The sequence below is a fragment of the Chelmon rostratus genome, chromosome 8, assembly GCF_017976325.1.
Source record: "Chelmon rostratus isolate fCheRos1 chromosome 8, fCheRos1.pri, whole genome shotgun sequence".
Classification (NCBI taxonomy): domain Eukaryota; kingdom Metazoa; phylum Chordata; class Actinopteri; order Chaetodontiformes; family Chaetodontidae; genus Chelmon; species Chelmon rostratus.
The window spans coordinates 17613147-17901504 of NC_055665.1; the positions used below are offsets into that span (position 1 = coordinate 17613147).

Consider the following 288358-nt stretch of genomic DNA (forward strand, 5'->3'; position numbering starts at 1 on the left):
ATGTATTCGCAATCATACGTTCTCTCGTGTCAGTGTGTCTGTTTGTGCGTGCGTCCTCCTGTTGCAGCAGTCTGGGCTCCAGTGCCGCCTGCAGCATTTCCTGTACTGCGTTATGGCCTTCTGGCAAACATGCAAGGAGATAAAAGAGGATCATAGCAGAAAGCAGATTCATTCATTCATTCATAATGTCCATTCTCACCTTTGACCCGGTAGCTGGTGTAAAGTACTTTTTTCACCATACTTGCAAACCGTAGAGCAGATTCACAATCTCTAATCGTCACCATGATCATAATAACAAAACTTAAATACTTAAAATGCTGTTTTAAGGCAGGTCACTTTATAGCTCTCTTGTACAGCACGTACTGAACTTTGATCTCCATTCATAAATGTACTTGAGTCATTTATTTTGTATTCTTGTTTTTTTTGTTTTTTTCTGTTAGCAGCTACAGCCAAATTTGGCTATATCCGGCGGCAGTCATTGATTAGCATATGGAAAGAAGATCATGTTGGTAACTGGCAGCTTTGTAAAACTAGAATGCCACAAAAACACTCTGCAGGCTAGTTTTAATAAGCAAGAACTGGAAGGAAAAACAAAAGTCAAGTCATGTAATACCTCACTGATCCCTGTAGGAACACTGTGTGTTCTTCTGGCTTCACAGAGGTCAGAGGTCAGGGTCAGCAGCAGAACAGCTTGTAGGGACTCAGTGTGTTGATCAAAGACCCCTCTGCAGGCAGGACGCTTGCTGACACAGCTGCTTAGATCCAGTCTGAAGGACATTCTCTGTAAACACGCGGAAAGAAGAAAAACACGACTCACTCACTGACTCTAATATTTCGCCGTTTGTTCTTGTTCGGCCTGACCTTTATCATAGAAAAAAATATGCGTTGCTATAATGTTTGTTTGCTTCAACATCTGATAACAGATTGGATGTGTCATTCTATTATTTAAAAAGCAAGATGGAGGAAAGGATACGCACCATACCATGGAGCTCTTCTCCAAGTCCAGGATCATGTAAACTTTTGAAATGTGTTTTACTGGATGTGATCACAGGGTATATCTCCTCCAACAACAGCCATGTGGCTAAAGGCTTAATCTCTTGGTAGGCCTTGTTATTTTCTCTCAGCCCCCCCCCCCCCATATCTCTACTAAAGTGGCTCAGCTCTTAAATCAAAATAGAAGGAGGAGGAGGAGCAGGAGGAGGAGTGGGGGCAACAGGAAACGCAGCTCTCATCTCTTACACTCTGTCCCTGTTTGGAGGGCTGGGATGTGACATATTTTGTTTTTTGTTTTTTTTTTCCCTCTCATTGTCCTTCTGCCTGTGCTGGGATGTGGGAGGCGGATCAGATATCACTGCCTTGGGTGTTCGCCAGTGCCGCTCGTTCATCACGCTGCCCGCCCTCCCTCCCCGCCCCCCCCTTCCCTCTGGGGCTTCTGGGAAACAGTGGACGGAGGGATGTACGGCCAGGGACGACAGGTGTTCATCTTCCAAAAAACACACCAATCAGGTGCTCACATCTCCAGCCCTGTCACGATCTGGCCTTCTGTGATTCGACGCAGGTTCCTGCGACTCATTAGTAAATCTGGATCAGAATTCTCTGCTCTCTCCGTTATTTCACCGTGAAAGCGTGTTCTGGCATTCGCTGACTGTTTATTTTCATCGTACTGCGCAGTGCTTCTGGTCTGGAAGTCCAGCATATTTGTCAGTACCCAACTCTGTCTGCTGTTGTAATGAGGCGGTTTCAGGACTAAACTTTGAGGGACTCTGCGGGGACTCTGGCAAAGTCTGTACATCTGATATCATTTGCAGCTGAAACTTTTTGACCTCCTCGTGTCAGTAACATTTCTGCTCTGGTCAGTACGATGAAGTCATGTCACAGCATTATGAATTCAAAGGGAAGGCTGCTCCTAAGTGATGCCTGATCCTCACCTACACGTTTACTGCAGCTAGTTTTTCACTCGCTGTTAGTACAAGACGAAAAATCAACTTAATTACTTCATATCAAGACATCAAGGCAGCTGTCTTTGACTCTAACAAGAGCAGCAAATGATAAAAGAGATAGAAGCACGCCATGATAAATCAGCCTGTTGCTTGTGACAGCTGTGACTGACAGAGCTCTTCCCACACGTGAGGAAAATCGCAGTCGATGAGGTAACGTGCTGAAACGTCTGCAGACTTCCTCAGAACGTCTTTGAGAAACATGATGGAATATGACAAACTCATCTCATGTTTGACGTGAGGTCAAGCCGTGTTAAACACGCAGTGGTGGTTTATTTCTAAACTGACATACTGGATGAAGAGCCCGTATGAGTGCGGGACGCACTGACAGTGAGTGACACTCGTTCCGTAGCCTTCGACCACGGGGTTTTAGTGAAAGAGCGCGCGCGGGCCCGAGCGTGCTGAAATCTCGACATCACAGGGCAGCACAGCTCTCCTGGCACGTCAGCGTCACTCATTTGTGCGGCTTATTTTTAAACACAGAGGTGACATCAGTGAAGCACCAGGTAATCGCACTGTAATTAATTCGTAGTCCGAGTGGTTCCTTAAAAAGTGTGTTGTGAAAAGTACAATGTGAAGTGTTGTGATGGCTGTCACCGTGCGGCGGCTCAAAGCGACGTGAACGCCGAGCAGCTGCTGGGAAGGCGAGTAAAAAGTGGAACAGAGCTGTGCGTGTCACGGCTTGACGGATCTTTCAGGTATTCGTTTCTCGACTAACTTGGACTTTCTCGGGTCTTTTTTGGAAAACACAATCATTTAGACTACCTTAAAAACAACATAGGTGTCAAGCTGGACTTTTAAGGACAAATAGCTGCATTTACTGTATGCCCTTCCCCCAAACACACACACACACACACACACACACAGTTTTATTTGAGCTAATTTAATTTCTTTCTCAAGGGTGGGAAAACTAGCTGCCTCTTCAAACTTTCAGAGTATGTAATTTGGTGTAAAACAGTAGCACTTTAGGCGTTCTCCACCAGTGAAATTAAATGGGACCCTGCGGGGTTGTGTTGTAGGGTATTAAGTAATGTTTATTGATGTTTATTCTCCGAGGGAGCTGCGTGGAAAAAAAAAATCACTCTTCAGCTTTGATTAATTTCCCCCCTTGCTCCACGTAAACGATGAAGCTGAAGCAAAATCGCTCTTTAGCCATGACTAAGAGAGACTACAAGTGGAGCATCTCTCTTTAAAAACCCCTCATGCTGTTTTATGTAAAAAATGGACTGTGACCGTGAGGCCTTTTTTGAAAAATGATGGCTGGAAGCCTGCAGCGCGATTCATCACCTATGAATTTGAGCAGCTGGTATGTCTTCTTTTTTGCTCCTCGTGGATGGAGATCACAATTTAACATGGCCGTGGCTTCAGTCAGAGCAAATTCAATCTTGTGTTTGTCATTAGAACGGAGGGCGGAGATTAAACAAACAGAAAAGTTTGGATCAAAGCATAGTAATTAAAACTTGTGTTACCATTTCCTGATTTTGTAACTTGTGGTAGCACATTATACCACCTTCAGGAACTATTAAGTATCTAGTTAATTAGATGACGAAAGTGCGAGCAAACGCGTATAATTTCATAGTTTTACAGAAAAAGATAACCGCCTTTATTCAGTTCCGTCAAGTCTCAGGAATATCTGCAGTGGAGCTTCTGTTTGTTTCTTCTTTGAATCACCTTTTCCTAAGTGTTCCTGTGTGTTTCTGCTTGGCTGGCTGCAGGACTGACACCTCTCCCCAGATCCGAGCATGTTCAGTCGCCGTCCTGCTTGCCCCCTGTGCCAGCCTGTCATCTTGCCTAACCCATCACTCTCTCACAGCACAACAAGTCCCCACCTGTCACACACACAAACATGCACAAGCATACGCACACACACACACACTCACACACACAGACACAGAAAGTAACTTCTCCCCTTCACTCAATGATAAAATAAAATGAAAGGCATAAAGAAAACAATGACAGCGTTGCTATGACAACCACAGGCTGAAACCGCACACTTTCCTCCTTTTTCCAGCTCTTTAACACAAATGTGTGTTCGGGTAAACCTTTGAACTTGTTCAGAACGTAAAGGGAATGCACACACAAATTGAGGGCCACTTGTGAGACGAATATACTGTAACCTTGCTGCGGAAATATGCCCTCTATACTGCTGCTTGTTTGCTATTTGTGCTAAAAGGTCCTATTTGATGTAAGCTATAGGCGATGAGAGGCAGTGCTTTACAGTGAATTTAGAGCATCAAAGAGGCACTGTTAGGCATGATGCAAAGCACAGTTAAAGCCTCTGAGCCATTCTAAAATCACTGTGAAGCACTGCATTGAGTGGCTTATTGCTTTTATAAAATGACATTATTCTAATGTTATTCTTCACTTGAATAGTCCAGGACAGGGTTAGCCTGATTTATTAGTATGACTTTATTGGACCTCTTATTAAAAATCAGATCTGTACCTCTTCAGTGGTTTGCATGTCCATTAAGACTGATGTAATGCAGATTGATCAGAAGCTGCAGGAAAAGGATGCATTCAGGAGAGAAAGGGGTGACACACACCACCGAAGAACATCACTGAGCCGTGTGTCAAACAGAACACCCTACAGGACATCCATTTAATTGACTTTCGGAAAGCCTTTGACAGCCTGACACCCTATGGAAGATCGTGAGAGCATAATGGAATCATTCCAAAAATGGTCACGCTGATGGTTTTGTCCAACCGCCACTTTGAACGCAGCATCACTGATAATGGAAAACCATTTGAATGGTTCGTTTTGGAGTTCGGTGTGCAGCAGGGGCGCACCATGTCTTCCTGATTGTCGACAGATCTGGGGGGGGCTTCCACTGTTTTCCCATCTTCAAGATCTAGACTTTGCTGATGACCTTGCTGTTCTCTCCTCACAGCACCATGCATCCACCTGCAGGAGAAAACTGACGGACTGAACAAGTTCACAACAGACGGGCTTTGACATCAGTGACTCCAATGTGCATTAATGCTGCTCCAGACGCTCCAGTCACAGTGGATGGGGATCCTCCCGACCAAATGGAGGACTTTCCTGGCCTTGAAGTGTTGTCAGCAAAGACAATACAGCACAAGAAGACATCAGAGCAAGGATTGGGGAGGCTCATGGTGCTTTTGCCAGGCTGGAAGTCAAAGCAACAAAGGCCTGACTATACAACAGCAAAGTTAAACCGTTGCGGTTGTATGGCTGGAAATGCTGACGAGTGGCGACGCTTGACATGAAACACCTTCCACAATGGATCGACTGGCCTGAGATCTTAAATGAGGTATACAAGATGACAAAAGTGTGGGACTGGAGATCAAACGGCGTCATATTTGACAGAGGGCATGTCTCCAGGACGGCCTGTAACAATGCCTAAATAATGGGGTTGCTGGGTAAAGCTGAATGTTTTCACAATCAGAACGGTGGACTGTCATGTCAAACCAAACAACAACCAATTCTGAAATGATTTCTATTCTCTTCTATTAATATTATTGGCTGTTAGCATTGTTCTTTTTATGTCTCATTGCTCAATGTTACTCTGCATGACTAATGCGAGCAAAATCTGGTTTTATAATGGTACTGGTCCTCTGTAATCTGCTGCTTTATAATGCTCTGTTCAGTTTCATGTGCTGAATTGTGGATGTTTTGCTGCTTACTGCTGCTCTGCATGATTTGTGCAACGTCTCGAGCATGCACATTTTATTGTTATTTCGGTGTCTTGTTGTTCTGTGTCTGTATTTCTTCACCTGTCACTTCACTGGTTTCAGAACGTCCTTGCCTAAAGACTACCATGCAGTTGAAAAACACTGGCACAGGTAAATGTAAGGCTGACTGATGCTGATTAATGTGCGAAAATGAAGGAAATAAAGAAAATGAAACCTCCATTACTTGTAACTAAATCTCTTTAGTCTCAAACAGCCACCCACCCACCCACACACACACACACACACACACACACACACAGTTGTTGTGATTTCATAACTTTTGGAGACATTACATAGACTTACATTCGTTTGGAGACTTCCCCCAACCATTAGCATAACCACTACTTGCTTAACCCTAAACCTCACCCTGACCTCCCACCTAAAATTTAACGATTTACATTATAGAGAGTTGCGTTTTGTGCCCATAAGGAAGGCGTGCCCCAACAATATGACTGTAAACAGATTTATGTCCCCACAATGTATGTAATATATGTCCACACACACGCACGTACACACACACACACACACACACCGGAAGGCCTTACAATAAGTGACAGCTGTAGTTGTGAGAGGCTAAATCTGCTAATGACCCCCTGTCATATTCATTAGGGAGCCTCATCAGTGTCTGCGTGGCTGCTGTGATTGCCAGGCAGTTTACCGCCTGTCGCTAACACCTGAAAGCCACTTACACCTGTGCTGGTGGCTACAGGTGTTTAACTGCTGGGGTGTGTTATTTTCCCACAACCTGTCTTACCTTCAAAAATCAAGACAGGATCATTTTTCCTCTCTCCCGTGTCTTGTATTTCAACATGCAACAGTGGAGTTGGTGCTAGAGCACAGCTAAAATGCAGTGCAAACAAAGAGTGTTGGTAAATAAACTCTGTCCTCTAAAGGACTCTGTCCTTCCATAACCAACGTCGGCTTGGTAAGTGACCTGTGCTACATCACACTGAAGCAAACAACGAAAACAATAGCTGAGCAACTACAGTACCATTCAGACACCAAACAAACACAACACCCGCAGCAAGTCAAACTGCACCACTTCACACTAAAAGAGACTTTCAGTTCCAAACTTTATTCATTTTGTACAGGAAGAGAGAGTTGATGCATTATTTCTAGCAGGAGAGAGTTGCATCAGTCCTCTCCGTTCTGACTGAAGTCAATAAGCTCCATGTTGCCTCATACTGTCCCTTCCCCCTTCCCCTCAGCACACTGCATTGTGGGACATCCTGTTGGTTTATCTTGCTCTGCTGCTTGTCTGGTGGCTGTCTGAGTCTTGTCCATGTTATGTTCTGCTCTTTCTCTCTCTGCCCTAAAAGAATGACGGGGCTTTGAAAGGCCTGGCTGTCACGATCCTTCAATAGCAGCCGGCTAATTGCTGACCCTAACAGGCCCAATTAGCACTTACAAGCTTGGCGCAGGGGCCCATGGGAGCCGTCTGCGCAGACATGGGGATGAGACGTGGCCACCGCTACAGCGTCTTAAGCACAAAGAGCGGCCACGCGGCCGCTGCTCTTTCTATCTGCTTCTCTTGGCTTTATTACCCCTGCTGCCTCTCTCTCCATCTTTCTCCATCTCGTTCCATCTTTCACCCATCCTTTAGTCTCTGTCTGCCCAGCCGGGCTCTTTGCTTAGGCCCTCAGAGCCCTCCTCAGAGAGATCTCTTGAAGTGCAGGGAATCAGAGGCAGAGGAGCGCTCTGGGAAAGCTGGCTGAGCGAGAAAAAGGGGCTCCAATGCTGAAGCTGGTATCACGACAGCAACAAGCGTGTAATCAGCCCTCTTTTAAAGTGGCTTTTCAAAGAGGATGAGGGCTAATGTGCGCAACTTAGACTGATATTTTCGATAAAGCCCCGCATTTAGTAACTGGCAAATATATCAGGCTGGCTGTTCCCCTTTGAGTGTGAAATGTGATAAAGACATACATCTTCCCACTGATAAGGAAAATGCGGGGAGGAGCTAGAGTGGTTGGCACACAAAAGAGGTCTGTCAAGACATTGGGAGTTTGGTGATTTTACAAGCCATAATTCTCCTGCTGAGGAAGAAAAAAAAACTGCAGAGAGGAAGATGATTAACGTGGGCCGGACTGCTCGTCCCTCATCTATTCTGTTATCTTCATTATTTGGAAGGCATTAAAAGAGGCCAGGGATGGCAGCTCGGGGAGAGGGGCTCAGGAGGTGGGGGAAGTTCTATGTGCTGGGATACTAATTACAGTGTCCACTAATAGCGCCTCAAGTAAACCAGGCCAATGCATCTTGCTTGATGAGAACATGCATCAACCAGCTTAATTGAGAGTAAAATGAGGCAGGCGTGCCACAGGACCTATTAATCAACATTGATGAATGAAAGTGTAATTAGATGTGGAAATACAAAAAAAAGGGGAAAGGAAAAGCAATCGGTTAACTTAAAGTTAAGGCTACAGTTGTTCACTAACACGGTGCAATATTGTGCACATTAGGCTTTATCTCTCAGACGCCTCTCCCTGCCCAACTTTTTTTCTTTTTTTTTTACGTCGTGGAAAAATGTATAGGTGAGACTGTGTTTGCTGAGGCATCATTTTGATTATGTAGATATTGTACTTCCCGCGCATTAATAGTGAGTATTGCTGCACCTGCAATACAGACTGCACCTGCTGCAGAATACACACTCCAGCCTAATTAGTTTAGTCAAAGCACCTCCATCAACTACAGCACTTGATGCATCCGTCCCTGCTCTCCTCCAGGCCACGGTGATCATTGCTAATATGGTCCACTCACTGTTACACCACCACTGCTACTTCCAGGACTGGATTAAGCAGGTGTGACACCAGGCTTTGCCGAACCATCCATATAAATAACGCTCGTCTGTGGCAGCGCACTCGAGGCTAACAACCATCATCGTTTTTAACATGATCATGTCAACACTTTCAAGGGTTACTTAATGTCATGAGACTTGGGATCTGCGTATGATGTAGCGTGACATATTCAGCCTTAATCTGTGCTTATTGTTCATCATATTTATCTTGTGTTGCAGCATTTTCGCTCCTTGACATTGACATTCATTGCCGGTCCTGTGCAGCCCCATGAGCTATGTGAATAAACACAGCAAACACAACACCCTTGAAACGCCATAATCCCTTTTGTTTTGGTGGAGGCTCTTTTCGCTGTGTATGCAAGTGGGAAAGCCTCTCTGTCTTCACACACACACACACACACACACATGCGTGCATACACATGGAGACATACAAACAAAATTGCAGACACAAATGTGCGCACACACACACACACACACTCCTCTCTCTGCTCACTTTCCCTTTCAAAAGCTCTTATCTATTTATAGACTTTGATATGTAAACCTATGAAATCTTACCTCAGGCGAGACAATCAGGCCTGTTCTTCTTCAATCCGCTGGAATCAAAAGACAGAAAGGGGAACAAAAAAACAGATGAGAAAAGCGAAACACAAAAGAGACACAATGTAAGAAGAGCGAGGCAGAGGCCTGCTTATACTATAGGGTTGATAATTACAGCCAAAGACAAGGCAGATTAGGACGACGTTTTCACCAAATGCTTCCTGAAGAGGAGACTGACAGAGGAAGCGATGAGTTTTATTTTTGAACCAAACGCTCACATTGCCTCCCATCGCTTTGCATTAAAAGAGCAGGACGCCGTTGCTCCACTGGTGGAGGAGGAAAGGAGGCCGGCGATCTGTCATGGGACGGTGCTCCCGATATCTGAGACGCGCCATAATGAAGTGGACACTGGGGGAAATAAGCGCAGCAGATTTACCAAATTCGGTGAGCGGCAAGTCTAACGCGGCATAGCAGCACGGGGCATGAGAGGTCAGCTCCATTTTCTCCTGCGCCCACTGACATCATCTAAAATGGCCTGGCTGAAATTAGCCTAACCCCCGGAATGACATATCTCTCCGCATAAGCCATGTGGACGCGACGAGCGGCTGAACGTGAAATCCAAATCAACACATTGTTTTTGCAGTGTCAGAAGCAGCCAGGGAATGACCATCACTCTCTGGCTCGGGGATATTTGTTGTCAAAACGGTAGCTCGGCAAACTGTTTGAAATAATCTAATCCAGCGAATCTTGACTCGTTAGGGTCATTATGCAGGCTTGACCTCGTTCTGTAGGGATGGATCTCAGCGCAGTGAAGGGGTAGCGCGGGCGGACAGGGGCTGTCTGCAGAAACACGTGGAACTTCCTCCGTCAATAAGTGTGACGCATGTTGGCTTCAGAGACGGGTGGTTGCCTGGTGGAAGAAGCACGACACCCGTTGACTTTAGAGCCCTTTGCGCCCCCGGCGCCAAACAAGACAACACAAATACAGTCAATTTAAGCAGGGGAAAAACACACATTGTAGGGCTTAAGAGCACTGAACTATTGTTCTGTGGAAAGAGGGACCCTGCCTCCACAGAAAATGTCTTCTTGACCAATTATAGATTACACAAGACATTAACGTATGGATACCTAATGAAGCTCTCTGTATTTATTGATCTGAACCTGCGTTGCATGAAACTGGAATTGCATTAATTCATTTTGCACTGCTGCCCAGCATGCATATTTACAAGGCCTTCAAACAAAAAGTATTTAGTGTTATAGTTTGTTTGTTTTTTTCATACAAAACATGTCATCAGTGTATACCTACTGTAAAAAAGCAGTGAATATTAGATCCACTGACCAGCTGCAACTGCCTACATGTTAATGCAGAAAACTGAAAATTTGTAGGTTTATTTTTCATGCACAAACTAAATTATTATTGCTGATACTTTCATTTAGTCAAACTTTAAATGCAGGGATGCAACTTTAATATTTTCGTAATATGTTATTGCTATTATTATTTTAGCAAATTATTTGAATACCTTACTACATTTGAACTGCATTTAAAGTATTACTTGCATCATAAACTCTTCTGGAATATAGTACCAAGGTATTGATTTTGTCATAAAATGATCCTAGAATTATATTCAGATCGTAATATGTCACTCCTCTGACACCTCATGACACCTGCACAAATTCAGGGATACCTTAGCATTCACTCTTATTTCCATTAACTTCATACCTCAATTGTAACAGAAATTATTCATGACGTACAGCATAACGTTCACCATGTTGGATACCAGCCTGACCAAACGTGAACTTTAATCCTCAAATATAGACCTGAATAAACTCCGGTTTAGGCAGGTCTCCCTCCGCGCCCCCGGTGATAAACTGTTGATTTCACCGTCATCGCCATCACTGTACCCTTATGTGGCCATCGGAAGAAGCAATCCTCTTTGCTGTCTCCTTGTGTCTCAGAAATAATAAATACACTTTTTTTAATGGCTGACTTTATGTTGCTTTTGCAGCAGAGCTGTCGCTTGGGTAGTAACACTAAAGATGCAATCACGGCAGTCGGCGGGTGGAAGATGGACGAGTGAGCGGGACAGGTGGACAGGTGAGATAAGGAGGTTTTGTGAGAGGCAGTCAGGCCTGGATTTGTGTGGCTGTCCGCTGCCGGACGCTTAATAGCTGATGGCAAGCTGTGATTGTGATGAACATTTTAAATCTCTGGTCCTGTTTACCTTGACCTTTTTCCTTCTTCTCTTCTGTTGTATCGCATTGCTGGCACCTCATCCGCTGTGGAATATTAGAGTCTGTGTTTCACTGTGCGCGTCACTTGGATCTTAACGGTGAGATTTATGTAATAGTCGGGCTGTTTTTACAGAAATAAACGTATGGTTTGTTTTACTGTCTGGCCCGTTCAATGCTGTAGAGTCTTAGCTGCAGGTTCTGTCCATCAAAATTACAGAAGAAACACATTTTTCCAATTACCACTACAGGTTTGCAGAAACCTTTGGTTTGATTAGTCCAGGGTTTGAGATATCCGTCTCTTAAAAAGTGTCTTAAAAGTGTAAAAAGGAGTTAGTTTGTGCAGGAGGAATGTCATTTTCTGCTTTCCTAACCTGCTAATTATTGACCACTCAGATTTCTCTTGCGACCTGTTGAGCGGCCCCGACCCCCAGGGTGGGAACCACTGATCTGGCTAATCCACAGAGCATGGTTTCAACTGTTTGCATAAGGACTATTTCTTTAAAAGAAGCCAGTGCCAGTGAGTCAGCTATAATGTGTAAACAGCAGTAAAATAAGCCAGCTTTACCACTGTCAATCAATGAATTAATCAATTCACATCCATTACATGAAAGCTTTCACATTTCCCATGATAAATGCCTGCTGTCACTTTCCTTGGAAAAATGTTCTTGTGCATGGAGGGGGGTCGCCTGTTGTACATTTATGGAAGTATCAACTGTGGTTTGTAATAGAGGAAGATAGAGCAGGAACAGAAGAGGGTGGAAAGCAGCTGCGGCTCATCAGATAATGGAAAGAACTCCACCTACGAAAACACAAACTTCATCCACAGAAAATCCCAGAAAGAAGACATCACAGCGCTGGACGCGGGCCACGCTGTTTGACTGAAGCGATCGCTTTGAAGTGCAGCGTGATATATCTTAGAAATGATGATGGAGACAAACAAGCAAAAACAACACAAATCTTACACAATGGTAACATGTTTGGCCTAATGTAAAACAACTGCTGCAAGCGGTGCAAATAAGTGGTTTAAAGCCAATCTAAAATGCATAACAGCTCTGTACATTTCCACTCCATACCACTCAGTCTCTCGCTGTTTAGCCTCTCCGAGAGTGATCGATGCTCTCTGGCCCACTCTGTGATGAAAGAGTCATCCTTTTGTTTTCTATTGCTGGCGGATTTGAGCGAAGTTTGATGGATGTGGGTGGACTTGTCACACGTGGGTGTTATCTCTTTGTTGTGTGAAATGGAGACAAAAGAAGAGGAGTGGATGAGAAGACTGTGATTTTTATCTCTGAAGTGCAAAAATGTTTCTCGGCGCAACACGGGAGGGAGTGGGAGAGAGATTAGAGCCGTTGAGGAACAAAAATAGATTGATCAGATAGCACGATAAGAATAACGGATGGCTTTGTTTGTTAATTCTCATTGTTTTGTTTTTTGTCGATGTTGTGTTTAACATTTCCCTGATCCTCCCCCTTTTGTTTTACCTTACATCCTGCTATTTCATGAGAAATGAAATATGAGTAAATATGGAAACTTCTGTATTTACACCTTGTAGTAATTAGGCTCCTTGCCTCCATAGATTAAAAAGTAACCTAATTAGGAATATTATTGTTTTGCTTGGCTCCACACCTGTGCTGCATTCTGCGTGTGCGTCTGAGCGGCTAGTGTGTGTGCTCTGGCCTCCAGGGTGGCGGTCCGCCTGCCTGGTGTGTGCTCCCTTCTCCAGGGTCTCCGTGAGTCACGAAGGGGAGTCAGACGTGGCCTCCCAGGCTGTCGGGACCAGGCGAGGAACACGCCCCGGATTTACCTGCACTTAATCCCCATAGAGAGGTCAGGTCCCAGTTCCTGCGAAAACTCCTCCCTCGTGTGGACGAAAACACCTGCGATCCATTTACTTCTGAGAAGCAATGTTCTTAAAGAGGCCCCGCGGGAGCCCAAAAACATGTGTGTCGGGGGGACTGTTTGTTTGTGTTTGCGTATATTTATAATAAAAAGGCTGAGCCATATGTGCGTGCACATGCATACTGTGCGAAGACATGACTACATTTCAGCGGGAAAGAAAGGAAGATTTGACGAATCGCAGCAGACAGTTCAAATTACTTTCATGACTTTACTCTATCATCCTGAATTTGCCAACGCGAGTCTTCTTTTTGCCTCTAACCATGTAACCTTTTACTCAAATCTGACAGATGTGCAAGTAATGATGCCTCCTGCAAGCGAGGCCTCGTAGTCTACAGGCCCGCGTCTCCAAAGGCGCCAACACTACCTGAGGGCTCTGATAGAGATGATTTCAATTCTTCTCAGCCGTTTAATGATGGATGAACCTGCAGCTGCAGGAACATTTGACAAGGCGCTGTCAGCTGTGACAACCGGGACTGAGTGAATGAAGGAAGGGAGGCAGGAAGGAGCAGACACACACATGGCGATGCGCAGACAGACCACAGATGATGGCAGATGGAGTGAAGGGGGGATTGTAAAAAAGATCGCCGTTCAATCAGCGGCATTGACAATATGGTGTCAGCCCCTCGCTGGGGAGACGTGACAGGCTGGCAGGTGGGCTGCTGCTGTCTGTGTCACTGACTGGGAGATCAGGGCCGACATGCAGAGATTCCCACAACCCAGACTCCAGCTTCTGAAGCTTATGATTGCGGCAGGGGCCGCGGTGACACATGAACTCGCTGTGGCACACACGAGCATGCGCGCACGCTCGCGCACATACACACTCGGCGGGTGTAAAGTTACATCGCCTATCGCTAATTACCGCCACAGAGCCAGCATTCGGAGCTGGGGCTCCAAATTACACGGCTCAACCACAACAAGGGCGATGTGCCCAGGAGTCATTTGTCAGACTAATTATTTGTCTTGGGCTTGTAATTGCAGTGAGAACAGGTACTCAGGTAATTGTGTGGTAAGCTGCAATGTTAAGTGATGCTTTCCCTCCATTTTCAGGCGAGATGAAAGGAGTAACTGCAGTGCTGAAATACGTTGTTCAATCCGGCCTCCCAGTCAGACGTTGAGTCTAAAAATATATGGCACAGATGAGTAGAAGAGCACCTTGATGTTAGGATCATCAGCATGGGTAATGGCTCTTTCCATTAGACTGGCTACTTCTTGACTATATGTAAATAATCAAGTCCCTAGTGTACGCTGCATAATAAGTTCATTAATCACAATCCGTACTCAATGAGGGTAGGATACTATGGATGCACAAAGCAGAGGAGTTAAAATCAGCTGATGTCTCGTATCTGTTGAACAATAGCTGCGGCGACTCAAAGGAGCACGCTTCCACTTTGCAGCATTATGCAGCTGCATACAAATATAAACACACAGGCCACTGTCATTTGCAATGATGTTTGGCTCACTACCACTGTCACCTATCATCATAATTATGACTGCGCTCTCTGTTATTCTTATTTTTAAATGTGTATCCCATGATTCCTCACAGGGGTTGCACAGGGACGACTGGACATGATGTCAGGTTGAATATTATAATGAGCAAAAAATAAATAACTCATCGAGAAGTATAAACAGGGGAATTTTTGTATTTGCCCTGAATCCAATAGCGGCCCTCCCGCTGTCTGTGAGACTTGTCTGATCTGGACAATGGTCACCGGAGTCCTCCGTGTCTCCTCGTGACGAGCAAATCAGTCTCACCACGCGATCGTCTCCGGACATCTTGCAATGCCGCTCCTGTGCACAACATCGCCCAGGGGCCTCCTCGTTCTTTTGTGTCAGGGAACACGCAAGCTCCTGAAAAGGATCCATAACTATCAGCGACAGCCGGGGCCGAGCGTGGCCGGCCTCATGCCGGAAAGGCCACTTCTACATGAAAAGGTAGAGACGTAACAGAGGCCTCTACCTTCCCTTACCTTGCTTTAATGCGGTGCATGGCCTGGTCATGTCTTTTTCATGTGCGCCGGGGCAAGAAATGCCGGCTCTGTCATTAATATCAACAGGCACGCCGACAGTCCCTTCCGATAAACAAAATGTTCCCTCTCATGAACAGAATGTGTTTGGGTGTCCGTCAGTATTCAGACGCCACCTTTAGCTTCCACTCCAGGATTAAGTGTTTTGCAGCTCAACACAGTCACCGTCTGTGTAATGTGCATGATCAGTGTGTCTGTGGAGGATGAGAATAAGGAGTAGGCGTGTGTTTTTTCTCTTTCTTTCTCCTTTTCTCTCTCTCCCTCTCTCTTTCTTTCTCTCCACACGGAGGAGACACCACGGTGCCATCTGCTTTGCATTTGTTTAACAAAGATTTATTGTGCAGCAAGACACTAATCCAAAACACACACACACACACACACACACACACACACACACACACACACTCACACACACACACACGCACACACACATCTCGCCTTCTTCTCGTCACAGGCCGCGAAAGAAAAAAAAAGTGAGGGATGTGGGATTGGAAACGCTTGGCGCTCTCTTTGTCAACTCTCACTCTGACGAGAGGAGAGAGAGCCGGCTGGCACACAGAGGTAGGAATGCCAATTATGGCCTCCTCTGCCTCCATGTGGCACACACCAACACGCCGATTTGGAGCTACAATTATAAACTTGTCATACACGTGTTTATGGTGAGGTGGAAGCATAAAAGTGCATGACTTTGAGCAAAAAAAAAAAAATATAAAAGATGCAATCAAAGCAGGGAGAAATTGCTCATCTGTAGCTCTGCGCTGACAGGATTCGTTTGTAATGTGGCGCAGAAGGTGTTACACACTTCAGCATCAAACGTGTTTCAGTAGGCAAGGATTAGCTTCTTCTCACAAAGGGAAAACAGGTCAAAGTGGCTCTCAGGAACAGCTCTTATCATGTCAGCTTGGGAGGCAGGGCGATGTAGCTTGGCGTGTTACTCCTCTCTGTCCTGTCCAGGTGAACCATCGTATCCGCTGACTCCTCCTGCCCTCTTTGTCACCCGCATGCCAGGCAGAGAAGCGGGGTCCCGGGGGCAGGGGCTGTACGCCCCTTCGACTGGAAAAGGCCACCACTGAGGGTTGGTAGGGCCCCTCAGAGACGACAGAGAGGTTAGAGGGCCCCAAGGATGAGGCGGTGTAGAGTCTGTCGAGCCTCCTCTGAAACACTCGTCGGCATGTTACCCCACTCCAAGAAAGGGCCGGGGGTCCCCATCTGCCAACTGGTACTACCAGGGTGTTCATCATTTAGGGGCTAAACACCAAGAGGCACAACCATACACACAACTGAGGCACATATGAGCATGTGTTCTTATGTATATGCACTTGTACAACCAAACAACACACACCCACTTGCAAAAAGCACACACACACGCCCAGTCAGGATGTAACCCAGAACCTCCTATCCAGTGCCAGTGTTCAGTGCTGAGCCCTCCAACCTCGGGGTGAAGCCCCTGCCAGTTCACCTGCCAGGGCTGGACAAGCAGAGCACTTAGCGCCCCAGAAAGGCCACCCTCTCCCCCACCCATCCACACCCACCGTGTTACTGAGGGTCAAGGAGGCTTCGCCCACGCTCCCGTTCCCTCTCTGCATCAGCATCGGCAGCAGCGTCACCCTTGCGCACGGCTCGACAGCCCACGTTCTTTAAGCCGCTCGCGCCGTAACCGCTACACTTGTGAAAGATCGCTTCCTGCAGCTTCTCATCTCATCTAGAGTGGCATGTTACTTATTCCACAGAGGATTTTTATATTATACATCTGCACAACAGATCCATTAACACAGACATACATGAAAAATCCTGTCACTTATTTTTAGCACAGATTTTCACTTCCTAAAAGTTTTAGAGGATCGAGACTCAACAAGCTCAGCATGTTTTGGCTACTATGTGTGTGATTTAATGTTTAAAAAAAAAAAAAATAGGAATACAGTAATCGAATGATTCCATTTGTGTGGTATTCCAAGGCAGAATTTATTTCTTCAACGGCGGTATTTATTGCCCTGGGAAAGAATGCCTCCACTTCTCCCTCTGCGCTAAATTAGCCTGTTGTTGCTGTGCGCCGCATGCTGTGCAGCATTGCATTGCCGAGAAGAAGGCCTGCTACTGAAAAGAAGAGACATGAATGAGGAAGAGGACACAGATGAAAAGAAAGATATCCACCCTGGGAATGCAAGCAAACAAGAGGATGTGGCCAGTTTTTTCTCATGACCCCTTTATTTAAAAAAAAAAAAAAAAAGTAAAGAAACACTCTTTTTTTCTAGGCTCTGTAATAGGCAGAGCTTTGTACATTTCATCCCCCATCAAAATGGCAATCAATCACTTCGAGCAAGCAGGATGGTTCCATATGGAAGTTGACCTGGTTAACTGGGGCTGTGTCTTACAAGACGGTTACGCGAAACTGAGACTGACAAGTGTTGTTGCAAGGCACCTCGCAAATCGTGCAAATGCGGCGGTGTGTGTGCTGTGCAAAATAATGAGCAGTAAGTGGTAAATTCCTATTAGTACACACGCTTTGTAGGAGAATGTTATGAGTTTTGACAGGCAGTTCAGCATTTACTTTATTTTGCAAATAAACTGTGTGTGCTGTGTTCTCTCTTTTTCAGAGGAAGGTACTCAATTTCTTCTCTCTGTTTACTTTCAGTGCTTTTGCAGTGTGATGTTAATTAATCAAGCGTAAAGTGAATGTATTGATATTTTTACATTTTGGAGCTCTATTTATACATGACTTTTTTTTTGTCTTGTTTTTTTTTTCTTTTAGTTTTAAGTTTCAATCGCTCAGTTTTGAGAGTTAGATGAGAAGATTAATGCCACTACGTCTGAGTAGTAAATATGAAGCTACAGCTAGCAGCTGGTTAGCTTACCTCAGTGCAAACACTGGAAACAATGGGAGTCTTGTCGTGGCGGCGAGGTTGCCAGGCAACCAGAAGAGACACTAGGAAGTTTCTGTCCCAAGAAATAGCCTGATACATAAGCTCCCCCGTAAGACCGAAACATGTTTGCTTTGGTTTTTGAACAAATTACTGACTGTAAATGAGACATACTTTGTTAATTAGTGAGCTTTAGATGTGTTGGTAGGTGGATTTCGTTACTTCAGCCAAGAGCCAGACTGCTTCCCACAGTTTCCAGTCTTTATGCTAAAATAAGATGACCTGCTGCTGAATGTATCTTCATATTTATTGCATGAAATTGGCATCGATTATCTCCTGTAACTCTTGGCTTTGTATCTTGCAATGCCTGAATGCACTGTTGTGACAGTGTTGGGTTTTTGTGAGACTTTGGTGACACGGTGTGCCACACAATTGCCCCGTGAGAGCTTCTTTTCGGACCACAACAGGAGAGTTTGCTGGTGCCTTGCAGTAAACCGCAGGAAGAAGAGCCTCGGGAAATGTCCTTGTCCACTCCACAAAACAACCCAGACTTAGATCCATGACTGAAACAGAATATCATTAACATCCAAAACCCAAAAAGACAAGTTTGGTCACAGCCTTGGCGTAGTATCAGATATGCAAAGCAGAACTGTGGTGACAAATAGCAAGTCAATGTAAATGAGTAAATGCACGAAATCTCGCTCAATTGTGAGAAAAAATGTGAACCTGTCATCTTTTCCTCGTGCAAGTCAGCTGAGTGTGTGTACTTGTAGGCTTTGGTGTGGGATGTTAGGGGATCTGCAGAGTGAGAAGGGCAGACTGAGGATGGTGATTGCCGTTGGGAAGAAACTGTTGTTGTGGCAGGTGGTGCTGCACTGATGCACCAGAACTGTCTTCCGGAGGATAAGATGTCAAATAGGCGCTTGTCTGGCTAGGAAGGGCCAGCAGCCATCTTTTCTTTGCCGTTTTCTCTGCTCTGCCATCCAACAGGTCTTTGATGGAGGGCGAGCGGCAGCACACTAACCTCTCAACTCCTCAAATGACATCCTGCAGTGTTGAGAAGAGGCAGAGGCATTATAGTTGATGTAGTTAGACCACGCTCAGCAGTGACATGTTGACATGTGAGCCCAAGTAGACGTAGGAAGAACATCCTGTGTTGGGCCTTGTTAATTACATTGGAGATGTTTGCATCCTTTTTAATGGCGTTGCAGACGGTGGTCCCCGGGGAACTTGAACCACTCCATTTGGGCCTGTGGGTTCTTGTGGATGTCAGTCCTCACCTCCACCGTCTGCCCCCCTCCATGTATGTTTAGGCCGACTAATGCAGAATGTCTTTGTTCAAATTAAAGATAAAAATGTGAAGTCCCGCCAACTGGCACTTTCATCTTTTCCACGCTCTGAAACCCATGTAGCAGCATCTCTGTCGCTGTCCAACACTGTTGCAACAACACGCTCCTGCAGATTCATGCTCCACAACATCAGGAGGGTACGTTTGTTCCTCATCTGGAAGGCTGCAGCCCAGCTGGACTTCAACTTACCCAAGTTATCGCCCACGACAACACAGCTACTCTGCACCCTGTGCTGGCTTTCGGTGGCTGCTCATTCCAGCTGAAGACCTAGCCTGTTGTCTGGTGAATGGCTTCGGCTCATCCTACATCCTGGACATCGTAGAAACAAACAACCCAGTCCATCCACAATGCTCTGCTAATGCCAAACTGTTTGCCAACGAGGAAGTGCCAAAAACTGCAGTACCCACTTGAGGCTGCTTTCAAAAGCGAGTCAACATTAACATTTAAACTTTAAAGCAGAAGTAAATGTGTTTACAGTTTAGTGTAAAAGCGGTTGTGAACCCTATTGTTATTTTGTTCATGACAGCTATGGGGCTGATTTTTTTATATAACTCACTGGTTTGAATTACATGGAGGCTTAAAGTTATGTATAATTGTGAGCATGGGCGCTTTGAGTGGCAGCTAGCTGCTAGGTTTCAGCAACCAAGCTTCATTTGACCGACGTCAGCTCCACCTTTTTGCGCACCGTCACTGAGCTTCACAGCGACTCTTCAGAAACCAGCGAGTGACGACGTTTTATACAGTCTACGGCTGCAGCTGAACAAAATTGAGATTGTTTGGTGTGCCTGCTCCGCAATGGTGCAGCAAACTCCCCATTTACACCAAGAGAGCACAAACTGTCCACATCTTCCATCGTAGACTGAAAACCCATCTGTTCAGGATGCACCTTGGCCAATGAAAGCTGAAAAAAAGTCATGTGCATGATGAATATAAACTATAGAGGTAACAGAAACATGAGACCACTAACTAATATTGAAGTAGTCCCTGGTGACAGGTGAAAGGTGAAAGGTCAGCCCCTTTTCTTACAAAATGTGAACAGGCTGCATTTGGCACCACTGTGAAATCATTCAGTCTGTGTTGTATAATGTTAAAATGAAGGTTGAATGAATGAATCAGGTTGCATTTGAAAAGTTTTATTCTGTCTAACTAAATGAAAAAACAATTAAAAAGCAGTTCACACCGAACAACCAGTGGCATAGAGTAAAAGATGTGAAAACAAATGCAGATAGAAAGTGCTATTTTCTTTGGTCCACTGTCACAATAGACTCGCTACTAAACTGCTTTGAATTTGCCTGCAAAAACATTATCCCTCTGTCTTTCTCTTACATGCAGGGTTTCTAACACAATCCAGGCCCCAGGGACAACTGAAATTGCACCAACCTCATTTACATGACATGTATTGGTAAATCCTGAACAAAAACAGAAAAAAAAAACCTGCCTGTTTTATTCTTCCAGAAAGTAAGGCCCCTCCCGTCTGTGCGGTAACTCTGTTTTTAACACTTAGAGGACACGCTGCTTTTTGGGGGTGAATAAAAATAGTGTTAAGTCTCCTTTTTTTTTTTTTTAACCACATCAGGATATCTGGAAACTGCACGCTAGCGTTAGCTGGGTGGTGGAGACACACAGGGGAACTCTCATTACATCTCTGTCCTCATCCATCTCACCTGAAACAATCTCTCATAAACACACACACGTGGTCGAATACAGTACATGCACACACAGACACTCCTCGCACATCTAATTAAAACAACAGCAATATGGTACAGGGGAGAGAACGGGTCCAAAGGGAGGCGGCCTGCAAAACATGCACTTTCATCCACGTTGCTGTTTATCATATTCACATCCATTGTTCCCCCAATGCTCCTTCCTCTTGTCTTCTGTAACCACCAGTTCTCCATCTTCTGTTCGAGATTAACTTTCCAGTCCTTTCTGTCTCTCCCTTTGGCCCTCCCCTCCTCTAATTTACCCTCCAACCCGCTGCTTTTGCCATGTACAATTACAAAGGGGAGTGCTAGTTAATGCGCACTAATAATGTTCAAGCTGAGAAGGTTTGTCAGTAATAATTACTTCCTGCAGAATGAGTTATAGTAGTCACAAGATTTGGATAAATACCTACCGTTGCTCTGCCTAATTTTCAATTTCCAATGCAATTTGATTGTCTCCTGGTGCTTTGTAAATCACTTTGTTTTGTGCGTGAAATTTGCCACAGGTGACAATGAGCGAGAGAGGAAAAACAAAAACCTCAACGCAGAGATGCGTCGTCTTAGATTTACGCTAGAATGAAAAGAGTCACAGAATTTTACATTTGTAATGATTTTCATTTCATTATGATTTTTGGAGTTTCACAACAATTACTGAATCGCTGCGTCTCATCACAGGTACACAAGAAAAAATACCCTTAAAAAGCAGGGAAGGGAGGGGTCGGTGACGGCGCGTCCCTTCAAAGTGGATCAAATTCCAATCTTAGATTGCCTCCTTGGATAATGTGGAAATATTAGAGAAGCCTTGATCTAAAATGGAGCATGGAAATGAAGTGGCAGAGGGAGCCCTGAGGACAGGCAGCAGACACAGTGCTGGGCCAGCCATACATACCTCTGGGAGGCTGCGAGCACAGCCTGCCTCTCCTATGTAAATGTCCCATTCCACACATTAGTCATACTGCCTTCACCGTGCACTAAAGTGCGCCTCGCCCATCAAACCCTGCCTGCCTCCATGAAGATCCCTCGAATGTTCCACAGATAAACCCCAGAGGCCCTTCCTACCCCGCTACCACCCCCACCTTCAGGACCACAGAGCGGCTGATTGGTTAGATACCCCAGGTAAATGGTGAAAACTCTAATGGGACACTTGAATGCTGATGTCAGGAATTTTCTGATATGGGCAAATTGATAATGTCTGTGAACAAAATACCTCCAGATAAAGGCCCTTGTCTTTTGGCTTTCATCTGAATTTACTTAAATTGTTTTTCATTAGAAATTTCATCATAAAAAAAACTGTATGAACCGGTGTCATAAAAGGTGACAAATATACGATAGAAGGGCAGATTGGAAAATCAGGAATCAACATTTACCCTTGAGTCACTGGCGATCGATCACCATAACTATTGACTTTCTCGTGTGTGTTGATTTGTTTCTGGTTGTAATGCGCTGTCAGTCACGGCACCCTAAATTACAAGTTATGAACCAACTGAGGCAGAAGCAGCCCACCAGTCCCATTACCCTCCTGAAGCCTTATGAGCTCCACCTTATGGCTCTCAGCCCTGCCCTATCCCACACCATCAGTCCCCTCTACTCCCTGCTCTCTTTCTATTGTTGAGTGGCGAGGATTGGGCCAAGCTGGCTAATTTATTCCACAATTAATTGGTCTCGGGCTGTATGGCTGATTAAAACCTGTAATCGGTTGGAGGGGGAAAGAAGGGGATGGGGGCTGGGGTGCAGATTCTAACCAAATGACTGTATTAAGCATCTCGCTGTCCGGCCAGATTTATAATCTCTGAGACGACGCTTTCGATCTTTATTGTTTCATCAGATGATAAACTGTGAATGCTGCTGGCTGTTCAGTATTTACACAGTTTAACCAACAGCGCCACTGGATATTATTTTTGTAGTTTCTTGTATGAGAGATTTTTGTGGGCTTTGTTGCTTTGCCTGGGAAACAGTTATTATTCAACACAAGTTCCTCTAAAAATACAATACAAACATATAAACAGTGTTTTTTAAAGCTGCACTCAGCAATGTGATTTGAGACAGGTCACAGAAAATGACTGCCCGACTGCACCACGGAGCGCTTTCGCATCTTTTTTAGCAGCTTTTCTTTTTGGTCCAGTCTCTGTTCGGAGTTGCAGCAGGCATCCGCCTCTTGCAGCTTTAAACCCACTGCGTGCCGACAGACTGTTAGCACCTAGCTGGCGAACGTAGCTCAGAATTTATCAGCTAGACAATTCACTCAGGATTTGGTGGACAGCAAAACTAAAAAGAGAGTCAAGGTTGAACTTATATTCAGCAGATGGACAGAACAACTCCAAATGAATGCTAATGTCACTCGATGTGTGCTGGATGTGTAAATAGGCAATTGTTTGCTAATATGCTCACCTTAACTCCGACGCTGCCCCCAAGTGGCCAAAAAGCTGTTAATGCAGCTTTAAGTTTATGTATCTCTGTGTCTGTTTTTTTTAAATGTCTATGTGGGCTGCAACGAAAAGTGATCCAATAATGACTTATGATAATACAATTAATAATTTGGATGAGATAAGCAACTGAGCCTGGGTTGTCTTTCCCATTTCTGAGCCAGTTCATCCTCTGACCGCAGCTTGATTTGTGTCTTTCTGTGCAGGCGGAAAAAAGAAAAGTCGTGAGTCAGACTTCACAGAGATTAATATGTTAGAAGCATGACAGAGGTCTTTTTTTAATCATTATTAACACGCCCACTTTAATCACGCTTTGCTGATAAATACAGCAGGTATTCAAACTTCAAACTCCTAAACCGGATGTGATTGGTCCGTCTCCTCCAGGGTCGCTGGCAGCAGTTTGCCTTTCCCGCGATCTTAAAGCATCTCCTTGATGGCCAGGATGCTCGTTGTGTTGGGCAGGCAGACGTAAGGTGATTCAGCCTGATTGCTATTCTAATCAGGCTCTATATATGCTGGACTCTTGGCTCCAAACCCGACCAAGTTAATGTCATTAAATAAATAATGAAAGATATGTATTATCTATCACTCCATCCAACATGGGATCATCTATGTATTATGCATTACCTTCTCTAATTTATTCATTAAGACAAAACGAAAGTCTTGTTAGCCTCATTTCTAAGACATGAGCCCAAGCCATGCTGCACTCCTCACTCATATACCACTATTTATACACAGCCACACAGGACTACAAGGCTGTTTGCCGCCGGAGCCACAAGTCCATCAGTGATTAATTGAAATATATGACTTTAAAAAAAAAGCAATAATTCATTTTCTTTTCATTTAAAGCGTGGTTGTATTTTTTGCCATCAAACAGACAAGAACAAGGAACAAGCATTTGAATTTGACTGCAAAAGTGATTCTCTTTCTATTATTCCATTTAACTTTGCACATTTACAATCTTGATTATTTTCCCCTTCCTTTTTAAAAATGTAGCTAATTAGTGAGTTATCTATTTACTCTTTGTTTTCTGAATGCCCAGAGCAAACCTATAATGTCATTCACACATGCATATTATTATTATTGGTCTCAAATTGTGTTTTTTTAAACAATATGCTAGATGCTGTGCAGTTAATAGGTAGAGTACAAACGTCTGGTTTGCAGTGGTGGAAAGTGACTCGACAAATTTATGTAATCACTGTACAAAAGTATAATTTTGAGGTAGTTGGGTAAAGTAAACTTTTATTACAGGACTTTTGCTTGTAACGTAGTCAGCATTGCAGAATTACTGCTTTCACTTTGGTAAAAGATGTGAGTTCCTCTTCCGCCACTGTCACATTGTTGATGAGGGTACTGCAGGAAGAGCGGGGTGCCGGTGATAATGAATGAGTGTGTAGATAGTTCTCCATATTTTAAGTGTGAGGCAACGTTTCTTTTCCTTTTTTTCCCCCCCATCTGCTGTGTTTGTGTGATAGCCTCTGTACCCCACACAGCTCCACGTACCCGCCCGCACTCCTGTTCCCACACTACTGCTCCACAGTGTGCAAGTGTCAATAAAATCCATAGCAGGTTAATCTCCCACCAATGGGAACATGAACACTTTATCCAAAGCCGCATATGTTTCACACCCGGGGTCGATTTACTGTATGTCAGGGGCGATATTAGCATTCATATTAGCCGCTCTGCCCATGTATGATATTCGTCATTGCCATCCCTTTAGCACACCAACACAGTTCAGGGATGCTTATCTCATGAGCCATAAATTAGGGGATGAATTCCCTCCGAAACATCGAAGGCGAAGGATGGAGGATGGAGTCATTGTGCCTGTGTGGTGTTTTGACACCGTAATGACACATGTTTTACAATCACCCCCTTCCCCTTTTCATTCGGAGGAGTGGACCTGTCCACTCCTGCTGGAGAGAAATGGGCCTCTCGGACATTACCACCTCCTCTCAGGGGACACATAAATGAGCGAGTGGCAATATGGGGAGACTATAGGAAGAAGAAGAAGAAGAAGGTAGAACTGGAGTGTGTCCAAACAGTGGTGGAGGGAGGGAGATATGTGTGTGTGTGTATGTGTGTGTTTGGGCGAGTTGATGGGGTGATGCAGAAAGGGAAAAGAGAGAAAGAGAAAGAGTTTGTTTTTAATTGCAGCCGGGGCTGCTGCACAAGCACAAAGGTGCATCATTACTTACCTGACAGAGCGCCACAATCACAGGCCCTCCCTAATAAATACTCGTTACTAAAAACTAGAATATAAATAAAGTGAAGGTCACATCTGAGGGAGGCGTGATCTAGTCCAGAGGTGTCTTGCCCATCAACCCAACCTCCCTTTCTCTCCCTCCCTCTCCCCCCCTCTCTCTCTCTCTCGTACTCTGTCTCTCTCTTTCTTGCTCTTTCTCTCTCGCGCTCATTACAGGAGAAGCCATGCAGTGCTGGTTAGGAGAACGTGTGATGAGCCTTGGGAGATATATCCACTGGGAGGGAGAGAGGTAGAGAGAGACTGAAGGGGAAGGGGAATAGATAAAAAAATGCTGACTTGTCTTCAAAGGAGGCAAAAATAATTGAAATGGGGTGTGTGTGTGTGTGTGTGTGTGTGCGCGGGAGGGGTGGGGTGGGGTAAGGTGGCGGGGGTAGATTGAGTGGCTCCATGTTCGAGTTGGTCATTAATTGAGGAGGAATGTGAAACACTGTGTGGTCCTCCGCCGACACTCTCGCTGACACACAAGGGGAGATTGATAGAGGAAACGGTGTGATAAAGATATGAAAGGGGGAAAGAGAGAGGGAGCGGGAGAGGAAGTGAGCGGCGAAAACATAATAAAGTGGAGGGAACATTGTTGGGCCGGGCTGAAACACGGAGGAGGGAGAAAGAGAGGGAGTTCAAAGTGTGCCTAGACTGAGTCCTGTCCTCGCCGTGTCCTTCCTCGAGCCCCGAGTCACGCATCGCTCATCTTGTCACATTGAACTCCAGATGCTCCTACCCCGGAGAACGCTCCGGCCGTGGCCATTTTTCTTCATTCTCGCTAACAATTTGGTAATGAAATATTGATTTTTAGTTAGATTCATATTGATGCCATTAGCTTTGCATTGATAAATCACGTTTGGCTGCTTGTCTAGCGTGGCAGAGCAGGAGCCAGGGCAGAGAGATTACAATCAAAGCCACTGATGTGTTAATTTGATGGATATTTCCCCTCCACCAACCCCACACACACCCCTCCTTCTTCCTTTATGTTTCACTGCGTTTCATAACATTGTGTTTTTTTTATTTTATTTTTTTATTACAAAGCACCCCGTGAGGATATTTATGTCCATGTCCATTTCTCCTGAAATAGCCTTTCAGCCGGACTGCCTGTGGCAACACTGCACAGTCTTCCAGTCATTTCATCTCTTATAGACAAGACAAGGATATGAGGGACTGTTTCACACCCGTTGAGCCAAATGAGGGAAAACAGGAGAGGGCGCGACTGTTTCCACGCCTTGACACCGACAAAAAAAGCAGCAATAGAGATTCGCAATTTACGAGGGGCCTTTTTGCATGTGATAACCGCAATCTAGGAGGGGGAAGAGATATGGATTTTATTCAGTTTTTCAATATTTATTGTCAAAAATATTGGCAATATATGTGAAAGCAGGGAAAGCAGCTCTCAGGGTGCATTTTTTAAGCAGAGACTCGTTTAAATGTCTCAAAATGTTAGAGCTCTCTTAAGCGTTTCACATGCTAGGTTGGGAGGATATAACATTTGAGAAACATTAGAATCATTTTCCAGATTAGGGCGGTTTTTAAATGAGTCTCCTGCCGCAGCTTCGCCTTCCAACTGCAATATGTGTCTGCACACAGTCATCTTAATGAAAGGAAATGATGGCATTCACTTTAATGACGTGGAGTTCAAGGACTGCTTATTGTTCCAGAGAAAAGCCATCTTTTTTCACGGTAATATGAGTCTTTCTTTTGCTTTTTTCTTCTTTTTTTCTTTTTTCACGGTGCAATTTCATTTTGAGAAACAGACACCGAAGGTTAAACGTGCTATATAAGTTGTCAAAATATGAGAGAGGATTCAGGATGTGAAACAGATATATTGATAACATCCCCTCGTGCAGTTATCATTGTTTTGATAATGCTTCATCTCAGCTTTTTTTTTTTTTTTTAATCTTTCTGGCGATTATGCAAAACAGAATATAGTCCTAATTATCACAGACACATGAGCCACTCTGTTTTATTCTAGTTATGGAGCAATCTTACCGCAGATGATCAACAAAACTTCTCCCTCCAACATCCAGCGCACATTTTTCTGCCGCTTTTTAAAGAAATGCACCAATGACAGTCCAATTTACGGCATGTTTACTGTGTGTGTCATAAAACAGCCCGCCGTTTACATTTGTTCTCTAATTTACTGCTCTGCGTGGAGTGAATCTCCCACATGCTACTTCTCCAAATATTTTGGTCCAAATGTGATTTTGTTTGATAGAATGACAATAACTGGTATTAAAGGGAGGCAGATGATTCCCAGACGTCTGGGGTGCTCTGACATTTACTCGAAACACAATTAAACCCCAGAGTTATGGCTTCTTTAGGGTTCCACGCTTTCCCTTTGATCCCATACTGCTCCCGTCTCCTGTCATGGATTATATGGCCAAACGGGCTATTTGGGGAAAGGCCAGTCAGGTCCAAATGGGGCTGGTGGAGGAACACAGGCTCCACTGGCCGCGGGGAGAGCTTCGATATGACTGCAACAAATCTAACAGTCCAACTGGCCGCCCTCCAGTTTGGCTCCAACCTGGTTGATACTCAGTGCCATTCTTTGAAATAATGTTGAAAATAACACAATAAACTAGCCGCAATGGATCTAATGATTACCGAGGAGGAGACGTTTCTGTTTTGGAACTCCACCTAACGTCGGAGCTCTGTTTTGGCTTCGGACAAGTGTCGCCCTGTCCATTACGACACTATAGTTGCTAGAATTTGGCCCCGGTCTGATTCCCATCACTCCGAACTTCCGTCAAGTCCAAGATGCTGCTCCTCATTGATTTGGCTTAGAGTCCCCACCTCTCTGGAGAAATTCCCCCCCGCTCAGGAGGATTTACTATTGATCCCCGTTTCCTGCGGGGTGATATACCTTCACCCGCACACACATTTAGTCTCGAGCTCACCGACAAGGTGTGCGGTGCAGATATACAGGGAATATTATGACAGAGCAGATAGGCTGCAAGAGAAAAGTTTTTCCCTGAGAGGCTACTTGAAGAGAGCTGACCCCTCATTCAACTAAGAGTGAAACACCTCAATTTAGATTCTGCATGCGCTGATCGATGAGTCTTTATGTTGCACTGCCCTTTACAGTAGTGTACGAGCAAGCTCTTTATTACTTTAATGCCTTTCCAGTGATGTCATCCTGAGGTCATGCTTAGACACAGGGGCTGTCAGTGGCATTTTGATTGGCAGAGGCTCAGCCAATGGCGGCCCGGGGTGGCAGCTGGTTGTCATGAGAATGGGTAGGAGGGGCTTCGTTAGCGCCTCAGCCATGCAACGGAATCGATATCTACCCCCCGAGGCATCGCTGCGTTCCCTCGGCCAGCCGGCAGAGAGGGGAAGACAGCAATGCTCACACTCACTCCACAGCTCCAATACTACAGCTCACAGCCGCTAAATGAGTGGGAGAGAGAGAGGGGGAGAGGAGGGAAGGGGGCCGTGGTGGAGGGGGTCTGAGGAGAGAAGACAGAGCAGTCAAACATTTCAGGGCCCGCCATTCCAGAGTAATGAAGCATAGCAAGAGAATATACCTCTGCAACATTTGATAAAGATGGGCTGACACACCAGTCCAAATAGGTTCCTCTGTACGCCGGCACATGTCTATCCATCACCGCTCCGCATTACAGACAGGAAGAAAGGGAAGGAAGGGGGAGGCCAGGAACGGGGAGGGGTGCAAATAGACGGCAAAAAGAGAGTAAAAATTGACTGACAGTGAGAGAACAGGTGGGGAGGCAAGGGTGGATAGAGAGAGGTGTGGGTGAAAGGGAAGGGAGAGAGAGGGAGTCGGTGCATCCTTGGCAGCTGGTGGATCCTATCAAGGCCGATTGGTTGGTGAATGAGGCTCGGGAGGCCCGTGTCCTTGTACCCACCGGTTTGTTTTCCGCTCACTCCCTCACTCCGCTCCTGCAGCGAAAGACAATAAAGAAGCAAATGAGTAAACGTTGCACATTTTACGTCCTCATCATCCCTGCACTCTGTCTCTCCATCTGTTACTCCCGCACCAGCGCCGTAAAAAACAAGAGGAGAAAAAAGAGGGAGAACGACAGCGGTTGTGTTGTGTGCCTGCAGTCGAGCTGGTGAAAGTTTTAGCCGGGTTAACCTTTGAACCTCTTAATCCCGGCTATTAGGTTTGACTGCCGAGAGGGTGAAAATCTCCTGTTTGATCTCTACCTGATTTTCTAATACAGAGGGATGAAATGACACGTCAGAAAGAAAACCAAGCACTGTTTGTAAAAATGGTTCTGATGATATGATACATCAACAAGTACCGGTACAATATGAAATGTCTTTAATTTGGATGAGGCAGGGATTGAAAAATTCACCCACAGTTTAATCTTAAATCTTATTCTTAGCCTGTCTGCATTGAAAAATCATTATGTTAATCTGATTCAATCTCAGTACTCACAGCTGCAGATTCGTACTCCTCATCTGTCGTCACTGGATGTGCTTCTTCTGGTTTTATAAGGATGTCTTGTGTGCTCAGATATAACATCATGCTCACCATCTTAGTTTAGTGTGTTAACTTTCGCTTATAAGCAATAAACACAAAGCAGCCTACAGCTGAAGCTGATGGTCTTTAGTTTTGCAGGTATTTGGTTCTGAACTTAACTATTGGACAAATTCAAATTGGCCTGATGCTGGCATTTGATGAAAAGTCAGTGGCTCACCAGAATTATTAGAATTCATCCTCAGGTTGTGAGACAGTGTCTGAACCAAATTTAAGGCAATCAGTTGTTTCACTGACAATCACAAAAGGAAACTTTACGGTGGCACGAGAGGAAAAGTCAGAGGATCACTGAAACCTGAAGTGTGCATCCTCTGGGGAACATAAGAACTCGTTTTCATGGCGATCAATCCATTACTCGTTCAGTCTGGACCGAAGTGGGGGCCCAACCAACTGACTGAAACTGGCATCCCCACAGCCACACTACAAAAAAAGGTAGAGGAAAAATGGCCCCAGCATGCTTGCATGTGGACAGCAAAAGGAAGGAAATGCTGAGGAGGTTAATGCCTACTTCACTTGAAAGGCAGCGACCTTTGACCTTTGGCAACCAGAAAGACTTCAAACATTTGTAAAACCCCTCATGAATAAAAACCCCATGTTCTCACAGTGCAGACCTTCAAGTTGCGAAATGCTGAAGTAATATTACTGCCCTGTAATTCTGAGCCTCAGAAGGAGCCTGCGTATAAACGCGCTGCAGCGCCAGTCGCCTACTTGTAGCGCCGTCTTCCATCATTGCACAGTTGTAAAAATGATGAGTTTTGAGAAGCAGAAATCTTAACACCTGGCCCAATAACTGTTGACTCAGTTGATATTGATCAACAGCCATAACAAGCCCCTGCTGACATATCACGGTTACTTTGTGCTACTGGACAGTAAAAACTTTTCTTTTTGCTCCTTTCAGCGAATTCCTTTTGGAGAGACTGTGTTACTCGGGCCCATGAGCAGTAAGACAGAAAGAGAGAAGAGAGACAAACACAACAAATAAGCCTTGCCATAACATAACGGAACATGGCTGCGCGTCGTCCCCAGGAGGTTGTATACGGAGGCCCGCTGCCTGCTGGCCAGCAAGGTACGCTGCTTTGCTCTCAAGTCTTGCGGTGATTAATGAAATCTTAACGGCAGGCCAGACACAAATATTCATCACCTGGCTGCCCCTATTGTAATGCATGTGGAGAAGCCGGAGCGTGACAGAGGAGAGGGGAGACGAGAGCCGGCCCAGAGACAAAACACAACATGGGGCACGGGGATTATTACCAGGCCCACGGAAACAACGCTTTTTGTTCTCCTCAACAAAATGGAGGCATGTGATTTATGGACAGCCAGCATCTGTTTGGAGCAAGGGGAGACACAGATTCATGTCTGCTATTATGGGCTGTCCATGTTACCGGGGTGAGAATTTGAAAGGAGGGGGGGTGTTGTTGGTTGGGTTGGTAGGGGGTGGTTGCAAGACCTTCTGGGAAAGTACACTGTGTCAATTCCTTGTCGTACCGTGAATCTGTGACATTGTGGCGTGTGGGTGAGGTGTTATATTACATTGTATATCACAAACAGATGTAGGCCTACGAGCCACCCGGGGGTGGTTTTTGGAAAGAGTCAAGTGTTCGGTGGGTGGGACTGAGAGCTAGACACACACACACACACACAAAAAAAGTTTGATACACCAACTGATAATGTGTTACCACACAGAGCATGAGGGAGGATGAAATCTATTGTATCATCATTCCTCGCAATAAATACGGCTTCGTGCGCAAGACTGATATGATCATTTTGATTTATGACATGCATGCAAGACTTCCAGGAATCCCTGAGACTGTGTGTACACGGGATTTCGTGTGTGCGTCTATTTTAGTGTCTTTGAGAGGAGCAGAGGCAGAGGGACAAAGAGACATACATAAATACAGAGAGGGGGAATGAAACGGCCGAGCAGCGGAAGTGAGACAGAGTGCAGTCGACAGTGAGGGAGATTGTGTGTCGGTGTGTGCAGTGTAGCATTGACTCCTGCATGCTCCCCGTGATAGATAGTGTCAGGTTAGGCTGCTCTGTGGCAGGTCTCACACTGTCAATGCTGTGGCTGCGGGGAGAGCAGGGGCCCGAAATGTTTTAACACCCATCGCTGATCCCTGTCAACACACACGCTAACGCACACGGCATCGGGCGGCGCCGGCTCGTACGCGACGCAGGCGTACGAGGTCGCCTGCGTGTAACGGTGCGCACCCCGCGTTCTTTTGTGCATAGCATCATCTTGTGTCATTGCTGAAAAAATACTTAACATCTCAGAATCACAGCCTTAGAAAACAATTATACCAGCCCAGTTTTTTTTGTTTTGTTTTGTAAGGATCTTTTTTTTTTTTCCTCCAGGCAGCAACAGAGAGAGAAAAAAAGGCCCTCATTGTTCCATTGTTCACATTGTGTCATTCTTTGCCTTGGAACAGCGATTGTTTGCTGCACAGTTAGGAACACAATGGTGTTCACATAAAAATGAGCCACTTAGCTCTCACACTAAATTGCAAATTGCATAGCACTGCAGAGGAGAGTCAGGCTTTCCAAATTCGCTTATTCACATTTTCCGCTCCTTACCAGCCCTATAAAACCAGCCGCTTCTGCTGAGGTGGACAGAAACGGTGACAGCCGTAGCATACACTCTATCTGTATCCTGTGTTTTGATAGAGTAAGAAAAGAGATATTCAATTATATAGGGAGAATTGTATTACCATTAGCCGTAATCGTTAGTAATCAAAATCAACAGCCTGTTGCAAATAATATCTAACAACAAAATATAGGGATTAACCATGAATGCAAATGTGCAGCGCAGCTCATGAGGTGTTAGGGGCAAGTGTGATAAGTTTGACACATATGCCTCCAGCGGGAAATCCTTTCTGTTTCCGGGAGAGTCGTGTGCTCACTTTTGCTGTAAATCTAACACAGCACACGGATGTTTCCCCCTGCTTGCATAGCAAGAGGAGGCATGTTGCACCGCTGCAGCTTTAAATCTGAAAAGTGGCCATGAGGTGCTCCTGGTGACGAGTGACTGGAAAGTATTGTGTCATCTGTAAAGAAGAAAAAAATGGTGCACACGAGTGGGTGATTTTTCCAGGCGCTGTTAAAAAATAGTTTTGCATGGGTGCCTTTGCTCTCCTGTTAGTAAAACACGTCTCGGAGCCCTCCTGCTGCCGTGACCAGGAATGAAGTACTCTCTTGGGCCAGACAAAATCAATTCCTCACTCGGGCAAATTTCCTCCTTCCCTGCTTTTTTTTTTCAGTCCAGCTATTTGTTTTTAATGCTGGCATAGACTTATGGCTCGGGGAAGGCAGTTATGCCAAACAGTATAAACTATATCTCCTGACAAACATTCAGAACGCCATTGAACTTTCATTCATTTCTGGTGGTGTCAGCCTCAACTTTGCAAGGCTTTGTTATGAAGAAGTAGTGTTGTGAATTCCGCAGTTCCTCAAATGCGGCACACCTTTTTTTTTTAAGAACGCGCATCTGTCTATGTCTTTCCAAAGCCTGCATTTATCACTGAGATCAGTTTATTTGAGTGATCCCCTGGATGAATTACCTAAGCCAGTACATGCACAGCATTTACAAGAGACAGAGGTTTTTTCCTGTGGGAAATCAGAGTCACTGACTCAGTGCCCAACATCCCCATTAAATCAAGTATAATCCTACATTTACTGCCTCACACTTATCCATAAGTGCAACACTTGTGTCATTAATTGATGTTGCTCACTCAATCACAGTGTACATGATGTAGAACAGGGTTTCTTTTTCTTGGCAAGAACTCATGCGTACAAGTGACTTTTAAACCAAAGAAAAATCCCTGTACTTGTGCCTTTCTCATTCGTCTCTGTACTTCTATAGATTGATTCAATGACTGGCACATCATCAGGAAATGATTTACATGTCTTTTCATCAAGATGTATGCAAGACATTCCAATTCTGAACGATCTCAAATGCCAATTTCTAAGCTATAGATTTGAAATAGGGACTAACACGTTGGCACAAGAGGAAGGCCATTGTACTAAGCACAATCCCCTTTTTGATAACGTAAAAATCCCCTTGTGAGCCATCATCTTTGTGTATTTGGCGAGAGTGGGTTTCACACGGTTTGCAGCTCCTCCTCCTCTCTTTCTGCGTCGACCCGGGGTGATTTCCATGAGAATCAACGTGGCGATTAATCACAGTGTTCCTCCACTCCCAGATGTCATTCAGGGCCTTTTAAAGACATCAGCGCTCTGTGATGTTTATGGGAGGAGAGAGATATGAGCTTGGCAGCCCAGCCCAGAGACCCTTGTGTAATCTCCCTCTGGGACACTCATACAGTCAGTCAGTTACTACTGTCCTGGATCGTCCCAAACACAGTCAAACTCCCGCCTCCGGAGACAGAAGCAATCAAAGCCAGACCTGACCGACAGCTGTACCCAATTTCTGATTGATCCTGGTTATAAAAGTGTTCAAGACAGTCCCACACACATGCTGTCTGTTGTGTATTTTTAGCTTTTTTCTTTTTTGCACCAAAGTGGGAAAGAAAACACTTTTTCCCCTGAATATAAGCCTGATTTACTGGTGTGATTATGATGGCTTGAGAAGAACAAATTTACTAATTACACTAGAGAATCGTATGTACTGTATTATAGCCATTTCCAAAAACGTTTTACACACGGCAGTTCACACACTCATCAATGCCCTCTATCATAGCTAGTCCTCATAAGTTGTTTTAAAAATTTCGACTGACAAACCCTCTAATGCATAGCCCTGAGCCAACAGAGGGTGTTTTGGCTCTCACAACCTTCCATTTATACTCCATATATTGAATTTGTTTTTGCATGTTGTAAGAACTGATGGTGTGTTTGTAATGAATCAAATGATGAGCAGAGGACAAAAGCTCCAGCTCATCATTTGATTCATCAGAAACAAAATGCGGGATTTTCAGGTGGGAACAACATGTGGCACAGAATCTGACTACAGCCCCGATAGAGACGCTGTCTAAATGTAAATAAAGAATGCAGACAAACTGTGTTTACTGTCATTACTTTTACAAAGGGTTCCTGAGCTCATGTAGTAACATACAATCATACAATCATGTGTTCACAAAGTGGCGAACCTCGCTCCATCCTCGCTTGTGAACGACTGAGCATTTCCAGGATGCTCCTTTCATACCCAACCATGATACTATCACCTGATACCAATCAACCTGTTTACCTGTGGAATGATCCAAACAGGTGTTTTTGGAGCGTTCCACAACTTTCCCAGTCTTTTGTTGCTCCTGTCCCAACTTGTTTGCTGACATCAAATTCAGAATAAGCAGATTTTTACAAAAAATCAATGAAGCTGATGAGTTCAGATATTAAATATCGTCTTTGGGCTGTTTTTAACTGGAGTTTATGTCAGAAAGGATGAGCAAATCATCAATTTCTGTTCTACTTGTTTATGTTTATGTGTCCGAACTTTTTTTTTGGAATCAGGGGACGTAATTATCTTGTTTAAATCATGATAACTTTTTAGGAAAAAACATGCATTTTATATTTACCCATATAGCACATTGTTTCCTTGCATGAAGCAAAATAAAAAATAATAAGGATATATACGTTTTTGATTGATACGTTCTCAGGAGACCCCAATCCTCCATTAGGTGGGGTCACTCAAACCCTTATCTTACTAACAGTAATTAGAAAATGGTAACATAATTATGCTAAAATGTTGTGTCCGTGTAGTTAATCATATATGAATGTAACTGATGGTGCTTATGGCATAGGAAAAGTTTCTCTCTGCGTTATAACCTGCTGCTGGTCCTGCTGTTTTCTCTTTATTTAATGAAGGAAAACATGGCTGTCTCCACAGGGAGTAGAGGCAGAAATAAAGACAACAAAAGCAGGCGAAGGGAAATTCCCTTACATGAACTGAGCTAAAAGGTTAAGCTCTAACAGGTCCCTGATAATGAAAGGGAAAGCGCAGGCTTCAAGTGACGTCTGAGTGAAGGTGGTGGGTGGAGGGGTGAGCTCAGTTTAAAGAGTCTAGTGGAGTCAAAGACGTGTTAATAAACAGTTATGGAGAGCCCCGGGGGTGGGGGTGCTTGGGGGTCGTGAGGATGGAAGGAAGCAAGAAGGGTGAAGGGGCTGGGGCGGGCAGAAGGGGGGGGCACTGGTTGGGGTGGGGGGTCAGGATCATGGTAGTCAAACCGCTGTTTCCTCCTGGGGAGAAGAAAGGAGTTAATGACACCCTAGAGCTTCCCACCCCCACCCGCCGCTCCTCCCTCTCCTTTATGGAGGGTGAGCGACACACACAGCCCTTTCGGAGGTGAGGAGGCCAGGGCGACAGCCATGCCGTCCCACCGCCCCGCTAGCGGGAGGCTCTAACAAAAAGGAAGGAGGAGGAGGAGGCGCGATAACTGTGATTATTATTACTAAATATAATATAAAACAGTCAGTGCGGGGGTAGGGGGAAGAGATCCACCCATCCGCCCACATGCTTACTATTGAAAACTGTTGAAGATGTGGGGACAGGTTTAAAGACAGCGCCTTTTCAATGCCAGGGGGAGAGGGAGGGGTTAATGAGGGGCTTGGTGAAGGAGCTTATGGCAGGGTGAGGGGTGAGGGAGGGGGGAGAGGAGCGAGGGGTAGCGGGGAGGGATGCCTGGCTGCCACGGTGTCAGCAGAGGAGACGGCAGACGCAGACCTGGAGACAAAGCTGAGACATGGCGACGGTGAGCGTCTTCTCCCCAACAAATGAGGGACAATCAGTAACAAACATGTCACTGTGTTTTGAGCAATAATTGCGGCTTCCTCTTTGGGCCAGGAAGTCATTTTTGAGAAGGTGAGATACTTTGCTTCTGCAGGTTTTTGTCAAAATGGGACGCAGGAGTGTCTGGGGAATCCAGCGTGATGGAGAGAGTAGCTTCGCCTGCTGTGCCATCTTGAAAACACCAGAATGTATCCGATGTAGGATGATGTTTTTACCGTTATCTTGTCTGTGATTTATCATTTCCCCTAGTTTCATGGAAAGTGGAACAGTGGTGACAAACCAGTGAACAAACAAACAAACTGACACAAAGCCTCCTTTTGATTCGTGGATAAAAGAAGGAGTTAACCTGATTCTCCAGTCTCTCCGTGATGAGATGACAGTCGCAGCAGCGTCCCGACGGCTGCAGGAGAGACTGTTGACCAGCGGAAAGTCAAGTTGAGACAACACCGGTGCAAGTGAAGGTCACAGGAAATCAGGGGAAAGACAGCAGTTAAGTGCTGATGTGCTGTGGCAGCAGCCCTGAGCAAAGGGGCACTAAGTACGGGACGGTCCAGGCTGGAGTCCCAGGGCTATAAATCCCTCCTCTCCCTGTCCAAAATTCATTAATGGCCACACAAAGTGGCCAGTGAAACCAGATGGAGGGAGAAATGAGAGGGGAATAGGTGGTGCTGGGTGGGTGGGGGTTAGCGTCTATTCTTGGGGCACAGTGGGTCCTGGGATAGGGGATAACTGGTTCCACTCCAGTGTAGTGTGAAATTATAAAGCGTTACCTGCTTTAATTTTCCAAATACAAATTAAATCCTCAGTAAGCTGACTTTAAATCAATAGTTTCATTTAAGAGGCCGCGTGATTTAACAAAAATGAAAACTAGCTGGTCTGGTCAATGGAGCCGGGTCATAAATCACAGGGCTTTGGGAGGCAAAAAGCCGATTTGACTTGTATATGGAGCGGTCGGTGGCCAGGGGGGAGTGCAGCGGGGAAATGAACTCACGCTTTATTAGGACTCATATTGACCTGCCTCTCTTCTACCAGCACCACCTTCACCCTCACAGCGTCATGCTGTATACACCCCCTATTGAAAACCAAGAGGTGTTCGACTGGAAAACATTTATTCCTCAAGTCACACGTGAACCTGAGTGAATTTTCAGCTTTTCGCTCCTCAATTCTGGCGACTTTCTGGTTCAAGAGGGAAAAAAAAGAGATAAAACAATCCAAACTTTTAAAAAGGGGGAAAAGGTAAACTTGAATCGAATCTGGAAACAACAGAAAACAACAAATGTATTGTCAAAATGCAAGAAGAAGAAGAAGAAGGGAAAAAAAAAACATCCCTCACCGGTGAGGTTTTTATTTGTACATCAGTCGTGCATGCCAACATCAAACATTTAATGTCAGCATTCTTCAGAGACACAGACGAAAGGAAGAGAGATGCAAGGCTCACATTGTCATCACACAATCAAACAGTCATCCGCCTCTCCAAACAGCTTGCAGCTCAGCTCAGCTGGCACCAGACACTCACATTACAATAAACATTCTCTCCTAATGTTGTGCTTACACCACGCCATGCTTACACAGACACAATGCACACAGACATAAAAAAAATAATACTCTGTTTAATAGGTCGGCCTGACAGCTGGAAAATGAAAGTCAGAACAAGCCGCGCACAAAACAGCACGCGCGCCGACATGCAAAGATCAGCACTGGTTGAAGTTGCTCTCGCTATCAGTGCTTTGCCAGGGGATTATGGGGGAAGGCCACGAACATTATGCTTGATTGTGAATGAATGGTTCAGAGCGCCACAATAAATCCATTATCAAGTTGTTATGTCATACTTAAATTCTCCCCCAAAGTGTTCCCATATATCTTGTTAGTGGTTCATTAGCCATTTGGACAGGTAAAGCTTTCTGAGTTCGGCCCACAGCTGACCCCACATTCTGCCTCTGTGTTCCACTTAAAAATAATGGACATCCCCTGTCCCGCATCCATCAATCACGCGGCGAGAATCCCCGGAAAAATAGTTTGGAGGGTTCGGAATTACAGTTACAGCGGCTTTCTGACTGGGGATAGATTAGCCAGGCATTAGCAGTGTTTCATTAACCTTGCGTTAAGTGACATCCTCACATGATTAATGGACATTATTAACAAAAGGGAGATTGTATTTCCGAAAATGAACCTTTTGTGAAATATCTGCTGCATTGTTAATAGGTTTGTTTATTAATCATTCATAGAAGAGGGCCTTCATTTCTGAGGTAGTGATACATAGAATGGCTGTGAGGGAGACTGACAGCAGCACTGAGTGGGGTCTGTGCAGAATGCAAGCATTTGTCTGCCAGTGCACGCTGTTTGCATTTAAGTATTCAATGGCTGCATGCAGGTCTGTGCAGTGCTAGAAAGTAACTAAGTACATTTACTTACAGGACCAGTGTGTGGGGTTAAGAACCGTGTAGTGGTGAGGTTCCAGATTGTGTGTAGGAGACGATACAGTGGGAAAAATGCAAAAGAGGGCCCTCTCCAGAGCCAGTGTTTGGTTTGTCCATTCTGTGCTACTGTAATAACATGACAGTGCAACATGGCGGACTCCACGGAAGCGGGCTTGAAATGCATTCTGACTTAACGAAAACACAACAATTCTTATTTTCAGGTAATCAATCACTGATGAAAACATAATTATGAACATTATACTCTATTTCTGCCAGTAGAAATATATCTTACACACTGGTCCTTTAAGTACTGTACTTAGCTACAATTTTGAGGTACTTGTACATTATTTGAGTACAAGTCCATTTCATGCTACTCCACATTTCAGAGGAAGATATTGTATTTTTTATACTGCATTTATTTGTCAGCTGGAGTCAGTTTTCTACATAAAGCACACGATAAACATGTAAAATACAATGCATTATAGTAAATTAATTCATTTGTTTTCAACTTGTTTGACCCCTTACTCAAGAGACAGCGTGCAGCTGGAGCCCCTTTACATTTCAGATGTCTATGAATTGCTTGCACTTTCATTTCTGGTGTAATGTAAAAACAAACATAAAAAGTAAAAAATACTATAAATACACGATTAGAGAACCAACCAAAAATGTAATACAGATTTGTTAAGGATTTTTGTCTTATCTCACTACCTCATTAATCATCTCATGACCCCTCAGATTTGTCCAGTGACTCTTTGTGCCAAGCTGACCAAACTACATGTAAAGTAAAAATAGCTGCAGCTCAGCTGGCTCCAATAGCAAAATGGGCTTTGAATGATCAGTTACAATCTCACAGCATCACACATCATAAAACCATATCACTCACATGAGTCTTTTTTACTTGAACTTTACTATAAATACTTTTATGTTTGATACTTTAAGCACATTTGCACAAGTGGGATCTTGAATGAACTGCTATTACATGTAATGAAGGACCCAAACATTGTTGTATTGTCACTGAAGTAAAGGGTGTCAGTACTTTTTCCACCACTGAACATATGTTTATTTTTTAACTATCAGTCATTGTATAACACAGTAGTGAATCAAATTCAAGCTATTATGAAGGCTTTGACATTTGCTGGTCTCAAACCAAGCGTGTGGCACACAGGAGGTGATGCATTCGACATTTCAGATTAAATAAATAAGAGAAAACAGGTGAATATGAGCACTGATAGCCACTGCTGCTAAGCAGACAAACAAAAGAGCACCACCTATAGAAACTTTGACTCCGTCAAAAGGAGAAAAAGACCCCACAGACACTCCTTGACCGACACGTGAAACCACAAAGCAAAGACATCACAGCGATGTGCAGAGGCAAGACCCCTCCAGAACACAAGCATTTTGAGGATTACCACTTTAACTCTATTGCCTTCTCTGTTGCTTTATGTCACAGCGAGCTGTCTGTCCGTGACGTCGGCCAGAGAGGGCGAGAGTTCACACCAGAGACGGCCTGTCCATCACCTCTCAGCCTGCCGGGCTCTTCTGAGGGTTGCTGTCCTGCACGGTGAGAGGCAGTGGGTGAGGCTGGAGGTGAGGCCGGGGAGGGGGTGAGGAGGGGCGAGCGAGACGAGACGAGGGCATGAGGTGCTGCTGTCCGGGCCTCCTGTCCTGCTGTCTGGAAACTCTCCAGGCCACATGGGAGCTCACGGCGCTGTCTGCGCTGTCGGATGACCTGACAAACCGGGCTGCCGTCACATCTTCTGTGTGTATACGTGAAGTATTGTTTGAGTGTACACCTGTGTTTGTGTGTCCTTGACTGTCACGAGTGTTTGTAGCGGGCTGTTATCTGCGCTGCTTCTGGGGTGACATATTGCACCCTCCTGCAGCTTAGCCTAAAAAATATATAAAGCAGCATAAAATGAAATAAAAATGCAAGTCTGGCCGTCAGGTCTGACAGGATAAGCAGCTCAATCACCAACTTGCCAGCTGTCAAATCCCCAAGCCAGACACAAACACACTCTCGCTCTCACTCTCTCTCACACACACACACACACACACACACACACACACACACACACACACACACACACACACACACACACACACACACACAGTGCCACTAGAGGGTCTTTGGACCAGATGAAAAAATAGGTATCACCCTCCCTTTCTGCATGAATGTGAAACATGGTGCTGCTCAAAAGAAGCTCTATCCTCCTCTTCTACATCGAAATGTTCGAAATTTTTGCACATTTTCCTGTAAGCACAGGACTTCCTCACCACCTCGTAGTCAGCCTGTGGCGGAGGTCTTGCCCCCACCTCCCCCCTCCTCCTCCTCCTCCTCCTCTTCCTCCTCTCTGTCCCACAGCCTGCTGCTGGGCTGGAGGATGACTGACGCTGTCAAAACGTCTGGCAGTCATACAGACCCGCTCCTGACGGGTGGCGGCAAACGCAATGTGACACAGCCAGCAGTATCTAGTTTCTCCTGCACCGACTACATTTCATATGGCTCAGAGGGGCTTAGAGCGGCCACGGGGAGGGCGTCTTTCTGTGTGTGTGTGTGTGTGTGTGTGTGTGTGTGTGTGTGTGTGGCTGTAGGAGGTAATCGAGCAGATGTCAGGAGAGAGTCTGAGAGGGGATGTGTACACTGAGGGACGACTGAAACCTGTCACATTGATTTTCAGTGGTCTTGTAGCATGGGCGTGTGTGTGTGTGTGTGTGTGTGTGTGTGTGTGCGCAGTGTGTAGAGTATAGGAGCATGTCCACGCTCAAAGCGGGGATGTTAAGTGTTTGTGTGGTAACAGAGCAAATGTAATCACACTGTAGGAACACTGCTCCGTTCACTTACAGTGTTAATACCAGACTGCACGCAGAAGTAAGAGAGAAGTGTTAGTATATAACCAGAACGAATAAATACATGTATTTGATATTTGATACTCATAACATGCGTGAGTTTTAATTGTGATATAAGCAGGTCATGAATCATAATCCATTCTGAGAGGGCAAATTTCCACATGTTGTATTTTTGCGATAATGATTACATGATGACGATTCCCAATTAACCCACCAAGAAAGGGACATTCCAATCATTCACGTCTGGCAACAAGAAATAGTTTCAAAACTGCCTCTGCAAGCACCGGCGTGAAGAAAGAATGATTAAAAGAAATCAGCAACACCCATAAAAAGACAATTTTGCTGGGATTAATGAGCATGCTTCATGACAAATTTGATGTATGAACGGATCTTTTTCATTCCCCTCTCATTTGTTTTAAGAAGCACAAATATTAACCTGCACAATACGTCCTACCTGCTTAGTTAGCGCATTTATTTTCTGCGTGAGACGTTTAAAAAGCACAAATCATCCGCATGGCCATTATTTTCAGCCGCATTCTCAGACGGCACTGTAACTCCACATGTTGTGCAGACAAAATGAACCAGGGGGGCCTCTCAGATGAAATGTCACACACATGTATCCTCAGGCTCATTTTAGTGCAAAAAGAAGCCGCAGTAGGGCTTGTTGAGCAACATGAGCAGAAGCATGACATCCGTTCACCTACCTAGCTCCTTCTTCTCCCTCCTCCTCCTCCTCCTCCTCCTCCTCCTCCTGCGCGAATCCTAGAAGCAGAAGATTCCCAGCAGAGGAAACACAGGCGCTCTCCAGGTTCTGGGTTAAATACAGACGCCACAGCCGCCACAACGCTCATCACCACCTTCCTCCCGCCATACATAGTGTGCCATCTTTTGGCCGCTCGCTGAACTGCTTCCCCTGCCTCTTTTCCTTTTTTTCTGTGCGGGAAAAAGATCATAAAATCAGTGAAATAAAGTGAAATGGTTGTCTGGGGATGGATATGTCCCTTGCAACGTGAAGTGGAACTTGAGGAAATCGACGGATCTCCTGCAGCTTTGCGGAGGACTATTGCTGCAGGGCCCTTTTTTCAAACCCTTACAATTTATGCAAGCTCTCCAGCCGTAAAAACACACATTTCTGCCTTCTGATGTCTCACACGCTCGCTCCTGATGAGAGGATTGGATGAATGAACGAGCCGAGAGCTGAAAGTAATTATGGTGGTTAAAAACAATTAGACGTAAATATTACAACTTGGTATGAAATCACGAGGACTCGTGTGCGCACACGTGTGAATGTGTGTGTGTGTGTGTGTGTGTGTGCGGATTGGCTTGCATGCATACACACAGCAAAATACAGAGAGAGAGATAGAGATATTCACCTTCGAAGGGTCACTCTCCTCTTCCTGGCTCATTAAAAACAGCCCCATTAGCAGTGTTCCTTCAGAGCTTGACTGCCGACAGATATGTGAGTGTGTGTGTGTGTGTGTGTGTGTGTGTACACTGGATGGTAAAGACATGCAGCGTTTTGGAGGCCTCTGGGCTGCTGAAGAATACATTAAACAGCAAAGAGCCCCTCTCCTCTTCCTGACTGACTCCTGCTGGGACTACTTAGCATTTCTGGGGTGAAAACTTCTCCAGCAAGGTTGTCAAACACTATATACAAATTACAGCGCAGCTAAATTGCTCCTGTATATAGTTATTTAACTTTTGTGGTGGCTCATGTGTGTTTTTGAGCGTGTGTTTGTCTTGGCCCGATGAAGGCTGTATTCCCTCGGCACACTACGGGCAATGTCGCTGGGAGGGAGAGAGCAGATTTGTAAAATTGCAAAAGAGACGTTCAAAGCTGCAAATCCCCCAAGAGTCCAAAACAACTTCACAATCGTTTGCTCATGAAAATTCGAGCAGTGTTAATGTGTTTTTGGGTCACAGATGGTAAGAGACAGTAAAAGTATCTAATTTCTCTGCACTCATTGTACGGTGATCCAGTGAGAATTAAGATGAAATTTTTTAAATTTAATGAAATGCTAATCACAAGCAGTCCACATGCAAGTTTGTCCTTGTTGACCCATAAAGTTAATGGCTGAGGTTTCATTGGCAAAGGGCCGATCTCAGATCAGCGCTGCAGGTCCGAAAATGTCTCCAAACTGTTCTTGGTTTGATCTGTGTTGGTGGCGCAATGAGAGGCGTTCAGGTGTCTGTACTGTAGCCTCCTCTGAACTTTTTCGCTTCGTTTGTGAGAATTCAAAATTAAGCATTCAAAATTAAGACACTAAAAAGTATCATCAGCAACACTTAAAGTATCACAAATAAAATGAGTCATTATGCAGGAACAGCCCTCTGTGAGTGACATTAATACTGATGCATTAGTGTGTAAGACTCATTTTACAGTTGAAGCTTTAGTGGTTTAGTCCACTATGGGTCGGACCACCTCCACGGGGTGGAACAGGTAGGAGAGAAGAAAATACAAAGCCTTGTATTCATTTTTGGGCTTTATTTTAATCTTCTACACACTTTTTATGTGAAATTGTGGCTTCTTTTCCCTGTTTGAGCACGCAAACTTATTTAAATAATGAGAGAAATCTTGTTTTTGGTGGAACTGCTGAAACTTTTTTAAAAGGTGTCACAGATCTTTAACAATGTGTTTCCACCACAGGGACTTTTCGATCTGCTGTTTACTTTTTACCTACATGTTAATTTTGGTTGAGAATGAAATGGCCCCTTTTGTAGGAATTTTAAAATGTCTTCTATCTTTTATTTTGTTCAATTTTTGTGTGTAAAGGACAATTATTATCCTGATGATAAATATAAACTGTATATATACAGTGCATGCATATATTATTGGAATTTTAATTGATTTCAACATTGAAACCTTGGTTTAAGCTATAGGATGAGCTTGGGGTAAACCAAACTGTACAGCAGTGAAGGTGAGGCAATAGAGAATGAACTGTGGCTCGCAAAATGTGGGTGTGTGTGTGTGTGTGTGTGTGTGTGTGTGTGTGTGTGTGTGTGTGTGTGTGTGCGTGTGGACGTGTCTTGTAAGAGTGATAACAAATCACCTTGCCGCTCACCACCACTCATCCATTAAAGCTGAACCAGGATTCAAATACTCAACCCATCAGAGGTGCCAATAACGAGCAGCGCCATAGAAAATTACAGGGGAATTTAAGTATGCTGCCTAATGGCATTGGCACCGACACTTTGCCAATACACATTTAGCGGTGTGGTGGTGCGGCTGGCCCGGGGTGCCGGTGCAGACTGACACATCTCTCTTGAGTCTGTCCAGGCGGGAGATTGGCCCGTCTGTCAGCGGCCAGGTCTCTGCCATTACCCATGATCACCCCCAGCTCTTCTTACCCTTTTAACCCCCCACCGCTGCACTAAAATGCCCTCTCTTCTCTCTTTGTCCACAACATTCCTCCGTGTTTTCCTCTTTTGTCCTGCCACCTCTGTCCTCCATTCTTGTATTACAACGGTGCTGCAGTGGTAAACAAAAAAGGTGTTTAAACTTTGCCCTCCAGTCGATGATCTTAATGAGGCAAAACAACTTAATAAAAAAATCGGATAAACCTGCAGAAAAGAATTAATTAATGGGCTTTTTGTCCCTTTGAAGATTCTTCTGTATGAGACTTAAATTGCTCCATCACCATTTAACACTGTTTATTTTGGTTAACACGCAACATTTAACTTACTCTGGACTATTACAATACTGCCAGCAGTGTAACAATATCGGTAAGAAATGATAAGGCTAATATGGTTAACTGAAAAATATGTTATGCGCCCTTGCTATTATTAATTATATTAACTGGATTAGAAAAAAATGAATATATGTTCAACTCAAATTCTTAATTTTTTCTTTAAATTTTATTCATTTTCATGAAGTCTGATGTGGTTCATATGCAACCTTTTCTATGCTGGTTAAACTCAATTTCTTGTCTATTTCTCATTCTCAATATCTTAGCATAGGGTCAAATATGTACAACCCAAATTCCAAAAAAGTCAGTACACTGTGTAAAGCATACGACTGAATGTGACATCTTGCTCATCCTTTTTGACATAAACTCCAACTGAAAACAGCCCAAAGACAATATATCTAATGTTTGACTCATCAACTTCATGACTTTTGTAAATATCTGCTCATTCTGAATTTGATGCAGCAACACGTTTCAAACAAGTTGGGACAGCAGCAACAAAAAGACTGGGAAAGCTGTGGAACGCTCCAAAAACACCTGTTTGGATCATTCCACAGGTAAACGGGTTGATTGGTAGGATGGAGCGAGGTTCACCACTGTGTGAACACATGATTGAATAAAGAATGTTACTACATGGACTCAGGTACACGTCAAAAAACTGCTGTCAGTAACCACATTTCATTTGATAAGGATTGCGTTATGTTTTTATTTACTCAGAGTGGTATTGAGTTTTCCTGCTGTTGCATAAAAGTTTTATCAAATTAGCAGTTTTCACACTGTATATATTATGAATTCACAAATTAACTCAAAATAGTCAGTTTAGGGGATGTTACATGTGTTTATGATAGTTTACACACATTACATCAGTGCATCCCTCCCTTCGTTCCATTTCACCCTCAAATTGACCATCTTGTTATAGAAATTTGTAGCTGGAGAAGCTGATGTTGAACCACCCCCGTCACACGTTTGCTCTAGGATCAAGTGACCTCCCTATAGAAACACATGGGACAGGCTCACTGCCCTTGAACAAGGTTGGAGACCGTCACTAATTACCAGAGAGGGGGCGGAGGGCTGGTGGAGACGGTTGTTTGATAGGAACACTATGTTCATTTTTCAGCGAATAATTTCCTCCGTGTACAGATCTAAGCAAAGAAATGACAATAAAATGCCAGCGTTTCCTCGGGCCCCGTTATCCTCTGTGATTTGGCTTTGCTGGAGGAAAACTATAGCGGGCTGAGATTCGAGCCGCTGGAGGAGAAGAAGAGATGAAGGGTATCGGACAGCATTTGTTTCAACAAGAAGGGCTGAGGGTGATAGAGCAGGCGTTGAGCCAGAAAAGAGATGACCCCCACCCTTTTTTCTTAATCTGCCGCGATGCTCGTGTCAATTGGTAAAGAGGGTGTGACCGATAGAATAGATTCCCAACTTCAAGGCTTTATTCCACCCCCTCGCTCGCCCTCTTTAATTCTCCTTCCTTGTTGTCTTCTTGCAAAGGAGCAGAAAAAAGTAAAGTGTAAAAAAAAAAGGGCGACTGAAAGATTTCTGCCAAAAGTGTAACGTGAAATTTAAGCTGAAAGAAGCAGCCACCAGCATTAGCTGGTTTAGTATCAGCAGCAGAGAAGAGGTAATGAATGTAGAAGGGGAGACATATGAAATGTCATTAATGTTAATTCTAATCACTTTTTGGCTATTAAGCACAAATTAGTGAAGGCGATGTTAAATGTCATGGTCTGTCCTGGGATTCGTATAAGAGAGGGTGGGGGGCACCGAATAGGTTCTCATTTACATACTTAAGATCCAACTTAATTCTCACAAGGGGTGATGGAAAATGAAGCCGAGCCGTAAACCAATGACGATGACACGCAGGCTCAGGAAAAACACAAACGTTTTCTGGCGGCTGATTCTTCATTGTTCGCGCTCAAGGTTATTTTCTTGAGCTTGTCGTCGAACGTCATTCCCTTGAATAATTCCGCTCAGGCTTTTCCTGCCTCTGGCTTTAAGGTTTGCGCTATTTAAGACCAATCATGTCAATGTGGAAAAGAATTAATCCTGCTTAAAAATATATTACATGACTAGAATGTATGTTAACATCCCCCTGATTCTGTCGCTGGATATAGACTTTGGTTTGGTGGAGCAGGAGATAGTTGAAGCAAATAATCATGCGGGCTAGATATCAAGAGGAGTTCATTGTCAAGTTCGCTTAAATACTCACTGGGGCTTGTTTTCATGTAGGTACTCTGTATCTGTCAAGCGCTCCAATCCTGGAAAAAAAAAAATCAAGGCAGTGAACAATGCAGCATTTTAAAAGCAAGTCGAGCCAAATCCCCACAAAAACCATGTCATGTAATTCGTTGCGATAGATAGATTAACCTCAGTGCACCGCAGAGGCCTCTGCATTCTTGTCCACATTGTTCTAATGGCAGCCCACGGTCTTTGGGAATATCCTGTTTTTTTTTTTTTGCTGCTCTCTCTTTCTTTCCTCTGTGGCTACAGTTGACTGTGGGAGAGTAAATAACATTTGATATGCATAAACAGCCCCTTCCTATTCATTACTGTCAGAGCGTTGGAGTGCAGGAGGCGGAGGTCAGCATGTGAAGGTCCTCCTCAGGCAGGAGAAACGCCTGTGGTAGCTGTCACTCCTCTACTACCCCCACCACCACCACCACCACCACAACTCAACCCCCAGCCCTCCCTCCATCACCTCCTCTTCCTCCCCCTCCCTCACTCCCCTATTAGCACAGGCTCCGGGTCATAACCTTTCCGTGGCATTTTGCGATTCCACAACCCTTTGATTAGTGCAATATTTACATATTTCACAGTGGAGAGGGCGTTCTTGTGTCGCAGACACTTGAAGTGTTGTAAATGCGTTTGGCCTTTTGCCTGGGAAATGCGGAGGAGTCGGACTCTCTGGTGGTAACTGTAGTCAAGGGTGCCGCGCTGATATACGCCGTAGTGCGTTTTAAGTATATTTACCCCCGCCACCCTGCCCACGCTGCTGCAGCCATTGTACTTCTGCAAGTGCCGTTTGGTCAGTGATGTGGCCCTTGTCCTCCTGAGGAAGGCCGTTTAGCAGCCATTAGAGAGGGATAGTGCTCCCTGGTGGCAGATATAGATCATGCCCTCTGACTTGGACGGTGCACAGCAGAGCTACAGTTACGTGCAAAGAAGAACAGAGGAAGCCACTCTGGGGGAGTTCATTCGTACATGCAGGAACAGCACGAGAGATCCCAGAGAAACATGAATGAAACGCAAGGTTCAGAGACACAGCATGCTCAGGGTGAGCCACTCAGGCTTGTTAATCGTTGTTAATCCCTTCACTTTCTATCTAATGCCATCATCAGGTTTACATTTTTAAACTGTAGAGCTGTGGAGCAGAGTAAAGCTTTAATGTCCCTGAGGAACAATTTGGCTTGCAGACAGCAGTCAATACCAAATACAACAATGAATAAAAAATGGGAATCCATACAATATAGACATACCTACAGATATAAGTACAAGTACACAGGTTCTGGGGCCAAATACCTGCAAAACTAATGGAATTCCGGTCAGCTTCAATAGTACTTGGTGTTTAGTGCTAAACAAGCTACACTCAGATGGTGAACATACCTGCTAAACATCGGCATGTTCGCTTCTTAGCATGCTGATGTTAGCATTTAGCTTAAAAGCACTGCTGTGCCTAAGTGCAACCTCACAGAAGCACAAGTGTGGACTGTGGCTCTTAGTCTAGTCTCATCCTGTCTTCAACTGCTGACCCACTTGGAGAGTTCGTATTAAATGTAGTCCGACCACATCTGAAGGGAGGAGGCATATCACTGTTGCAAATGGCCACATTCAAAGGCAGAGCGAAAAGCCATCAGAGAAAGCTGGATGAGACCCAATGATCGCTCAGATGGGGATAGCGCTGCACGTTTCTGTACTCCTGTATCTCCTTGAGTTATTCTTGTGTGTTGCACTCATTTGCACAACATGAAAAGTGATGAAGGTGTTTGTGGAAAGAATGAAAGGAGAGAGCCAGAGAATTTAAATCCTGTCTACTTTCTTACCTCAGTGCTGCGTGAAGCGGGCTTGCTTGTCAGATTTGGTTTCGTAAAGTTCCAAGAATTGTTAGACACAGCCCCCTCAGTTCCAACATCAAAAGCTGCTCGACAGTCCAAGCAGCATTTCTTTTGAAGCACACTGATGCCTTTATTGTTCTGTGGAAGTCTAAATGTTGTTTTAGGCGTTCTCACCTTGTTCAGAATATGATTCTGCGTGAAACGCCTTATCAGGATCGTTACACTGGTCACAGAATATCCGTCACAATGAGTGTCAGTCCAAAAGTCCTGTCTCAAAGACCTGCATCGGCTGAACTCAAGGTGCAACCACACATAGATAAGCTATGAATATGCAGGTAAAAAGGTAAAACCTTGTAAATCTTACGCACATTGGGAAAAAAGTAATACCCCTGTGGTCACACCTCTGTCAAAGAAAAGACTTCCAAAGAGAACAACAAGTGACATAAAGATGCGAAATAAAAAAAGCACATTATACTGTGTTCTGCAGCACACCTATCCATCAAATCTGAGTCAGCCCGACATCCGGCGTATTTTCCACCTCAGTCATTCATTCAGTCAGTCAGTCAGCTTCCCTCTGCTGTGTGACAGAAAGAAGAGATGTCAGCGAACAGGTTTTTCAGGGAGCTCAGGGCCGTCACGTCTGCCTTCGCAGTGACTGATGAGGTTGGGAAGAGTGACGGGCAGCTGCAGTCTTTTCTCAGCCCGCGGGCCTGCCTGGCATTAACGTTATGTGCCATGTTCTCAGAGGGAACCTGTCATTCAGCCGTCGCTCAAACCGACAGACAGATGGTGCGCATAGACACCGAACATGAAAGAGACTGGCAAAGTAGCAACGAATCCCTAGGTGGTCCCTCGTAGTTGAAGGGTGAGGGTTTCTCATCACCGTTGCTTGGCAGCTCGACTTCAACCGCGCGGCCACACGTGGACATCAAGGTGCCAACGGGCCCGGACGAACATCAAAGTCGCTATCCATCAAACATGTCACATGCTATGAAAGAGAACAGCTTGCGGTATGGCTTGGGTCTGATTTGTTTTCACCTCGTCCTCATGAATCACGACCACTTTCACTTTCTCCTGCGGGTGATGGAGATTGTGTGTGGAGCCAAATCAGAGGCGCCATTAGGAGCAGCAGACTGCGTCCAAGAAGCAGGTTAGCAGGCCTATCAGAGAGTTTTGTGTGCAAGTCAGATAATTTGCTGTAAATCTGACTGGGCTAGACAATACATAAATCAGTAACGTTCAACTACTTGTTCTTTGGAGTGAAGTTGCAGTCCTGAAAACATTTGTAGTATAAAATGGCAACAGAAATGCATTTCCACGGTAATATATGATATGATGTATATTGTGAGGTGGAAACACATCCAAAGGAGCACCATACACCATAATGAGACACTAAGACGCCAGATAAGGGAGATATGTTAGAGTAAGCGTCACCGTAAGACAGAGTGGTGAGACCCACCGTTACATTCAGCCGGCTAGGTTGACACCTATCCAAGCATTATTCTAAAGGCGACGAAAATATCCTGGACACTGGATGTGTCACAGCAGTTGGGCTATTATGCATGTGACTGATATGCTACACCAAACTATAATGTGAAAACAATGCCACAGTGTGAAAGGGGCGGTTCTTAGTGATGGACCTACAGAGAATAGTAACCTAATCAGCATCTCCCCTCAGCTTTACGGAGCTTTATAGCGAATTTCAGTTGCCGGGCCCACAACTACACTGTTGTTGTTCTCGCTCACCGCCGTCATTGTGTTGTTTGCGGCTACAGCAGGCAGCTGTTTAAAAACTACTGCACACTCCCTGTCCACCACCGGACAGCAGACAGACACGGTTAGCGAGTAGCTGGTGAACACGGTGGAGCATTTAGCAGCTAAAGAGCCAGATATTTCTCTAAGGAGTTGGTGGAGAACAAAAACAGAGCTAAAAGAGAGCGAATATTGGACTGGGTGGCCAGAAACGTGACTTTTTTCTGGAGCCGCTGGAGATGTTTGTTAACAAGTTCACCATATCAGCTTAAAAAGGCTTATATGACAATGTTGAGTCACAACTTGTTTCCACTGCTGCCAGGTGCCCAAAACGTGCCATTATTGAGGGTTTAAGTGCACCCTAAATGTTAAAATCCCCCTGTAATGATCCATGGGGAGAGTGGAAGATACCAACTATGTGTCGCAGTTAAAAAGAGAATTATTGGCTTTTAGGGGAGGTGGTTAGAGACTAAACAAGCTAAACTCCTCTAACTCTGGCGTATGTGTCACCATGGAGGTTGGGCAGATACTACTGAAGGTGGGTGGAAAGATCAGTTCACGCAAGGGTGGCAACGCAAGCTCAAAAGCATGTCCACATATGATCTTTATTTTGAATTTAAATAGGAAAAGTACATATTGTGCGAAAACCAAAAACGCAGACAGGCTATTCGTAACTTCAGGGTGCGCAACACCAGCCCACTGGAACATATAAAAGCCTGGATAGGAATCAAAGGGTTTGCAACCATTTCACGCTCTTTGATTATACAGTATACGTATGTAAATTAGGTAGTTCATTGAAGAATGTTCAAGCTTTGTGCTCCATCCCTGCCAGGTGCTCTTGTTTTGTCATGGCTGTATTCTAGATTTTGTTTGTTCTCTGTGCTAAGCAACAATGCTAACCACATAGCAACATGGTAAAAGACAGCTTTAATGTTGAATTTGAGACCCTAATTGTCACAAAATAAAATTGGGTTTTTGTGTACAGTAGCTGTGGTCAGGGAGACAGTGTGGACTGAGTGGCCCTATTCATTACTTCAGAGCGATATACCAGTACAGCTTGCGTGCACATTGCTGACAGTAACATCTGATGACTGACCATGGCAAGAATAAGTTGTGTGAACGACACAAAAGAATATAAAATATGCTCAGTTTTTAATACTGTCAATATTCAGAGACACCGCACTGCATGGGTCTTTGTAAATTTCACGCCGACAGTGTGAGCAAAAGGGGGAAAGAAAATTTGCAGACTGTGAATCCGCGAAGTTTTTTCATCTAAACTTGGACACGTTCAGTCACAGTGGCTGAGGTAAATTTAAAACAAACAAGCAAAACCAGATGAAACGGCGCCAACAGGTGCCATTTTGTGTGTCTTTATTGTGGACATGACATTACATCTTTTTGAAATGATGTACAAAAGTGTAACAGAACTGAGAATGGCTCAGACGAGGTAGAGCTTTCACATCGGCTTGCTGGCATGAAAACTACACAGTATAAAAACAAAAACAACCCAGAAAAATCTAATTCAACAAACGCTCCTGTCTGCCTCTGTCCTCTTATCCTTTTTGAAGTGATAATAAATACAGATATCAACCAAATACATTTGGAATAATAATGTCTTCTAAGGTAAATTAATCATGAAGTTCATAACAAATAAAAAAAAAAAAAACACAAACAATACAACTTAAGAGGCATGATAAAAACCCAAGCGAAGAGAAAAGAACAACACCTGCCAGCCCCTCTGGGAGGGCAGCCACGACTAGCTACTGAACAAATCCTACAGTTTAGCAAAGAGAAAGACTAAAAACACACTCTTACATCTTTATGGAAAAAACAAGCACTGCTGCACCTAGCATTATCAAACCCTCCGTGAGGAAACGTGGCTAAAAAGCTGTGCCGCGCAGCCGTCTGTCGTTTAAACCTATGGCATTACCCTAACGAAAAGCCTATAAACGAGACGTGACATCGAAGTGTGTTAGCCGGCACCATTAAAAAGACATTCTCAAAGAAACCTTAGCTAGAATTGGACAAAATGAGAACGGTTAAAGCAGTAACCTAGTCTAAGTGCACTAGTAATGGCATTTGGTTTCTACCGCTGTATATAAGGGTTTGGTAAGAGTGGATTACAGATATACACTTTATATTACATACACTCACTCCTGCTTCATAGTTTTTCTAAGTCACACTTCGGAGTACAAATTCATAACTGAGGAGTTAATCTTAAAGGGAATTCTGTACAACATTGGTATTAGTTCTACACTACCTCGAAGGCTAGAGTATCCGTTTCAAGTATTTTCACTACCCACACCTTCAATATACACGTTTGTGTATTTTTAGGCATATTCAAGCACACATTATTGTATGCATAACTCACCAACCCGCTGGTATAGCAAGCATTTCATCATCATGTAAAAACTACTGAGGTCTCAAAATAGATGGGATGTACAGTACTCTACGCTCCGTAATCTTTGACTGGTTTGAATTTTGATTTTATGCGTACAAAAGTGCAAATCCGCACTTCTGCTTTTGCTCTGTAAGTCAGAGCTGCTTTGAACTACCTTGCTTTGCTTCATCCTCTCTCCAACGTGGCTTTTTTTCAGGCACAGGGGAGAGAAAACCCAGCCCAGGACACAAAGGGAACATCTCCTCCCAGCAAAGAACAGGCCCTGCTTCATACCAGCCAATGAGCTTCAAACAGGCTTTCATTGCAAAGGAGGTAGGCCAGTATACAAAGCATGTAGAGGGAGGCTGGAGTACGCAGACGTTCGTCAGCCTCTTCTACAGTATGGAGTGGTCTGAAACGAATGCACACACACACACAGAAATGCACACTCTCACACGCACACCTGTGTTAAGGCTGTGACGGCTCTACAGTTCAAGACGCTTCAAAACGTCTCCTCCTGGCGTATTCAGAGCTGGACTCTCCGAAAGCCTGACCTCATGACCTCTGGCTGCTCTCTCTCTCTATCTTTCTCTGACCTCCTCACTCTTTTCCTCCCAGAATGCAAATCTTCAAGAAGTTAGACTGGCGGCACAGGAGTTTGGCTCAGTCTGCTTAAATGTTTCGGTAACAAAACCAGCCCTACATCTCCGGCTGTTCTGTCGGATGTGCATGCTAATATACAGTGGCCCATTCAAAATAAGAAGACCAGCTATCAGCCAGTTAGCTTAGCTTAGCACGATGACTGGAAACAGGGGGAACCCTCAGGTTGCATTGGTTTGGAAGCGGTGTGATAAAGCATTATGTGTTGAGGGCAGGCTGATTTTGGTACCAAATCTTTCATCACATGTTGGGTTAAGGTGACCAACAGGCCCAAAAGTCAGCGTTGCCCTTGAGCAACATGAAATTAAGATGCCACTTTGCCAGTTGACACTAGCGGTACCATATTTTCTTTTGCGAGTGCACAAGTTGGAGCTTCATCTGTGCAATCCACAGCCGAGCTCGCGTCTTTCTGTCGTTCCCACTGTTTTTGAGTTGGCCTAATTCAAAGTCAGAAGTGTCGGAAACACTCCCTAATATGAAGGAGTTATGGAGGAAAACTGCCTCCACTCAGCCCCTTCCTCTTAAATGGACAATAATTGAATGGCCATAAAAATGGTACACTCGTTTATATTGGCTATTAAAAACGTGCACTCTTTTTAATGAGCACTAAAGCAGACACCCCATTAGCGTTTCCTCTTTCTCTCTCTCTCTCCTTCTAATCATCAGCTTCACAGCCTCAGAGTGGTCACTACACTCCTAACATTACACTCTGGAGTGGAGGGAAGTGAGTTTAACACACTTGGGCACGCGCACACACACACACGCACAGACGGATGAAAGTCGTCATCATCGCGCCTTATAACCCAGAGGAAACAAACTTGTAATGTGTCAGTTGGCTGTTGATGAATTAGGTCAGAGCATCTTCTCTCTCATCTCATCTCTGATGATTGGTGTCCTGAGGAATGCACAAAGTCTTACACAATAAAGCTAAAACAAAAAAAAAAACAAAAAACAAAGAGGGGGCAACTACAGCAGCCATGCAAAGCCACAGTCCTTGATTAAAAAAACGGCAGCAGTTGCATTCAAGTTCAGTTTATCCGCTTCTTTTCATAAAAATTTGCTTTTCTTGTCAAGCCGCGCGAGGCAACTTCACATGTTGGTACCTCCAAAATGGCAGCAAGAGGTAACTTTTGAATTTCGAGGGCTTCTGGATTCAGAAATCCTTTAAGGTGATGTAAACTACACCCGATCTGCTCATGCTCTGCCGACCTTCATGCTAAAGAAGAGAAGCGAAAGATCGATCGTCGGTCCGGCTTCCCTGCTGAGGAGACGCTTTGCATTTCACTCCTCATTTCTTCTGTGTGGAGAAAATGTCCCACCTGTGTGCACACCTGAATCTCAAACTGCAGAATTTCCCCAGACACTCTCTCTAGTAGTACATAAGACACTCTTCTCTGCTGCAGACCCCACATTGTGATTTTAAAACGTCCTAGCACAGCTTTAACTAGCTTCTTATATATATATATATATATATATATAAAAAAAAAAAAACGTTCAAAAACTACGAGAGCCTTCATTGTAGAGAATTCTTCTAGGGTCATCAAGGGCTGATGGATGGAGGCTCAAAAAGTCAGGTGTGAGTCCAACTTCCAGTCCTCTGGTTTTTAGGATTGGTGATGGTGTTTTTGGGGTTGTGTGATTCCTTGACTTATCTGGTCCAGATCTGGGTCTATCAGATGATCTATTGTTGTTGTGGCATTGGTGGGTGTTTGGCAGCCAGCACTCCTGGCTCCTCCTGGCTCAGCAACAAACTCCTTGTGTCGGGGTACTGGCTGTTGTCAAAAGGCATATGGTGGACACTCTGGACGTGCGTCTTTAGGTTCCCTTTCTGAGAGGCTCGGTATGGGCAGAGCTGGCAGCAGAATGGCCTCTCCCCTGAGGAACACACACACACACATAATACACAGAATTAAGTTGAATGGTCAGGTGAAGGCCAGAGAGGACGTCATGCAGAGGATTTGGAAAGGACGGGACGCTTTAGAGATGTTTGAATGTACGAGGGATTTCACAAGCACAGCGATGTGGACCAGGGACGAGACTCGCTGCGGCGGAAACAGAAAAGGGAAACAAGCAAACACACAGACGAACATAAACCAAGAGACATGATGGCATTCAGCTAGAAACAGGGAAACATTACAAGTGTCAAGAGCAGCATTCGCATTTCTTTTTTTTCATCTAATTTCACTTTAGCGGTTAACTTTGCTTCTCCATCCTGACCCAGATGGACTAACTCTTCTCTTTCCTGCCATCTGGAGAAAAGTGCCACACATCCACAGTCTGAACAGTCCTACTTTTGTCTCCATGTGTTTCTCTCAATCACTCGGGCCACCCCGTGCCCCGACACACACTCAAACACACTCCACACACACCCTATACGCTCTCTTCTAATTAGACTGACCTACAATGGCACAGGCGCCTCGGCAAAATTCTAAAAAAATAATAAAAGAATAAGCAACACACACCTGAACAAAACAAATGAGATTGCCATTTAATTGCACCTAATTATCATTTTGATAAATGGAAGAGTATCAAAGCGGGAAAACAAATGACTCCCCGTGCCCCTCCCGCACCCTTCTCCCTAAAGAAGAAACAAGGAAATATAGCAGTTATCATACATCATCACAAACACAACGGAGAGAAAAGAAAGGGGGGTGAGGAAGGGAGAGAGAGAGAGAGATAAAAACAAAAAAAGGTATAATTAATCACACAAAAAAGAAAAAAGAAAAAAAAAACAGCTGGAGAGACGGCGAGGTTGAGACGTGAGAGGAAAGCGAGAACCTCCACGACATCGTCCTGCGAGGAAACATCGCTGACGGAACCGGTGCACTACATTATACCAAAGGTTATCGTCACCGTAAAGCAGCGTCAACACTACATCTAATTGGACCCCTCTGCCGTGCCTGCTCCCATCATTCATAGTGGGCGGTAAATCTGAGTCCATGTGGGTGTGTGAGTGTGTGATTAATTAAGATGGAGGCGCAGCGCGTAGAACGCAGCTCTCTCCGAATGTCAGAGCAGGAGAGATTTACTCCTCTGTTCCCTCCGCCTCAACACTTGTCTCTATGACTAACTTAGAAAACTCTGAAGACATTTCGCAAACTACATGGGAGCGTATTTCTTTCTTTTTTTCAGTTTGTCACATGTTTGCACGAGGGCCCGTTTACACTTGCCATTTTTTTTTCTTTTTTCATTAGTTTACTGATAGGTCTATAAAATGTCACAATTGGTCATTCCTGTTTCCTAAACCTTATTAAATCTGACCAACAGTCCAAAACCCAAAGATATTCAATTTACTATCAAATAAGACAAAGAAAAGCAGCAAATTCTCAGTTGAGAATCGCTTTTTTTTTTATTCTAAGCACTCAGTGCTATGATCTTTTCGCGCTGCAACGGGCAATTTATTGGTTGATGACGTTTTGAGTTCTTCTAGTTGGAGTTCTTCCGTATGTATGCAAGCAGCTTCACCCTACATCGATTATTTTCAGCTGAAACACACCGCAGACTGCATGTCAAAGTGTCATTAGATATTTAAAAATCACACGCGGTTAGCTCGAGCTAAGTTGCTGCTCGCGGCTAAAATGCAGAAACAGTTTCCTCAGTGTTGCACCGAACAGCAAATGTTGAAACACATTGAATTGTTATTTACTGACAGTCGAATACTCAGACTGCAGTTTGAACGTCTGCATGCAGAATCTGTCTGTATTTGGGCTATTTGTTAAAAATCAGAAAGAAGCAGTATAATGCAAATTAAATTAAAATGTGCCGTAAAGCCAGTCAGCCTAAATTACCTTTGGACCAGATTTGGTTTTATATATTTAAAGTGTAAATTCAGTGCAAGCAAAGTTATACCCACACATATCATGTGCAGCGATGTGCTGTAACAATCTGCAGTTTGGCGAGACAAGAGGAAACTTCCCTGAAGAAGCACAAAAAAACTACAGCATGTGCTTCCAATTTCATCCAATAAGGTGTTGAGGGAAATTTACAAGCGTCAGGTTGCTTTTTCTCAATGAAAGAACCACTAATCCTTGAAGTTTAATTAAAACATGAAAGTCACCAAAATTTAAGTTGCCGAAGCAAAACTGCAGCTTTTCAATGAGACGCCGGTGATGTGTGTAAGCTGATGTCAGGCGTGATCCAGCGGCACGTGAGCGTGCCAGGTGTTAGCGCCAGGTGCAGAGGGTGCCACGTGTGTGACTGTTACACATGAAAACACTCACAGGAGCGCGGGAGTACGGGATCGACACAGACACACACGCATGCAGAGGTGAGACGACAAGAAGAAACAACATGCAGAAGCGATGAGGAAGCCCAGTGGTTAGCCATCGTGCCACATACTTGTTTGGGAGCTTCAGAAGTGGTGGTGTGAGCGTCAGTACCTCTGTGGAGTCCGTTAAAATCAAACCCAACTGTGGGGGGAGAAGGAGGATGGGGGGGAGGAAAAGGAGGAGGAGGAGGAGGAGGAAGGGGAGGAGGGCATTCGGTTAAAAGCTCTACCAGATCAAAAAAAAAAAAAAAAAAGAAAGAAAAACTCTCCACCACCGGCACACAGTTGCGTTTGCCACCAGCGCCCTTTCTAATAGAGGGGAGCTGGCACTGATGATGGTGATGATGGTGGTGATGATGGCGATGGAACCTGGTGGAGGCAAGTCAGTGATTTAATATGACGCATGTTAATAGAGGCCTCGGGGTGGCTGGCCTTTTCTGCGTGTGCACGTCCATGCTGAAGACATCCGTCGGTGACAACATTAATTACAGCCTCTGCAAGTGTTTACAGACCCTATGCATGGGTGTCCGTGTGTGTGTGTGTGTCTGTGTGTGTGTGTGTTTACGATACGGCTTTGGGGGAAGCTGAGCGCTGCATCACTTACCATTTGGCCTCTGTCACTTAGAATCACTGGCTGTGCCACATATCATTCACACTCTCTATAAAGAAGCTACTTATCTCACTGTCTGCTGTGATCACTGCCAGCCTGGTTGATGGACATGACAGGACAGGAGAGGGGAGAGGAGGAGAAGGCGGAGGAAGGGAGAAACGAGGAGGGAGGAAGGCAGACAAGCAGGAGAGAACAGAGGACACAGGGAAGAAGGAAAGGAAAGGAGTAGGGGACAAGGGAAAGGTGAGGTGAGAGGAAACAAGAGAGGAAAGAGAAAGAGGAACAGGAGAGAAGAAAAAGTAAGATGAGAGGAAAAAAAACATGAAATGAAAAGGATGAGGAGATGAAAAGGGGTGAGATATAGAGGAAACAAGAGAGGAAAGGAAAAGGAAAGGAAAGAGCACTAAGGGAAATCAGAGGGGGAGAGGAGAAAGTAGAGGAAAAGGCAGTATGTCTAAATCAAGCTGTTTAGTGAATGGCATCAGGACGCATGCAAATGGATTCATCGGGCTGGCGTGGACAAATGCTGATCTGCCTCATTAGAATGCGCAATTCCATCTCTCTAATTGACATGTGATTAATAATGTATACAATTTGTCACAGGTCAGTATCCGGAGCAAATCATGTTTCAGTTTAAAAAATAGAGACAGCTGCCCAGCCCAGGGCGGGGAAGGACTCACAGACTGGCTGTCACACTCAACTGAACAAAAAGATCAGTTTTGATTTATCTCGGAGACCGCGGGAACGCGGCAGACGTATGGAGAGTCAGACGATGAAATATTGTTGAGAATGTGAATCCCCATGCATATATTCTCTATATCTCATGTGAGTGTTTCTAGGTGAACAAATAGCTGCGAGGGTGATGATGTGTGTGCACAGGTGGCATGGGAGTGAGTGACGGTTGAAGGAGCGGCCAAAAAAACTGGGAACATCTTGTAACGCATGAATAACGAGCAGCTAATAAGGTTGTTCTGCAGGTTAAAGCAGGATGCTGCACTTTGCTTATATACACTACATTAAATTGACTGCTCTGTCTATGTCTGTCAAACTTTGCTTTTTACAACCCTGATTCCAAAAAAGTTAGGACTCTACAAAAAATATAATTAAAAACAGAATGCAAACAAACTTTGTTTACCAAGAACAGTTTCACTGAGCTCATGTAGTGACATCCTTTATGCAATCATGTGTTCACAAAGTGGTGTACCTCGCTCCATCCTCGCTTGTGAACGACTGAGCCTTTCCAGGATGCCCCTTTCATACCCAATCATAACACTATCACCTGTTCCCAATCAACCTGTTTACCTGTGGAATGCTCCAAACAGGTGTTTTTGGAGGATTTCACAACTTTCCCAGTCTTTAGTTGTTCCTGTCCCAACGTGTTTGAAACATGTTGCTGCAGCACATTTATAATAAGCAGCTATTTACAATAATCAATTAAGCTGATGAGGTAAAACATTAAATATATTGTCTTTGTGCTACTTTCAATCGAGTATATGTCAAAATAATGTGTTTTATTTATGTTTCACACAGCGTCCCAACTTTTTTGGAATCAGGGTTGCACATACTCGTACAGCTTTCATGTCTGATGCTTTTGCAACCTGATTACCTTTTTCAGTTACTGCCGTTTGGGGTCCAAACAAACAAAAGTGGTGTCAGTGTGCAGGATAACACACTGCACATTTCTTTGTCTGTGGGTAACGTTTTAGCAAACAGGAGGGACATATGATATTGTAAGAATATATCATGCATAGTCTATATCATACATAAAACATTAAATATTTCCTTGTTTGGTGTAACACAAAAGCGTCATGTTCATTTTTGTAAGCACAGTTTGTGGTAATTGGAAGGGTCACCACCTAAATTAGTTTCTACATTTTGTGTTTCAATAAGGTCAGAAGAAAAGAAGATTATTAATTAAGTTAATTTTGCAGTTATCGTTATCATTGTTACACATACAGCAGTGGACAGCCTGACAGTAAAGCCAATTTCAACAAAACACAAAGATTAGAAGGTGACACATACAGACGGTACTCAAGTTTATAACTGAGTTGATTTAAAAATGCTTTTTCATGAGGTTTCCATTATTTTGTTGAGCCAATGGAAGCACATGTACATGTATGCAATCCGTGTTCCTCTGAGGTTGTGTGTTATTTACCTGTATGGGATCTCATGTGAGTGCGCAGGTGGCTGGGCTGACTGAAACTCTTCCCGCACTCATGACAGAAATACTGTCCCTGCCGCATGAGAGACCTCAGCATCCCTGATCACACACGGGAAAGAGAAACACACGGTTAAACAGAGCGCCGAAGAGCAGATCTGCAAAACATCACAGGCTCAGCTGAGCTTCTCCATGTTCCTGTGGTCAGAACAGGAGCAGTGTACCACACTAATGGGATGTAATGTTGCCACTTATAAAATGGTGCTACAAGTTGTTCATAAAGGAGTCCATGTCCATATTGTAAAAAATTCAAAGGACTTTCTTGTTTGTCTATGTTTTGTGCAATTTGATCTTGATCAGGTGTGTTGCACTGTTAGCAGCTTTGATCTTTGAACAACGCCACTCTCTTGAAGAAAGGTGAATTCAAAACATAAGCACTTTTTGGCATTTCATATATCATGTAAAGGCCAATGTGTCCTAAAATCACATATGCTTTGAATCCCCATGTGAGAGTTCACATGTGACTTTTTTCTGAGAAGAGCGGCGGAAAGGGTGCACATCAGCCTCAGTTTATTCCTGGGCAGAAGACATTTTCACGTGGGAGTGTTTGCGGAGATTGAATGGAGACATAAAGGTCAGTAATGGGCAGAAAGTGAGTGGGAGTACATGAGCACGGATCCTGGCTGGAGCGGTGGAGGTAGGCAGCGTCGGTAGTGGACTCGCGCAGGAATCATTAGTATGTCTAATGTGTCATTATGAGCGGCTAGCTCCAGGGGCTGGACTGCAGCTGTCACACAGCATCATCTCAGAGGCTGACAGCCAGACACACGCAGCACACACACACACCGCATAAATTACAGGCAATTAAAACGCCCCGGCTGTGATGTGCCCGCTCTGCTGCCTGTGTGTCACATGTCAGGTGTGTGTGCGTGCGCGTGTGTGTCTGCATGTGTATGTGTTTCAGGAGTTGGTCCAATGGAGGAAAGTGAGGCAGAGGCTGTGGCGCACACTGGCCACGTTTACACACACACACAATGACACAACAATACTCCCATTACAGCTTTACATGCTAATAGCCAACTTGTTGACTTGATGATTTTGAAAACTCATAAATCATGTCACGTGAAGTTAACTTTATCGGCCTGTCAGCATGTACAAAAAGCTTGATTTCCTGTGTTCATATCTGATACAACAACTGGCTGAATTTATTGCACAGTGTATTTGAAGCATTTCACTAACGTGCCTGAGAAGAACTGACAGAACTTTACATAAAAATCACAGCGCTCATGATTTTATCAGATTCTTTCCAAATATGGATATCAGTCCCCGCCTCTAAAGTCCACTTTCAGTTGGGCTGTAGTTTTTAATGCTACATGGATTTTACTCTAAGACCAATTTAAAAACAAAAAGAAACCCACACAGCTAACGAGAGTTCTGAAACTATAATGAGGCAGTATAAGAAAAATGCCAGCAGGAAATTAATTGTTAAGGGACATGAAGTCCAGCTGTGTTTGGCAAAGCAGACGGAATGCATACTGAGTGGCTCAAAGAGCGGCCATTCAGCATATAGAAACCTGTTGTTGCGCGATGACTGCCTTTAAGACGTTGCATTTTTATCATTTGGATAACGTTTTAATGAGGACAGCCATGTTCTTATCATGCTTTTGGGAGTTTTTTTAATGTCCTGGTGTGCATGTAAATGTGGTCAGAGCAGCTGGAGCCACAGGGACAGCAGCAAGAGGTAAAATCATTTAAAGAAGGCTGGATCCATTTGACGACACTGTGACCACCACACACACACACACACACACGCACTGATACACATATACTCCTGTGACCTCTCCTGCTGACAGATAACAGGCCTGGGGGTTTGGGGGTACTTTCGGTGAGGGGGACGTTTGCTGCACAAAGCACCAGTAGACACATCGACCCCCTGAGCACAGAGGCTGGTACATACCTGGGCAGTGCCCAGTAGTCGTGTGCATGTGCGTGTGGCAAACCATGGGGGGTGTCGGAGGGACGAGGCAGGACAAGGAGGAAGGGGAGGCGGAGGAGGTGACAGAGAGTGTCTCTGGCAGCCCGACTGCTGGCCTCTGGATACTCTACTTCTACTCTGGGCCGCCAGCCCTTCTCACTGATGCACTAATGAAAGACAAGACAGAGCTGGACGGAAAACACAAGCAGACACACGCGCTCGTACACACATTACAGAGAGAAACGGGAGAAAGACTCAGTTGCTCAAAAAAGGTCACTTTATAGCATGTGACTCAAAGGGCTAAGGCAGATCGTGACGATATGCGCCTGGACGGGTGACAGCGATGTCATGCGTCTGCTCTGGGGCTGTTGTCTTTGACCCCTGGCTCCATACAGCCCCACTTGACCTCAGAGACACAACTGAAAATGGGCAAATAATGCGGATGTTCGGTAATGACCATTTCCAAAGCAGCTGGTGGGGTAATTATTCTGTCTCATCTCTCTCTCTGCCTCTTATGTTCCCTCTCTCTCTGTTTTGCCTCCCTCCATTCGCATCTGTGCGAGTCTCTCGTCAGGCAGAGCCGTGACCTAAACAGTTTGTGACAGCTTTCTGGGAGAGTGGAGCCGGAGACTAGGCATGCCTCGCAGACCTGAGAGTAGCAAAGGTTCTCTCACGTCTTTCACAGTAAAGTACACACACACACACACACACACACTCCTCTTGCATCTAAAAACCAAAGCACATATGGACACACATGCACAGGCACACACGCTGCCCCAGATACAGCCTTTTATCATATCTCACAAACATGTGAGCATGCGTGTCTGTGCCCATTTAATGGCGCTCCTCTTCATTATTCAAAACCTTGTCAGAATTGTGCAGTATCTGTGTCTGTCAATCACCTTCTGCTGGATGGCGGGTTAGTGTGACAGACAGTCATAAATATGTATACCTGACTGAGTACGGTGCATACGTTAACGGCGGATGTATGTGGCTGCGGGTGTCTTTTCCTGGTTTAGCCTGTCAAATTTAGCCAGTTCTACTCAGCTCTTCTAACAGCTCCAAACACAATGCTCAGTCACTGGGAAACATTTCTATTCAACTCCTGACATTTGGCATTTCCTCCAAAGCAAATACCCTCTGGGCATTTTGTATGTGAGCTGATGAGAGATTTGACTCGCTTTCTCTAAGACAGCCTCTTCTGAACTACCATATAACAAAGATTTAACTAACAAAATACAAGAACATATGTCAATCAGTCAAAAAAAAAAGGGTCAGGAAGTGCTCCCTACCAGTGGGATCCAGCAGTGCATTGGCCGCACCCCAGCGGGGGTAGAGGGCAGCCAGTTCATGGGGGCTGTAGTTTTTCAGGAAGCTGAGGATGTCGGTTGGCATCTCCGGTGTCTCTGCGATCGACTCCTGCTTCACATCACCACGAGCCTCTGAAGGCAAAGAAGAAGAGGAGGAGGAATTCAGCAGAGCGCCTGCATGCGCCTGGGAGGCTCCGTAGCCGTGTCCTGCTGTGGAGCTGTGGGTGATGGTGCTGGGCCTCGCGGCGTTGGCCCGGCTCTGGCTGTGGGAGTTGGGAAGCGGCTGATGTAGGGAACCCCTGGCTCGGCTGTACTCTGCCAGGCCGTGCTTGCTGGAAAGCATGAAGCCCAGACCCTCCTGAGGCATCAAGTAACGGTCAGCGATCCGGGACACCGTAGCAGAGCTGGGGCTTGGGGCTGAGGAACGTGAGGTGCCAGTGCTCTTCTCCAAGGAGCTGGAGGAAGACAATGAGGCTACCCGAGGGTAGATATCCACTTTAGGTCTGAATCGAGACTGATGGCTCTGGTCCTCCATGTGTCTGACGCTGCTGCTGCTGGTGCTGCTGCTCGGCCGGACGGGGGCTCTCCCAGCTTGGGTGCCTGAGGTGGATGAGGAGCCTCTGGAGGATGAGGAGGAGGGAGTAGAGGATGATGGTGATGGCATGGCTGCATGGCTGGCTGGCTTGCTCTTCTTTGGAGCCTCGCTGGAGTAAGTTGGGGGCCGGGTGCGTTGAGCACGCATCACTGGAGGCAGCGGTGGACATTCCTTTCCCTCCAGGACAGGTGGAGGACCAGTCCGTCTCCTGGAAGATAAGAAGTTGTCCCTGGAGACCTTGGTGCTGTTTTTAAGGGCCCATTTAGGAGCAAGATTGGAGCTGCTGCTGTTGATGCGGTGAGCCACAGTCTGGTGCATCCAGAGCACCTCGGGGTAGCGGGTGGAGTGAGAACAGAAGGAGCACTTGTGGCTAGGGAGGCTCTTCCTGTCCAGGGTTAGGGAGGCTATGCCCCTGCAGCCCTCAGCCCTCACACATAGATCCACAGGGGTCATGCTGGGATCGAGTGGGGAGGATCGAGCTGAAAGGTAAGTAGGAGGGGATGCAGAGTTGTTCAACCCCTGAAGAAGAGCTTTCTTCAGCTTGGAATAACCACTGGGGGTGCCTCTGTCCGAGCTGGAGCTGGGGCTAGGAATGGGGCTGGGTCTATCCTCGGGAGCAGCCGCGTGTTGGACACGAACGTGAGTCGAATAGGTCTTGAACTCTGCGGTGGCGAAGTCACAAAGGCTGCAGATGTAGGGTTTTTCATCTGTAGGGAAAAGAAATGACAACATAAAGGTTAATGACTGCAAATAATTCATCTAGATTACACACTTTTCCAAGTCAGAGCTCATTCCAGCTGTGCCACATTGATACTGTTCCATCTGGATGTAGTTTTAGTAAACAGCCACCAGGCTGCAGTATTGCAATAACTCCCCTTTTCACCTTACATGCGAACATACCCTGACATAAAACTATTGCTTCTACTATTGCAATGATAGTAATCACATGAAAATAAAAATAAACAAGCAATAATTATATCATATCAGCATCAGATATTGTTTCCAAGATTTGATATTTAGTTGAGAATATGCAGCGACCCTGTTATAAACCCTGTAATAAATAGTACTTCTGTGAAGGTTATGATATTCAGATGTTAAAATTGGGTGAAGGTGTTGATTCATCTGTATTATAATTGTTGGGTGTATTATTATGTTCCATATGGTGTGAATCAATTACACCATAATATTACAAGTTACCATAGAGTTGAATAAACCCTGTTTTGGCACACTGACAAATGGGATTTTAACAGAAAGATGGTTTATTTATTGTAAGGCTGTACTACTGTGATTGCACTGGATTGCACATGTGTTTCCTGTACTGAGCCGATATTGCTGATTCCTGAAATGCAGCTCTATGAAAGTCCCACAAGGTGGCGCTTGTGACCTGTCTTCTGAAGTGAATTTGACTTTTGCTGGAAAAGTTTATTTCTCCCAGATTGTTCAGGAATTAAGAGAATAAGAATAGACACAACAATAAGAACTATGGCAGTCGTAGAAGTTGTATTCACAGTGGATGTTAACGGTTATTAAATGTAAATTCATCTCAAATCCTGAAAATCCTCAAGTTGGAATTCAGAGGTTTTAAACATTAAAGCATAAAATTAGCATTACATCTTGCACTCACATATATACACACAAACACACTAAATTATCCAACATATCAGATTCTGCCAGTAGCACATTATGGTACTCTCCACCACCCCTTCTATTTCTCACAATAACACCAGTAACCTGTCATCTGTTTTTCATTTGGCTTCCTGTTGGCAACACACACAGTTCAGACTCTGCCAATGTGAAGCCCTGAGGTGGCCAGTTTAGTAGGGAAGGTGGTGCGGCTGATGTGTGCTGTTTATTGGTCCTTTATTGATTAATTATTGACCAGCTGGAGTCATAGAAGAAAGATGAAAGTAACTTAATATCATGATTGTCAAGAGCTTTCTGTGCAAAAAAAAATTCTCACTGCCCTTCCAAATCCAATTCCAATCCTCCAATTGCACTTGTCAGTCTTGCATATTCACACAAACATAAAAACACACACTAACACAAACGCAGACCAGCAGGACTGAAAGAGCGAGGCAATTAAGACAAAGTACGCCATAGTGCTGACGGTCTGACACCGCAGTAATGTCTGTCTTGTAAAGGATGAAACGACGTGCAGTATCTATCCAGGGTATAAACACAACAACAAGCTAAACTATCCATGAAGCCATGTCACTGAAACCTACAAGAGCAACCCCAATTTCACACTAGCATAGAGCCGTGCAAACGAACACGCAGATGTCAGCTCTCACCAGGAGTGTAACTGAACTGAAAAACGCACACAGTCGTAGATGTGCATAATGCAAAGCTCCAGCAGCCACAGCTGTGTCAATGTTTTTATTTGTTACTGTGCTTGCACAACGATTGCCACCAAGGAAAATCAATCTAAATCTATATATATATATGTACTATGCTATATATATTAAAGCCTATCTTGTTAGTATGGGCATGTACACTGTCACCTCTAATTTGCATTCACAAAAAGTAGCTAAATAGCTGTAAGGGACATCAGAGTGTTTGCAAATGGAGTGTCCTCTGAGTGTCTCTTTCCCCATTGCCTGCATCCCTCTCCATCGGGAGGTGACTCTATAAATAACCAATCCCTCAGACATCAGGCAGCCTGGCTGGCTCAATGGTAAGAAGAGTGGATGAGAGACAGTGGAAGTGTCACAGGAGGTAAGATCAGAGATTAGGACAGAGCCAGAGGGGACAGCGAGGAAAGGTATAGAGAGGAAGGATGAAAGGATGGACCAGGACCGGGTTGAAAAGAATATTCCATCAAAAATCAGCAAAAAACTCATTAACAGATGCTGTCACATTTATCATGTCTCTTGATGTTAGAGGCTTAGCATCTAATATATCATATAAAAATTTGCATACAGTGTATACAGTATATTGAGCTAAAAAAAATCTTGTATCCCAAATGCCATTCCTGAGAGGAGACACGATGCAAATGGTTTGGGAGAGAGTGAAGACTGTACAGTACATTTATTACTACAAGTTACCATGCCTTTAACTGCCAGAGTACAGGGCTGTTATGATGTTTCATATCGAATAATTGGCTGTTATGCAACAAACAACATCAGCGAGAAGCAAAAGGAAACACGCAGACAGATTTTCATTGCAAAGAAGTAAAAAGGAGAGCAAAACACATATTCACACACAGATAAGGCGGGTGAGGGGAGTTTCCTGAGACAGGAAGACCTGAAATAGCGCACAGCTCGATCAGGCCTGAAGAAATGTTGCTGCTATTTTTGAATGTCTGTGCTAACAGGGAGGAATGGAAGCAATCACTACACTTCTTAGCTCTCCGCTATCCTAACCTGTACAAACAGTGTTTTCAGAGAGTTTAAATGTTAAAAGACAAAGGCCAGAGAGCTCTGAGGCGCAGCATACACAGGAATCCTTTAGCATATTTCGGCCATGATTATGGGTGTTTCGCCCTTGCTTGGGTAGGTTTTCTTTTTTTGTTCTGCCGTGTTTATTGGTTGTGGAGGTGAAAATATGATAGGCATCCCAAAAATGCCATCTCCTCCACTGACATGCCTACTACGACTGACAAACTTTCACTTAACAGTTAGTTTTATTGCTCTGCCATACAAAAAAAAAAATTGCAGTGTTGTAAACAGAATTTTCAATGCCAGTTAAAGTTTATTGACCATAGTTGACAGTATTTTTGTGCAACACTATAAAAGAGTCGGATGTAATTTTGACATTTGGCCACACGGTGGCTCCAGCCCCCGCTCCATAGAGCCCGATGAGCTGAGGAGCTGCACCTACACAAAGCACATTTCATCAACAGATGTTTACTACAGAGTGACAGAGTCAGAGGCCTCGAGTGGGAGGCTTGAAAAGGGCTACAGTCATTTCTGCCACTAAAAACCCTTCTGACATTTTTCTATTGGTGAATTTATGTGTGTACCATACCTTTACTTGCATAACGGTTTCATTCTCCTATTGTTTTATACTAGGAAGTTGAGTCAGTTTGTTAAAAAGACAGACTGCTGACTTGGTAATGGTGGTCATAGGCAATGACCAAAACTGTTTTTGTTGTTTAATTGTTAAAGATAAAAAACTCCAAAGTCTGGGTCCCAAGATCACATGATACTATAATCACACATTAACACAATTAATTTATGCTGAATATGTGAACAAATGATTGTAACAATAAGCTACATTTTCCAAATTACTAATAAATTACCACCAATCAGTTTTAGGGTAAGTTTCCTCACATTGTTCCTTTGATTGTAGGTGATCATTTCAAATCAAAGTACATGGAAACAAACAGGATAATGCCTATAGAAAAACTAACCTGCTATGTCTCCAGAGTTTGCAGTACCCATCTCTGAGGCCTGATCTCCAAGGGTGGAGGCTGGTGGAGAGTCTCCATACCCTGGGGTGCTGGGCCGGCTAGGGGAGCCTGACTCTGGATCACTGGTGGAGCCCCATCTGTCGTCTCTTGCAGTTCTTTCCTTGTCTCCCACAGATGCCCTTCCTCCATCCTTTCTGTGGACACGCTGGTGGACGATCATCTGGTGACGACTGCGGAACACCTTCCCGCACTCGAAGCACTCGTTGGACTTGGCGGAGGCTTGTGACTGCGATGATCGCCGTCGTTCCTGGCGGGCCAAAGGCCGGTACTCGGAGTCACTGAGGCTCTCTGGTGTCCGGTCACCTGAGGAAGCATGGCTTCCCAAACCAGAGCTGCTGCGTCGCCCCGAGCTGCGTTTCTCTTGGCCTTGCAGGACATAACGGCTGCTCTCCTTCTCAAAAACCACGGCAGCTCCGGCGAGGGACTCCTCCCCCATACTTCCTCCCCCAAAGGAGGCCTTGTAATTCGGCTCAACTGGCTCCACAACCCTTCCTTTAGTAGCTAGTTGCCAGGCCTGGTAGCTGCAAACTGGATCTAGCTCTGGGATTCTTTGACCTAGCATCTTCTTTTCACTCTCCTCTTTTTCGTCCAGGTTCTTTTCGTCAACAGGCTGGAGGTTTAAGAAGTCAAGGTAACGTCTCTTAGCAGCTGGTGAGTCCTCATCATCACTGAGTCTGTACTCACTCTGGGATTTCCTGCCATAGCTGAGACTGTGGACTTTTTCATGGGCCCTCAGGCTCTCTCTGCTGTGGAACAGGTTCCCACATTTGGAACACATTTGATAGATGGATGCAACAGAGCCAGTGACAAGATCAGGATCCTGGGCTACGTCGTTGATGGTGGCTGGATGCTCAGCTGAATCTGCTTTTGACCTTGACCTGGATTTGGTGTTGTGTGTTTTCATGTGCGATTTGAGAAACCAAGCCTCGCGGAACCGTCGTCCACAAATACGACAGCAGTGGTCCAGGATCCCTGCATGTTTCTTCATGTGTGACTTCAGAAACCAGGCCTGGGTAAAGACCTGGCCACAGGTCTCACAGGGGAAGGTCCCATCACTCTGGGGTTGGGGAGCATCAGGTTCGACCACCGCCTCTTCTTTAACAGTGGTCTCCTCTGTGTCTGCTGTTATGTGGACCTTTTCAATATGGCTGAGGAGCTGGTCTTCTCGCAGGGCCTCGTAGCCACACAGACGGCAACAGTAAGGCCTCTGGTCAGTAACAGACTTCTCTCTTTTCATGCTCCTCCCAGGCAATTTCCTCCTACTCTCCTCACCACTATCCCCACTGATCACCCGGTTACAGGCTGAGCTGCTCTTAGTTGGACTTGTACCTCCGTCGAGACCCTCTGAAACACTCATCTCCTCCTCCTCGGCCCCACCCTCTTCATCCTCATTGGTATGGTGGCTCGAGAGCGTTCCCAGCTTATGACTGCGAATGTGAACTTTGAGGTTGCCTTTCTGAGACGCCCTGTGGTCGCAGTAGGGGCATTTGTATGGCCGTGCACCTGTGTGGCGTCTCATGTGCTGCGACAAAGAGCTGAGGAAGGGGAAGCTGCGTCCACAGATGTTGCAGTCGTAGGCCCCGGGGATTTTGTCATCTTCGCCGTCAACATCGTTTCCAGGGCTGACCTTGACTCCAACCAGCTTTTCCTTCTGACCCCCCGCCTCGGTCTCCATCATCTCCACGCTGTCTCTAGGATTCATTGCACGAACTAAACTACAGTGTCTATCTGGCCTTTCACAAGCTCAATGAAACTTGAAACTACTGCTATCTGCAGCTGCACATCTAGGGATGTCTAGTGTGCCTTTGTTGGTCAGTTAAAATGCTATCTGTCTTCAATCATCCAGAGATCAAGCTGCTTACACAGCAGCTCAGTTAGCACTCTGCAGCTACTGGATTCAGCACCATCTATCCATCTTCATCTAGCACTGCCAATGAATCAGTGACTCAAACTATCTGCCTGCCACTGGCACCATAGAAAGCAATGTATGTAGCTTTATCATTTATTTAGACACATTTCGTAAAATGTAAACTCTAAATGCGTCCCAACACATAAATCAGAGCTGAGATTTAATAGTTTCTTGTCAAAATAAGGTGAAGGTTTTCACTGAATTCCAGGTCATCACTGTGTCAGAGGGCAGATGTTTCGAGAGATCTTTTCATCAGCGTAGCTAATCCATCACGCTTCTCTTCTTCATTTTACTGGCTTCTCTTCATTCTCTTCACTTTTTAAGCACGCTAGCAGCGCTTACGGTCATATAACACTGAGCTCCCCATAGCACGGCCTGCCCGAACTGTGCATCGTTCACCTGAGAATGAAAGAGAGAGTGTGAGGGAGATGAAGAGGGGAGGAGGGTGAGAGAAGAGACAAAGAACATGTAAGTTAAGTATTTCAAAGGCACTTGCAGTTACCATTTGCATACACAGCTAAGCTAGCTGCAGTATGTAGGTGGACAGTATGTGTCATAAGGTGGAACCACACAATGTTTGCGCAGCATTGTAGCTATGAATCAAAAAGCAGGTAAACTAAGACCTCCAGTTGCTGATCGTTTAAGTCACACCAACAGTAGAAATAAAACAAAATCGATCTTTAGAAACGTGCATTTGTGTTTTTTGGGTAAGGCTGCAAACAGTAACACACAAGAAGCTATAATTACACAATTGTAACATTATTGACTTACTGTTTATGCTTTTTAAACCCCTAAATAAAGTGTAGGTGGGTCATTGTCATGCACAATATATAGTCTGTTATGTATATGTGGCACCACTATGCACGTGCATGTATGTGTGTGTTATGCTTGTGGATGAGCTGTGCAGGGCTCGGGGGCTCTGACGCCACACTGGCTGAGTCGACACTTTACACAATCAGGGTGGGGGGTGTGGGGTGGGGGCTGTGTTCACATCAGCAAGATCAGCAGTGCCACCATATTCCCTCCCCATACTGGCCTCACGCACCCGCCTCAACTGACACGATCACATGACAGGGATCTTAAGTACACAACAGGAAGTGGCTCTTCAGACAGTTTGCTTTGCTCTATTTCTCAAACTGGAGTTGAATGGGGTCAGGGAGAGAGTCAAACAGAAAGAGAAAGAGATGGGGTGATAAGAGGAGAAACACAGATATCATACTTTATATATTTCCTTCAATGGGTGGAATGTTTCCATCAATTGCATGTCTAACCGTTTTCAGGTTAGTTTGTGCTACTACTGTTGATATGAAAGCTTAAAATCCTTTTTTATATATGCTTACATTATATTGTGTTTTGTTCTACAAATGTCAAACTTGTATTCAACACATTCCTTTTTAAAAGACTCTTATTATTCCTTCCTGCAAATCTTCTCACAAGAATGAAAGAAGGTTCATCACATCGTCATTTTGTTCCCCCCGTGAGGTCACTGATGGCATCATTTAATGACACCGCGCTCTGTTGGAACTTTTTGGATCAAACTGACACACATTTTACTGGAGTATTAATTTCAGCAGATGCTTGAGCCTGAAAGTGTGGACTATATGAAAAAGTGACTGACAGCATTATTACAGGCTATTATATAAAGTGCCAGAGCCCATAAGCTGAGTTACTGCCAGGCTCTAATTATAAGTGGATAATTGATCATAATCATAAGAGGATAAGGTGGTGGAGGAGGGAAGTTAGCACAAGAACAATCATATGTCTTAAACTCTCATACTGAAAATGACTACCCTGCGCCAGAGCCACCTATCTATCTAGAATGATTTATGCTATTGAAATCAGCGCGGCCTCAATGGTTCACCATGCTTCCTCCTGGAGTGCTTAGTAAGCTAAGGCTTCCAGCTAACAAGAGCAGTACGGTTCCAGCCAGAAGTGCAGCTGTGGCTGACATTATTTTGAAACAAAATGTATTTTCGGATCCAGACTTTCCACAGTCTATAATACACAAGGCTTTATCAATGTCAATCTAAAAAAGGACAGAGGCTCTGTATTTCTGTTTGCATTGGAAGGTCTTGTCCTTTTACATTTTAAGCCATGCTGGTGGCGTGGCTCTGTGGATGGCACTGACTTTCTGTTGGCCAGAATGAAATATATCTACAACTACTTGATGGTTTGCAAAAAGATTTTCTACAAACAGATGGTGTTGATGGTAATAAACCAGCAAAAAAAGAAAGGTCTGCAAGGTCATTGAACCTCACCTATCCATCCACGTTAGTTTTTCCTCCATTTGTCCCATCTGCTCTTTGTCTCCACCTCCTAATGTCACTCATTAATACTTAGTAGTTTCTTCCAGTTCTGGCGCTAAAAACAGAAGATAATAATCTTATTTCCTATTAAATGACCTAACTGATTGGGGGTCAGGAGGGCTGGAGGGGGCTGAGACTATTCAACAGTAAGCCTGTCATCCACCAGACAGTCGCATGTGCAAATTGAAGTGTAATGAGATTAGCCCCCAGAGGGGAAACAATACAGGCTCCTCGCCATACGGGCAAAGGGGGAAAAAAATTACAAATTGGCTTAAGGAGAGAGAAACTGATGGCTACCGATCATCGAAGTCATCAAAAATGAGAAGAGGCAACAGAGCTCTGTTAAACGCCAGTATGGTTATGGTTAGGTTTCTCTCTCTCTCTCTCTCTCTCTCTCTCTCTCTCACACACACACACACACATGCAAGGATTAGTAAGACTGGTGAGTAGCTAGAATTGAATTAAATTATCTTTTCTGATGTTTTTAAAATGGCCACCTTTCAACACTTATAACCAATCCTGTCAAGGAGTCCAACCCTAGCTGGGAACGCCACTGGCCTGATATTTAACATGCCATTAATGGACACTTGAGCTTCCCTACCATGAGTCACTGGGAGTGAGAGGAGGCCTACACTCAGCTGATAATGACTGCTGTGTCAAACAAAAACAAACTGTTCTTTTTCTCCTCCCTCCTTGCATGCTCAACCTCTGCTGTTCTGCTCTCCCAACGCTGAACTGTAGCAGCTGAGGTCCAGCAAGAGGAGGAAATCCACTCTTATTTTCCCATCCATTCGCAACCTTTCCATGGCAGCCCCGGCTATTTCTGTTCCCGAGACTCCTGAGGTTCACATCTGGAGAGAATCTCCAGACAAACAGTGTCAAACTGTGCACACAGGCCAGCAGAGAACCAGCTTACAGCTGCAAGGGTTTCTGTTTTGTATTTGTTTTCACACATTAGTGCTGTCACACACCCAGAGGTTGAACTCAAAAAATGAGTTGGATATCAGAACATGAAAAAAATGATCAAACAGTACAATAACTAGGCTGTAGGAACTTTGGACGATTATTAGAGGTTTTCTGCTAACTCTCTTAGTGAAACAGCTCAATATCTGTCAAAAAAATTAAGAGGAGAAAAACAAGCCCTAACTTTTCGTGTGCTGCTCAGTTGCTCCCTCTAGAGGCCACAAATTTAGCTTTCACAGTACATTTGGCGCAATAATACGCAGAAAAGTATTCAAATTTGGTTACAGAATAGAGCTACTGCTATTAAAAAGAGCATTGCTTTTTAACAGCGAGCTACAGTAGCCTCACTGCTTTGTTCCTCTGTGATAGAAAACACTGTCATCCAGCCAGGAAGCACCTCCATCATAGCAATCATCTCAGAGGCAGCCATGACACAAATCTCCTGCACCCAAGGGTGCGGAGATTGGCTTTCATAACACACTGACTCACTCACGCTGTCACCTTATCACTGATAATGACTGCAGGTCGTTCTCGTGTGGGACATCCTTCAGCCGTGATGGGATCCGCGTCCCTCCCACACAGCAGCACAGAGATGAGCATTTGGGGTTGAGCAGAAATACACGGCGGGGGGAAAAATAAAGAGTGGACCTCTTGTTTAAAGCGCACACACTCACGCATACATGCGGGGGGAACTGAGGAATTAAGAAGCAAAACAGAGGGGGCTTTTAATGTTGTCCACACACACATCTTTTCAAAGTCTATATGTGCACAGTGTGGGCTTTTAACACTGTTTCATACAGGCAGCATTGAGAGCTTAATGACCCATACAGAGAGCTGCTCACACACACACACACACACACACACACACACACACACTAACACATACACTGCTTCACGGAGCATAACATACAGAGAGCACTTTACAAAAAACCTTGCTATCCTCTGTACAGTTGCTCATAAAGTGGAGACATTCAGTGCTCAGAGTGGGACAGCAGGGATGGTATGGAGTCTGTAACACACATACACACACACACACACACACAGTGCAGAGCCAGTGTATTCTCAGACCAATCAATAATCCATTATGAACAAACTGCTCTTCACCTCACACCCTGCTCTAAACCAGCAGACAAAGAGAGGTCTGCTGCAAGCTCCATGATGAACAGAGAGAGAGGGGGGAGGGGGTAAAGCACAGCTGGATGCACACCCACACACACCTACAGGCTGTTTGCAAAACACACTCGCTGGAGTAAGAGGACTTTTTTTAGGGTGACAAACATGTTGTCAGCTGTGGAACAAAAAAAAAAAAAAAAAACTTTTTGTGAACTTTGTGGTTGACAGACAAGGTTCTGCTTAACTGCTGTTCAGTACTGGAGTTACCTCCCGTACATCATACATACAAACTCTGAAAGGGGAAAACATATATTAAAGCACTTCTCTTCTTCTTTTCACTACGTAGGTGTATGAAAACTATAAACAACACTTTCGAAACACTACAACACTCACTGAGCATGTGTTTATGTAAATGAAATACCGTCACATATTCGGACCTGTATGTACCATGTATTTAAAACAAATGTTGCTGTGTACATTATTCCTGCATTCTTGTTACTATATTGTTCAAACGTATGCGCTCATTCAAGCATGTACTTACATAACCACATCTGGCCATGTGTGTGTGTGTGTGTGCATGCAAGCTAGATGGGACAATCCTTTAGAGAGTAAATGCAGATGGATGTAGTGCAGCTGAGTGTTTGAGGCAGTTTTGGTCCAGTTTTGTACTGGATGCTCCCTGATTTAGGTCTGACTCTAGATTGTGTCCAAAAGTGACTTCAGTTTGACGAGAATGGCAGCTCGTTAATTTTGACTCAAATTTAGCTCCTTTTTTTTCCACTCTATTTTAACTCGGCTTAGGAAACTGTGTGACTGATTTGGGTCTAGTTTGGCTCATTGGTGCTCATTTGAGTCATTTTTGTTTGACACTTTGGGTAGGGAAAAAAAACATGTACACACATCACTGGATGTAATCATGTTTGTTTTCCAGCACCATGCAGGTATTCCAACTGTGAGAAAATATGGTTTAGTTTGACTGAGGTTTGGTAGTTTGATTCTAATTTAGGTCTAATCTTGGACAAGTTTAGGTTCTGCCTACAACCAGTTTGGATGCAGCTTGGGAGTAGTTGTGTTATAGTTTCGGTCTAGTTTCCCTCTAGTTGGGGTCTGTCTCTGCTCTGTCAGAGCAGGTCATGCTCATAAGCAGGAAGAGCAGTGGGGGGCTTTGTGGCATTGTTGGGGTCTCCAATTCCCATCCTATCCCTAGTTCCATCCCTACCCCCCCATCTCTTAAACCCAGCCAGAACAATAGAGGGGGTCCACGCTGTCTGTCCCTTCTCAACTCCCCCCCCCCCTTCTGATAAATAGGCTGAGAGGGGATCCTGCCTGCCTACTCTATTTGCGTGAGAAGGGCTTTTGGATAGAAAAGAGTCCACAGGGTCCGCGCATGTGTGTGTGTGAGTGTGTGTGTGTGTGAGGAAGTGGCAGGTGTTTGGGTCAATACTGTCATGTCACATTTTGGTGACCGGCCCATGCTAGTGGGATTACTGGACGGGTCAGGAGGAGAAGGGGACTGTTCTCAGCCCTGTGGAGTACACTACAGAGTAAACATTTTATAGTGAATGATGGAAACAGCTTCCTGTTTCCACTGACCACGGTGCACCTGTATGTTGCTCTTTGACTGTTGCACTTCATGCTGTTGTGTATTTTCTTGGCATCTTTTTCTGGATTTTTGACCTGTGAGCGTAAATGAGTTAAAAACCACAATCTGTCACCACTCCCAGAACTAAACTGGACATTTGTCTGTTGGTAACAAACAAAGATTTTAGAAAACTGAATGCATTTTCCTTTTTACGTCTTTTACTGAAGCGATTAACATGGAGTGATACCTGCTGCTATAATCTAGCTCAACAAGAACAAGAGCTGCCTGCTCTCTTGGGCCCAACCATCTTCTCCACTTCCTATGGGACTCAGTGTGCGTGCGTGCGTGTGTGTGTGTGTGTGTGTGTGTGTGTGTGTGTGAGTGCATGTATGTGTCCCCTCCCCCCTCCCTCTCAAACTCTGACTGTTTTTCTCACACCGCTCGTTAACCCCTGGGTGCTCCTGCCCATAGAACCCCCCCTGCACCACAGCAGCATTCCTCACACACACAGACACACACAAACACACACTGAGATCTAGTATTAGTGTGCAATGCAGACTGAACTATCATTACATGATCTTAACTCCCTTACAGTTCACCAACAATAGACCTGCCTACTGCATAAAGTCTTCTTGAGCAGGTTTGCTGGTTTTAATCATTCATCCCCTAAACCCAACTTTTACCCTGACCTAGACCTTAATCTAACGATAAACCTAAATCCAAATCTTAATCCTGGACTACTAGAGTAGATGTAAGGATGATCAAAATGTGCTTATGTAACAGGTTCTTGCTCATTTTCCTTAGAAGGATAGACATTTAAGAGCACTCAAACATTCGTGAACAAGCTACAAACCGTGCTCAATCAAAGATGTATCATCATTTTTTGTTCAGATCCATTCAAATGGCTGTTCCCTTCCACCCACTACATTAAAGGCATGGAGAGGCAGTATGTGAATGTGATGGAGCAGAAACAGACCAGGAGCGGAGGTAAAACGAGTGCCACTGCGACCTGTTGGTGTAATAGCGGTGGAGGCAGAAGAGGCACTCGTGGTAATAGTGTTCGATTTAAATCTAAATTGAAACTCCTCCATCCCTTTTCACTCCATGGCCAGTTGTCCGCTCCTCTCAGAACTCAACCGGCCTCCTCCCTCCTCCCCTCTGCGCTCCTCCATCCGTCTGCAGCCCTGAACAACCTCTGAAACTGAACTGAAATCAGTCTCTCTGAAGTGTAATTAGACCACTGACCTCAAAGCTGGCAACCAGTCTTTCACACTGTCACACTTTCTGATATAACCATTTTATTTTGTCGCTGAAGACGGCCCAGCGGTTAGTGGCTTTACACACACACACACACACATCACTGGCGCGCGCAAATAGCATGATGGACTGGATCCAGTGTTGCAGGATTACCTGCCAAAGTGTCCTTTAGCAAGACAGAGCACATATTCCAAACTTATCATGCTGTTTTGTATAAATGGGCATCTGCGGTCTGGCATAAATGGTCAGCACGGCAGCATGAAGAGAGCGCATTAATAAAACAACAGCCAAGAGTTTCAGTTTGTAATTTGGCTGACTCACAGAATGAACATTAATAAGCGAGAGCTGATAAAATCTACCGCAGACAGTTGTCATTTCACACAGCAAGACTGATCTGAGAAGCCTGCCTCCTGTACTCGCTGCACCAGCTGTCTACCAGATGGACAAACAGAGGATTTCAACCTTTGTGGCTTATTAAAGAACATCAGTTTACAGAAAAGTCATGTGTCAGTCACCCCAAGAGCACTGATAGAAAAATCACCTCCACCACATTTTAATATCTGAAATTCAGCCTCAGATGTTCCTTTGTAGCTAAACTGGCCGTCAGTACATTCTTTTGGTGACAAAAGTCACTGCATTGGCACTGTGCTAGCTTTGTTCTGCGCAGGAACACATACAGCATGTCCGATGTCTGAATTTTCTTTGACTCCACGTTTACTTGGCTACTTGTTTTTGTTGCTTGCTGTGTGCCTTGTTTTCAAGCCTGTCTTTACCTTGAGGCACAATCTGAAGAAAACATCCTGTAAGAGTTGTCAAAAGGAGATATGAGAATGTAACAGGGCAAAAGATCTGATTTTGACTCTTCCTTGCACGCACATGCACACACACACACACGCACACACACACACACACACACACACACACACACACTCACACTGGCAGGCAGGATGGGAGGGTTTCCACAGAAATCTCCTGATGGCTCCACTACAGAGGGAATGTGTGGGCTCCAACAGGCAGTTGTTGTTGTTGTGAGGTGGTTCACACACTGCTCTAAAGTACAAACACACACAGCAACATAAAAAAAGGGGAAAAAACACACACACACATTACGAAGAAGCACAACTCCAAACAAAGTAACCTGTGGGTAAAATCAAATTCCATCCCCTGGAAAAAGCATTATTGTGCACAGCCCACTGCATTGAGTATTGAACCGTCTCTGTGTGTGCATGTGTGAACGGAGCAGTGCCACTATAGAGTCACTGTAAATCCCCCTATCATTATCAGGCACCATTTTTTCCCTAAATTGATATACTGTATATCCTGTTATGGTAGCTATAACTATACATTTCATGAGACAAAACTCTATACAAATGTAAAACAAGTTCATCTTCAATTACAAGTCTATTTCTGTTAGTTTTTCATTATAATCTACTTTGAACATTTCAATCTATAGACAGCCTAACCTCACCACTAAGCTCCAGAGAGACGATACAAGTCTAACGGTGTGTTCAGAAAGAAAAGTTAAAGTTTATAGGCAGTGCAGCTGCGTACAAAGTCCAGACAAAGACGCAGTTTTGACATGAATTCATCCAGGGTGACGCAAATTGAAAGTATTTCAACGTGAGCACTATCAACGTACAGAGACGAGAGGAAAAAGGAGAGACATTTGGGGGAAATGCTCGAAAGAAGTCGAGTTTCTGGGGAGTTTTTACACTTTACGTGTCTTTGTATGGGAAACAAGTGAAACATGATGCGCTAACTAGTGAGTAATAGAGGATTTGGTGGGTGGATTTTGCTACCTTTGGACAGAACCACGCGAGCTGTTTCTCCCTGATTTCAGCTTTGATGCTAAGCTAAGCTAACCGGCTGCTCGTGATAGCTTCATATTTTCCACACGTGATATGAGCGTGGTATTGCTCTTTTTATCTAACTCTCAGCAGGAAAGCTCGGTATATTTCCCAAGATGTCAAACTATTCCGTTAAAAAGCACACAATGAAAACGTTTTTACCATCCGCTGTAATAAGGCGCCTTTAAATTCACTATTATGTCCTGCAAACATACTTTGAGTCCCTGTGGGATCATTACAGGAATATGAAAGCGATACAACTGGAAATAAAAAATACCACAAAGTTCAGCAAGGTCACCTTAACATCATTATTGTCCATCATAAGTCCCTAAAGGAAAAGGAGTGTATGTGTGTGTGTGTGTGCTGAAGCCAGATAGATTTCATAGCCAAAAATAATAAAAAAAAAACGAAGCACCACACAGGAACCGGGGCTGCTAGATGAGAATAACAAACATTGTTAGACTTCTATACAGGACACAGAGTTTTTATAGAGAGCGCACTGAAGCTACGTGACACATTTCTTTCATACACAGGCTGACAGGCATTACCGGGAGTGAGAGCTCATGTGGCTACGCGGTCGTGATGGATGGCCGTACGAAAAGAGCCGGAGATCCCATCTGGGTCACGTCTTATCGGGCTGACTGATTCCCATTGATGAAATCATGTCGGCTTGTTAACCCACCCGGCGGAAAAACTCTAAACTAATGCCGAGGAAAAACAGGGCGGCATCTGAAGAGAGAGATGCATGTCAAGGAGAGTAGAAAAGGCAGAGCAAATAATGAGAGGGAGGGCAGCAGAGGGAAGATAAGTGGTAAATAGTGATGTAAAGTCACGGCAGGAGATAGATTGGGATAATAAGAGCTGACTGATAGGGTGACAGGGAGATCGAGGCAGGCAGGGAGCAAGGAGAGAGAGAAATGCAAGCCATGGGCTGCACACTGCAGAAAATGTCCCTCATACAGGAGTACTTCTTAGAAATTTAGACTATTGATCACCACTGTCTGATGAGAGGATGAGTAGAAAAACACATGCGTCTTTCTGGTTATTAACTGTGTCTGATGTTTTCTCAGTCTAGCTTTCTTTAAGGAGGAATGACTGAAACTCTCAATACCAGACTGCACGGCTTGTTTTGACAGATATTCTTTGCAGTGTAGCCACAGCACAGGAAATTGGCCAGAATCCACTCTCTCAACATTCATCCAATAGTCCTAAAGAGACAATCTGCTAGTACAGTTACAGTCTAACCCCCTCACCCCCCAATCAACCGACGCTGTCCAGTGCAAGTGTAGGTGGGTGTGCAACAGTGTGCGCAGCATGCTGTGCGGCTGTGTGTGGGAAACGGTGAGTTCTCGAGAAAATTTGAGTTGCTTTTTCCCCTGTTATGACAGATGTTTCAGTTTAAAGACATTAAAAGTCAAAAGATATCTCCTGCGAAGGAGCTGGCCGTTCCGGTCTCTCAAGTGCCAGCAAACCAAAATCACCGAATTCTCCCGCAATCTAGATGAGTGAAAACAACTGTCTCCAGAGGTTTGACGGGAAAAGCCAAAGCAGCTCGCTCTACTAGAAACGACATCAGTTGCGATGTGAAATGTTTCGTTGCAAAAATATGACAAAGACTGAACACGCCTACGTAGATGAAATGCATAAAGTTCAAAATAGGAAACTATTGGTTGACAGAGTGACTGAATTACATCCAGGACACATGATTAAGAATCATGTGCTGAAGGATTTTAAATTCAGTAAAATACTGTAAGGGGAAATAACTATGCAGCTGAATCAGCAATTCCTCTGGTTCATATTGCCTTCTGGTGCAGGTGGGCTGAAGAAAACCAGATCGCAGCAAAGGAAACTGTCCTCCATATCGGACACAGGGTATGGTCAGTGCTTGTAATACATGTACATGTATAGCAAACTACTTTTTTGGTTCTACTTACTGGAAACACTACAGTAGAATTCAGCTGCAGAGTAAGAAATTACATTGTGTTTTAGTTTTGGTATAATATAATCAATGGATTTGTTTTTAATTCGTGCTCAGGCTTTACTTGTCCATTTTGTCATATTACAAAGGTCGGCGCTCTTATTTTGTAGGCGATATGCCAGATGGAGGCGTAAAAGTCATGTGAGTCACACTGAAATATCTTAACTGACATCTTTTTTTTTTTTTTTTTACAGACATTCATGGTCTCACAACGTTGGTGATCTCCAGACTTTTCCTATGTGTCACTGTAAGGTAGACATTTGTAGTTTTGAGTAAAACTATAACTACTGAACAAACTGCCAGGAGATTTGTTACAGACATTGATGTGCCCCAAGGATGAATTGTAATAATTCTGACGATCCCTACACTTTTCATTTAGCTCCATTACTGAGGCAAAACTTCAATTTGATCAAAACTTTGGTGATAATTAGCCAATATTAGCATGTTAACACACTGAACCAATATGTCAAACACAGTAAAGATGCCTGCTAAACATCAGCGTGTTACATTTGTCATTGTGAGCGAGCATGCTAGCATGCTTACATTAGCATTTAGCTCAAAGCAATGTACCTAACTGCAGCCTCACAGAGCATGAGCATGTAGCTCTTACAGTGTGTTTATGGAGCAACAGTGAAGCGTATTTTCTTAATCAATAAAGCTTGTGTGAACCTCAAGAGTTAGACCATCATTTAGCCGGGGATGCTATGGGCAGTATGGTCCTTATTACGGTGTACAATATAGTATCAAGCCTCTGTGGTTGCTCTGTTAGTTGCTATTAGACACCGATAATCAATTGCTAATGCTCATTCTGGGACTGACCCTGATATTAAGGACAAACTGTAGTGTAAAATGTTGGCTGGCAGCTGAGAGCCCTGCCTCACTGTTAAGAGACAAGAACTGGCAAGAGATATGTGCCTGAATTTAAATGCAGTTTGTTGTATATATGACACTATGACGTCTATACTCTTTGAAAAATACACTGTTTAAACACATGTTGTGTGACATGTTTTTTTTACTAATAAATCAGGCCAACATAGGAAATGTGAGATTTCATTCACAGTGTCAGAAGCAGCTGTCATAGTATTAGTGCTTCCATTTATGAGAGGCTCTTACATTTTGACAAGCATGAGGAAGTGTGAGGAAAAGTCTAATTAGTTGTAAATTTTAGATATTTGTGGTAAGAGTGTCGTTCATTTTCAAATTTCTCCAAAACATCCTGGAATATCAGCTCCACTCTATGAATTCAGAGGAGCAGCTGAGGCTAATACAGGAGAAAGCAAATGCAGACATGTTTGCGCAGCTCTCCCAGGAGAGATCAGACGCCTCCGACGGGAGTTACCTGCACCACCAGGCAGCAAAACAGCCATTAAGCCAGCCAAGCAGCCAATCGGTCACCACTAAAAACCAACCGGCCTGTTACACAAGAAATAAGCGACAGAGGATTACACACACTGTCATTCTCTCCACATCGCACCAGTGGACAGCTTTACACAACACACCGTGCCAAGCCCAGACTCGACGAGTTACTAAAAATGGAGACAACTCACTCCTAGAGACGCACGCACAAAGGGGGAGAGTCTCCTGGTTCACTCGCATGCATTTGTATGAATCTGCGATCAGCGAATCAAATGGTGCCGTGGGGATGAACTGAGGGAAAGCTTCCACATCTTACAAAGACAGAACAGAGAGATGGTAACTGTAATCAATACTGCGCAAAAACGGGTCGAGATGCACAGACAATATTATGAAAGGATCTGGAGGAGAATACAGTGTAAACGATCAATGGCAGAAATTATGAGCTGAACTCGTGTCATACAGTACACACAAGAGATTGATTGTTACAAAAGATAATAATGGCCCTTTATTGCAAATCAGACAGGGCCCACTCACTGTTCAGTGTCTGATAATGCTGATATCATGCAGCTTAATTGAATATCTATTTGTTGTAGAATTAATTAAAACCACACTTGTTGAACTGATCCTACTGAGGTATTTTGAACTGGTCCCACACTCTTGGTAGAAGGACTTGTTATATAGTAGCATTGTTTTAAATGCTGTTTTTTGGGGGCTTTTTCACACTAACTGTTTGGAATTCCACAAAAGGTTTTAAGATGAAAAACGGAAGTTTTAAAAATACTGGAATTTGGCTCTGCTGCTTCAATTAAAGAGTTGGCAGCACGGTCTTCAAAAATCCTAATACATACAAGTATGTATCAGATCTATCTGGGACAATGATGCCTGTGGAGCCAGCTGTCCATGTATTTAAACCTCAGCACACCAACTGCTTGTGGGACTCCTGGCTCAAGCCTAATTGTGAAAATCAATATGCATTTACAAAGAGTCATATCAGAATGTGGACAGCAGCCAACTACAACCTTAAATAGTCACATTAGAGGATGGTGCACCCATAGCATCGCCAGTTTGGGTGTGCTTCTCAGATTAAGATGGTCTCACTGTGGTTGAGTGCAAACATGTTTCCTGACATAAAAATGCAGATATGTTGTTTCTTGAAGTTCCCGTTGTCCCTGTTGGGGCTGCACCCCACCTGCCTACCTCTCTGTAAGTATTAGATTATGACTCCATAAATGGCCTCGATTCTTCTATGTGTTTTATTGGGATTTGTTTTTTTAGGGAAGACAGGCTTTTGGGGCCATTCTTAAGACTATTAATTGGGTGATTTTGAGGAGTCGGTGAGGTATAATCTGATTGGATTAGCGGCTGTGCTCTTTAAATAGAGTTCTACGGCCAGGGATTAGATGATCACAGTCAGTCGGCCTCAAGAGCAACAGATTTCATCTCTATGGTTTTAGTTTAAGGAAAAACACATAGAAGCAGTCTCTAGGGTGATGCAGCAGGTTATGATGCTGTATGTGGATGTTTGTGCCCAAATGCAACTGAAAACCTCATGGAATCTTGAAATGAAAGTCTGAAGAGTGCGAATAAGATTGAAGTGGGATATGTGCTGTGCAGGTCTCATTTGTTTCTAGTTCAGAGCTGATAATACTGGAAAACCTCCAGTCTTGGGACCTGTTAAGATGGGATGGTGCGTTTGAGGCTGAGGGTGGAGGAGGGCACAACCAGGGGCCCCTACCTTCCTTCCCTCAACTATCCTCCTCACATCTGGATACAATGTGGGAACAGGGCACTGGGGCCAGGGGGATAGCTGAAGGGAGGGTGTGAGTGTGCTGGGGGATTCTTTACAGAACATCAAGAGCCAATGGAAAAAGGTGGTGGTGGTGCTGCTGCTGGTGGTGGTAGATACGGGGCGGGGGGTTGTGTGTGTTGTGGTGGTGTGATGGGGGGAATGGGGGGGGTACTAAAAAGCTCCCTGTCTTTGGTCTCTTCTTCCCTGTGTAGTTGACTGTAAGGCCCCCGAGCAATAGACAGCCAGAGAGGCAGCTGGGAACTGAGGTAGCAAACAGCAGCCCAGGAAACACAATGTGAGAGCTCAAACCCAGACAAGGTTAAAAAAAAGCTGGTGTTTCTGCTCGGAACAGGGCAGATACGCTGCATATAATAAGTCATCAGTCCAGGTTTAGACAGCCATATAACATTTTAACACAGTTACTGAGTTCCACTTATGGTGCGAACACAGGAGAGAAGGAAGGTGAACGTATACAGCCACTGTTCACAAAAAGAGGCAAAAGGGAACATTGTGAATTCAGCTTTAGTTTTAAAAAATCAATGCAGCAGAACCAGAGATATCATCTCTTTTATTCCACATATTCTTCTTCCTTTCAAACCCTGGCGACATTAGCCACATACGTAATTATACGTAATAATTCCTAGCTATAAAATGAATTAAATGAATGCTCTCTGCCGGTTAAGCAGCATAAAATGAATGGATGGATTAAAAAATTACTAATTAATTTCATTCAGACAGTGCAACGTGACTGTCGACAGTTCAGTCCGAGGTTCTGGTGTGTTAAGATAGAGATAGAGTCGAATGCAGCTTCAAGTCGCTCACTTCTTTCTAACTTTCTCACTCCACACTACCTGATTTTCAAACTCTCCTGCCCAAACCGACGTCGTTACATCACTTGAAGCGATTTACCGGCCCTTGCGCACCTCTTTCTGGGGCCACAAAAGGCTTCCTACGCATACAGGGAAGCACTCCTCAAGTCCTGTAAATAGACTTTGATGTGCAGAATCAGCGCGGCTTCCATTAATGTTATGTAATGCATCCATCTCGTAAAACGGAAAGCCACTTGGGTGAAAAGCGAAAATAATCTCCGCAATCTGACTTTCCAACATGAACAAAGCACGGGCTGCAACAAGGGTCTCGCTTTCGAGAGCCTGATGTCACGTCTCACAGCCATAACAACACTTGAGTGATTGAGAGAGGAGTATCTGCACTATTTCTGTCTGAAACAGGCTTTCTTTGCCATTTGTTTTGCATACATATGAGCTAGAATGACAGAGGAATGAAAAATGAAGAAGAGTAGGCTGTTGCTTATTTTTTTCTTCTTAGCTGAATAGAAACCCTCAGCGTAGACGATGCCTGCAACTTGCGCTCGCATCCAGTTTACAGTCGTCTTGCACGCATGCTTGGAGTTAAACTGTACCTCTGATCCACATGTGGATTTGGGGGTGAGCTCATTAGCCCCTGGGCTACCCTCCTCCCCCTCACCTCTGTCCCCAGTGACCCTACAGCATGCTTGACCCTGCCAGAGCTCCCGTGCTACTCCCTGGTCCCTGTTTCCTAACGCCCGTTCAACGCCTTCACTACAAAGTCGTACACTAAGTATAAAAACTGAGGCAGTAAGACTGTCATAGTATCACTATCACAAGCACTGCCCATATTTGGATGTCTAGCTCTTCCATTTGACTGATAATAAAGCCATTACATTGCACAAATATGGCCACTTGTTAGTATCATTCATTCTTTGACTCTTTTTGAGGGGGCCAGCAGTTTCTGGCAGCAAAGGAGAAGCCCTCCATATCTCCATATGAGTGGGACTGACCAACCAGAGCAGGGTTTCTTTTCTTTTCCCACAGCGAGAGGACAAACAATGGTGATGTGCAGGCACGTCAACGGCCGAGTTAGCCTCGCTCATTTAAAAAGCAATGCAATCACTCTCCCCTCTGTTGTTCTTTGGGAGCATGCATATGTTAGAATAATTGTTGCATTTGTAAATTGTAATCCCACAAATGAGATGCCGTCGTCCTGTATAATGATCAGAAAAGCAAACATTGACAAGATGAAGTCCAAACTTCCGTCCGCCTGTGCCTCCCTCTCCCATACACACACACACACTCACTAAAAGGCATCGCGGCAAGGTTAGGCTGACATCAGCGGCTAACGATCAGTTCCTCTGTGGGCTGAATGATTAGCTGCAGTAGCCTGGAGACATTTCCAGCTTGTTTCCCTGAGTTGGTCAGACATGCAACATCACTGGCCTTCAATCTGCACTAACTACATCCACTCTCTTCCGTTCTCTGGACACACACACACAAAAAAAAAGAGTAAAGACTTTTCCAGACTGAGATGATGAGAGATGATGCTAGTGAATGCGGGGCAGCTGAGATGAATGCATTCTTGTGTGAGAACAGAGAACAGGCTTGTTGTTGTATTTAAAGTTGTTTTCATACTCAAATGGAGTAACAACGGTGGTTCCCTGAGGGAGACAAGTGAGTGTGTGTGTGTGTGCGTGTGTGTGTGTGAAGAGGTGGTATAAGTAGCAGTTACATATTTGCATCAAAGTGAAACCAAAGTGAGAATGAAAGGCTGCTAGTATTTACATATAGATTTAAAGCAGTATCCCACGACTACCCGTTTTCTCTTTATTTAGTTTCCGACTGAACTTCTTATTCAAAGAAATTACTCAGATAACAAATCTTGGATTATTCTGTGAAGTTTAAGCTCCTATCTTCTCTGTTCTCATTGGTCTAAAACAGCTGGAAACAAAGCATGACTTCCTGTGCATCGGAGGAGTTTTTCTCAGGAGGGAACCATAGAATCTGACTTTTCGTTCCCATTTGGACAACATTTATTAACTGCAACAGAACGGTGAATGCTAAAAAGGAGCCTCTCTGCTTAGGGAGCAGTTTCGCCCAACCCCCACCCACCCTTAATGCCCTCTGGGCTGCTGTGAGTTTGGATTAAGTTTGGGTGCCATGTCCCCTCCCTGCTGAGGGGACACACACACACACACACAGAGTTTGTGTGGCCCATCAAATATGAAGAAGAGGCTACTGCCTTGTAGAGAGATGAACAGACAAGGTAGAAAGAAGGTAAGAAAAGCTGCTTTTAACAAATAGTTAGTGATGTGATGCATTGCTAATTAAATCTATATTACATGTCTAAGATTCACTGCTTTATTAGGCACAGTACAGTGTAGCATGAGTGCTTTGCATGATCTTGGTTAAAGGAATTATGTTGAAGCATCCCTTGTCTCCAAGTAAAAGATAAATCAATGCAAAAAGGTGTTTACATAACAGAACTGATAGCATCCTTTTTAAAGTCACATTTCAATGCTATCTAATTGAGGTATTGTGTGTGAGTGTGTGTGTGCAGGATGTGTTTGTGTAAGGCAGTGGATCAATAATGGTAGTCAAAAGTGACATCTGGGCTGGACAAAGAGTGCCGTTCCTTCCCCCGGCAGCTCTCCCTTCTCCCTCTCTCTCAATCCCTGATCACAGCCACGTGGTTCTCTGGGCTGTTTCTCCCAGCTAAGCTTATTTCTCTTCTTTAATCCCGCGGCAATCACGGCAACAATGCCAAGCGTCGGTCCACGGACACGGGCAGAAATCTATTAACTATGATCACTATGTCCGCCCAACATGATAAGCAGCGCTAATGAATCCAGCACATTCGGCACGGCGCTCGTGAGCGCCACTTCATCGGATCATCGATAATGTGTAAGACGGGAAATCAACATGAGCGACGGCGATGGATAACGCAGGTTGTAATGTAGTGTAACGGTCTTCCACTTGAGCTGAAGCGAGAGGATGTTAACCCCCCCCCCACCAAAAAAAAGATCCAATTCAATTCAACAGTTGAAGAGTATGCAGTGACAGGGAGGCCTGAAGCTGCTTGCAGCACTGCAGGCCCGGGCTGCTGCGAGCGTCCTCGGTTAATACAAACAGAGCTGCACTGATAAATCGGGTCGATACCCAACCCTGATTATCAGATTACCAGGCACTCAGTGTGGTGCACCTCTGATTTAAGTGAGGGTTGCAGCCTTTGCACAGCTGATGAAATGATTATTTATTAGTAGAGCGTCTAGCAGTCGTAGTTCCACCAGGAGTCAGCGGAGGAAAAGCGATCAAACAGCGAATATTGCAGACACGCGTCTAACTGTGTGAGATGAAGACGACCGAGGAAAACTTTGTTACACGATAGCTTCACACCAACATTTCAGTATCGGTTACAAATATAACCTTCTATCAATTCTAACTTCTGAATTATTTTCATGACAGTTAAGACATTTTATATTAAACTACTGCCACTAACTACCACTTCGGCATGCTGGATCAAAACGGCTCGTCCCAACTTGAGCTCTCTAATAGCTGCACATTTCAGCAGCTGCAATCATCTTCTCTCGTCACTCAGGTATTCAGAAGCCGTGCTCATCCCTGGGAGTGATCCCAACACTGAAAGACTTCCCATAAACACTGTCATGTCAGTTATGGTCATTGAAGACAAAGTGCCCCCTTCACTTTAACTTCAGCGTGCAGTGTGGCTTTGGTTCTATTTACATTGATTTCAATAATGCAGATTATATTTATTTACATTCTTATTCATACTTGACTGCTTTATGCTGTCAGTGTTAAACGATTGTGGTCATGATACTTAAACTGTAGCCTTTTGTAATATATAATGAAAGGAAAAAAAAACTTGGACTATAGTTCCAACTAATTAGTGTGGGTTGTTCCCACACCCACATTCAGCTGTTGTTGCTTTGGGTAATGACAGGACCTGTGTAAATAAGGCTGTTGTCTTTTTATTAGTGAGCCTGATAAAAGCAGAGCGCACTGAAACATCAGTATAAATCTATGTTCAATAATTACTGTCAACAAAATGCGCATTTTCTTTTCTTTTCCACTTCATTAACTTGATTCTATTTCTGAATATCTGTTTATTTCCGCTTAAAAATGAACAGTTTCTGAGTTTGTCTTTGAGAAAATTTCTCAATAAAAGCATTGCGTACTTTCAGAACAGCTGATGCGAAAAATATCCACGTCATTTTGCTTTTACTGGGAAGTGCTGGAGTCCCATTAAGATGTGCTGTCTCAGAGGGGTTTTCCACCACAGCAACAAAGAACTTCTCATTAAAAAAAAAAACGAATCTCTGTCACGGTGGTAAAGTTTGATGATGACATTCTCATCGCGAGATGTCAAGTATCGGCACCTTTAATGAAAAGTATCAGTATGTGCAACAGTTGGGCCCTGCGCAACTCCGCTGACATGTTCCTCCCCCGCTTCCCACCACCACGGATAAGGCTAAAATGGCCCTGTGCCTAAATCCCCCCTGCCAGCACCTCCCCTACCCCCCACCAACTCTAACCCCGCTCCTATCTTAATCCTCTGATTACTACATCATTTTCTACAGGTCTAATTTAAACAGCTATCAGGCTTCACACTTCACTACCTGGTCAGTGCTGCTTGTTTTGGCAGAGACTCTGTTGATCCATATGGGTGGGGAGAATACAGGTGTGACCCAATTAAAGGGATCAACTACCCACCTGTTGGTAAAGTTTCACGAACACGAGTAACAGGGAATGTTTTGGGACACATCTATTTACTGGAAATGTGTAGTATGACAGTTGCAGGAAATGTAAATTCCTCCTGAGTAAGCGGTACGTTTCCCATGGAGGGCTCATTTATAATTTAATCCAGGATCTTGGTGTTTCTAGGCTAACACAGAGAGACTGCCCTTTCAGAGTGGAAACCCCCACCATGCAGCAGGGAATCAATGCCACCACCGCAGAACAGACACTAGATCTCGTATTAAAATTATGTGTCTGGACCACCAGCAAAGAGAGGAGCACTTCTTCCTTTTTTCCCCCCTCGTTTTCATTTTTTGTTTCACCCCCCCTTTAATCCAAAAAAAAAAAAAAGGAGGAGCTGAGAGGATGCATGAGACTTCAACCTCACTGACTCGGGGGGAAAACATGTCTGCCTTTACTTTTGTTTTAGATATTGATTCAAGTTCAAAGCCATGCAACATTAATACGAGCAGCGTGGACAGAGATGAAGAGGAGGGGGCGAAGCAGGGAAGCAATTAGACTCTGAAAAGGACCGAATGGATTCAATCCATGACATAAGTATGTAGAACGCAACTGGAGCTCTTCCAGACGTGAATTCCATAAGGTGCTGGAAACCACCCACAGAGACCCTGGTCCAGCACTACTTTAAAAAACAGCTTTTCATCGCTCCAAAGGTCTCTACGGGAGGTCTGAGCCGCTGCCATTTTCCAGGACCGTCCTAGCAGGGATATACACCTGATAACAAGAGTCAACCTGCTCAGAAAAACGTCTCGCCTTGAGGCAAGCAGAAAGATCTTTTTTCCAGCTGAGAGAATAATCCTTCATTATTCTTAAACCTGCGTTCTTTTTGGTCCATGGAAACAATCTGCAGGCTAAACACTGCACTGATCACTCATCCTCGCAGCTATATGGAGCAACATTAGCTTTCATTTGGGGTCGTTTCTCGCCACCTGACGAATATGAGGCCAATATTTACTCTCCTTTTAGCTCAGGTGAGGTCTGCACCACCTCCTGAGGGAAAAGTCTGTTCCTCAGCTGATGATGATCCACTATATGTTAGCTAGCTGCTAATTTCATCTTTCTGGTGTTGAGGCAGGTGAATTTTTGGAGCTCTTTGCCGGAAAACAGCTTGAGCGCCGAGAGTGAATCATGACAGCCGAGTTGCGTGCCAGAAAACCAAAACAATGAGCTAAGAGTTGCTAGAAATTTCTACGTTTGGTGATAATTCACTGTGGGTTCATCACTTCGGGCAACACCTTTCACATAGCCATTTGGTCCGTTGTTAAAAATACATCCTTTAATCATAGTAGCTTTAATATAAGTTATTAATATGACAGAATTCAACAGAATCAGTAACTTTAATCAGTAATAAAAGAAATCTGCCCCATATTCAGCTCAGTGATATTTCCTTCAAAACTCTCCGAGTCTGTATGGTGGTGAACCCCCTCTCAGCTGGTGAAGGTAAATGACTATGTCCATAGTGAAAAGGCACAAGGCAGTAATGAGTAATGAAAACAGCCGAGTTAGTGCTGCCATTCAGCAAAGGGCCTGCTGCTGTGGAATGTGAGGCTCCATTCATTCACATGGGTTAAAAATGCATTTCTGCCACCACAAAGCCGTGCCTTGTGCTCATTGTTTCTCACCACACCAATAAAACACTTCCACATTCTGAGGGGAGAAGACAAAAAAAATGAAATTGCTAATTTTACTCCCACAGATACAGGGAGAAAAATGGGATGGCAGGCGGCGTGGGGGGGGGGGTTAACCTCGCAAAACAACCAAGAGATAAAGAGTCGTGGTAGAGTTGAAAGTTTGATCGCGATAAGCAGGGGGTGGAAAAGTAAGCACACAGGCCGCTTACAAAAGACAAACAGTCCTATTGACAAAAGCTGAATGTATGAAGCATTTATTCAGTGCATGAAAAGAGGCACAATGGTGGAAGGCAATCAAATGCAAAAAGCCTCACTCGAGTCATGTGCGAGCTCTCAGAGGATCAGTTTGTGAATATGAGGCACCTGTGACAGGCTCTGCAAAAATAATAATAATAATAAAACAATCTAATTTTCCTGCACAGGCTTGATTCAACACGAATCACATTTGTCATAGTCGAGTGACAGCCACAACATGTCACATTAAAACACAGCTCACGCTCCTCTTTCGCCTCTTTCAACAACGCTCAACAAGTGATCTCAGACGTGAAGGCGTTCAGACACACGTGTGACATAACCGTCGAGGAAAGACACCCCCACGCCGAAATCTCCAAGCACCTCTTAGCCCTCGGGTTTCCCTTGAGCAGACCAAAAAGTCCGCCTGTGCTGTCGTTACACAGAACTGGATCAAATGCCCAGAAAAGCGGGTCTTTACGTTTTCCCCAAAGCTCCGCTGAATAAATGTTTCCCTTTAAATCTATTCCTGGCACTGTTCAGGGGTTGGAGAACAGGTGGTGCTCTTAAGGACTATTTGTATCTAACAGTCAGTGTTGTGGAGTTAGATCATTAATTGTTGTTGTTGTTGGTATCACCACCAAACATTTAACATAATGTCTGAAATCTGACATGGGGGAGACAATGTAATCCTGTCTGCAAAACAACACTGTCTCCCTCCCTCCCTCCCTCGCTTTCTGTGTGTGTGTGACCTGACACAGGGGGGAAATACTGCATCTTTAAACCACCAGAGAGAAAAAGCAATACACCGCAGAAAGTCAATATCAAAGGAGAGGGGAGGAACGGCGTCAAGTACAGAAAAGTCCTAGCTGATGATCCCGTGCAGGCTGCAAGTTTGTAGCAGCTGAGAGGAAAACCGTGCAGGATACAACAAATACACACATTCACATAGGCTGACAAAAACACCCTCCACTAAAGTACAGCACACAGATGACAACAGGGGTTTTACAGTGTGTGTGTGTGTGTGTATATGCGTGTGTGTGTGCACATGCAGCTATTCAAAGTCAAAAATTCCAACAACACCACAAACCATAACCCGTAAGTTCTTCTTCTTCTTTTTTTTCCTTTATCATCTATAAACTACAAACAACATGGAAGCCTGTTTGGTCCCGCGTGCGCGCGCGTGCACGCGGACACTGTATTCTTTCTCTCTCTCTCTACAGCAAACTATGTGCTTTTACATAACTATCTCCTCTGATAAGTACTCCAGCCTGCCCCCGAGGGAGGACCACTATGACAGTCACATCACATTCCTAGAATACAGCTATAATGAGCGTCTTTAAGGTTTCATAGCTTTTATTGTGACCTTATCTTTACCTTTATGGATTTTTCCCCCCTCTCGTTATCACCTATGGTGTAGCTGTAATTTTCACTTCACTCCTGCTGCTGGTTAGTTGAAGTTTACAGCTCTCTCGTGCTACTTTGCAACGCTGTCACACTGCCTGTAAAATCACCGGAGATGCATTTGAGAACTTCACGTTGCCCGTTATTTGCATTTCCACATGTATCACGGGAACACTGTGGCTCTGTCTCGCAAGGTCCCCAGCTCTCCTATCAGTCAAGCGTTCCTCAAAATGAGCCTCATCTCCGCTGTTCCTTCATCAGCCCCCCCCGCACTCTAAAAGGAAATGACCAGGTTAAAACCAAAGAGTCTGCAACAGCCAAAGACTGCGTTACATGCGACGGCGGCAGCCCGACGAACGCACCCTCCACATAACAAACAATAACACTGATACACAGTCACTTCCTTACCAGTTAAAACAGCGCTCGGCTCAAAGCGCTCACACGCACACACACACAAAAAAAAGATGAGATGAGAAGACCGGTGCAGCGCTCCACAAGCAAAATGTAAAGAGTCCAGATCCAGCTGAGATAAGAGGGGACGCGCTGTATCTTCCAGGGCAGCGACTGACAACCGCGACCCGAGCTCCAACTCTGCAAAAACCGTCAAGATTTATTATTCTGTGTGGCGGATTCCTGTCTTCTCCCTGTGTTGAGAACAGTACAGGTTCCTCTCTCTCTCTCTCTCTCTCTCTCTCTCTCTCTCTCTCTCTCTCGCTCTCTCTCTCTCTTGTCGTTTCACTGGTGCTGCCTTCACGTGTTGTCAGAAATGTCGTGAGTAAAAGCGATACCAATTGGCAAACGTAGAAATCCTGTGTAGTGTGTACCAGTTCCAGTTTCCATTGAAAAAGGGGAGTTTTTTATTATTATTAATAGTGCATCTGTGCTCGCACATGCAGAATAATCCAGATCAGGCTATATGTCTTGAATTAAATGTCCAAGATTCAGGCATTAATTAGGTGTGTTAATTAAGATGTAATAAGGAACTGTTATTTCATATAGGGGTACACGATGTTGATAGTTTTGCAACAATTAGGCAATTGATTTGAAAGAAATCAGTATGTTTTTTTGGTTTTGGACAAAACAAGACACCTGAGCTAGTGTTCTATATTTTCTGACAATTTGGAGACTGAGTGATAAAACGGAATTGTCAGCTACCGCCCTTATATGGTTTATTCGTTTGAATAATAAAGTTTACAGGTAAACCAGTGTGCTGCATGTATACTATACAGCACACTGCATGTTTTGTTGGGGAAGTCTGACTTTTTCCATGATGACACTGATTGGGACAAATGTCCACTTGATTTCGCATAATTCACTGCACAGGGAGGTGCACCGGGTAAGCTCACACAGATGTTATTGTGATGAAACACATGTGACCAGTCAACATGCTGGTCAACATGCCTACAGAAGAGAGTGCAGCTGCATTTTCCCCTCTTAAAACAATACAGGTATTTCTGATCTAACTCGTGCGATTGCAAAGGGGAAATGGCGGAGCCTTTGGGAGCACCTGAACGCACCGTGAATGGAAAGAAGCCCTGTGCATGAAACACCGAGGACAAGATCGAGGGCGAAAAAGGAGAAGCTGAAAAGTTTGTCCCCACGACGGAATCCCTGTCTCTAAACCTCAACACACACACACACACACGCAACTGTGTCTTTGTTTCACGTATGTCTCCATCGCTTCCTATCAGCTGGATCAGCTGGTGTGTTCGCGTGTTTGTGTTTAGTCTAAAGTGTGTAGAGAAGAGAAGAGGCGACACTAAACTATTGTCCCCAGCTCACCACAACGTGCGCCACCATATACGCGCAATCGGCTTCGTGCGTAAAAGACACGGCGGTGCCACAGGCAGCTCGCGCTATCTGTGATCGGCCTGCGTGCTTACTTCTTGCCCACATACCCGCACTTTGGTCTCGATCACCTGTACGTACACGTCAAGAGAGAGACCAGAAAGCGTCATTGATTGGAATTGCTCCCATGAGCCACATCTTCTATCTCATTGTGTCCCTTTATCATAACAGCAGGCTCACATCCTGTAGGTGCATCATCATTTGAGGGGGAAAAAAGTTACATGCACAGACCCCATCACACACACACACACATGAAACACCCGACCCCTCCTCTCTCGCCACGTTTCCGCCCCCCCAACACGCACACGCACACACACAAACACACACACAGACACACACACACACGCACGCACACACCGCATGCAGATGAATTGTGAGAGCTTGATTCGGCGCAGAGATTGAAAGAAGAAACACACCAGAGATCTTCCAGCGGTTTCAGATCCTCATCTAAATGAAGAATAGAACTGTTCCGGGTGCTGGCACCTGTGCCTTGCTCAGTGGCTGCTGTGCCATGTCTATTATGTAGGACACGACTTCCTAATATGGATGTGCCCCCTTCACCCCTCCCTAACGTCCACCTCCACCCTGTGTGTCTGACTCCGTGTGAATAAAACAATCTTTCCAAAAACAAATAAATAAATTAAAGTGTTCTTCATCTCCTGGATGGTTTCTGCTCCGATCCCCCTGTCTCTTTTATTCTACTTGTGTTGTTGCCACAAATCTGTGTGTTTGATGCTGCGGTGATAGAGTAAAAAAAAAAACTACTCAAGGAAGAGATGAGTGTGTTTGGAGAGCTGGTGGAAAGTTTGCTTCACCTCAGGGATGTTGGTGGAGGATATGAGTCCGGCCATGCTCAGTTTATTCCTGTTTGTTTTCATTAGAGTGACTGACTTTGGACAGCTTTATAAACCCTGACATTAAGTATGATGACTCGCGCAGATCACGCTCATCAGAAATACTGCTGTAAGTAAATGTGTGTCTACGAAAAGTGGATGCTGTAATTTGTCGTTCACACACTTCTGGCTCTGTTGCCTTGAGATGATGACCGACAGGCTTTTTTTTTTTAACTCAACCACTACACCCTTGCCTGTAACCTATTTATAAAGATCAAACAATCGCCTTCCACCTACAGCCCGTTCAAAGCGCGTGAGGTGCTCCAGTACACTGTGTGTGTAAGAGAGAGAAAATCAGAAATCTGCGTACCTGCTTTGTCCAAAAGAATAATCCAGGGTGACTTCAAGAAGCATAGACAATCCTAAAGGTGAAAACATGCTCTTTGCAGTGTATGCTGAAGTGCATGAATGAGTAGTTCGAGTTCATCCTGTCCTGCGGGGGTGGACGGGGGCTTCCTCTCCGAGATTATTTGAATGTCGCCGATACGTTTGATTTTGGAACTAAACATTTAAAGTCATATATTGTTTTTTGGCCACAGCAACACCCACCAAAACATATTTTACCATTGGTGCCTCAGCGCGTGTTTTGGTAATTTTCTGACACCCCTACCCCGAGACCGAATGGTTCCTCCCGCATTAAATGGAACTATCTGCTATTGTCTCATCAGCGAAAAGTTGCTGCCACCGCTAAGGACACGCAAAAAGTGCGCAAAGAGTGTGAGAATGTCAGTCTCACCGGTTTATTCAGACCGGTGTGAAGCTATGAAATGATGTCCCGGCAAAGCAAAGGGACACAGTGATGTCATTTAACTCTTTGCCAATCGAGTGTCATTATGTGAGATGGCCAGAGAGTCATCCTGCTTGATCCACCCTGCTGCAACCCCCGGACAGCTGTGAGGAAGCCAAAAAAAATATGAGGCTACACGCGAGAGTGCTGTGAAACCTTGTCTGATTGTGAAGAGACGAATACTAAGAAAAAATATGATTCAATGAAAGTCTGAATAACTTGATTCACGAGTTAAGACGTGGAAAACCCACTTCTTGTGTCATAGAGAAAATCCCTGAAAGAAAGAAATGAAACAGCGTTCAAAGACAGTACATTTGTCGTGTCTTTACTGGCAGATTTTAAACAATATCAAAATAGATATGTCTTCCAAAATATTCTTTTTTTTCTACATTTAGTTTCTTTCTTTGATGCTCTTCCAACACAAAAGCAAAGCCTAATTAGTTGTTTTCAGTCAAGCAGGTTTTCAATCCTGTTCCACACACTCTTGACAATGGCAAACAAAAGAACACAGCAACAGTTTAAGGTCACACTTAATAACCTAAACTAAGACGCGGGTACAATGTGCATTGCTGCCACTTGCGGCTCTGCTTCACTTTTGAAAAATAAGCCCAGAAATGCTGAAATTAGTAGATTCACTGGACTGTTTTACACAAGGTAAGTAAATGCCAGACAAACAGGGCTCTCATTCAATCCCTCGCAGAACTGGAAAATCTAGAAAAGCATGGAAAATAAATGTGACAACTCAGTGGTGTAGAAATTTTAGGATGTGTGCTGTTATTCCCTCCCAATAAATCAGATTACACATTAAGTACATGTAAGTATTGTGACTATCAGCACGGATCGCCTCCTTACTCTATCTCTGCCCAGGCCTATAGATCACAAGACTAAACAGACTGCTGTTCTTATGTACTCCAGCTCATTGTAGGCTAAAGTCGTGTGTAACAACTGTCACTCCATAGTGTTGTTGTGGGTGTTGTGCAGAGGTCAGGCTTGTTTGCTCAGCATGTGTGCAGTGAGAGGGAGCCACGTTGCTGACTGCTGATGCACCAGCGAGTTAAGACGCACAGACATCTTATCAGCGACGAGCCCTTGAATTGTAACGGCAGGCACGCCGCTTTATATCTGCAGCCCCCAGAGCTGCACGGGTGCTCCCTGAGCATCTGGACACTAACACTGAACTGAACGCTCACATAGACATTGACAGATGAGTATTGTAAGATGCACGGCTGCCTCCTCAAGTATAAGGTGTGCTAATATCCAAACACCTACTGTGTGTGTGAGCACATGCACATGTAGATGATCACCCAAGGCTGCCAAGTAAGTCATTATGTGCTTCTTCTGAGTGGATCATACCACTCAGAAGAAGAAACAAATGCATGAACACACAATGATAACCCCCTCCAGCGCACGCACACACACACACACACACACACACACACACACACACACACACACACACAGTATGTTTAACATGGAACATGGCTGCTAAAAGACATCATTCCATGCTTCTAAAAATGTGACACTCCCACGCGAACACACACATCGTCACTACTGACGTTCATTATTACAAGCATGGAAAAAAAATCCTCTCACACCCATGAATGTAATGACAAGCACACATGCATATTGGTGATACATCGTTATAACGCCATGAACAGAGCCTCCCTGCTCTCTCTCTCTCTATCCCTGTAGTGTGTGAGTCACTGTTCAGATACTTCCTGTTATAAGAGAGCAGTCTTTAAAACAGCCTCCCTCTCTCTCCATTCCTGCTTTCCAAGTCAGAGGGAATGTCAGACCAAACACACACCAAGGTGTCCTCTCCCCCTCTCTCTCCTCTCTCTCTCTGTTCTCTCTGAAGCAGTCGGCAGAGAAGCTTCCCCGTCGAACGCCCTTCAGTCTGCAGGTCACCCACTCAGCATTCTAAAACGTGCCTCGGTGAACCTTCACCTTTAAAAATTCCGGTTTGAAAATCTCCTGCACCCCACTGTACCAGCGGTGCATGCAGACAACAATGCAAGCGTGCATTTGCACACCAGTGCATGCATATCTGCTTGTGCATGCGCGGCAGATGCAGGCGCACACCTCGGGGCAGCTCTTATAATAGCTGCACGTGATATCCAAGATAATGATGTGCAACATTGTTTTACCTTACAGTAGATGGTGTCTGCGTGTGTCCGTTACCTGACTACAGGTTGAACTGCACTTAATAAATGAAGAAAATTGAAGAAAATTGAAAACTGAAGTTATATATGAAGATTTGTTCTGAGCATCAGTGCTGTAAGTAGCAAATGTGATTCATGACAATAAGGCAGCTTATTATCCATGTTTATTCCTCGTACTGTCGACTTAACATTTGAGAAACATTTCTTTTTGTGCACTGACTTTACTTGTGCTCATGCAGCGACCCACTTCTCTCACTTGGTTCAATAAAGTTTATCCTCTCTTGTCTTAAAATGGCACTAGTGTTTGCTACTAGGATACGCATATACCACAAGCCGTCTCCAGTGACTGACACCTTCAGCCCCCTTGTGCTCAATTAGCTCGTAGTGCATTAGCGACCGCATGCTAATTGTCAGCTGGCAAAGGAGTGCAAGAAGAGCCCTCAAAGAGATACCTCAGGGAGTGTCGGAGTGGCGGTGGTGGTGGTGTGCTTTGTTGCCTAACCAGCCCATGAGCAAATATCTCCGAGCAGCAGGAGGAAGCCCATGTCTTGCCATGCGATGTGAAATATTTATGGCGTATCACATTACCTCTTTTGAATAAGGCAAATAAGGTCCTTTTAGGACTCTGGTGCCACACCTCTCTCAATTCAGGCAAACAGAAAAGAATGCAGCTCAAGTCAAATGTGCTTTGCAGGCGTGAGATAAATAAATCTCACTGATACAGAGCCCACTGTCTCTTCCTCTCCACTGTTCATTGTGTGACATGGTGGCAGCTTTGCGCACACATGTTCAATTTATCTTTCTTTCTCTCCAGATGACGTTTGAACGGAGACAAAAGGAGGATTCCAGAACGAGTGTGTATGGTTTTGAACTTAGAATCAGCGGGCTCTGTTTCTTCTTCATCGTTACAGGAAGAGTGCTGCTCCCTCACTCTCACTCTCTCTCTCTTTCTCTATCTTGTTGACTCAATCTGAAACAGCTTTTGGATCTCATCTATTTCCTGGTTGCACTCCTCCCCTCCCTCTCCTGTTTAAAAATTTCACCCCCCCACCACCACACGCCCCCAACCCCTCTCTCTACTCCTCTTCTTCTCCTTTGACCACCTTTCCTTTCCATCTTATCAAATTCCATAGGGTGGGGAGGGGAAGTGAGGGTGGATCCACCCACATGAGTAATCGTTCATGCTATTTTAGCGACGTTGCTCTCAGCTGGCCTGCAAGACATCCACCTGCAAAAAGCTCCCAATACAATACAAATCTTGTTGCGTCACTGGATCAGCATAGAGTTAGAGACATAAAAAAAGGCAATACATCACAGCACAAACATCGTTAAATCATGCTTATAATCACTAATTCACCGGCAGGCGGGAGGATAAAGATTAAGGTAAATGGCTGGCTCCTGCTGTTGTTAGTCATGGGTGTGTACAGTGTGTATGTGTGTGTGAGGCAGGGAGGGGTTGTTGGGTTGTTGAAAAGTCCTCTCAGTATAAAGGGAAGGTGACTGATTGAGAAGTCCCAGGTTGTGTTCTGTTGCTAATATAGTTATGTGGTGTAATCGTGCAGTAATAACATCATAATCCCATCTGGAATGAGAAACTGTGGACTGTGTGCTACAGTGATTGAGGCCATTTCCTGTGTGTGTATGTGAGAGAGGGGGAGTGTGTGTGTGTGTGTCTGTGGCAGTGCATTTTAAGCAGCGGTGACTGCAGGAGGCAGCCTGATGGATACAGGATCATACTGCAGCGCTTACATTGTCTTCAGTCCTCCTCCTCTTCCTCCTCCTCCTCCTCCTCCTTCACCCTCCCCTACTGTCTGCCTGCCTCTCAGCAGAATTATCACTCTAAAAACACACACACACACACACACACGCTAGCCCTCAACACGCATGGATGCAGGAGCAAGTGCAGAAACATGCACGTGCACACTCTCTGCATGAAAAAACACGACACAAACTGAAAAAGTGCAGAAGGTGAAGTGCATACATGCAAACACACACTCAAAAGGTAGCTACATATTCCCCACAGCATAACTACTGTCCCCCCTTCGCTTGCGTACAGTACACACATACTCCCCAGCTCATTCAAAGGCAGCCATGCATGTTCACAGACAAGGTGCAGCGAGAGCAAACAATAAGACAAAAACCGCCACCAGGGACACGCTGAAAATATCACAGCACGGGATTTCATCATTTAATCTTATGTCATTCGGCGAGCATGTTGCAGAGCTCACACAAGGATCCCATGTTCTGACTTACACACAAGGTAAACAGGAAGCCAGGCAGGGAGCTGTTGTGCCGTGCCACGTGCGCACGCATGGTTTATTTTACCGGTGACAGCAACCCTGTTACATGCAGCTTGTCACAGAGGGAAGGGAAGTATCCGCTCCTGTCGTAGCCCTTTAATTCAAACACAGAGCCTCCTCTGTCTGTCCTCAGGTTCAAAAGAGATAGAGGGGAGGGAGCGGGTGTTGGCCGTGTGTGTGTCTGTGTGTGTGCGTGTGTGTGTGTGTGTGTGTGTGTGTGTGTGTGCAGGAAAAGGTGGCTAAAAATTGTATATGTTGTATACGTATATGCTGGTGTACATGCCTGCCTGTGTATCAGCCTTGTTCTATACATTGGCACACACTGCAATTTGATGCCGCCACTATTGTGCTTTACATTGTGTCATTGTGGCTGCATGCATATACGGTGTCTACTGCCTCTATTAAAAGACAATCATATAATATCCTTTTTACTGACATCTCCCAGTATCACTTCCACTTTTCTCATCAGGTAAAACAAGCCAGCCAGCATTTTTGTTTATTTACAAAGGATGCATACGCTGTTATTGGCCTGTATGTATGGTGTGTGTTGGGATTTAGTAACACAAGTAATGAATGCTCCCCAAAATTCCTATATTTTTTAAGTCAGTAAATGTTGTGCATGGAGGCATTTAACTGCAGCCAAGTATTTATTTAAACTCTTCTTTTGCTGTTTTAGCATCACTGTCATACTGTTTGTGAACCATAATAACACCTTGTGTTGAAAGCTGTCATATTAGTGCAGTCTTTATTTGTGTGATGATGCTGTAATTAACACGTTGCCCTGGATGTGTTGCCTGTTTGACATTGTGTCTGACATTGAATCTGGCGGTAGACAACCGCTCAGAGGCATGTGATGAGTATGCCGGCGAGAGGCTGGTCTAGACTCCAGGCGACACACCATATGATATTGATTATCTTTTGTTTGGCTATCTCTGCAGCTCCTTGCCCTAAAGGATTTAACTCACATTATTGTCTGGCATGAGGCTCTATTACTCCAATTTGGCGAGCTCTCCAACCAGCGGCAAATGCGCCGCTGTTGAAATGTGTCCGTGAGATCCTATAACAAGGCAGCTAAGCATTTCACTAACAGGTCTGAGTGGCCCAAACTTTTTAGGAGAAACAATTTTAATTGGTTGAGTTGAATTAAATGTGCCAGCACACTTCTTGGTATCATAAAAAACAAAAGGAAATTTGAGCAAGAGATCTAATATTATAAAAGACAATTTTATATTATAAATACAGTAAAAATGGAACTTACTTCATACTAACATTAACCATACATTAACTAGGCTTTAAAGAGCAGTGTATTTTCTTGCTCCTCTGCTTCTTTTCTGGCTCTGCTTCAGTAAAAACTCACTTAATTCAAAATCTTTCAGGTTATTCGCTGTTTGATTCTCTGCTTTAAAGAGTAATACTTAAAAAGATGTCAGGGCAGTGCATGAAAAAGGTAATTTTTATGTAAAGTGCAAAGAAAAGCTGTATCTGCAACTTGTTGCCTTGCTAGATTTTGTCTCTCATCTTGGGATTTCCTCACTTCACGCAGTGCAGAAGTTCAGCTATGCATAAAACAACCCCATAAATGAGCGATAAATGTGTGAGCACATGTTTTTGTATGACGAGAGTGAGACGGAAGTGTCACTTGGACCAGTGGTTTTCAAGTTTGGTTGGTTGCTTTTTTTTTTTCAGATGACCTATTTTCTGTGAAATTCTCATTTCAATTTGACTGTCATGTGCATACGCAGGGTTTCCAACATTTATTTCAAAGCTCCTGTCAAGAAATTTTCCATAACTTGGAGCCGTAACTTGGAGTCAACAACTTGATATGAAATGAAAACAATGACTTCATTTTGGGATGTCAACGAGCTATTTAAGCAGCTACAGTTACAGTAAGGCTACAGCTGTAACAGTGAGCTTGTAGTCAATGGGTTCCACTAAATGAGAAAACAGGATCTATATTCTATGCTAACAACGTAATGGAATGTACTTTACATATTGCATATTAATATCTCTTTCTGTTCCCAGCTGGGTTTCAGTATTTAAGCTGTGAAACAATGCTTTGTTCACAACGTGTCTGAACCCCAAGACACAAAAGTCAAAATCACTTGACTCTTCCGATCTGTATCTCCCTCTGCCGCAACAAATTTGATCGTACATTTGAAAAGAATTTTTGTTTTTAAAATGCAATCAAGGCTCCCTGACAATCATGAGCCTGCAAATAATCTGCCAATAAATCAGGCTTTAAATATGCTAACTGCTGCAGCATTAGCATCTTGGCTCATCATGCCGTAGCGCACACTGGTGTGTTTTAAATAAAGACATGCCAGATTATGGGCAGTGTAGCTTTTGTTGACATTTCAAAAGCAACCCGGGAGAAATCTTTTAGCAAACACACTGACTTCAGTACGTTTAGGTGAGTCCCGGTGTCGCTATTTTCCAGTTTAGCACGCAGGACTATTGACAATCCATGAAACATGATTTGAGTCGGAGCGGCTATAGAGTTCAGGCCCTATATTACCTGCTTTGCAGACACTTACAAAAACTGAAATAGTACTATATCTAAAACCTGCTTACACACCCACTCGCCTAACCCTCGTCTCAAACACTCACACTTGCTCACCATCATGCCCACCCCCACACTCACTCCCTCCCGTCGCTGCTGGATAGTTGAAACTGATATTGCCACTGCAACTTGAAGTACAACCACTGTTACTGCTGTTCCTGCTGTTGAAACTGACAGCAGTCACACTGTCTGGACCAGCATCATTTAAGATGTAATCAGAGGAGCAGAGGAGTAAACACCCGTATCTTTGCATCGCCACACCCGCTTTGGAACACAGCCTTCCTGTTCGAAAAGTCTGATGTCTGAGCCCAAACTCAGGTAGCCCTGATTACATCACTGCGGCATCGTCATTTCCTCGGGCTCGGCAAAGATGCTGAAACAAAAGACCTTATACCAGTGTTTTCATATAGGCACACGAGTGCTAGTAAAGTAACTATTACTGGTAAACTGTTTTCAAACATGTGAAATGTTCCCGTTTGTGTCGCTTAAGTTTGCACTCAGAACCAGAGATTTCCAGTCTGAAGATCTGAGGTAAAAACCATCTTCCAGTAGCATCCTCCTGAGTCGTAGTGAGTGAACTGAATTAAAGAGAGAGAGAGAGACAAAGTGTTCTTCAAACGATCATCTGCTATCAAACTGAACTAAAATTCCTGATCGCTAGTTATTCACACCCTTATGGCTAAGTGAAAAAGTCAGCATGTTTCTCAGACTGAAGATTGGTCGATAGCGTTCATTGAAACACAAAAAAGGATTCCGGTCCAACAAGCGTGCCGCGCCAGTGATCAGCGATGCGTCAAATTCTAGAGAAAAACATTCTGAGCATGCGTAACTTAAAAACACAAACAATAGTAGATAATCATTGATTTAAAGATATTTAGCACCTTTCTGGCACATGGCCTGGCAGTGCGAACCAAATGTAAACTAACCAGTGGTCTGCCATTGTTGTTGTTGTTTCAGATGCGTGCTCTTAGCAGCGAGAGGCACGGACACACGGATCCAGATAAACCCAGGCCCAGACGCAGAGGCAAATGTTTGTTTTGCTAAATATCCGTTTACATGTGGTCAAGGCCTAAATCACCTGCCGTACACTAGCTGGTTAGAAACCTGCATACAAACATGGCTGGGCCGCCTCGGTTTTTCCACACTCTGCTGTACTTCTATCATCCTCAGGTGTGATGAGCAGGACAGTGTGAGCTAACACACAAACAAATACGCGGTCAGAAGGGACATTTTCCCAGCAAGGTTCGCCTCAAAGTGGGCGCACAGTTATCCGCACCTGAGAAACGAATCAAATCGTTGCTTTGCACAAAACACACACAGACTTCATGAGCTGCCCTCCACTTATCTTGATCTTACTAATTATATCCAAGGCGTGTGTGTGTGTCGCTGTGTGCCTGTGTGTGTTGACTGTGCTACTTACGCCACAGACAGCTGTTGTTTGCATTGCCTCAAGTGCTCAAACTCACTTTGTAATTTGCCCTATCTATGTTTTACTTCTGTGACTAGTGCATGTGAGTGTGTGCTCACACACCCGACCCAACCCCGATCCCTTCAGCAAAGTAGAGACAGAATCGTCTGCGCGCGCACACACACACTCACACACACACGGCTCAAGCCAATAACAATAGCCCCAACACAGAAGCCATGTTCAAAACAGCTGACATTGAAAAGTGTTAGTTTATGACCTCATTGCAAAAGAATTGAGGGCATATGGAGCGCATGTTTGCATGGGATCACGCCGAAGCGATATTTATCAAAGTCTCCCAGCAAATCAAAGCTGCTTACACACACAGAAACCTGTTGAGTCGAGCAGCAAACTCACCAACACATTTTCTTAAATCAACGCCAGAATCAATAGAGGCGCACGAGTGTTTTGTCATTATTCTGAAGACCTGAAGAGAAAAGTTTCAGCTGAAAAACACAGGCCTTGTATGAGGAAGGTGAGGGAGGAAATCATGGCAAGGCAGGCATTTTTTTTTTTTTTTTTTAGCAAGAGGGGGATGGGTGGCTTTTTTAGATTGTCCCTCCTCCCTCTTCCTCTGTCTTTTTTTCTCTTCCCTCTCATCTTTGTTCAAGGGCTGCCTGGCTAAAACAAGCCGCCCCTGTGTACTGAATGAAAGTCATAATAAATGAGTCAAAAGTGGTCAGGGGGAGAAAAGTCAGCAAGACATTGTCACTAACTGGGAGTTGGTGTGTTTACTTGAGATAGTGTACTATTACTGCGCGCGCGTGTGTGTGTGTGTGTGTGTGTGTGTGTGTGTGTGTGTGTGTGTGTAAGAGAGAGAGAGAAAGAGTATGTGTGTGTGTACGCATAGGAATGAGTGGGTGTGGTGTCAAAGATGTTGCAGTAAAGTGAACATAAATAAATGAATAAACATTCTTATTTCACTTTTTATTTCGCCTAAACTGAATATTCATACCATTAAATAAATAAATATCCAAAGCAAAACTTTTATTGCTTTATTACAAAACTTCAGCACTCTCACAGTTTTTATTCCTTTCTGCCATGAATAATAAATAAAAGAGACTCCGGAAGGCATTTATCATCACCATCATCTCCCCTCTCTCCTTCCCCCCTTCCATCACCATACTACAAGTGGCTCTGGTGTATCTCCTGGTCTAATGACCGCTGATGACGCACAAGCACAATTTCCAGCTCCATCTATATGCCGCGGGTAGGCAGGGACACACAAAGCTGCCTTACTGAAAACTCCTCTCGCTCTCCATCTCCCTCACAAAGCCTGCGTGCCTCTCATTTGTAAATCACTTAAAAGCATGACAAATGTGCATTGGAAGTTTCAGAGCGTCCCCCCCCCCCCCTCCCTTGAAAGCGTTTGCAAGTCTCTCATTCACACATCTTCTCCAAAACGCAGCCATATTGTACTAACTAGGCGTGCGGCTTGGCGTTGGACGCATGCTTGTTGCCATCAGCTTGAACAGGAATTTTGAGTTTGATGAAAAGTGTACATTAGTGTTGCCTCTGTTTTCTTGTTTGAGAATAGTGAGAGGTGTTTAAGGGGACGGCGGCAGGCCAACGTGACGTGGCTGACTGCATCCAGCGTGTTTCCAGCGGCCGAGCAGAACGCAGTTTTTCAGTTGTGAAGTGATCTGAGAGCAGAATGCTAGACTAGAAACCCAAAACAAAGGAGTCTTGTCTACAACGATAATCTCTCCGGAACATTTCTGCCATAGACTGGGAATTACTGTGTATTTCGATCATGTGATGGGCCATCAAGCAGGGGGTTACAGCATTTTCTTGTGTGTTTGGGTCTAAGCTGGTGGGCAATGGCGAGGAATTCGTGTGGCCATGACAGCACTGTACAGCAGGTTCTGGATGAAACATCCTGCATTTCAATGCGTAACAGATCATCTCATTTATACCAAATATGGAGGATAAGGAAAGGGAGGAGCAGTGTATTTATAACACAGTTTTAAAAAAATAAACATGGGCCACAAAGGGGTCTCTAATAAGAGAAGAATGTAATCAACATTAAGTAGATTATCTGCTAGTGCAGTCTCTCCTGAGGCAAACAAACATAAGTGCTGCTTTTTAATAAAAGATATTAAATTTCCAAGTGTACAGTGAATAAAGAAATCGCCTGTAAAGGTTTTTCACAGCTGCACCGCAACAGCACAACGATCCGAGATCGAGTGGTGTGAATGTTCTGGATGCATTTCATTATTTTTGGTGCACCGCTGATTCAAGGGATGCTTTAATCGTAACGTCAGAATAACCACAATTACCTCGCTGCACCACTCAGTCAGTTCTCTCTTGCCGGTGTTCATGTTAATATTTTATCATGTGCATTTAACAGTTAGCAACAACTCTGGCAGCGATGAATTCATTTGTGTTTATTGTGATTGAAAGTTGGGACTTTCTGACTCTCTGGTCTGTAGATTCAAGTGTTTCCCTGGAAGAGGACATTAAATATCAACAATGCTTTCAGGTTATTTTTTTTTTTACTTCCTAACCCAGCAGTGGAAAGTTGCTAAGTGCTGTACTGACAGTCCAATGTTTAGGTAATTGTCCTTTACTTAAAGTTTTTCTATCTTATGATTCAAGGGTCTTTTTAGGCTTCAGATGTTTGTGAGTTGTTCCACCAAAGAGAGATTTCCCCTCTGAACTTCTCAGACAATTTCTTTGAAATAATTGTTTGGGAAAATTATCTAAAAGTATTGAATATTATAGCCCAAAAAAAAAAAAGCAGAAGAAGTCTTTTTTTTTTTCTTCCTCACTTCCACATTCATCATCTCACAGCCCCTTACATTTACATTGTGAGCCTTTGGAGGGGAAGCACGGGACTAAACCACCTGACTGTGTATAAAGTAAATAAAAGTAGAACTTTTACATGAAGATCTTGCTATACTCTCACTTGAGTTAAGAGTCTTGAGTGCTTCTCCCACCACTGTCCTAACGACAGATGCTTACTTGTGCCTTGTAGGAAGACAGATCATGCATTCACTGTGGTTTTGTCAACATTTTCAGCTGTTTTGCCACTGGCTGGCAGACGAGCCTCACAAATTTAATTATATGATTAAAAATACATAACCAGCCACTTTCAGAACAATGCCAGCTGTCAACAACGACTGGATGTATGACTGTCTGCCTACAGACCAGACAGTTATTACAGACACAGGATGGGATTTTGGTGCCAGTCCCCTGCATCACAGACAGAGTGCTGAGAGACTCGACCAGTGGCACTAGCTCCTAAAAAACTGGATTTACCCTTTAAGGTTTTAGTCATAGGTGGTCCTTCATCTCTGCTATGTGCGACAGAACTCATTATTCAAGCCTTCAATGTCTGCCTACAGTTTATTGGTATTGTCAGGTCTTTAAAGTTACTCCTCTCACAGGAAGTTATGGTTTACCTGCTGTTGTAAATACTTGACATACTCAGGGGCATCGGAATGGGGGAAAGAGGGAGCTAGCCATACACAAAGATACTGGAAGGACTATCCATGGATGTGGGGAGGGGCCTGTAGAGAAAGCCTGCGTGCAGGGTCCAGAAGTTTTTGCTACACCCCTGAACATAATTGCCATGGCCGCCATCACTGCAGGTTTGCTAACACATTTAAATATTTCATTGCTGGCACTGCGAATTACACCTCTTGAAGATTATTTCACATTAAAGGATTGACAACCATGTGAAATAATAACCAAAAAACGGTTATCTAACAAAACCAGCTGCCAGGCAATTGTTGCCATCCCAACATAGAAACCCTGACAAAAGTGTAACATGTTGCCCGTAGAGGAATCATGTTGCACAGCCGTTTGATACCGCACGGCGCTCCCCAAGCACATGAGGTGTGCTTGTTATTCACAGGAGCCATAAAATACAGGAGGGAAGTCCGTGCTGTTGTTTTCACTTCACCTTTCCAGCGTTATCTCGGCCTTAATGAGGAATTCAAACACCCAACCTTAATGGTTTGTGTTTAAAAGGAGTCACATTCTCCTTGATATCAGCTCGCAGACTGACAGGGAAATAAGAGGCAGAGATAATTTGGTCAGGAGCGGCACGCCTTACTCTATACACCTGACAATTTAAACGGACGCAGCTATCAGATCTTCATGATTCACCCATAAATATGCAGCAATGAAAAATTAATGAGGTATACTTTGTCAAAGGATCAATTATTTATCTCCGCACAAGATTTCAACACCTCCATTAAGCGTCTGGTCACTCCCTGCAGGACCGTTCTGCTGTTCTGCTTCAGTGCAGCTCACACAGCGAAAAGGATTTCACTTCACATCAAAGTTTCCAGCTCTTGTCCTCAGCTCCCTTTATTTCTGCACTTTGGTGTCTTTGTCCCCCCAATGCACATACGTGATACACATATGCACTCTGCTCCCACACCCGCACCACCACCACCCTTCTTGTCTTTGTATGAGACCCCTGCCTCGGCCCCATTGTCATGTTAATTACCTGTTTGCTCTGTTTTGCAGGAGCTCACCATCCATCAAAGCGTCTCCCGGCTTTTCATCTCGCACAGTGCATCTCCACCTGTAATTAGGTTTGGGGTGAGGGAGAAGATGGATTTTGTTAGCACCCTGCAGAGGGAAAAGAAGACATTAGGAAGTCTCCATGGCTGTTCTGGGACCAGCCTTTAATGGTGTCTAATTGATCTGAGCTGTCATGGGGCCATGGCTTCATGTGGTAGGAAGCTGATTATCCTTGTGTGTCATCCTCAGTGCACAAGCATTAGCTCAACGCTCTGGCTTTTTACAGTCCGATAAGGTGGGCGCATGCATGTGTGTGTGCATACAGGTGTGCATGTGTGTGTGTGTGTGTGTGTGTGTAGGAAAACGGAACTACAATTTTTATGTGCTCTGCATCTGTGTGACTAAAAGTAGGGGGATGGGAGCCAGTTTGTGCTTATGTCTATATGTGCACTCAGGCGGTCACAGATTATGCATTGTATTATTGTGTGTACAAAAGGTGACTATGCATTTGTGTTTGTGTGTGTGTGTGTGTGTTGGAGGGGGGGTATTTTTATGAGTGTGTATGCATATCTGTATTTATAGCGGCTGAGGAGAGGCTGCGGTCAGAATAATTTAACATCCAGATGTGCGGACGCTTCAGGGAAATCGATACGGACGATGGCTCCCGTGCAGGTGATGAGCGTACTGTCATAATGCAGCAAGGATGGAGAGGGATTAATATTTAACAGTAATCTGGACCGAGCAGATGGCCGTTGATAAAAACGTTGTGGGGTGTGAGGATGAACTTACATCAGGGCCAAGCAATCACAATAAACGGTAACAAAATAAGTTGAGGTAATAATCAGGAGGAGATGATAATAATGTCTTTTGGTAGCACTTAAAGGAAGTGAGGAAGATGAAATGTGAGGGAATATTTAAGAGGAAATAAATAAATAAACTACGCTTTAAGCACTGTTTTAGATGACTGAGTGCCTATTTAAAAATTACAATTAATATTTGTGCCGCATGCAGTTTGGCTCCTTTTCATGCCATAAATGTTGTGAAAGGACAAATAAGCTATAAGTCTGCTGGCACCCTGCTGTGGCTTGTAATTATGCAATATGTGCTGGGTAATTTAACAAAATTGCTTAGAGTATAATTTAGTTTGAAATCCCGCCTAAACACACGTGTCAGTTGCTGTACTTCGCTTGGATCTATAGGCGTCCGGTGAGTATTTCCATTCTCCCCCCACAGTACGCTGCTACTTGCAGGCTCTGATCGAAAGCTTGTTATAGAAAAGACTCGATTACATTAGCGGGTTAATCAGAACGCTCTCATCTATTAAGAGCGTCCCTTCATATTAATCACTTGTATGGAAGGAGCTGGTGTAATAGCGACTGCCTGTCTGTGTTTCCTTCCTCGTGCTATGTGCTGTAGGGACGTCCATGCTGCTCTGCTGACCTTCAGCATGAAATGAAAAGTGTCTGATGCCTCTGGTGTGTTTGGAGGGGCTTTTCCGAAGATGGACAGCCATGCATTATTGATTACAAAACACTCCTGCAATGCTATTTCATCTTTCAAGCACAGCTGGCCGTGAATTGGGGCTTTATTGTTTTTATATTTAGTTTTGTATTAATGTGTGCGCCTTGTTTACCGGCCTTTTGTGTGTGTGTGATGCTTTCTCCCACTTTGTGCCCCCTCTCTCCCACTCTGTCGCCTATAACACCCAGTGGGAGGCTAAACGGTAGATATGCAGAAAACAACTCCCTTATCTCCACATCCCTCTGCACATGCAGCACGCTGACAAAGAACTGTACAAGACAAAAGACAAAGGTAGGCAGAGACGCAGCAACGTGGAACAACGGGAGGGTGAAATACAGTCTAATGGTTACAACACCAACTCTGACACAGTATTTCTGACTTTATTTTGAACTTTGTGGCTATTACACACACATCTGTGGATATGTTGGTGGTTCACACCTCACTGCCTGCATTTTATGAGCTTGTATATCCTAATGCCATTACTGTCGCCTGATTTCTCTGTCTCACTATGCTCTACTTGTGTTATTTTGCACAACCTGCATGCTGTTAACAGCATCTCATTGTAATTCTTATTAATTCTAGTGTTGTATTCTAGTGTGTCAATTACTGACTGTGAGATGTTAAATATTCATTTGCTCACGTCTTATTTATATTGTAATTTTTTTTCCCCTCTCTCCTCTTTTGTAGCTGCGGCATTTCATATTCAACACATTATAGGCTCATTGTGTTTTATGTGTGTTATGGTTTGAGTTTTCACAGTAAGACATGCAAATCCCTTACATGGTCAAAAGCCTCTTTACTAAAACAGAGACCCAGCAGACCAGAGAGTGTTGCTGAGTGTACCTTCCCGGTCCCCCCCAGCCCCGTTGAGGATGGTCACAGGGGAGGACGCCCGTGGTGACCACGGCTGTCAGAAGCTGTTTCCATGATGCCAAAGAATGATTGGTTTCATGGATCCGGACGGTGCTCTCTGACAGCGCAGGGGGAGACTCTGCCACACCTGGGAGAAGAAACGCTGGCAGGATGTGAAATGTTACTGAACAAGGTCATTCCAAGGGTCACTGTGAGACCCATCACCCCCCCTCCACACCCAGTCATTGAGGAATTTACAGCCCGGCCTCGTGCTGCATATGGAGGATATCATGTCTGAATTTATCCTTTGTTTGGAGTCTGACTCGGGCTTTGTCTGCCTCTGCGTGAAGCAGTGGTGAATCTGCAGACAACAATGTCCTGGTCTGAAAAGGGAAAACGTGCAAGCCAAAACAGCAAGGACACCTTTCAGTCAGTGGATGCTTCTGTTACTGTCTTGTCCCTGTGAATAGTCGGGAGGCTTTAAATTGCAACTGAAGCTTCTGATTGCTAAGAAATCAAGGAATTAATCTTTAATTGCACAGGAGTTTTTCACAGGGTACCTCATCTGCAAAGTGCTGCAAACAAGCACCACATTTTCAAGTCTGACTCATGTCTAGCCTGCTCTGTGGAAAGCCAGTATCATTGATGTCAGTGTCGTTGGTGAGGCTTGTTAGCATGAATGACAAGGCTGGGGATGTGACTCAACAACAGCAGCTCCCCCGCACTCTCAGCACGTTTTTCACAACGCGAGCTTAGCGTGCCTCCTTCAGAGGTGGGCTTCCTGACAATCCCACTCCCAGAGCCCATGACAATTTTAATGATCGATCGCTTTCCTCTTGACTGCGGCGAGAGGGAAGAGAGCAGACCACAGAGACAAAAAAAAAAGGAGAGGGAAGAAAGAGGGGCGTGGACGATCCCACAAGGTCAGAGTGATGTCCAGTCTTTTGTTTTCAGTGGTGAGATCAGTGGCCTGTGCAGCCGCGAGGGGACAGGCAGAGTAACTGGCGGCCTGGCGGGAACAGATGTTCTTACACAATGAACAGGCACTTGGTTGGTGGCTTGTTCACTAAAAGTCAAGGGGCTGACTTCCCCAAAGAGTCACGGCTTTCCACCTGTGGGCCTGTATCAGGGAAAAATGTTGCTGAGGCAATCAGGCTCAGATACAGTGTGATTTACGTCCTGCTAAAGATACGTGCATACAACAGATGGGCATCTATTTATGGGCGTGATAATATGTTAAAGTTGCACATAATCCTGCCGTGTGTTTATGTGTACGGGGGGGATTTTTCCTTGATATTTCTCCCCATTTTAAGCATTACACTACAGCACAGACAGTACACGCAAGTACGATATACGGCCCATGTGTCATGTCCACGAGTGTCATGACCAGATGGAATGTGCAGGATTTATTTATATTTGGTCACAGAGATAATAGAATCAATTAACCTACCCTAACATCCATTCTCTGTCGTTCTTCCTTTATGTTAACACACAGCTGTGCTCCCCAGTGGCCTGTACTCCATATATAGAGCGTCTATTTGTGTCAAGTGAAAACACAAATTCCCTCGACTTCCTGCCATTGTGCATGTATGAAAGAGATGTTATCAATACCAGCACCAGATTATAAACGTGAACAAACATTTAAATTGAGACATGGATGGCATCTTTAGCATTAGTTAAGTCGTCCTGTGTGCATTTGTGTGTGTGGCTGCGAGCTGAACGTGTGTATTTGAATGTAAGGTCAGTTTCAAGAGTTCAGTCGTGATCACGTTCAGATCCAGAGGCGATCTGACTGAAACTCGCAGTGTTTCAGGCTGTTGAGTACAGCAGCACAGTCGGTTTGCTGGCATCTGCAGGATTACTGGCCCATAAATGACCAGAGCCATTCATAACTCATTGCCTCCCTCTGCTGGTGTTAATGGACAATAAAGTCAGTTTACAACTTGCCTCATACCCTCTTGAAAAATCAATATGATATTGTGTATGGCACTCAGCTTAGAGTGCAAAACTAACTCATAACACTTTATGAGATTTTTATGTCTGATACTGCTGAAAGTGAGTTTATAGTCACCTTATCGTACAGTATTTTTTGGTATTTTACTTCCTATTGGTGTCAATAATAATCCAGTAATATCTCTGCATGTACCTCATGCGTCACTAGCAATCAATACTGTGTTTCATATACTTTGTGGTGTTTTCTCTCCTATTGTACCATCCCAATTGCCCAATAATGTTCCTCCTCCTGTTGAATTACAGCATAGTGTGTTTATTATACTCAGGGTGAGTTAATTAAAGCAATAGAGTGAATAGATTTCATGTAACTATTTTATTATCCTCATACATCCTGCTGGAAAATCTATAGTTTTGTTGTGACATTTGTAATATCCCTCTATTGTTTTTTTTCACCAGGGTTATCAGTGACAGTCACTCTTTAATCTGGTTTATATAACTGAGGTTACTGGCTATATCTAAACTTAATCATTCATCGTGTTTGTATAGGTTTAGATAGGGGCATGTAAACACAACAGCTCTATTCTATTTTATTACAGTACTACGACTTACAGCACTTCTATATTCTTTTTCTATATATTTCTATATCTATTAATACCTTATTTTTATCTAACTTTATTTTTTACTCTTTATGTTGTAGCACTGTAGGGCCATGGAGAACGACATTAATGAACAACTTACTTTTTTTTCTTTTTTTTTAAATGTTTATATAACATTTAAACATTATTTAACCCTGACATCTTATTTAGCCTGCTGCTGTAAAGGCTACTGTTGATTAACCAGAAATGAGCTATGGACCCCTAATTAATTCCTGGTTGAACAGAAATGTATTTAGGAATATGCACAGTGTATATCTGGACATATGAGAAGGTAATAATGCAGTACCTCTTATTGTTTCGTTTATTAATGTGCTTTTGTTGTGCAAATAATACAATTTGCCATAAGTTATATTACTACAATCAGGAAAATAAACCATGGGGCCTACAGGTCCCCCTACAGTACAGTTATCTACTGCTACAGGTGCCAGCTAAATTATTACTTGTCAAATAATTTTGAAAATATATATTTATACGTATTTTTTTTATCCGTAAGAAAAAAGTACAAAACATTACATAAATATACTATAACTACTAATATTTAATTGATTATATACTGGCCTAATTATAGTAATAATAATGATAGTAGCTCACTCACTTATCAGCTAAACAAAGTTGTTGTTGTGCGCGCCTGAAGGTGCACGCACAATGAAGCAGACGGTAGATGTCTCCCTACTCCGCGCAGCTGTGTGTCTTCATGGGTACGATGCTGTGTACAGATGACCGAGTCGCCATTTTGAAAAGCAAATCGTTCACAGCACACCCACCCCGAGTACTGGAACTATGCCGCGGGGCCGGCCTCGCAAACTGAGAGTTAAAAGCAGCGACGAAACAGGTAATAAGTACCAAAATGCAACGAATAAAAAATACAGATTGTGGGCTATCCAAATAACCTGGTATTATTTGGACAAACATCTCTGTATCTTTTATAATAACACTTCAATGTAGTGTATATAGTCCCCGGATATAGTATTGCGGGTGGGCTTTGCTTTGTGCGGCGAAGGAGTGATTGAGGCGGAATGATATTAATAACATCTCGGTGCCTCTTCTTATTGGCTTTCAGTCTAAATTGGTGTCCGTGAGGGGAAGAGCGGCGGTTTTCTGCTGTGTTAGTCAAAGTACGCTTTTTACACTTAATCTTTGTTTATTAGCAATTCGTCATTAGCTTGATGTTGCTAACTAGCGCGCTTCGCTATCGTTAGCTTCGATGCTAACACGCCAAAATGTTGGTCGTCGTTATTTTTATCTTGGGAGGCACCGTAGCGAGGCTGTCCACTTGCTGATGGATCAGCTCTGTGTGCTGTGAACAAGTAGTCACATTTGACGGATTGACAGGACCTAAAGAAGTGTTCAAACGAGTCGTCTGAATGCATTCAGTTTGCTAACGTTTCCTTGTCACCATCGGATGACAATATTCAGCTCAATTTAGCTATGATGGCACGTTAGTTGGAGAACCTAAATGACACGTTAACAAATGATTCCGCTGCTGAGTGCAAACTCGTTGACAACGAAAACAAAACGGACACACACGTTAGCGTTGCATTGAAATGTTTACACTGGTTCATCGCATGTGAATCAGCTAAGAGCTACGAACTGTCCTTGCAATGTCCGTGACTGACAGCCAAGATGGGCGTGTGGACCCTAACTGTTGAATATCGGGGTCAGAAGTTATAAGAAAATCACCCAAACAGGTTCCCAGAGCAACACGATGCGACAGAATCTCTCTGCTTAAGATGCAAAAGTGTTTGCAAATACGGTGAATTAAAATGTGTACTTGCTAACCTTCATTATGCACACAGACCTCACGGTTGGAGGTGTGTGTGTGTGTGTGTGCTCTGAACAGCTTTTTTAGTGGGTATTGTAGCCTCAAGTTTCCATCCTGACAGGAAAATCTATATTTTTACTTTAAAAAAAATACTGAATATAGGAAAAATACCAACAGGCTGAATTCAGAACCATTACTGTCATTGTTAGCTTTCAATAACTGGCCATGTCCTTCTGTTCACTATGGTACTGTATAATTACTGGTATGTTATACAGACCGCAGGAAGAGTAGTTGTTGCCAAGACAGAAAACTAATGGGGATCCCAGAAAACAACTAAAAATGTTTGCACTATAGCGTTTTTATGTTTTAATGTTTTGCTAATATCCACTACATTCATGCAAATATCCTGTGCTATATTTAATTTTTTCACTGTGCTTACGTAGTATTTCTACTGTTATATATTTTCTACTGTGCATTAATACAAAACCCTGTATTCCGTTATCCATATCCTGCCATGTGCAATTCCAAATATTGAGACACAAGTCAAAGTGATGGAAATAGACTAGAAATGCATCAGGACAGACATTCTCATGCAACCTTTGGGATTATTTATTGTAATTTCTAGTGAAACTAACCAATCCCACTTTAATCTGAAGCTCCCTTAAATGCCTGTACCCCACTCTGAGAAACACTGAATTCGTATGTGTGCCAAGTCAGAGTGTGTGTGTCTGAAGTATGTGACCAGATCAACGTCTACCACTGCTTTGACATTTTGAAGCGAGGGCAGTCATGATGGGACGTATTTAAAAACACTGCTTGAATGCAAACCTTTTTCGGCACTTTCTTTTTAAACATAAAGCCGCTGAACACAGCACCAGTTGAAGGGGCTGGTAGAACATTTTATCTACTTCAGCTATTCTTGTGCGGAGCAAGCCTCTTGAACCGAATTAAGATATTCAAGTTTTCTCTCTCGCCCTCGATCAGATGCGGATCCCAGCGACGCTAAGGCGGAAGCTTTCATTGATGGAGAGCTCAAGGACAAGAAGTGCACAATATGCTCCCAGATCTTTACCACTGAGAGCCAGCTGCAGAAGCATCTCCGTGAACATGAGATCAACGATAAGGTGAGTACAGCACGTGAGTGTAGGCAGTCATAGCTGTTATAGTGAACACAGAGATGTTTTTAGCCACTATTTGTCCAGAAGAGTGTGCTTGCTCTATCATCATCACATGAGTTTATATTCTTCTCATGGTTCCACACATTCAGATCTTGAATCTAACCAATATCATTGCATCCAGCTCTTACTGGTCACTGGTAGCTGGCCAGTTGAATCACACTATTATTACTGGCATCTGAACAGCTCCACTGGAGCAGCTGAGATTTAAGTGCAATGTTGAAGTCCATCTCGAGGGTAATTCTCATCATGCACTGACTTAGAAGTTGTATTTCAGACGTGATCTGTCAAACAAAATATGTATTGACTGGCATTAAGTTACAAATTATCACCAGTGAGGGAGATTGTCAGGATTTCAGCTTTTTCACATTCAGTTTGGTTGAAAAGGCTCATTTTTGATGCATCCAGAAAGTTCAGGGAGATACTGCCATACAATGAATGCCAGGCCAGCCACCGCAGCATATACCAGAGCAGAGAGATCAAGATGAAGATTGCCTTTATGGTCATTGAGCGTGTCAACGAAATTTGCATTGCAGCCCCCATGTAGATAATAAGAAAGATAATAAAATAAAATAAAGATAAGCGAATAAAATAAACTAACATGCACTAAAAAATACATAAATGCAATTAAAAAAAAAACAGAAATAAAAATATACTAAGACAGTACAAATATACTAAAACATTAAATATACCAACAACAGCTGAATATATACTAAAATGTATATACTGAGATGTAGCTGACAATTAGGTAAGCATGTGTGTACTAAAATGTTAAGTACACAGAAGGTGAAGGTGGAGGTGAAGGTGTAAAAGTGCAGTGTGCAGTGGCTCAATTGCATCCTCGTGTCCCTCACTTGCGTGGTTTCCTTGCGTCTTAGTCCCTCCCACCGGGGATGCATGAGAGGACGCAAGGAAACCACGCAAGGAGAGAAGAAACGAGGAAATATGTTTTAGGAGAATTGAGACGTCCTTTCCTCTGAAGCGATGTCTGTTTCTGATGACGCGACACAGCTGGATCTGCTGCATTTATCGTTATATTCACACCCCCACCACCCCCGCCCTCGATATATTTATATTTTATACTTATATTTACATTATTAAAAAAAGTCTCCAGCACTAGAAAATAAATATGACACACTAGAAATTAATTAATTTAATGAGAATTAATTAGTTCATTCTTGGCTGGATGCCTCTTCCAGGTGAACAGGTGGTCACTTTCTGACCTGAACTTTATCAGCCTTGCTGTGTCTTCTGTCCCGTTCAATGAGACACATTTCAGATCTGTCAGTGAAGAGAAACCTGCAAGCCATGAAACACATTATTTCACTCAGATAACACGCAGAACAAGTGACGAGAGGCCGATGTGTTAGTGTTAGAACAGGTTGTAGATAAAAGACTGCTGAGTGGAGACAAAACTGGAGACAGATGTTTTAATGTCTGACGCTGAGCGCAGAAATCAGCTGCTGCGGGACTTTTATCCATCAGTAGAAATAACAGCGGTAAACCAAACTCTGTCTCCAGCTACGTCTCTCTCAGGTCTGGGATATCCCGTAACTTCTCCACCTTTGACATGATTTCTCTGATTATCTGTAAAGAAATAAGTTTTCCTGCCTGCCGGCCCACGCACAGTGAGAGGCGGTTTCTAGGCAACGTTCGTGTTTACTTTCAGAGCCGCTGCGCAGTGAGAGCGGTGACAGACGAGAGTAGGCTCATTTTAAATCAATAAAATATGTTTTGATCAATATTTTGTGTCACTTTATATTGAATGCTTTAGTAGTGGGCAGGTTCCTATCGTCCCTGCTCATTATACATCATCTCTTACATGACTGAAACATGACGGATCCTCATGTTCTTGTATTATCGCTCTTTGGAGAACGTCACGTCAAGTTAGGCTCATCTGAATTACAGCCATTCATTGCAGGATATTTAGACTAGCGCACTTTCTCCTCCACCTCGTTCAAACGTGACAGCTGTGGGGGCGGAGTCTTCATACCGTTCAGTTGACAGACTTCCGGGTGGATGCACTCATGTATCCTCACTCATGGCTCCTCCGAGAGCCCCCCTTGCTCCTCGCTCCTCAGAGCCGCAATTTGCGATTTGGGACGACCGGCAAGATGGCGGACCAGTTCGATCGAGGAGCGAGGAAACGACAATTTTGAGAAATGAGATGCACCCATAGTCCTCACAGTCTCTCACTCCAGTGAGGTGCTGCTGGGGGTGATAGTTCTGACAGCTCTGAGGAAGAAGCTGTCCCTCAGTCTGTTGGTGGTGGTGCGGATGTTCCTGTACGGCTTTCCTGATGGAAGCGGTACAGGTAACGAGCATGTACTGGAGCAGCCTTATATGTGAGGTTGTTGATCTCACACACACAAAAAAAAGTGTTGAGTAACGCTTTGTGGGAATAGAGGAGTCTCTCCACCTGACATCTTGGCCTGAGTTTTGCGCAGGTGAAGAGAATAACTCACCTGCTGTAGTGGGTGATGGTGTCCCAGCGACAGGTCGGATTGGGCCAACCTAGTGACTTACCCTCAAAGCTGGAGGTGTCCTGAATTTTTCAGCTCCGATGATTTTTAACAATGTGGAATTTTAAAGCTGCCGTAGATGCCCTTGTTTATTTGTCAGACTCAGCACAGGTCTTTGTTTAGTCTGCCATCAATCACTATATTTGGTGCCAGCTGCCTCCAAAGCTTGTTGGATTTTCGTCATGCAAAACACATCTGAGGTTGTTCACTTATTCTTATGTAAAATTACATTAGAGGCAGAATTCTGCGTCACTACACATTAGTTTTTGATCAGTATCCTTTTGGAAATTCTGCTTGTGTTTGTGCCAACTGTCAGACAAATGCAACCACAACTGACAGACATTCCAATTATGAACAGACATTTAAAAGCAAAGTGCTCCACAATAACATCCCCTATTATCAAGAATTACGTACATGGTTGTGGTCAAATAGGTTTTTTTGTTTGCTTAGGAAGATTCCTAAGTGAGTGGAGCTATTCTTGTATCGAAGTGGCAACCACGATGAACGCTGTTCTCTGAATGCTAAGAAAAGGTGCTTCAATGCATCCTTTCTTATCTCCTTCAGCTTAGGATACTCTGACCGTGCTTAACGAGGAAAGGAGATAATGCGGTCCCACAGCTTCTTGCAGCAGCAACATTTAAAGCGACCCTGGCAGACCCATGTCAATACGGTTGCATAGTTATATATTGAAGTGTCGGTGCGGTCAAATTCTCTTTGCACCGCGGCTGTCGAGCTCATGAAGGTTTCCATATAAGTCAAGGGAAAGCGTTTAGGGAAAGACAGAGGACGTCTTTTTTTTTCCTATTCGACTACAACAGCCTCAGCTGAGTTGATTGAATAAACTGCTGCTAAATAAGACCTGATGTTGGGCTGTGTAAGAAGTCTTCACAACATGGTCCCTGCTCCTGGTGCAGAGTAGAAGTATAACTGAAACAGTGCTAACAAGGACCAAAGTTGTTTAATCCCAACCCCCGCCCTCTGGCTGTGTTGCCCAATAAACAGTCTTAAATACTAACAGAATCACAGCCGCAATTTACCTGTGCTGCAGTGTTCACCGGCCAGCTGTAGTAAATCGATTAAAGTGGCTATTTGTCTGAATTTCCACTCCTCTCGCCCATATTTGTGGTCCTGCATAGGAGCATAATAAAATACAGAGTTAGCATCCAGTGAGTCACCAGATGAGGGAGAGGCTTCTGCTGTCTGGCTTTTGTTCTGATTTACATGGGAACTTATTCTTCTAAGGAGCAGCAGATGTTTTCCTTTTGTTATTATTTCTGAATAAGATTTTGAATTAACAATGCATGTTTTTGAAGGCACACATCTGAATAAATGTGCATTAATTCCTGTTGAGTAATGCAGGTTTTTGTAGTTATTAATTCATCGTAAATATTTGTGTAATTATCCTTTAATTTGCAAGCGCACCCTCTTTTCCCCATTATAGCTAACACTCACATCTCCCTCTCCCGTTTTTCAGATCCTTCTACTCACTCTCTGTCTTTAACATGATTGTCAGGAAACCTCTCTGTCATTTGTCTGCATTGGTCTCCTTTGTTTATCATCTCTTCTGGCATGAGAACACAACGTTAGGACGTCATTTGCAGCTGCACCTGTGCTGATGGGCTGTTTCGGTTTCCAGGCCACTATCTTTGCTTGCGTAGGCTTCCTCTCCAGACTGAGGAGCACGAGCCTTGTGGTCAGCCACTCTGAACGAGAGTCAGGGGCGTCAGTGTTGCTCTCAGTTTTGAACACAGTCATAAAGTGCTCTGAATTGAAATCAGTCAGCTCCTCTAACAGAAACAGAATTTAATATTGGGGCCATTTCTGCCTCATGGGAAATCATTTTTATGTTGTCTGGTAATATTCTTTACTTTTTCTCTTTCTGCCTCTCTCTCAAACCGAAGTAATTATCCACGACCCACCATTATCCGCACACAAAACATTGTCTGGATTGGATTTTAAAGTGAGACATCACATTACCTGTTACCTTGCAGAAGTCCACCCATGATTCTAGGGGATACTTGTTACTGGGTAGGACAGGGAGAGAGTGGGGGAGTAGCAAATGTAGTCCTTCTGTTTCCACCAACAGCGAGAATTAACAGCAACAAGGACTGGTTTGCAGAGGAAGACGTCTGAGCTCATTTACAGTTCCATTATTCACTGCTTTCTTTAACTTGTTCTCTCGTTTGCAGCCTCATCGATGTGACCAATGCCCTCAGACATTTAATGTGGAGTTCAACCTCACACTTCACAAGTCCACGCACACAACCTCTGACTTCACCTGCCCCGTTTGCAATAAGAAGTTCTCCCGCATCGCCAGCCTCAAATCTCACATCATGCTGCACGAGAAGGAGGAGGTTAGTCGGCAGCCCAATCGAACATAAAACCGTCGCTCATTTACCTTTATTAGGAAGAACCTAATCACTTCATTTTGTCGCCCTGCAATCGAAACCCGGCAGAATTTGATCTGCGTAGAGTGTGGAGATGAGTTCGTCCTCCAGAGCCAGCTCTCTCTGCACTTGGAGGAGCACCGTAAAGAGCTGTCAGGCATCAAGGTCTACACCTGCAAGACCTGCGACAAGGAGTTCAAGACGTCGGCACACCTCAAGGAGCACATGAAGAGTCACGCCAAGATGAGGTCAGGCAGGGTTGCAGATGCTGATTTATTTAGTTTGGCCAAGTCAGGAGGAAGTTAAAAGGGAATCCAACAGCTTTTAAAAGCAACCTTCAGGATCTTGTTTTAGGCAATTTATAGTCTAAAGGATACAGCATATGTGAGTTATGGATACTGAAACAGCAGTTAGACTATGAAGACACTTCAACACTTTCCAGGAAAAGCTACTCTTGTGAAATTATTTTGGTGTGTGAGACAGAGTGAGGCCAGGGTTCGTTGCAGCATCATGCTGAAGGTTTTAGTAAAATCCTTTATTACAAATAAATAATTTTCCTCATTATGTTAGTGGGAGAAAACATTTAATGAACCTCCATGAAAATGTTATGCCTGATATTTTTAAAAAGCCTCTATAGACGGCGTGGGTCTGCTGCAGCCTTTAACGAACAGAAGGTTGCAGCTTTAAACGTTCTCATTCACTCTCGCGAATTGAATGCACACGACAGGCAGCAGTTTTTCTTTAGCACAAGTAAAGGCCCAAAGAAGCCTACAGAAGGGCAACAGTCCTCAGTGTTGTGTGCAGGCTGGTGGAAGCTAAACATTAGACCCGAGGTCAAAAAAGAGCCTTGCAACGAGAACAGCCATGAAAGCTCGGGCGGATGTCCCCACAGATCCATCGTGCACAGAATGAGGTGCAGAATGAAATTCTGCAATACAAATGTGCTACAATGTGCAAAGAGTATTAAAAATTGTATGAATAAGAGAAATGAATTTTGAAAGCACTTATTTATTCAGTTATTTTTTATATTTTCGTATTAAAATTGTACTGTACTGTATTGACTGTACTCACGTGTCACCTGTGTTAACAGTGTTGACTAGTTTCGCACAATCTGACATGAAAATTTGAAATGAAATATTGAAATATTCTTTTTTAATTTATTGTTTGCCCCACTAAGGGCTAGCTTGAAATGGGTTTGTACATCACCGTGGTTCTAACAGAGCGAACAGCTTGTCTTTACCTATTTCAGTGTATCCTTTATATTCCCTTTTGTTTCTTCATGTCTTTCACATCTTCTGTAAAGCACTTTGAACTGCCTTGTTGTCGAAATGTGCTGTTCAAATAAACTTGCCTCGCCTCGCCTAAAACCAATTTGACATTCTTTATGTTTACTCCCTCCACAGGCCGCTCACCTCTAGTTCCAGAAACTACAAGAAAAACATTGACCGCAGCGGGTTCACGAACAGCTGCCATCACTGTGGAAAGGCTTTCAAGAAGCCCAGCCAGCTTGTCAGACACATACGAATACACACAGGTGAGTGAAGGGGATGACACGCTCAGGTTACGTAGATCTAATGCGTTAAATGATGTGGAAAGTGTTGTTCCACAGAGCCTGAAGTGGTTGTTGGGACTGGCACCAGGTTGTACTCTGTGGGGGCTTGGTTGCAGGTCGTGGGCGCGGCAGGAGACTCTGCAGGTATCTGGGCAGCACGGCACAAACAGGAGGGTCAGCTTTTGGCCCCTCAATTAAATTCTCGGCAGTGTTATATAACTGAAGCCTCGCGTTTGTCTTTCTAAACTGGACCTCCGCTGATTAAGTTTTCCTTGATTAACGCCGTCACGTAAGAAGCACCGACTCCTGAGCAGTTTGCTGCGTTTCCCCTCCAATACCGAGGGACCGCACCACTCAGCTGCGTTCACCGCCCAGCTGTCACGCAGAGTTGTCGCATGGGTAGAATTTTGATTTGCTGTTTAAATTCCAATATTGTTGTGTAGACGCGCGCTTGTTCAGCCGACTTGGGTTCAGGTAACGTGGCCAGCAGCTTCCTCCCACATGTTTACACGTCAGCCACATGTTAATTTGTTTGGCTGGTTGGCTGGATGACTAATGGTGGATGGAGTTGATTCCACTGTGCCTCGAATCTCAAACAGCTCTTAAGCTGATGAAGTGAAGAGTCGCTTCGGGAGACTACACACACACCAACACATACACATAAAGCCTTATTCTCTCACTCTCTCTGACACTCAAAAGAGTGGGTAAGAGTACAAGATTTTATCTAGGACTTGAAATAGTAACAGAGATGGCCTTATGTTGGTGCCATGGTGACAGAATTGCACAGTTACACTAGTTCAAAATGAGGTACTTTCATATGTCATTGATAGTGCAGGATGAATTACTATAAAAGAAACAGATTTGTTGAGTATGTTAAGTCCTAAAGATGGACACAAGCCAGGTGTTGTGTGTTTGGTTGAAATTGCTAAAAAAAAAAACATATTGCAGATATATGTAAGATTCACTGTATCCTGATAAATGAGTTTTTTGGGGAATTTTGTGCAACTAATAAGCAGTATTAGCCAAATACAAACCCGTGAGTCAGTATTTTTTAAAGAGAACATGCTTGTACTTGAAAAAAGTTGCAATGATTCACTAGTTCAAATATCAAATGTTGTAAACAGCCTTAAAGGCTCCTTTAAGTAATGTTATTTTAACGATCAAGAGGGGTAATCAAGGATATCTTAAAAAAGCCAACAGTGTTTAGCCCTAGACTTCACCATTTACCTTTTATATGTGGAAGTTATTAATTTAGATTCTAGAAACCGCAGTAAAGTCCAATTGTCATCAGTGTTTCCAGCATCATAATGGCGCCAATGTATTTGACCGTCCCTTCAGGTGAGAGGCCCTACAAGTGCTCGCATTGCGGTAAGGCTTTCAACCAGAAGGTGGTGCTGCAGACTCACATGGTGAGACACACTGGGGAGAAGCCTCACCTCTGCATGTTCTGCCCCGCGTCCTTCTCCCAGAAGGGGAACCTGCACTCCCACGTTCAGCGGGTTCATTCTGAGGTAAGAGCACAGCGCTGCTGGTTTGAAAGTGAAATATTCAGACGCTCACATTCGCTTCCTCAAACACTGCAGTACAGGAAATGTCTCTGTGAGGTGGGATGCCACCTGTAGTTGTGTATCACAGCAATAAAAGAAGCTACCAAACAACAAACAGTGCAGATGTCAGTTGAAATGAAACGACAGGCTTCCTGTCACTTTTTCATGCTGATTGAAAGTAGAGGAATAGAAGTGAGCTTAACATACATCTCCAAGCTGCCACACATCTTCTGCACTGTCTGAAACAGAGAGACAAGTCGCCACTTCCATCACTGCTTGGATCCTCTTGTAGTTTAGCAACAATTGGCGATAAATCTAACTGATTTGTTTTGACATGATGTTCTGTGTCAGTTTTAATTTTGTAGCTTTTATCGTCTGCCAGAGAGCATGTTGTCACACTGTCACAGCCTCTTATATCATACTTAACTGATTCAAGAAATCTCCTGAACTAAGTGATTCATTTAGGAAACATCTGATTTTCATTTAGTGGCTAATGACGATCAAATACTGTATAAAGTCGTTGAAGTGTTGTTTTCTCCTCGGATGGGAATAAGCACCATAACATTTGATTCACTGATATAAAACTACACAGTTTTGCGGAAAACACTGATCCTGAAGTGTTTCGGGTGTGTGTAGAATGGCCGAGCACAGTGACTGAGCGCCTTTTGTAAAAGCAGCTGGTGCTTTTAATGTAAAGTGATAGTCTGGTGTTATGTTGTTTGCTTGCAGAGATGCTCCCTGTCCTCGTCAACAAAGACGAGAGCAGAAATCCGAAAAGTACGTGGTCTCAGTAAAGCCAAGATTGGTTAATGGTTTCAAGTTATTGACTTACTCATACTGCTGTTCATCACGCACAGGATGTATCAGATAGTTTAACCAGACTGTCCATGCTGCTTACCAGGTTGCAGTAATTCAGTGTCATTTATTTTATTCCAGTTGTTGTCCAAGACATTTCAGTTTCTTTTAGTTTCCTTCACTCGCACACTGAATTACCAGCCCTCCCGCCTGGCAGCTTGTTACTTTCAGTGAAGCAGGACAGCTTGCCATTTTGTTGGTCCGTTGGAAACTGAATGAGGTGAAATTGCAGGTCTTTGTTCCTCATCTGGTTCCTCTCTTTTGTAAGCACTTCACAGCAGCCAATTTTAAGGAGCCCTCCTTATTTATCCATCCTAATTTAGCCTGGACTTTGGTCTCTAGCAGTGCTCCATCAGGCGGGTCACTTTCTCTTCTGCCAAACTGTGGCTGGGAGGTCGAAACAGTTGCGCACATCAAAGTCTTGCCTGTGTGGCTAAATTTCCCTGCTGACAGATAATGAACTCCCCTGTGCGTGGGTGTCCTTTTTTACGGTTTGTTAATAAAGTAGTAGCTACTAGTTGATGACTGCTTACACTAATGTGGCTGCAGTCTGGACTGTGTCAGCTTTCTGGCAGCCTGATTGTAAAACAACACAATGGTCTCCATCACAGGAGGTGCAGTGGGTCTGCCATCAGTGGATTATGCCACAGTCATCAGTGCTGGTGCAGTTTATCAAAATGGTAAAAAAAACCCTTAAAATATAAAAGATGCTTTGTGCTTGCACACCGAGCTCCATGCTGATTTGACAGGCTGCTGCCAGTGCCAGCTGAGAAATAAATGTACCTGGTTTTTACCTCGATTCTGAAATTGTCTGGAAAAAAAAATCAAAAATTGCAGTCACGGTGGTCCATAGGTATGTTAACTAAATGTTATTGATAATTGGTTTATGACTACTTATAAAGCTAAAGACATTCCCATCAGCCTCAGCTGTACTGCATTCAGTGCAAATTAGCACATATTAGCATGCTAACACAGATGAACATGGTAAACATTATACCTGCTAAACACTATTTCAGCATCATCATTGTGCATCATTTGCATTTAGCCCAAAGCATCACTGTGCTTATGTACTGCAGAGCAGAGCCGTGGCTGTAGTCTTGTTTATAAAGATTGGTAACTTCCCTCAACACCCCATCAGTTTTAATGGGAAGGACTGAATCCCAGTCTGGCTATCATATATGAACCTATCCCATGATTTCAAGTGATGTAATACAGACGTGAATTGTTTGTGTCTTTCCAGCATATACTAAAGCTACACATAAGAATCTCAGAATGACAATATTGGCCGCTGTAGATTCACATTCACATCATTATGATATCTGAAATCACAATTACGTAATAATTATTTGCAGCAAAGACCTTGAAACAACTGACTTAATTATACCTCTTAAGAAGAAACACAGGAAGTGAGTTCAACTGCACGACCAGTCCGCGCCTCTTTTGTCTCTACCGCGGGGGCGTTATAATGGTGCGTCTTTTAGAATCAATTGAGTCTGAATGTAAAGCTCTGCTCTCATGAGCGGTCAGCTTGTACTGAAGCTCTGGAAAACGTATTTGATGACTGGTTTTGCCTCGTGCATTGTGTTCTCGTCCACCTGGGAGAAAGTCTCTACTCGTGGAAGATGGTCATTTTCTCCCCTGCTCACATGATTGTGTTTTCCACGCTAAAAGCCCGTGATGGCGCCAGTTGATTGAATTAGTGCCGAAAAGCCAAACAGCCGAACCATTTTAATAATGCATCCAATTTTCACAAGTGTTCTTCAGCTTTCCTGTTCCGCGTAGAGTTTGTCCTTAAGATTGACTGACTTTATGAATAAATTATGGTCAAGCGCTATTTGCAATAGATTGTATGAGCAGATGCATATTCAGGAGCCAGGGGAGGAAAATCATCACGGTTAAATCCAATAAAGTGTTTGGTCATGTAGGGTGTGGGCATGTGCAGACAGTAACACCGTCTGCACATAAACTGGCATCTAAAACCTCTTTACAGATTTAGGTGCAAAAGCTAAAATTTTCTGTTCATCTGTGATCCACAATATAAGTCTAGAAACATTAGTCAAACAAATCAAACTTTTGTTACTAATTATTTTTATGAGAGGGTTGTATACAGATTCATAAAAGTACAAGTCACAATGTAAATGTAAAGCCCCACTTTGGTGGCTTTATGGCATTTACATTTGAATATCACAAAAGCCATAAATCACTAATCCACACAGGACGTGATGAACAATTTAAGTTTGAGTTTGCAGTTTTGTATCTATGTGTATAGTACTACCAATACAGTTTCACAACTGTGCTGCTGTTAGAGGCAAACTCTTCTTTTTGTTTATTGTTTTATGGCAGTTAACAAGAAAGAAATTCATTAGCAGTACCAAGAGTGTGGGTTCGGATTTTTAATCTTAAGCTTCTTAATTCTGTTTTTTGGAAGGCTTTCAGCAATTACACTGAATTGATTTCAACTGTTTTCGGTTATTATTCTTTAACAGGCTCTTCAAACTCTTTTGGTGCTTCACCTTACCCGATACTTCCACAGCTTTAAGTGGTTGAGCTTCAGCTGCGGCTCTCATGCAGACAATTAGCATTTTAAGATCTTTTCCTTGTTTTTGTGCTGGCAGTTTTCAGCCTAAATGAGCACACTAACATTTTTTTAGTCATTATTTTGGTGGTTAACAATAGAATGATACAGTACCACTACCAAGACAGTAAGCTTGAAACTTTAATCTATATATGTGTGTCTAAAGTAAAAAAAAAAGCCTTGTCTCATCACAACCACATTTCTATTACCTTGCTGTGTGACCTTGCTGAACTTGCTGCCCTCAATTTCCTGAAGAGAAATTTCATCCTTTTTTAAATATTCCTTATCCCCAAATCTTCCTTGTGGCACCAACCGCCAGATATGTTTCAACCTCCAAAAATCCTCTAAGTACTTATCTATGCTCATGATTTCCATCATCTTGCCCCTCTTCTTTGTCTTCGGACCTGATATCTGTCCTGATGTTTTTGTCATTGTTACAAGCTCTTCACCATCTCCTCATATGACATCTATTCCTCCTCTCTCCATTCTTTCACAGTCATTTGCTCCCACTTAATGTTCACTACAGTGAAAACACACATCCTGGCCCCACGAGAAATAATGCTCCTGCTGTGTCCAACCGTCTTTCCCATATGGTCCGCACCTGTACACACTCATTCTTAAACCAGCTGCCACATACCTATCGTCATGACGGCGATAACACCCTACTGGAGCTCTTTTGTATGCCCTCACACTCTCGCAAACATATTCCACATGTGTCCTTCAGATGATCCTGCAGATCAGAGTAACTGACTGCTTGAGGGGATGTAAGCACTCATAATTTAGACCTATAAATGAATGCTCACACTCTTGAGCAGTTCTTGTGGAATTTGCATTTGACTGGCCAAAACAGTTGAGACGCTGTGTGAACAAAAACAGAATGCAATCATTCAAACAAACTTTGCTTACCAACAACAGTTTTAGGAAGTGTTTCTAAGTCAATGTAGTAACATCCTTTATACAAACATGTGTTCACAAAGTGGTGAACCTCGCTCCATCCTCGCTTTCCAGGATGCTCCTTTCATACCCAATCATGATACTCACCTGTTACCGATCAACCCGTTTACCTGTGGAATATTATCTTGTTTGAAATGTGTTGCTGGCATCAAATTCAGAATATGCAGATATTCACAAAGATCAATGAAGCTGATGAGATAAAACATTAAATATATTGTCTTTGTACGGTTTCTAATTGAGTATATGTGAAAAAAGGATGAGCAAGTTATATTCTGTTTTATTGATGTTTTATACAGCGTCCCAACTTTTTTGGAATCCTCGTTCTCTTTATAAAACTGTGTGTTCATTGATATAACAGCCTTCATGCCAAGGCCGTCATCAAGAGAAAACAGTAAAGTTTATGTCTGGCTTCCACTATGTACAACTTGAACTACAACATGATGTTGTAAGTTCATTTGGTATTTCCCAGTTTCTGATGATTATCATATATTTCTGTCTGAATACATATTGAAAACATATTTTTAAGATCTTCAAAGCTTAGAGAGGAGCTTTAACATCAAAACATAAAACATCAAAACATAGGAGCAAGGCATAATGTCTTGTATGTGTTTTGTGTTCTCTTGCAGACTAAAGGCGTACCGCTGTTCCCATGCATGGACTGCAGCTGTGCTTTCAAGAAGCTGGGCAGTCTGAATGCCCACATCAGCAAGATGCACATCTCTGTTATTGAAGTGCCCTCCAGCACTCCGGTAAGAGAACAGAATACAGGAACGCGAGCACTTCATCTGCCCAGCTTCCACTTTGAGCATATTCCGATATGCCAACAGCAGATAAATATACCCAACTATGTGTCGTTCAGAATTTTAAAAATCACTATGTTGTTGTCAAATGATTCTTTAGTTGCTTTATTCATTGGGAAAGATTATTTCCTCTGCCACTGTCTTTCTCCAAAGGTGTTTGTTATTCTGTAGCTAATTATACTGTAAAAAAGCTTCATTTGCTCTAAAGGAGAAGCACAAAACATTGACCCAAACCATAAACCTGCAGGACAAGTTTCATGACATTCATCAATTTCCAGTCTGCCATAAATCAGGCAGGTTTGACCTGGCACACAGTCTACGCTGCAAAGTAGAGCCTCTCGGCCTTCTCAGTGATGGCCTTTGTGTCATTGTGTCAACATTGTTTAGTAATTAGTAGGTTATTAATTACCAATTATTATTTCCAGTTAAGTGGTGTTAAAATGCTACATGCCACACATCCACTGACAAACCAACGCTGTGTACATAACCATAGCCACTGTCTTTGCTGGCATGATGCGTGATATGTCAAAGTGATTCACTCAGATGTAGACACTAATTAACATTTTGTGCACTAATGCCATATGCTCTGCTGATTCTAAGCCCCAAAGAGCCCCTGACAAGACTCAGTCGCTTTCAAATTAGTGCCTGTCCTCATCTTGTGAATGGCCTATTGTCAAATTGGTCCTCGTCTTCTTCTTCCTTTTTTCTTATTTTTCCTCCTCCTCTTCTTCTCCCTCAGGAGACAGAGCCGACAGGTCAGGCTCCAGGGGGGTCAGAGGGCGGTGAGGGGGTAACAGATGTCATCCAGCAACTATTAGAGCTGTCTGAACAGGTCAGTGGAGAGACAGCCCAGCCCCAACCTCCAGAGCCAGCTATTGCCATGGAAACCGCCATCAACCAGGACATCTTGCAGGTGAGCAAAGGACATTCACCCACTCAACGAATTAGTAGTATTCAGGACCCCACAGACTGACTAGGAACCACACACCTAACAGTACAGTGTATGATTCAGATAATAATCTTTAAGTAAGACTTTAAGGAGAGCACCACTTCAGCTCCAACCCCTCAATGTGACATGAAGATGGGCAAAAACTCACCATTTGGAAAATTTAGCTTGTCTTTCTGTCTGTGTGTTGTTCTAGCAATTGGGCACAGAAGCACACAAACACAAATGCACAGCTCTACACATACACACATACACTCACGCACGTCACCAGATCTCAGTTTACATCTCAAAACGTTGAAATGTAAATGGTTCAGATCGAGATCGAAGGGCCCGCACTGAGAATATATTTGAGCTCAGAGAAAAGGTTGAAAAGAAGGCGGATTTTCCATAAACTTTAAGAAGTCCCTGAACTGATGTTTGCTTGAACCTAAATTATATGCTTTCTTTTGGTGACTGAATGGCAGGATTTTTCCCAGTGGTGGAATCATGATCCATCCAGGGAGAAGGAGACTGTATGATAATGAATTTGGACCAGGAAGCTTTATAAATGAATACAACTGGAGAGTTGACTAGAGCCTCTGCTCTCCAGCACAAAGGATGTGATTATCACTGAGCTTTGAACCATGACTTTGTTGTTGTTGGCCATTTTTTTTTTGCCACATTCTTACCACCATGCATCAAGCTGTTACTTTCGTGATTCCGTTTAGGATTTTTTAAGATCTGAGAAAATGTTCTGTTGTAAGATTTGACTGACATTTGCTTAACTGTCGATTATTGTAAACAAATTAGCTGTGGTGTATTCTGTTTTATGTTTCTGTAGCAAGCTCTGGAGAACAGCGGGCTGAGTGTGGTCCAGCCGCAGGGTGATGCCTTATCCAGAGAGTCCCACAACCAGGCCACTGAGGGCGCTGCTGTAGAAAGCAAGAAAGTTCACGGCCCTGACAAACCGGCCAGGGAGAGGAAAAGGAGCATTTTCAAGAAACCTATACAAATGCCAGGTAGGGGGAATAAACCAGGAGGTAAACCATGGTGCAGAAAAGATTACTCAGTAAGTCACAAAACATGTCTACAATTCTAATTAAGATAACTAATTAATCAGTCAATCATGTATTATACCAAATATTTGCAGCTTAAAAAATACATGCTTGTCAAAGTTCAAAGTAAATAAGAAAATCTGTCATTTCATTTTTCAGACTTTAGAAACTGGACAATTAATGATTTGTAATGATGGATAAATTCCTAATAAAAACAGCTTTCAGTTGCGGCACCAAGCCCATCGACTGGCCAGCTGCTTCACTCTGCCTTCCTTTCCAGGCTCCATCAGGGAGGAGAACGGCGTTCGCTGGCATGGCTGCCCATACTGCACCAAGGAGTTCAAGAAGCCCAGCGATCTTGTTCGCCACATCCGCATCCACACCCATGAGAAGCCTTTCAAGTGCAAACAGTGCTTCCGAGCTTTTGCTGTCAAGAGCACCCTCACAGCACACATGAAAACGCACACGGGTATCAAGGCCTTTGAGTGTCAGTGCTGTCTGAAGTGCTTCTCCACTTCTGGCAGCATGAAAGTACACATGCGTCTACATACAGGTGAGAAGCAGGTCCACTTCATGAAACGGTTACTTTTAAAGCCAAAGTAAAAATGAACATTTGAACACACTTACTTCACTTTATTGGCTTATTCCTCATGTCCTCGTCATACACCTGTTAAACATTACACTGTGTGCATAAGTACAGAAGTTTAAGTAGAAATATATGAACTTCCAACATAATGTTTTCAGTGTCCTGGCAGTCTTATGTTTTTATAAATTATACAGCAAATTACAAAAGCTGGACCTGCGTAAATATAGTGGTGTTTCCACAGCTAGAGCCCTTATTTGCACTCATGTGTTTGCAATCATTCTTGTATTGCTTCTTCGAAAGAGATTACGGACATGAAATGTCGGCATTAGTGTGAATAAACAAAACTGTGTAACAGTTAAATTATTATGTGCATCTGTGCATTAGTTTTTGTCTCTATAATTGCTATGTAATGGCATTGTCTATATTAGGTGTTTACTTTAGTTCTGGTTATGTGTTAGCTCTAAGCTAAGGCTTTTGATAAATGTGTTCTCAGCTGTATTTCTCACCAAGGCTTTGTGCTATACAGTGTCATATCTTTGTCACTTTTCCTTTTGCTGTGATTTGGTTTCATAGAAGTACATATTGTCTCCTGCTAACTGAAAGGCTTTGTAACCTTTTGTAGACAAACATTTAATAAAATTATATGAGCTTGCATACATTTTTGGTTTATGTGTGAGTTTCATATTATTTACTTAGATAGGCTTAGGGACAGTAAGTCTAAATCTAGTAAATATTTTTGTAATTTTTAGCTTTTGATTTTTGTATCAAATCCCGTATGTCAGAATCAGTCTAATTCTCTAAATACTAATTCTCCAAAAGCGCAATTTTTTTTCCTCACTTTTCCTAGGTGTCCGTCCTTTCCCCTGCCCTCACTGTGACAAGATCTTTCGCACATCGGGCCACAGGAAAACACACATTGCTTCTCACTTCAAAAGCTTGCAGCAGAAGAAGCACAAGTTTCCCCGAAAAACCAGCAAAGCCAAAGTGTCCAAGAGCAACCTACCTCTGCCTGATATCCCCCTGCAGGAACCCATCCTCATCACTGACTTTGGTAAGAGCACATGTTAACAAGCACATTTATATCGTGTGAGGTGGTGTTGCATCTGTGTTCATGATGGTAAACATGCATTGTTTCTGTGTCGTTGAGATGAAGTGTTCAGTTGCTTTCTTGTTATTTCTGCATGTGTGCATAAAATGAAATGTTGTTTCACAAGGAAGTCCACGTGTTGCTTGTTCACATGTTGCTTAACAGGCCTCATCCCATCCCAGAACCCTCGCTTGGCTTTCCAACAGTACCTGGAGGTGGTGGGCAATGACCGGCCGTACAAGTGCCAGTTCTGTAGTAAAGCCTACAAGAAATCAAGCCATCTGAAACAGCATGTCAGGTAAAGCTTCTTTCTAACACTGCATGTCCAGTGCATCATGCAACGTAACATTTCATCATACGCCATCCTCAGCTTATATTGTCAGCATTACTCAGATGATATCTACTGGCTCGCCAAAATTTAAACTAAGATTAATAGAAATGAACTTAATTCATATCGCACCTTTCAAAACAGCTTTTTAGCACTACAATTAGATCAAATTAGGCAAATAAGTACAATACAAATAAGTACAAAGGATGAAACAGAATAAAATACGTAAAACATATTGAAAGTGGCATAAATAAATAAGTTAGGGTTTTTTTTTTGTGATGTAAAAAAAGTTACTCCAAAGCTGGGGGCCCTGACTGAAATAGCCCAGTCTCCTTTAGCCTTGAGCTGGGGTTTTGAAACAGTCCGAGGATCACTGCCTGAGCAGCTGAGGCTGCCCTCTTGCTTGTAGAGAAGCAGCTATATACCCAGGTGCCTCCCCATGAAGTGCTTTAAATGTAATCAGTAAATAGATCAGTGTTTATTGTTTCTGGTTTATTTTCCATTAGCTAAAGAAAGTTTTGGAACACCCAAAACTGAACCATCCACTTGATTTTAGAAAGACAAGATAGTGGGTGATGGAAGAAGACGTCTTCTTCCATATAACAATGTTGTTGAATGTTCGATTTGTGGATAATGTGATGTAGTGGCTTTTATACCGAGAGCTAAAGGGGGCCCAGGATGGAGCCTTGGGGAAGACACATATATCAGTGGGCCTAACCAAGTATGATTTAGACCAGTGTAAGGCAGTATACCTGAGGCCAGCAGTTTTTGTAGTTAGTTCTGGTCCCCAGAGGAAGAAACTCTGCTAATTGTGATTCAGGCCAATATTTCTACATGTTAAAGTATCAAGGGAAGTGAGGTGTGGTTGATACACCACAGGAGAGGGTGAGGAGAAAGAGCAGAGTACCCGACATACTGTAAATGATCAGCGCAAGGACTAACTTTGAAGAAATAGCTGCAGAAAAGCGCTCAGCCACTCTGAGATACACTCTGTGTATCTCTGTTGAACTGTCTAGCCTTTGCATTACGACAGACTCCCAGCATTTGTCGTTATTTCAATATTGAGAGGTTAACCTGAATAATGGCGCCGTAATCCTTGCATTGCCTTCAGATAGCCGCACCACTCTATTCGTCTTCTTTGTCGGCAGGTTTAGATCAATGGCTCATAGCTCAAACCGAGGATCCATATCTGCAGCAAGTGACAGTTACCTCAATTCTCTGGTGGACCTGGAAGGGCATCACTTTAACAAAATGGCAGGGAATTTGATTCAAATTGGCCAAGTTATAAATATATTGAACCAAACATGCATGACTTGTCCTTAAGAAGTAACAAGTTTTCAGTATTGAAATTGCCACATTATAAATCACTTCAATTCATCAGCCAAAGCTCATATTTGACACTTTTTTTTAACGACATGGTGCTGCTGTTTACTTTGTGCCACACTTAAATCCTGAGACTACAGTTTTATGCCTAACTAGCTTCGTTTTGCTCTGCTTTTATCACCCCAGGTCTCATACAGGGGAAAGGCCCTTCAAGTGCGTGCAGTGCAGTAGGGGCTTTGCTTCCTCGGGAGTCCTCAAGGCTCACATCAGGACCCACTCAGGCCTAAAGGCGTACAAATGCCTGATGTGCGACACCACGTTCACCACCAGCGGCAGCCTGCGACGCCACATGACCACCCACAGCGACCTGCGACCTTACATGTGCCCCTATTGTCAGAAGACCTTCAAGTCATCACCCAACTGCAGGAAGCACATGAAGACACACAGGTTTGGCCTTTGCCAGGGTGTTTGTTCGTGGTTCAAATACAAATATAGTAGCACACTTAAATATAAAAACACAAACACAAAGGTTCTCCCTTTCTTGTTCTGCCAAACCAGGTATGAACTGGCCCAGCAGCTGCAGCCCCAGTCAACAGAAGACCCCCTAGGAGGAGGCACTGTAGCCCATGATATGCAGGTGGAAATAGAGGGAGATTCCCTCCAGCAACCACCTGCTACATCAGCAGAGCAGCAAAGCATGCTGGGACTGGGCCAGACAGAGGTGGTGAATGGAAGTCAACAAGTGACATTGGAGGCACCACTGACAGACCAACCCCTTGTACAAGGTGAAGGTAAGCAGCAGCAGCGCCAGAGGGAAGGCCAGGGGTGCCACAGCGTGAATTGATTACTGAACAGACCTACTGGGTACAGGCCCAGGTTCCCTGGACCAGAGCGCCTGTATGAAGTGACTGTAACAATGCAAAGTGACCACAGAGAGATATGTAGCATCTCATTTGCACTGAAATTTGATGCATATTTACGTAATCCTTTTTATCAGTAAGTCCGGGATCAGACTACATGATGTTTTTGTCTTTGACGATGGTCATCGTGTTAGAACGATCACAGCATTCATAAACTCTTGCCGTGTCTCGGTCGCGTGACTGGCAAGACTACACGTATGAACCCAACTTATCACAGCACATCTATGGCACGATCACGCAAGAGTTCAGATGTCATCAGGGTGGCGGGTGAAACAACAGTCAATTAAATGAAAGTGGTGTGTGATGCTGGGCTTACTGTGAACCGAAAAAAAAAAAAAGAAAAAGCCGGCTGTGGATGGCTCTAACATTTCCACAGTTATTTATTCTACAAGGGCCAGACTTGGCTGCACAGCCAGCTACTCCCCTGGCTGATGAAGTGCTCCCACTATATCTCACCAACCCACCATGGTTCTCCCCCGAGGACACATCAAACAACCAGGGGTACTGCTGCCACAGCTCAAACTTTTCCTCTCTTTCGCTGTTCCACTTGACAGCAGCAGCCTCAGCATCCCCATCCTCCTCCACCTCCTCTTCACCATAGTTACCTGACTGCGCTCTAGAGAGAGAATTTGATTGATGAACGTTCAGGATCGTGTCGTGGGAGATGTCACACTCAAAAAATTCGGACATGCTAGTCTTTTCGTCGCGGTGTCGTGGGGTATCCCATGTCACACCACACAGGTAGAGATGCATTGCAATTGCGATGCGATTGGCCATGACGATGGTAATTGGTCGGCCACGACAAAACTTTGAAGAATGGTTCAAATTAAAACCTTAATTAAAACAATTTTTCATCCAAGAATTTAGAAAAAAAAATCACCCCACATATACCCCACAAAAGGTGTTGGGTATATATGATTTTATTGCAATGGAAACCACTCAAGCCACTTCAGCAGTGTGATCCACATCTCCACGGTCTGTTTGTTCTGAGTACAAACACTCTTAGGTTAGCCAAAATGTTGGTAAATGCACCACCTCCAGTGGAGCTTCAGCACATAGAGGAGAGTGATAGCATGGCATGGCTAACCCTGAAATCCACCTGCGATATCGAGCCCTTCACAATCAAGCAGACCTAGTTGATCTCTAGTTGATCTCTGGAAGCTCTTGTCTTCTTAACAATTAACTTTTTTTTACAGCATCGGTTTTAAAATGCATGTCTTGTAGTCAGGTTTAGCACTCTTGACCTCAGCTATGTATATTTCATGACACTTAAATAGTGTATGGATGGTAATTTACCCTGCATACAAAGGAAGTACTGTTTTAAACTTTAAATGAAGAGACAAACCCCTTGAATGTAGTGTTTTCATATCATTCCCAAAATCAAACCCCTGCAGCAGTGAGCACCACCTAGTCTAACCCTGATTTTTTTCCTCTTTCATTCTTTCAAGACCAAAATTGTTGTTATTATGAAGTTCTCACTACTCTCACTAATTTTTAATATTACGTTCCATTCCTGCAAACAGACCCCCTAAATCCTACACACTGGACCTTTAAGTCCATTGTACTTTTTAAACCTTTGCTAGATGCAGAAGAGTGAAAACGTCCTTTCTAGCAGTCTTTGTAACTACCAGGCTAACCTGCTGTTTTGCTGTGCATCTCTTTCTCTACGGTTACAGACTCGTATGTGACTACCCAACATGCTTTGCCTCAGAATATCAGCCAGTTTGAGACACCAGCACTCCCTCAGCCTGCCTTTGACCAGCAAGCTCTAACACAAGGTATACACACACACACACGCACACACAGAAACAGTTTTTAAATTATTATGTTAATATGCGACAAAGAAGTAGAAAATCTGGGTATCATCATCTTCTGTTGCTCAAAACATATGTTGTCTGATTGAAAAGTGACTAGATAATGAGCTGTAACAAGTCACTTATCAGTCCAGTAATTATCCTGCAGCGTTTTCCGCTATGAGAGTTAATTGATTGTGCAGCGTGCAAATGTTGGCCACGAGAAACCACGTTAGTAATGAAATATTTCACTTTTAGATCGTCATTAAAAAGAGATCAAACAAAAACATTCATGATCGAAAAAACTTCCGTCTTTCAGCTTCACCAGTCTGTCAAGGAAGACAGCAGTGTTTGGTTGTGGGGAAAAAGCCTGACTCGCTCCGCTTCCCAGAACAAACAGTTAATTTGATCATAGCACATGTACCATCTGTGAAAGTGTCTTGTTTCTCTCTGCCTCCATTCTTACCCTCTCCATTGTATAACTCTTAATCCAGTGCAGAGCTCTGAAAACATATGGTTGCTGCTTTACTCCTGCCAACTTATTCACCAAGTCCTCACCATGCCAGCCGACTGTTGTTGGCAGCCGGGATCCTATCAGAACAGTGGACTTTGGCCAATGGCTGCAGGCAACATCACAAACTGACAGCCTTTATTTTTTCTGTTCCCTCAGTAGACAACTACAACTTTTTATCTAAAACAGACTTGGAATTTCATCATTTTAGGGCCATGGCCTTGAGTGTCAGCGAATTTTCAAGGGCACAAACTTCTCGCGCTTGGACATGAGGCGAGCAGCAAATCATATTTTATCCCCCAGTATACGATTCCCATGTGTACTGTAGTGGTTCGTGATATAGGCCGTGACACCGATCCTTAGGGTTTCACATGGGAAACCCTGTGTTGTTTAGTTATTGTTACACATGCTGTGTTTTGTCACAACAGTCATCTCACTAATCTTAGAGCCTCATTTGGTAAATTGCCACAGCTCCAAGTTCACAGGTGCTCGCGCTGTGCTTCCTTTGAGGCTAAAACTGCCACAGATTGCATGAATAATGAGCACCTGCCTGCCAAACTACTAACATTATACATCTTAAAAATTAGAAAATGGTCCTTTGGTGGGTTATGTAGTAGTTGTTTTTATTTTGCACAGTTTGAAAGCATTTGAAGATCAAAGTTTAGCTCATACCTTTCTGCCTATTATTCTGTGTTGTCCAGAAGTTGCACAAACCTAATGTGCGTCTAGATTTCTAGTTTCTAATAATTATTTTTGCTCAGAGAAAGATTTGTGCTTTATTGAGTTATCAGCTGCTTTGTGCTTTGTATGGATCCACTTTTGCTGTTGTATTTTTATCTTGTGTAGAGCTGATATTGCAATCAACCTATGCACCAATGTACCCGAGTACCTTGAAATCTGATCAATACCTTAACAGACTGATTATTCTCCGTTGGCTCCCTCCAGGCTTCACCATCACCGAATCGAGCTACAGCCAGCCCCAATTCTCCACCGTTCAGCAGCTGCAGGACTCCAGCACCCTGGAGTCTCAGGCCCTGTCTTCCAGCTATCACCCCCCGAATCTGCTCCACGTTTCCAGCGCTGAGGTGGTGAGTCGTTGGCCCCCATGTGTGTCCTCAGCCTTTACCTACATTCACCAGGACTGCAATTCTTAGATTTAGAAAGCAGATTTTTAAAAATGTAATCTCAGTGTCAGAATTGTTTTTATTAATGAGATTAATTAAGATTTGTTTTCTGTCCAGCAGAACATTGATTCTTGTCTTGAACGTGTACAACAGGCTCCTGTTAGAGAGCACATAAGAAATAGCTGCATATTGCAAATTTGCATATTGATGGTACAAGAACTGATGAAATTATAATGAATGCACAATGCACTAGAATATATTATAGATCGAGTTAATTTGCTAAGTGATGCAAAGATTGGCGTGATTAATAGCCCTGCCTTAATCATTGATTATATATGACACAGGGTAGCTGGGTGATTGTTTAATTCTCATTATTTCCTAGATTTCATTTCAGTTATATTTCTAACAACTGGTTTGAATAACACAATATAAAGAGTTTTGTTTGTAGAGTAGCAGGTAACAAACATTAACCAACTAGTACATTGTGGGAAATATGCTTATTTGTTGCTGGACTTGGATGAGAAGATTGATACCACTTAACTCCAGAGCTAGAGGTAGGAGGCAATTAGCCTAGCTTAGCATAAACACTTGAAGCATTGGGATGCCGCTAGCCTGGATTTCTCAAATGTTGGAAAATGTGCCTACTAGCTCCTCTTAGTAATTAATGATCCCATGAATACTTTCTAAATTTGATGAACACATGTCAGTGTAATGCAGTACAGTTCTACAGCACCACAACCTGCAGCTTCCAAAATAATCACCTCTCTAAAACAGCCCGCAGTGTCTGTTGAAACAGATCAAGAGAGAGGTTACTATGACGAGAGAGGTAGTTTGAGTTGAAAAGACAGGGGGAAAGGTGGGATTTTTAAGAAATTGAGAAACAGTAGTAGCACGTAAAACCACAAACTATCCTCTTGGCTTTCCTCTTTGAGTGTAGATTAAACCAGCAAGAAAGAACGTGTTGAATGCATTTTCCAAAATGTTTGAGTACTCCTTTGAAGACACATCTCAATCAAATATGAGACACTTGATGCTAATAATGTCCTTATACATGTATCTGTGTCTGTATTAAGGTGAGTGTATTTTGCTGACTTGTCTGTTTTAATCTAGACGAATGGGCTTCTTCAGCAGAGCAGTCAGGGTGAGCTTCAGCTGACTACAGAAACACAGGATTACCAGGATGACACTGAGGACAACAGCAAGAGAGCCTACAGGTTTAATACGGACTTATTTCTATTGTGTGTGTGTGTGTGTGTGTGTGTGTGTGTGTGTGTGTGTGTGTGTCTCCATGCCTGTACATGCCTGCGTGCTTTCTTGAGAAAGCATTTCCACCTTCTCACCTTTTGAGTTCCAACTCTTTGTAAATGCACCGGTATTAGTAATTACAGCTTCAAGTGCTCTCAGCCTTCCACTGCCATCGTTGCACATCCGCATTCACCCGCAGGTAATTTCTGCCTTTCTTTCTAGTAGACCCTTTCAAACCCTATCAGACTAGATGGAGGACATTAGTGAATTGTAATCCTTAGGTTTCCAGCATTTGCTGGGCCATTCAAGGGCATTCAGTGACTTTCCCACATCTGCTTCTGTTGCCTTGGCTGAATGCTCTGAGGTTTGCTGGAAGATGAATCTAAGCCAGTTCTTGGTTACGTCCACTCAATTCTCTCCAATCATCATGCTGCATCACAACAGGCACGGTATTAACCATGGGATGAAAAGTAGCTGGCAGTCAGGCCAGAGAGTTCAATTTTTGCTTCACCCAACCAGAAAATCTTTTAGTGCGCTCTCAGAGTACTTTGAGAGCAGTTCAACAAACTCCAGGTAACTCAGGTTCGCCTTCTGTCTATTCATTTCACCATTTAGGCCTGATTGCACAGCACTCAAGCCCAATGAGCCGTGGTGCTGCAGCAATCGTTTTATGTCGGGGAGGTTCACCGTCTCTGGACATTAACTTCTCCTCCTGTTTTTTCTCTTGGTATTTTCTGGTTGAATTCTATCTCAAAGACCGGTGAGAGTTACTTGGTGAACACTGGTCAAGATGGAAGTGTCATCGCAGGTCTGCAGAGGGTCTAAATGATGAGACTTGGATCAGTATGCACAAGCTCTTCAAGACATTTTAACTGATGTTTTCGTATTCTCAGAGGTACACCACAAGACTGAGCAATTTTCCTCTTGTTTGTCAGTTTGTTGGCTTTTAGTTGTCCACTATTGCAGTGGCTGCGTTGTGTTTTCCTGCTCTATCATATCCAAACAAATCTTTCTCAGGGCTCGAAGCAGAGTAATGACAAGCACTATCATAAACGCTGAGCCCGGGGAAATAGAAGGCATTGTTTACAGCATTCACAATGACTGCCTTTAATAATTTTACCTGCCTTTGTTATCAGCATCTTTCATTCCAAATGTTTCCCCAGATGCCAGATAAAGCAGGACCACGTACAGACATGCCCCAGGGACACATTCACATTTGCCCACGTATCTCAGGCATCTCAGTGTGTCTTAAATCGCTTCTCCATCTGTACATCAGACCTACCAAAAACCTTTTAACAGACTGCATACGTTTGTGAAAGGTCGTAACAGGCTGGAGAAACCGCCATGTTTTTATGTATTTATTATAATTCATTCTGGTGATCTGATTAAAATGAGGTGAACAACCTTATATCCTCTGCGTCAGCCCTAATTGTCCCGCTGGCCAGGTTGCGCTGCTCTGACAAGAGGCAGCCTTGGAGACGAATAAAAAATATATTTATCATTCTCACACAAGTAATGTTTTTATCCCTGATATCAACTTGATAGTTTTGTAGGTCTAGTGAAGGTAGATGGTAAACCTGAACCTTTTTGGTTGTTTTCCCCTGCAGAAACTTTTTGCAGTGATAGTTCACCATGGAATGGTGACAGGAATGAAACACATACGCACACACCACATGAGTTCAGTATCACGTGCTGAGGTGAAACTAGTGAGTCTGGTTGCTAATTTAGTCATCAAGTGTAATCAGACAGTCCTGAATCAGACACTTAAACCGAAGCGTCAGCCAAAATGATGAGATAATGAAGTCAGTCATTTACCTTCAGACCCAAATTATAATGTTGTTTTTTCCCGTATTTTGATCTGTTATAAAAGTCGCATCCATATTCCCCAACTTTCTTTGGCACAGATGTAACTCAAGTTTCTGTTTCAGAACATCACACAGCATAATTAGCAGGTGCTCATACCTGCCCATGCAACAAATAAACAAAACCTTTATTTCACCTGCCAGCTGCTTCAGGCACTGTGGACACTTGGCTGTCAGCAAAAAGCTTATTATCTGTGCTCAATAGTGCTCAGGAAGCGCCATTAAGTCACATCACTTGGGTTTCAGTGGTGTCTGTGATGAATCCTGGTAAAGAATGCAGCTCTGTTGAGCATAAGGAAGGAAGTACATTTGATAAACGCACGTGTACGCATGCTGTGCTACTGTATCCTCCATAGAAAAACTGGAAGGTCGGTTGGCCATGGCAACCGAGAGATCAAAGGAAAGGCAAGATCAAAGGGATGTCGGTTGCCATGGCAACCGAGAGATCAAAGGAAAGGGAGGTCGGTTGCCATGGCAACCGAGAGATCAAAGGAAAGGGAGGTCGGTTGCCATGGCAACCGAGAGATCAAAGGAAAGGGATGTCGGTTGCCATGGCAACCGAGAGATCAAAGGAAAGGGATGTCGGTTGCCATGGCAACCGAGAGATCAAAGGAAAGGGATGTCGGTTGCCATGGCAACCGAGAGATCAAAGGAAAGGGATGTCGGTTGCCATGGCAACCGAGAGATCAAAGGAAGGGCAAGATCAAAGGGATGTCGGTTGCCATGGCAACCGAGAGATCAAAGGAAAGGGAGGTCGGTTGCCATGGCAACCGAGAGATCAAAGGAAAGGGATGTCGGTTGCCATGGCAACCGAGAGATCAAAGGAAGGGCAAGATCAAAGGGATGTCGGTTGCCATGGCAACCGAGAGATCAAAGGAAAGGGAGGTCGGTTGCCATGGCAACCGAGAGATCAAAGGAAAGGCAAGATCAAAGGGAGGTCGGTTGCCATGGCAACCGAGAGATCAAAGGAAAGGGAGGTCGGTTGCCATGGCAACCGAGAGATCAAAGGAAAGGAGAGATCAAAGGGAGGTCGGCTTTATTTATACCCCTTGTCTTTACTGTGGTTTACTTTTATTCTTGCCCTTTTTCTAGTCAGCTGTTTTTGTTTTTTTCAGGTGCAGTTGGTGTAATAAGGGCTTCAAAAAGTCAAGCCATCTGAAGCAGCACGTTCGCTCCCACACTGGGGAGAAACCATACAGATGTCACCTCTGTGGACGAGCCTTTGTATCAGCGGGAGTGCTGAAGTCCCACCTTAATACACACACAGGTGAGCACGCTTTATACCAAGTGCTGAGAAATCCCCAAGTGTCTTCCTAAACTAATTAGACTTGAATGCCTTTGTGTTTAAATTTAAATATTTAAAGGATAAAATTGCAAAACAATTGCATTTCCTTATCACTGCAAGCCTGGCTGTGCATTCCATTCACACCACAAGTTCAAATGGAAAAGTTTGAAATGAAAGTTGGAGGCACTGTTACACCATCACTTCCCACAACCAACCCTTGCCGTGTCTGTGTAATCCAAGATATGTGGAAGAAGTAGAAAAACATCTGTCAGTGCAGACACTGTTATATGATACCCAGAATGGAAAGACATATTCAAATTGAGGTTTTACAGCGTATCTAAATGTCTTAAGATAGTAGAAGTCTTTGTTTTGCAGATGAAATGACTGCAGGGTTGGAACACAGTGCAATTTAAGTAACAGTAATGCTTCACGGAAAAGAAAACCTCCTAAAAAGTTGTAAATGTAACTTATAATGTGAAACCCTGTCTCTCTCATCTCTGGCTGACAGGAGTGAAGCCCTTCAAGTGCAACGTTTGCGACGCCTCATTCACTACCAATGGCAGCCTGAACCGACACATGATTATCCACATCAAGTCTTTCAAATGCTCCATGTGTGATGAAAGCTTCAGGACCAGCCTGCTGTGTAAAAAGCATATGAAGAAGGAGCACGCTGTGGAGGATCAAAGTAAGGATGCCTACGAAACATTCACATGTTTCATGACATTTAAGAATAGGAAAATCATTTAAAAAGAAAGGGAAAAGGGAAATGCTAAACTACAATAATGGACCGAAGGTTTGAAGTTGTTTATACACGACTGTTGTGAAAATCGGAGGTTTAAGTCATTTTCAAGTAGATTTCCTGCTGTTAGGATAAGTATATATTTTTCCTCAAGTTGAAAGTGTGTCATTTCGCACACATGTTCGCCTCAGTTTAAGCTGCCTAACATGAAGTGAAGCTGAAAGACACACAGTGATAATAGACTCCAATTCTCACAGTCATAGGTCTGGATAGTCAAGACGTCGAGGAAGACGAGGAGGATGAGGAGGGGGAGCAAAAGACATCAAAGAGGAGGGGCTTGGAAATCATCACGTTCACTGAGGAGCAGGCGGCCGAGCTGGCGAAGGATCCCGGCGAGGAGGCCTCGGTGTCGGAGCGGATCCTCGCGCAGTCGGCGGCCGAGAGGGATCGAATCAGCGAGATCAAAGACAAGGCCGTGGAACTGGAAACAGAACCCAAGTTTGCCAACTGCTGCAATTTCTGCCCCAAGAGTTTCAAGAAGCCCAGTGACCTCGTCAGGTAAACAAGACATCTGTTTTATAGTCTTTTAGGGGAAAGTGTCGCCCTCGCCATTGGTTTTAACACCATTCATTCCTGTATTTTTCAACCTGACTCTGATTCTCATCATTGGGACCTGTTCTGTATGTGGGTCATGATAACTAATAATACAACACATTCTGAGCAGTCATCATTATAACAGTGACATGACCAGCTGACCCCAGCACTGTGCAGGAGTCTGCTGTAGAGGAAAGTGTCTCCTTTTCTTCCAGCTCTGGCAGTCCTTCACACTGCACATTATGTTTTTAGGTTATTAATAATAAGTGCTCAGATATTTGATTAAATGTAGGTAACGGTGATGAACACATAAAGTCATCGGGTACTTATGGGGAAACACGGCAGTGTGCTCACATGCTGTCCCCGGTGATTTAGCACGCCCACTTGCTAAAGGTACTAGTAGTATATTGATGTTTTTCCAACATAGCTATACAAGGCAGGCAAATCCTATAATCTCTATAATTCTTCCCTCTGCTAATTGTCACTATAAGTACCACAGATTCCATTTCTCAGGGAGGTCACCAAGGTGAATTTTATTTTAGTATAAATAAAGCACACTTACTCAAAGCAAATCAAAGGTTAGTAGGTCATCCCATGCAGTTCACAGAGGCAATTAAGTGCCAGACTTCATAATTAAATATGAAAGTGCGAAAATGGCAGTAAAAGTCACGTTTTCCGATTATCTGTCTCAGAAAGTAGCTTTGAAAGTGTGTGAACCTCCATTGATTTGGGAGAATAATTATTCTTGTGGCAGAAATAAATTTTCTCTCCTGAAGCCGGTCCATGTTATTGGGCCTGTTCCATCCATTTCTTTGTTGAACTGAGCTCTGACTGTTCTAAACAACTCAGATGTTCTCCAGTGAGCCACAGTTATTATTGACGTTTAATATTCACAGTCAGAATGCAATTTCTTGGAAGCTCATGTAACAACAGCACTGGGAACTAAAGGCATGAGATGAATGGATGCTCATGGGTAATAACCAGTAAACACCGGTGAGGCTGTGTGTTGTTTGTCCTCACACTCACTAGCTTAACGTTCACTAACTTGCTGTCTTTTTGTCCACCTGACACCTCAGCTTTTTTCGTGCTCTTTCGAATTCGCCAATGTCCATCTGCTTTAATGTCCAGGCACATTCGGATCCACACGGGAGAAAGACCTTACAAGTGTGATGAATGTGGGAAGAGCTTTACAGTGAAATCTACCCTGGACTGCCATGTGAAGACACATACAGGTAAGGGTTTTATCACAACAATCTGTTGCTTAAAGTTGAAGTTGTTTTACTTACAACTTACATCTGACATCTGAGATTTTGACCACAAAGACACAGCAATTTACTATGGAAAAAAGCCAGAAGTCAAATTTGATTGACTGCACCTAACAGCCTACTTATCTGTGCAGGTCAGAAACTGTTCAGCTGTCACATGTGCAACACCTCCTTCTCAACGAAGGGCAGCTTGAAGGTGCACATGCGCCTCCACACTGGCTCCAAGCCCTTCAAATGTCCCTTCTGTGAACTCCGCTTCAGAACTTCAGGCCACCGCAAAACGCACATCCAGTGCCACTTGCGGCCGAGCAGCGACAGAAACAAGTCCAAGCGTTCCGCCTCGTCCACTGGTCAGGCCAGTCAGGGTCAAGACCCGGGCACCGGGCAGGCTGTGGCACCTGGTCAGGGCCAGCAGCTGGCGGCTTCGGAGGGCCTTCAACCTGTAGGTCTGCTACAAACACCCAACTCTGACCCCAACATTTACCTCCCTGCCAACCAAGTCCTGACAGGCCAGTTTGACCAGAATCTGCTGCAGCCAGGGCTGGTGGGACAGGCCATCCTGCCTGCCTCCATGTCAGGTAGGGATTGAAGACACACACACACACACATCACACAGAGGAAAAAATAAACTGTTATTAATCACGCAGAGCAGTAGAAGATAAAAAAATCAGCATATTTTACTTTTAGTGGTATAGAGCAGTGTAGTAAGAAGGCAATCAGGAGTCTGTTATAGTTTACTGTGGTCAGCCGGCATCATTTTAAGAGGATGAAATGACCCAAGACAGTAAAATTGAAGCTCTAAATTTTATTGTCCCAAAGAGTCACTCTGAGGCGTTATGTATGACCCCCCAACAACACATTTTATTGGCATTTGACTCTTACTCTGATTGTAATGTCAAGCTGATGATTAATGCACCCAAGTTCGTGAGTGTAACTGAAATGCTGCAGGAATCATCATTTCCACTGCCGGTCTGTCTGTAATCACTCGGCAGCATCAGCACTGCTGCTCAGGACGAGATGAAGGACGGTGCTTTATCACCACACGCCACCTCTTGTTTACTCCCTTCCCTCCAATCACACATTCTACTTAATGGTTTTCAACACTCATCTGCTTTTTCAGGGTACCAAGCATCCTCCTCAGAGCTTCAGTCGCTCAGGGTGTCTGTACACAGCGTAACTGCATTCTGAAAGCAGATAAAACATTTAGGTGTCATGGAAGGAGAATCTCATCTCTGCCTCTAACAGGCCTTTGCACGCAAACAGCCGAGCCTTGAGGCTTCTGCTGTGTGTGCCGTGTGAAATGTTGATTAAATGCCTTCATAAATGGTGTAAAATTGGTAAAGGAAATGATGCTAAGCCTTGGCACACAAAGATGGTTTTAAGAATGCCAAAAAAAGTTTATGCAACATTCACGTGTGACGGTAGCTTTCAGTGATTTCAGAGTACACGATATGCACATACTTTCTCCCAAACACTGCAATTCATAATTCATAAATACGATGACTGAAGTTTGGCTTTTATCTGCAGCCATGAAATGACTTCCCCCACATGAAGCATGGCAGTCGGGATGTCAGAAATGTTTCCCCGTCATTGCTTTCTTCTTCTTTTACACTCTCACTCGCTCCCTCTGTTTTTTATGCATCTTTGAGAGAAGTCCATAGTTCACAGCGAGCAAACCTCTCCCAAAAAACCCCTCTGCTTTCATCTTCTGGGGAAAAAATTGAATACATTTCGAGATTTACTTTGTTGTGTCTCAGTCTTTAGGTGATACTTATTCATGAGTAATTCAGGACCCTTACTTCATGGGGTTTTCTTGCACCAGCAGAAACATTCAGCACATTTTGGTTGCTCAGGAGTGTAGCAGTGCATGTTAGGTACACGTGAAGGTCATGCCTTCACTTCTGGCCTTTGACCTGAGATGTGAAATGATGCACTTGCCTCCAGGGTCATCCCCGTCTGGTACCATAAAGGTACCTCTGATTTTGTTAAGTATTTTTTAGTCAAGTTTTTTGGCATAGCCCCGCTAATAAGCCTTTGAGCTTATTTATCTGCCGAAACCTTCCAGCCAATCCATTTCTGACATGAACAGTTGATTGAGCTGAACAGCAGTTTCTTTATCAAATGAAATGAAATGAAAAGCTGTACTTTCTGTCCCTCGGCTGCCTGGAACATTACTTACTGTGTGTGTCTGTTTGTGTGTGTGCGTGCGTCCGTGCGGCAGCCGCAGGAGACCTGACTGTGTCTCTCCCAGATGGCCTGACCACCCTGGATGGCATCCACCTGCAGCTGACTCCGGCCAGCCTGGTGTGCCCCAACGTCCAGATCTCTGGCATTGACACCAGCAACATCAACAACATCACACTACAGGTTACAGACACCTTTTCCTGAGTAACTGTGTTGTTATCCGCGTGCGTCATCACCTTCCCTTTACATTGGCCACTAATCAAGTTCTTAGTAAAGGATGTCATTGCAGAGTTTCTAGACAAAATTGAGCTTGTTTTTCAGTGAGGAATCGTCGGGATGGAATCATTTTGATGTGTCGTTCGGACTAGCAGTTGGGAGGAGTAACCTCTATTGTCATGGGTTTATTTCATGACCCAAACCTTCACACGAGAGGTTTAAACATCACTGACACAACTGCCAACCTAAAATATGCATTAGTATGTCAAAAATTGGAACCATTGTGGTTTTGTGCAAAGCTGCTCCTGAGGCAAGAGACAACACTATATGTGTATAATGTTTTTAAGTGTTTCATGGCATAGTATTAGCATTATATAGCATGACTATCACAATGATTTAGCCCGCCTCTGGTTTATAGCTCAACATTTCCAAAATATGTGCAATTTGTTTACAAAAAGCAAGCTTTGAAAAATGGATTATTTACTGTTTAAGTGAATAGTTTCCTTGTGTAGTATTTATTTATTTTTCAATGGTTGCAGTTCTTTGCTCTCTTTGTGCTAAACTGCCTTTAAATGCATCCCTTCAATCACAAGGCTTTGCATCTTGCATTGATCATTTAATTGTTCAGAAGTCAACTGAACAAGTCGATTTTTTTCGTTTTTCCCGGGGTGTTTATCATTTTGTCCCAACCTTGGCACTTAATTACAGATTAGATTGTGCAAAAAGGTTTTTGGATTTGTTGATGTATCAGCAGCTTTGTTTTAGGCAGAGTAGAGTATAGAGTTAATGAAGGTCATCTTAGTTGCACCCTTAATCGTCACAGAGAAATAAAAGTTTGTTTTTGTGTGCAGATGTGTTCTCTAATTGTACAGCAGTGATGTGGTTCAGATGATTTTAACGGCACCGAGTGAGTTTTTGCTGCAGCTGCTCTGTCATATTGGCTCCGTGTTCGCTAATGATGGTTTGTGCATGGCATCCTGCAGCCTTCGCTCTGCAGTGGCAAACTGGGTATTTTGTTGTCATAATGTGTCTAGTGAGAGTGTGTGCCCTAAATGAGCTGTCTAATGGAGGAGAAATCCCTCAATCCCACAATCAGCAGAACGAGATGAAAAAGAGCTGTTGTATGGGGAGCCCATTATGAGTTTTGTTCTGTCAGCTGTAAAAGCAATAAATGAATTTTATTTTGGACACTTCTGAGCTGTGCACTGGGGTTTGAATCAATTCAGTTTGTTTATGGTTAACTGAAACTTGGATATTGGAATCTGCTCTGATATTGCTGTTGCACATAACCAAAAGGATGTTTATCAAGTATTTAATATCTTCAGAAACTTCTTACAACACATGCTGGAAAAGATGAGAAGTAGCCTTCATCATTCTCTTTACAAGTTAATTTTCAATGCTGCATGTGTAGAAGTTATACGGTGGCATCCATGTGCATGGCAAATATAAATTGTAGCTCAATACATGGGTCTAAATTTGCTCCAGGAAAAAATAATAACCAGTGATTTAACTATTTCTTTCATTTCTGAGCGCACCATTGGTCGAAAAGTAAACGTATCAAAGTGTGGATTTTTCCTGAATAATCCTGAGAACTTTTTCAAAAACCAGTCGCCTTGCCCGTACATTTCTACTACTGTCCTTCTCCTTTTCCTCCTCATCGTCACCTTTCCTCTTTCATCTGAAGTAGCACTCTTTTTTTTTTCCAGATTGACCCTGCCCTCCTCCAGCAGACTTTACAACAAGGCGGCCTCCTCTCTCAACCCCTGAGCGTCGACACCGGCCTCGTCTCCCACTCTGGCAGCCAGCTCATGTCCACCGCTGACCCCTCGGTGTCCGCCAACGTCGTCATCCACCCGCTCACCAGCCTGGCCCTGCAGCCCTCTGCCATCACGCCCGCTCAGGTCACAATGGCCGGCCTCTCTGAGCAGGATGCCGCAGGTATGTGCGACGGCCTTCGATGAGAAAATGTCTGACTACAAACTCTCTTTTCTGAATAATGGATCTATGCTTTCCCGTGGATTCTGCAGGTTCTCAGGACCTAAACCATGTCATGGGCAACTCTGGGCTGATAGCAGGAGGCACCAGCGGTCAGGAGATCACGCTGACCATCAACAATCCCAGCCTCACTCAAGCCCTTGCCTCAGCATCCTGCTCCAGCGCTGCAGCAGGAAACCCTCAGGAGATCACCCTCACCATATCAGGCATGGAACACTTTATAAAATGCACGTCCATCAGGAAAAAAAAAGCCTACAAATGCTGATCTACATACTGTGAACACCTAACCTGGTCTTTTCACACGTTGTCAAGAACAAGCAAATGAGTAAAATGAAAAATCCCCTCAAGGATGTGCAACACATAAATTGATTTTCTCACTCAGGCGAGCACGTTTGCAGGCAGAGAAAAAAAAAAAAAAACACACAGTAATAACTCTCAGCCGTTTCCTTCATTTTGAAGCCCCTGCACAAGTCAAGATTAAACGCCTCAGTGCGTTGGAGTTTATGAGAGATACATCTTCTTCAAAAACCATTTTTTACATGCATCGTCTCCAACTCAAAGCCCTCACCCCCCAGCTGGTCGCATATCAGCTGGGGATGGATGTCGTATCCTCTGTGTAGAGGTTAAGTTGTGGCTGTGTCACTTTTTCTGAGCCCACTTGAGTCAAGATAGATCATTTCCTGCCTGCGTGACTAGAGCAGTCAGTGAATTTCTTCTGGGCACGACTTGGACTTCATTTAGTGTTCTGATGGATTTACTATGGTTTGATTTAGATCCTTCAGACAAAGGCAATAGGAAACCAGTGTTATTTACTATGGCCATATTTTTGTTTTTCTTTCTCTCGAAACTGCACCAATTTTTTAAAAGTTCTTGATTTTTTCCTTTAACTAGCGGCAGTGGATCAAAATGAATGGATTCCAAGCAACATGCCAAAAGTCATTTTATCCACATTCCTGTATATTAAACCATCCCTGGGAGATGCACAGGACACCTAACAACAAAGAAATGGATCTCAGAAATAGAGCTAATTTTCTTGCATCTGGAACTAAAAATTGCTTTTCTCCATTATTCTGCAGGTCAGGATCTGCTTGCACAGCATAGCAACCCCAACGGCGCTGAGATGAACGGCAGCATCAGGCTGGCATCACCGCTCAACAGCCAGCCCACCAGCGCGACCCTGACCATCACCAACGACCACCTCCTACCTCAGAGCCCTGCCACCACTGGAATGGCAGGTAAGGACCAGTACAGATATGTTTGCTTAAGATCTCAGTGGGACTAGAGCAGGCATGTCAAACTGATTCCATAAAGGGCCGTGTGGCTGCAGGTTTTCGTTCCAACCAAGGAGGAGCACACCTGGCTGGAATCAATTAATCAGCTGATCTCAGTCTTCATCTGATAACTAAGTGATCCCTTGATGTTGATTGGTTGGCCTGGTGTGCTCCTCCTTGACATGCCTGGACTAGAGGGATATCTTTTCTTTGAACAGTTGCACAGAATATTCAAAACCAAATGATGAAATTATATACTTTAACAGAAAAACTAACCCCTCTCTTTCAATCAGTTTTGTTCGACACACACTAATATAAATGCACAGAGCAGCTAACAGCTAACCTTGACCTGCATCAAGCCATCATGAGCGACCCTGCTCCACTCACTCATAACACCACTTGACTCAGGGCCACCACTTTGAGCCAATAGTATGGCAACAAAGTGGAGATACACAGCAGGCTGTTGGGGAAATGTATTCACAGTAACCCGCTGGAGCAGAACTGATTAGATTGGCACCGATTTCAGGGAATGAGCGCGCACACTATGTATGATCACCCCGAACACGCAGCATCAAGAATGAGACACCGCGCAGGCCGAGTCTAACCTCGGTTTCAACAAACAACACAACACGTTGGTGTAAGTCCTTCTATAAAAGTGACTGAACGACGAGTCTTTCCTGTCCGTCAGAAACGACAGATCAACAGTAGAGACCAAAACAGCCGTAAATCCTCTTCAAACACAAAACCATACATGACAGGTGAATGAGTGTGTGTAGTTCACTCACATGCTGAGCCAGCGCAACAGGGAGCGCCGCATGAGAATAACTTCAGCTTGAATTCCTGGCTCAAAAGGAGCTGTCCTAGCCTGCAGCACCAACAATAGATGCCCGGGTAAAACATTGATGGAGCGGCTCAAACAGTCTCTCCATCAATGCCCTTTTCATGAAACGGCACGTGTGCCCCCCCTATGGAGTCATCAAAGTGCGTGTTAAGATGAAATAGCTGCTAGATAAACTTTGATGGTCGAGTAAGGCTTGCCCTGGTCCAAACATCCCACAGAAAGTTTTCAGTTATAGCTAACTAGCAGTGAGTTAGTTGAAATCTGCATCTCTAGTTAGAACTGAGTCTTAAATATAAATGCACTGGCTATATACAACAAAGTAGTTCGTAGCATGCTGAGAAACAGACTGCACTGTGGACAGAATGGAGCACACCTGAAATAGTTTTATTTTTGGAACGTCGTCTCGTGAAAGAAGGCTGGAAATGACACACACTCACCCTCACGTCCTGGGGGTGAGGGATCTGTGTTGCTTGTCACCCAGTTTAGTGCGATAAAGTTAATCTTGAATGAAGTGTGAATGTATGTGTACTGTACGTGCATCTATCAAGAGGCTCTACTAAGAGTTTGAAAACTCTATATGTAAATTATTGTCAGTTGTGTTGGCCAGTCTGTGATCTATGATTGAAGTGACCAACATGATTTGTTTTTTGTTCAAATTTCCAGTCTCATCTCCCTCTATTCATTACCCTCCTCTCTTAACTCAAGTGGAAAACATTCCCACAGCTTTACAGAGACACCCAGAGCATCTCTGCTTTTATCGATTAGACTGAAGCATTGCTGTCTCGCTGCATGTAAATGTGGTTCAACCTGCCCTTTGACTGATCAACTGCATGACACCCTATATTGGCCTTTTTGTTAAAATCAAATATCATTTCCTCCGTGACCAAAACTAATGAATATGTCGTTATTATTTTTAGTCGGGGAGCAAAAGGGCTTTGGTAGCCAGCTAGTTGCAGTCGCTTCAGCAAATACAGCTACCCTTTTTTATGTCATCACAACAATCCAAGTACTTCAATCACTGGCACAAAGTTCAACTTACGCTGAGGACCGTAACCATAGAAACCATACCAGTGCAGCGTGGGAGGATTTTATTGAAGAAATTTGTGCAAAGCTTTAAATGAAGGGTTTTAGTGTCAAATTATGATCTTGATATTGTTTCAGAGGCACTTTTGTTCAACATTGAATTGTAATTCTTAGGTCATATTTGCAAATGCATAATATCAAAAATCCATTAACTACTGCATTCATAAATCCTAAAGATGTCAGTTCTTGTTGATATGGTTACTGGTGATAGCAGCAAGTGTGGTTTAATACTGCAAATCCCAGAGTTCTCGGGGTAGCAAACACCCCGTTTCCACCAGCACTCAGTTCTCTTGGCCTGTATACGAGTTGTGCAAAGAACGCAACGGCAAAACACATGAATCAGAGAATATAACTATCTGTCACCTGTCAGTCTCCAGCCTGCCACCGAGCACCACCCTGTCGCATACTGCTGCATCCCAGAGCCTCGTGATGTCACCAGGAGGCGTGGCCAACGACAGCAGTGTTACGCTGACACTGGCAGATGCTCAGGGCATGCTGGATGGTGTCACTCTAAACCTCAATACACAGGTAAAAAAAAAAAAACCCAACACATCAACGATGCACACCAACACCCATTTAGTAGTGGAATTTGACACATAGTTTGTCAGCTGTCTGATCAGCGTGTGTTTTGATCTGCAGGGTCAGACATTTCCTGCAGTGCTCAATGACTCAACGCTGTCAGGACAGCCGGCCAGCTCAGGCCAGCAGGTCATACTGGTCAGCCACCATTCCCAGTCCAGCAACGGAGCGTCCGACAATGGATACAACGTGAGTGCGTATGTCTTGTATGTGCGCTGTGCTGCTCAAGATGTCCAGGGGCGGCACTCTCAATGATGAATTGAGCAAACACTTAAGATGACAACACAGTGATTCGCTGTGATGGAATTGCCTATTGGAGGAAATAAGTGTCTCTCATTTGATATTTATACTAACATTAATGGAGCTCAGGGGCTGCCTGGAAGATACAAAAAACACATTTATCAATCTCATGGAAATACTCACCATGAGCTGTCTACATTTTACACTTTCAGAAACGTTGCCCAATTTGAGTCAAGCCTGTCTCATGAAACTACTGTCATGTATTGCAAGCATAAGAAGCCTGTTGCCTGGAAATAATTATCAGAATTGACATTTTCCCACAATGCTTGTGTAGGCATGAGCTTCTGTGAGTGCTTGTAAATATGTTACTCACTCATCTCTGCGTGTGATCCAGATTACTGACGATGGCCATAAAGGTGGCAAGGATGGCCCGATGGAGGCTGATAATCTGAACCAGTGTTACTACTGCAACCAGGTGTGCCAGAATGCCAACACGCTGCGATGCCACTGCAGACAAGCTCACGGCAAGGACCGCTGTCACGTCTGCAGCCTCTGTAACAAGGCCTTTAAGCGAGCTACGCACCTGAAGGTAAGAATTTGTGTGAAAACAGCGGGCTCAGTGAGAAACGGCTTTAAATAGAAGCTACTTACAGCTTGTATTGAATGCTGATATCCACCCAGCTCCTGCTTCCTCTCTATAAACAAAGTGGCCACTTACTTAATGAAGAATTCAACGTTGTATGTGAATGATTAAAACTCACCAAGGTTTGTACAACCAATAAATCAATTCTCGCTCTCACAAATCTTGGTTTAAGCAATAAGTGGCTCTACCTCAGGTTGGAAAATAACAGACTCAGAGAGCCAGTGAGGAAAGGAGTACCAGTAGCAAAATACGTCTCACTGTTTGACGCAAAAATAGAGGTAATTCATCAAGTGACATTTCAGATAGACTCTTCAAACTGTCACTCTTGACAACACAACACTCAAACCGAGAGAACTGCGTGTGCTTCTCTCGACGATCCTCCTCATGTGGTTGAGACACTCGAAGGCGTAAATGCCCGAGCTCTCAGATCAAGAGGAAAGACGAGAAGGAGGATGTGGCTCTGTATATATCCATATCCATATATATATATATATATATATATATATATATATATATGCACACCCTTCTCTCACAAAATTTTCTTATTTCTAAGCAAAGGCCATATGCTTTCACTCTGTCTCTCCTAAAAGTAATGACATGGAGATTAGGTGGTTGTCACGGTGACATGTCCAAGCATCATCCTCAGGTCCCCTGGGTGCTCATTTGTCTGGAAACTTGGATGTTGATTTTAGATTTTTAAAATGTCCGGCGGTGAGAAAGGTAAATTGGGAGCGCTGTTATTTGTCTCTTTGCCTGCGGGTAGTAATTTTGCCATTTAATTACAGCTAGATGATAAAAAATCACGGCTTTAGAATTTGGGATGCGGGGGAAAAAATGTTAAGATGAAGGTTTTGGAATTCATTGAAGGCGTTTGTGCTTGGCAGGCCGCGCTAGATGGGCTAGAGAACATCAGTGGTCTCTCAGAGGGAGGGGGCCCGAGTGTTTTCCACCACATGACAGCCAGATAAATGAAGGGGATTAACTGAGTTGGCCTGCTCTGATGAATCACATCATCTCCAGCTTTGACTTGCTTTCCCAATTAATTGGTCATTTAAAATTCCCCACCAATCTAGCATTTTGTTGGACACAACACACACACACATAATAAGACTTTAATAAGTTAAAATTATACAGTGTGAAACTTTTTAATGTGTAATACAAATTGGAAGGGAATAGTTGAACCTTTTTGGAAACAGGCTTGTTTGCTTTCTTGCAAAGAGCTAGATGAGGAGATTGATAAACATGTAACATAAAGACGCAAACAGCTCGGCTGGCTCGCTGGCTCGTAAGGACAGTAGTGGTTTTAGGCTAAGCTGAGCTAACCAGCTGCTGTAGCTTGATATGAAGCAGAGAGTTACACGGCAGTAGAAGCTGTTTTTCAGTTAGTTGTGTGTTTGAGTTTGAGCTTTTTGAGTTGAGTTTTCTTCCTGTTTTTTTTTTTTTTTTTATTCAAAGTTTTAGTGATTTTCTGAACTTGACCCAAGTTGCTTTTGACAAACACTAGTCCACAATGACCACAGACACCTTCTGGACTTTCTGATCTCCTCCTGAGCTTGATGCAGCTCAGCATTGTTGCCCTTTTTCCATTCAGTTTCCTGTGTGCCCTCTGCTTTGTGTTGTCCGGTCTTTGTCTTGAATACGGTTCAGTATTCTGGGCACATGTCAGTGCTCTTTCAGTCCTTTGTGAATTTCGTAACTGATGCTGAACACTGTGACCCAAGGTTTCTAAAAGGCACAGTTTGTTCACTGTAGCACCGTTGAGAGTTTGATTTGTAAGAATGAGTGGTATGCTAACCAGCGGGGTGAGGTGTGTGATCATCCAAGGAACATTAATGGGTTCAGACTTTTCCTTCTTTCATGTTTTACACTAGAAAGGCCAAACCACTGTTAGTTGACTGCTTCAATTTAATAACTGATCTAATTCAGATTTCAAGATGATCTTTTTTGTAACCTGTGCTCTGCTTGTTTAGACAAAGAAATGGTACCATAGTAGTAAAGTTAAGATGACATGTTGCCTGATTTTAGCTTATTTGATCAGTATCTGCACGTATTTAGAAACAATGACGCAATTCAAACATTATTTACACTATGAAGCGCTCACAAATAATGGCCTGCTCTGTCTTCGTCACAATTCTTAAACAAATTGAATTGATTATTATAAAATGTTTGTATATACAGAAGTGAATATGGGCTGTTATATGTTGTAAATATCTATATCAGTCTCAAAACTCTAGTGTCGCTCGAGCTATACATGGTGGGCCTGTGAGTAACGATTATATTCATTATTGATTAATCTGCTGATAATTGTCCTAATGTATCGCTTGTTGTTTTTTGTGTGCATGTGTGTACAAAATGTCATAAAATAGTTAAAAAACATGACAAGCCCGCTGTAATTTCCCAGTGTTCGAAAATGACATGCTGGGCCAGCAGGTGGCGATAAAGCCTATATCAGCGATAACGTCGAACACCAGAGAAGAACACTCTGAGCTGCACTGAGAGCTTAGTTTCCTTTGGCGGTAGTCGTTTAAAAACACAAACAATAGCTAATAAAACTAAAACTAACCAGTACTTTGCCATCGCTGCCGTGTCACACACATGCTCATTAGACAAAGCAACAAACGCTATTTCTGTGTGAACGAGAGAAACGCAGAGAAAAAGTTTGTTTCGCTAAATATACGTGTATTTGTGGACAAGGCCTGAGTCTACTGTCAGACACGACAATGACAAGCATCATGTTCTCACATTTTAGATTCTGGGACCAGCAAATATTTCCCTTTTTTCTTGAAAAATGTGAAAAATGACGAAACATTTTTTAAAAAATATTTGTAGAGAAATTCTTCGTTGATGGCCTCGTAGTTGTAGAACACGGTCACGCATAATCCTTGCAGGCGGTCTTTGTGTGCTAGAGTGTAAACGGTGAAACACATTGTTTTGGATCTGACCACAGGAACATGAACGAGTGCACCAGCCAGGCCCGTCACCCAGCTCCCAGAAACCCAGAGTCTTCAACTGCTCCTCCTGTGTGAAGGCCTTCGCCAAGCGCAGCCAGCTGGAGAGACACAACCGAACACACACAGGTAAGAGGACTGTGGAGCACGTTCACACAGGGCATGCATAACAGATAACACATTCAGTAATAACCAGATAAATATACTATAAATTGTTTATAAAATAAGATAAATGAACCAGCGTATCGTGAGTGTGTGTTGCTCAGTCAGTTAAATGTGTCCAGATCAACAAAGAGTCCTGATACGGTCCTTTCACCAACATGGTGGAAAAAGATCCGCAGGTGAAAACTGGATCCTGATCCTGATGTGTGATATCTAGCAGCCATCAGCTTTCCCTGCCAGATTCACTAATTCATACATTCAGAGACGCAGCTAATAAGCAGCTACATGCCTCGAGTGCCTCGACCCTCCATGAAACCACATCCGAACCGCCACGACGTGATTATCAGCCCTCAGTCTGCACGATGAATCAGTTCTGATGGCCTATTACCATTTCAATAAACTCATCTGAATGCTTTTAAGGGAGATTCTGATTGGACGATTCCACTCTGATTCATCTCACCTCATCGTAGTGCCAGTTTTTCTGTCTCTAAGCAAAATTGAAAATGGTTACAAGGGAAAAAAAAAAAATCCTTCCCTTTGATTTCCACGATGCAGAAAACAGATGGAATCACAGAATTTGATAATAAAAACAGAATCAACTGTAAAACATGAAAAAACGAAAAGATTTGTCTGTTTCTGTGAAGCTTTTAAACAAGGAGTGACTCTTCACGAAGAGTGAGAGCAGCCTCCGTCAGACCCATTTACCCACTGTGTCCGAGCTGCATGTGCAGGCCGTCCTGATCAAACATCATGCAGTGTTGTGTTGCATTGAAACAAAATGCGCTTCAATTGGAAAGCACAGACTTCAAACAGTGAAAACGAAAAAACACAGAATTTGGTAAAAAATAAAAGGGAATCAGGAGAAAATTAACGTGGCCACTGTTCAGACTGTCGCCTACCAACAGAACTGATCACAGGGTGCGATGCATCAAAATGTGAATATTTGTTGGTCTTCCTTTCATCTGTTTGGGCTTGAACTGTTGGTTGGACAAAACTAGACTTTTTAAGATGTCGCCTCGGACCCTTAGAAGTTGCATTTTCACTATTTTCTAGCTTTTTTTTTAGACAAACCAATCAAGAAAATAATTGTCAGATTGATCTATAATAAAATAATCATTAATTACAGCCCCAATTTGAAGAGAAAGCATAGAGCCTCTTGTCCCTGCTGCTTTTTTCGGTCATGTTTTAATGAACAACACAGTAATCTCCTTGAATGTCGCCATGGTTAGTTGACTTTGTGCAAAGCTGGAAGTTTTGATGCAGCATTCCAGTGTCGACCAGGGACAATTTGGCCCTCATCTGTCACCTCATGGATGTTCGTTTTAATTGTCCAGATACACACAAAGTATGCCGGCTCTCCTCATTAGCAAACAGCCAGTTTATCACAAGGCGTAAACACCAGAGGTTGGTTCATTTGTGAGTAATACTGTCAGAGCCCAGTAATCTCAACCATGGGTTCGTTTATTTAGACTGAAGTTTAGACCAAAGTTCAGCACTGCGTATCACAGTTAGTCTGGCAGCACCTTTTATAATGCACGGAAATCCGAAATGCAGCATCGCTGGATTATATATCATCTGCCGGGCGTGTGTCTTCATGCAGGCGAGCGGCCCTTCAAGTGCAGCCAGTGCGACAAAGCCTTCAACCAGAAGAGCGCCCTGCAGGTCCACATGGTCAAACACACTGGAAAGAAGCCCTTCAAGTGTGAGGTGTGCAACATCAGGTTCACCCAGAAGAGCAACATGAAACACCACATGAAGAGATCCCATGGCTACGGTGAGCACCTGACCGGCCTCACGCCAGCACACACACAGACTCACCAATGACAGTAATCATCTCTGTCAACCTAGCTCACTTTCACTCAGGAGATGTTCTTCCAAAAGTACCAGTTTAGAAAGCGTTTTATTATGAACTCCCCCCTTCCCCTTTGTGATGTGTGTGTGTGCGTCTATGTCTCTCATGGCCATCACACACAGTCTACATCTCCCATACAGCAGACATTATGATTGCAAGGCACTGTGCATTAAAAGGTGCCCTTGAGCACTTCAGACTGCAGAGAGGCGGTGTTTGCCTTCCCCTGTGGAACGTTTCAATCATCTCTCCTCAAGTTTTGCGTCTGCTGCTCTTCACTTGATGATCCTTCTTATTATCTGTTGAGAATGAGCCTTATGCAAAGGCTCGCCACCCCCACACTCACCAATAATGTGTATGCACGCACACGCCCCCCCGGTCTTGCAGACTCTGTGATATCATAAAGCAGGAAAACCATGGTGACAGGTCCTTCGGCTTCCTCTTTCACATCAGCAGATGCACGTCCTGAGTGTTAAGTCATTACTTCTTCCTCGCAGCCATGCGTCAGATTTTGGCCCCCCTTTGTTTAACCTTCAAACATTCCAAACAAAATTATGCAGGTAGGTCGGTTCTACTTATTTAACTTGAAAACCAGTTCCACAGAAGCCTCCTCTCAGGGCTCCCTGCTGGGTGGGTGAGGGAAGTTTAAGAAGTCATCTCTGAAACAGTGACTTCTGTAGCGTCACAGGAAATAAGGTCCTGACTCTACAAGGTCGCAAATCCTGCAAGACCTTTAGCAATCAAAACATAGATTTCCAGGTCGGATAAATGCGTAAAATACCGTTAAACGCCTGGAAAAGTCACTCAGTTTTTAATCTGACGCAAACCAGCCGTGTCCACACACAGTAAATCCGTGTTTGGATCTGAGATCAGACAGGCGGCGAGCGCAGCCCTCTCTGTTAAAGCACCTTGATGTAGATCGAAGACAACCACTCGCATTGTTTGTCACAGCGGTCTGGCTTCCTGCCGGTGAAGATTTCCATCGATATCTTTTCACTGGAAAAGCTGGAAACAGTTCGAAGCCTCTGCAGGAACAAGTGGCCGTGGTGAACAGTAAATGTTTGAAGAATTGCACAGTTTCAGGCAATATAATGTCACGTAAATGTCTTTATGGGTTGCAGACCAGGGCCCTTTAAAGTGAGTCGATCAACGATTTGGATTGTAACAGTGTGTTTTGATCGTTGTTGTTGTTTAGCTATGTTGGCAGCATAGATCCATGTCTCTATAGCATCACTGTAGACTCCTTGTCTTTGTGCTTGTATGAGCTAGACTTTGAAAACAAAGTGGAACCTGCAGAGACACTGGAAGTATCTAATTAGCAACCGAATTTGTGACTGTTTTTTTAAATGATTGCTTCCCTGGAATATACAAATTAGTATTTTCCTGGGATTTCTTGCCGCAAATGAAGTTGTATTAAAAAAAAAAAAAGATCTCAGCTCCCAGTTTTCCATGTTCACGATGTTAAAATGGTTTAAAGTCCAAACGAATCCTCATTATTTGTTTGATTTGTCTGTTTTTATGTGGCTGTTCATGCTGTCAAGGAAGACTCTCTTCTGAAAAGTACTGGAGGATTGAAGGCGCTCACTCGTGGGCTTGCAACTTAATGAATATGTGTTTGAAGTGTTTCAGACGTAGACGGCATAAATGAAGGGAGATAATTAAATGACTCCCAGTGTAAAACTCCATTCAGTGTGTGGCCTGCAGCAGCAGAACAGGCACGTCTGAAGGATTTATTGTTGATTTGTGCTCAAGTTATTTTAAGCTGGATGTGCTGGCTTATGTTTTCAGCCCACAATGAGCATACTCCACGCCTGTCAGCTCTTATTATATAGTTTGTGCAGCAGACATGGAGTTTTCAGAGCAGCAAACAGAGAGAATTTGAGATGTAAAACAAATGTTGGAGGAGTGAGGAGGGGAAGATTGCCTTTTGACTAATGGTGTCATTTGCATGACAGCCTCTGGCAAATTGAACACAGAACCTGAGCTGCTGCTGCTGCTCGCTGAATGTGAGCTAATGGGCCTGTCAGGGACCAAGCACTCAGCAAACAGGAGCAAACAGTTACCCAAAAACAAAACAATAGAAACAAAGAGTCTAATAAGTAGGCCTATTGAAGAGGTCAACGAAATATAACTAATACTTTTGTGTGAGTTATGTTTTTCCTCTTTCTCCCTGCAGGCCAGATCCAAGAAGTGTCCCTGAGCCAAGAAGAAGCAGCGGCGCAGGTCGAGGTAACGCCTGAACTGGACCTGGAAGTGGTTCCTGAGACATCCGGAGACTGGCACACTGTCTTCCCCTGACCACAAACCCCACAAGTCAAAAAGCACTGTGCAGCATAGTGAGCACTGATTGAGTTTAACAACTGAACAGAGTTTCACCCGACATTTTCCTCCTCTCAGAACATTTATCTGGTTAGGACAAACATTGAAGACATTATAGATTTGCTCCTCTGTATATCCAGGGCTCTTACCCCAGCAGCAGCCCCCTGCTGTTTATCCCAGTTAGCAGCGAAGTAAGGGGAGTCTGGTTCCCTGTGATTGGCTTAATGATTTTATCTGTTTTGCTACTGATTGTCATCAATTTGATGACCTCCGGAGAGTTACGACTCAGTAAACACAGGCATCCCAGAGAATTCTCCGGCGAGGAGATGCAGGTCTCTCTCACGCTGACTCTGTCGGGAAAAGAGAAAACTTGATTCTGCAACAATAAAAAAAAAAGCTCCCATAGACATGTGTTTGGCTTCAGGGGCTCATGCAGAGCTGCAACCACCTGTACTGTCCTGACACCGAGAACAGCGGGAAAACTTTTTTCACTGGTCAAAGTGAAATTTGTCACTTTTTTTTTTTTTTACATATTTATACTGTACATATTTCATCTTGAGGCCAAATGTCATTTGCAGCTTGTTTCGTTGGCTTTAGTTTGAAAGCGGCTCCAGACAGGCTGGAGAACGGCTGTGAAGACGCCGCTCAGGAGCCGGCGCCGTGCGAGCTTTCCTGTGTTTCCCGTTGCCGTCTCATCGTACGGACACACGCAGCACCGTCATTTTCTTTACTGTTGTTCATCCTGTAAATACTGTAGTTAGATTGCGTATATTTTCTGATGAACTGCCTCAACATAGATTGGTGGAAATATGTAATTAGAGCATACAGTTGCATTTGTTATGAAGCAAAGCCAATGTACAGATGATAAGCTGTTTTTTTTTTTCTCAGTTGTATTTTCTATCGTCCACAATAAATTAAGAAGATTAAAGTAATTTTTCTACTAATTTAAGCCTGCGTTTCTTTTTGACTGTGTCATACAGATAAAATATGTCATTTTTCCTCTTATAAATGAAAAGTTTCACATTATGTAAAATGCACTCATTCACCTTCTTGCTGAGGGGTAGCTAAGACAATGGATGCATCTGCATCATGTCTGTGTGTTAAAGGTCACCAGTGGACTTTTTGACCACTACGGAACAATGTTTTCACGAGTGGGTCCCTGTTTTGTTTGTATCATGCACACAAATGAGGACGCTACAAGCACGCGGGCGATGATGGGCATTATGGGGCTTGCCATCTTTGTTTTTTGGAGCCGACACTGACCACATTTGAATGAGGATGCAGTGGTAACGACTTGTCAATCACAAAGTAGCCACGCCCTACTGCATACCCTGCTCTGTCATCTATTTCACCCTAAATTTGGCTGTAACTAACAAAACAAACCATGCTGTATCAAAGCAGACTGAAACTAGCAACTTCTTTTAAGACCTGGTGTCCACTGTTGTTCTCACAAAGAAGCAGGACAATGTGCTGACAGAGGAAAGATGGCTGCAAGCTGCAGCAAGCGTGCATATAAACAATGTACAATTTAAAATATGAGGAAAGAAATGCATTCAAAAAGTTTGTAAGACCTTTACAATATGCACGGTGAGTAAATAGAGACCAGTCAGAAGGTGATTAGCTTAGCTTAGCATAAAGACTGGAAGTAAGGGGAACCAGCTAGCCTGGCTGTGCATCGCTCCCCATAGAACCAGTTTGTCATTTTCAGGTTTTGTTCAGACTGACTTCAGCCCTCTGACAACAGCACAGCCTTTCCTTCAGTTTGAATGGAATTGCACTGGTTTGACTTTGAAAGGTGGCGGCCAATCAGATACTGAGAGCTCACATTGTGTGCCAATCAGAGTCAAGTGAATCAGAAAGTCTTTGGCGCTTGGACTCTACAGGGAGATTCTGTAACCGAGGAGTATCACCCTCAGCAGCAGCAAGATAACCCCACCCCCCATGGAGTCCAAACACTGGTGGTGCTGGTGGCTGATGACTCTCACTCTTGGCAGGAGGGTCGAATAAGCATATTTCCTAAAATGTCATGCTATCTCTAGTCCACGTTGAGATACCGTGAAATTCCATTTTCTCACCATACGTTTCCTCGTCTGTCTGCAGTCTGAAACACATTCAGCTACACATGTAAAGCCAAACCTAATCCAAAGACATCTATCCAATCATTCTTTAAATTTGCCTCCCTGCGCTGATGTAGTGAAGACATGTTGGTGTACTTTCAGCCAGGTTCCAAGTAGAACTCAACACAGTTGGTCCACGCCCGACAAAAATGCACAGGAGGCAGGGGGTAGAGGTGGTTTTGTCATTTTTATTTTTTATTCTCAGTTAAGGGGCAGGTCATGTTTTATTACACATACAATAATGGAGAGGATCTTTACATTCATCCACAGGATCCATTCAGAAAAACACCACACGGCACTCACGAGGCTCGAGCACGCACAGACAGTGGGAGAGATGGACGCTACACTATGATCACACACACCTGCTTTTTTTTGTTTTTTTTGTTGTTTTTTTTTACGCGTTTGGAAGATGGCCGTTTCGAACAGCACAAGTGGTGGTGCTGAGCTTTTCCTCAACATTTTTCCCCCCAGAAAACCTGCACAGGGTTAGTTACGGAGCACCTTTTTGAAACTGTGTTTGTGTTTTTGAGTCGTCCACAAGGAGGAAAGGCAGCACGTCGGTGTGGTAGCCAGGAGGGAAGGCGCCTGTTGTTGTTGAGCGAGGGGTTTTCTTGACTCTACAGTATGAGTGCTGTGCTTGAGAGACGGTGAAGACAAAGAAAGAGGGGGCCTGGACTACACTGAAGCAAAGAGGAGAGGTCTGAACCTGGAGCCACACTTCATATCCAGAGTCTGGCAGTTTTTAAAGGTGGAAAACAGACCAAATCATTTAGAAAATTAGTGCATGCCATAGACTGAAAAAGGGATGATACATTAGAAATGGCTGATTTATAAAATTTTATTTTTCAATGGCTGTTGCATGAAATTGATTTAGAAGGTTTAGAAATTAACTTTTTACCACAAAATCAGCCTTAGGCCTTAGGCCCGAACGACAAACATAGATCAACACCACATTCAGGACAGGACACTTAACCACAGCTGAGACACAAGGGTTGACTGAAAACACGCGGCGACCACATGGCTCTCACAATCATGTCAGGTCTGTTAAATCCACCACAAACAGACAACTCGCGGAAGAGGTCGGAGGGGGCTGACGAAGACAGTGTGACGAGACAGAAAACCGCTCTTTCCCAAAGCGGGGACGACCCGGTCCGTTCCACCAGGCGGCGAGCGGCAGTGACGGTCAAGTCAGTCGGACTTGCACCGGCCGCAACCTTCAGCTGCTCCGGGTACGCTCCGGTTTGGGCGCCCTGTTTGTTAGAGAAACTGTCGAAGACGTCCAGAGAAACTCAGGCGGGGTGGGGTTGGAGAGAGCCATGGCGAAGGGGGGGGTCAGGGGGTCATTCAGGCTGCACACGTGAGCGGCTTCAGGATCAATTTCAGCAAACAGTTCACACCAGTGATGATGACTGCACAGACTCAGCACAAAGCATGCAGGGGAGGGACAAGGTGGGGGGGGGCAACAGATTGTGTCGCTATCTACCAGCCAAAGGGGTGGGGAGGGTAACCAGGGAGATGAGGGATTTAGCGTACATTAGAGTGTTATCAGAGAGGGAGGGGGAGGGGAGTTTACGGGGCGACGAGATTTCCTCATTTTCTTCCTCTTTTTTCCCCACTTCAGCCCCGTGTTCTTGAACATCTGCCCTCCTGTTGGATGGGGGTGTAGAAAGAGACCTCAACGTTTGGCTGGAGAAGCACTCCTGCTTCCCTGCAAAACAGACAAGACACACCTGGTGAATGCACGGGGGCGGCGGCGCCTCAAGCTCCGGCTCAGCACTAAAGGACGACTCTGGCGGTTCTGGAGTCCGGCACGGCGCTCGAACTCGCCCCGGCGGACGGCGCTCTCTGACGGCCTCGCCGGCACTCAAGCAAAAAGCCTGTTAAGTAATAGTTGATTGTAGGCGATAATTTTTGTCCTCGCCGTTGATGACTCATCAACAGTTTAAAAGCTTTAGCCGCTTGGCTTACTGGTCCTGTGTTAAAAATAATAATAATCCTAAAGGTTTTTGTGAGGAGCAGAGAAATGACTTCATCAAGCCTCACACAAGAGGTTCCAGAAAGTTCCAGACCAGGTCTCAGAGCAGTCCTTCAATGTGAGCAATACGCAGGTTAGTATGTTTGGGGGCAATTTTCAGGCCTGCAATGATGCATCGTTATGGAAGCCAAGAGAGCAAACAAAAAAAGAGAGAAATCAATGAAATCTCAGGAACGATAAAGATTCAAAAAATATATATATACTGAGAGTAAGTCAACTTTTTGAGAAAGAAAGACAAAAAAAAGTAATGCGACTACAAGACAAAGAGTGAAAACCTGGACTTTCTAAGTAATAAATATGAGAAAGGCAAAATCATTGAGTCAAAACTTTTAGAAAGTATTAAAAATTATGAGATACAGAATAAAATTAAGACAATTTAAGTGAAACTCATATGATACTAACTCAGCGTATCTGAAGTCTGAGTTAAGTGAAACTTAAATTTCTTCATTTTCACTGAAACAGTCACTTTTTGCTTGACGAGTTAATGATGATCTAAAAAGTCATGTTGACTTTGTGTCATAATTTTGACTCATCGTGAGCATTTTTATTTTTTGCCGTTCTCATGCTTTGGTTCTTTTCTGGCGGGGCAGCGGTGGGCGTCCAGGCGCGCTGACGTTGCACGCGGGAGGTCGTTGTTTTGCACGTTTATGTCAAAGAAGTTCCTCCTGCATTTGTTCTTCAAGAGAGAGAAAATAGTTGGACAGGAAATGAGCTGCATCTTAACCACATGTTGCTTCACAGATCCTGCAAATGTGTTTATTTTGTGGTTTTCAGGTGTTTCAGGAGTTTTCCATTTGTGTTTTTTTGCGATTAGACGTCCTGTGTTTGTCACAAAGCCATCTTTGAGACTCTATCGCATGCTTTTCCGTCTCACTCGCTCATTCATATCAAAAAGCGGGAAAAGCAGAGGACTCTGACAAGGCACAAAGATTATACAAATGAGACAAATCTTTATGGATTGCTCAAGAAGATGATCCACATTGTGAGAAGCTTTTTACTCCTCATGAAACCGCGGCCGGACGCTGAGGCTTTGTTCTAGTCTATTCTTATAACCACTTCAGAAGAAATTCATTGTCTGTTCGGTGACGGAAAAACTCAATATTCATTCACTGAAATCTGAATCTGAAAGAGAAAGCAGATGAAGAATGGCGACAAAGTGTGAAACGTTAATTAAAAGTTAACGTGGCTTTATTCTCTCTGCCGTTTGGGATGGGGTGATGGCACCAAGTCGACGCTAATCAGCCGCATCGCGAAGACGTGAAACGAGCATCGCAGAAGTTTGTCATCTGCAATTTAGCCTCCGTAGATGAGGATGCAGCCCTGGGGAAATCTGGCTTTCTCTCCACCCTCAGTAATTGCTACACCAACTACTCTGAGGTCAAGCGAGAAAGGCTGGCAAAACAAATCAACTAACAGGAAGCCTCGCCGTGATATTAGAGAGCGGAGCTGTTTGGAAATGCCGATGAAAAGGCTGAAGCTGAAAAGTTGGATGGAGGCTGTGTCGGACTGAAGACTCGTTTCACTCTGGTCTGCTAACAGCTGGCTGGCAGATGTAGAAGAAGGCAGCATGAGTAGTGCCTGTTTTGGTCTCCACCGATTTTGTTTGGCACTAGCTTTTCACTGCTGGGCGGGTAGCGAAGGGGTTTATCAGAGCTTTTTTTTTTTTTTCAGGAACAGCTGCCCGCTGCAAACAACGCTGATCTGATCAGTGTGACTGAACCGACGCGATGAAACCAAAACAGTGAGCTGAAAGATGCTAAAACGCTCCGTCCATTGGTCCCTACAAGCGACCCCTTCACATTACACATTGTTAGAACATAACTGATTATATTAAACCTTCAAATATCATATAAAGGTTATTCATAAATCAATAACAGGACAACAATAACGCTACTTTTTTATTTAGATAGGAATTATTCATATTTATAAATAACCTGCATTGAAGCATGTGAAACACGTCAGCCTGGATGGCTTTGTGATTTTCACTTGTTTAATCCCTTTTTTTTAGCTTAATAAATCCAGATAAAGTTTTATATGCGAATGTTATACACTGGTGACACAGTGATGTTTGGACAATGTTGAAGTTGTCTTAAACTTTGCATCTCTGCTATCTCTGTTGTATCCAGTTAGCATTCAGAGGTTCATTTCAACATCGCTGGCTGGTGAATAAAAGCTATTTCAGGATGATCAGTGCTACAGTCTGTGCATCGAGTCCTCCGGAGGACCCGATGGAGCTGGTTGTGCTTGGCAAGCGATTTATCATATTGCATAATGATAACATTATTGAGCGTAAGCAACCACTCCTATCTTGAAAAGCAGCTACTGCGTGTTAGCTATAGCCCTGCTGGACCCCGTCGAGCTGGATCTACCATCTTCAGCGCTGGCACAAAGCACGCAGCACGCACGGCGATCAACCTTGTCTTTAAAAGCCTCTTAGTATTCTGCTGCTGCGGTAGCAATGAGATTAGCATGTCTTCTAAGCATATCAAACAAACGTGGAGTCAGTTAAACTCAAGTATCCCTCCATCACGTATCGGTTACTCACTCTGCTGCTGATATCATCACTGAGGCAGGGGGAAAAAAATGAATCAGGGATATATTTCATTTTCTGTGCAATTTCACTTCCAGGAAAGAGGAAGAGCAGTGAAGCCAGTGGGAAATAACTGCCTGACAGGAAGCTTTCTTACCATTTTGAAGATCCTAGTCAGGGTGCCTTTGCCGTCCCCTGCACTGGCCTTCTTGGCTTTGGCGGACTGTGACTTCTGGTCGCCCTGGCGGGGGGAGAGGAGGAGGCGGTGCGTTAAAAGAGCCTTAGAGATATTTGCCAGGGGATTGGCTGACCTTTCTACAGAGAACCTCACATTCATTTTCAATTCAGTGGAGAGTATTAAAAAATCCCAGAGAGTGAGGAGGGAAGAGAATATAACAGCCGACATGAGACCCACTTCTTCAGGGTGGGTGGAGATGAAACTTTTACGGTATAATTGTGTTCAAATCAGCAAAGCTTGATTTGACGAGACGTTTTCTGCTCGCATATTTTGTTTACATTTGAAAGCACCAATACCAACACGCTCCTCAGCATCACTCATGTTCGTGTCTCTGAACCTTGTCAAAATGAAACATGTTGGTCTTACATAAGTAAATAAATGAAGGCATATGTTATTCTATGTTACCATAAATGAGTATATATTTAATTGTGCACCCGACTATGAACCATGACCCAAGTGAAAATTATCTCTTTGTTGTAACTGTAACCATTAACTACATTTCAAAGGATGGCTCAAATAAGATGTAGATTCAGGACAAGAAAACAACTAAAGATTCTGCTCTCCTTAAAAAAGCCAGACTGTTTTGTGCTTTCAGTCGGCTTTTTTGACCCCCTGTCCCACCCCAATCATTTTCATACAGCCCCTGAGGAGAGGTCTCCTTTGTCTGAGTCATTTTGCCTTTAACCCCCAACAACCTCTCTGCTGCTTCATGATTCAGAATCAGCACACACACACACACACACACACACACACACACACACACACACACACACACTCGTGCACACGCGTGAGGACCTTAAATTAAGTGCTGATAACGTCGCCAAATGAAGCAGAAGGCAGCCTCACCGCAGCCGGCCACAGAGGACTTTTTGAAATGAAACAAGGCTAATGAAGAGCAGGCTAACGGCTGTGTTATCGTGAATGTACAGCACATGCACATGATGTGGATAAGTGAGGCTGCAAGGCTACAAAATGGGAATGATGCATCTGAAAATGGACTTAAGTCGGAGAGGAAATGAGGGCGTTATCACTGATGCGTGGACAGATTACAGCGGCTAAAGTGGTTGATGGAGACTTAATGGAAATACAGCCACACGCCTCACTCTGGAAGGCCGTTTTAGACGATGACCTCACCAGCCCCCCTCGGTTTAATTAGGCATGATACCTGTGATGCGGTCTTTTTTAAACCACCTACCAGGCCTATCTTGGCTGCTAGTCCTCTCCACTGGACGTGCAGAGAAACACAAAGAGACAAGGACAAGAGGTAAAAGAGAGTGGGGACAAACAGAAATGTGTGTCTTACTCAGCACAAAGGCGGGACGGGAAGGAGAGGAGGGTCCGTCCGGGGTGGGGAGAGGCACGGGGTCACGGGAGGGCAGGAGCAGATGAGGAGCAGAGGGAAGGGGAGCAGAAATGTGGGGGAGATAAGAGAGGAGCGAGGCCGACGCTCACATCGGAGAGAGCAGAGATTTAGTGACATTCAGCAGCAAAGAGCCAAAGACACACAGCATGTAGAAGATAATGAAATCCACCGTATCAATATAAAGCAGACTCACCCTAGACTTGGGAGGGGCGGGGGACACCTAGAGAGGGGTTAATTAGAGAGAAAGCAGAGAGGTTTGACAGAGACAAGAAACAAGTAAACAGTCGAGCAAAGAGACGAACAGTGGAGGAAACAGGGATGCTGGGAACACTGCTGACACACACTCCCATCCCCGGGTACTGTGAGGCCTTCAGCGCAGTGTGTTATTTCTGTTACTCACAATCGTGCGGAAGAAGTGGACCACAGCGTTTTCTGCTCCACGCTTACGTGGGGAAGTGGCAGAGGCTTTCTGAGGGCCTGGAGACAGAGCACCTCGGAAAGATCCCTGGGAGAGAGGAGAGGAGAGGAGAGGAGAGGAAAGGAAAGGAAAGGAAAGGAAAGAAGAGGAGAGGAGAGGAGAGGAGAGGAGAGGAGAGGAGAGGAGAGGAGAGGAGAGGAGAGGAGAGGAAAGGAAAGGAGAGGAAAGAAGAGGAAAGGATAGGTAATGAGAGGAGAGGAGAGGAGAGGAGAGGAGAGGAAAGGGAAGGAGAGGAAAGAAAAGGGAAGGAGAGGAATGGAAAGGAAAAGAGAGGAAAGGAAAGGAAAGGAAAGGAAATGAGAGGAGAGTAGAGGAAAGGAAGGTACAATAGACCTGCATGTTAAATGAATGCATGCAAAGATGACTTGACCTTCTATGTTGAATTACAGTTTTTACAGGAACTTTCTGAAAAATCTTGTTAGATTAACAGTTCATCTGTTGAAGTAAAGCAGCCAGGAAGATAACACTGTTCAGCAGTGGTTAAAACACTCCTCTGGGTCCCACTTACCTTCTGAACGATGGGAACAACAACCAAAATTACAAAACAATTCAACTGTCAGTGGAATTATTGACAATTTGTCAGACAGCGGCAGCTCAAAATCGCTGCATAAACAGACTTACTTGCCTGAAATATGAATAATAGCTCAATCTGAGTTTTGAATGAATCTGTAGGTTCTAGAATAACATTACAAGTAATGCATGTGGCCGACTGTGCTCTCAGGACTGTGGATGCTAGCGTTGGCACAGACTCTGATTTAATACCTTAATCACACAGTGCTGCATTATGCAAATCTTTTACATTGAATCCATATGAACATATCAATTAAATGATAAGGACCAAAGCATATGTAAGGATGCAGGTATGATCGTTTCGGGCTCCTCTCAGTGAAAGTGCTTCTGTTACCCTCCATCGACTTGCAGATATTCATTCAATCAGCTCCCACCTCGTGAGCCCTTATCCCAAACTGAGTCGTTAAGAACGGATTAAAAATGGAACAAACGAGGGGTGGAAGATGTCGGCGTTCTCTTGTCAGTGGCTCGATCTTAACAAGAAGAGCAAGAAGATTAATTATCAACTGAAAGCACAAATCAATGCAGCCACGTTCCTCAACGTCAGACTTCACAAAGGCCTGCGTGAAACGCTGCTGCATTAAAAACAAAGGCCTGTGTTGACTCACGCAAGCAACACAGGCACATCAAAGGTGAAAAGCATCGTTCTTCTAACATCGAACGCCACCAACAACCTGCAGCCTGCGGGAGAACGAGCTCGCCTCCGCCCGCTCAGTATGCTCAGCCTTTTTCGGTTAATGTCATCTCGTTCGTCCCTTCCCCTGACCCCACTCACGGAAGAGGGAGATGCATGCGTGTTTATAGGCGTGTTGGATGGAAGGGGAGGGCGTGCGGTTGATGATCCACGTCCATTATCTCATCTCATCTCATCAGAGGGCCTTCAAGCCAACAAAAGGGGGGTAAAACTTTCACTGCCGCCACCATTTACGCAATATCATAGACAGGCGGTGAGGAATTATACGTCACCTTTGCTTTCTTTCATGGGTTTTGTGAAAATGGACCACCCAAAACATAAAAGAAAAAGAAAAAAAGGTTCCCACCAAGAGCACAATCCACCCAAATGGATATGTAGACGGGCAATTATGGCGCACATAAAGGGAACTTTGTTTCCATTTGGATCCTCTTTAAAAATGACTACTTCAGCTATTTGAATATGAGTAAATCTAGCCTCTCTGTTGCTGATGTCAGTATGTGTGCTCCATCCCTGTCGCTGGCCCAGCGCCTCAGCACTGACCCCTTAATGATGTCCTCTTGTGCAAGAGTGTGCCTCTGCGCGTCTGTTTGCACGTCTGCGTCTGTCATGATGTAAATGACGGGAAATGGAGGCAGAAACGAAACAGGGAGGGGAGAGAATGGAGCAGCCTGGGCGGCCGCCGCCGAGCCTTTGTCCGGCCGAAAGGAGAGGCGAGAAGGAAGAGATGAGAGAGGACACAGGAGATCAAATGATGCTGTATGGATTCTGCTGGTGCAGTCTCAATTTCAGCCAGTTGTCCCTTTGATGTGAGTCTCCTTTGTGTTCGTTCTCAGCTCCTCTCTCCCTCGAAAACACTTTTTCTGCCTCCATTCTTCCATTTTAAAGCTAAGAAGTGCAACATGACATTAAATAACTTCAACCGCATCCAAATGTCAAGTAAACGTTGCAGGTGTTTAATATGAGGTTTGCATTAGCTGCTTGCACGCTGTTATGATGATGGAAATGTTCAAACCTTCAGCAATGACACTGAGGCGTTCTGCCAAGTCTGAGCTGTTAGTTTCTCTTCCTGAATTAAAAGCTGTTTTTGGGGGGTTAATGACGATGCTTCGCCCCCGCTGCTCAGCTTTTCTCACTTCTTCTCAAACTCTCACTCCAGCAGTGTCTCTGATGAGCGGGAGGTCGCCATCATCGATCCCTGTTTGATGTCTGAAGAGAAAGGGGATCATGTGTGTGCGTGCGTGAGAGAGCGAAAGGAAGTGGAAACACACACACACATGCACACAGACACACACACACAATTTGTATGCATTTCAAATAGACAATACAAAGACTGGAAACAGGGGGGAACCGCCAGCCTGGATCTGTGCAAAGGTAAAACAAGGCTAGGGGTCTACGGCCATGCTAGCATCTCTGTTAGGAGGTGGCCTACATGTGCACAGTGGTGCTTTGAGCTACATGCTAAAGCCAGGCTTACAATGATGATGCTAACGCTAGCAGGTTAGCATCATCACGACCGTGATCATACGGTGACTACATATTCAAAATGCAACAAAATTTCATGCCAAAGCTGTTGAGCTACACCAGCCTGGAGCAAAGTGGTGGATGGCGATGCAGGTCAGCCCGTCGCTGACTGACCGCGGCTAGCAAAGAGTCCGGATTCAGACCCAGACTGAGGTACAAAGTATTCACAGCATGTAGTTTATCACAAAGTGCAGGTTAATGATGTGAGAGGTCACAGCCTGGCCAGGGACCTGCATCATTATTGATGATGCTTAATAATTCATCATGCAGAGGAGCAGGCTTGGGAGATTCATCGTTATCCTTGTGGACTCACACACGTCACACTGAACATCTCTGAGACTTGCATTTAACATTCATCAAGAACTGCGCTGAGATATCTGCAGCTCATTTTCTGCACCTACCCTGCAGTGCTGAGTGAGACCAGCAGACACCCCCCCACACACCCCCCAAGTGCAGTACTGTGCGCAGTATTACTCTTATTACCCTGGAGCTGCACTCTTTGAGATTCATGAAGACTGGGAGAGCGGGGTCAATCAGTCTGGGCGACATGCAGCAGTTTGTGCAGCAAAGACAAGGTGCCTCCAACATCAAATACTGACAAAGGAGGGAAATTAAGCAATGATCTGTGCTGTCAGACAGAAACGATGAAGATGAGGCAACACAGATAATCGCTTAATTTGCCTCCTGCCTCTGATCCACTCATCAGAAAGTCGGGGGTTCGATCTCCGGCTCCTCCAGTCTGCGTGTCCAAGTGTCCTTGGCCAAGATACTGAGCCCTGAGTGTGTTAGTGTGTGTGTGTGTGAATGCTGCCATGTGTCGTAAAGTGCTTTGAGTGGTTGGTAGACTAGAAGCCCTCTATATAAATGCAGTCCATTAACCTTCACATTCAAGGAAAGGCTCCAAATGTTTATATAATAATGCTGTAGAGGGCCTTCCCTTTTTTTTTCCCAGCCACTCTTTACAATTTTTTTTCCCGCTTTTATACAGTCCCTTAAACTTCATTAGGTTAAACGCATTTGCAATGTAGCTTATAACCCAATCCTAAAAATCTCAGTGTCTCAGTCATATTTGCGCTTCTAATATGTGTGACTCAGAGACTTCGTTCTTCATGAGTGACAGCAGGTCAGGTCAATCATCTGCAGCTTGTATTTAAAACTCAATTAAAATGCAGCCTGTCCAAAATGCTAAGCAGGGTTTGTTTTCATTGTGTTCCTGGGCCTGGCTGTCCTTGTTTCTCAGTCCATCTAACCAAAGGATGAATATAAACACACATTTCTGCATTTTAAATAGAAACTGGATTTCTGAGCTGATTCCTGTTGTCGGAGACGTAATCCTCGTGAACGCGCTGCTGCTCATGCGAAAGTCTTTAAGCAGGCTTTAAATGACTCAAAACTCTCTGATCGGAATCTAAATGAATGAATTTCAATTCCAGGAAGCTTGTGGCGATCACAAAGCTCTGCTCTTTTAGTAGACAAACTGTGAGTGAAGGAATGAGAGGTCTTTTATTCTTTCTTTAGGCTCATATAAACAAGTCAAGCCAGTCACCCGTTACTATCAGAGCAGAGGTAAACAGTAGCTCTGCTTTCCATTAAAACTCCTCTGATAACTCCTTTTGTTTCTGTGCGATTGATTGACTCAACTCCGGAATACATAAATTTGTCTGAAAGTCTTTCATTTTAAAGTCTGAGACAAAGCAGACAAACCTGAGCTCAGTGAATAAATGCCAAAAGTGAACTTTTCCACAATGGGTTGGTTTGCTTCGTCGCTTTGGGCCAAACTAAAAATATCACCTCAAATTGGAGTAAAGACGAATCAGAGTGGCTGGCTGTTACCAGTTGTTAGCAGAGCAGTTAAAACCATTCATCTGACTTTCACAACACAAGAAGAACCAAAAAAGGGGAGACAATGAGCCAGAGATGAATTAAAACAAAACAAAGAGAGTGCTGAGGGTGTTGTTAAAGAGTTTTAATCAAGCAATAATTCATAAAGCTGAGAACAGGAACAGGTTAGGAACAGGTCAACGGTCACAGCACTTCACAACAGATACAAACGCTTGATATCCACTGCAAAGTTGAAGGCGTTACAAATCAGGGATCAGCCCCGATCCACTGCTGGTTCAGACAAACTCTCGACCGGGTCAAAGACACGTGAACCTGAGGTGAGCGTACTGATGAGAGGGGGGCCGGCGACAGCCCCTCTTCATCCAAGACACTGGGGTTAGAGTACAGTATCACAAGAGTTTTGGTTTAGACTGTGAGCTGTTCCGCAAAAGCCCGATTCGTACAGTGATCACTCCTACTGTTGCATTAAATGACTGATTATATCGGCCGTTCAGCAAATTAATATGCAAATTAAGACTTCAAAATATTCTCTTCATTGCTGCGTGAATAGCTAATGCTCATGCAAACGTAATTTTCCCTGCAATTAACACATCATTATCCCTGTTATTTGAAATGATCAAAAACCTGTTAGCATTCAGATGCAGATTCCCTGCAGTTGTTTCATGTGCTGAGACTGGAGTTTGTCGTTTTTGGCGTCGTCTCACAACTTATGAAACATCTCTCGCGAACTGCCTTAATACTTTGTAAAAGCCCGAGCTCAGGCTTGGAATGACAATTATGCAAATAAACCCGACAAAGTACATAAAAAGCACAAGGGATCAGGTTGTGAATGGCTCCATACCTGCCGAATATTAAAACAACTTAGACTTAAACAACGAATAAGCATGCATAATGAAGATCCAACAGAAAACACGTTTCCCCTCTAACAACGCAGCAAAGTCTGCATTAAGAACGTCTGTGGAGAATCTGTGCACATTGACAGGCAGAGCAGATCAGAAATTAAGCTGAAAAATATCTGTCTTCATGATGAAAAATAAGTGTTTGCAGCAGGAAATTAGTGCAGATTGATTTTTTTTTTTTTTTGCAAGAGGCAACGGAGGTGGGGCCGACCTGTTCGTCATTCACTTGAGATGTGAACACTCATCATTTGAAGGCAAACCCTTGGTGAATACATAAATATATATTTTTATCGCTTTGTTTTCGTAAACTTGTCATCAAAACGGAGAGCAACGGACAATTTTAATGACATAAAGGATAAATCAAACAAATACTGCAGAATATTAGTCGCTAGCCTAATGTTGAATGAAAGCGTCACCATTTGTTCTGTTGACAATTTTCCCTGAACGTTTCAACATCTTACAAAAGCAAAACAATATCTGATCAGCACGACAGGCTAAAACAAAGATTTGCAGCACACAGTATATGTAAAGTCGCTTTTATCCTGAATCTTACACTGAACACCTTTTCAAAGTTGACATAAGGCGTGGGGGGAATGCATATTTTCATGCTGCTGACTGATTTCTTTGCAATTACCCCAAATAGACTGGCTCTGCAGGGGTAGCTGGGCAGGAAAAAAGCTTATAGTCAGACAGGAGTTTCTTTTTCTTTTGCCCACAGGATTTAATCGCAGCTCTCCTTTCAAACCAACGTCAGTAATGTCCACTTTTTTAAAGAGCTGTCAAAATGAGGCGGCGTGACTCATGGTGGAACACACAGAGCAACAGTTCCGTTTCCTCGCTCTGAAAGCGCTTACAAGAGGCTTTGGGATTTAGCTGCAGCATGTTGCAGTAGTGCTGTCAGGATGAGCACGATTTCAATGCATGCTCAGCGCTGCTGTGACTTCCCCTCCATCACCACCTCCAGAGGGCATCGCTGAGTGTGTGGCCCACAGGAAGGGCTGGAACCAACAGTGCTGCAGTCTGGTTCAGACGGCCGAGGCAGCAGTGCCGAGCACAATAATGTTTTCTTTCTTTGTGAGCAGGCCTGCTCAGTTTTTATACTTATGCAATAGTCAAAATGATGCTATCTTGACAACACGAGAGTACAAAGTCATTAAAAGCAATGCGGGCTCTACTTTATAGAATGCAGACTATATGTTCCCAAACAAGGAGTGATAATATGCCCTTACTCTAAAATATGTATTTATATGTTAACATACATTATTACTTATATCTCTTTGATCATCTATAGCATAACGTGATCATTAAGTTTGAAAGTGACTTAGCAGACTGCTGTACCGTGCAAACAGTAGTGAAGTACCTCCCTGTGGCTGACTTCTCACAGATGTTTCAAAATGACCCCAGAGACAGAGAAATCAAAGAGGCTTAACTCTCCACAAAGAAGCCGCATGAACTCTCTGCAGAATACCTAATGCCTCTACAAAATCCAACATCACGCACCAGTATTACATCTACATGATAATGGGCATGAATCTCCCCGTCGCTCACATTATCATCGTCATTTAGGAAAGTACCTGAACTGAAACACGGCTGCTCTGAACTCCAGTTTGACAAATGTTCCGATCAAACTGCGTAACGGCAGCGACAACTGCACAATTCCAGCAAATCACATCTACAACAGATATATTAAATTTTACTGAGGAGAGAAATGCTACTAAATGGCATTGAAATAAAAAGAAAGACAGAATCTAGAAACGCTCCCATTAATGAATCAAAATCACAGCCTCTTTATAATGAAATTAAAATACAACAAACCCCACCCAAAGTCATTATCCGGTGATGATCCATAACCTATTTGCCAGTTAATGTGAATCATAGGACAATGTCAGACTTTGGTTCACCATAAAAACAACAGTAAAACCAACACAAATCTATATGACAAATATGTAGCAACAAATTCTCTCAAGATCAGTTAAATCAGAAGCTTCTGGGAGTGAATCAGCAGAATGAACCGAGATACATGAGAAGGGTCGAGTTTTCACCTCGACTCTCCCGGCTTCCTCACCTTGCCCTTCCTCTTCTTGTCACCTCCAAAGAACTTTCCAATCTGATCCAGGAGGCCGGGGTTCTTCTTCCTGCGGCCCAGCCCGAAGGCGGCCTGTGCAGAGCTGCTTGCAGATGCCATGGTTGTAATAGTGGTTGGTAGTATGTTTGTGTTTGTCAAATGTGGGGTTCTTGTCGCTCTCTTAAGTGAGAGACCGAAAGACAGAGGAGGGAAAAGAGAAAAGAGAGGGAGGGAGGGGAAAAAAAAAGCTAGCCTATTCTAGGTCCTGTTCGGGGCTCTCCGACCCGCACTCTGAAGCCGCTCCGCTGTGCTCCTGGATGGTCTGCAGCTCGTCCGATTCGGAGGGTCGGTCTTTGAAGGTGTTGTCCTCTCGGCCCGGGGCATCTCGGGAGAAGAGGCGGACCAGGTGGGGGCGTGGCGTGGCGGCGTCAGGGTCAGCTGTGCTGGCGGGGAGCCAGGGCTGGCGGGGGCCCTCAGCGCCCGTGGAGTCAGTCACCGCCGGCTTCTCCGAGATGCAGCCATTGTTCTGGTTCGCATCTGCCTCACCCAGGCCTGCGCAGAAACAACAAGGGTCATCTATGGGCTCGGGCCTGCATGGCACACAACAAGCCACGGAAGCAACAATGGACCCTTTTGACGGGACCGTGCCCTTCCTGCTGCAGCACAGACCAGCAGAGCTAACACTTCACAGCTGAACTTGAATGAACCTTACCTGCTGAACAGGAAAAGATAGAAATGTGTTAGCTGAATTCATAAGCACTGTTTGCTCTCTGAGGTCAGCGTGACCACCATCATTTTTTTTAGCTGCAGACTGTAATCTGGCAGCAGTGTGTTCTCACAACTCCCATCTTAATCCACCTGGAGGACAGTGCACTGGAGTGCTTGCAAAATGTTTCTTGATTATTACAGTAACACAACTAACAGTGGGCTCGCGCAGGAGAAGCGTCTTTAAAATGTCACAGAAATAAACAGAAATGTGCCGAACATTTTATTGCTGCGCCACCTGTGCAGCCGTGTAAAAGCAATGCACGTTTCAGCATGTTCTGGTTCCACTGGGATGACATTACAGCTGCGTCTCGAACGTCCACTTTGACAGCTATCCGTTCAGTTAGCCAGCAGCTCCCACAGCAGAGGACATCCAGTGCATTCCTGCCTCTAAAACAATATACACACTGTACTGGCAGAAATGGTGTAGCACTACACCAGAGAATCTGCATGCTAATAATGGCTGAAACAGTGGCCTGTTGTCAGAGCTGCATAGTTATTACAGAGAAACAAAGGGCCCAGTGTCACTAAAATAACTCCTATAAGTATGGATTTTCAACCCAATGCACGGTGACACTTATCTGATTTGGGGCCCGAGAGCTGTGAGGCCGCTGTCTCTGGGTGCAGAGCAAATGCTAGTTCCATGTTGTTTGCTACGTAGACATTTCTACTTCTATTTGCTACAATTTTAGATGCTGATTACTCCTAAAACAGTGCAACTGTAGCAGCATAATAATCTCTCATTACTTGGTCCAACGAGTTCTTCAGCTTGATTTCCTTCTGGCTGATTTTCCACGTATCAAATGTAAGTAGATGACGAGTAAATGCATACATGACTCAGTGCGTGGACAAAGAAACCAACTTTTGTCACTTGGGAAGTCACTATTTGTCATCCACACCCCACCGCTTTAAATATAACGTCACTGCGCCTGTTTATCATTGTAGGCGTTTATCCAGAAGCGATGAGATGATGAGATGTACCTGTCGCCCACCAGAGAAGGTTTAAATGTGTTTTCACTGCCAGCATTCAAAACTGTTCTTTTGAGGAATGACAGCACATGGACTCAGATTTAGAATACGTGTTATTTTAATGTAATTTTCTGACCCAATCCTCACCAGTTGCTTCACTATAAAATGACAGCTCTTTCGTTCTCTTGGTGCAGCTCTCTAACAAAGGTCTAATGGGTCAGGACGCCACAAGTCATCCTTAAAAAGGACTTGACACCAGTCTTTTTTTTAAACACCCTCTGAAATAAGACACGGCTGTGAAACTGCTTTAATAAAAATGATCTAATAATACCATTCTTCTGCTACTAATGTGATTTCTTTAGAACGTCCTTAATCCCACTCCCGAGATGACTGCGGCAGCCGAGCCGCACACATCGCACTGCTGTGAGAAGTACTTAGTGGGAGTTGTCTCCCTAAGTGTGTCTCATTTCCTCATGATTTCATTCTCGTCAAGGTGAATGAGCCGTTTTAGAGGCCACTCTGAGACACGATAATCCTCACTGTAAACTAATAAATTCAGACAGGGTTAACTCCTGCTTTAAAGCAGGTGACACTTCCAATTTCAAATACTTTGTGTAAAGGTTTCCGAAACGCATAACCAAAATATAAAATGAAAGAATAAAATAAGGAAAAATAAGATGCCGTCGGGTCTTCATCAAAGAGAAGGAAGCTGAGATTGAAGGCACTGTGTGTAAAATTAAATATGATGATAGTCTGATGGCCAAAATGAAGGTTGGTGCAATCAATAAGCTGCTTTCAGCCTATCTGTCTCCATGCCCTTTAGTCAGACCCACGAGCTGTTTAGCTCTGCCTTAGTCATCTGTGCAACCTAAGATCATGATCCATGTATTCACTCCTGCAGTGGAAGGTCTGCCTGCTCTCCCCTGAGCTCTGGAAACTCTTAAAGCTGAGATGCATTAACAGCATGCTGTGATTTCTCCATATCGCTTCCTCTTTTGCAGAGTTTGTGCGGACTGTCAGCAGGTTGCTCACTGGAAGAAAAATGCCTTGTGTCTTGGCAGCCAACAGCGAGGCTCGTTAGAGAGTCACTCTGCATGTTCAGTGTGTTTTATGGATATGTAATGTTTCTGATTGCAGCCAATTTTGGTTGTGATTCATTATTATTGTTGTTACTGGATATATATGTGCTTTATCCAGTTGTTTTCTTTTTGTATTTAACTATCTTGCAACATTAGCGTATGGAATATCCCGTTTTGTTGCTGGATGACTGTCTAACAGAATTAGTTCTGTCCCTGGATCACCATCTTCCAGAGGACTTCGGGGTGGATAAACTCAAACAGGTACTCCCGAAGAGTTTTCCAGTTTGGCTCATCCCAGGGAAGAGACATGCTTTTACCAGTGCATGGTACCACAGTCATATTAATGGTATCATTTTTGTGGAAGTTGATTTGCTGAATTGTCTTCCAGGTTTTAGGTGGCTGAAAATATTGGGCATTGTTCAGCGTATGTTTGCCAGTGTCCAGTATCAGATGTAATATAAAATGCTCCCTTAACTGCACACTGTGTAATGTCCATGGTGCTGATTCAACTCTCATGATTCTAGTGACTTTGTTTTTAGGCCTTAGACTATTTGTGTACAAATTGCGAGATTTAATAGTGGGGTGAGACATGACTTCAGTATACTTTGCCATTCTGATAAATAATAGGCTGTGTATCGACTGAACAGAGTCCTCATTAAAATAAACAGTGAAAAAGCATCATTTCATGGTCGTTTTTTAAAAATATAAACTGTTGAACTATTCTCCTGTGCCATTAAAGAGTCTGAAAAAAAGGACTTTGATCATCCTTTCCTCAGTCTGGGACTGATTGTCGCAGAATAGGCAAATCAATTCAACTCAGTTGGTTAAATTGTGAATGTGTATATTAGGCTGTATCCTCAGCCACCGCAGCACAGCCTCATACAACTTTAAATGCGTTCTAACTAATTTAGAACCTGCTTGCAGTAGAAATCTGAACTATAACTCATTAGTCCCTGTTACCAACAGTAAACATGTTATATAACAATGTGGTTCCCTCTAAGGAGAGCCTCTATGGCTCTTTCCGACACAGAGTGTAGAATAGATATGAGAGCTGCTGTTTTTCTGTTCTTCATTGGCCTGCCCATGAGTCCTCTTAAATAATTTCCATCATCTGTTGATCCCTTTCCCAAGCCCAGCGGGGCTACCATCCGCCACTAGAATACCAATAAAATACAAATTACAGAGAGAAAAACATCCTGACAAGGCTGAACTTTAACAGTCCTCCACAGTCCATAATACTGCAGCATAACACTGGCTGCATGTCACCATAAAAAAGGTTATGTGCTGATGAGTGACTTCTTGATCAGCTGACTCCCTGTGCGCTGTTATTAAAGGTGCATTAAGTCAGGGCTTCATCATCCCAGTGCACAAACTGACCTTAATGCACATGTGGGGGATTGATGGGATTGTTGATCAGTGCAGATGACCTGACTGACTCAGTGATTACTGAGTCAGGTGCTGACATTTCTTCCTAATCAGACCTCACTCTGCAGCCCGTGCTCTTTTGCAGAAAAACAAAAATCCTCCCCCACACATTTTTAACGGCCTAATGAGGAAGTCTGGTGGATGATCAAGTGACTCGAACCAAAATGTTTTCATGCCCCAAACACAAATGACAGAGCAGCATTATCATTGTTATTTACGTTTCAGCGATTTTATTGGACCGCTGCCTAGATTAGATTAAATACTCGTCTGTATAGTGATGATAAGACTGTTCAGATAGTGATCAGTGATGTTGATATTCCCTGGCTGACAACAGAGGTCCAATAAACAATAAGACTATGTAATGATGCTTTAATTGCTGCTTGTCATTGTCATCATCTGATTTTAGCATCTGCAAACCAAACCTTCATTCTGAAAATATGCTGATATTAAACTGAATGAAATAGCATGATGTCTGCAAGAAAAGCATACGTCCAGAGGCAAACATGTCTTTGATTAATTAATTAATGCAATATGAGAAAGCTTCATTTTACAGCAAGCTGGATAATGAAGCTGGGAGGACAAGATGTTCTTGTTGGGTTGTTTGTTGGAGCTCTTTATGGAGATCCACATGCCCTCAGAAAGCTTGTACCTGTACTAGTTGTCCATGATACAGTGACTGAAAATCCCTACTCCTGGTATAAGCATTTCTACTGCACAGCATGCACTTTTACAGTACTAACTGTAAGATAACCCTGATGAAACAGAGACTCAGGTAGAACCTTTGAAGCTAGCTAGTTTCAGTGGCTGTGTCACTGACAGCTCTGTGACAGCCTGCATTCATCAGTGTGTTGATGGCTTAATTAGGGCCAAGGCTCAACGTCGAAATTAGTCAATCACACACTGATTTGTTTCCTTCATGACTCAATCTTCCCTTTAGTTTAATAACAACTGCCGTGAGTCAGGCGATCATTCAGCATCTAGCGGAGATTAATAATGCCCTCAGCACACCTAACCAATTTTTCATTAACTGCAATTGTCTGTGTTGCTTAGCCTGACAACTCAAGACGAATGTCTAGTCCACATGCACACAGGTATTATTTAAGATAGGGTCACACTTTGATGTTTTTCACTGCTTTCTAAGATGCTGCTAAACAGAAGTGAAGGGGACAGGGGGATACAAGGCCAAATATGACAGTTTGTTTTTCTCCTGTATAGTCCTTCACTACATTAGGTTATGCAAAAGAAGCACAACTTGTAAACAACACTAAGGGCCAATTATCCAGCAGTCTGACACATAACACTGCAGAGAGAAGCAGGGGTCTGCTGATAGCACATTGCCCTCACTTTGTTGGCCTCATAAATATTGGATTTATTCATGCGTTGAACTCCCAAGATAATGACAGTTTCTTAGGGCTGCCGATCAGCAGATGGGTCCTTAGCTTACAGAGGAAAAGACAGTAAGGTCAGAATCTGCTGTCAATACATCGCTCTGTACGCCTGCCTTTATTAGCACCACGAGAAACTGGCCTCTTTCAAAATACGTTTTGAGCTTCTCATAATTTGCCAAGACATTACCACAGTCTGAGGGTGACCAGATAAAAGGCTCTTATCATCTTGATTAATTTACCATGACAACTCCACAATGTCCCTATGACAACAAAACTGGTGAAATTATAGGGAACAATTGATGTGATCTGCCGCCTAGGAGTCTCAGATTATTGTGCTCCGAACAATTACCATCACCACCTCTGTCTCCTGCACCACCTAGGTTAAATAGTTAGTTGAAGCCATCAAAAACGTTTTGTCTGATCTCTTTAGTGTTGAAATTCAGCCCCCTGCAAGAGGGGAAAGATTAGCATCTAGAAGGGAAAAGGTATGCAGGGAGTGGGCCTCAATCTCCTCATTTTTCCTCCTCTTCCACAGTGTGAAGAGGATGTGTAGCCTAGCTTCTGGGACAACAACAAGGACTGTGGTGGGACTGAGGCACGGGAAGCATTCCTCTGAAAAAACACCCATCGCTATGTGGACCCGGACCAAACCTCCTACCCAGGGGCGAAAATCCCTCTGTCGCTGCATTCATGGTGGATTTAAAGCACCCACAAGCATCGAGAAAAAAAAGCCCTTCTGTGTCTCTTGACATTGGCATTCAGGACGTTAGTCCTCCAGAGATTTTTCTGGACCAGATAAGAGCTACCGCAGAACCACTCCCTTCTTATAACCCCAGTCATGCTCGTGACCTTTGAACTTCTACTTTGAGCAATGACTTTAATGTTTAATGTAATGATGTGATTCAAAGGAAAGAATGCACGCTACTGTGCCACAAGACAAAAGATAGCTTAACATGTGTTTTTGGAATGTCAAATGTCAAAGCCAAAAAAATACTTTCCCCAAATTGCATGGAATGAGGCACTGGCCACATTTGGCTTGGCTCGCCTGCTACGAGTGCTGCAAACTCCATTAAATACACAGCAGTGTCAGAGCTACTGTGTTTATCCAAACAGCTGTGAGGCAAACCTTGCAGGGCTTCCAGATATAATGGAAGCCCTGGCTTGTGATCACCAACAGCTCCTCATATCAATTTGTTTACTGACAAACATCAGCTATTTTCTCTCTTCCTCTATCTCTGTCCACCCCTTTCTATACCATTTGTTTTCTTGAAAGGAGTGGATCAACAAAGCCATTTGATGTGCCATGTTGGTTGGTTCTCTACAATATTAAGAAAATGTCCTGACTATTAATATCATTTTTAATCTTTCAGACAATAGTGAAAAATGTCTCTTATACACCCAGGGCACAAGCTGACGTCTTCAAATGGCTTGCTATGTCTGATAAACGGTCTGAAATCCAAAGATATCTCATTTCCAAAGACATGAGACAGAGAATCTCACATTTGAGAGCTTGGAACCATTAAATATTTGTCTCTTCTGCTCTAAAAATGACTGAAACAACTAACTGATTCACAAAATTAATTGTCTTTGCCTGTTTAATCAATAAATCAGCAGGATTTCAGCACGACATGGTCTTCAACACATAACGCAGATATTCGCATAACTTGCTGGGACTTCACTGTGACTTCTGGACTAAGCACAGTAATATACTGTACTGTGATTTGAGCTTAATTTTGTTTTTTTTTTTTCAAGCTCACTCATGAATCTTCATTTTGAATCTGCTCAGTTCAGCCTGGTGTATTAATACAGCACTATATCTCTGTCATCACAGACGTGTTTGTGGAGGATGAGGTTTTCACTGGCAGCCGGTATGAATGGGTGTCGGGTGTATGACAGTGGGACAGCACAGAAGAAGAATAGAACTCGATATGGGTTGATGCCATCAGCGTAGTGCTCGGGGACGTTTCCTCACCCATGGAGACGTGAGAGGCCAAAACACATTTACACATACACACACTTCAGCAGGGCAGTGGACATGACTAATGTCCTGAAGTCGTAAGCCAGCTGGGTGCTTGTGTCAAAGGCTTCAACTGAGACATTACACTTTGATTTCTTCTGCGTGACCAGTGGCACAAGAAGGTTATCACCCTGAGAGCTTTAGGTCCCAACACAGTCAAAAACACTTTGCTCTGCCAAGCACCTCAAACCTCAAAATCTCCCAAATAATACAGAAAAAAACAGGATGTCAAACACTGTATGTGTACTAGCGGGATGGTATTAAGCCTGCATTGCTGTGAGCAGCGTTTTCACACGCTAGGAGGCACAAAAGGTTAAATATTGCACCAGAGCGTGTCAATAAAGCACTGATATGGGACAGCTTCATTCACAGGTGGAGAATGGAACACTACAGGGAATCTGATCACAAGCACACAGCTTTATAACAGGTGCACCAGGCAACATTTGGTTGTGGTCAAAGCTGCCTGTGACTACATGTGTGTACGTAGTGAAGTATGGATGAAAATGCATCCCAAATTGCACTGCAAACCACTTGGTCAATCTTTGCAACACAGATGAAAGCACTGTTGGATTTCCAATGCCAAACACCTCATACAAGGTTTTTTAATTTGGACCCAAGGCGAGGTACCAAAGCGGCGCAGCTGTAATAGGTGAACATGAATGTGGATCGTTCTCTGCTTGATTTCATCTGTGGGAATGCTCTGACAGATGCCAAATGTGAAACAAGCAGCCAATTGAGACACACACTTGAGGTACAATCTATTGCAAGGTGTGAACTAGAAACCATCTCAGATGGATCTAGACACAATCTGGATGTTACTGGACAAAACATATGGTGTCTGAACACAGTTCCAGATACTTGTCACTAAACTGCAGCTGCGCTTCCACTTTAAGTTGAGTTTGTTGTTTTCTTCCGAGAGGAAAGAACTCCAGTTCATCTTGTCTGACATATGGGATGCAGTAGCTAGGGTGGTACTTTTATACTCTCTCGGTTACCCATCATCCCCTCCCCTCGGACTCTTGTAGCCACAGACCCAGCTGCTAACACACATACACACTCATTGATTGTCCTGCCAGATGGTCGAGGCCGGATGACGTGGTCTCCTGAACTCATGGCAACACTGAAGCACAATGTCTTACAACATGGCACACAAACACACAGACGCAGAATGCACAGAGTCTTCAGTGTGTCTTCACGAAATCAATTAAGAGAAGCCGTAGACATAAGCGACTGAACATGGCTCTATGAACGCATTAAAAACGTTTGCAAGCGGCACACACTGAAGCTCCTGAGATGAATTCATCCACTGGAGAGATGAAGAAAAAAACCTGAAAGAAAGTGAAAAAGATCAGAGGCGAGAAAGCGAGGTGAGAGGGGACAGAAAGGGAGAATCTGAACAATGGTGTCAAACCGAAGAACACTGGTCCAGTGATGGATGATGCCCTTTAACAATCAGAGCTTTTGAGGGGGAAGGAGAGGAGGTGCTTCATGTTGGCAGTGCCAGGGCCCGTACCAGCTAGTGTCAGCCTCCGCCACAGAGACAAATGACTGAGCCACTGCACTTTTATGTGTACGACTGATACATGCACAGCAGGCGTACAAACTCATGTATACTCTCAATACTGTGTTGCATGCATAGTCAGCAGTGCTGACAGTTTCAGTGACAGTATACAGTACACATTTCAGTGTAGCTGCTAAAATGACCAATGGATTTTGAGAGGTGGTGAAAGGCAAATGCAGGGTGGCAGGAAGTAGAATGGATGCACAGTGAGTAATATTTTCCTGCTTGATTCTAACAGTCGACATGACTGTTAGTATAAAAGCCTCTTTATTTAAAATGAAATATTTCATTTTTTTAAACTAATGCCAATCACTTAAGGTGGAAGTAGAAGAGGGCACTACAGTACAGTGTAGATCTCTGCCAGACTTGACGTCAAGTTGGCGGCAAAGATAACAAAGAAGGGGATTTCAAGCCTAACTTTAGACATATGATAGACTTAATCTGCAGATGCTCCAGCTCAAGACGAGATCAAACATCACAACAGACTAGATAAGCTGATTTTTCTAATCACTTGCTACCCCTACCAGCTGCTTAAGAGGAGTGACGATTCAGCTGTCAATGGCGATGTACTTACAAACAGAGCAGTCATTAGAATAGTTTTTTTTCAACTGCTGCGCAACTGCGAGAGGTCCTTGAGCATACAGTCATAAATGTGCACAACAGTACTGGCTGATTGGTTCATTCAAATGTGAGATTAGCTGTGGACAAATAAAATAAACAACAAATAAACTCATGGACACACATAACCAAATGCATATCAAAGACAAAAAGTTTTTTTTGTTTTGTTTTTTACTTCAAATATTAGGCTTGAAAATTATTGAGTTGTGCTGTACTGACTCTTGGAGTTCCAAAAATATATGTGGTCTTTTAGAGTTTGGAATTAGTCATATTAGTGCCTACAATTGTCATAGGGTATCACATATAATTCATAATTTTAGTTATTGTATAAATGAAAATGGGTTATTTTTCTTTTCTTAACCCACTTTATCACAACTCTTTATCATGACTATCCTGAGATCGAGCATTTCCCTGCAAATTCATTACATTTTAAATTGCTTTTCTTAATAATCGTACAAAGTAAGACATCCATCCTCAAGCTTTAACTCTTGCTGATACTATTTTCCATTTGTTTCACTGAGATTTTTCTAATTCACCACTAACGAAGCCTTTCTATTGTAACAATTTTGAATGTTGCACCAATTGATATGGTGACACACCACAGGATGAACCACGCCCCACCACAATATGCCAATGCATCAACATGTATAAACATTTACCACATATAACAATTGATATATTATATTGATAATAATATATGTAGTGTTTGACCTCATCAAGTTGGGACAGGGGCAACAAAAGACTTCGATACAAGGTTTGGCAATTTGTGAAAAACCATGCAGAAAACTGTCCAACAGATTTAGAACAATGTTTCTCAAAGCAGAATTGGAAGGAATTTAGGGATTTATTCTCTCCCTGTGTCTCTGCATTCTTTCTACACTTGCAGTAGTGTAGTGTTACACCATGTGAGGTTTTATGCATTTAACACAACATTGGGCTTTGTCTGCAACATGAAAACACAGATTTAAATGTAATATTGATAAAAAAAGTCTTTTATCTTTGGCATTTTTATGGAAAGAGCGTCACACTAGAAGACACTGGGAAAGGGTACTGCAGCGGGATCACCAAAAACATTTGATTTATTGAGAGACAACTCGAAGTATCATGTCTGGACCTCATGCTCTACTACTTCTCTACTTTACCGCATTTCTTTTTTCTTAGTCTAATTAATTCAAATTAAAACTTTGTGAAACATGCCTGGGAGAGTCACACTGTATGTTTGGTTGAAAATTGTGAAAAGGTGAGTGATGAACTGCATACATACTGCATTCACATAATGCAGCATGTTCTGAACAATACAAAAATAACGTCTGACAAGTTGAATTCTCATTTATTTGTGCTTGAGACACAGAACCACAAAAAGGCTGTGTTACGTCAACCACCCATGTACATCAACGGGTCGAAACTGCTGCTGCAGTGACTTTGCCTTCATTCCCTGCACTGTGAGCGTTGCAGTCTGGCAGGGTAGAACTGGTATGACAGGGAAGAACAGCAGGCTTCCAAACTTTCAGATGAAGTAAAACTTGACCTGAACTACCTTCAAATGAAGGTTAAAAACGTTCATGTTCTCCATCGCCTTTGACTAAACACTTTTAATTTGTATTTTACTGTTTTATGCTTAATTTCCATTTTCATATTTTAAGACATACCATAAAGCACTTTGCCTTGCCTTTCTATATGAAATGTGTTGTACAAACAATCCTGCTTTGCCTGTAGAGCTCCCTGTTGTGGAGAATCTGCAGCCTTTTAAATTTTAATTGTGAAGAGTGTGAATGAGCTACAAGCCAGTGCTATAAGATGCTAATTAATTTGGTTTTATGAAGGTATAACAGACCTGTTAAAATATGTTTCAGCCAATTTCTGTACAAAGACAACTAGCTAATTTATGGGTCTATTCGTCTGGAGCCATAGAATATGTGTGGCTGATGCAAGCAAAGTCCACAACATCAAATGATAAGTAATTGTTTACTCCTGTTCTTTTTTCTGCTGAAAAAAAATATTGCATTCAGTGTATACAGCAAACAACAAAGACTGTGGAAAAAAGGAAGAAAATACAATCATTGCCGAAGAAAGTAGAGGGGCCAGATGAAGGGCATGTCAGTAAATACAAAACCCTGCCATGTACATCACACACAATGCTGCATCCCCATCATCCAGCTCTACAACCTCAGAAGCTAAACCAGATACTAAATATTCACAAGACTTCAAAGGGAAAAGCCTGAGTTCCAGAGAGCATATTCTGATTCTTTTCATTACGAGATGATCTACGCTTTCAAGCTTCTCTACAGCGTTAGCAACGAGCGAGCCGTGAGTCTGGATCCTCCCCCTGCTCCCTCCTCGGCCAGCGGTAAAGCAGAGCACTCTGGCTAACCCCACCAACCCTGGACCAAATCAATGCAATCTGAAGCCACCCTTAAGATTTCAAGAGTGGCCAGTAGGTCCCTAAAGCAATTAGAGGGGAAGCACATAGCGTATGAAATAAGTGATAACTGGCTCACACCAATATCATTCAATTTCCCTTGACAAGAGCTCGAGTGCTACCTTGAGAAGGAATGAATCAGAGAAGAAAAGTGATCTTTAGAGGACAGTCTCTTATGTTGTGGTCATGGCTTTGTCAGCTGTTGGCCTTTTCAGTTTTTCCATCAAATGCTGTTGTGTTTTAAAATGCTGAGCCTCTTTTGATACAGGAAGAATATATTTGCTGTTTGCACTTTCAGGGGGTTGTGGAGTGCAGCTGTGTGCAGAAAATGTTCACTCTGATAAAACTGTCAAATTTAGGTCATTCATTTTACAATCAATCAAATCAATCTAAGAGACTCAATTATTTAAAGTCAATTTCAACACTATTTATGAAAGGTATTTATCAGCAATAGCCACTCAATGTATTTGCATTCTGTAGCTTTCCATTGTTGCAGGCAGAGTCCGCCTTTCCTGTGCAGGATTCAAATTAGGTTTCACAGGAAATGATGCGTGCATGGAGAGCACTGGAAGAGATGTGGAGGAGAAAAGCTGAAGCATGTGTGTATTTCATTTACCGCAGAGGACAACATTCAATCAGAAGAGCCGTATTATTATTTGTGGCTGTCTTCCTTTAGCCTTCATCAATGGTTTGGTTGGGTGAGCTGTAAACAGACACATGAGTTGCTCCTATTGCTCTCCCTCTCTTGACTTTCTATAGACTCCAATAACTGATGTGTGATTTTAAAGGGAACTCTGGGATCTCTACTATTAAAATGCATTTGTCATTAGTGTACCACAGACTGCCAAATCAGTTAGTTACTATTTTTTACTGGATTCAGCTGATTTTTATATATTTATTCTCTTTAGTCCAGTTTGGTTTCAGGTTCACGTTTTCATTGTCGCTGACTACAACTGAGCCTTCATCCTGAGGCACTGCCGAACATAGACTGGGTTTATATGGTTTATACACACTGTAAATTATATCTAATGAAGTCGAAATGGTTTAAGAAACTTTCTGTATAAGCTCATAGAGAGTTTAACTGCAACACCATACGGTATACATTGCATAACAATACTGGCTTCTCTGAAGTACTACTTTGATGATTGGGATCTTGTCCAGCTAGAACAAAGATCTTGAAGTATATGAATGCAATGAGAGAACAAAGGGAATTCTTTCCATGATGGTAATGATTTTTTTTCCAGAGATCTGAATAGAGAAGAAACTAAGACTGTAAAAGTTGGAAGGGTTTGTGGTATTGATAAACTATGGTGTTAAAATGTTCAAAGAGTATAAAATATCTTATGAAACAGTATTGTGCCTTTCATCTGGTTTGGATCAATTATTGTCTTAATTTCTAAAAGGTGCCATTAAAAAACTCGGTCACAGTAAAGACATTGTACTCTTCTGTCATTAAGAACATGTAAAACTGATCCATACAGTGTGTATGATTCCACTGTGTGTATGTATGATATTTTTTATTTGTGTCAAATAAAAAAACAATCCCATTAATAATTAATTCCATGTAGTTCTTACTGCATTCATCAATTCCTGGGTGGAGCACCAAGCCGCTGTTAAAGCCGGGGAGTATTACTGAATCAACTTTCCCTGCAGCCTTGTCACACAGACTTTCCCAAAGTCTTCAGAGGGAAACAGAATTAGCTCTTCACAGACAGTGTGTGGTCTCTGCTCAGGTAGTGTGATATGAGGGTAAAGAAGACACCCGCGGGGCTCACTCAGGAGTGGTCACTGCCAACTGAGACTTTATCTGGTCTCTAGCTCTTTTCTCTCTCCTTCGTCGTGAATTCATGCTTGATAGTGGGAGGATTTTGTCATGCAAAGCTTAACAAAAACAGGAAAAAGGCATTGGTATCTGTGTGCTGTGATTCTTAAAGTAATTCGAGAAATATTAAGAAATGCATTTCTACTTTGCTACCATGTTGGATGCCATGTTCCAATTCGGCACAGCATCTCTAGTTCCCAGTATTCTGCCTTTGAAAACCTTTTGTTTTCTGTGCAACCAGCTGTTTTGCATGAGAACACACTGACCTACAATGTAAGAGCTTCTGTAACCCACACTGATTCGTGTCATCAAAGTCCTCTTGATGAGTGTGGGTGTAGGACGAGACTGAAGCACAAGAACAAACTTGTTATAAGGAAAATCTTTCAAGCCACGTGCTCCAGAGAGGACCCTCTTTACACTTGCATTCTTTTTCCTCTTTGTACAAACCTGACAGCCTTAAAACTTTCAGATGCTGAGTGTCTTTGAAAGTGTTTGCAAGTTTTAACCCATTAGCCACATTTCGCAAAGGCTTCACATTCCTGCCAACCATTTTCTAAAGCATCCTCTGGCATTTGAAGTTTCTTTAAGCAATAACTGACTCATGGCTAGGTGATATGCATTTTTTACTTGATTCCAAAAAGGCATCTAGTAAGTTCGGGTTGTGCGGAGCTGTTCTGAAAGACCATCACTAACCCAGAGTCCCAGAGACATTTGTGGTCTATTTAACCCACATGATTTTGTTTTTCCTCTCTGAGTGACTGGTCGTTATAGAGTTAGCAAACCATATGACAGAACTGTCTAGCCCATCATCTTTTTGCTCTATTGTTCTGACAGTAATGGGCTAACACATACAATTCTACCTGTACGGCCCTTTACGCTACCTTGCCTCTAAAATGGCTGGTCAGGCAAGTTCATCCCACTTTTTTCTGGCTCTCCTGAGTGTCTTTCTACAACTGCTGTTCATTTCCCCTCGGTTCACCCTGTGATGATGAAGAAACAGTGACCCAGACAGAGTCAGGACGGAACGGGCAGACAGGCAGATAGAGGAGGCCTGTTTTGCTGAGCGGGGGCCTGCTGCAGACTGGGCCAGGTAATGGAGCCATAATGGGCTTTTAACAGCCGCACAGCTGATGGTGGTGTTTGCCCTTCTGTGGAAAAGCAGTGCAAACAGGAAGTGCTGCATGGAGACATCCCCAGACGCTGGACAGGCCGGGATGAGTCATGACGCCTGCTGATGACAACTACGCCAAAACGGGCTCCGATAAAGCACAGCTAACCTGCCCGTCATAAACCACTCACACCATGCCAATTTGGTGGAAATTCCTTTTATTTTCTTTTGCCCGCACCCTGAATGAACCTAATGGGGCTAAATTAGTTCAGCCTCGATGCACAGGTAAGAGGAAGGTTTTAAATGTATCCTAACAGCCACGTCCCCTCAGTAAGAGTTAGAAACTGATAAGAAAATGGGATTTTTACATCAGAAAGCAGTGTTGGCCGAACAAAGAACCAGTTAAACATTAAGCATCAAAGTGGGATCTACACTGTAGTGATCAGACAAAATACACACTAGGACGGAGCTTTGATTTTCATTTTTACCCTTCCAACAACCCTTAATTAAGACAAAGTGCTCTTTAAGTTCAGCTTCTAAGCTTTTAGGAACCTTCTCGTGCACTGTCATCATTTACCAGATTAATCAATGTGAAATCAAGATAATATTTCTCTTCATGTTGTGAGTTCAGCTCAGTAATTTTCACTTTGAGGCAAACTCTGTGAAAAATCTGAGTGAGCATGGCAGTCACAGCAGTCAGATCACGTTTTAGTCCCATTTTAAAAGAGATCGCCACTTACACCTGCATCCTAATCAACTTGTGCTCTCATCATGAGCAGCCAGATGCTTGTGTGTGAGGAAGCAGTCTATCGACCAAGAGACCAGTGGAGGAAAGTAATGGCATTTCATCTTGGGTGAATCAAACGTGAAACCATTAAATCACTGAAGCAGCAAGTAAGCCTGGTTACTAGAACAGTAACCTACTGTGCGTTACATGATTTCATGTCACGCCTGCCAATTATACCATCCCTGATGGCTAAAAGTAATGAAACTGTGTACTGTGTGGGTGGCTTCTTTGAAGTATCACTTGTGTCAGTGGTGGATCCTCTGAGTCTGCTCCACGCTGATCAATGACAAGTGTTAAGCACATGGGACATTAATTAGCTACAGGAGAGGCAGTGTAATGAGTGCTGAACAGATCAATCGAACGAAGCCTCTGCGAGGTATAAGTTTCCAGCTGATAGTTTATAAAAAAAAAAATCAGTGAGAACAGCAGAGAGTCACAGGGATGGCTATACGGTTAGTTTCCCTTTGCATAATTAGGCATGATCTCATACTCAAACAAGCTGCCATGACATGACATCAATATGGACACATACAAATTTGATCATGGACACACACACACACACACACACACACACACACACACACACACACACACACACACACAGGTCAATATTGACCTTTCTTTGAAAATCAGTTTGTTGGTGCATCCATCCATTGCGAGCCCTCTTCCCCAGTCACTGAATAACACAGTCAGTAATATTGTTCCTAAACACAGTCCAGAAATTCTCAAAGAATGACAAACAAGGGCATGTTTACCACTGCGTTACATCACCTTTGCTTTTAAAAACGAAGAATGCTTGGGAACTAAGGACACTAACTGTGTGGAGAGTGAAATTCTTTCCCATTCTTGCTTGATATTTGACTTCAGTTGCTCAACAGTCCGGGCTCTCCGTTGTCATATTTTGTGCTTGATGAGTGAGACATTTTCGATGAGAGACAGGTCTGGACTGCAGACAGGCCAGTCTCGTACCTGAGCTCTTATAAAGCCATGCTGTTGTAACACATGCAGAATGTGGCTTAGCATTATCTTGCTGGAATAAGCAGGCACGTCCCTGTCTGGGTGGCAGCATGTGTTGCCCCTGCCTGTACCTTTCAGCATTAATGGAGCCTTCACAGATTGACCCCTGCCATCGGCACTAACACACCTGTGTTTCATCACAGATGCTGTCTTTTTAAATTTGTGCCGGTAACAGCCTGGATGGTCCTTTTCCTCCCTAGCCCAGAGGACATGTCCGTGATTTCCAAAAAAAAAAAATGAAATGTGGACTTGTCAGAACACAGCACCCTTTTCCACTTTGCATCAGTCCATCTCAGATGAGCTCAGGCCTAGAGAAGACGCTGGCATTGCTGGATGTTGCTGATATATGTTAAGGTCATGGGCATTTAAAGTTGGTTTTCAGCCTAGCCCCTTACATGCAGAGGGATCCACCAGATTCTCTGAATTTTATGATGATATGATATGATATGATATGATGATAACATATATGATGTTCTTCTTCAACTGTTGGATTATTTGCCCACACAGTTTTTCAAAAGAACCTTGCTCCATCCTTGCAATCATGATACTATCACCTGTTACCAATGAACCTGTTTACCTGTGGAATGTTCCAAACAGGTGTTTTTAGAGCATTCAACAGCTTTCCCAGTCTGTTGTTGCCCCTGTCCCAACTTGTTTGAAATTCAGAATAATATTTCCAAAAATTAATGAAGTTGATGAGGTTAAATCAATAAATATTTTACTCTGTAAAATTAGCATTACTACGACAATTCAACTGCAGTATGAATAAAATTAGCAGCATTGCAGTCTTATGCCTCACACAAAAATAAGCAGAACAGTTTGCGGCCACACTAAACTAGTTACTCTGTCCCCACAAATGCACCAAATATATTCTCTGAGTTATGTAGCTCTGTGTGTTTTTCAAAGACACCTGGTTTAACTCCAAGATAATGAATTATTCAGTGAACTCCAAATAGCAAACTATCCATCTCTGTTTCATACTGGCACACCTGGCAATTAGTAAAATTAGAAGAACACAAAAGGTTTGGGGAAAAAAAAGCTTTGCTGTCTTAACATCTGTGCACATCTGTGCAACTCATATAACTGTCTCATTTATGTAAAACTAAATTAATTATAAAATTAAACATTAAGGCTTAATTACTAAGTCCACTAAAGCTGCAAAGGAAAGCAAAGATCTGGGGTTCACTTCAATGGGTACCAGACTGACACTGTAGGAACAACAAAATGTCACCAGAATGGATATATAGCCATAACAATAAAATAGCTAATCAATTATTTTTAAATCTGAAATCTGAATATATGAAATAATAAACATATGAAAGACCTGTTATATTTTTTTGATAATAGCACATAAATGTCCACTCATAGCTCTAAATGGCCTTAAATACACTCAAAAAAGCAGTTCCAAGCCAATTAGCATCTTTTGTGCTGTGGTTACTTTAGTCTGTACACATGGCCAAATCCTTCCCTTCTCTTGCATTTCACCTCAGCTCACCCTGAAAACAATCGAGACTGACACAGAGGGCAGAAAACAGGCTTCACTTGTCTTCCATCCCCTGTCTCTTGTGCTCCTCCTACACAAATGTGGTCAATGTGTTGAGGGTTTCAGGCTCTTGCAGAATAAACTAACTTTACCTCTCCCAAACATACACCTCTGCTCATTACTTTATGTGCCTACGTTTTTGGCAATCGAAAAAGTCTCAACAGCCAGCCACAAGGAGCCAACACACTGGAAGGCAGTGATGTTTGGCTCTGGATCAGCCACAGCTTGCACTTTATCTGAGGGAAAAGATAATTTGCTTCACTCTAACCATCAAAATGCAAGCAGGAAGACACTAATGGTTTCATTCAAGATTACAAACCAAAGATAGTGGGGGTGCTGATTTCATTGGAAGGGTCTTGTAAACTTGTAATTGAAGTTAAGTCTTGATTGAGGTTTTCTGATGCATTATTTTGTATGGCTTAATCTATTATGCATGCAGTGTGTTATAGTATATATCCAGGCAGATAATCCAATCTCATTTGCCTTTGTTTAGAATTAAAAAGGCTTCAGTAAATTTTCCTAGCATTGAAATCATCAGCTTAGTGCCAAAAAGCAGATGCCCTCTTTGGGGTGAACCAAACTCTGCCCTCATCTGCTGAGCTGCAGTATTACAAAGGCTCTTTTTAACCGGTCGTTACACGTTACACACTGAACGTGTGTGAGGAAAAACTTCTCAAAGAGTAAAACCATGAGAGAAGAAACGTGTGTCTCATTCATCACTGGTAACTGCTAACTTTTCAGCAGCCAGACTGCTTGATCCAAACAAATGTCACAGAGCTTCAGCACAAGTTTTTCGTCGTGGGAAAAAAACAGATTTTGAGTCAAGACAGGAGTCACTGTGCCAGTGTGGGTTTAAAGCTGTCATACCAGGTTCATTGTATTTCTTGGTTCAGTGCTTTATGAGTCCTCAGCACAAACCTCATTTCATTCAATGACAAACTTATTTGTTCAGAGAAAACTCCCACATCTTAACAGTAATAATATGTCCAGTTAAAAAAGTAACTTTATAAACCAGATTTCACACATTTGTGTGGCTGCATGTTTATATCCTTTGTGTACCAATTCTCTTCTGCACTGAGCAAACATTCGCTGATTAGCAGGTGGACATTTAAGTCCTACCAGCCACACAGGGTTTCATAGGAGAAATGTGCATGCTGATAACAGAGGAAATATTACACTGGCAGTAGAAGAGATTATTTTGATGCTGTTTGAGTTTCTGAGAGTGACACCCGTTCTTTAGTCTGCTAAATAATGGTGGAATTGCCTAACGATCTGCATTGCTGACTATCTTTTATCATTATTTCAAGAGTGCATGTGTGAATTCAAATTTAAAATGTGGTTCGTCTCTTACCAAAGACTTCATCTTGTGATTCAGGTTCTGCTGCTGTCGTCTGCGCTGCTTTGGGTTCAGGTGACGAAGCCTTTAATAGGATCACAAAAACAGATTGAAGAGGTGAGGCGCTGAGGTGCCATGGCAACAGAGCAAAGACAGAGGCAAACAAAGAGTGAGAACGACAGAGAGAAGCTACACATACTTAGGCCTTTGGGCTTTATAATTACAGCAGAATTATACTCACGCCCACTCATTTAACATTCAAGAGCTGAAATTTTTGAATTGCATACATGAGATTTGCCCATTTCGATGCCAATTCTACAATCAGTGTGTTTCATCAGGTGCATTCATGTGGATTTGAGAGAGGATTTAGTCTGTAAAGCAAGCAGGTTAGAGCACTTGTTTTATTTTATTATCTATTTATCTGGGAATAATGTGCAAAATTCTATTATAATTATAAGTATATCCTTATTTGTTTTTTATGTTTTAATTTACTTTAAGGCTACATCTTCAACACAAACATGACTTGTCTAAATTATTTCAGCATTCACACTAAAATATAAACAAAACAAACAAACAAAAAATTGCCATCACAGATATTTGGGGGATATCTGTAGACAATCTGTGTTGTGTAACAGTTATTCAGATTTGTTTCTAAAAGAAAAAGTGCCTTAGAAGATTATTTATGCATTTACCAGAAATTGGCATGTTTACTACGTCTAAAGGGATAGCAATGTGTCAAAATGAAGAACGAAGTGATCAAAAAGCAGCAAATGGTAAATTCAAAGCCGACGATTGCTGTTGTTGGTACTGGGACTAACTCGTCCCTCGTGTCAGCTCGAAAAGGAGCTGTGACTCTGTCCTTCAGGGACTGATCTGATACGGATCCTGATACAAATTATGTCATTTAGTGAAAAAGTTTTGCATCATGATCACATCTGTGATCACACCCATTAGTTGGAAATGTGTAAACACCAAGAATCATGTTGATGTATGTGCTTTAGATTCAGCCTGCATGGTGCTGTGGCTGAAGACTGACAGCTCAACCTTTGCTTAGCTTCTAGTCAGCTGCAGTGACAGCTCCTACTGAGGGAAAGCTAATATTGAGGAAAGACTAGTGTTAAAATCATTCATGAAAACCATGACAAAATATGTTATTTTCCCATGACTAAGATGAGACAATGACAAGACGGCACTGAAGTCATTAAACACTAACTGTGACTATACCAACATGCAATATTGTTGATGAAAAAAGATGTAGTCAAATAAGCACTTAACGACAACCCTGTTTCCAAAAAAGTTGGGAAACTGTGTAAAATGTAAATAGAAACAGAATGTGATCATTTGCAAAACACCAAAACCCCATATTTAATGGAAAATAGCACAAAGACAATAAAATTAAATGCTGAAACAGGGAAATTCCATGGTTTTTGAAAATGATATCCTCATTTAAAATGTAACAAGTCAGGACTGCAGGCAGTTTTGTACCTGGGCTCTTTCACTACAGAGCTATGCTGATGTAGTATGTGCAGAATGTGGTCTGGCATTGTCTTGCTGAAATAAGAAAGGCCTTCCCTGAAATAGACGTTGTCTACATGGCAGCTGTATTGTTCAGCATTAAGCATTCACAAATGTGCATTGCCATGTGAACTAATGTACGCCCATACCATCACAGAAGGTAGCCTTTATACTGTGTGCTGATAACAAGCCGGATGATCCGTCTCCCCTTTAACCCAGAGGACACGGCGTCCATGATTTCCAAAAATAATTGCAAATTTTGACTCTCCACTTCACCTAGTCTGTTTAAATAACTTCACGACCAGAGAAGGTGGTGGCGTTTCTGGATCTGGCTTATATACAGTTCCCTCTTCGCATGATAGAGCTTCAACTTGCATTTGTGGCTGCAGTGATGAACTGTGTTCACAGACAATGATTTTTGGTAGTGTTCCTGAGCCCATGCAGTGATGTCCACTACAGAATTGTGTCTGTTTTCCATGCAGTGCAATCTGAGGGCCCAAAGATCACAGCCATCATATATTGGTTTTTGGCCTTGTCCTTGCAAACAGAGAACATTATTCTGAGATTGTTGCACTATTTGCCAGCACAGTCTGTCACAGAGTGGTGAACTCCTCTCCACCTTTACTGCAGAAAGACTCAGCCTCTCTGGGAGGCTCTTTTTATACCCAGTCATGTTACTAAGCTGTTGCCAGTGAATCTAATTCATTGGGAGATGTTCCACCAGGTGTTTTCCTCTAGCATTTCACAACTTTTCTAGTCTTTTTTTTGCCACTGTCCAAACTTTTTTGAACCGAGTTGCTGGCATCAAATTCAAAATGAAGGTATAATTTTCAAAAACAACAACAAACAACCTATTTTACAGAAATCAAGTCAAAGTTAAAACCTGACAAACAACAACAAACAACAGGGGTTAGGAAAGAGAAACAGGGTGATATTTGGGCCCATTGTCATTACAATGATGCTAAGGACAAAAAGCTAATACATTGCCATAAAAATAGCTGTTAAAAATACCACAAACCTGAAAAGACACATTAAGGCTCACCACAAAAAAACTGAGGTTGGTTAATGAAGAAAACAAACTATATTAAGCTAACTAGTACAGCGAAGATCTCACATTACGTTGACTGTGCAGTGGATCATTCAACCTGAGTTTCTCATCAGATAATGAGAAGATAAAATATTGAATGTGAAATAAGTTAGAGAAAAGATGTCTTACAAAATTAACACCAGGAAACAGGAAGATTAAATGACACATATGCTTGTCTTATCAGGCTTATATGCAAGTATTGATTCAGCTGCCGCTCCCTGTCCGCTCTGCCCTGAGGCTGTCTGAGCACATGAAGTCATAACTTCAACATTATGCAAGCTGAATTGTTATACCCACCTGCACTGGCAATTTTGAGTCACTGGTTCAGACAAATGAATCACCCCTGTCTCTAAAGTCCCTATGTCATGTTCATTTCTTTCTACAGCTATTCATGACAAGGAAAGTTGGATTCTTGCTTCTATTTAGTGGTTCCAAGCGAATGAAACATCTGCATCTGATAATCCTGAAAGTTTTATTAATCCTCTTACTGATTCCCTCCTCCTACCCGATGACAACGTGCACTTATATCCCCGGTTTCCACTTCCGAGTGGTTATGCCAACATGTGGAATCAACACAGGCATTCAAAAGCTGTGGGCACGCTGCTCAGCATGAATGAGCGCATCGATAAGTGCAACTGTGACACAGTCCTGGGAGCTGTGGGGAGATGGACAAGTGTGGTGAGCGAGCACTTAGCAATGCAAATCTCAGAAAATGCCAACAAAGTGCAAATTTCCTTTGTCCGCTCAATTATGTAAACAAATTATGCAAGTTTGATATGGAGAGATTCAGATTTTATTAACAGGTTAAATAGTGGATTCCAATTCAATTACAAAGAAACAAATTTACATCTTCAAAGGGCTTAATAATGAATCCCAAGTGAAGTGTCCTCCTGTAGACAGAGAATAAAAAAAACAGTAATCTTTCAATTTAATTTAAATTTCCAATTTAAAATGCCCTCAAGTTGAAGAGACCTTCAGAGGTTTGGCCCTGAAAACCTATTTTCCTTAATATGAGTGATGGCGTTCTACAACACACACTGTTCTGCCAAAGTTAGACCAGTTTTGGTTGGTTGATTTCAGAGATTTACTGCATCTTTCTCTGTTCTTTTTTCACTGATCCCTGCTAGAAAAAAAGGTGCATACTTCTGTGCACCAACCAGGATTTAGCGACATTTGAATTAAACTCTGATGACACACGGTGGGTTGTTTGTTCACTGTCAATCAAACCTGATCAAATCACACCCCCAATGAAGCAGAATAGCTTAAAAAAACTCAACAGTTTTAAATAGGTTTGTTTTGTTTTCATAAAATCCTTAATGTCACCAGTAGCAATTAACATGTGAAATTAACAGCAATCTAATACATTTGGAATATATAACTAGGGATGAAAAATGGAAAATTTTCTATCAAATGTTCAAATCAAATGGTCAAAGGGTTAAAACGACCCGATTCTGAAATCTACATATTGTTCTGCCAAAGTATTATTCATCATGACTTACAATATTGTGTCCAATCACTTTAAAGCATGTCTCAGAATATGTGTGTTCATCTCTTTTTCTGAATTTTTGATTTAAGTATGCAAGTTGTGGTAAAAGTGAAAGATTTTTGCCTATATATATATTTTTTTTTATTTTAGTCCAATTTTTCCCTGTTAGGAGGTAAATATGTTTAACATAATGGAAATGACTGATATACCGGTGTCCAAGAGAGGCAGACACACAAAGCAAGGCAGAGGGAGAAGACAAATTGCACTAGAATTAATATGCAGTGATAAAGCCTAGTTATCACTGCTTACTTACAGTCTGGCACATCAACATTTTTTCCATCACTGAAGCACTCAGTGTTCAACCTTTATTGGATTGTGTCCAGGCACACCCACATGCATAGACACAGCTGTCTTTTCTCTCTCTTCAGCCTTGTACTTTTTGTAAGTGCAGAAAATTAGCAATGCAAACAACAAATCCATGTTCCAGGAGCTGAGCTGCTGGTGACTGGATGTGGTCAAACTGATATATTTGGCTGCGAGTGCGAGGTGACTCTAAATCTGCAAGTGATGAGTGCTCTTGGGACTGTGCAAAATTTAAAAATGATAAAATTTGTACTTTGACATATATGAAACCAGTGAAATATTATAAATCTTTGCCACAAACATCCTGTTTCTAACCCTGCTGGCGGACACATATTACATTAAGCAGAAAATGAGGGCTAGATTTGCTTCTCACTCGAGTTAAAGAGTGCAGATGGAGCAGATATTAGATGACTGTAGAAAGAGACACCACCACCACCGTGCCTCTCCTCCCGCTTTGCCACACCAAGTCACCAAGATGCCAAACCAGAACAGCTGAAGAAATAACCTCAGGGAGTATAAGGGTTTGCTGCACCAACACACAAACAGAGCTCTGGATAACATGTATGCAGTGTCATACAACATGAAAAAAATCTGTTTAGCTTGTAGCAACCAAACTTATTTCACTATTCTCATCCACTGTATGTGGCCCTCATTATTAACATACAGGGTGTTGGGAGAAAATATAAGAGGAAAAAAAAATGTTGGTAATTTTTTTTAAGTGGACCAGAGTAGCAGCTCAATGCCTTCCTTGGACAACAGCTGTCAGCTTGACTTCACACCTACTCGTTACTGGTGACTTATTAAATATAGCTCTTGTTGAGCAGCGCTTACATTGGTGCTGGAGATAGCGAGGCATCACCTGACCCCAAGGCATGTAAAGGTGATCAGGACAGCAGCTCAATTAGGAAGACGCTTGCCAATTATTCATGTTTTCCCGAGAGCCTCCTGCTATTCTCTGCCCTCACCAGGTGACCTTTTAGCTTGTCAATTATGCTGTTTTTCTATGTATTACTGAACACAGTGGCACAAATGGACATATTCTCCCCCATCACTATAGCCTCCCTGAGATTGCACTATTTCCGGATTCCATCCACATGCAAATACATGGGTGAATGAGCTCTTAAACCTCTCAAGTATCTCAAAATGCAGGTCCTCTAACAGCCCCCAGCTGTTGTCTTTGTGAAAACTCCTAATGCACTGATGTGACTGAGATTATGCCAATTATTGACTTGAATTGACAGTTTGCTAATCGCCTCGCCTAGCGATTATTCAGTCATAGCTTTGCATGACAGGCCTGTTCTGGACTTCTCACATGTTACATGAAGTTACATGAAGTTACAACAAGTTACATGAAAAAAAGTTGTATTCATGACATGCACATCCATAATTCCCACCGTCTGGAAATTGGTCTTGGCTGCATTCAGGGTTGAAGTTTGCTCTCCATCAACCAGCAAACATTATGCAAAGTAGCTTTGCATTTGCCTAATACAATAAGTCCTTTTTCTCTTGTAACATTAAAAGTGTTTTAAAAAGTACACAAGCTAAGTGGCCAGACAGGTTTGTGTTAGAACAAAATAATAGTGTGATGTTACATTTCTCTTCTAATAATAATGCTAGGAATAACAAGCTCTAACAACAACAATGCTGCTTCTAAACATCCCTGCCTGGTACATGCAGCTTCAGCCTCAGTACTTTAACATGTTATCATACATGTAGCTACCGGGTGCATATTTCTGACCCATTTGACTAGATTCTCATTTTGAAATGAGCCATCTGGACAAATGTTTTAATCGACTCACAGAGCTAACATTAAGGTTACTTAGCTAGCCAGCCATCTTCAGCCAATTGAACAGTTTTCTGTTGATTGTGAGTGTTAAATCTGTCACCTTTAACAGTGTATATGTGCTGTGTAAGAATGCATAGCTTGACAGGTGCAGGTACAATAACTAAGAAGGGAAGGGCTTGGCAGTCAATTACAAAAGCAATTTAAAAATCTTATGTCTCCAAAGTTGCTATGCTGTCTTTTCTATTCCAAATTACACTGCATAAAAGACATGGAGGCCAATGTCTGTGAGCATGTTTGCTTGTTTGATGGGTGTCTCAGACTGGCAAACTCGGCCTGCACCACTGACCCCTCTGATCTCCATTCAGCACTAGGGTACTGGATGGGGTTCAGCGTGGCTAAGTAGTCCTTATGCTTGAGGAGTGAGAGGGGAAGCAGAGTGCAGCCATTTGAACACTTTTCAGGGTTTGGCTGATTTGAGACTTTCAAAGGAATCCAAGTCCCTCTTCCTATCTGAGCTTGGGTGATAGCTGTGCTCTTCAGTGTTTCATCCTCTCTTCACAGATGGGAGACAAATGGACCATGCACACTTCATCTCAACCTTTCACTGAGATATAAAAAGCACTAGACACAGTGGAGTCTCTGTAGCTCTACCTTCAAAATGACAATTTTTTACTGTAATAATGTTCAGCAAATGCCAAAAGGACAGTCACATGTCTTTAAAATTTGTCTGTTAGAGCTGTCAGGAAGTGATTGAGTTTATCTAATGAAGGCCAAACTAGGTAGCAAGATAACATTCAGAAATCTAGCAGCGTTACACTATCTTAAACTCAGATTTTGGGGCTCCAAGTGACAGAAGGAGGATCTATGGCTCTGTCCCAATGAAGATTTACAATTAGGACAAAGCTTTTTCTCCAATGACTCAAATCACCAAAAGCATGAAGTGTAACTTGATGTCATCTGCACTTGCAGAAGATGCAACTCTTCCACCAACAATATCTGTATATAATGTTTCTGCTTAACATAGACTAGACTCTGATCCCAGTAATGGTATCCTTTGTAAAAACACCACAGAAAACAGATGAGGCTGAGGGTGGGAAAGTGTCATTGTGATTTAGATGTGGACAGATCTCACACAGAGGGAACAAGCTTGTTGGGCTGGTCACATTGCATAGAGCGCTCTAATTGGGATCAGAGGCAGAGCTTATAGTTTCTGAAGGCTGGTGGCCTACTAGCTGAGCCTCAAGCTCCCTCATCTGGAGACTTCAGCCTTTGATTCAATAGTTTCAGTTTGAGTTTGTCACACTCAGGCAAAAAGTTGCAAATGAAAGCAGAAACATCTTATTGTGAAGCTGCACTGTAGATGTGCTTGGTTAAACTACTTATAAAGCCTCTTTACAGCAAGGAACATAACTACTAAGCATGTCAAATCTGGAGCCCCTTTTCAACAGGATTTAATAAAAAAGTAAAGTCTCGTTATAACCTGAGCCACTTTACACCTACTTTAAATTCCATCTGCTCCAACCACGTGCAGGATGTCTTTGATTTTTTGAGGCCCCGCCTTTACTTGTTGCATCTTATCTAGTTCACCTTCAGTTAGTTATTTCCTGTTTTTCACAAAATGCAATGCAAACTTTCAAACTTTTAGAGATTTGCTACATTACATTTGCCAAAATGACTTGCAACACAATCAGTGTGAACTGTTGGTTAAACCTTTAGGTGGAGAGAACTCTGTAAAGAGTCACAGCAACAGCAATCATGCAGCAAGAGCAAGAGAGAGTCACTTTTCCAGTTGAGTTATGCCACAATCCTATGTTCAATGCTGATGTCTCAGATAGCCAAAAAATTGTTGTTGAAAAATTAGTAGGCTTTGCACACAGTGATCACTAAATCTGGTAAGAACAGAGAATGCTATACTCTATGCCTCTGTCGGTAATTCAGCGTTGATGACACACCAAGCAGAAAAAAAGGTAATATAGAGGAGGAGCAGGGATATTTCTTTGTCATTCTGTTATTCTGCTCCACCCTGTGAAGGGGATATACTGTATAAGCCCTGATCTGAAGTGTGCCAGGAGTTCTAGTTCTTCAAAAATCTTATGATATGCACGGACCAGCAAAGATATATTTGCATTGATGATGGGAACATCAGAGCAAACTATCCACCTCTGTTTCTCCTACTAAAACAATACATTGAGGAGCGAGGCCAATGTTTTTATCCCGTAATTCCGAGTGGGCGTTTAAAGATCTAAAATATCAGTGGTGTGAACATTTCAGATGGCTGAAAGAGACACATTTTGTAAGAGCTGCTGTTGAGGTTTGTCAAAGGAGCTATGGGTACATTTCACCCTTCCTGAAATGATAAGGGATTGGGAGAGGGATCACGACTCAGACAACAGCATCTAAACAAAACCTGCCTTACTCTTGTCACGCTCTGTTCGAGCGTGACTGTCACTATGACAACTGGCTGCCTTGCCAGACCTTTAAATTGACCATGTCACGATAATCAAGCCAAAAGAAAGGGAAAACAAATGGTAGACCTACAGCGATATACAGCGTAATTATAAAGCTAAATAAACAATTCAGCTTCTGTGTGGCATGCTGCCCTAACACCTCTCCTGGGACCTTCACGTTTGACAAATTAATCCACTTCTCTTGCTCCTGCTCTTATCTCTCAAGAGTGTGCTTTGCAGGCAAAGGAAACAAATCATCTGTGAGCTACGCTATTGGCCTCCCTGCTGCTTCGGGCTCCCCTCTTCCCCAGCACGCCGCACATGATCACTCCACCCATTACAGGCGACCACGAGCCAGACCCCACACGCAGACCACAGGCTTTTATGCTGCTGCCGAAAGCCTCAAATGCTTAGACCGGAGAGTGCTTTTATCATCCACATTTCTTCTTTTTTTCTTTCCTTCTACACCTCCTTCCTCACAGTCTGGGGTTTGAGCTACTCACAACAAGCTGGCGACTCTTCAGATCTGATTGCATCATCACTCATAATGGCCCACGCTTATTATACATCTTCTGTAATTTTGCAAAGCTGTGAGAAAAAGGACTTGAGCAACGCTCAGGTAAATGACATGATGTCATTAAATGACATTACCTTCCCAGTTTAAGCCTGATCCTCCTCCACACTCAGCGTATGGGAAGAGTGTATGGCTTGTAATATCTGCACTCATGGAGCAGAAAGATGTAGGAAGGACAAAAAATCTGTCAAACATATTTGCTCTGTTGAATTACAGCACTATTAGAGGCAAACTTTTTCTGTCAAGCACAAGCCCTGTGGCATAGCAGAGCACCTTGTTCAACCAATTAACAAAGCTGAGTATGAGGTGCTTGACAACTTTGTTATCAAAGGAAATGAAAATGTACTTAATTTGTCACTAGACCTTCTTGCTTATTATGATCTGATTCTACTTTCTGCTTATAACATGGCACTGATACAAACAGGTTTATTTTTCTCAACGTTAGAGTGCATACTCACTGATCTGCCCTGACTCTTTCAAGTGCAATAATTGCTCCTGTTCCAACAGCTCTGCACTTGCTGACAGAACAAAATCATGTAACGAGCCAGCCAGCACAACATCTCTCTATCTGAGATTTTAAGCATAACATCTGACTCAACAGCAACACAAGTGCACTAAAGCTTTTCACACATCTCACAGATAGATAAAATGCAATACAAAATAAAAATCATCTCTTCTAGATGGACTTCCAGGGTGACAAACTGTGTTGTGGAAATAATGATTTTGTGCTATATGAACGGTAAATTAACGATGCCAGACAGCTGAACTTGTGGGTATAAGCCGAAGTTGAGTCGTAATGATCGAGGGTCAAAGCTAATGGTTAAATGAGATGTGTACCAGGAGAGGGATTTGTGTCAGGCTTGATGCACACAATCATCTATTTACTCTCTCCAGTTCAAATGGGTTCTATTGTGGAGCGCGGTTGCAGTGAGGCTTGTGGTTTCAAGGGGTTATCATGGGGCCACGCACAAGATCCACAGAGACTCATCACGCTTCGGATATTGCCCTGGCAACACGGCTGAATTAAGAGTGGGATGCTGACTGTTGAAGAGAAGAATTGTTTGTTTAAAATACAGTATGCAAAGTATCATCTGATTTTTTTTTTCAGCCATGCACAGGTACTTTAAAAAGCTGACTAACCAAAAATGTGCCAGTGCGCAGGATTTTTCACATTAAAATTCTTCATTTACTCTACTGTGCAAAAGAAAGGCACTTAATTTAAGTGCAAGAGTTGTTCTTAACATCTTTCAGCATTGAGATAAAGAATACAATAAATGTTCTCAGAAAAAGAGAGTTGGTAGGTTTTTTTTTTAATTCACATTGCACATGGTCCTTATTCCAGCAAAGTGCCTCTTAAAAGAAAATAATGGAAGCTATAAATCTAAAAAAACTGGAGGAAAAGTCATCCACTCATCATCTGCAAAGTCATCTCCTCCGCATCCCTCCTCTACTCCATGTGAAGTAATGAGACACAGTATTATCCATAGATTACTTCTCCTCAGTACATTTGAGCGGTATGTATAAAGTCTTGCCTGTGGCAGTGCGATTACCTAAAAAACTGAATTTGTGTTCCAAGTGCCGGAGGTAAGAGAGTAAGCAGTTGTAACCACAAAAACGTAGGCGGCTCAGAAATATATCAAATCGCTTGTAAACATTAGAGAAAAAACATTCAGTGCATAGACCTTAGAGATAAATACACAACCTGTTAAGAATCCAACGTTTCTAACCTTCGTGCTGAGTTACATAAGATCTGACTTTTCCGACAACATTCAAGACAAGCATTCTGCAAAGTGGTTAACAGTCTGAAAGCTCAGTGAAGGTAGTACATCTGTGACTGAAGTAGCCTGGCGGCTTGTCTACAACAGAGTCCAAAGTCCTGCTGATAGAGGCCAGTGTTCACACTGATAACGTTAAAAGAAAATTCTCCAGCACGTGCTTCATTCTCAGACCACAATCGACAACAAGCTTACACAAACACACACATTTGGAGATGTTATTATTCCACATGGACAAAACAAAACATTTAAGCACCTACAACGGGGACTCTTACCTTGCTGTCTGTGGGTGACTCCCTCTTTCCTAGATGCTGGCCCATGCTGCTGACAGAGACTGTTGGAAAAACAGAGAATGCGTTTACACCAGGAGAAGACTGTAAACAGCATATTATGCAAAAGATGATGTGTTCCTCCTTATCTAAGCAAGGGGGGCTACTTCTTGAGTCAGTGTGTGAAACTGTAGCATCACACACAGTGATAAAACACTGGGGTACCTGTTTTATAGTGGATGATGGCAGTGAAAGCGCCAACTTACATAAAAAAAAAAACCACAGCTGCACAATAATGACTGCAATATGAATCAAGATCAAGATGTTTTAGCCTTCATAATAAACAAAGTGTTCCAAAGTTGAGTGACATGAACATCCTTGGCTACACACTGTGTTTATTTATTTGGTTTTAATGTTGGTCTTTGGGTGGTTTCACACCTAACCTGGTTCAGTTAAAATGAACAGGTGCGTCTGGTGTGAAAGGTATCAAACGATTCCTTTGTTTGTTCGTTAAACATCAGTGTTAACGTGAACAGGACCAGAATGAAATTGCAACAATGTATCCATTTTTTTCATCTGGGCCAAATGAAACAAACTACAGGTGTGAAGCTTCCCTAAGGGTGCTTTCACACCTGAACCAAGAGCTGTTCAGTTCAGGCAAATGTCAACCTGCATCATCAGCACTATGGAATCACATGGGGGTTATGTTCCATTATGTTAGATTAGATGGGGTTATGTGCACATATCTCAGGTTTTGTCTTTGTGTATGATTATTAGTGTTTACAGTTACACAGAGAACAGGTGCATACATGTTACCATAGTTACTTTCAAATAATAGTTGCTTATCAAATGATTTCTTCCTGAGTGGTTCACAATCAGCAGATGGATTTAATAGAGGATTACCCTAAAATCATGTCTACTTTCACGCAGTCCTGTTGCTAGTATGCTACCAGTCCGCATGGAAACAGACCCCCCTGCCCTGCCGCTCTCCCACTGCAGTAAAACACAACCTGCCAGTGATTAGTAGCTGCTTCATTCGTGTCATCCTTTTTCAATCTGATACAGTTTTCCACAGCTGATGATGCTTTTATTAAACAACTTATCATTTTGCTGTTGGGTGCCCCAAATGAGTCTCATCCTCACAGTTACCTGCTGCTGCGCCATCTGACTAAAGGTGTGCTGGTCATGGAAAAATAGGAATGCTAATGCTACTTTATCATATAAAATGCTGCTCATTTAGAGGCTTCAATCATTCAACTGATTACAACCCCAGTTCCAAAAAAGTTGGGATGCTGTGTAAAAAAATAAATAAAAACAAAATGGCATCATTTACAAACAATGGGATTACGAAGTTCCTGAGTCTGTGAGGAACCTTTGCAATATCTTTTATATATTCATGTGTTCACACAGTGGTGAACCTTGCTCCATCCTTGCTTGTGAATGACTGAGCCTTTCCAGGATGCTCCTTTCATACACACTCATGAGACCTGTTACCAATCAATCTGTTTACCTGTGGAATGTTTCACACAGGTGTTATTGGAGCTTTCCACAACTTTCCCAGTCTTTAGTTGCTCCTGTCCCAAATTGTTGCTGAGGTTAAATCAATAAATTGTATTAAGTATTGCAATGACAATTCAACTGCAGTATGAGTAGAATGAGCAGTATTGTAGGCTTATGCCTCACACTAAAATAAGCAGTTTGCAGCCACAAACCCACCACACTAAACTAGTTACTTTGCTCCCACAAATGCACAAAATATATTCTCTCAATTATCTAGCTCTGTGTGTTTCTCAAAGACACCTAGTTCAACTCCAAGATAATGAATTATTCAGTTAACTCCATACAACAAACTAAATACCAGTTAATATCCAGTTGCAGAAATCCATAAGCATATGTTCACAAAAATGAATGAAGCTAATGAGGTAAAACATTCAATTTATTTTCTTTGTAATATTTGAGTATATGTCAAAAAGGTTTAGCAAGTTATCACTGTTTTATTTATGTTTTACACAGCATCCCAGCTTTATTGGAATCAGGGCTGTATAAACATTCATCACCATATCCTTGTTGACAGTGCGGCACGACAAGCTGTGGTATGAGACTTTGTCAGTGTTTCCTGTGTCACTTTCACTATCTATCCTTTTGACAGCAGTAAACATTGAACTCCAGTTCAGCGGCAGCAGTAACAGCAAAAAAAAAAAAAAAAAAAACAGACCGACTCCAGCCAAGAGGCGTACTGCCAAATGTCTGAAAAGCATGTCCTGAAAAATTAACTGAGAAATGTCTGTGAGTAAGGACAGGTCTCAGGTGACTGATCAAAAAGCTAACAAACAACACAAATCCAGCCAAGAATGTTCATGCACATTTAAGTGCGAGAAATGAAAGATTCTAACTGACGCAAGTAAGAACTGTCATTCACTTTAAGGTGCACATATGAGAAGGTGCAAAACTCAGGGCTTATCAAACAGAAGTGCTGAAATATTACACGAATGAAAATCTCACTGCACCCACCGCTCAAAGAAAGAGTTTTCTTTCCTCTGAAGGACCGTTCTCCTTGACTTTCGAATAATCACTGTTTTTTTGTCTTTTAGGAGAGTTTTGCAGCCATCAAAGAAATTGTTTTATCATTTTGGCACCTTTAACATTATGACTGGAAATGGGACTGTAGGAAACTCTCCATTAAAAACCAACAATATTGAAAAATCATCTTAATTCATTCAAATTCATTTATCATTCAAATTTTAAATGCACCGAGCCGCTCACATTCCCCACTCACAGGTCAGTCCACTGCATTCAAAAATATGTTTATGTAGCCTTTGACTATCGATGATAAAAAAATTTATCAAACCATGCCCGAATCATTACTGCAGATTTATGTTTACGCACACCCATACACAGAGTACATAAATACATAGATACACAATTTAACACCCTATTCACCTTATGCAACAGTCAACTTAGGTTAATTAAATATAACACAGTGCCTCCCCTGTCCCCACAGTGAATAATAATTAACCACTGTGAGGTGTTATTAGATCAATTGTCCTCTAAACAGGGAGCGCAGTGAAGCAAATGTAATTAAAATGCAATTAGACTGAAAAGTTCAAGATTTTCTGTCACATCAATATGGCCCTGCACCCAAAGGAACAGAAGTTGTGACAAAAAAATGCTACAACTTCCATTATAAGTTTTCCCAGAAACTTTCTCTTCTGAAAAGCAGTCTCATATTAACATTATGATGCCTGATGCCTCTCTCAGGAGAGGAGCAGCCATATCTGGAAATAAATTTAATCAATGAGGGAAATTTAACAGGCCTGATAATCCAGCTAACATTAAGATAACTAACAAAGACAGTAGAGTTGCAGGTAGGGATGTCAGAGATCAACACTGTAAGACTGAGAGTCTGTCTGGCAGCAGTCCAGCCTAGTTAGCTATCCAGATGTCCATGCTAATGCCAAAATGACCAGCTAGCCAAAAGAACCAGCTAACAGCCGCAACGTCAGATAGTGGGCAGCACCACTGCAGGTACGGAACACCATCAAAACTAAAACTATGAACTTTCTACACATTCCCTTTCTTTGCTTGTACATTCAACTTACAAGGAGAAGTGAAATGGTTAAGGATGCCATGGGCCAGTAAATTTAACCAATAGTATTTGTGCATCCTGCTACATTTGTTCCACATGAGCGGGTGTTTTCAGCTGCTGGCTAAATACTGTGCGTGACTCACCCCAATCATGGAGTTAGGGCAGGCTTAATATCTTAAAAACCAGTAAGACTGAGGTCTGTAGAGAGGCTGATGAAACACATGCTGCTAAAAATGTATTCAGACTATGTCTTAAGTATATGTGTCCTATAGCAAAATGAAGTCTGCGAGAAAAGACCATGCATCATATTTGAATGATTATCAATTATTTGCGGGTCATAAAAGCAAAACAATGAGCTGAAAGATGCTAAAAAGCCCTGTAAATCTGCAGGAAACTGCAGAGTTTGGGGATAATTCTCTGTGGATTCATTAGAGGCGACAACTCTCACATTACACATTATCATTTCATTCACTTGTAATATAAAAATATTAATTAGTGCATCGTGTTGTTCTGCAAGGTTGAGCTTGTTGCATCAATAGCTGTTTCAGAAAGATTTTATGCAGCATAAAGACTCACAAGAATCTATCAAGAGTCAAATCAACCTTACAGGGAAACATAGTTTTACAATTAAAGAGGGTATGAAGAACAGGCCTGGTTACACCAGTGACTCAGGACAGTCTGATAGGTCTTCACTCATTCTGTCAGTATGTTATATAGATAAAGTGTGTGGTGGGAAGATATCCTTTTTCTGAATCTAAACAATCACATAAATCAAACAATTTCACATTTGCACAAGAAGTTATCAAATTTCTAAACCTGGGGAAAATATTGGACAATAAACAACAAACCAAAAGGAAACAGATCTTTTAGACCAGTGGACATCTCACTTAGCAAGAATGATGAACAACAGGACCCTGGTTTATTTTTATTTTTATTTTTTTGCTTTTATACCATACTGCTATATCATCACACATATCTGCACGCAGCTAATTCTCCTCTGAACTTGAACCTCTCGATACAGCCAGCCATGAGATGTGTAGCACAATTTTAAAGCTAATGACTTTTACAAATGAATTAGCCTTCGGCACACATATCGTTTGTCAAGGGCTTAAAATTGCTTGGCTCTACAGAGAAATACTGGAATGAAAAACCTCACAGCCTCCTTTTAAATCACATTTGTGAACTTGAGAGAGTGGGCTGAATCAATTATTTGCGAATTATACTGCCAGTGGCTGCGCATTCAGTTTAGCATAAAACTGATATGGACTCTGATGTTTGCTGGATGTTGTGTATTCTGTAAAACTGAATGTGAGGCCTTGCAGCCAGTTTCACTCCAGAATATTACACAATCACAGCTGAGATCCTGCAAGGACTTGCAGAAAAGACTGTTGCATAATAGCGGCAAAGAGGAGGGGGAGTGGGGGCGTGATTCAAGGCTGCAATTACAACTTAGCGGCAGTACTTCATACATAACTAAAAGAAATATATTTTCCTCACACTTCGCCCTGTAATTTAGAAAGATGAAGGAAGGTGTGTAAAAACATGCAGTGAGGGAAGAGCGGCATTCAATCGCTCTTTATAAATTTAACCCATATAAGTTGCTGTTAATAGGCAGGTGTGCCAGAGTACATTTCTTGAAACACTTCTGTTTGCCTTTTAAATGATTAGGATGGAAAAAAGCTCTTATAATAGGGCAGAAACATAAAGGCCAGAACCTGCAGGAATCCATTACCACTCAAAGCAGAATCTGCAGTACATAAGAGCAATTATGTGTGTGTCTGAGCTGGCCATTTCCTGAGGTCAGCCCACATCCACATCATAAGCCGCTAACGTTTTTGCATCGCTTTAACACGGATAAGGAAGGGGCTCATTAGTTCGAAAAAAACCCTTGCCTGTTGACATTTAAACGAATCTCCTACCATATGTCTTCTGTTTGTCGCACATACAGGATTACGTGAGCCCTATTTTCTCTTTTTTGTGACTATTTCAGGTTAATCACGAATGACAGAACGTAGATCCTCAAAAAGAGATTTTTTTTTCAGAGAGGATAACCAGATATTGTAGAAAAAGAGAGATGTTGCAAATTTGGTTCAGCCAACCAGGAAAAAGACAATGCTTCATTTTTTTCAGTGACAATAGAGGTGGTACCGCTATTTCTTTCACTGACTGCAGACCCATGAAGATGAAAGGGATATTACCTTGCTGCAACTTAAATCTCCCTGTCAGGATGAGATGAGCTTTTAATAATGCTGACCAACGGGAGAATGGATTACTTACGTACAACCGCAGCAATAAACCTCTTAACAATCAGGTTTGGACACAATATCCGTCTTGTTTCATCAACCTGCAGTAAGCATGTTTGTGCTTTCCTTTTGGAGAAACAATTACGACAACAGCCAACGCAATACTGTGGACTTCACACCGCCGGGACTGCGCAGTCTGAGGGATACTTCTTCAAACTATGGGTCAGCGGGCATGAAACAGGCTTTTATAGGACCATGACTCACAGAAAAGATTGATGGGAAAAAGTCGAAGTAAACAATGCGGTGTGTTCTGGGGTTTTTTTCTTTTTTTTTCTTTCTGTAAAGTGTGTTCACTCTGTACAGTGCAAGCATTCAAGTCCAGTTTTCCCACAACGGCACAGAAGAAAAAACAAGTAATCTTTCGGGAATATGAATCTCATGTGGTGATATTTTGTGGATTCAAAAGGGTTTTAGGTCAGTGCCTCCACTGAGATGGGGGTGACCGGAGTGTCAAACACAGAGGAGATGAAGAGGAGAAACTGCTGAGTCAAAGTTGTAGCATATTTTCACAGCTTTATACATCCTGTCTGGTGATCAACCCACAGATTTATTGTTATTATTGTGGAGTTCAGATGCAGGCCTGTGTCATACGGTTTCTGGTCGCCAGCACAGTTTCTTTCTAGATCTGCCACAGCAGTGCAGCAGTGTTCGATAATCACACAGGAGGGAGTTGAAAGCTAAGCGAGGTAGCAGTTTTATGGTAACTGCAGCCACAAGATGTGTTCTTTCAGTGTAAAAATGATCCAAGCGTGGACTTTTCTATGTGATTTTTTTTCCTTATGCTCTATTGATAAACACAGTCATAATTACAACCTAAAGCATTGTGAAAGTTTTTACATTGACTGTCCGCGAGACTCAAATCATCTTTGCATACTACTGATATTCTCCGTTGTATAGAATAGATGGAAATGTGCTCTTACAGTTAAGGCATCCAAACAATTGGCCAATTCATTGATCCTGATCAGCATGTTCAATCGGAATTGTATCTTAGTATAGAGACATTCTTATCAACAGTATATATATATATTCTACAACAACCACTGCATGCATATTTGATTAGATAAGAAGCCCTCATAGCGCAGCACAACATGCTGACAAACCCATTTCTCAGTGTACCACTAAAGCCGCAAGTGGCTGGAGCATGTGTGTGTCTGTCTGTCATTGCCTGGTTCCTTTGTTTCGATTTAAGTTTGCTCTTGTAAACACGAGACAACGGCTTCTTTTAACCCTCTGGCCACCCTCAGTGACTGCACCATGTTAGACTCTGCTAGGAGTCATAACAACAGAGCGCGTGTGTGTTTGTGTGTGTGCGTGTATGGAGGGGAGGACACATGAGAGAGTGATGAGATGAGAAACAGTGATAGAGTTACGCACTGCCTATCTACTAGAGAAAGCACTCTACTCTAGACAACAGATCTGAGGTCAAAGGTCAACATCTGTCCCTGGGGGAAGGCATCTGCTTGTACAGTTATGAGTGCAAGGGGCAGGGAGCCTCACATCCAGCCTGCTTGGTTTTAGTCTTCTCAAATCAGGATCACCTCTTTTCTTGAAACCAACAATACTTCAGATGTCCCTGGTCTCATGGTCTGGGATGCACTTAAAGGCTGTCTGAGAGGGCTTTTTATATATCTCACCACAAATCAAAAAAGAGACATGGTGAAAGGGAACATTCAGATCTGTCATCTAAAATCCTAGATATCAATAAACAATATGAACTGACCTAAACCCCAGGACTTTACAGCAAAACAACAAAATCTGACCTCCTTACTATTCACCAAACGTAAAACTTGAAAAAACATTAAAAAACAAAAATACATTGTATGAACATGGTGAAAAGACAGGGAAAGGGATCAATTTAGGAGTAACTCGTAACAAGTATATGTATGTACGGTGGGGATGTCATCTTAGATCCCATTAACATGAAGAATAGATTTAAAGATTCCTACTCCAAGCCATGCGATGAAACGACAATCAAAGCCTTTCTTGATCTCCTGCCAATCCCAACTATTCCCCCAGATTTGGTGGAGAAAGTAGGCGCTCCCCTGACTAGGACTGTTGACGACTACTCTAAATTCAGATTTACAATTAAATTGTAAGGAAATCTGAACATTTGATTGTGAGAATTACTATTTAAATATGGGGAAAAAAGCAGCTCCTGAGTCCTTAGATACTGAAAAAGTGTTTGACAGAGTTGAGACGAAGTACTGCCCATCTCAGGAGGAACTTCGGCTGCAGGAACTTCTTCGTCCTGCTGCTTCCAACCATCCTGATACGATTTGACCTTTCAGGACTGGTGTGGAAGAGGCATCAGGTGGTTTAAAGACAAGTTTAAAGATAACTGTTTCATCTCTTTCAACCAGCTGATAAGAAATAACACCTAGCCAAAACACATTTTTTTCTGTATTTACAGGTTAGGCACTACATGCACTCTATCCTACGGCACTTTCCTGAAGAATCCGACAATAAGCCCTTTGACACATTTCTTTCATTTGACCCACTATCTAAAGGTGCACTGTCAACATTGTACAGAAAAATTTCCATGCTGACATGCCCACCTCTGGACAAGATTAAACAAGCCTTGGAACATGACTTGGGGCATACATTATCTGCTGACCAATGGAAATCCATCCTTACTTCAATACACAAATCTTCACTCTTTGCAAGACACTGCTGAGTGCGGTTTAAGGTAGTTCATAGGGCCCACATGTCCAAGGTTAAACTGCCCAGCATGTACCCTGACATCACCCCCACATGCAAACCAACAGAGGGGGGTCCCACTCTATTACTCTCACTATCATTACAGTTGTTATTTCATTGTATTTTCTTTTTATCACAACGCTACATTGGTGTATAGTTCAAAACAATGTACAGTATGTTGAAAACCTTCATAAAAAGATTTTGCGATAAAAAGTCAAGATGGACGTAAGAGCGATACTTGCAAATGCTTGGATACTTGGAATGCACTGAATGGTGTATTTATCTGCTCTAACAAAAAATTGCTTTCATTAGCATGTCCCGCTGACTAGCATACCACCTACAAATTCAACTAGCTAGCTCACTACTGTGGGTTCCTTCTGAAGCCAAAGAGTGCATCAACTAACTTTATTAGTTAGGATTAAAGGTTACGTGAAATTAAAAAAACAAACAAACAAAAAAAAAACTGTTTGCAACTAGCGCATTCACTGTGTAATATTTCTAATATTTCCCCAGTGTGTGAAAGCCTGGTCCTGAATGCTTTAGGATAACATTAAGCAAGTCTTAGCGGGGATTCAAACCGAAAACAGTGCTGAGTTTACAGCACAGAAGGCTGCCATGTTGTTCAAGCACCAAAGACAAAGAAATGCATTTCAGGGAGTCCAGTTTGAGCAACAGATTAATGTGTTTTAAGACTTATCAAACAACTCTATGATGGCGGCAATTCAGTTATCTTTCGTCGCAACAGTAAAGATGAAAACAGCACAAATACTGAATAACAGAAAATTTGAGTTTTTAGTCTGCCAGCGTTATTATAAGCTGCATATTTGTCGTGAGAGAACAGAAAGCTTGTCGGGCGTAGGAGCAGTGACTAAGAAGGTTTGGGTTTAGCGTTTGATTACTTTTGTGAGATGTTATATTTAGTGTTCAGTGTTTAAAATGAATCTCCAATTTCGGCAGATCATCCAAACAGAAGTATGCTATGCTGGTGGACAAACTCTTACAGGACAAAGTCTTGAACAGCACAGCATGATCTCTGTCTTTTTAACATAATCATCATGACCACCACCACTCCTCCAAGAGAACAATGTCAGTCTAGTTTGAGGTCAATGCTGCAAATAAGCGAGGACAGTTGTGTGTGGGACCAGGCTGGAGGAGAAGTCAGAGTTTTGTCAGCTCAGTGACCAGTCACCCGTGAATGTCTGACTGAACTACAGCAGCTCCACCACCCAGTGAAGCAATGTTTGCCTGTGGGCTCCAGCTGCCGTCTGACACATCAGGGCCGCTGCTTTCTTAGCTTCCTGCTCTCTTGACATAAGATAATTGCTCTCAGAGTTTGGAAATTTCACCGAATGAAATATAAGACTATGACACCTTTCTTGTAAACACACTCTGATGCTGTTTTGCAGGAGGGGCATGAGTGTACAGACAAATATACAGTTTTTATTCTGCGCCACTTTTTTGCATTTGCTAGATGTGGCACTCAAGTGAAAAAAACAATACTCCCTATTGCTTTGTTCATTCACGCATATATTTGTTTTGCTCTCTTATGCATGGACACCTCCTGTCTCTCCCTGGGGCATGCTAGTGATGTAGCCTTGGGCCTGAAGCATAAGCTTAATGCCCCTCAATGGGGATACACAAGCGCTGCCACCTGGGGCTTGCTGTGCAATAATCCCAGTTGCAAACTCTCCACTTGGATCTGAAGGCAAAATATTGAACTCTACCATCTGCTGTGATCATGATGAGGAGCTGACACATTGCACGCCGTGACGCCACTGAGGACGACAGGATTTGCTGTCAGTGTAGCACCCTGAGTTGACTGGCAGCACCACGCCTTGGGCAAAACTAACACAACTATTGGTTGTTAGCAGGTAATGTGACTCAACCTGTCTGCCAAGAACAGGCGCAGACAGGAGGGGAAGTGAGAAAAGAGGAAGTTTGTGAGTCTGTGAGGACGGAAGTTCAGTAACCTCAGTGTACCACCTGCAAAACACAGAAAAGCATGCATCCACACACACACGCACATTTACTGAGCAGGATGGAAAATTTCACTTTGTGTGGAATTCTAACAAAAACACCTAACTTTTCATAAAGCTGGATGAAAAACTGCACTGAAGGCCTGCTGGAACAAGCTTGTCTTGTTCACAAAGACAAAGGAATGGCAAGTGACGCAAAGTGGCATTTTTCACTCCTGGCTGAGCTGGGGCAAATCCTTGGAAATGCTAAGGAATGCTAAGGAATGCAAAGGAATGCCTTCCTGCGGCTGCGCTAGTGCAGGTAGTCACAAGCAAACACAAGCTTCTCATGAAGCTGTGTGAAGGTTAAGCTCCAACTGCTGGCATTCCATTATGGATACATCAATACAAGCTTTCTGTCTAGTTAGTAATCTTTGACGTTCCATAAAATCCTTTAGGTCATACCATAGACAGTTCTGTCAATGCAGCTCAGATCTGTATCAAAAACGATTAGTACAATCATAATATCTGACAATGTGAAACAGTGACAGCGTGATATTCAAGTTACACAGCACATGCGCTGTTCTGTCCTGTCCTTATCAATTAAAAGGAGATGAAAAAGGTGAGAATTAAAGGTGCATGAAGCTTGTATCAAACAGAGCCAGAGGTTACCTTGTTGAGTGCTCTCTGGCTCGAGGATATTCAGAGCTGCAGGCTTTAGTAAATCAGTGCAGTCATAAGCAGCCACTCATGTGTGAGTGCTTTATTTATAGAGAGTAGCCGCGACAGTGAGTGAGCATGTCACTGATTTCAGACACTCTTTTTTTCCCCACATGAAACGAACAAACTACGAGTAAAAATGACAATGACATGTAAAGTCGAGTAACAAGTGGAGAGAGCTACAGACCAATCCTAACTAAGGATGCAGAGTGATGTAATGCTTCATTTCCTCCAGGCTTTGCAGTGTATGTTTTAGTCTCCCGCAAGCACACTTGACCAGTCTATCCACTGGCCAACACAAAAACACAATACCTTTAAACCATAAGCCAGGGGAAATAACCCTTTAAAAAAAAGAAAAGACTGCATTTAACACCAAGCACATCTTGTACCTTTGACTAGTATTGAAATTATAATATCAAAGATGATTATGCCTCTGCAATCTCAAGATACATTTGATGCAGTTGTATGTGAAGTCCATTTCAAGTGCACTAACCATTTAAATCTCTCATGGCAACAGGTTTGTGTCTATGTACTGTCCCTACAGGATCACATTTAAGAGTGGTTGCTGTATGCCATGATATTATGATAAGTCAGTGCTTCAAATTCCCTAATACATTTGAACAAACATTTAACCAAAGCACTGCTAACAGTACTGTTGGTAGGAGCTAACGCCGACATGTTCCCGTTTCATATATACCGCCCTGTAGTACATACGCAAAACTCCGTTGAAAACCTTCTAATTTTAAGGTGACACGGTTAAGTGCATATTGCCCTGCCTCGGGAAACATGTTATTCTTTCAGAAGAATCGTTCTGACCTTCTAATGCATTCGGCATATATATAATCCACCGGTTAAAGCGCAGATTGAATAATGTTTTAGATAAATAGCTGCTTTCCCTGTTGGTCAAACGGTTCACAGCTACCCAAACACGCCGAGGCTTCCACTAGCATACAATGTGGAGCAATTACAAAACTCTAAATTTTATATGATAAAAAGTCCTGCTTGGCGTGCCATATGTATGCCGAATTGAAGACAACAATCTAACGATTGACATCAGGCCTTGGGCTTTACTCAAATCTGTGTGTTATATTACCACCAAGCAAAGAAGCGTTAAATTGCTAGATGTGAGCTGTGATTGGATCAACGAGACAGAACGCAGCAGGGAGGGTGGTGGTTGTAGTGGTGGTGAGGGGCGACGACACTGTCAAAGCACATGACAAAAGCAGTGACACTGTCTGGTGGCAGTGATGCTTATTAAACTACACTTCCTACGTCCGTTAAGGTAGAGTTAGCTAGCCTCGGACGAGCACGAAAATGAAATTCCGAGCATATTTCCCCAGCAGGTTTCGAAACGGCTGTTACGCTCTGTAAACAAGTCGACGAGGATAACATATTTACTACCGTTACACCACGTACTCCTGCGGTCGACAGACTAAAAAACAGTAAGGCGGTAGTAACATGTGTGTAACTGTCTTTACACCGGCTTTCTAGCCTTGTTTTTGTGGTTTAAACCAGTCCGACTGTGCACATACCCTTCTCCGGTTAGTCTGTGTCAAATGCATCCGCAGCTGAGCCTTGTACTGGATGTAACCAACTGTCAGTCTTCTCTCAGCAGTAGTCGACGGTGGTCGTCAACAACATCAACAAAAACGCCTTTTTCCCCTTTATGGCTCTCCGTTGCTGTAACCACCAAAGTGTCTTCGTAAAAAAAAAGGGCAAAAAAAAAAAAAAAAAAAAACGTGTCTCGGTGCTTCCTGATTTAGGTACAGTGGTGATGATGTTGTTTGTAAGGGGTGGGGCGGAATGCAGCTTTTAGAGCGCCGAGAAATGTGGGCTAAAAAAGCGCGTTGGTGCACGCCTGAGCACGAGCAGCCGCTCGCGATTCGTTGCAGGAGGGTGTTAAGTAAAGGCGCGAAATGCAGTCGTGATTTTGAAATAAGAGCTCACGTGCACGGACTCAAACGGCTACAGGACTCGCTCACTCACAGGCTAACGACCATACTCGGCTTTATGCTGGGAGTTCCGGTGCCTTGCTCAAGGGCACCATCGTTGAGGGAGAGGTGGGTGGCATAAAACAACGTTGTACAGTATGTGTACTGTACTTGCACTTAAAAGTGGTAAAACGTTTGTCCTTCACTTGCATATTTCCATTTTACAGTACACTGAGGTCCCACACTAAGTGATAACAGTCAGGTGACTTCTTCTTCGTCTTCTTCTTCTTCTTCTTCTTCTTCTTCTGTTGGGTGTGGCTTGAGTGTAGGTTGGCAGGTATGCTACTACTGTCCATCTGACCTTTCGCGTATTCATAGTCTAACCACAGTCTATACTGTACATGTTTGACCTAAGGTGTATGCACTGCATTCATGTCCATCTTTTTATTTTTAGTATGTCTTCAGCTAGCATTAGCGTCTGTAACTCTTTGTTTTTTTAAAGAAGATCAACTTCTTCAAGTTCACCAGAGAGGAAACAAGTGGGGACCAGCTACTGTTTTTGGACTGTGTTATAAAGGTGGGGAAAGAGGGATCCCCCCAGTACTGACCAGAAGCTCGTGTTTGACTCTCATCATCCACTGGAGCAGAAACTGGTAGTGGTCCGTGTCTTACAACATGGGGCTGAGGCTGCGTCCACACAATGAGGCTAGAGAGAAGGAGGGCAATCATATTAAACCAGCGCTGAAACGTTGTGGTTTTCCAGAGTGGACGTTCATCAACAACACAAGATGTCTAGCCGAATAAGGAAAAGAGAGAGACAGAGAAGACAGGTGGTTTAAAGAGGGGTTAGGGGGCCCTCTGTGTCAAAGTGGAGCAGCCCTCACTAAACAAACCTGCTGTTCCCACCGTACAATGCTGCGCTAAAGACTTTGCAGGTGAACCACCTTGCCCCAGCTCACGAGAAGGAGGAGGGGCACGACCATAAACTGCTGGGAACACCATCTCTCTAACAAGCACACAATCATGTGACCACTTTGTGTGTACTTCTTGCCAGAGTCACTTCCTGTCTCTCTACAACTGATTATGTGTTAGGACGAACAGCAACATATTGGTGATTGTTCGGTGAGTTTAATAAACCTTCTTAACAGTTTGCAACCCGGATGTCTCAGGAAATGAATCTACATTACTCATACTCACACCTGCAGCTGCCTACTGTAACTGCTGCACATGTTGAATATATCTTAATGTGTTCATTTCACTATGGCCATACTGTATTTTAACATATTCATATATACCCCTCACTGCAAGAGCATTTTTTATTTAAGCAGAATGAAATTAAATATAGGTTGACTGCTGATAATATGAGCAAATACTGCACATATATGTTCTGAGTAGTATGCACAAGCAGAGGTATGATTTAGAGATGAGGGGTTCACTCAGAAAAGAATTGCTGCTTGTTATTGCAGCAATATCTTTTGTACACTTCGAATATATCATGGGCCTCATAATGATTTGTTCATTTTTCTTTTCTTCATTTCATTGTGCCTGAGAAAAATGTTCCAGGGTGATATTAACATGAATGATTTCCTCCCCTTCCTCCCCAACTGAATTTCACAAGAAGCAGTCTCACAGTGTCTGTGAGCCGTGCAATCAAATCTACTGCTGCTGTTTGCTGATGACAGAATACTGGTCTCAGAGCAGAGAAGTTCTTGCTTTTATCCCTCCAGAGTCTGACTTTGAAAGTTGAGTCCAGACCTCAGAGATGAAACTCCAGGTGACCTAAATTCCCCTCCAAACTTATTTGTTTTCAAATCCAAACTTCATACAGATCTGTGAACTGTAGCCCTAAACTCACATCCCTCAGCCCAACAAGCTGCTAACGTGGCAGCATAAAATGTGTTCATGTATTTCTTTCAACTAAATCTAAGCAAAACTATGCTCCTTCTTCGGCCACAGAGCTAATAAGAGCCAATAGTTTTAGATGTTAGATTTCATTGTACTTTGTTTTGTATTTCTTTTTAATTTGCTGTAATGTTTTCAGCTTTGATCAGTCTGTCACTCTCTCAGATGTTTTCTGGGAAAAACAGGGTTGTATTAGCACGTTGCCAAAACTCCAAAGGCATTTCAATATTGTCCTGCATTAGTCTCTTCAAATTTGTTCATTGATTTTTTTTTCATTAAACCCTTTTTTTTTTTTTTGCTTTCATTTAGTGTTGGAGTCCAATTTTAATTAAAGCACAACAATGAGCTGTTTCATTGTTTCTCCCTTTTAACTATGAAACAAAAGAGAGGCAAAAAGCCAGGTTCTAAAATAGAATATAAATAAATAAAAAATCAAGACATGAATGTTAAGAAATCTTATACAACAAGAAATGTCCAATTAACCATCAAGACGGCAATCAATGAAACCCCGCAGCGCTGCTAACATGCTCAGAATGGCAATGCATGCTGATGTTTAGCAGGTTTAACCACATAAACTAAAGTAGTGGACAAATTCAAAGATTCACTGCCCTGTGCGGGACATGCTATTTCACATGTCATGCAAGTATTCCAAGCTTCAGAGAAGCTGTGATATGGAGACGCAGCCTCAGTGCAGTTAGACATAGGGTCGAGTGCTGAATTTCTCCAGTCAGAGTTTTAGGAGGCATATTTTATCGAGCCGTAGTGATGCTGCTTAAAGATGATCAGATTTGATGCTGTAATGCAATGATGCAGCGATGACCAGAGAAATCAAATCGCCTCTGATAATGTATCCGGGAGGACCGGGTCCAAGCCATCCTGACTGAGAGCTCCAGATAGCGTTTGTGACTGCAGGGATGGGCGCTGGGTGGTGAGGGGTTGTGTTGGTGGTGGTGGTGGTGGTGGTGGTGGGGGGGTATGGACGCAGTGCTGGCAGAATCAAGGGAGGTCAGCCCAAGGCAGAGAAAATGACTCAACATCATCAGTCATATAATAATAACCCATTAGCTTAGAGCCCGGACCGATTTGGACAGAGATACAGTAACTCGTTGTCATGGAAATAGCCAGGCCTCAATTGGGGTAATGGGTCTAAAACAGCATGGATTATCCATCTGCAGCAGTAACTCAGGGGAAGAGGGAGCTGTTTGTCATCTATGTATCTGTGCTCAGGGAAAAGTGTTGTTATTGCTTTGTAAGATGTATGCGGTCGTATTTCCTTGACTCAAAACTAGAAATCATGCCACCCTCAGTTATTGATTGAGAACAAAACTCCACAAGTATCGGGGTGTTGCAGGCGAGGACAGATGGCGAATCACAGGTCCAAAGCAGACGCATCCTCCTGATTTCATGTTTTTATGTGTGGCTAGATGTTTTCCTTGATTACACGCTGGAAATAAATCCAAGTGTCTTGCTCTCATCTGTATTTGTGTGGAATGTCATTAGCCTGATTGGAAGCGCTCATGCATGCAACAGCAAGAGGGATTTCCTTTCATCCTGAACTAAAAGGTTCATTTAGATGATGTAGTTTGAAGATCTTGCAGCTATATGTGCACAGTGTGCCAACTCGCGCTGTTTTCTGGTTCGTTCATATGAACAGATGCACAGATGGATAAAGAAAAGGTCTTACTGGGTGATATTAATCAGCATGTTCCAGAGCTCACTTGCTTTAGGTCTATTGAGCAAAGAAAGACAGTATAAGGCCTTACAACTTGAACATTTTATCTGTAATTAGCACTGAAATGAGTAAACAAACTGTCACATTAAGCAAAAATTCCTTCAAATGTCTTGATTAGCTTGACCTTAATAAATAGTCTGCATAGTGTTGTTTAGCAGTTACTGGCAGATAATGGTTTCTGAAACTTAGAGACGAAAAGCTATGAAATTACTCTCATACACACAGAAGCCTTGACCCCTCCCCTAATTAATTAATATCCTCTGGCTTCTGCACTCCCTAGAGTGCCCGTTTGCGATCGCACTGCTAACTGTGCATTGAAGTAATGTGGTGTTGGATCAACAGATGCTAGCATCATGGCAAGGTCACAATAACCTGCTTAAGACCACACATGGCCCATGATGCATTGAAACAAAATAAAAAAAGGATGATGCTAAGCAACTCTTCCAGTATCTCAGATATAACCATCTGCGGCTGTAAAGATGAACGTGTATGGCTCTCTAAGCTATCTCACACCAAAATCCAGCCAGAACCAGTTTTTCTCAAGCATCTCTCAAAAAACGGGGACGCCCCAAGGTCTTCCAAGTGTTCCGACTAGACAGTCTGAACATCTTCTGATGCAAAAGGGTCACAATGACCCTACTGAGTTGTTCAACAGAGGATTTAAATGCACAGTATGTACTTTCTGCAACCAGAGGGCTCTAAATCAAAACAATGAAAACAAAAGACGCAGGCTGTATCTGTACTCTGTACTACATCCTACGAACGCAGTATGCAGTATGTAGTGCATGCAAAAATTGAAAATGTCTTTCAGCTGTGGGCCTGGCTTTCTTCTGCCATTGTTGTTGAAGCTTGCTGTGTTGATGCTGATGTCTATGTTGATGTCTGGTCTACACAGTTGATTTCTCACGCAAACATTCAGAGGTGAATTTCAAATAGAGTTTGATGAAGTAGCATGGGATCATGGGAGCTTCTCCATTGCTAAACAACGTTGATGATGAAAATCTTTATCTGACGTGACAGAAATGTTCATGGACGAGGTAACGGCTCAAAGTTTTATTCAGGTTACATTTTCACGTTCGCTGCCTTCCTTTCTCGCTCTCTGAAGCAGCCCCTGGTGTTTCGTGTGTCTCCACTGACAGGCAACCGAATGAAACATACTGTTATATTGAATAAAAGTACGGATTTCTCTGGGTTTGCACATAACTCAACAAAATATAAGTGTAGTAGTTTTTGTACATTTTAATGCAGAAATGACACATATTGTGCATTTTAACAGTGATTCAGCCATTTTACAAATAGCCTACAAAGTAGTTATTTTCTCTCACTCCATGTTAATTTATAGGGTGCAGCCACTATGCTATAAGTAATGGTAGCTTGTTGGTTGATCTATACCAGACACACCAGCCTACCTGAGAAATTGCGGTTATGTAAGTGAACTGATGAAAATAATTAAATGCAAAACAAGCTTGCAAAACAATTGACATATAACTGAGGAATTGCTCAGATGTTTCTGTACAAAACAAACTCAATAAAACACCCACGAGCAGCGGCAACACTGGCCAAGTGTGAAGTGGTGACAGGAAGCGTAAAATTGGCAAAGTAATTAAGGCAGCGACCTCAGTACTCATCCAAGAGATTTCAGGACCTTTCACTTAACAAGGAGGTGTCTCTCATTTTTACTAATACTGACATAAATTCATTCTGAATCTCTTGCTTAAACGAAGTGCGTCAACCCAAAGGGCACTTTAGGACATTTATGAGCAGTTGCACCTTATCTCTACACATTTGACTAATGACCTCCAAGAAACCTGATGGATATTAAACATTGCCTGGTTTCACCCTTTTAGGTTTAATCACTCAGAGAGGGGAAAAGCTGAGATAACATCTCACACACAGAGCAAAGCCACGGCCACTGCCAGGCATGGTAATAAACACAAATCGCTCACACAAACACTCCCATCTCGAACACGGTTTACCTGATAAAGCTTAGGGCTACGTCTGTGTGGTCAGGCTATAAAGCATGAGTGGTGCTGATACTGAGAAAAGCCGCAAAAGTTCACCCAAATATATAAGGATTTTGCATTTCCGAAGAAAAGTAGATGCTAAGATTTTGTGTCCTCTGAGTGTGTTCCTTCACATGGTAGAAAACACTGAAATTGCTGAGCCAAGGTTTGCCTGAAGTTGTGGTGTGTGACCACTTTCACTGTAGTCTCTAATGATTCTCTGAGTTTTCTAAGCCAGAACTCTCACACGCTCAAAGAAATTATAACCTTTACATTCAAGACTCGATCTGATAAAGCAGTACACTAACACTCAAAACTGTCCGGCTTCATTTAAAATGTGCAGTGCACCATTCAATTCAGGGATACTTGTGAAACAGAGACAGCATTTCTATTTAAAAAAAAAAAAAAAAAAAATACAGCTTCTGCTGAAAGAGACCCACACAAACAATGTGTGTGGTTATGCATCCCCCAAATTTTGTGTTTGTATTTGCAATTGCTGTTCGAAACCACAGAGGTTAACCTGTGTCACCGTGCTAAATCTAATTGGCTGGTACAGTGTTCTCATTATTCCCACTGATGACAGCCCACCAAACAAACAGAGAGGGAATTAGTGCCAGAGACAGCAGCAGCAACAATCATTGAGCAGGGCACGTCAGAGTCCCACAACAGCTGCATTTAAACTCTTAAATGTACCTCTTCTATATAAAATAGCCCCACCTAGTGGAAGATATCCATAAAAAAGCCTTAAAAATGTAAAATAAATAAATAAATGGAATAAAACTACAGGCTACTGTTAATGAACATTTCTTATTCTTACTATCGAGAAAGTTGCCTTTGCTTGGGTTTTGGGTACATTAGAAAATATGATATTTGAGATATATTACCATTTTAAAGGGACACTCATGAGGAGTCCTACTCAGCCTGTGGAAACAGTTTTTATAAGTCTGAGAAAATAACTCGGTTTTGCCTTGAAGACTACATTAAAGGAAAGCATTACAAAGTTGTGCATGGAGTTTGAAGGACATGGGTATCTATCAGGCAAGGGTGGTCTAACAAAAGCGTAGCTTGAGATGCATTATGGGAAATGTAGGACTCAACATTTCTGGAGTTATTAAAAGAGTTTGACGTTTTGGGAAATATGCTTATTTGCCTTCTTGGTGGCATTCCTTAAAACAACACGTAATAATTATAAAATGTGGAACTGTTCCTTTATGCTAAAAAATAAGTGAAATTGTGTTTTTGCAAACCAACAACACATCGAAGGGAAGAGGAAAGACACATCCTATACCCAGAGCATGAGTAGAAATGCTTATGGAATATAGCAGTTAGAAAGACAGTAAATGTGGAGTGTATACTACAATATATAGTATGCAGAAAATGTTCTATTACATTACAATAGAAAAACCTTTTATCTATATATTCTGTATTGCTTTTTGTTGTGTATCTGACCTTTAAATAACAAAAATACTGACCATTTACAGGTTACATTCAATCTAATCATGTCGAGATGGATGGATGGCTGCTTGCTGTCTGGCATCTTGTCAGTGCTGTTTGTTTGCTGGGAGGCACGGTGAGCAGGGAGCTGCGCTCGTGGGCTCTGAAAGCCTGACAGCAGAAACCGCTGATTTATTCCGCTCTGCCCCGTTCCCCCTCCGCTGCCACTGCCGCCGACAGAGCTCGAAGAACCTGCGCCTGTTGAATTTCTTCTAACACGGCTGAGTCTAATGGAACACGAGCCAATACAAAGCAAACAATGGACAGTAACAAGAAGGGTGCCTTCTGACATGGAGGCAATCACTGTCCACAAGGAAATGCAATACAACCAGCACGTCTCACTGCTGCTTTCATATGTGTTAGAAGAAGGCAGTAAACTGAAAGGAACAATAAGAGTGTCTAACATCCACAGGTGGTATAGCAGTTTAGTGTGAGTTTAATGGACCAAAGTGAGCTCTTACATAGTTAAATGCAATATTAATATATAATATTTTAAACTGTTGCATTTGAAAATATAAAAGTAATTATCTTTGAGATTTATTTTTTTTATATCACTAACAGATGCAACCAAGAGCATATCCATTCCACAAAAGCATGTGTCTTATCAGAATCAGAAATCGGTTTATTGTCAGCTAAGTTTCCACCCACAAGGAAGTGGCTTTGGTATTTTGGTGCATGATGTTCACAAACATAGTAACAGAAAGGGAAAAAACACGTACTGCAAAAGTCAAGAATAAAATAGGATGTTGTTTGGTCTCTTCGGGGAAAGGCAGCCCAGTCATCAGATCATATCAGCGTTTCTACATTAGGTATCAAAGTAAGGTAGTTCAGAGCTGATTTTCGAAGGAGGTTGAGGAGGGGGTGGGGGTGTGACAGTCAGGTGAGATGACTGCCAAGCAGCAGACCACTGTTCACGCTGTACCGCTTGATACTAAACCGGCTATTTTTCATGCGATGTCGGGACATTTTCCTCACGTGTTTGTGGCGACAGACCCGGGTATTTTGAGCCAAAAAGTTAACTTTTCCCAACCATAACCAAGTGTTTTTTGTGCCTTGACCTAACCAAACCTGAACCACAGCATTGTCACAACATAGGAAAAAAAATGAAAAATCTAAAGCTGTTTAAGCAATTAGCTGGTGAACGCAGTGGAACATTTGCAAGCTATAGAGGCAGACATTTCCCTCAAAAGTCGGTGGAGACCAAAAATAGAGCAAAAAGAGTGTCTGCTGGACGTACAATCACCAGGTGGCCAGAAACATGCAAGTGTTTTCTAATAACTCTAAGTTCACCACATCAGCTTAATGTAAAACCTCACAATGTGAGCACTAGAGTGCTAGAAACTGTCACTGCATGGCTTCATTTCAACAGACCTCAAGACTTCCAGCATAAGGTTGCAGGAGATTCAAGTGTTTTTAACAGCAGGGGAGTAATGATGAGACTCTGTGATGGGCCTTTTCACTATGTTCTGACAGTTCACAGACTGAACGATCAATAGATTCAGATAAAAATGATTATACACCTGCGCTACTGACTGACCAAATCCTATATCTACATATGGCCAGCTTGTCTGGCTAATCGATTAAGCTCAGGTGATGGCAGCGGCAGAGTCAGATCTTTGTGATTGTGGACATATTATTGATAGCATTTCTGCAATGTGTTTTCAGCGAACCATGGCATGATGGCACCCAAGGTCTTTTTCCACATTTGGTTCCAAACTTGGTAATATGGATCTTAATGGAACCATGTAGTTTGGGAAAGCATAGTCAACATAGAATAACGTTATTATTATCATTTTTGATGTGTTTGGGTCGTTAAAGTCCATATTTTCTTTTAAATGTGACTTCCCTGCCCATCATAACACGAAGCTGCCGTTCCTTTTCGTACATTTCCCATTCATGCCTCTCAAATAATCAAAAAGTAACAACGCCGAAGTTTTTTGTCGCGTTTTCAGAAAGCTCATTTCCTCTTAATGACAAAAGAGAATGAATCTCAAACAAGGCAATCACAGCAACAGTGCCGAACGAGATTGTTTTGTGGTATACTGCAATTTAAAGAGTGGAGGCGGATAATCACTGCAACAGTAGCCACACTGTGCCAAAGCGTGATGACATTGGCCGCTGACATTCAGATTCTGCAGGAGTGGTTTCTGAAACGTAGCACAAAACGCGTCCAGATAATTTTTTCCCCTCTGCATTTCTTGGGAGGTGGTATACTGAGTGCTGACGTGAATGGCACAGCCCAGCCCCTGCTATAATGTGAGGGGAATAGTCTAGACGCAGAGAAACAGGCTTCACAGTGGATCAGCGCGGGCGGTGCGCAGACGCACCAGGTGCGCGCCAAGAGAGACTCCAGGGCGCACAGCGGCGAGACTAATGAACGCTGTGCAGAGAGCTGGAGAGCTTTGGAGGATGTGTTTCCTGTTAACACTAATGTGAGATTTAAGTGTTAAGCGGGGGGATTTACTGAAACCTTGGGGTGAAGATAGAAGAAAGCAAAAGCAGTGTCAGGAGCGCTCCTGGAGGCGCACCGGACCAACAACCATTGCGCTTTAAACTGTCATGAAGCGGCAGCAGCGGGACACAGACAGCCTGTAGGCAATTTAATCAAAGTTTCACGTTCACCTAAAGGGGGAAAAAAAGAAACCATGAACTCATCAGAGCCCGTCTGGCTCTGGGAAGAGCCGTGGAACCTGAGCAGAGCGGAGGAAGAGGAGCAGAAACTTTTATTCGGGATCGGCACGGATAATTTCATCACGCTGCTGGTTTTCGGGCTCATCTTTACGCTCGGTGTGCTGGGCAACTCCATGGTGATCACCGTGCTGGCCCGGAGCAAACCGGGGAAACCACGGAGCACCACCAACATATTCATCCTCAACCTGAGCATAGCAGACCTCTCCTACCTGCTCTTCTGCATCCCTTTCCAGTCCACCATCTACATGATGCCGACGTGGGTCCTGGGCGCGTTCATTTGCAAATTCATCCACTATTTCTTCACCGTGTCCATGCTGGTCAGCATCTTCACTCTGTCTGCCATGTCCGTGGACCGATACATTGCCATTGTGCATTCCAGAAAGTCCTCCTCTATCCGAGTGGCCAAGCACGCTCTGATCGGAGTGGTGGTGATTTGGATACTCTCTCTGGCCATGGCTGCGCCGGTCATGTATTACCAGAACATTTTCCACAGAGGCGAGAATCACACCTTCTGCTGGGAAGTGTGGCCAGATCAAAACCAGAAGAAAGTCTATGTCGTGTGCACGTTTGTTTTTGGTTATGTGTTGCCTCTGCTTCTCATTACCTTCTGTTATGCAAAGGTAAGGAAGACTTTCCATATGGGTCACTTCATAATGATGAAAATTATTTAACTATCCACAATACATCTTTCCTCTATTTCCTTGCTTGCAGGTTTTAAATCACTTGCACAAAAAACTAAGAAATATGTCCAAAAAGTCAGAGGCATCAAAGAAGAAGGTATGTATGACGCTGCCTTTTTTTAGGGTTGCGAGTGGGGTATATATCATGGATTACAACCATATGTTAGCAGACTTGTCTGGCTGTAATCAGTAACAAGCACTGAATAAACACTGACTGACACATAGACACACTGGGGTGATTTTTTTGTCTGTTAAATTGCTGCAGAATTATTTCCAGGACTTAACATAATGATAAGTGTGACTGTGAAATGGCACAAGTTTAAGTTCATAACCTGCAAATAATGCATAAATCACTGGAAATACTTATTATCTAATACATTATCTATTGCAAGTGACCATCTGTATCCTGGAATTGAATATTACACCATTATCTGCCATGATGATGATGATGATGATGATGATGGTGTTGCTAATAGTGATGATTACGATGGTAAATGATGTCACCGTTGCCGTAGTTTTTAAGACCAGTTGTTCCAGTTGTTGTTGTATTGAAAAGCCCTCCATCTATCCGGATCAGTGCATTCAGCCTTTTCCTCTGTTGACATCCGGTCTGACTTAGACCAGAGGTCAGTGTTCTTGGCCTTTAGCTGTAATACAGCCACCCTGACCCACAGTCCTGCACGCATTACTCAGCGAGGGACTGGTGTGTCTGTGCCACATGCTGGACTATTTACTCCAACTTCCACAGACGGTCAGAGGAAGCTGTTTCCACTGTCTCTGTTTCTCCTTAGGGCCAAAATGATGAATATTAATGTTACAGTGACTACTGTTAACTGGCACACTGGGGCAAAGTGGCCAAAAGGCAGTGTGCAGTCAAACTGCCATCTCGCCGTCATTATTCTCGGTGGAGATCATCTAGCTTCCCAGAGAGCCAGTTATCTGCTGTCGCCCGCTTGATTGCCGATCTGTCCGTCTGTCCATTGTTCTTCACGGCTGGTCAGTTCGGTGGCGGATCTGATAACGGCCTTGTGCCATGAAACCAGGAGTGCAGACCCCTGCTGGGAGGGGAGGAGCCGATGAGAATGTAAATGTGCTCTGATATGTCCCTGCCGACACGCTCGCTTTATTGCGTGAGGCTTTGAACAACCGCAGAGGGTAAAGCAGGAAGGATGTTCTGATGATTTCCTGTGACCACGGATGGAGAATGCACAGAGGCGATGTTACACTGACAGCTTTGTAATGAAGGGTTGGCAAACAGTGCATTAAAGCCGGGCTGTAGTCCATAACCTGGTAGGGTACTGTAATTATAAATCATGTCAGAACAGACTGTTTATGCACATATATTAAATCTGCATCAGGTAGCAACCACTTCAACTATGAGAAACTGGTGTAATGCTGCTAAGCATGATTATTTCTACATTAAAAGCTGCATAATGCATATATACATTTTTATGTACACACATGTGTAGTGCCAGTGGCAAAAGCAATGTTCTCTTCCTGTTTTAATGATATGGAGAGTAGCGTGCAGTACAGCATGGTATGTTCCATGTACAATCAGCAGACATTGAATAATGCATGTGCATTAGGAAGCAAGTAGATCAGCCACTTAATTGTTAGATTTGGTAACTTCATTGGCAGCAGGTTGTTTGGCTACTCTCTTACAGCAACAACCTGTTTTAAGTCACACAGGAAAACACAGCAAGTAATTTAACGAACCAGAAGTAGCCCAGAATAAAAAACAGGAATCTGTTAAAACCACTTCAAAACTGCTTGGAGAAGGGTTAGAAATAAGCGGCAGCATCAAAGTTATCCCAGAAAGCTGTTACCACTTCCTTCCATGGCGTGAAATAAAGGTGAAGGTGTCAAAACAAATTTTGACACCTGTCCTGTCACAGGTCCTGTGATGACTCAGCTCCTTGGCTGTTGTCTCTGCGCTCTCGCTGAGAGTCTGTGAAAAGCTAACCTGGCTCCTCTGTAACCTGTGTTACAGCAGGCGTGCCGTACCTGCCTCATCTCATTTCTGCCGCTCAGTGTTACCTAATGAGGCCATGGCGTCTGTTAAAGGAACAGTCCAACATTTTGGGAACTACGTTTATTTGCTTTTTTGCCCGTGGTGAGACAAAGAGATCAGTTACTGCTACTACTTACATGACTGTCCAGTAAACATGCAGCTACAGCCAGCAGCAGGTTAGCTTAGCTTTGCCTAAAGGGAAGGGAAACGACCAGCCTGGCTCTGCTCTAAGGTAAAAACACGGGCAACCTTGAGCAAGACACTGAACGCCAGTTGTTCCAAGTGGACAGGCCAGTGTGTGAGTGTGTGTGTGTGTGTGTGTGTGTGTGTGTTATTCTGTGTGTGTGACTGGGACTCAAATTGCAAAGTGCTGTGGATAAAAGTGCAACATAAATGCAGTCCATTTCCAATAGCCCATCCACCACAACACCTCTAAAGCTCACGAGCTAACACCTAGTTTGTTACCTCTTGATGTTACATCTTGTTTGTTCAGTCCAGACAAAAAAAATGAAGTCTGTAAGCAAGTCGAGGTCTTGCGGGTGTTTATGTGAGGGACTATCTCTTGGCCTAAAGCAGTGACTTCCTTAAGTTTCCGCTGGTTTCCTGGCAACAGTCTTTATGCTAAGCTATGATAACGATCTCCTGGACGTAGCTTCTTATTTACTGCACAGACATGAGAGTGATTTAGATCCTTTATCTAAAGTGAATAAGCTATATCAATATATAACTATTCCTGCAAGCCAGGTCATCTCAAAGTTTGGTGTTTGGTGTCGAGCTCCTCCTATGTGCTATCTTAAAGCTTTAGCGGATGTGTTGCACAAGCAAGGGAAGTGGAAGGAATTTGTTCAATAAGCATTGAATCAATAGTTTGTGCGATTCAGCGGCTCATCGCCAGACTTGTGAAGTGTAATCTAAGTGGCAGCTGCAAGAGCAAGGTCACTCCCACCGCTGTTGTGAACATTTTATCACCTTCAGGCGCCCACAGCAGGAATCAGACAGCCTCCAAAAGTCCAACAAGACCCTATCAAAAGCCAAGGTTTGGGGCTCCTGGTTAAAACCAGAGCGTTGAGAGTTCATTTTACTTGCAAACAATAATGTTTTGAATGGATTCGTAGTGATGAGCAAGAGGTTAAAAAAACAGTAATTAGCAGTGTAGGTTTAGGAGTTGTCTCTCAATGATGTGAGTCAGTCAGACGTCCAGACGGGGCACACAGATGGTTTTGGATAATTACGAAAGTGAATAATTGGCCAAGTCATGTCGAAATTGTTCCACAGCATCTGTAAGCAGAAATGGGAACAGCTAATGACGTGAAGGCAGTGTTACTGTGCTAGCTGAGTGGATCTACACTGTCACTCAACATCACACAATCGTGTCTCAATGGCTTCACCAGCCATTTAAAGTAACATTAAGCCTGGCTGAGGCCGAAAGAGGTTGATGTGATGATACAAGCAGAACGCGACAAAGCGTAGACACAGACCTGGCAAATAATTCATGACTTCAACATCCGCAAAAGTGACAGTGGATGAAAACATCACGTCTGTGTCATGAAACAGACAGAAATCTCACATTTTCAACAGTTTTTCCACCTTTTGTGGTTCAAGCTTTTAATTGCATCATCTTGTTGCACCTTCTTCTTCTCCCTGTTGCATTAACACCATCAACTCCTATCTTGATGTGCCCAGCTCCCAGTAAGCGCAGTCCATATTATCTTGCAGACCTGCAGTGTAGTCCTGTAGCTGCAATGCATTCTGGTCTATTGAAGCTGCTGTTAGAAGCGGCCTCGATGCAAACCATAAGCAGCTTCGAGAAAGTGGCCTCTTGTTAAAACTGGTGGGTTTCTCCCTGTTACAGTATGATGTCAATGCACATCATAACACAATAGCTGTTTTTGCCTTTAAGACAGAGAACTGTCTCCTGTCCTAAAACCCAGCTCTGACTTTCCTCACTTGGATACATGACTAAACTGTAACACTCAAAAATGAACTATGACAGCTTTCCATCAGTTATTTAATGCATTTCAGTGACCAGCTTGCAGCTTTCACTAAAAACAGGGTTACAAGCAGAGACAGTGAGCGGCGGAGGACGAGAGGCTGAAAGGCATGAGTTTTATGAGTTCTTTCTTCCTGTGGCGAAGCTGCTGTTTATATTAGCCTAACTGATGGCTCTCAGGGGGTCGAGGTGAAGATATGAATGTGTTATGGAGGCTATCCAAACAAAGCATGGTTAACATACTGCTCCACTAAAACTGTGGGAACCTGTCCTTGGCTACACTATCTGTGTGTGTGTGTGTGTGTGTGTCTGTGTGTGTTATGGACAGGCTGATATCTCAGGCCAATATTGACCTTTCATTTCATTGGATATGCTCTGTCACGTTTATCTCTGATATGATCGATATGATGCCGTTTCATCACAGATTTATTGTTTCCTAAAGCGGCACTTGACTGTGAATTTGAATCTGTTATGATGGTCATGAAGCATTTTATAACATGTTATCATCACTGTCGTACTGCTTATTAGGAGAGTTTTAGGCTACAACTGCACCCACTGCTGTTTTAGTTTGATCTGAGTTCACTGTTCATGTTTTAGCAAAGTCTTATAACAACCACTGCAACCTGCTGTGCCTTTTACCGTGTTCGCTTTTTTGTGTTTTTTTCTATTCAACTCTGAATTCAGTTATTTTATTAATTGAGTCTTTTTTAGCCACTTGGGGGCAGCACAGTAGGCGTTTCACATTAATAATAATAATATAAAAACGCATTTTATTTATGAGTTATGAGTTTGGATTTAAAATGTGAGGGTGAGTCAGTATTACAAAGGTCAGGTGGGAGAGAGTTCCAGAGCTGGTAACAAGGCAAGCAGGGGGGGGACAGCGGGATGGATGGAGGAGGAGGATCTGAGGGTGTGGACAGGTGTGGCAGTATGGAGGAGGTCAGAGAGATATGGAGGGGCGAGGCCGTGTATGGTCAGGTTTTGTAGTTGATCCGGTGTGTGATGGGGAGCCAGTGGAACTGTTGTAGAATGGGTGGTATGTGGGGGATGGAGGGGGTTGGTTCATATGGGAGGTGAAGGAGAGGGTGCTGTCGAGGAACGCGAACGTGTCAGCTAACAGCTTAGGGGACGCAGAGCAATATTAGCATTCATTTGGCGTCGTGTTTCTGGCCACTTGGTTAATGTAAATCCAGTATTCACTCTCTTAGCTCTGTTCTGGCCTCTGGTGACTCCACTATAAGAGACCCCTTTTACCTCTGATTGATTAATTAATTATGTAAATATAAATATAGTATAGATATTAATAGAAAAATATTGGTTAGTGCAGCTTTAAGAATAAACGAAGAAGGCACCGGATATCAGCATAATCCTGCATTTTCGAGCATCAAATATTCCCACAAAGAGTTTAAGCCTCCGCGTTTTTTGTGCATGTTTTTGTACTTGCAAAAACAGAAAGAACATCACTATGAACCCATGTTATGTGGACACGTTTTATTCAAAGCCACAGAAATGAAACTGTCTGAATTCCGATGTGTAAAATGACCCCGGACACTTTTGAAACTTCTATTTAATATAGTAGTGCAGCCAGCAAAGATTTAATCTTGGAACAGATGGATGATTTGATGACCTGAGTGAAACGGTGGAACAACTACAGCAGGAACAGAATTCATTGTCGCGTTGTCGTGCTGTGAAAGAAATGTTTTTTCTATGCTCCTCAAGTAGGGCTGTGTCTAAGCATTAGGTTGACTCCGGTTACTATGGCAGCTTCAGCACCGGTCATCAAAGGCCTGCATTAGTCAAATGTCAGTATGTTCTAATTTCTGGATATAAATGCATTTATTCATTTTTGTGCTATGCTGGGCTCAGTGTTCTCTCTGGGCGGCTCTTCCTGTAGTGCTCGCTGCTCGATGTGTCACTTCATGCTTGCATCAGCTTCGTTTTTCTGCTCAACTGGATTGGCTGGACATATTTTGGCATATTTGATTTATCATTTCTAACTTTCCTTGAACAAAACTAAAGAGAAGGCTGCACTTCTAATTAATTTCCGCCTCCTCCCTATTTATTTATTTATTTTTTCTATGATGGTAACTAATTATTTCTGGAATAAATCCACTTGCTACCAAGAAAAGCAGTGGAGGGGCTCGGATGATCAGGCAGCATGTAATTAGTTTCCAGCTGCACCCTTTGGCTTTACTCATACTTCCAAAGAGGGAACATGTGACCTGCTGCTAGAATATACACAGCGCCAGAACATAATGATCTCAGGTTATGCAGTGAGGTCTTTGTTTTAATCTATCATTGTCATCTCGTCATTGTCCAACATACACAAACCTTATGGAGCTCCAGCATAGACCTACAGAATCTTTGTCAGTCTAATATGTGGCTTTGCATGTGCACAACAGGAATGACGTACTTTATGGATTAGACAGATTTTCCATTGTTTTCTTTCCACCCACGAGCGTGCCTCGTCATTAATGTAGGCCACTGTAGCAGTGAATAAATGGTATGAATGAGCATTTGTATTGATATGAGGGTCATCTAAACATTTACAGGATTGCAGCTGGATCTGCTGAGTGAAATGTTAAAAGGATAATGTAATTCATGCAGTGTCAGTTTAATGTAATACAATTAAGGGTTTCATAAAGCCTGAATGAGTATGAAATTGAATGCCAGTGGATTTACTGCATCTATTGGTTTAAGAAGGAACTGCAGTACAGCTAATATCCATGCCCCCAGTTTAAAGCTGAACTAATCAATATTTTTATGTAAACAGTGGCTCATATGACATATGAAAGGGGTCACTCACTGTAACAAATCCATAGAGCATTATTACCAAGTCTGCAGTTTCTTAGCTCTCAGGAGCATTTTTGCATCTTTCAGCTCATCGTTTTGGTTTTCCAGTCCACAGCTCTCTCATTATCAACCTTGCAGATATTTTCAGTGGAAAAACCCAAACCAATGGTAGATGGACAAGGTTAGCCACTGCCTGGTGAACATGGGGGGCCCATTTTTCTCAAAAGTTGGTGGACGAAACCAAAACAGAGCTAAGAGGAGAGCGAATTTTGGACCTGCCTTTGCCAGATTGCCAGGAATATGACTCTAAAAGAATGCAAATGTTGCCCACTGTGTGCAGGATGTGTGAATAAGCAACTTTTTGCTTCTTTCTGCAGCTTTAAGGAAAATATTTTTGGAGGAGTGCATGTCCCTTACATAATGACAAATTGACTCTCAAAGCTCAACGGTGTAGCAAGGTGTTAATTTGTGGTCCATTGACGACACATGGCATAGTTTTGGTGCATTGTAGCGCAAGATGGAATACAAATAAAGACTAAAAGAGCAGCAGAACAACAGCAGAATAATTTTTAAAGCCACTAACCTCTCAAAAGCATATTTTATTCCTCTTGTACAGCATTAATGTTGTCACTGTTGACCCTGAGGGCACTTTCTAAATCTTTTTCCTACTTCTCTCTGCTCCTAATTTGCGGCTCGCAGACTGCTCAGACGGTCCTGGTGGTGGTGGTGGTGTTCTGCCTCTCTTGGCTCCCCCATCACGTCGTCCACCTGTGGGTGGAGTTCGGGACCTTCCCCCTGAACCAGGCCTCCTTCGTGTTGCGGGTGGCCGCCCACTGCCTGGCGTACAGCAACTCATCTGTCAACCCGGTAATCTACGCCTTCCTGTCAGAGAACTTCAGGAAGGCGTACAAGCAGGTGTTCAAATGCCAGATCGGCACCAGCGACTCCCCGCTCAACGACATCAAGGAGATCCGCAGCAAAGCAGACACGCCGCCCTCGACTAACTGCACCAACGTTTGACTGGCAAGGCGTGGACGCCGACGTGAAAATGAATTACGCCGATTGTCACGTTGAAACTCAATGTGAAGTCATAGTGGCGGAGTGGGTGTGTGGATTTTTTGATGTAGGTAAGTATGGTCGCTTTGATATGCTGCAGCTCTACTGTTCCACATAAGCGCTGTTCATTATACCTGGACCAGTGGAGATAAAGCCACTGTGGCTGCAGGGCATCATTACTCCCTCGTTGATCAGTCTCTGTTTCCTGCGCCTCCACGTTCGTAATCCAAATCTGTGGAGTCAGAAACTCAGGAAATTGATCGTCTCTCTAAAGTAAAACTCATTTAGATTGTGGACATTATTCACATTGGTCACGCTGTATTTACAAGCCAATAAGTTAGGAATATGAGGTAACTGTACTTTCATATTTCAAAATTAATAAAACTCTGTAACTCTCTTTTACTTGGACACTTAAGAGTTAGATGTTTGGATGTATATTGAGTTGAGAAACTGGTCATGTTAGCTTGGTTAGCTTGATGCAGAGGTCAGAGGTGTGGGGATGCAGCTTGCCTCCATGAAAAGACAAACACCAATATTGTCATAAATGTACATGTTGTAAATTAGCTGGCTTAATTGCTGACATTATCCACTTAAGAGTTAGACGGTGTGCACACAGGGTTTCCAGACTCTGACCACGGCGTTAGAGCTACCTTATAGTCAGACTTAGGATAAATTCATCCCTTGCATGAAGCTGTCTAGCTCTATTTTAAAGAGGGCTACAAAACAGGTCAAACAGCTCCCATCACCTCACTTACGAGTGCATGTCGCTGTGAAAATTGTGTAATGGTGAGTGTAATACAGAACACTTTCCAGTGGCATGAAATCTGTTTTACAGCTGGGTTGCCGTAACAGGGGAAGGGCTCAGTCCCTCCTTACTCATCAGGATCAGGATGGTTTCCTAGGTCAAACAAATAAAGACTGACGACGTCTTCGCTGTGGTGTGTTTCCAACAGGTTTCTGTGCGTCTAAAAACTTTTGCCCTTCTTATTGCTCATGCAACAGCATTGTTAGCAGACCACAAATCATGAGCCATGTCTTCCTTTTTTGCCATATGGTGCCATTTGTTGTTACCATGGAAACATGGCTCTTCGGTGGTGTTCACGTTATTGTGAAAAAGCTTTTGCGCACACCTCCTCTATCGTTGTATCCTTCACTGAACTGCGCTGACCTTTGAGGACGCAGCTGCTGACCACTACTTGATGTTAAAGATGGACCAAAAACTAATTACTTGTGTTTCCGAATTCACAGAAGTTAAGTCAGTGTTATTTGTACAGCCCATAATCACAAATCACAATCTGCCTCAAACTGTACAGATCAGACAAAAACAGACAAAAACATCTCATTTTCCTCTTTCTCCACCTGTTGAATATAGAGGATGGTGTGGTTGTGGAGCTTTGGAGTTGTTAAAAGATATGTCAGAGCTGTGCTAAGTAACTAAAGTAATGTAATGTAAAGAGTAACTGATTACATTTTTCAAGTAGGATAACTTGCCCGACACTGCCGACGAAAGGTCATCACTGTAGATAAGAAGAAAACCTGCCATTGTCATCGCACTCAGTATGATTAAAGCCTATATTTTAAGTAGATTGGGATGTAAATATTATGGACACTGAAGCTGATGTTCACATACGCCTGTAAAAGCCTCACTATTTGTGGTTGTTGTGCTGTTCTAACAGATTGTGTTGTGCTGTGTTCCTGAGCCAGGCTGTTGGACAGATAAAGCTCAGTGTTTGTTTTGCACTCTGTCTGGTGGCCATCTCTCTAACAGTGAAAACAAGCTAATGAGGAATCCTGTGGAAATGAATTATTCTGATGTCGTATGCCACATGTGTTTTATGTGCCAAGCCTTCACACAGCAGCTTTACCTCAGCATGTCCAAACAAGACCATTAAAACTAAACATGAGACCTTCAACTTGGACCTACAGTATCGCACAATATTTTCTGTACACCTGTGGAAGTGCCGGACTTGTGGAATGAATCGCATCCCTTATTCAGTTTTTACCTGAAGTGGATCCAAGATTAAGTTCTTTGTGGATTTTCCGTTCCACACTGTGTGTCATGGAGGGCGGCGAGCCCGCTGCAGGTTTTCCCTGCAGCAGCTGGTGTGACTGATCAACACGAACTTCATCCAGAGAGGATGAACTAATCAGCGTAATCAGTGGACTCTCGTCCTCCCCGTCAGTGAGGACTTCAGATGTGAGTGTCAGGGTTCAGTGGATGACTTTGCTCGCTATGCTTATTCATGACCTCACAGGACAGAGGAAATTTTTAAAAAATGGGACGTTTGAAATCTAATCCAGGAGGAGGGAGGCACGTGGCTATCTGTTGGTGAGCTACATAGTGGACACATGGCAATGTGAAAAAATGGACTCTCAATATTGATGTGTGTTATTTGTTTCAAAACACCAATATCAAGAGCACATGAACAAAAGAATATATTTTCATCAGAAAATCACAATACTTTAGATTACAGCCCACAAATTACAGTGTAATTATTAGGTATATAAGGGGTATCCATATAATACATACAGCATAGCTATACCAAGACAAATATGCAGTAGAGCTTTGTTTTTGAGTATAATGCAGTAATATTATTACTGAATATCAAGGCAGGAAAAATGGGTAAGACAGTTAACACTCCAATAAAATGAATAAAATACACTGAAATTACTATTATCAAGAATTAGCCTGGATCTTGGAGGAAGGATGTACCTGTGCAGCTAATATAGTTACATAGTTAGTTAGTAGATAAGAAGTCTTGCAGAAAGTCTTTGGCACTTAGACTCTACAAGGAGATTTTGTAATCAAAGGTCATGTGCAGCCAAACCAAATGAATCCCCCCCAGAGAGTGCAGACACCGGATGGACGGATGGATAGGCGGATGAGGATGATGAAATGATGGGGAGGTGGAGCTCACCCACATCAGCAGCATGAATGACCCTAAGGCTGAGAGAGAAAATCCTATTTAAAAGCAGACGACAGACTAACAGCGAAGGTCTGTCGCTGTGCTGTTATTGGATGGATGCGAGCAGCTGATGAGGACAGTTTATATCTCTATTCACAGGCACAGACAATGAGAGCAAGGAAGTTATGAGTGTGCATGAGAGGAGTGAATGGCAGGATGGAGTGATTGACTGGACTGAACTCTTGCTATTCATAAATTAAACAAAAACTGACTTCACGTATGCAAGCTATAACTTTTTAACTTCTTCTGTAATAATTACACAGTATCACCTAAATGAATACCGTTAAACAGAAAACAAAATTCAGTACAACCATGTCAATGTTAAAACAGGCTGAAATGTTAAGATTAAGTATAATTTAACGATTCGTTTGTCTGTCTGTGGCTGTGAACTGGTGACTGGACCCCATTTGAGCTAAATATTTACACTGTAATTTGCGTTATTCTAAATTGTTATCTTACCGTTTTGCAAAGACAGCTTTCTGGACTTCATTTCAGTTTGCAGTGCGACAAAAGCAAGAGGGTCTCTCTTTGAACACGACATGAAAAAGAGTGTGTGAAAGCAGACACAAACACACACACACACACACACGGGGCATGCCGTTGGGTGAGGACATGCAATAAAGGTGCTCTTTCTTGCGTAGGTTTCTTGTGGGATTCACATTTGTTTTTCAGGTTTTATTTATTTGTTCGCTTACGTGGTGCTGTTTGTGATATTCTTCAGCGCTCTGTGTGTTTTACTGCCGCGTCCTGGTGTGTCGTTCGATCTTTTTCGCCTGTATTTATTCAGCCTCACTGTTTAAATCACATTATTTACCAGAACAGGACAAAAAAAAAAAGTTATAAAAATTCTTTCCTGTTTAATCTTTCTGTGCTTGAAATGCATCATGTGAGAAACAGTTAACAGCTGGATGATATTTTGAACTGTATCCAGGCTTTTGATTGTGTCTTTACGCAGTGCTACTTATACAATTCTATTAAACTTTGTGCCATTTCCTGTGTCTGTTTTCTCACTAATGAAAATCTCTAATCTCTCAGATGCCCTCACATCTCATCGAGGCCTTCACTTCAATGAAAGGAGCTTTTAATCAGCCTCGCTGACAGAAAACAACGACCCTCGACTCTCTCGCTCTCACAGCAGCACAAGCTCCCACCAGTTGGGTTCCCCTCAGAGTTTGGTTTTGTTGCGTACACAGTTGTGGAACACGTTTCCTGGCATCGGGACATGTGACCAGGATTGTCCAGGACGAGGCTGAGATTTTTTTAGGAATTTGCACTGTGTTCCTACAATCATTGTTAATTATAGTTCCTGAGCTCATGTTTATCAAACTTTCTCGTTAAGGATGACGATGTGTGTAGTGTGATCACTAAAGGCAAAGCTTTACTCCTCTCCGCTCTGCTCTAGCTGCTCATCTAGCGCCATCAGCAGGCCAAAATGATCATTTGTTGTTGCTTTTGATTTCCAAGCAAATATCTGAAAAACTAACCACATTCCCGTCAGCCTCACCAGTGCTAATTAGCAAATATAAGGAACTCATGGATAGATTGCCATGAAATTTTGTCCAGATATTCATGGTGTTTTGTGGGTCTTGAGAAGAACAAGGCTTCAGTGGGAGCTGACCAGATCTCTGTTGCCCGCTGCGCATATCTGCTTTAGGCTAACGGCATGAGGCTATCTTAGCAGCTCCAAGTGCAATCTGTCATCGGCCCATGCCTGCAGGTCGAGTTGCATTATGGGTAATGGCCACTAGGGGCAGGTTTTGACGAGGGAGAAGAACGGGTGGAATAAAGTCGGTGGTGTCTCTGGATCTGTGGCAAAGCCAAATGGCCTTGATTGTTTTCTTTCTCAGTCCGACAGCCTCACAGAGCTGCTAGCGAGGCTTTACACTCTTAGTCTTGTTAATGATAATAAGCTGCACTTGGATGCATTTGATGTACACACACACACACACAAACACATGCATTTGCCTGTGGGACTCCAAATGAGGTCCACTTGTGTGCACTTGGAAACCTAATAAATCAAATGATCTGATGTAAAACCAGCCTCAATCATCATTCACATCATTCAGCATTCACCAGCAGAGTCCTTTTTATTGTTGTCACACATTAAACACTGAGGCAGCGAACACACAGCGACACATGCACGGGGTGATCAAGTCCTGAGATGGAGAGCGCCGTTCTCTTCACGCTGGGCAAATTCAATAAGCTCAACACAAGACTCAAACCTGCAGGCCATGTGTAGGCAATATGTACAGTCATGTTTTAGATTAGCAGACTGGGTTTGGGTCCTGATTTATACATAAAGTTCCCACTGGAAAAAAAAAAAGCATAAAACGGAGAATACATTTTGATTTGTGTCATTATTGGTGTGTATGTGCACACACACACATGCTCTCTGTCTGAACTTTGCAGATGTGTGAGTGCTGACGCGTCCTCCCGTCATAAGCTTGACGCTGAATTACTCCCACAGAAGCTCTTCCCGTGATGGTGCTTTCTGCAATAACCAGCGAGCCACAGAAAGCCGCTGCTGGCCCGTAGGTTTAACTGCCTGCTTAGTGTCCAAAATGACTAAAGCTCCAGTGTGAATCAGTCCTGCCTCTGACGAACACGAACAAAACAAAAACTTCAAAGGATGCGAGAAATGATGAAGAGCCAGGGTGAAACCACCTCTGGATGTTTGGATTAATGACGCACATTTCAACTGGTGTCACAGCTACTGTGATGATTCATAAATGTCCTTTCATTGAAGACTAAATAAACGGATGCCGCTTTCATCAACAGTCAGGGAAAATGCAGGAATAACAGCTCACGTTTTTTAGCCCTCTGTTGCATGAAGCTTGTTTGTTTGTGCCTTAGTGAGAAAGGAGGTATTTCTTCTCAAAGAGCTTGGAGCCGCTCGCGCTGTGTTTGTTACGCCACCGAAAGGGAGGAGAGAGAACGCACTCTGCCTGCACGGGAAGCACTCGACGGAAGCAGTGATTAACACTTCGACTTAAACACTGACTCTGCCCATGTACAGGCAGTGCAGCCTCGCTTCCTCTTAATTGGCTGTTATCTAATAGACTTTGATGGTGTGAGAATGAGTACAAGGTCAGCTTGTCTAAGCAGGCTGAATATAATATCGAAATGAAGAAAATTGAAAAGGTTTTTAATGCTTATAATTTATTGCATGTGTTTTACTTTTCATATCTATATTTTCTCATATTAGCGTCTCCAGTGTGCTAATCTGCCTGTTCTGTGCCTTCGTGCTCACGGCTAACAGTAGCATCCGGCATGCTGAAAGTCAGTGTTCCCGCCTCTCTGCAGAGCAGGTGAACATCATGCTGGGAGTGTTTGCGCTCTTGAGATTATGACTGACGCACGATTTGTGGAGACGTAGTGCGCAGCATGTGAAAAATCAGAATCAATTAAGGTCAATTGTTTTCTTAATTGAGGATAAGTGCAGTAGAATGAATCCAACAAATGAATGTTGACAGTGCTAGGAGCACTGCCCACTCATTCTTCTTTCTTTTTTTTTTTGTTTTACATATTTCTGTACTTGATAGTGGGAAAATATGTCTGATACAGCAGGGCTTTCTTTCCCCCTGTGTTGCATTGCTTTCAGGTCCACAGTGGAAGACCAATTACCAGAGCTACAAGTCTATTCCCAGAAAAGCATTATGGAAACAGCATGGGCTTTCCCAACTTGAAAAGCATGGGCCGACTCCCTAACACCAAATAATACCTAAAAAATGTTATATGGGCACATGCGAGCTTGACAGAATCAGAAGTGTAATTTAGCCGTTTACTTTCATTTCCCTCCTCACAGAATCAAGAGTAATGGCCCTGTTGGTAATCTAGACTTTATCTGTGAGTGTAACATGAAGCACACAAAGTGAGGACCAGATCCCGGCCGGAACCCAGAACCTGGAACCTCTGATTTTAGTACCAACATACGATTCTGTATTCTAGCTCAGCTGTCAATTTGGCTTAATCTGCTATAGAGACCCTGTCAGCAATGCTTAAAGATCATCTGATCTGGGTTTAAGGCTTTACCCAGTGCCAGCTATATAATCTTGATGAATGACAGCACACTGGCCGCTTTGTATTCAGGTCAGGTTTTGCCCCCACGGCTACAAAGGCTGAAGAGGTCCCTGGTGATGCAGTTAATTGCCTCTCCTTCACTCCGCTGCTGAGACATCAGCTACTTCAATCACCCTGAATGGAACACCCACCTTACAGTGTGCAGGCCCACAGGCTGGAATATCAATGCAGTGATAATACCTGAAGCGTGATGACCACAGACGTCTCCACGCCACCATTCATTAGAGCCATGTGGTCATTTTGCAGGTTTTTCATATTGCCACGTCATTAGTGTAGTTCAGTAGCTTTTTAAAACGTGTGGTTCTATGACAGTTGGTGTAATAATTTAATGTTGTCTGAGGCTTGTCGGAATTTGGTCAGAGGGTCACCGGCGGGTCATTGGCTTCTGTTCCTGTATCTGTCTGCTCTGCTTTGGACAAAAACAAGGTTAAATCACTTAAGCACAGGGGAGATGGATTTCTTAAGGTATGCAACAAGAGGCGCCTGTTCTTTAGTCCGTTGTGAACGTTCACCCTGCATCTCCTCAAAATGACATTTCAAATCAACATCACGTGCACAATCCAGCAGGAGGTGTTAACTGAGATTTTCTGGACATTTTCCAGTTATCTAAACACACACTGGTTGATGATCTTGACAGGTAAATCAAAATGTGTGTTCATGCCAAACAAAATCAATTCTCAGTGCCATGATTGCTATCAGGTCACCGCAAAGACGTGTGTGAACATGAGCTGATGCTGAAGTTTGCTCTGGGGGGGGCAAAACAAGGCCAAAGTTCACCTGGTGGGTTGAAGATGTTTGGAATTAAGCAAAATTTTCTTTATGGCTCCAACTCATGAATGTGTGGAGGTGAATCCTATTGATTTAAAGACTCTGACTCTAGCACTGCAGTGAAACTGACATTTTTGTTCTTACGCTTATTCATAGTCTCAAGAGGATGAATCCTGATGAATTTGTGATCCTCTGACTTTCATTCAGTGCCACCATCAAGCTCACCTTTTCAATTAGCTAATGAGATATCTCCACATCCACCGGACGGAGGGCTACGAAACCTTGTGTGTTCACGGTCATCACATGTGAAGCCAACCGACCTTGGTGCATCTTATCATCATTGTGAGCTGATGTTTGCATTTAGCACAAAGTGATTTGGAAGCATTTTGGAAGTCCAGTACACAATCACTAGAGTTGTGTGTGTAAATCAGAGGTGAGGAGACAAATCTCTTGTGTTTATTAAAGTACCAACCTGATCCAAAGCAACGTCTGAAGAACACGGTTGAAACTGCTGTATATACAGGCGGTTGGTCTTGTCTCATCATGTGCTTTGATGCTTTGTGCAGAACTGAAACCAACAGTAGTGTTACCAAAAACACATAAATGCTAGAAGAAACAGAGGTGAGCATTGTCTCATCCTCTAAAAACATAAACGTGTGCCACCAGAATAACTTGAAAAAGCCTTATCACAGCACACACTGCACTTCATACACACAGGTTTCTACGCTGTGAATCACGGTGGGGATGAGCTGCGTGGGGTACTGACGTTTTCTCTCCACCTCCGTGCACGATCCTCAGTGTTTACTGTGTGGGATGTTTCCTTGGGAACTCATGCAGGTGTCAGCTGCTGATTTGCAATTTTTTTTTGCTGTGTCATACCTAAGCAGCTTCACATCTCACTGTCACCCATACATTCTGTTATCCTGTACAATTACCATTAGTTAAAAGCTTGTCATGTGTTCATATAACAAGGAAAAAGAGATTGAAACAGGGCAGACGAGGTTGTCTGTAAAATTAACTCTTTATCTTGAAAAACACATTGCTTAATGGTCAACAACAGCCTTTTTCTTTTCTTTTCAAGAAGAAAATCTTGTGCATTAGAGTAAACATATAAAAGCAATATTCAGGGTCCTTCTTCTGTACACAGGTGTGATCGACCTGCATTATTATAATGATTTCAAAGTGCACAAATATAGAAAATTACTAAAACCCTCTTGTGAACATACCGACAGTAGAATGTGCTCTGCACTCTGGGTCTGAACCAAAAACAGAAGTCTGACTTTATCCTCCAGCAGTACATGAACTGTGCCTGTGCGTGTTGTGTTCCTACAGGGTTATTACTCTTCTGCAGTATGTGATGATGCACAATAAATTACATCTATTTCAGTTTCCAATCCTATGCTGGAGGATGTATTTTTGTTGTGTTCATGTTTGGATTACAGCAAAGCAATATTCCCCTGTGTAAAATGTCAAATCACCCCTCATAGGCCATGACATATACATACAACCCCAAGAAAAGAAGGGCGACAAAACTTTTTAGAACTTTTATAGTAAAATCAGCATCAACATGAATTCATTATTATTCTGTTGAATTTTTCCAGCACAGAGCAGCAATTCAAGTGTAACAGTTATTCCAGCATTATTACATTTGTTCAAGAGCATTTATGAAAGTCATTATAGAAATATCATGCTTAATCATTACAAAAATAAAATGACACTCAATTTAAGTGAAAAACAACCTGATTGACATGACAAAGCAGCAGGTAACAGAAAATGACAATATACTGAAAACAGTGTGAGAGTATTTTAGAGACTGAAATATGTACCAATCAAAAAAACAAAAGTTCTTATATACAGAATAAAACCAACAAGTAAAAACATGAAATGAGTTGTTTTAAGAGTGCACATACAGTAAGACCCGTCAAGTAAAGTGGGAGGAGAGTTTAGAGAGAAAATGGAAAGACATTTTATAACGTGAAATGTTTGCGTTTGCCTCTTTTTTCCCTTTTTTTCCTCCGCTAGGATTTAGGATATCAACATAAAAAACAACTAAATGCTGTTTCAGTTAGGTGACACATCACATACACTCTTTTACCTCTCTGAGCAAACCCTTGATATGTCCATTGACAGACTGTAGATTAGGCTGAGTTGCCTAAATTCCACATCGTACTGATCATTCTACATCAAAAAGCCATGGTGAAAATGAAATGCATCTTTGCATTAGAAGAGTCAAGATCATGAAATTATATAATCCATTTTAAGAAATGCCTCAGAAACAGCAATATGCTTCTGCAGAGGTTTCCTGCAAAACCAGATGAAATGATATTGATTGGCATTTACAATAGCCAATAACATTGAATGTGCAATACCCCCTCCAAACTCTAAAATACCTTTAAGAATACCAACAAACTGCCTTTTTGCCATTACTGGGCCAGATACTGGCATATAGGTGCTGTATAAGATGTGACAAACACGCTTATACATCGATTTTGACCTCATGGGAACCTTTTCACAACCTATAATGCCAACTTCTAATAACCTATTAATACTTTTGAAATGCATTTGGGTACAAGGCAGTGTCAGTCAACTACCATCCCTGCTTGTAACAGCTGTAATACATGGGGCACGGAAGCAATGCATCATGTATGCATAGTGTTTTTTTTTTTTTTTTTTAACCTGCTACGCTAAACTCCATCTTTGTGTTTGTGTGCCACCTTCACTGTGTGCACTGTGTGTGTTTTGCCAAGTGATAATGCAGTTGGTTATGCAGGGTTTGGAACCGTAGGCTACATTTACTGGTACTGAATTAATTAACTGGATCACACCCCATGTGTTCCGGTCATTAGACCTTTATAACAAACAGTTTCTTAGTAGAAAAATATGAGACATACTATGAAAGTCCATTTTGACAAATATAAGTGGTTCTCTCAGTGTTAATTGTTGATCATTTCCTACATATTGTTCAAGTTTTCTAGCAACACAATAATAAAAAAATGTATCCACATTTATTGTTTGCAGTTTTCTGTATTTAAGACCAAAGTGCTTGCTAATGGGACTGGAAGTCAGTGGGAATGTCCTTCTATTATTAGTGTTACTATTATTATTATTTCCATAAACTTAACATTGAAATTATTAGTTCAACAGTGCTACAAAGCGCAACTAAATTTTTAAACATTAGTTGTAGTGATTGACCAAATGTGAGTGTGTGTGTGTGTGTGTGAGACCAAAACTGGGGCCAGAGCTCTATTACAGCCACATTGCTCCTTATCTCATGACACTGAGGTTGAGTTGTGTAAACAGCATGAAGTGCAAGTGTGTCAGTGGTGGCAGATCACGCTCTAAAACTCCAGCTCCTCTGAAAGGGCTGGAAGGGTGTCTTGAGTTTGAAGAACATGAGTGGGGGCTTGAGTCGCGGGGTTTTCTCGGGTATGACGGCAGCTTTGCTCTCCTCAGTGGGAAATCGACTGTTGTAAACTTCTGGGTATGACCTCTGGAACTGAAAAAGGGATATGCATCGTAACTGTAAGTACATGTGCATGCAAGCACATTCTTAAACGTGGATGGCTCAGATGTACATTCAGTCTGATTTAGCCCATCAGGCCTCCTCCCAGTTCTACATTTAATGCCGTTCCTTTTTTAACTTGTCTTCTTTCCAAACGGTACAGCCATACCTGTTTAAGCCTTTTTCTCTTGTCCTTGGCAGGCAGTTCTTTGTCTGCAATTAGGCCTTCCAGCAGCTCCTGCAAGGGGGTCTGTGTTCCTATCACCTTCTGCTCCTCAGACTCCACCCTGCTGATCTGTTTACAAAAGGCTGGAGATGTGCTGAAGTCTGTATCTGATCCTGCGTATTTGATCTGATGGATGACATAAAGGAAATCAATGTATATATTTGGTGATTTATACTGGTGTGATATTCTGGATATTGGCACTCCTGTTTTGCTATCAATACATTTAATGCAAAATATACATAAAAGATATGCAAAAAAAAGCAGCCAGCATGAAGCTACTGACTTACCGGCTTTACATTAACTGTAAATAGTCCACTATTGTACAGGGGGTTTAGGAACAACCCTCTCTGTAATTCTACTGTAACACAACACAGTGGGTGGATGGTTTTGCCTACATATTCCTCAGAACAGTTCAATGAGGAAATATATTATGACTAGTAAATATAAAAAATCTGTTCAGTGTGTAGGGTGGTTACAGTTTTAAAATCTTATTTACAGCATTCAGCTCAAATGGAATCATGTTTTCAGTCCTCCTCACAGCGTGGGATGTGTAAGATACTGTTGGACTACGAGATACAATCAATCAGGCCTCCGTTTGTAGGCCAAACAATGTTGAACACAGACTGTCAATACAGTCTGTGTTCTACATTTTCTGATGTGCCAGCCAAAAGAAAACACATGCATCAATATGAACCATCTGTGCATGGAGGAATAAAATAAACTTCCATTCCATAAAGGCGATTGTGAGGACAAGCACAAAATCATAGCGAAAACTGTGCATCTGTCTCTGTTAAATCTCTGATACAGCATGTAATCCCACTACTGCCTGCTCCCTTTTCCATTGAAAGAGATGCTTCTATAGTTACCATAGGTTTGAAAACATGAAAACAGGCTTACCTTGGAGCAGTCAGTACTAAAAGTGAATAAAACCCCTAAAGACTGTGGCCCTGTTTCTGACATTTATGCTGTTTCCCATAGCAACAGATATAAACCAGATACAGGCACACCAGGCTTCAGTGCAGCAGTGACAGGAACAGGAGCAGTGACTGTTATGAACAATACCGCTTTAATAATGCTGATGTTGTAACCAAGACAAGAGCCTCTCATATTTTTATATAGTAAATTTAATTTCATCCAGTCATCATCAGCATGCTGCTGACTAACCGCTCCCACCTCAATTCCTGCTGCAGTCTTCTATCACATATCTAAGTTTGTTTCAGAAGAAAATGTCAAGAGGTAATTTTGCCCGATGGGACACTAAACCCACAACTAAACGCACAGTCATTGATAACCTTGGTACAAATGGACTGTGGGAGGGAGGAGATGCAGCAGGACTGGACAACATGCACAGTCCCTGCTCATAAATTCATTCATGAATTCTAACTGCACAAAGTGCACCGACCTGAACTCTTTTGAGGTGGGACAGGTGCTCCTCAACCTGGCGACGCAGCTTGGAAGGGACTTGGAAGATGGTGTTGTGGTGCTCCATCATGAAAGTCACCAGTTTGGTGGCGAGCAGCTCATCCAAGTCCATCTCATCTACTGAGCCCAGAACGCAGTGTGAGAACATCTGCACCATCTGGACAGAGACCGCAAGGAAATGGATTATAAACTAACTATTCTCATTACATGCACAAGCTTAAACAACAGGATGAACACCTGTCGAATCAATCCAAAGTAATAACATCTGGAACGCACAGCATTTTTGTAAAGATTGTAATATTTGAGTTTTGTATGCATGCGGTGTTACAGACGAGGACTGTTTCTAGCCTGGGAGTATCATCTAGACAGCCTAAATGCAAACCTAATATAACTGCTCATAAAACATAAAGGTTAAACGATTCTGTGCTGGAGGCTGTAAAAGGACACCAGATTACTTATTTCAGGTGTACACATAGTATTTTATAAGACCCGTAAAATAAAATTCAATACATAAGGGAAGAGTGCAAGTCTGGAGCTGCTGTGACCATGAAGTGTATATTTTTCTAAATACACTATGCTCAGTTTTCACTTTAGCCATAGTATATATCCATAGCATATAGCAACTACATGAGAGACAAAATAATGATCATGAACATACGAAATTTAAATTGTGGGTGGGATACACTTTCCCCCAACGTAGCTATTAAGCAGCTTTTCCTTCTGTTCATAGACATTAATTAAAACAATTCATCAACTTTAGTGCTGAATTACCTCAGTTATTCAAAGATCATGGCATGCATATTAACATGCCTTTTCCTAATTATTCTATAGATGTATAACTCATATAATGTATAGTATAAGTAGCAAGCATAAGTAGCACAGATTAGAAAGAATTTCTGAGTATGCAGCATGAAGCCACCCCAAAATACACTGCATCTCTTCAGACTATGAGTAGACGAGTGTAGCACCACACTGTAGTTTTGCTTTTTTTCCCGTATGTCTGTGAAGACTCTCAGTCATCCAGATCATGGTTATCCAAGGGGGGCTCAATAAACGGCAACTGGACTTGCTATTGTTTCAGTATACTTCAGTGTGAACAGTCTGCTGGTAATGGCCTACTTAATTGTTCATTTTAATAGGTAGTATTCAGTACATAGTGATTGAATATGCAGCAGGCACTACGTTAGCATGCAATTTTGAACTGTGTTTATACACAGCAGGGGTATTTTTTCCAAATATATCCAGGCTGATAAAGGTTACTTCAGTCAGGCCATATTGCTATGTCCATCACATTGTGCAGACTCAGACTGTATTCTCAGACTCAGACTCTGTATTCCAAAGCTCATTTTTTTAGGGGGAGAAGGTTGTCCACCATCCCTGAAAATGTTGCCTTGCACCCCCTGACTTTTAATAGGCAGGAAGGATTTTGGACAAACAATATCTGCCCCTGAGGCATGCTTTTCTTTTTCTGCCCCCCTTGGAGACTGTGTCACCTTGAAAAATTTAGTACAGACAACAAACTATGGCAAACAAAGCCTCTCTTGCACAATATAAAATGCTCTTTCTTACAAGCTTTATAAAGGTAGTGTGAATTGCAGGACTACCATTTTTCTATTACATTCCTTGTCTGTTACACTCTGTCCTTAAATTATAATGCTGATTTGTGGGCCTTTCTAACAATCCTGGTCATAATTAACCTCAATACACCAGAGAGGTTGTACAAAGATTAGTTGTAAATAACTGTCAGTAATGTGTACCAGTGTGCGGGTAGCAATGAAGTCATTGAGTGGAGGCAGGTGGGGATTCTGGCAGACACGAGCCATGAGGCGCAGTAAAAGCTGGAGGCGTCGTCGGTTTGGAGGCGGCAGTAAGAGACAGCTGACTTGAAGAGCTTCAGTGGCAAACTCCTGCTCCTGCAGCAGACCTGCAGCGACATGGAGAAAGAATAGTCTTGCTCCTGAGGGCAAACATACAGACTAGACAAACTGAACACCGGCAGCTGTTTATCTGCAGCACAGCACAAATATCAGTAGTGGATCCACACTGTGAGGCACTTACTGAGAATGTTGACAAAGACTTCATATAGATGGAAAGTGAGCAGGGGTTCTTTGAGTCTCTGAAAGTAATCTCCGACTGTTCTCAGAACATCCCTTTCAAAACCCGGGTACACTGGCTGCTTGCTTTCATTGCCATTAGGCCCTGAGAAAGCAGACAAATGCTGTTTTTAGTGCTTCACAACAAACACATAACAATAAGAACTACACAACCCTCATAGTAAAAAGGTTTAGACTGTGTTAAACAGTGGAATGTTCCAAACAGGTGTTTCTGGAGGATTCCACAACTGTATTTTGTTGCTTCTGTCCCAAATCATCAGAATAAGCATTTATTTGCAAAAATCTATTAAACAGATGAGGCAAAACATTAAATATATTAGCTGTACGGTTTTCAGTTGAGCATACGTCAAAAAGGATTAGCAAATTTTCGGTTTTATTGATGTTTTATGTAGCATCCCAACTTTTTTGGAATTGGGGTTGTACAGTTGATCCTGGTTAATGTTGAATACATGTGCATAAACATACTTAGTACTTGGCATTGGTACCACAGATTTTATGGTATATTTATAAGTGCACAAACCTATACATTCACATACTGTAAAAACAGTAAATTAAGACATGAGCCATCTGAAAATATGGCACCTACTCTCAATTCTCATTAGTGAGAAATAAATTAAAGTTTCTGTTAACAGATTTGTGTCCTCATGAATCATTTTAGAGATTTACTGTAACTTATGTCCTTCAGGTGCTTGTATCCACTGAAGTCCAAATCCCAAACAGATGGAGATGTGAGAGTGAGCAGAAGATGTAAACTTACAATTGGCGAGGCATTTCATTGCTGATACAACCCAGTATGGCATGTCCTCTGGAGATGCAAAAGGAGATACAGTAGGTGAGTCATAATGTTCTTGTATGTTGCTGCTGAACAATTGTTCTTCCAGCTGTGAATCTGTGCTTACCAGCTTTATTCTCCAATATGACGATGCCCGTCTTATTCACGCTGAACACATTGTGAACAATGTGCTTGCCGTTCACATGCCGTGGGTCTAAAACTCCATCCAATGACGTTAGGCCCAGCACACTTTGCAAACTGAAACAAAAGAGTTGCCATTTAAACATCTACAGCAGCGATTCCCAAAGTGGGTCCATGTCACTCTGGTGTGCCTTGCGGGCAGGTCAAGGGTGCAGCAAAATTTATCGTAGCATTATTCATTTATTGTGCATTTTGACATATTATATTACATTGATAAAGTTTCATGTTACATTTCATAACGAATCAAAACAGAAGAAAAAAGCAGTTGACACAGTTTGTGTTCACAAAGTGTGACGGGACCGATAGTGAGCCCACCAATAAAGCTAAAATCAGACTCAACACTACACAGTTACAGCTTATTAGACAGGTTTGGGCTGCTTGGATCTTGGATGTCTGTGGTATTGCGTGTTATGAACATCATAATGTGTGAAGTGGTTCTGTCATTGCTGCATACAAGAAAACAAGAGCCAGCCTGTCAGTGAACTCAGACTTGCATGCTGTGTTCTCTCAACTCACATCAACAGCGGGCTCACTCATCACATTAAAATGCCTGCAACTCTTTTTTTCCCCCATCCTTGTACTCCTTAAATATAAACTAATTTTAATTTAGATTAAAATGAAAATGAATGAAAAGTACATTTAATATAATTACATATATGATTGCATTCCTTGTTTATTTTAAGTTAAATCTTTATCTGTAAATCTGCAGGACGCCTGTTGGCTTTTATACTGAGTGATTGAGAATGGGCCTGTATTATCTAACTTAACACTGATATAAATAATCAGGGATGCACATAAATGGTATGCAGGCATGCATGTGTGACAAAAATCTGAAATGCAGTGAAACAGTTGTCGGGTCTAGTTCGGTAGAAAGAAAATAGCTCCTGCATGAAACTCCTCACAACAAGGTCTGTGGATTATCTTGAGTAACTGGGTCATGATTTCCAGAAAGAGACACTGCTGTTGAGTGAACACACCAAAACAACCTAGCTGGATAAACAGCAGTACAGGTAAGAGGAAAAAATGTATTTTTGACTTTGGGGTGAAATGTCCCATCAATAAACAGTCTTTTCCTTTAAGATCACGCTATGTACGGGGTGAGTATCAAACATCCTCTCCAGGTATTCACCTGAATACTTGACTATAGAAGTTATGTGCACTCCTGAATATAATATACATATATATAAATTAAACTGATAAGCATCTGGGTTCATATATGCATGCTATATTGGCTTGGGGTGCCATGACAAAACATTTTCTTTAAATGGGTGCCGTGGTCCAAAAACATTTGGGACCCACTGATCGAGAACAAAAGGTACAAACAACATGACCAGTTTTAATGAGTTACGTAAAAGGGTTACATACTGTGCAGTTGTCATTGATTTCCAGATGTGGTCCACTTGTTTCGCAGTTATCTCCTTCCTCCGTATGAGCTTGCATTCATGCACATCCCCAATAGCCACACTGTGCCTTTTATTCCACAAATCTGAGGTCTGATGAACAACGAACACAGACACAAATAAAAAGTTATTTTTAACTTACACTGAGTGTTCAGAAACACAATAAGCCATGTGTAATAAGAATGAAGTACAACAGTCTTGTAACTCGATCAAATAAAACATTTATGAAAGAAATCTTTGTTAAAAAAAAAAGAAAAAAAGACATGTTGAAGACATTGTGTCAGAGATGTACTGATATTAATTACGGTAATTTTCAGTCTTTTCAGTATTTTCTCAAAAATGTACCGCAGAACTGAATTGAACAACGAAACAAGCGGTAGTCTGAACAAAAAGAGAAAACACAACAGTAAGTTAATTATTTTTACCTGTATTTTTTGTCAATAATATTTAAATATTTTGTGTTGGGCTCTTCTACTGCATTGCATTACACTGAGCTTTCCTTTTAATTTGTCAGTGTGTGTGGTATAAGCTTGAGAGCAAAATAATGTGAATGACAGCTCACAGTAGTAATTTAAACAGGGGAAATGAAAATGATCTCTCTTAAAATAATCTCTGTGAGGGAGCTGGGAAGCATCCCCCTCACTAAGAGTGAAACATGCACATTGACAAATACAGACTGATACAGCAAGTTTATTTGTTTTGTTTGTTGTAAAAGACACTAGTTAACTGATCTCTCTCTCTCTCTCTGAGATCCACTTTAGGGGCGTGCTTCATGGAGTGCACACATGAAGATGCGGCCGCAGCATACCAGCAGTTGCCATTTACCTAATTAGGTTAAGCAGGGGGATCAGAGAGGAGAGAGGGGAGGGGTTGTAGGGGGATTTTTGTTGAGTTTAGTCGTTGTTTAGTGTTTCTTTAGAGCAGGCATGTCCAAACTATTCCATAAAGGGCCGTGTGGCTGCAGGTTTTCGTTCCAACCAAGGAGGAGCACACCAGGCCAACCAATCAACATCAAGGGATCCCTTAGTTATCAGCTGAAAAGTGAGATCAGCTGATTAAATCAGTCCAGCCTGGTGCCCTCCTCCTTGGTTGGAACGAAAACCTGCAGCCACACGGCCCTTTATGGAATAGTTTGGACATGGCTGCTTTAGAGTATTAGGTGGTTTTGTTAACTTTGTCAGGCTGTAGTTATTTGCATTGTGTAGAATAAGTGTCAGTGTGTTAAATTATACATCTATATATGCGTGTGTTTTGGGTTAAGTGTGAGCAGGTCACAGTGTCACTGGGGTGGGAGGAGATTGGCTATAAAAGCCAGGTGAGCAATGGTGCAGTGTGTGAGAAGGGAGGGGGGGGGGGGGGGGGGGGGGGGGGGGGGGGGGGGGGGGGGGGGGGGAGGGGGGGAGGGGGAGGGGGGGGGTAGGGGGGTGGGGGGGGGTAGGTTGAGGCTCTTGCTCTGCTCTGCTGCTGCAATCTGCTGCGATTACCTGCACCTTGGTGACTCTTTTGTCCTGCTGTTTTTTTGTGAGCTTTGTGTTTTATGTGTGTGAAAATAAGTAAAAATCTAGAGCTTTGGAAAAGAACGCATTGCTGGTCGGCTGCTCTCATTATTCCATCCTGCTGTGCCCTTTGATTCTGCCTGGTTCATCCAGTTTGTAGAGGTTGAGCACATCCAAACCTTACAATCTCATTTTGCCATTTGCTCTCTATTAAGTTTGCATATGACTACTTCATATCTCATATCTCAAGCACAGCATGACTCAAAGCAAGAACTGCAGTAGCTGAAACAGCTCTGTCTCTCACCATGACAGCAGACTTTGGGGGTGCAATGTTTTCCTGCTGAGGCAATTCTTCATAGTCATCCCAGCGAATGAGTCTGGGCAGGTCACTGCTGTCTCTCAATATGGGCCTTGTTGGAAAAGACTTCAGGGGAGACAGTGTGGGGAACCTGGAGAAGAATAAAAAAGCAGTGGGCTCAGCCGGAGAGGGAATAGACAATCTGTCAATAAGGAGCAACGATGCCTTCTGGTGTATCAACTAACACAAATAAAAGTGCAGGAGGACAAAGTAGCACCTGTACAGATGGCCATTGTCTTCAAAGTCCTCTGTCCCATGGCGTCCCTTGATGTCTTCAATGACATGGGCCTTGAGGAACTTCCTGAGCAGCTGCAGAGTCTGGTAGCGAGTCACCTCGGGCCCGAAGTTGTAGTTGCCCCTCAGCAGCTCATGCAGATAATCCACAGCCTCGGATCCCGTAAAGCTCCAATCATAGTAGCGGAAGTGTGCCCAGTGCCTTCTCAACGGCATACCTCCACGGAAGAGTTGAATAGTTTCATTCCACTGCATAATAGGGAGAAATACATTAGGGTGTGACAGATGATGTAGACAGTAAAAAGAAAGCAAATAGCACAGATAGCAAATTTGGTGAGTGCTGCTTTTTAATTGAGTGCAACATACTCTTAGATATGGTATGTAAATATTTCACTCAAGCTACGACTCTGATAGAGCCCACATAACAGCATTTTATGTATTCAACAAGTTTTCAATGTTATGAGGGCTGTTGGGAACGTTATGTTAAAAAGGGATGCGTACAACATTATGTGAGCGAGGATAAAAATATTCTGCCCTGAATGGAATGAAAAACAGTGTGCATGTTCTTCATTTCATAGTCTGCTGTGAACCAACACTGGCTGCTCTAATATCCTCTTGTCACCAAAAAAGTAGGCAGGTATCAAAACAAACAGCATTATGTGCTCACGCTGTTTTGGATGGTGCAGAGGTTACGGCTTATCAGATCTCACAAAGCATCCCAATGGGCAGGAGAAAAATGAAAGAAGCAGATAAAAGCAGGGATAGGAAGAGAGAGAGAGACAGGCTACACAAGGTCATTCCAACCCAGGCCAGTATCAAACTACATGAAGCAAACACTGCTCAGTCTAGCTGGTCTGAATCTTGAAAAGAGCTGAACATGTGATGGGAAAGATTCACAAACTTAAAACAAGTAAAAGCCAAGAGGCTGGCCTTGAGGCCATTGGGGGATAGGATTGGACTTTGAGACCATAATCCATATATTTACTATTGTGTACTTCTAAGCTTTGTTAACAACAAACTCTAACTACCAGATGGCACAAATGCAATACACAACAGCTGAAAAGGATAGGCTCAAGCCTAAAAAGACATATAATGTAGCTGAAAAAACTAGCCAGGTAAAGGATAAAAAATATGAAAGACTAGTGAGGAAGACACTGTGACATATCTTTGTCACATCTGCATGATGTGGGATAAATTTAGCAAACATAAAAAAATAATGTATGGCCGCTCTGGCAAACTTTATATCTCATCTTTCCTGATTCAGCACAGGTCTTTTCAGGCGAGATTCTCTTGACACCGAGGATTAGGCCTTTTTCACAGAAGACATTTTGACATGTAACAGTACGAAAGGCACAGGCTCAAATACAATTAATGGGGCTGAATTCCATTTAGCTGCTTCAGTCTCAGGGCCCTGCTATTGAGCAGCTTATGGGGACACCTGAATAGAAGAGAACCATTGCTAACATTATTTAGTAACACCTGTGCTTCTTCTACTATTATAAGTCAAAACGTGAACAACACACACACACACACACACACACACACACACACACACATAAATTCAGAATATGAATTTATGTGCATTAATGCATGGAGTAATTTATTAGAGTTGACCACAGCCAGTGAGTTGGACATGCATAAAACTACAACATGGCATGCTGTGCATGATGTTTACAAGTTAAAATAGTGTTGTTAGTGAAAAGTACACACGAAGTGAACACATTAGCGTTACACTGAATCTGTCCACTAAATAGTCAGTGAAGGACTTCTCTAATTATTTAAGTGCTGTTTTGCGAGCCGTCCGTTTATATTCGAAGATTTAAAACGCCTGCGCTTCTACTTGAGTAAGGAAAACACATGTAACGTTAGCTATTAGCTAATTGAATTCAAGATAAACTTAAGGCTAAACTCAGTTTGAAAGTATGTTATCGCTTTCGACTACTTACGGAATAGAAATGAGAAACGTAACATTATGTCGCAGCGGCAGCTTGACACTTGAAGCGACTTTACACATTTAACGCAACACCGTAACGTTAAAACTTGGCATTTAAGCCTTTCAACGTCACATTTGACCGTGCCGTGCTAACGTTAACGGAGAGTTAGCAACAAACTCACCAGTTTGGTCGCCCTGTACGGACCCGGTCCGATGACTTTACCTTCCATGCTGGTACCGAACACCCACTTCACGCGTATGAAACCATGGAGATGTATAACTTCTGTGTTATCTTTTCACAAAAGCTTCAGCTGCGGATGAAAACACGGAGTCACAGGAGCATCTGAACACGCAGACGTTGCTGCCAACTTTGAATCTCGTGCGTCACATGCGTCACATCATTTAAACGACGTGATTAGACGGTGAGCTGATCACGTGACCACAAGAATGCAACCTTTATGTATGGGCATGTCCTAGGACAATACACACATCAAGGTTTAACTACCACTACAAGTAAAATAATAATAATACATTAAAAACAGATTTCATAAGGGTCATAAAAACATGCACAAAAATAAGGCACCTTCACAACAAAATAAAACACATGAAAAAAAGATTTTTTAAAAATGTTCCATTTAGCAGACATGAAAAAATAGCATACACATTAAATGATAGCTCAGGTACTGTACTCATATAGTATGCAGTGCTCTCTGTAAATGTTTGGCTAGATTTGCCCTTTGTCCGTGGGCTAGACTTTGTACAGTCAACTTGGTTTTATTTTGAACTGACAGAAAATGACCTTTTATAACCATTTCTCAAGTTCAGCGTTCATTGATTCACACAAGCCTTTAGTTTCAACGGACTGTATGTTGTCTAATTTCTTACCGGACACACGTATAATGTGGAGGGATTAAAGAGGATAGGGCAGCCTAGCCACTGCAGTGCTCGAAATGCAATAACATCCTGAAAATATACTCAAATGGCAAGTAGCCATTAACAGAACACGCACAGCAGCTTTCTGGATAGACTGCAGGCATTACAGGAAGATGTAGAGGGAATTAAATAAAACTAACCAAAAGGAAATAATTGCAGAGATGACCTTCTCCGAATCAGTGAAGGATTGGTGTGGTTAATACTGCACAACCAGTTTAACCTGCTTTCCAAGACATGAAATTGAAATCAAAACAATGCTTGGAGGAGTCTTTCAAAGCCAATCAAGACCACAACTGACAATGTGCAATTTAGTATGTTGGTGCCTGAGTGACAAAAAGGCACACTGTTTTTTTATCTAAGAGGTGATAGCAAGAGTTGCTCTTTCTGCAGCGATGGGCCAGAGACAGATGCCTGATCAGTTGGGTTGAGACAGAAATGCTGAAACACTCAAACTTAAAACTGACTGAGGGAGAGCTGAGTTGCACCTTGAAATGAACTTGGGCGGTGGAAACGCTGTATTAAAATTCATGAGAAACACCATGACAGTAGCCTTTGATTTTGAAAGAATTTCAAAGGCTGTAGTATAACTTGAATGGCTTGGATTAAGATGGTATTATTACAGCATAAACTATTCTCTTTATTCCTGTTACACATTAAAGGCAGGTGCACGCTGAGAGTAAAAGTCTGGAGACTTGACAGATAAAAGGTCAACAAACTGCAGTGGCAGGGACATTGAAAGCTGGTAACAGTCCTCGCTGGCTCAAGATAATGAATATATTTGGAGCAACATAAGCCTGAGGTCCTGGTATCTAAAGACTTTATCTTTCTCTTTTTGGATGCCACAAATCATTGTTGAGCCTGCCGGAGATGTCATGTCCTAATTAAATTTTGATAAGGCCATTGTCAGCTTCCTGTCTTCCACACTCCAACCTGGCTGCATTCCATTTCAAATAATGTCACCTCCCTTTGCCTCACATCTCGTCCTTGACTTCTCAGTGAAAGGGCACGCCGATAACGAGAAGAGGAGAAGAGTAAAGATACTGAAGGTTCTGCTAATGAGACGAAGGAACAGGCAACAATCAACGGAACCGACAGAGGCAGTGAGGCCGGTCATCATATCAGTAGTTGGAGAGGAAAAGAAGACATTCCTGAGCAAGAAGAAAACAAGGACAATATTCATGACCAATAGCTGTAAGATTATTCTACATACCACAGTTGAATTTTGATAAATGTATGCATCCTTATGTGACATGAACCCAATTCGGCCACCAGTGGTGGTGTATCCTGTTGAAGGGGGTGAATAATTGTGCAAACATGCATTTTGTGTTTTATAATAGCAATGAATTCTGACCACTTTGTAGAGATCTGTTTCTGCTGTTTTCACTTTGAGATTAACTGCCTTAATAAAGCAATCGAACATGACAACAAAACATGAATGCTTTTCATTGCGATTGTATGACGACAGCCATATGACGAGTCATATTTATCATTTTTTTATTTTGCAGAAAAGGCTAAGGCTAAGAACATAAGCAGACTGATCTTGTGGAGGCAAAATCAAATCAAGATAACCAGTGCTAATGATGTGTAGCAGTTAGAATCAGATAGCATTAGCACCAACAATGACACAACGATTTATTGTTTACTGTTGCATTTACTCTCTTGCTGAGAATTGGAAGTGGAAGATCGACACCACTCCAATACATGGATAGTAAATTTGGAGCTACTGTTAGCAGCTAGTTAGCTTAGCTTAGCACAAAGACTGTAAATATGGGGCCCAGAGCCAGGCTAGCTGTTCCCGCCTAGCAAAGCTAAGCTAACTGGCTGCTTGCTCCAGCATCATTATTTGCTTTATAGTAGCTCTTGGCAAGAAATGGAATAATCCTGTTTCCCAAAATGCTAAAGGATTCCTTTCATGGTAGACATGTCAAAATTGGTACAAAACTGTAGCTCCAAACACTGAACACTTTTTTCCTCTTGATTCATCATATCTGTCATCAGTTTTTGGCTGCCAGTTCATGTTCCTGCGTCCTTGTCTTGTCCTGGCAGCCTCTCATGTAATGTAGTGTCACATTTAGATCTATATAAATGTAAAATATTGTTAACTTTGCAAACCACAGACAAACAAAAGGTCTACCTCATGCAGGATGCATAACCTTGCATTTGGCAGGTAAACCTATTGTTTGCTAGTGAGTGAATGGCAGACAGAGATTACATTGCTCACAGACCTGTCACTTTACAATGTGGCCATACTGCAGAGAGATCAGGCAAAACGGCTGTCTCTTTGCGGCACAGCGTGCACTTGTCTTGAGCACTCCTGTGGAAAGGGATGACATACAGCAAGTACGGGGAGACATGGTATGAGAACAGCAAGGGAACTATTTGACATGAACACATAATGAAACAACGCTGTGCTGCCATGTTCCAGCTGGCGCTCTGAGCAACTCCTCGTCATGTTTAACTGTGAGGTCGTGACAATGTTATCAGTCAATTCAAAATCACAGACTTTATTGTAAAGGCTGCATGCAGAGATTTGAAGAAAATGCTGCCATTTGATCTCCTGCTGTGTGGTGATAGCACACTTGGGGACTGATCTGGCTTTGGCTTTATCTCAGGAACACTAAACATGTAGTGAAAGCAGCAAAGTTGGTGGCTCAAAAGATATCCAGAACAAGTACAAATGCGCCAAAGGAAGGCTACCTGTGGTGATACTCCGGCTGTGTGACAAATACAGACAAACAGAGTAGAACAAACTCAAACTCCAAACGAAAACAATGATAATGTTGCTCCAGAACTGCTGGATGAGTAAATCAGAAACTGATTGCTAACAGGTTCACTATATCATCTTAAGAGGTGATGATATGTCAATCTTGTCAAATGGGGCCAAAAAAAGCTTAAAGGTTTTAAAGCATAGAGCAAGAACTAAAACCATATTTTATATGTAATGTGTTCTAAAGAGTTTGATGTTGTGAATATTTTCTACGATATTTCCATTTATTTATCTTACTTTATTCAAACTGGCCCTGAATGTACTTAAAAGCAATGTGGAATTTAATTGGGAATCAAATAACTGAAGGAACTCTCTGGTGAGAATATTGAATATTAATATTAAAGATGAAACATTGACGATAAAGAAAAAATTTAAGACGTCCTGTTACCGTGTAATGTTTCACTCCAGTGATCTTGACAAGGTGGTCCAGCACCTGAAATGTTCCACCTGGTCTCTTGACCCTATTTCCACAAAACTGTTTAAATGTCTCTTTCGCTGCTTATCAAATTATCTTCTGCATATTATTAATGCCTCCCTGAAGTCCTGTGTTTTCCCCACTCCTCTCAAGTGTGCTGTGGTCACTCCGTTAATGAAAAGAGTCATTTAAACCCAACAGATCTCCCACCTTCCTGTTATTCGCAAAAGCCTTGAAGATGACAAGGTGTTCTACAAAAATCTGCACAGTAACACTCCACAGCCTATATGATGTGTAGCAGTAGGGTTTTAGAGTGAATCAAAGCACTGAAACAGCTCTTGTAAATTATCTTAAAATTGACAGTGATGCAAACAAACTTGCCTTCTCTTTATCTGGACTCTCCTCTATCATGGTTCTTTATATATAATAAAGGAAGGTGTTGGTAACTTCTCATCTGAAGAAGTTGACATTTTCTGTGGGGTTTCACAAGGGTCAGTTCTTGGTCCACTGCTAACCTATACATGCTCCATCTTGGTACCATCATACAGAATCACAATGTATCCTACATTCCTATGCTGATGACACACTGCTGTACATCTCGCTTAATTTAGACAACCTCACTCCTGTAACTGAGCCCATCAAATGCATTGATGACACTGGGTGTCTCAAAAAATTCTGATAGTGGACCCAAAAGTGCAAAGGCAGGAGATTATATCCATGTTATCTTAATTCTGTAGAATTCAAATTAAATTAGGTCAAGGTGCACTTAGTCACTAGGGTGCTGCTCTCTGGAACAAAGTGCCATGACATGAGATCTACTGTAACTGTATCTTCTTAGTTAGTGGTTTTGTGTGTGTGTGTGTGTGTGTGTGTGTGTGTGTGTGTGTGTGTGTTGATTTGTATTACCCACATTGCGGGGACATAAATCTGTTTACACATACACTTTGTGAGGACTGATCTTCCTTATGGGAGCAAAATGCAAGTCCCCATAATGGAAATCCTAAAATTTTAGGGTGAAGACTTGAGTTAATGTTAGGGTAAGATTAGGTTTAGGTTAGGGCTGACTGGAATTAAGGAGTTTTTGACCACTAGTAGCACTATGAAGCACTGTTTTTATGAGTGGGTTCCTATTTAATTTACATCATACCTGTCAAAACATTCATCTATCTTCTTTTGTTTTTTGGCAGGTGTCGTTTGGGTGAATGGCTTCTTGTCAATAGATATCAAAAATAATGTCCTCCATATTGCCACCTGCTGTATCGCAGGGGAATTTAGCAAACACATCAACTTGGTGGTTAAGCCTCCTGTCAACAGCCAACCTGTTCATTTTTAAGAGAGGTAAAAAAAATATGGGAGAATCCCTTAGAAAAATGGGAGGGTTGACAAGTCTAGTTCGCATTATGCAAACCAACAAATGGGGGGACAAAAGCACATTCTGCTGCTGGTTTCACACTAATCCACTGATCTACAAGTAGTAGTAAAACTCAAAGAAGCAGAGCAATGTTTCAGCAACAGCAAGGAAAAAGAAGAGAAACACAGAATGTAAATGTATAACTTTTGTTTGTTTATGAGAAGACAATTTTCGTTTATTACAACAATGTTACGAAAACACTGTTATGCATCCCTTCAGTATGGTATCGTGTTGTTTTGTTGTTTCTTATTCTTATTATCTTATTTCACAGTGACACCAAATTATATCATTGATCTATTTATTATATAGAAAATCAGTACAACTAAGCACTTTTCTAAGCATTTTTCTAACCATTATGCTCATCGCCTCCAGCCCTGTGAGATCACAGCCAAGACAGCGAGAAGACAAATTAGCATGTGATCAAAGCATATATGCATTAATTTTAATAATGCCCTATAGTAAAATATTAATGCTTACTCTTGAACTAATCAGCCAGTCTGCTGTTTTAGATCTGTTAGAGAAATATTATTCCTTACTGTCAATGGAAGACTGTCTCCCTTTATGTTGCTGTCAGATATGAGACTATAATGTTTCCTCTCTAAAGAGCAAAGCTTTGCAAGATTAGCTGTAGGCTATGTAAATCTGATCACATGTGAAATTATGAAGCCGTTTACTTAAGTTACTGTCTTAATGTGTTTATGCTACCTTTGTGTTATTTTTTTTAGAGTAAAATATCAACATAAATCTACCAGTTTATGGGTATGCTGCATAATGACAGTGGCAAAAATAAGAAATGACCTGGACATGATTTTTATTTAGTGACCAAGGACGAAAACTCATCAGTAAAACTCTTTTAGGGGGTCTAAATATAAATTAGCATACTAAGTACAAGAATTGACTCAATACACAGCAGTAATTTGAAACTTCCACTTTTGTCTGTTGACACAGCTAAAAAGATCCATAAAAACCATAGCCAAGCCCCTACCCTGCCAATAAGCGGTGGTGAGTTATGGAATTGATATTTTGGAAGACACAGCTCAGAGAAAGAGCTCATTTACGGAGGTCTTGGCCAGGTTTCAGTGAGAAATAAAAAATTTAATGTATAGGTTAAAAGAAAATAATCTAAATTGAAGGACTTGTTAAAGAATGATCTGACATTTGAAAGTGACATTTTGGCGCGAAGTGCCACTGGAGCGTACTCAGAATGGCTTCCCCACTGATTTGGCAAAATATGGATCAGATTTCATATGTTGGAAGCAGAGGTGTGGCTGTACTGGTGGGAATATGATCTGGAGTGACCTGGATTTTGCTATAATCTCATACTGTATAACAAATATTCTATGTATTGGATTTTCCTATAAAATTCTTGAGTTTGGACAGATGATTTATTCATTCCACTCAGCCAAGTAAAAGGAAAAAGTGGGTTTTATTTTTTTTTCTGTATCTCAAGAGACCATCATGTTTAAAGGAAGGCGCCATTCAGAACTGTGGAAAGAGAGAGAGGCCTGCACAGCTGTGATTTTTCACCCTGTTCTCACTCAGTACCCAGACGCCAAGGGGTCCTGAACAATGTATTGGATTTTTCAGTTCTACAAATTTTTATATTTTAATACATGGAGACATTTGTCAAGACGTTGGTAGTTAGCAACATTGTTATTCATCATCACAAACTCATGGAAAAAAAAACAATTCTCACTTGACACTAATTTTCACATTCTGTAAGATGTGGTTTAAAGTGTGTTGAAATCCACACTTTCCTCTCTGCACACTCTCATCCACTGGCTCAAGCTCAAATATTGTATTAGAACTGAGACGCTTCATCCCTCCAGAAGGTGGCAGTAATCCAGGGCTAGCATTTCATGCACATGCTGAAGACCAGTATATCGACACCATAAATCCAGTCTAGATTTCAGCTCTAGTCCTGGAGAAAAGTAATGGAATGGAATGGATGAAGCATGATTTTGATACAATAGAGACAGTAGGTCCCTCAGACCCTCTCATGCAAAATAGCATTATATATCATGATAAATTTCAGGTAGCATCACAGTTATAAGAAAGTCCCACTATTGTCAGCAGTGCACAAACCTTTAATAAATAACACATAAATAACACAATTGGGGGGTATCCAATTTGGAGCAGGAGGTAAATTTAATCAGCTTTAATTCTTCCTGATCATTTGGTACATTGCTGAGACTAATTCCTCCTCACACTCAGGACTAGTGGATAAACAGCTCACAGCTGAGTGGGAGCTGAAATGACCAACAGAGTGTATACCATGAAGGAATAAACCCTAACACTCTGCCGTGCTCATGTGAACAGCTGTCTTACCTGTGGTTTGCTGTCAGTCTAACATGGCCAGTAGCGCACAGTAAAATAACATGGAGTCTTTATGACCCATGGTGCTGTGCATTATGTAAGGTCTATATCTGAAAGCAGTTATTGCAACCATTTCCTTCTTACAGGTGTGAATAAATCAAGTATGTGTGCAGGTAGAGCTCAGCAGTGCACGACTGAGAAAAAAAATGACAACATGATGGGTGTGATGAGCATGAGCAGCATGTTACTGCCTCTGTCCCTCTTCCTCACCGATTTGCTCTACTTCTCAGGCTATTATTTCCAAATATACAACTGTTGTCGTCATCTTGACAAATTCATTATGTATTCAAGGAGACCAGGAGCTGTCTGACAGCTGTGACAAAAGTCCAAAGATGCCTCCTGCTCCTCTTGCTCGGGGTAAGTGGTAAGTGAAGCTGTTTTGCTGATTGTCACAACGTCTCAGAGTTTGGAGTCTCAATCAGTAAAGAAACCACATCTGAAACCCTCGCTTGGCTTCCAGTGCTGACATAGTAAGAATGTTCCATCAAATAATCTGACGTGAAAAGAAAGAGGTCCAGCAAATAATCACATCCCACTGTCTTGCGGGGGACAGTGATTGAATGTGTGCAGGGAGGTGGATCGCCCATGCTGACGAACATTCCACCTTTCCTGAGACAGAGCGAGCCTCGAACAATGTCTCGCGAAACCGCGCTGCTCTGGAGAAAGAACAGGTTGGTAGTCGTGCTGCAGCTGTGTTTGGTGAGACAGGAGAGCGGCTCTGGTTCTCCTCCTTCAGAAAACACTGCAGTCACAGTTTCAACAGAGCAAAGCATCTCTCAGAGGGAGTAATCCCAAAGTTACACAGAGCAGACTTCTTTCTGGTGACACCAAGCCTCTTGGAACAGTGCGATGCTGTGCAGGGATTTTGGCACAGTACAGTCAAAATTCAAGATAAATAGGTGCAAAGCAAATCCTGTAGTGCAACTCCAAAAACCATAATGTGTAAGCTATATATATGTTATATATATATGTGTGTCAAATGTCATGTAGAGTATAAAAAAATAAATATAATAGAAACGAAACAACACACCAGGATAGAGCATATAATGATATGAAAATACAATAACAACACAGTAGTGATATGTTATTATACAGAGATATAACTAATAGAAATCAAGTCAATTTTAAATATATAGCCTAGAATCAGAAATCACAATTTGCCTCAAGGGGCTTTAATAAAAGAGTTTGGATGTTGTGTCAAATATCAAAACAGAGTGCAATGATTTGACAATCCAGTGCAAAGTAAGCTCCAAGATGTTGAATGGTCAAACTTTTTTGTAAATATACACTCATTTCGAGAAGTCTGTGCAGGGGCATGTTTACCACCATGTTACATCACCTTTGCTTTTAACACTCAGCAAGCGAACTGAGGACAGCGATTGTTCAAGTGTTGGAAGTGAAATTCCTTCTTATTCTTGCTTGACATATGGCTTCAGGTGCTGAACAGTGCCTCATAACGCGCCACACATTTTCACTGGTAGACAGGTTAATGCAAACACAGCAACACAGCATACTGTAGCTTTCCTCAAGACTTAATTGAATGTTTTGCTGCTATCACCTCTTAATTAGAGTTTTTTGAACGGTGAGTCATAAACCACAGTGTCAATCCAAGATGGAAAAAAAAAAAATTATTCAGTTGTCTCCAATTCAATCGAACTTTTTCCTCAAACTTGTATTTGAACAGGAATCTTGAGTAAAACAAGCTGTATATCTGTGATGGCTGTATTTAAAACTATCTGGACTTTGGTGAGGACTCTCGGGTATTAAAGCTTCAAAGTGAAGCCCACCCCTTCGTTCTCTCTGAATATTATTTGGAATCAACCAGCCTGCAGTCACCCTGCGTTTTAATGGTGTAGCTAATTAGTTTTGAAGAGAAAGATGTGATGAAAAATTGGCCCATTTTATGGGAAAATATGAGCTATTCAGAATAAATTGGGTCATCGAGCACCGGGAGGAGAGATGCAGCTGTGCAAACCCTGTGCAAAACACGATTTTAGCCATGTCATGTTTTGGTGATACAGCAAATGGTCCACCCTCCAGTGCTGCTGTGAGATGGACATTTTCACTTTTGAGTGCTGTGCCATGCTAGCTGCATGGCTCTAGGCATGAGAATATACGTCTGCCGGTTGTTCCACCAGGTCCAGACTAAAATAGCTCATCAGCTGGTGGATGGATTATCATGAAATTTTGTTGACATTCGCAGTCCTTGGAAAATGACTTGCACAGATGATCTTCTGACTTGTCCAATGGCGCCATCATCAGGTCACAATTTCAGTCAGTCCAAAACTTTGATTTGTGACCAACAACCTGCAAATCTGGCATTGCCATCAGCTTAAGCCAAATTTACATAATATGCTAACAAGCTAAACTAATATGATGATGTTTAGCCTCAGCAGGTTAGCATTGTCAATCTTTAATTAGCCTAGCCCCCTGCAGCAGGAGGCTAATTAAATATTTCACTCTTCACTCAAACCTTTTCACATTTGAATACCCTCATAATGGCTCATTGAACTACTGTCTTCCTCAACTAAGCTTCATTTTCCTGATGCAGCAATGGCAGTTGCTGTGTCATTAACCCAAAGCGAGGTTTCTTGTAAGCAAACACATTTATGTACGCTCAGTTGTTCTCACCAAAATCCATTTTGTATATCCTTGAAGCTCATTACATTCTGAAACCTGAATCGCATACTTAATCTTTTTCCTCGCTCCTTCTTGCAGATGCATTGCAACCAACTGTCAGTATGAATTACGACAAAATTGGGTCCCTTGTGGTTAAAAACTCCACAGGGTACCTTTAAGGACATGCAGAAGGGTAAGCCTCCTGGCCCTGGTCAATCAGGACATTATCTCCCGATCTATAATCCTCTGTGGCTATCAGCTGTCTGCATGTGACGTCAAGAGAAAAGTGATCTCAATGCCACTATTTAACACCTTTTGTGAAGCTGTGCCCGTGTATCATCCTCACACACATTTCTGCTCTATTAAAACCATTAAGCAGAATTAGGCCAGTCTTAATTGAAATCCCGTTTTCTTTCTTGTGGATGCCTGTCGTCATGGAGACAGGGCAGCTTCACCTGATCAACATCTGGTTCAGAGTCAAATTAGGTCTAATCAGGTTGACTGTCTCTTTGTCAGTCTGCAGTGCACTTCTCTGCCTCTCTGCAGCATGAAAGCAACAGCTTCTATTCAGACACAAGACCTAGCCATTGATACCACAGAGATTAGAGAGCTAGAGATTCGCTCTGTAGGTGCTTCTATCTGTTTATGGGAGTCAGATTTAAGATGATTGTAAATCACTCAATGCTACTGTTTGCTTTTTGGTTTATGTGACTTGCCAGTAAGCTTTTAACTGATCATATTTAATCTAAAGTGCTTGGAATCAAAATCTATGGAGGGAGGCTCGCTGTGAAAGCTCTGTCACCAAGCCTGCTGTCGCCATTAAACTTTTAGCTTCAAATGAAGGGCAGACAGAAGCCAAGTTGGTCATAATTTTCCTAGTAGCGTGATATGGAGACACAAGATCGGAAATGTCAGAAATAGCATCAGCAGGAGGAGGAAGGCTGTGCCGTGGCGGTGCTTTATAGACAAATGGGTTTGATTCCTGTCTAATATAAGTGGCATCCAGTGGAGTTCAATTTAGTTAATAGCCTTTCTGCAGTGTTGTGAACCCGATAAAGGCGAGATAATGTGGAAAGTTTAAAGAATTACAGCTGTTACGATGGGGGAGATACGGCAGCACGAATGACTTCCTCCAAAACAGAAACGAAGAGTGAGCGCCTCATCTTGGGAATGAGTCTAACTTGAATAAATTAATCTATATTTTCAGCACGTTGTTTTAAATGAGGGGACACGATGCTCGGGCGCTGAGTAATGAAGGTGGTTTGATTTGAATGATCAGGTAAAATATTTACACATTTATTCGAGAGAGAAAGTTGTGCTGGTCGCCTTTGTTGTCAGACACAACACAGTCGACATGAAGTGCTTCCTCATGAGATCATTGGTAATTTAGACAGTTTAATAGAACAATATCCATGTTTTGTCTTATGGTGACAACATCACATCAGTGGCCCTCTCACTGTGGGAGGCCAGAACGACCGCACTCCTGAGATTTTATAAACAGTGTTTTGGTGACCTCTGCAGGTTAAACTCATCTTGTTCTGTGGGTAAATCAGGCCATGTGGGATGTTCTCATTTAACAAGACGTGACAGGCATAAAAACATGCACCACTGTTGAGTTAAAGGGGTAAATCAGGACATGCATGTTTCCATTTCAATGACATTCACGTCTGATGTAACCTTTGTTTTAACAGCGAGCCATGGAGAAGGGAGTTATTTAAGAGAAAAAAGGGTTTCACGCTGTGGATGGTTCCTTAAAGTAGACAGCTTTTAACTCTCTATGATTCGCGTTCTGCACTCCTGGTAAAGTTATGGAGAATTAAATAGTATCCTTTCTTTATCATCAGATGTCAGGATAAGTCAAACAAACACACACAAAAACAAACAAACAAACAAACACAGCAGATATTAACATGTATTTTTCACAAGCATTTTCCTGTTTTGAACATTGATGCTATTCACAAAAGCTTTGAAGGTCTTTAACTCAACGTTGAGATTGTGTGTGTGAGCGGTTAAAAAGAAAGAAAGCATGTCATGTGTCAAGTATGGCCATTGCACTTTTACTGTATAAGTCAGTTACAGTAAAGGTCATTGAATCATGATAAGAAATTGTTAGTCTATGTATTTTTAGCCACGCTGGTGCCACAGCTGTGGTAGAAATGGCAGTTTTGGTGTGTTGACCAGTCCACCACTTTGATCCAGACTGAAATATGTGACCACATAAGGACACCTCTGGCCTCATGTTTATGGCACATAACACATAACTTCAACATCTGCCACCGGGTGAGGTTTTTTTGCTTCCTGTCTCTCTCTACACTGACTGCTGACATTGGACTTTTCCTCTGCGCGATCATGAGGTTCATCATTTGTGGTTCTGAGTGAAACTATTAACAACTATTCAATGGACTGCCATGAAATTTCGAACAGATCCGAGGTCCTTAGTGGGTACATCCAACTTTGGTGATCCTCTAACTCGCCCTCCACTGCCACTGGCAGGTCAACATTCTCACTTATGTGACACGGTTTATCTCAACATTTATATGATGGATGGGTGCAACATTTGGTGCAGATATTCGTGGTTCCCAGATGATGTATCCTGCTGACATTGGTGATCCTCTAACCTTTCCTCCTGTGCTACCAGCAGGCTGACTTTTTAGTTCTTTACTAAAATATCTCAACAACTATTGGATGATTTGCAAAATTTGGGTCCAAACAAATGACCTTCCCATCAGCCTCTTTGTGTTTAATGCTAATTAGGAAATGTTCGTAAGCTAGCACGCTAAACAAACACAGTGAATATGGTAACCATATATGGTTTTACCTTCTAAACATAAACATGGTAGCGTTATCATTGTCAGCATGCTGATGTGAGCGTTTAGCTCAAGTCCAGACTCACAGCGGCAGAAATATGGCTGTAGATTAACAAGCAAGCAATTTATAATTAACTGCATACTCACTGAAAAATTGAAGGATTCAAAAGTAAAAACCTTATAAAAACTTACCAAAAAACAAAACAAAATACAAAAGCTGTACATACAAGTGCAGGTTAAATCTAGATTATACTCAAAACAACAACTTCACCACCATGCCTGTCTGCAAATGAATTCAGGGAACAACTGTAATGTCTACAGTCCACCACTTGGTGGCAGCATCGTGACTTGATGGAACATTGAATGCTTGTACTTTCGCATAAACCACAATACCATGAGAACATACAGAGGAGCGTATGAGTGCAGAGCTGTATGCACTGCATTATTTATCCATTATTCCATTTTTGGAAGATGATGGTGAAGAGACTTGAGTGAAACCCACAGTGCTCTGCTGCCGTGACTCTCGGCTGTCCCAGCATGTGTTTATTCATTCAGTAGTTTTTTACTTTATTTTTTTGTTTGTCTGTCTTTTTTTTATTGCCTTCTTGTTAATCTATTCAATCTATTTGTCTGCCTGTCTGGTTGGTCACTTTGTGTCTTTTTTATGCTTGATCACCTCCTTCCTGAAGTGTGGCTCTTTGACTGAATATCTTAAGCTCATGAACTTGTTTGGGTTGACTTGTTTTTTTTTTTTTTTTTTTTTTTTTCAGTATTTCTACTGCCAAAGGGGAAAAAATGTCTTGATGAATTGTGTAATTTCCATTCACTTTCACCTTGGGAAAACAGAAAGCGCTGGGAAAATGAACACAGAGAAATATTGTTGCCCCGGTAAAAACGCCGTCACAACTTCTATTCAGACAATCAGACAATAATGCAAAAACCTATAAAGAAAGTTCCTGGACTGTTTTTAATCCTGGAGGAGAGCTCATTTAGTTATTTCCTGTTGACTTGTTTTTGAAGAGTGGTCTTTATTTCTCCGAGATTAAAATTCAATGAGGAAAAAACCCAATGGAGTGTAATAAGAAAAACAAAAATAGCCCTGCATAGCCAGCCAGGAGGTATAGAACGTCATTTGTGTTTCATTATTTATGGTGAGGCCATACACTTTTTTTTCCTTTTTTTTTTTAAAGACATGTCCTTTGCCCACGTTGCTGGGAATTATGCACTGCCTGTAGAGGAGCCGCCATGCTTCACTGCTTACTAAATCGACAATTCCCCCATAGCCGAGCATCGCTCTCAAGCACATCATGCCAGGGCCCATTTTGATGACATCATCACCGCTGTCACTCTCATTGTGGACCGACCCCTCTGGGTAAAAGGGTGTCACGGACTGCTGCACACCCATATCTGCTCGTCCGCTTCCCGACACAGAAGTGTCCCCTATCAGAGGTCCCTGCAGTGTTGCTTTGCAGCATCAGATTATACTTGATGACTTCATCTTAATCACATTCAGTTTAATTTTCTTTTATCTGCACAGCGCCATGCCACACTGGCTGCAAAACATTCCACAAGTGGCTGAAGATGAGCCTCTTTGAGCATGTGCAGCGACACACGAGGACACGTAAGTCTGCTTTTGTTCAGTTTGAGGGAAAGCTTCCTGTTCTAATTTCACATGGTTAGCACTACTTTTAAATGGAAAGGACTTCTAATCTAACTCATAACTACAGAGTGGATTTGCCATGCGATGTATGTGCAATGACACTCGCCATAAAACAAAACAACCAAGCCACTTGTAGTTCTGTCTGACATTAAATACAGCTCACACAGTCTCTCTCATGGCATCGCTTATAATTGGTCACACTGTACAATGGACTGCATTCCCTTGAATCTACTTTAAACTGACACGCAAAGTACAAGTCATCAACAATGTTTCTGACATTATTTCAGATAAATGAGTTATGTAAGCAAAATTCTAGTTCAAGTTATTTGATTAAAAATAAAATACACAAAGGCTCACAACAATGCATCAATAAATAAACAAAACAAATTAGCCATTTAACAATTCTTCAACAACCTCTGAGCCACTGGTTTTGTTTTTTCCATCATATCTAACAGGTGACACCAAACTTCATGATGCTGGTTTAAAGTGTTCCTTAAATTAAGTGGTGGAGGAAACATTCAGCTTCTTTTCTTACTGCAGGTAACAAAACCACACAGTGCAAAGCCCCACAATGAAAACTGCACTTGTATTAATCATTTCAGATATGACTGCACAGCTCAAGCTGTAAAAATGCATCATATTTCATCAGCTCATCATACATTTTGTACAAACGATATTAATTTATTAAGTAAAACAGATAAATGGAATGAAGTAAAAAGGAAGGAATATTTCCTTCTGAAACTTACAAAGTACAATTAAGTACCTCATATTTATACTTAACAAAATGTTCTTAATACATTCAAGCACTGCTTCAATTAAACTTAACTTTTTTATATAGGGCAGTTTGACCAAAGTGTTACAAACTGTAGACTTACAGGATAATGCAACTTACACCATAGTATAAAACGTATTCCACATATTAATGTGTATAGATTAATATCAACAACACTTTAAATGTGTGCTGTAGAGAAAAACAACAGATACACTGAAGTAACTGTGTGAGCGCCGTGGTGAACGTGCTGCAGCTTATCCTCTGCCAAAGTGAGCCGCGTGTCTTCGCTGGTCTTTGAACACTTTTGACCTTGCTCGGTGACTCCAGACACACACTCAGAGAAACATGGTTTTCTCAGACATGGCGCAGGGCCAAAATAAATAACCTGCCCTCAGAGTGTCGGCAGAACCGCAAGAAATCCAAAACCCAAGGCCGGGCCCAGCGGCACTCACTCACAGGGCTATCAGCGAATGACTTGCTGAAATTTTAATTGTCCGAATGCATCATGTGGTTTGGAAACAAAATCAAATCAGGACGGATCATCCTTCCTCTTTGACACCCATCCAAAGGAGAGTAGCATTTTTGATTAGGGTTTCATTTATTTATTTTGGGTGGCTCTGATTTCAAGGTCGGGTTACACCAACTTGGGGGACAAACAGATGACATTGTATGGATAGGTAATTCAAGAGTCTGCATGCTTCGATCCTCACAGATAAGAGGGAGATAAGAGACAGGTGTCTTATAGAATAGAGGACATCCATCTAGAAATTCAATCGCCAAAGCTCAGTCAAAAATGGTGTCCATGAAATAAAGGGATTGATATCAATACCTCCCTTCAATTAAGGAGATCAGAATTTCATACATACGTCCTGATGTGTCTTCAACAAAAGATTTTCTTCTCTTTTTCTGCTCCGCTTTTTATTCAACTTGACAGAAAAAGACAGAAGGATGCAGTGAATGAGACCAACTCTATCAAACATTTGACCGGTTTTTAAAGTCATGTATAAATAGGATTTGTTGGAAGTGGACGTGTGTGAGCGAGTGTTTTGCTGTCCTCGCTACACGGCTGCAGACGTTTCCCCTCCTGTCCAGTCTCACCATCGTATCACTTGTCTGATGTCACCACACCAGTCAGGTATTACGGCTTAAATGTGATTAAAGAAATGTTAGACGTAGACAGTAGACAGGACAGCTCTTGTAAGATGGACCTGTGTGTGTGTGTGTGTGTGTATGTGTGTGTGTGTGTGTGTTACCATAAGAAAGGTACTATCAGGTGCACTTCCTTTATTACAGAAAGGTTTACTTCACCAAGCTTTGCAGAACACTGCAGCATCCAGTTAAAGATTAAACCAGCGTGCAGTTTTGAAATTTTAACTTTGCAAATGCATGATAGCCTCCTCTGTCCCACCTCCCCCCCCTCAAAAGTAAAAGCTTGCAGTCGCCGGGGCTACCGTCGAGTTGCTGAAGGTGCATTTTTAAATACACTGGAAGTCTGCGTGAGTGATGGGACGGCACGACGGTGAGCAAATATTGGAAAAAAGGGTGATGAACATCTCTGACATTCAACGTAAAGGACATATGGTGAGGAGGAAAAAAGAAAAAAATCAATGGCATTCTACTCAGCAACCAATGGGGGACAAATGGAGTGAGACCTTCTGCAGACTCACTGGATCTCTTCAGAGCAGAACAGAACAAACCCACTTCTGTCCAGCAGTCTGAATGACAGCAGATCAAAATATTCCACGACGTCAGTGAAGGTCAGAGAATAAAGAATTAGCTCAATGATGAAATCGACGCTCAACATATATGATGATTAAATCTATCTATTGATTTATTATGCAACCTTTAATCCAAAGAGTGTGGTGGAATTTAACGTGCCATCCTCTCAGGTTATTATTAATCGTCCCGGCCATTAATAATTGGACTGTAAATATTCATTACAGGCCTCCATATCATGACATAAAGGCTATGTCTGGCCAATTAAAAATGCATAAGGAGTAATGGGGCTTTATGAATAACTTAGCAGATGCCTCTTGAATGCTTGAGCATGGGAAAAGCAACAAAGACTCATACAATATGACAGCGCGCGTGGGAAATAGTGCGGACGAAACTACAGATCTAAATGCATGTAAATCTAAAGGGTCTAACAAAGCGTGGACAGTGAGTGACTTTACAAACAAAAGAACATATCACATATTAACATTAATACTGTGCTGTGACACATTCTCGATATATGCAGCACAGTCTGAGATACTACGTGCTGTGTATCAAAGGGTTTTAGAAATATCTCACCTGCATTGTATTTGCTATGTAAGATTTTTCAGCTGTTTGACTTTCATGCTCTCTGATTGTTGATCCAGGTGTACTGCAGCTGCCCAGTAGATGTCAGGTTTGTATAAGAAAAGGTGTTAGTGACACCTACAGCGCCTCACACATGCTTCCACAGTCACTTGCATCCTGCTACCACTGTAGCTTGATGGCCACCCGGTTTAATGAATGAATGAATATGTGTGGGAATCACTGCCCGTATTCTAAACTACTTTTTACCAGTTTCTTTAGATTGACCCATAAGAATTAGAGCACGTGTGAGTGGAATGATAGGCTGGGTTCAACCATCGGCCGATGACGTGGAGGTACACATGTGGCGCGAAAGTGTTCACGCTGCTTCGTTACGACCCCTGTAAAGGTGATGGTCCTCCGTCTATTGTGAGTTGTAATGAATTAGATCTACTCCAACTCTTTTAGGCGGAAAGCTCCTTGTGTTCGTACTTTTTCATACTCTAATGCTTGTTTGTTGACAGAAACTTCCCAAAGTTAGCCAAAAGCAGATGAAGCTACGTGAGCACAGTGTTCAATTCTGCCGGCAGCGTACGTGGACTTAACGAACCTCACTGATGGCCTCTGAAAGCTGTGTGTGGATTTAAAAAATTATTATTGGTGTTAGCAGATTCATTAGGCTTCTCTGAAGAGGAGCTTAAGTCGATCCTGTGCATTCAGCTCCTAATTTGGACGTGTTGATTACCAAATTGCGTTTGTTGGATTCGTCTGCGGAATATGTTGCGTTTATCTCGGAAAGTCTTTTGACAAACATGTTTTCTTGGCAGGGATTTGTTTGTTCTCGGAGCACTCAGCTGTCGGGCACACATGTCCCTTCACATTATTTTGAAAAGGCATTGCTATGGCCACCTACACTTGAGTGCTAACCTGGATGACTGTGATTGGATCAAGAGATAAAAACAGCTTGCCGTTTTGTTTTGTTTTTCACCTTTTTCCACAGCTACAATGAGGTCACTCAGACCTGGCAAAGTCCTAAAATTGAACAGCATCTAGCGTCCATTAACCATGTCCAATGCTTTTACACTCAGGTCCTCCACTTGTTTGGATCCCCATGTTTTCTCCACAACCTGGATCCAGTATTATAGGCAGACCTTTTTGGTTGATAAATATAAATTTACTGATAATCAGTGTATTGCTGTGTTTTGGTGACTTGTTTTCTTCCCACTTCCACCTAAAAGTTTTGCTCGTGGTTAAGGGAGGAGGGACATGACAAGGGACGTCATTCTCTTAAAAATTTCCTGTGAATGCTATTTCCTTTGCTGCAACATTATAATCACTTAGGGAGTGGAGCTATACTGTAGGGATAAAGTCCAAAATCTTTTAATACTGATAAGATAATGCCCTTCATAGGATGTACCAACAATGAATCATCCTCCAGTGTGTCTGTGTGCAGGTTTGATTGAAGAAAGGCCAAAAGTGGCTGAGGTAGAGCTAAAAATGAGGGAACAGAAGAGGTTTTGTTGATAAAGGGTCCCATACTGCCTCTCTGTAAGAGGATTCTCAGTGTCGGCATTTCCTTCACCTCTTGTGGAATATCATATTTGGCACACCTGCCCCTGATCTGTTTATGTATCAATGTTAATACCTGTGAGTGTGTGTATGTAGAGTGGCTCCCTGTACACTCACAGCTGCTTTGCCACTGTGTGTTTGTTATAACATTATGGCCCCTATGGATATGAGCTGGCATACAGTGTGGACAAAATAATACAAACATCTTAAAATGGGATGCAATCCAATGCAATTTCAGTGTTCACAGTTAATGAAAGTACTACAGGTCTGCTGTGTTGGATCGCAGTGTAAATGTTATATTTCCTATGATTAACCTATAAATGAAGTGCAATAATTAGCATCTCTACAAACAGCATGACTCCATCAGAGGAAACGAGCGTCGTCGCGTGAACCGCCTGGACACAGGTCTAGATTTCACAGTCCATCGACAAGCGCTGGCTGAGACTCTTCTCCAAACCATGGAGTGTTCCTTTGGAACCGGAGGTGCATCTACTTAGTCGAACGGCTTGTTTTGTGTGGTGGCTGAAAATAAACATCGACTGATCCAGAAACTTATTACCAGTATCCGTCCATTCTTGGGCTGTTTTGTTGCAACAATGTCCAATTGAACATAACTTGTCTATAATTGCTTTTTTTTCATTCCTCCTCTGGTTCTGAGCCTTTCCTATTGCCAAGTGTTAGCAGGGCTCAGCAGAGATGTTATAGCTGCACTGCACACTGCGGACAGTCACGGAGCCCCGGAGCAAACCAGCGGACATATATATCACTTGACTGTGTGTCAGGACGATTACTGGATAAAGATCACAATATGACACTTTTCCTTTTCTGTGCTGGCTCAGTGAACAGAAGGAAAGCTCCTGCAGCTCAGCATGCCCCTGTCCAGGTTATTGATCACAGATCTCAGACTTAAGACCTCTCGAGCCGGTTGGGGAAAAATCATTCTGCCTTTTTTTCGCACTAATTCTCATTTTGGGAAGCGCAGATTTTACGAAACGACAGTCTCCTGTACGTCTGACGGTCTGAGAGGAATGCTTTGATGTCTTTAGTGTCTCTCTTGCAGTAGATTTTCATGATGCATCACCAGCTGAACAGCAGTTTTAAGAAGGGATCGTTCCACTTCGTCAGTACAGTGGAGTTTGATGATCTTTGTGTCGACAGCACATTTTCTTGAGGCTTTTTCAGAACTTTTTACCTTCCTTTCGTGGACTACAATGACTCTGATGAAATAAAACACATAAATACATCTTAAATACACATAATAATCTATGTTTCTATTACCAACAAATGCCATGAAAAGACTAAAACCAACAATGTGTAAGCCCCTCTCTCAATACTTTCTGCCTTCTATAGTCTGTCTATGGTACTCAGGCCCATTTGTTTCTACTGAAGAAATCTTTAAAAATGGTTCACAAATGATCAGCAGCTATCATTTTCAATCGCAAGTAATTTCCTAAAAGCAATCTCAGTAAATGATACTCAAGCAAGACCACATGGCACATTTGTTTGGGACTATTTTCAGCTGTGGACTGATACACATTTGGGGCTCTAGTGAGGACAGCGTCTGTGGGATCAACTGAAAAAGTGCATGGTAATGAATAAACATGTCACCCAGTGCAACGGTGTGGCTCACTGATGTGTCTTTGATAGTTTTTGGACTCAGTGGAGCTCCCTGGCACAGAGGAATGAGTCAGTAGCATCAGTTCGTTGTTGGTTTTGGTATTTCCATGCGATTTGGTGAGAAAAATACAGAAGATGCCCAGACATATTCATCAAGCTGTGCTTTACTTTCTCTGCAAAGCAGTAAAATAAATAAATTCCTTCTCACAGAAAGCAAAGTACACTCTTCTTTGCTTTTTGTACAAAAGAATTTGCTTTGCTTTGGGTGAAAATATGACCTTGTCACTGTGCAGTATTAACTACTCCCATGCATGGATTTACATGGCAGTTCTGCTAATGTGTTTACTTCCTGTTTGTGCAGCCTAAATCAACCACACATTTTATGATTCTGGTAATATGGGAAACGCACAGTGCACTCCCCACAGAGGTGTTCGGTTTTTCTTTTCTCCCAATGTCCTTTTTCTTGGGAGTGCTGAAGGGGGAGCAGGGCACTGTGACCCTTAATCTTTTCTATTCTTTTCTAGAATGGCCAGGAACAAATCAATAGCGCAAACAAAAGCATTTTTATATATGCAGTTATTAGGTCATAAGCTACAGTATGTCACACTTCATTTTAGCCACAGCTGAGGCCTCCAGAGGGGCCGGCTCTCCCCCAGCCCCGTCCCTGCGGGGACGTTATGAGAATCATAAATAATACGTGCTAATGAGATATGAATTGATTACGCGGGGAAAAGCTTGACGCTCTCGATCCATCACCCTAAATGATGTTTAACAATAGATTACCAGCCAATAATTCCTCCAATATGAGATTAAATAAAATAGCAGGGCAGTTTTCAGCAGACTCCCGCCGCCTCCCTCTCCTCCCCTTCTCCAACGGGTGGAAATAAATCTGCTCAATTACTGTACCATCAATCCGTTTTTCACCGCTAAGGACATTATTATTTCATTTAGAGCTTGTTCATGCAT

The 288358-nt window shown here is 42.9% G+C and overlaps 6 protein-coding genes across 11 annotated transcripts; 2 read left to right on the forward strand and 4 right to left on the reverse strand.

Moving 5' to 3' along the window:
* Window positions 1-56265: 56265 nt before the first annotated feature.
* LOC121610465 (zinc finger protein 516-like) lies at window positions 56266-98208 on the reverse strand. 4 transcript variants are annotated; one of them, XM_041942595.1, is made up of 7 exons: window positions 98123-98208; window positions 80182-80297; window positions 70058-72425; window positions 65094-66413; window positions 61824-61928; window positions 59130-59200; window positions 56462-56666 (listed from the first exon to the last, which is right to left on the reverse strand). In XM_041942595.1, exons 3-7 carry the CDS (start codon window positions 71817-71819, stop codon window positions 56607-56609), a joined length of 3318 nt encoding a protein of 1105 aa, XP_041798529.1. In that variant the 5' UTR covers window positions 71820-72425; window positions 80182-80297; window positions 98123-98208; the 3' UTR covers window positions 56462-56606. The 4 variants fall into 4 exon arrangements, with proteins under 4 accessions (XP_041798526.1, XP_041798527.1, XP_041798528.1 ...); XM_041942592.1 differs by lacking the exon at window positions 59130-59200 and having other exon boundaries at window positions 56266-56666; XM_041942593.1 differs by lacking the exons at window positions 59130-59200; window positions 80182-80297 and having other exon boundaries at window positions 56266-56666; window positions 98123-98187.
* Window positions 98209-117302: 19094 nt separating this feature from the next.
* On the forward strand, window positions 117303-166116 carry LOC121610185 (zinc finger protein 236-like). The gene is made up of 32 exons (XM_041942177.1): window positions 117303-117376; window positions 119291-119430; window positions 124193-124357; window positions 124460-124638; window positions 125794-125924; window positions 127281-127453; window positions 132500-132622; window positions 133413-133586; window positions 134440-134617; window positions 134934-135206; window positions 136087-136290; window positions 136492-136624; window positions 138164-138424; window positions 138536-138768; window positions 140574-140675; window positions 142147-142289; window positions 143436-143539; window positions 146548-146699; window positions 147226-147402; window positions 147714-148014; window positions 149179-149282; window positions 149450-149893; window positions 151537-151682; window positions 153422-153653; window positions 153743-153916; window positions 154787-154945; window positions 157276-157433; window positions 157545-157673; window positions 158119-158313; window positions 161315-161444; window positions 163078-163251; window positions 165503-166116. The coding sequence occupies exons 1-32, from the start codon at window positions 117325-117327 to the stop codon at window positions 165622-165624; spliced, it is 5565 nt and encodes a 1854-aa protein (XP_041798111.1). The 5' UTR covers window positions 117303-117324; the 3' UTR covers window positions 165625-166116.
* A 1826-nt stretch (window positions 166117-167942) lies between these two features.
* Window positions 167943-182263, reverse strand: LOC121610539 (myelin basic protein-like). Of its 3 annotated transcripts, XM_041942706.1 has the most exons (6): window positions 181998-182129; window positions 174329-174433; window positions 174122-174148; window positions 173761-173790; window positions 172485-172568; window positions 167943-169470 (listed from the first exon to the last, which is right to left on the reverse strand). In XM_041942706.1, the coding sequence occupies exons 1-6, from the start codon at window positions 182115-182117 to the stop codon at window positions 169438-169440; spliced, it is 399 nt and encodes a 132-aa protein (XP_041798640.1). In that variant the 5' UTR covers window positions 182118-182129; the 3' UTR covers window positions 167943-169437. The 3 variants fall into 3 exon arrangements, with proteins under 3 accessions (XP_041798640.1, XP_041798641.1, XP_041798642.1); XM_041942707.1 differs by lacking the exon at window positions 173761-173790; XM_041942708.1 differs by lacking the exons at window positions 173761-173790; window positions 174122-174148 and having other exon boundaries at window positions 181998-182263.
* mbpb (myelin basic protein b) lies at window positions 179143-226108 on the reverse strand. Its single transcript, XM_041942705.1, has 4 exons — window positions 225947-226108; window positions 213160-213218; window positions 201867-201936; window positions 179143-182549 (listed from the first exon to the last, which is right to left on the reverse strand). Exons 2-4 carry the CDS (start codon window positions 213202-213204, stop codon window positions 182251-182253), a joined length of 414 nt encoding a protein of 137 aa, XP_041798639.1. The 5' UTR covers window positions 213205-213218; window positions 225947-226108; the 3' UTR covers window positions 179143-182250.
* A 10013-nt stretch (window positions 226109-236121) lies between these two features.
* LOC121610856 (galanin receptor type 1-like) lies at window positions 236122-244661 on the forward strand. Its single transcript, XM_041943159.1, has 3 exons — window positions 236122-236787; window positions 236879-236944; window positions 244341-244661. The coding sequence occupies exons 1-3, from the start codon at window positions 236122-236124 to the stop codon at window positions 244659-244661; spliced, it is 1053 nt and encodes a 350-aa protein (XP_041799093.1).
* Window positions 244662-255137: 10476 nt separating this feature from the next.
* On the reverse strand, window positions 255138-266525 carry LOC121610566 (DEP domain-containing protein 1B-like). The gene is made up of 11 exons (XM_041942742.1): window positions 266352-266525; window positions 264220-264485; window positions 263949-264093; window positions 262114-262241; window positions 260675-260805; window positions 260533-260580; window positions 259720-259860; window positions 259419-259585; window positions 257642-257818; window positions 256183-256365; window positions 255138-256007 (listed from the first exon to the last, which is right to left on the reverse strand). The coding sequence occupies exons 1-11, from the start codon at window positions 266397-266399 to the stop codon at window positions 255843-255845; spliced, it is 1599 nt and encodes a 532-aa protein (XP_041798676.1). The 5' UTR covers window positions 266400-266525; the 3' UTR covers window positions 255138-255842.
* Window positions 266526-288358: the final 21833 nt, after the last annotated feature.

Coding starts and splice junctions, on each gene's coding strand:
- LOC121610465 (XM_041942592.1), bottom strand. CDS start 71,819: ATGAATCCTAGAGACAGCGTGGAGATGATGGAGACCGAGGCGGGGGGT. Junction 66,414..70,057: donor AAACTCTGGAGACATAGCAG/GTTAGTTTTTCT, acceptor TTTTCCCTACAG/ATGAAAAACCCTACATCTGC. Junction 61,929..65,093: donor TGCACTGCTGGATCCCACTG/GTAGGGAGCACT, acceptor GTGTGTGATCAG/GGATGCTGAGGTCTCTCATG.
- LOC121610185 (XM_041942177.1), top strand. CDS start 117,325: ATGCCGCGGGGCCGGCCTCGCAAACTGAGAGTTAAAAGCAGCGACGAA. Junction 117,377..119,290: donor TAAAAGCAGCGACGAAACAG/GTAATAAGTACC, acceptor GCCCTCGATCAG/ATGCGGATCCCAGCGACGCT. Junction 119,431..124,192: donor AACATGAGATCAACGATAAG/GTGAGTACAGCA, acceptor TCTCGTTTGCAG/CCTCATCGATGTGACCAATG.
- LOC121610539 (XM_041942706.1), bottom strand. CDS start 182,117: ATGGCATCTGCAAGCAGCTCTGCACAGGCCGCCTTCGGGCTGGGCCGC. Junction 174,434..181,997: donor ACAAGAAGAGGAAGGGCAAG/GTGAGGAAGCCG, acceptor CCTCTCTCCCAG/GGATCTTTCCGAGGTGCTCT. Junction 174,149..174,328: donor TCCACTTCTTCCGCACGATT/GTGAGTAACAGA, acceptor ACCCCTCTCTAG/GTGTCCCCCGCCCCTCCCAA.
- mbpb (XM_041942705.1), bottom strand. CDS start 213,204: ATGGGCCAGCATCTAGGAAAGAGGGAGTCACCCACAGACAGCAAG. Junction 201,937..213,159: donor AGTCACCCACAGACAGCAAG/GTAAGAGTCCCC, acceptor ATCCTATTAAAG/GCTTCGTCACCTGAACCCAA. Junction 182,550..201,866: donor ATCACAAGATGAAGTCTTTG/GTAAGAGACGAA, acceptor GTTTCTGCGCAG/GCCTGGGTGAGGCAGATGCG.
- LOC121610856 (XM_041943159.1), top strand. CDS start 236,122: ATGAACTCATCAGAGCCCGTCTGGCTCTGGGAAGAGCCGTGGAACCTG. Junction 236,788..236,878: donor TTACCTTCTGTTATGCAAAG/GTAAGGAAGACT, acceptor CCTTGCTTGCAG/GTTTTAAATCACTTGCACAA. Junction 236,945..244,340: donor CAGAGGCATCAAAGAAGAAG/GTATGTATGACG, acceptor TGCGGCTCGCAG/ACTGCTCAGACGGTCCTGGT.
- LOC121610566 (XM_041942742.1), bottom strand. CDS start 266,399: ATGGAAGGTAAAGTCATCGGACCGGGTCCGTACAGGGCGACCAAACTG. Junction 257,819..259,418: donor TCATTGCTACCCGCACACTG/GTACACATTACT, acceptor GTCTCTGTCCAG/ATGGTGCAGATGTTCTCACA. Junction 256,366..257,641: donor CCCACCTCAAAAGAGTTCAG/GTCGGTGCACTT, acceptor GTCATCCATCAG/ATCAAATACGCAGGATCAGA.